Source organism: Dermacentor variabilis, chromosome 7 (genome assembly GCF_050947875.1).
Source record: "Dermacentor variabilis isolate Ectoservices chromosome 7, ASM5094787v1, whole genome shotgun sequence".
In the NCBI taxonomy this organism is placed as follows: Eukaryota; Metazoa; Arthropoda; class Arachnida; order Ixodida; family Ixodidae; genus Dermacentor; species Dermacentor variabilis.
Window position 1 is genome coordinate 86,956,084 of NC_134574.1, and position 246,872 is coordinate 87,202,955.

The window sequence follows — 246,872 nt, forward strand, 5'->3', positions numbered from 1 at the left end:
TCCTGGCAAAGGATGAGTCGACTGCTAACAGAACAACTTGTTTATTCTAGCATCGCAAAAGAGCGGCCGGTCAGGTCGACCGAAGTGGAGAAACGGGAGACCACGTTACTCGACGGAAGAAATCGAAGCCTCTCCCTTAGCGTCCGGGGGCAGCTGCTTTTATACTCTCGGAGTCGAGGGCAAGAAGGAACGGCTCGGGATGAGGCGCACGTGACGGCGGCGCACGGACACGTTGAGACGAGAAGTGACGTATCCGCCGGGCCGGCGCCGGTCAGACCTCCTCGCTTCACAGTTGGGGAGCTCCTCTCCCCGGCTGCCGCGCTTTGACAAGCGTGGGCACCAACATGCACACACACGAAGGCACGTGGCATTGAAACATGTCTGGACGCGCTTAGCAGGCATTGGGACAGCGATGAACTGGCCAAAATGCCCGCCGCTGTAAACAAAGCCCCGGCGTCCGTTGCATCCGCGCCGGCTATACCGCACATCGGAGGCGAAACGTAACACCCCGCAAGAACTTGAATGTGGGTGGGCTAAGCCTGACAGCAGTGCATGATGTGGGTCCTAGCACGAATTTTATGAGGCAGTATTACACAGGAGTTGACCAGACTTGAACTTGGGTTTCGCCGATGTAGGGACGTAGAGTGATGGAGGGGGCAGAAATACCCGAGCGATGTAACGTACGACTGAGAGACTCCACCCCACTGGTCTGTGTGGGACTAGTTGTACCATAGAGACAACCTTGGCTTATATATACATATATATGAGTTAGCAAAAACTGCCATATATTGTATAGTGATAGCTGCGGTGTATACGTATCATGCTTACGAACAACAAACAAAAATGAGTCGTGCAGTTCATAAGTGACATTATGCACTCAGAGACAGCAGCAGAAGTGATATGAAGAAGTGGCAGATGACCAAGACACAGGAAGTCACTATTCAAATCTAGTTTTGCTTTACTTCTAAGCATACGGGAAACCGCCTGCTTCATGGCCAATACCCCATAATGGGTATGCGCGCGCACTATTTAGGATACAAGACAATTAAACAAGGCACGCGAATCTCGGTAATCAAATGAGAGTATCTCATACAGTTATCGCACTGCAATCCCTCGAGTGAAGCATGATGTCGTCTGTGTTCTCGACTTCTTGCACAGAGGCTCTGTGCGACGCATAAGGTGCACATGTACTACCGCGTTCAGCATGAGCTGCAATATGCGACCTGCGGCCGGAGCGGCACCCTTGACCAAAAATTCCCCGGCGATTACGATACTCGGTAATGCGAAATTTGAGCGCCGCTCTTCAGGTGCTTTGATTTTGCGATACATGAGGCAACGAATTTGAGAGACATGCATGCATGTACAGTTACCGAACACTCTTCATTTCCCACATACTCTTTCTTCAAGAAACACTCCTCTTCCAGTCGTTGATTGGCGTCAGGCACGTACCCAAGGGGGTGCCCGGGTAGGTCCGCGCCCCCCCCCCTCCGAAATTAAGGCACCTTAACGCACCTTATTTAATTTCTCTTTTGTGGGTTTACGCATTTTTATGACGAATGGCGGACGTTATTCACATTTGTACTAGTAAAGTACGCCTCCCCCCCTCATTTGCATAGAAGTTACCTTGGATTGGGCCCCCCCTCCTACACCCCCCCCCCCCGAAAAAAGATCCTGCGTGCGTGCCTGATTGGCGTTAAGAAGCAGCTTTAGCTCGGGCCCAAATCTGACGCGACCTATATTCAAATACATGCAAAACGCAGAAACACTTTTTTGGGATAGCCTCTGGACCCATCGTAATGAAATTTGTTGCATTTGAAAGAGAAAGTTAAGTTCTAGTGACTGTTGAAAGCAAAATCTCGATTTAGGGCCTGAATATTGTTACAAAAATTTTAAAAATTTCGCAAGTTCGAAAAAATAGACGTACATAGTTTATAAATTAACAGCTCCGCATCAAGAACAGATATCGCGGTTCTGTAAATTGCATCCATTAGATCATTCAAAGCGGACAAATTCGATATGTCAATTTATATCTTATGTGAATCTTACGTTGTGTACAAGGGTTCTGCAGAAGTTGTATTTCCATATTATTGAATTTCTTCAGAGTCATGTGTAACATATCAATTTTGTCCGCTTTAAATATACTATCAGATGCAATTCACAGAATTGTGCTATCATTTTTCCTTGCTGAGTTAGAGTTGTAAACATTATAGTTTCGTTTTCTGAAATTTTTAATTCTTGCCACTTGACCTAAATAAGCTTTGAAACCAACAGTCACTAGATTATAAGTTCTTCTTTTAAATTCAACAAACCTCATCAAATTTCATGCAGCCGTTGTCGAGAAAAACGTATTCTCCTTTTACATGTATTTAGATAGGAGCATCCGAGCTAAAGATTCCTCTTAAAGGGCCTCTCACCAGGCCCCATAGCAAACTTTGGTTATATGCTGGAAGTTATGTGTTCTCTAGGGAGCGTTCTGCCACAAAAATGTTTCAAATCGGCTCAGTAATAGCCGAGATAGAAATATTTCAATGCCGCGAACCTATTTCAGCAGGTGGGCTCCACTGCCAAGAAAGACGCTCTCTCCACTCACCCCGTATAGCCTCCGCAAGCGAAATTTCTTTCCTGCGTTCTCTCATACCGGACCTCGTGGATCGTGTGACGCAGAGGCCACAGGCCCCGCCTTCATTTTTTTCCCTCTCTTCTTTCTTTTTGTTCGGCGCTACGGCCGCGAGAAGAAAAAATGGTGTTCGGTTTGAAATTTCAGATCTTTCCGCGACACGTAGCGATGTAATACTTTGCAGACACGATCGTTATCGCGCAATGTATACTCTGTGCTTGTCAGCTCAAAATGGCCAGACCTAGTGAGGGGCCCTTTGAGAGAGCCTTGTGGTCGGAGAAATGAATGGATATACGTTCGGCTCCGGCACGTACTGATGATTTTTTTTCTTAAGAGGGGGGGGGGGGGCGACCCAGGGGAACGTTTCTGTGCAAATGGGGGTGGGGGGGTACCTTTACTAGTACGAATGGGGATAATGCCCACTGTTCGCCATAAAGATGCGTTAACCCGCAAAAGAGAAATGAAATAAGGTGTACCTCGCAAGTATACACCTGTCGGATACACCTCTCCTTTGCTTGACAAACAAGAAACCACATCAAATGGACTCGCGCAGGGAAGAAGCGCAGGAAGAACATTGCCGAGAAGAAGTAAACAAGCGAAAGTGTAAAGTAAGGATTCCTAGTTTTTTTTTTTTTTTTAAATTAGCTCTGGGAAGAATTATGGAGAAATATATATTTGCGCTACAATCACAGTTCTTTTGGATCCCTCGTTTACTCTTCTACCAAGTTAAGTGCCAAAACTGACTTGTATTGTATTTGGGAAGTTGCGTAACGATGCGTGGCCGCTGGTCCCGTACAACTGCATAGAGCGCGGGACACTGCTGTTCTAGACGTACTGCGCCCACCGCAGAGGGTTAGGAAAACACCTACATAAGCACAGCAGAGAAGTGGCTACGTTAGGCGGCTCGACTGATAGAAAACGTCACTAATATACGTCACTCAAAACGTGTCTTTTGGGTGACGTAGGAGCGTCACTCAAAACACATGGAATCCTTCTCTGCTTCCGGTGCTGTTTTCTCCGCCTTCTTCTAAATAAAAAGATGTTGATCCATAAATATTTTCACAAACAAGTTAAATTTGTTACTTTTCGCTTTTTCTTCCTATTTGACTGTTGCCGATCGGCTCTCTCCCTCAGTAGATCGCTTAATTTCTCAACTCCTTGCGACTCTTGTTTCCAGTTGCCACTTTTGCACGAAAAGTGCTATACAATTAGAGAAAAACCAGACAAGGCAACGGGTGCCATTCATATTGCTTATGGGTGTAACGGTTATGGCAGCGTTTGATGATGGACGCTGTTTTGCATTTTATTTTCCCTCTTATCTAACCTATATCATGGTTATATGGTTCCGAGGATCTGCCAGCGCTGTGGCACGCCGTCACTCAAGGAAATAGTGAAGCAAAAGGAAAAGTTTAATGCAACTGGCGTTGTCTCCGGCCGCAACTCGTTCCACGAGCATACAGACCGGCTGACTCCGAATTGATTCCCTTTCCTGGTCCCTGGATCAGTCTATACAAAGAATGTTGAACTAATGAAGCAACAGCGATGCGTTGGACTGTTGCATAGATGGTGACAACTGAACGCACCTCGAGTTAATCGCGCAGGCACCAAGTCGATGAGAAAACTGGCCTTCACACTCCAGGAGATGCCGATAAGTACCGCCGTCCAAAAGGAGTGAAAAAGGCAGCAAAATGTTGACCGCCGAATAGCCGTCAGGTCTCAAGATTGATTTGGTGGCCCTTTAGGAATGTGTGTGAGTGGTAGCGTGGGAGCGTGAAATTAAGACTGCTCTTAATGTAGCATGTTTAACTAAATTAACGTTCACTCTATTGAAGTTCAGTAGTAGTCATATTTCAGTCGCTGTAAAGTCCTTGCAAAAGCAAGATCAAGGAGATATTTATAGTATGTGTAGGATTCTTGAAGGGGTTCACAAACATCTCCTTGTTGAAAGCCTATATATGTGCCTTTGTGACTGCAGTGACATTAATGTCCCCGGTTATGATTATACAAATGTTGTAGGTAGCGATCCTTGCATCACACATGAATTCCCATATGTAGGATAAGCACAATGTTCATGTGCCTCCAAGGGGCAGCTGTAGTCTGAACATGTCATCATGAATTCCACGGAATGTGCCGAAAATGCACCTGGAAAGCCGCTATCACAGTTGGCACTGCAAGTGTTTAGCCACATGCACAAGAGCTCAAGCTAAATGAGAGACACTCATAAATATGCCAATTTACAGGCAAAGTTTTGTTTTAGTTTATTTCTGTTACGACGGAAAATATGGCCATGGTCTGTGGAGCACATGCAATTGCTGCCAAGCTGTCCACCTTCAGCAGGTAAACAACTCCTAGTCGGCTACTAGTACTTTGTTGTGTTCAGTTATGGGGCAAGGAAGACTACCGGAAAATCTTTCCACACAACTTTCCATAAGTACGCAAGCAATGCTATGTATGCAGAGCTTTTTGCACTTTTATCAAGTTTTGCCAAGTGTTAGGCTGGACGGATTTGGCATTGATTTTAATTTCCACTGGCCGCCATGCTACTACAGCTAGAAAAGCTAAACCTAATAAAAAAACACCCCCCCCATTCCACTTTGTGAAAGTGGATATACAGCGAAGCTGCTGCCGACGTTAGGTGACGTCGGACAAGCACCACCACCACGCATGCATCCTTTTGGGCCCGAGCTTTAACTCGGGCCCAACTTCGACGCGGCCTATTCAAATACATGTGAAAACGCAAAAATGTTTTTCTGAGATAACCCCTGGACCGATTTTAATGAAATTTGTTGCATTTGAGAGGGAAAGTGAAGTTCTAGTGAATGTTGGTCGCGGAATTTCTATTTGGGTCCTGAATTTTGTTAAAAAGATTTTCAAAAATATGAAAGTTTGAAAAAAATAGAAGCACGAAGTTTACAGATCCATAGCTCTGCATAAAAAACAGATATCTCGGTTCTGTAAACGGGATCCATTAGATCATTGAAAGCGGACAAATTCGATACATCATTCTATATCTTACGTGAATTTGTTACGTTGTTTACAAGGGTTCTGCAAAAGCTACATTTCCATATTACTAAATTTTTTGACATTCATGTGTAACATATCAGTTTTGTCCGCTTTAGATTTACTATTATATGCAATTCACGGAATTGTATTATAAGTTTTCGTTGCTGACTTACAGAGTTGTAAACGTGATAGTTTCGTTTTTTGAAAATCTTCAATTTTTGCCAATTTTTAATAAAAAATTGACGACCTAAATCAAAAATCCGAAACCAACAGTCACTAGATCTTAAGTTTTTCTTTTAAATGCAACAAACCTCGTCAAATTTGGTGCAGTGGTTGCCGAGAAAAACGAATTCTGCTTTTACATGTATTTAGATAGGAGCACCCGAGCTAAAGCTTCCTCTTAAACGCAAGTGCCTTACTGAACTAAATTAATGTTTAAAAGAAAATTGCATCAGAAAACGTGTACTAAAGTACAACTTATGCACAATCTACAGACATGATAGCATCAGTTTGCGATTTGAATATACGAGAAAACATAATTCTCTTAGTGGAAACTCAAACACAAACCCTTATTCCAGCTGCTGTGGCGGTACTGTTATTGGACAGCGTTTGCCATAATGCCAATTATGGTCGCAGCACAAGACTGTGCGACAGCTGCAACAGGCACAGTGCCTGCGCATCAAGGAGGCACATTGTGTGCACGTTTGCCACGTGTGCAAGCACGTGTGTGGAAGTGCAGCACACATCATGATTCTTGTAGGCCTTCCGCCTGGCACAACTGCATTATAAAACTAATTTCTCAAAGTAAACTATGTCAGAAAATTCGTAAAGTATGACTTATGCACAACCTACAGACAGGATAGCATTGGTTTGTAATTTTAATATAGAAGAAAACAGTTCTGTAGAGTGGAACCTCAAACACAAACCCCTTTCCCAGCTGCCGTTTTTTTTTCGGTGAGCACACCACTAAAACTCCTTACCAACTAGAGGTCAACAGCTTTGCTGTATAAGTTAAACTTTAAGTACAAGAATTTGCTATACAGTGGAACCTCAATAAGAGGAAATCACTTAAAGGGAACTCCCTCTTAAACGGAACACTATCCTCATGGTTGGTTGGTTTTGTATTCATGCAATTGTATTCAGCTTTGACTCAGTAAATGCAATTCCCGATAGACGGGACTAATTTCCCTTGTCCCTTGAGGTTCTGTTTAAAGAGAGTCCACTGTATAGTGCAAGTTTACCAGTTCAGCTGTGGACAAAACATAACATGATCAGAATGTTCCAGAAATATCAACTTGAGTTGAACTATGGAGAGGAGATGATACGAAGACAAGTCAACAAACTGCAAATTCAAGAGGGTGGTTCAGTGATGTCCTTGGAAATCCCTTGCTTCAATTCGCATATTGTAATATGTGCGCTAAAGTAATTACTTCAAAAAATTGATTGGTGAAATTCTGTTGATTAGAAAACTTGACGATGCATCTGTCTATGCCAATCTCTTATTGTCTCTTATTCTAGTTTTCACACTAATAAGTTGCATTATAGAAGATATGCATTTTGAATTTCAGCGTAATACAGGTACAGGTGTCTCACAGCGAACTTTCAAGTGTGAATTAATTCCTTGGTTGTGATTGGCTCCTTTGCGCAAGCGTGAGAGGAAGCCTATCCCCATAGAGAATTTTCATCTGGATTGGGCTCTATCGCTATCAAAAGCAGCCATGTGACACCGGCATAAGTAATGTCTACCTCTTCGAGTAATCAAGCTCAATGAGTAGATTTATGCTCTATGCCCCAAGCGATTTTTAAAAATTCTGTTTATGTTAAAGAACACAGCCGGCAGTACACTGCATAAATGCTAAAACAATAAAGTGAAATCAGACACCAATTCGTATGCTGAAATTGCACTTAAGCATGGAGCTATACCCAGCAGCACTTACACCTGTGCGCTTCGGCGCTGCAGTTTCAGCTCCATAGCCACAGAAAGTTGCCTTGCTGATAAGAATTATGCACACTTATTAGCAGTGTGCTGGCGCTGCTGGTTGCAGGCAAGTTTCATTCCACTTGTTCAGTTGCAAATAGGATCAGATCTGCAATGCTGTCAACATAATAAATACATCCTATTTTGCGACATGAAAAGTGTTAAGCTGAATATAACATTGAGTTACACGATACAGACCTACATATCTTTCTTTCATATAGGATGCACTGAGTATTCATCGCAAATGAGAGCAGTGAAAAAAATCTCTCGCCTCACCAGCATTGCCTGTTATGTACGAAATGGAGTACAAGTGTGGACCACCCTCCAGTACAAGTGTGGACCACCCTCCTGCTTATGACTGTAGTACAGTGGTCTGTGTAGTGGAGCGGCTTGTGTCTGTAGTGGAATGACTTAGGTAAACGCGGAACATCATATGCAATGAACCAGGAGGGCGACATGCCGAGGTCCACAGGCAACCATAAAGAGCTGCCTCAGATTGTTGATGATGAACATTAAGTGCAAATAAATTTCCATTCAGTAAAGGTAAAATCTGCAGCTTTCAAATTGTGTATTTTCAATTGCCAGAATTAGAGGCATGCTGCATGTTTTGTGTTATAAAACCTGGTTCTAGCGGAATTTCTGTGTACATTCTTTTTACTGTGGCCCTAAAAAGTAGGTGAATATTAGTATTGGGAAACTGTCAAATGTAGCAGAAGTGTGTTTAGAAGTTTTTGTGCCTCTTCTCTCAATATAATTTGCAGGATGATTCAACCAATTCCACCGGTTCTGTCAAGGTCAAAATAACACAAGTTGGCAGTATTGTACTTGCAAAGAGCTTGCTGCATTTCTTATGTCAGGAGCTCTACCACCTGTTGCCAGTTGCAAACAAGGATTTGTTGGCCTGGGGCCAGATCACGATAGCATCTCGCTTTCCAAACTTTCATTTGAGCTTTCACGACTGGCCAGCACCACGCTTTCGTGAGCGGTCGTTAGCACAGCAAGCTGGGAGCGCAAATTAAACACTGCCTACTCCATGACGTAAAAAACACACCGAGCATTCACAAAGCAAGATGTTTGCACAATCTTACCCTTGGAACAGTTTTGCTTGTGACGTTTTTTCACAAGCTGCCACTAGGAATGGTTCCTCTGAAGCTTGCACAGAAGTGGGCCATCATTTTGGGAATTGAGAATGCACTTTAATGATGGTTGCAATGGGATTAGATGGTGGTAACAGTAGCTTTACACAGTTTACAAAATAAAGAAATAAGCAGCAGACCATTATGTCTATAATCTCTGCAACAGTGAGGTGTGCTCAAATCACCATGGGAACAAAGCAAAACCAGAACTTGCTGTCTCTCGGGATTTAGTGACACAACTTTAGCCACGGAACCCACTTCATTGTATCTCTTGTGGTACGTTCACTACCCCAAATTCATTTCACTCCATTCCATGACATCTACGGAAACCCACAGCAAAGCTTTTCACATTTTCATAGAGTTAAAGCACAAGCTGTGGACCTAATGCGTCTTTGCTAATGAGAAAACACGAATACTGTAACGAAAAAAAAAAAAAAACAGTGCATGTATGCACATGTGCATGCACATACACTGAAGTATGTAATGTAAAGTATGTATGTAATGTAAAGTAATGAACACCACTCAGAGGTTGGCAACTAACAAAATCCATTCTATTAACTATACAAGTTCTGTGATGTGACACTTGGGTCCTTGCCTTTCAAGTGCTTTCTGGCGTCTTTGACATGTCACCACTGGCTTCACCCATCGTCGCAATCAGTTTCACTGCTTCTTCTTGGTCTTTTTTCCGCCGTTCCTTTCCAAGAAGGATGGCAGTTTTGAAGAGGTTGCAGTAGAGCTGTATTGCTGATGGCGTGTCATCATTTCCCGGGATCGGGTAGGTGATTAGTCGTGGGTCACAGTTGGTGTCAACGATGGCGACCGTTGGGATGAGCATGTTGTTGCACTCCTTGACAGCGAGGTGTTCCTCGAATACAGAGTCGAGCGTGGACAGCAGGATCACTGTGTCGGGAAGCCGTGTGACCGTACCAAACTGTGCCGCCGAATTGGTGAACAGGCCAGGCCGCCACCATCGGGCGTGGGCAAATTCCTGGCATTCCTTGGCTGTTTCTTCCACCATGTGGGCGGTCTGCGAACAAAGGCGACCGTTAACACACTTAAATGATCGATGACGAGATAGGGACTGAGAGTGAACAACAGTACACCAGCGCAACCCTTTAGTAAATGATTGACTACTCAAAGCAGGCGCTGGATACACAATGCAAATGGCTGGCCTTTTGTGAGGATGTAATTTTTACTCTATGTATTTGCACATATATACTACAGCCAACACTTTAGTACTCCTGCCAACGGCTTTTTAGGTTGGCTGTCACATATTTTATTTTACACATTTTGTTTTATCATGTCTTCTGTCCCCACACATGATATACAGTCAAATCACATTATAGTGAAGTTGCATTTTACACAACTATGCCTTCTTTAAAAGGAAAAACAAGAACAGGAATTTACACAACTATGTCATCTTTAAAAGGAAAAACAAGAACAGGAAGTTCAACTGTTGACAAAGAAGGACATGATCTTGAGACCTAAAATTGGACACACACGGAAAGAGAAATGAATATGAAGGCAAGTGTCAGAAAGAACGATGTGAAACGAGAAAGGCCACAAGAGCACTTGAAGGGTACCAATCTACTCTTTCAGGTCATCTTGCTGAGACATGCATAAGATTAGCAGTTACTGCTAGTTACACTGATGTGCATCAAGAGGCCACCCACAGTCGGGTTGCCAGGTTCAGCGACTTCTTGACAAATTGGCTACCTTCAGAGGCTTCTGTCGACTGAAAATTGTGGTTGGCGAATTGACTATTTTCTGGATACTTTTGGTGATGGTAATCAGTATAGGTAGCGTCCAAATTGCACTCCCTGCAACTACTCCCTCGAAGTAACAGCACCAAGAGCCAGATCTAGAAGGCCATGGTTTTGTGTGCTGCATGCGCCGGAAGTAAATCCAGGAGCTGAAAACATGTCATAGCTGCCATGTGTCCAGTGGACCTTTTCTATAGAGTTTCATACCCTTCGACTTGTCATCCTGGGCTGTCCAGAAATGCCTGGTATGCCTCACACACAACGCTCATTGGCTGAAATCACTACCTCAGGCAGCCCTGGTCTGTCAGCGACAGATAATTAAAGAGGCCCATTGAGTTTCTTTATAGGTGAGATACAGCATCCCTCTCTGAGTAGCAGGAATGAATTTATCTTAAAGGCTATGCTTTCTTGTGCTGCGTTGGACTAAAGCAATAGCTGGTGTCCTAATCCCACTCCCAGTGACGGTTACTTCGATAGTCGTAGTGGTGCAAGGATTGCATGCAGTGAGTTTATTGCAGTGGAAATGCCAAAACCACTTCGGCTACGAGAAAACACACAAGTGTGCGGCAGAAGTTAGTCAAAGAAGGTCAGCTAGTCATTATGGTACAATAACATGAGATAATGTTTATTTTGTTCTGTTATATCTTCAGTGCAGCCGAAAACTACAGGTCATTTTTGCTTTTTCTTCTTTATTTTTGTGTAAAAAATCAGTAATTGTTGATTTCTTGCACGATGGCTACTTTTTTTGGCTACCAAATGAAGTTTTTGCCATGATTGGCAACATTTTTGGCTACCTTTTGGAATTTTTTGCTACTTTTTGTCCTAAAGGCCTGGCAACTATGGTTAGGGAAATCTGAAACATTTCTTGAAGAAATCTTAGCAACACTGCAGTAGCTTCTAACATTTCAAAAGACTTGTTGCGAAAAGGATTAGCCGGTAAAAGGATCAAATGAGCTAAATGTAAACTTTAATAAAGCTTACATCATTAACAGCTGGAGAAATGTACAAATGTGTAAGTGCAATAAATTCCAAAACAGAGATGCTGGCTTTAAGGTTATTTACATGGCTTCTAGACATGTAGCGTACTTCTTGTAGCCTTGTTTCTAAATGGCACCAATTCAATATTTTTGAGCAATACACGCATCATCCACAAGCACAAACTTTGTTCAATCCGACAACTAGCCACACCTGAAACTGGTACAAATGCGCACACTTTTGTCCGGAGAGCTTGAGCAATGCTCTACTAGGCAGAGAAATTTATGTTTTCACATTGTTGCTCATTTTTGAGAGGTGGTGTCTTCGAGGAGCGGCAGCCACACCAACGCTAGAGTAACATGACTCATTTCTTTAAAAGGATTCATATGAGAAAGTCGAACCATGACATAACAAATAATCGGATATAACGATGCAAATCTAAAGTCACGGACTTTTTCGCCTGTATAAGAGTGCAAGTTTATAACAACTATTGGAGATTATGCAGGTGTTTTCGTGTCGAATGGACTTTCAACCTTGCAGCTGCTGATCTGCCACTCTTTGTCTGATCTGCAGCATAGGGTGCTCTAGACAGGAACGGCTCTGCAATATCTTAAACTAACCTGCTGGTGCCTGGTGACAAATAAGATGATCCCGTCCCGGTAGGCAATATGCGCAACGAAGTTGAGCGCGCAGAATAGGTGATCGAGAGTCTTTTCCAAGTCAATGACGTGGTACCCTAGCCTGGAGCCAAATAGGTAAGGCCGCATGAGGTCGTTTAGGAGACCCTCCTTGTGACCCAAGTGGACACGTGCGTCAAAAAGCTCGCGCACCGACAGCATCTTGCCGAGGCCAAAGTAGTCGGCATGCTGCAATGGATCCAGCTTCGTACTGCTGGTGCTTGCCAGCTCTGTGGAAGCAATCAAAACAAGAAAGTTGTGCAAAGCATTCTCAATAAGGCAGTAATTATGGTACAGTCGACACCAAAAGTTTACTGAAAACACAAGCCTGTGCCAAACTGCCTCTTCGCGTCACCTAGCAGTTTGACACCAGTGGTCAAGAGCAGCATTAGACCGAAAATGAGTACTCTCATTTTTTGCTGGCATGCCAATTTTCGTGTGCCGCATATATTTTATCTCTTTGTTGTCATGCAGAGTGGGAAGCCCAGAGGCACGCAATGATATCAGCCCTGTGGCACGCAGCTAGGTGTCAGCAACATCACTTCCAATGATACTGCTCCAGAGACAGAAGAGCGTCGCCATGGCTATTGAAGAGCGTGTCATATGAGAACGAGAAATCTAGACAAGCCTCGTGCTGAGTAAGAAAATTGACACGCATGCAAACGAAAAAAAAAAAAAGAATTTCCAGCCTACTGCTGCTTTCCACTGCTGCTGACACACTGTAAGTGTCGCGAAGATACAGTTTGGCAAGCACTTGTGCCAAACTTTTGCAGTCGACTGTACATGGCACTGACTTTTAGACCTTTCTACAGCACTGGTGTGTAAGCACATACTAACTTTCAGCAGTTATTTCACCATACAGAAACTCCGAAGAGGCTATTGTAGGGCTGGGGTAGTACAAAGTACTGTGCAGAACCATGTTACGCAATCGGTGTCAGAATCATTCAGTGGTTCATGGTATGTTCAAGGAATTTGTCACCTGAGTGATCAAACATGGCGAAGCAGCACATTCTGATGTTCAAGAGCACAGGCAAAATGACCATCAGTATTGATGGCATCACTATTGATGTAAAAGGAAGAGGAGTTCAGATCATGCAAGTTTCTCATGAATGTGGGTCTGGACGGCTTAATGCAGTGATTTAGTAAAGGAAATTGTAGCATAAAATGGTGCACAAATCAGCTGTTCGCTTTTGGAGTGCACAGCCAGCTGAGCATTGATGTACCATTCAATTCCGTTTGGATTCTAGTGTTCTTACTATGCACCACTTCAATATGGGTAGTGCCAGGAGAAAGAAACCGAGCACACCTCTTTGTGCTCCTGTTGGGCTGCTGTATTCTGCAAGTTTTATGCCAGAAGACATGGAACGATTGCAGGCAAGCAATGTTCAGTAGTGCTACCTATGCCACTCAAAGTCACTATCACCACCTAAGGAATGTTCCTGATTTTACAGTTGTAAAGGCACTTCCATGCTCAATACAACTAAGCAGCAGCAAGAAAAAGTGAAATTGTTTGACACAAAGCTTCAGGTGAGGTTGCATAATGCTCTCAGCTGCTGTTTATATGACCAATTATATTATCTTTCTGGTGACATTTGTTGACAGTGTAAGCAAAAATGGACAATGTGGGTAAACGTCGGACAATGCGGGCAAAAGGACACACTCATTAGATGAATCTGGTATTCTATTGCCAAATGCAACAAAGAGGAGACCAATGACACAAGCAGCTTTTATGCTAGCATATGCATAGTCTGTGCACAAACGAATGTTTTTATGAGCCTTCGGAGCATTTACACTTCGCCTTAGCAAATATACAAGGTGCTCTTTTAAGGAAGTCTTTGCGCACCTGATAAACTCGGTACCAGTTTCCATAATGTTAATTACTTAAAGTCTGGCAATATTACATATATTTTCCACTATGAAATTCCACCACCATTAATTACTCCACTGATTGATTTCAAGGGCAGTCGCATCCCAATAAAGGGAAAAAGAAATGTATATATGTATGGCGAAAAGTAAAAGCAGTGAAATAAGCAAAATAGGGCTTTTAATGGTTGAGGAATGAGATTGAAGCGATGTTCGGAACACAAGCAACATAAGCTGGTGATGCCCTCTGGTAGCCAAGCAGTTACTGTTAGATTCTTTTCATTGCACCACCAAAGTAAGTCACAGCCTTGAATGCCCCAGCAAAATAACAAAGTAATTCTAATACAAATTCTTTCCAGGGCAGTTACCATTATATTAAACTGAACCCCCCCCCCCCCCCCAAGAGAAACTGCTATCCAATTTACAAGTTCTGACCAACATCAGACATCTTCAAGTCTGCCCATATGCTCAGACAGTAAGTAGGGCATGCTTAAGTTTAACTTAGAGGAAAATTTCAATTCATGCACACACCATTAGATATCTAGAGAACTAGTATTTGTGCGTTTTCACCCATTATCGCATTTACTTGTGTACTCGCTGTGTTATTTGTTATTCATGTTCACATTGCTTTGTTCGTTTTCCTCCTGTTATTTTTGGTTTATAACTGGTTTCTCTGCCACTCCCTCATTAAGAATTTTAGGTATAGTAGGATACAAATTAAAAAAAAAACAGCATTGGTAACCAAGGCACACGGACCGCGCCAGGTTGTTACTCCGTCAGCCAATCACAGAAGCAGACAATATCGTCATCATGGGACAATTTCAAAATGGTGTCGTAGCTGATACGTCTGGTGTGTCTCCTGTTCTTGAAGAGTCTTTGCATCAGAGGAAGTGATGAGGCACGCAACAGATATGGACAAAGTGCATGGAGTCTGAGCATTTCACTCTTCAAAAGTCTGCGGTACAGTTCATTTCACTGCTGGTCCCGTTTTACTCATGAAACTTCACTGCCAACTGAAGTGAACCTTGGCAATAAATAGTTGCAGCGAAACAAGCGTTTTATTTCAGTTCAATAAAGAATTAGGCTTTCACCATTCTGCTATAACAGACGAGTGAAAACGCACAAAATTACGCATTTATAACTATATTTTTGTGGTTACCACCTTATTTAGGTAACAGGGAAAGCTTGAAGTACGAACTATTTGCAGCTTTGCAGAGCAACAATGACTGGCGGTTATGAGGGCCTGGGCAGACTCGAGTTGTATCCGACTGTAGCTGGTCTTTTCAGTTGTTGAATTGTTAAAGTTTTACACAGAAGCAGTTGATGTAGCGTTGTTTCCAGCCTGATTGTGTTACTGTGCCTACGGCTTCTCAAATGCTATCCGCCCTGCATTTAAGGGCCCTTCATCAGGCCCCATAGCAAACTTTGGTTATACGCTGGAAGTTGTTAGGTACGTGTCCTCTAGGGAGTGTTCTGGCGCAAAAATTTTTCAAATCGGCTCCCATTAATAGTCGAGGTATAAATATTTTCAGTGCCGCGAACCCATGATTTGACAAGGCGAGCTCCACTGCATGGCAAGACACTCCCTCCACTCGCACCGTCTAGCCTCCGCAAGCAAAATTCCTTCCCTGCGTTCTCCCATACCGGACCTCGAGCATAGAGTTTCTCACTATAATACCTAGAGGAAAATCTGGCGCCACCGTCTATGGGAGTTTCTTAAGGGGCACTGCGCCGTCATGGGAATGATGGTATATGTGTCTGCAAGGCTTGCGTTGGCTGGTGTTGTAAGAGGCTTTGTCTAAGACGTGGATATGGCTACACAAATAACGCATTCTTAAATTAACATCTTCATAAAAGCTTTCATTCACCATATTACATGTTCCAGTGAAGTTTACTCACCTACAATGCATAACCAAGCAGAAAAAACAAACAAGAACAGACAACAAACAGTTCCAAAGCGAGCGTGAATCTTGTCGTCTGTCCTCCAACTTTAGCGGACTGCTGATACTTTTTACGTTTCATATAATTGTACATGCAATATCAAGTTCTCATAGTTAAACAAAACATGTTTTTGTATAATAATAAAGCTAAAACAGCTTTTTACATGCTGTTTTAGTTGAAGATCAATCACTGTGACAGCCGGAACAGTGCTTGCAAGGCACGTCTTCAAGGTGTCCTGGCTCTCTGAGAACGATGTCAATCCAAAGCCACAATATACTGGCATTCCCATGCATACCACAGGGCAGCAGCGCCAGATTTCCCTCCAGGTAATATAGTGAGAAACTCTGTGACCTCGAGGATCACGTGATGCCTATGTCACGGGCACCGCCTTCATTTTTTCTCTCCTCACTTCTTTTTTTTTTTGGTTGGGGGGGGGGGCGCTGCGCATTTTTGCTGATGGCTTTGCACGCGAGCTGTTGTGATGTCTCGTTTCGCACAGCGCACGATTTTGCACGCTGTGTACAAGGACACATGACTAGCGGTATAATTCAGTGCTACACGAATACTGAGGCAAAACAAGCGGACTGCAGAGCATGATCATGCGCTGGAACACGGTAGAAAATGGTATAGTTTCGGTACCTGCGCACGCAACTGCATGACCGTGGGAACAAGCAGACGAAGCGGAAGTACCTCTCTTGCTTTGGTGCGAAGTAAAACAAACACGCAGACATTCCGTTTGTGTTTTAGTATTTCTCTAAACTTCAATTCGTCAATTGAAGCAACAGATCACACAAATAACAGATGTTGCTTTGAATAATTATCAAAGTCACGTGTCACCACGAGCGACGTCACACTGGGGACCCGACTACGTACGCGTGGGGCGCGACTACGTCACCGTCCGGCTTGGAGCGCGGTCGCCGCGAGAGAAAGGGAAAGCGGGGTTGGGATTGAAATTTCAGACCTCTTCGCGGCACGTAGCGATGTGATTCTTTGGAAACACGATTGTTAGCGCGTTGTATGCTCTGCGCATGTAAGCTCAAAATGGCCTGACCCGGTGAGGGGCCCTTGAAAGAAAATGCAACTGCAGTGTCACTGACCTTACCAACGTTACTCTTTGGGTAAAGTACGCGGTCGGCTTATTCGTGAGATATTTCTAAAACTCCCTCCTATCTGTTACTTCTCTGCACGACGTCACTACACGCAGGCCTCACTGAAAGCGCAGAAAGCTGCAACTCGATGCTGTTTGGTCTGTTCACACTGACTTTCACGACAAGAGGTTGTTTGAATGACGGTGGGTTACTGCCCCGAGTTCATGTCGCCATGTGGCCCAACCGTGATTTACAGGGTTCGAATTCTCCTATAACGCAATTTCCACCAAAAGAGATACTTTTTAGCCATTCCGCCACCATAACCTGGGCGTTGCCAGGGCGCTGAGAACTTCGCAGACCAACCTCGGTGATCGCACAAAAGCTTGTGGTTTTGTATATTTGTATGCAACGAGAGAGAACTACAGGTGTATATGGTACTGCATGCACATGTTCGATCACTCACTTTCTGCTTTCGGTTGAGGACTAGGCTGTTGGCCGAGAGCTTCATGGGTACTGATATTCCTAGCGGAGACGACATTTCTCTGAAGAGAGCTGCACAGACCTGGAAAGAGAAGCGTTGACGAGGTGAAAACATGCCGGACTAGCGGCATGTTTTGCGCGAACGTGCGCAAAAGCTTCCGAAGCAATTCCACTTGCAGTTTGTGTGCTTTGATGAGTGATTTGAAGCTTAGGGTGTGCACTTTATCCCGATTTTACATAGTTGAAACTACATTAGAAATAAACACGCAAAATTTGGATCAAATATACCCACCGAAGCGGCGCACGAAAGCTCGCATGGCGGGCGCCATCTTATTTTATTAGAGTTGTCGCAGAGGAGGGACAACGCAAGTTTAGAATAGCGTGACGCAGCCGCCATGTTTTTGTAAAACGAGTAACTATAATCTTTACAAAAAATATAAATATTGCTATGCTAAACTGGTCCACGAAACAACAAATATTCTAGCATATTTTCTTCTATCCTAACATTATTTAGGCGTGTCTACATGTTCGTTCCGAATCGACTTATTTGCAAAGTCATGTCTTGACCTTGGTTATCGAATAGCATGTACAAGGCAACCTATGTAAATCGACAATTCCCAAATGTTGATCCGATAGATCTGCATACCATATATTCTATACAGAACGTGCATAAACGAGCAATGTAGTTGCACGCTGCGGCACTGGCACGCTCAGCCTGGCGGCAACACGGAAACGAAAGTTCGTGTCCCAACTCATTTATCACCAAGGCAACAAGTCAAAGCGAAACAGTGGGAGAGGATCCATGAGGAGAGCAAGGTCGGAGCGTGGTCGGAGCCGATGGAGCATCGGGAGAGGGTGCGCGCGCTGTGATGGTAAAGAGCGCGCAAATGGGTGGAGTCACGGCAGCGGGATGAGGAAGATACGATCGACATGTTCAAACTTGACCTTGGACTAGTGCCTTCGACGAACCGACCCGAGCGAAGGAAAACACGGGTAGATAGTCACGCGTTCTGCCCCCGGCACCGCGCGATCTTCCGCCTGTAGCGACCGCATCTCCGACACAGATCGGCGCGACTACGGCATCATCGCGGCCTCTTCCCTGCGCGCGCGCTTGTGTTCCTTCTTATGGCATGGATCGACTCCGTCCTCGCGTCCTTCCTGCACAACGTCTTCCTTCCTTTGCTCGTGCTCAGCATCTGCCTCAGGTACGCGCTCCAGCGCGACTACACCACGCGACGACTCAAGTTCAAAGCATGGCTCTCCAACTACATGTCGTACCGGGAAACCGGGGCTATGCTCGAGGCTAAGGAGATTCTCTTCAGCAAACTCGAGTCCATCGTCTCACGCGACTGGTACCTGCGCAACCTGGGGCTCATCCGGATCCTCGAGATCGGCGCGGGCTCCGGTTCGAATCTCGCTTTCTACCCCCGGAACTGTCACCTCGTTGCCGTGGACAGCAACCCGTACACAGCCTCATACCTACGCCGAAAGTTGACGCGCGTTCCAGTTCTCCTCGAGATGTTTTTGGTGCAGAACGGCGGCTCGCTGAACAATGTCAAGAGCTGTTACGTAGACGCTGTTGTCACCACGCACGTGCTGTGCGGCGTGAAGGACTTGGACGCAATCCTCAAGGAGATCGCCCGCGTGTTGGCGCCGGTGAGTTGAGGGAAAGCCTACGCAGCTGCGCGCGCGTGTCTTGTTTGTCGAACGGCATGCGGGCTGCACCGTGGAAGGCTCTGAAATACAGCCTGTTGCAAATTTGGTGAGCCCGAGCGTGTGCGTTCTGGTCTAGAGACGTCAGTATTAGTACCGAGAGAAAGCGCTTGCAAAATGCAGGGTGTTGAGGACATCCTTAACTTTTAGCTTTGTGCATTTTAGTTCGCCCCAGTTGCGCTGCAGTGTCACCCACGTACGAACCAGCTCACCCAAGTCAAAGTTATACTTCGGTTGAACACTGTGAAGTTGCCGTGTTGCTTGTGGTTTGTTCAGGTATTTATGATAGAGAGAGAGAGAGAGAACGTATTCTCTTCAGTAACCGTAGGTACTACAACTTATAGATCACTGCAGCGTTTGCTGCATATTGCACACTTGCAGGATTGCAATGCACTTGCAAGAGTTGCAGCGAAAGATTATTTTCTGTTGGCACTTTAGCACAAGCTAAAGAAATGAAGCCTGTTGAAATAATCGTTAAGCTGCTTGTCGTGCTTTAGCTTTTTTTCCCCCCATGATATGCTTAGGGGTTCTGCCATGTGTCTTAATTTTCATTAATTTGTTGATCGTTAATTGTGCCTTCGAAGTAGTGACTGAGCAGCTTTAAATAAGCTTTCCAAAAACCACAAGTTATGTGTTAAATGAAGATAATAATTTTATTTCATATGACCATATGGGAAGGAAAAAAAACTTTCAACAGGCCTACATGATGCTAGATGCATTGCAATAAGTGTGGTGGAAATGGTGTGCAGTTTTAGGCTTTGCTGTTTGTGTTCATGGGGAAAACGGCAAACATTGATAAAGGCATTTGTTGCCCCCTCTGACATGACCTTGGTCAGCCCAGTGCAAAGTGTGGAGGAAGTGTGCTCAGCTCTGAGTGAGAAAGGGCATGAAGAAGGGAGGAGGAGATTACCCATAAGTTAAAGGTGCCCGTGTGAGGACACTTCCTGAGTAGTGATGTCAGGGCCTCACCTCAAGCTTTGTTTTTTCTTCATGAAGTTTGCTAGTGCAGCTGTGACTAGCATAATAAAGCAGCATAAACATGGATACACAGTCAACCACAAGAGTTTATGAGAAATAGCCGGAATTTCAGAAAAAGCTGAGTCCTTCTAAAGATTGAGCGCTTAGGCACAAATTCAAAGTTTCAACCTATAATAGTTCTTGTGACCTGCATAGTGAGCCGATAAATTAAATGTGCCATGCCTTAATGGAGTGTAAATTCACATTTTTCCGGGAACTTGTGTACTGTGAACGTGTGGCTGACTGTACACAATGTGCCTGTCTTAAACACATTCACTGCAGTGTGGCTCACTGGTAGGTCACGGCAGTTATTCCCACTGTGCAAGCGACATCTTCGCTAGAAATAAACGAACAGAAAAACTGGTTGTTTCTGGTCCAATGCAATGTGGTGTCATCCGTATGCACCTCGATGAAGTTTCAAAGTAGCATAACTCCCTGGTGACGTACCAGTTGGTCACGGCACACCAGAGCAATATAAATGACCCACCAGTGAGTCATTGCACACAGGAATCGGGACTTTCAAAAGTACTGCTGCAGTGAATATGTTAATGTCACTTTGATAGCTGCGTTTATGGCTTTGCCCTTATTTTGTTCCTCATTGAAAATTACTTATGCCTCCCAATGTGATCCCCTGTGGCCTTTTCTTGCTCTTTGCTTCAGTGAATTGTCTTCTTCTACGACCTTATTTATTTGTGCAATTAACTTTTCAATGAACTCATGTATGTGTAACCCTATCACTGCAGGGTGGCAAATTCTTCTATGTGGAACACATGTGCCATGACCCTGGCGACTGGCGTCGCTACGTGCAGATGCTCATTAACCCACTCTGGCGGAGGCTCTTCAACGGCTGCAGCCTGACGCAGGAGTTGCACGACAGCATCCAAAAGTCGGCCCACTTTGCCTCTGTATCGCAGTGCAAGGTCTATTCAGCGCGGAGCAAGTTTGTTGGCATTTTCCTCAACCCCGTTCTAGTGGGCATCGCAACCAAGAGAGAGTTTGTGCGGAGGAGGCCGATGAAGTTGAGCAATGCCTTTCTGACTACACGGGCAATGTAGAGCGGTCGGGGATGTGTAATGCAATCCGGACTACTGATGTGACATTTTCGACTTCTCATTTTTGTGCGTTGAATGGTGACGTTCCTGGACCTTGAAACACAAGAAAAGATACTGGCATGCCTCAGAGCCTCCTAAATAAAAATTTGCCATATAATAGCGGTCTGCAAAACAGTTTCGATTTCATTTCCCAGAAGGTGTATGTATCGTGACACATAAGCTGGTCACTTGGGAACAGGACATTGCGATGCTTTGGCTCTAGCTCCGGTTCACTTTGTCATCTGCTGGGCTGGTTCTCACTGCGCAGCCCTGTGTTGCAGCATAGCAGACGACAGAGCGAGCGCCAAAAGGTTGCCATGTCCTGCTCCCACTTAAACCAGCTTCTGTGTCACAATGCATACACCTACTGGGAAATTAAATCGAGATTGTTTTGTAGACAGCTACTACAGTAAATTTTGTTTAGGGAAATATGAGGCACAACTGTTTTTTTTCTTCGGTTGCAAGGCCTGGAGACATCATTAGGAGGAAGCTTTACCTCAGGCCCAATTCCGACACGGTCTATTCAAATACATGTAAAACGCAAAAACGCTTTTCTGAGATAACCCCTGGACCAATTTTAATGAAATTTGTTGTATTTGGGAGAGAAAGTTAATTTATAGTGACTGTTGTAAGCGGAATTTCGATTTAGGGCCTGAATTTTATGAAGAGAATTTTCAAAAATTCAAAAGTTGGAAAAATATAGACGCACGAAGTTTATAAATTAATAGCTCTGCATCAAAAACAGATATCATGGTTCTGTAGATGGCAGCCATTAGATCATTCAAAGCGGACAAATTCGATATGTCAATTGATATCTTATGTGAATCAGTTATTTTGTATACAAGGGTTTTGCAGAAGTTGTATTTCCATATTACTGAATTTTTTCCAGAGTCATGTTTAACATATCAATTTTGTCCGCTTTAGATATACTATCAGATGCGATTCACAGAATAGTGCTATCATTTTTTCTTGCTGAGTTAGGGTTGTAAACTTGATAGTTTCATCTTCAAATTTTTCAATTTTTGCCAATTTTTAATAAAAAATTGACCTAAGTAAAAACTTCGAATCCAGCAGTCACTAGATTTTAAGTGTTTCTTTTATATGCAACAAACCTCGTCAAATTTGGTGCAGTGGTTGTCGAGAAAAACGAATTCTCCTTTCACAGGTATTTAGATAGGGGCACCTGAGCTAAAGCTTCCTCTTAATGCACAAAAATGAAAAGCCCGAAATGTCGCGACCGTACCTGTTTAACAGACCTTCAAGCTTTTCATCATTATGATCCCTGTCCTCAAAACTTGGGCTGCGAAGGCCTGCGGTTTCGATGGGTGAAATTCCTCTACATGGAAATTTGCCGGTTTTACTGTGGGAATCGGCAATCAATTTCACTGATTGCAATCTCTTGCAAAGGAAGTGGACAGGTAATATCCTGGCTTTGTGCTTACGCACATGCACCTTAGCATTTATAAATGTTCCAAAAAAGGCAGCTGCTTGTGTTGCAGCAGTCTCGCATCTCAGGCACAGCTAGTCGGGCATTTCACGCATGGCCATACCACATATTCAGGAATTAAGGGCATCAACAGTGAGGGCCCTCTGGTGGCCATGAACTGTAAAAGGTAGTGTTGTTTAATTTTACAGGAATTAGGCATTATATACAGATATATAAAGAGCTAATCAACTGGCAATGAAGCTGAAAGCACCTGGAAATTGATTTTGCTTTGCTAGTCACTTGTCAGCTAGAGAGCACTACTGCCTTCTTGCTGACAAAAACCTCCTATAAATAGCATTCACTGTTCAGTGTGTGGAAATAATCTAAATTTGGAAGTATTCTTTACATGGGAAGAAGAACTGAGGAAATTGATAGATTAACTGGAGAGTCTCAGTGGTGAGTGTAATGACCAGTGTAATGGACTTCTGGCTTTTCGTGGCCATGACAGCAGTGAAACTAGAACCAGTGATGGAACAGGAACAGGCCCATCTGCAGGTGGTCTCTCATCTGATATAAAATTTGCAAGGTCTTGTTCCAAGCAAAATGAGAACTCAATTTGATTTCCATTTGTCGCGTGTGTCTTGAAAGCAAGTCGCACAACCGTGGGGTTAACGTCATGTCATTCTGCTGCTTGATTCTGCTAAGAATATTTCCTATTTTCTCAGCCATACTGCTTTTTGTGGCTTTCATTGAAGCCAGAACATGAGAGATATTATGAATTTGCAACTGAGCTCTTGTGGCAGGCTGTGCCTAAGCTGACATGCCTGCTGTGCTTTATTTGTTTCGATTAGCTCAGAACAGTCTTTCGTTAATCGCTTCAACTGCAGGGTTTCTGAGATTTGAAAGCACTTATGAAGCATAGCTAAAGCTGCTGAGCCCTGATGTTTGGGCCATATATGAAAAAAGCAACAGGGTACTTTGCATGCCTCTCTGGCATATAGGAACATTCCTAGTATTGGTGCTGTTGGCCTTTCTTAGTCAATACAGTCACTGCTTACTTTCTAGACTAGCATTCTCAGAACATTGCTGTTTTCTCAGAATTTCATAGCGCTGAGCATCCAGTAACAAGTTCAAATTTTTGGCAGCAGGTGATGAATTTGTGCACTGGCAAGCTGCCAGATTTCATTGTGCGCTGAGTTATGCTGGAGTATGCTGTGAAAGTCATAAGACACAGGACACTGTGCGCAGGCAAACACTGTACGAAGCAAAACATAGGTCATATTGTCACGACTAAATGGTGAAAACGGCCAGAAGCAGGTGTGGAAATGCCGCTGTGACAGCAAGTAGTCTTCTATTCCTCATCCTCTGTAACCGCTGTTCTTGTTGGAGTCGCTGTTGTCATTGTTGCCTGGCATACGGACATGGCAGTATGCTCGTGTACAGAGAATGACCTAGGCGAGCGAGTGATCTCACTGATACTCATACAGTTTTTATACTTACCAAAGCATAATTATACACTTGTACCTGTCAACAGAGCTGGCATTTGCTACATTTGTAGCGTAGAAGACGAAGCTGCAAGCAGGGCTGTGGGCACTGGTGCGAGACTCGAGCTCGCACTAGAGCTGTTGGTTGTAAGCCTGTATGGCCCGCACTCCTACGAAATGTAAAGGGGAGATTTAATAATACATCTGTGAGAAATTGAATAGGCTTAGAACCAACAGTCCTATCCCGAGCTCAAGCCTTGCACCAGGGCACGGAGCAAGATAAACAGGAGAGTGTACTCCGCTGCCGTGCAACGCATTCGCTCGGGTCATACCATGCAACGCAGACGCTGGGGTCTAATTCATTCCTTTGCTCTCTCCTTCCGCTCCTCTTCATACTTTGTTACATGCTTTTTTCTTTCCTTACGCTCCCAGCTGACTATTCTCGTGTAGCGCTGTCTGCCGAGGCACATGGAAATCATCCAATACTTGCTTCCATGTGTACATGCGCTGAGTGGCGGAGGCTGGCAGTGGCAGCGGCGTGGAAAAGGCAGTGCGGCGGCACGCGCGAAGCGCGTCGTCTGCTAGAAACTTGAGCCCTCGGCGTCTCGATTCGACAGCAATCAAACACAAAAAATATATGCGCACAAATGATAAAAGCGTAAATAAACACATGGTACCGCTTTTTCTGCACATATGCAAGACATTTATACATGTCTTTAGAGGAAACAGACGAAAAATAATGCTGTACAAAAAGGCACAACAGAAGTGCTTGTTTTTCATGCCTGAACGTCTGCGCGGAAGCGAAGGTTTGAAATTTCGTGTTCCTCAGTTTGTTTACCATGCCTGCAGCATGTTTATACATGCCTGATGGAACAAGACATTTTGATACTTCTGCGTGAAGTTACAGAGCGACAGGGCTGGAAACAATGAAGTGTTTTGTTCCTGGCTGTAAATCTGGGTATGGGATGGGCAAAGTTTTTGCTCTTCGCGGCACTATCTGACCTGCAGCTACTTCACCCGTGGTGACAAAAAGTTCCTAAAAGTTGGCGACTGCTCAAAGCAAAAGACGAAGTATGTGTACAGTACTTTGAGAAGCACCATATTTTGGCAGGTACTTCAGTGAACACAAAGGTAATGTCCTGCTAGATATAAATTAAATGCCTCGACTTCGAAAGGGAGTTGCTTCGAAAGGGAGCCGTTCCTTCAATTTTTGAGGGAAGCCTGGCGCAACCCAATGACATCTAGGTGGTGTTGGCTTGGCCCACACGCACCTCTACACCTTCGGTTTGTTAGAAGACCCGTCTCTCCACTTCACCGTTTTCCTCATCCGTAGCACTGTCTAACGAACACTCTGCGAAGCAGGTACTGGCATTGTAGAATGTGTCCCTTCCTGACGAGCGGAATCGGTGCTCCTGTCTTATCTGTGCACCAGGGCGATGGAAGTGCCCACGGCGCTGCTTGCATCTTCGTCTTCTTCACTACACATTGATAATCGTTTAATGACAGACATGCAGATTTTCTTGAAAGATGTTACTGCTCTGCGAAGAAGCATGGAAGAAGTTACTAGAGTTCAGGAAAAGAGGCTGCAGTAGAGGCCTGCTGGCACTAGTTATGACAGCACCTTGCTGCTGCCTCTATTGAACTCTATTTGAATATAAATTTTAAATAATGTTATGTGAAAATTTCAGATTGCTTTGTTATAAATGTCATGTGCACCTCTTCAATTAGTTTTATTTGTGTCTTGCTATAAGTACTATATTTACTTGATTCTAACCCGCACATTATCACTAAAATAATTTACTGAAATAGTATGGCCATTACATTCGAATACGAAACAAAAACAGCAATAGTGACAAGCGATCATTGTTTACAGTAAAAATATCTGCAATCCAATCCACATGTTGCTGCAGCTGCAGAAGATGTGTACATTTGTTAGGCTATAGCACATACGCCTTACCCTATGGGAAGGCTGTGAGGCATTTACGAAATGTGGCATCCTAAATGCTGCAGGCTGCACTGAAGTTGAGGTGTCCTGGGTTGAAAAGAGGCCCCTGACAGCTTTTTGATGAGCGATACCCGGTCTGCTGTAGTTCGGATACAATAAGTGTTCTTTTTTTTTCAAGTGGGAACATATCGTCCTCACTTTCTCTTACTGTAAAAAATTAGTGAGCAAACAGTCAAGGGCATTGTATTCATAATTTCTCGAAGCCTGAAAACCTGGAGTGTGTGGTACAAGTGAGGAAATCACATTTCTGACATCTGGCTGCTAAGACCAAATGCATGTCAGAATCGAGAATGCATTACAATCAAGTAAATATGGTATTCTCATTCGAGTGGCATCAAATACTTGCTTTTTGTCAAAATAACCTCTCTACATGCCCATGCTCATAGAAGCTCAAGTTGCTGTGGTGAAGTAGACAGTGCACTTTTATTTTAGCTTTTGCATAAGTCATTTAGTTGGCTTTTTTTGATAGGAACCTACAGTCTAGCCAGAATTTTTATCTGGACTGTATTTTAATTCCCATATCACATAATTCACACTGTAACTGTGCCTAAACTTTACCGTAATCGCATTCACATTGCAATGAACTTGCATTCATCCTTCAAGCTTCATTGCAAGAACAACTGATGTATTATTACGTTGAGCATTTTATGCTCCAATGTGATATCCCTGGTGTCTGGTCGGTTGTGAATGGTTGGTTTATCAAACTTGTGGTCGACTGATCACTTTCAGCTGATGCGGTGATAGAAGCTTGTGATGTGTACACCCTAGTGGGACATTGTTATCAACACGACAGATACATAGGAAGTAGGTTGAACAACATAGTGGTCGAAAAAGAGGTGTCTGTGGAGCCAAGTCTTGGCAAGGGGATCATTGTTATCAACATGAGACTTAAATGTGTTCAATGTAGTCTCATATATTTTTGCTAAGGCAATGTAACAAGATGTTGTTTTAGCATGACATTTTGAATTCACTGGCAGTAAGAGCCAGAGGCACCATGACATTGAGAAATGTCCTTTGCTGCAGTGAAGCTCTCTGCAGCATGTGTTACACTGTACAAAAGTGGAGGCATCCCTATAAGGGAGTGTAATTGAAAACACAGTCTTAACAGACAAGCTTACAGTGAACGATGTCATGGGCATAGTAGTAAGAAGTAGGCTATATGATGGTTTGTTAGGCTAGTTGTACAACTGATGATGCGCCTTTTGGTTTCGTGATGTTCGGCAACATTCTGAAGTTCAAGCATGGTACACTACATAATATACATTCCCTTGAAGAGTAAGTCTGTCAAAAGGGAAGTTTGAAGTATGCAGGGAAATTTGTCTTTCTTTCCCACAGATTTCGTGTACTTATGCTAACACGAACCTAGGTGGACACAGACAGATTGGAAAGGTCCTGTCATGTTTATATATGGTTGGCTTCCCTTAATTCGTCTCTGATAGGACAGATGAAATTGATATAATTATTTGGCGGGTCGAAATAAACACAATGCAGAAAAAATGCCAGAACACACTGCTGACTCTTTTGGCAGTATTTGTCCAATACTATTATGCTCCAAGTCAAACGCATGGCCACTTTCTATGTGACAAAAGTAAAGGATTAATGTGGAAATCGCATTAAAGCTCCTAAACAAAGTATAAATCCAATTTGTACCCCATTTTTTAGCAAGAAAAATGGGCCATGGTAAATATGTGTTGTACAGTGGCGGCCAGTTTTCTAAAGTCAGCTTTGCCGCAGTTCAGGTTTTATTTAAAAGGTCAACTTCGCCGCAGTGCAGTCATGTTATGGGGTAAAGCATGTAAATGCTGCAAACGCAATTTTGATTTTGTGTCTGATTCGTGTGTCACAGGAAATTTTTGGCCCAATGTTCTAGGGGAAGAAAATGTGCACATAAGAATAGGGTAAATAGCATTATAGGACATTGTGAGCTGCTGTTATAGCTTGAAAATCTTTTCTAGGGCAGACTTAAAATAGGCGTTTTAGACGGGAAATGACACGTGTCCAACACATTCGCTGTCCCCTAAACTCCGTTGAGACATGCTGCCACTAAGGCTACCCTGTTGGAGCCACCAAAAGGTCCACATGCGCATGCTCACTGATCAAGTTCGAATTATCTGGCAAAGGCCAATTTTTGGATTGAAGTAATGAAAGTTTGGGCCCATAGAAATGTATGAGCACTGGCCGGGACATTTGGTCATGATCGAATTAACCAGAGACCAATTAAAGGACGTCTACTGTATCTGCAATACCCTAGTTACGCAGACGTGTTAATGCCAGTTCATTCGAACCTTAGTTAAGCTGGACCAAATGTACGGCTAAGGTTGCCACCTGCTCAGTTTTAGATTTTGACAGCCGGTAATTTGCCGTTATGTTTTGCTTTTTTCCCAGTCCTTCGTTGATCACTACTGTAGAATTCACTTTTTGCAACAGAAGTGGCTGTTCTACTTGTGGTCTACAACAACTATGCTAGGTTACAAAAGAGACCTAGCTAATAATTCTGCCAACCAGGTAGCAGCGTATAAAAGTGCAGTAAGGTTATTGTGATGTAGCACAATTGTGGTAGACTGCAACCATACTGGTCAAGGGAAGTCTTGAAATGGCAGCTACAAATACTGTGTGTTTTGAGCAGTACTTTATATAATGAATGTAGCCTTTGTTTTGTGACATTATTCAACTTATATTGAAGCCAATTACAACATTTTCACTGGTGTTTTGTGTTCTCGAATGTACCCAATCTTGCTGTGTGACAATGTTAGTAGTCACAAAACTGTGTTGTCTCTTTAAATAAGTACCGTGCATGTAAAAGTGTATGTATTCATGTAAAGCTATGAGTTGATTTAGGCATGCCAAATGTCTCCAGCAGCAGTCAGCTTTATTGAAGCTGCCATGTCTGTACCACGTCACTTATTGCATTTGGTCTCACACAACGTGTCTTTTTGGCACCAAATGCGGTGTACAGAGCAGCAATTTCTTGCATCTCTTTAGAGTTCAGGCCTACAGCATAGTGTGCATTGTGAGGCATTTCAAACCTGCTTTGCTGCATTTTGATTCCGAAGTTCAGCATTTGTGTGAGAGTGCTTTTTAATTGCATTGAAGCCTTTGAAATGCACAAATTTACTATGCTAGGCAGCATTTAGCCTACACTTTTTGATGAGGTTTCAGTCATAATGGTAGAATAACCTCGAGATGCATTTTTATGGGTAAGTAATTTGCCAGCTTTCCATGCAATGTGGCTTTTGATGAGCCTCACCATGGGGGCTGCTATTCGCATTTATACATTGTGGGATTTTATTTGTCCAGCTTTACGCGTGCACCTTCTGTACGTGCATGCTTGTCTTGTTTTTTGTTTTACTTGGCCCCCTTTTTTAAAGACTTCTCTATGGCGCAAGACATCTGTATTTCTTTGAGAAATTTGCATGGAATGGTCAGCTCCTGTTATGAAGTGCATTTTGAGTGCCTTATATAGCATTGTCGGCAAATTCTTATTACAGTGAGACCAAAGCAAGTACTACACTGCTTCATATCAGTTCTGGGATGTAGGTCAGATGAAAAGTACACCCTACCTTTGCTTTTGAAATTCATCATTGTGAGATGCGCTTCGGCTGTAATCTTACATGTTTCTCATTCTTTGCAGTCTAACTGGTGTCATCAAATTCACTCTCATCATGAAGCCGTTCATATCATGAGGCCACTTGCAGCTATGTTTTGATACAACCAGCCTGTAGGTAGAATGAACGATGACACTGCCACATATGTTGCCTCGGCTGAGGCATGCATTGTGTTGTTGCACAGAATTAATCATGCATTACACCTTGCATCCTATGCGCAAGCTTTCGCCTCTCTAGGACTTTCGTATATCGCACCTGAGTAGGTTGAGAAGCCGAGACCCACCTGTGGCAAATATAATGTTGCATCGTTGGGCCTTGCAGCTCTGCTGAAGAGTGCGGAGGCATTCCTTAACCGAGCTTTGAGGTTGTATTGTCACTGACAGATGAAACCCTAATAAGAAACTTCTGTCTATAACAACAAAATTGGAGGATTGTGTTCGGGGTGCAGGGGCATACAGGGTGATCTAAATGTATCAAGAAAAGTAAAAGTTTCATAATAAAAGCGTAGGCCTTATCGAAATGTGGTCTTCGTATAAATTCGCGGAAAAACACGTGGCCATTGTTTTCCTAACTAAATAATTTTATGAGCAATATAGTTACATTTATTACTGACAGGTGGCGCGTCAGTTGTGTCGGAACATCGGTCGGGCTGCAGCTGTGCCACCTTGCGGCACGAAGCAAAGCTGTCGAGGCTACTTTGTTTTGCATGTTCTGCCTTCACAGCTTTCATTGCTGCTTTATGTTGAATATCTGTTTTCATTGAGCAGGTAATGGAAACACAGAAAAGCATAACTGTAAGCATTCGTATTTGCAAGGAGACATTCTACCTGGACCACATACTTCAAGGCTGTGCTGTATGATCTACATCGACTCTGAAGCCAGTTCCTGAGCAGACTAAAATTGAATTTTCTCCCTGACGTGCTTTTCTTTTTTGGCAGCAGAATTGTTTTGTCCTTTTCTTTCTTTTTGCGGCAGCTGTGTAGGCCACTACCTGGCAGTGTCATAGTTGTGGTGTGATGTGAGAGCTTTAAAAGATGTCATTCATTACCATGACTGCCAGCCTGTCTCCTAACTCCTGTCGTGCATCAATGAAACCCACCCCACATTTACAAAATTCCATATCCCATAACTCCAGCTCGCCTTTACTACTGGCAGCCTTTGTCCAGCATCTTAGTGCTAGCCTTGAAAAAAAAAAAGTGCAATCATTGCATTCCACCTGCATTAACATAAGGGCAAAAATCTTGGAGGTTAACAAAGAAGCATGAGAAAAAGTTAATGACCGCATAACAAGCAATGGAACGAAAAATGGTATGCATAATATTGAGAGACGGGAAGACAGTGGTGTAGGTTAGAGAGCAAAGGGAGGTAGCCAATATTCTAGTTGAATTAAGAGAAAGAAATGGAGCTGGGTAGACCGTTTAATGTGTAGTATGACAGATAACTGGTGGTCTATTACAGTAACAGAATGGGCCCCAAGGGTGGAAGGAAAGGATAGTTGAGGAAAGTATAAAACTAAACAAACTACTGGAGGAGGCCTTTGTCCTGCAGGGGGCATAATTTGGATAATGATGACGCACTTCGTCTAAGACTCTGCTACCTCTTACTGCATCTCTCTTCTGTTACTCCATTAAGCTACTAGTTATATGTTCTACAGTGAGCTTTGTTTATTTATAACAACAAACAACATTAAAAGAAGATACATGTTACGCTTGCCGCTGCTTTGTTTTCAGACAGATTTTGCACCAAGATCAAATTTGTTGGACTGCATACTCCAGTGTTCACCATTTTTATTGCCTGCTCTCTATGGAAGAAATTTAAAGCGCATTTTATCTGCACTTCAAAATTTTGTTAGCTAGCTGCTGTTGAGATGACTGGTTTTGCTGCCTCCTGGCAAATAAATGTCTCTATGAACTGGCCAAATAGTGATGCCAAGTGTTTCATTTAATGGGAACAAAGCAGGGTGAAAAATGAAGCCTCATGAAATTGGAGTAAAAGGAGCAGGCAGCACTAAGTCTCTTCTCAATATTGCTCAGGCAAAAGAGCAGGTCAGTGCTCACAGTGCCCAGGACCTGCTCAATTTAGTTTCCTCTTAATCTCAACTAGAATAGCCTTTACGTCTTCTGCACAAAACTTGGTGTGAGCTAGCACATGGTGGTACATGGAGAAAACGAAGAGAAGGAGAGAGAGCGCAGATGTGACGTGGAACTTCAGTAGAATCTGTAGGAGACAGGTAAGGGTGTTGAGAAGGATAACTTGTGATCATGGAGTGATGAAAAGAAAGTGGGGGACTACTGTCATGGGTGAACGCGAGGGAGCTCATTTCTTTGCAGGCTCATCGCTCTCTTCTTAACTACATGTGGTCCAGGCCTCTTAAGTATGGTACCCTTCAAGGTCTAGTACTTCAAGGGTGCATGATTCACTATAAGAGAAGCACAGAGGGTTTGTACATTTGACAGACTATTTGACCTTTGTCTCTAGGTAGACAAGCTCAGCTTATAAGGCAACACACGGACGCTTATTGAATTTCTTGTTGTGATGTGTACGTGATACAGTAGGTGCATTGAAGCACCACATTTTTTAGACACTGCTTAAAGCTTTTGCGCTGTAGGTGTGTCACTATACTGCCCTTTTTGGTATCATGCCTCAAGTAGCTCCTTTGCTGACTTGCATTGTTGGTTTCACATACTAATTTGACAGGCGGCTACCACGGCCTGCAGTGTCATGCTGTGTCACATCGCATTCTCAACTGGGTCTTCATGCAGAGTGCAAAATAATAAGCACTGAAATCACAGGCATCTATTTGACTGGATATTTCACTTGTCTTGCTGGGGCGGCATATACGGTGTCCAGTAGGGTAATGCAGCATTGGCTGAACGAGTCAAAAAATGACAGCTAATTAAGAGAGGTTTGGTGCCTGATTGTAAGTAATTTTGTACTTGCTGCCGATGGCTGAATTGCCCACCACTTTATATGTTGGCATTTACCTTCTGTTTGGAGCAAATGTAATTATCTCACGGGGTCGAGTAGAGATTTGTCTAGGTAGTATTCTGTTTTCGTCTTTCTTTCTATGATGTTCCTGTTGAGAGTTATACATGGAGAGAATAAAGAATGTTGTTGTGCTAGAAATTTTATGATCGCGCACCCCATTATACAATGCAGATATAGACATATACATATATACGTATACAACAAATTGTATGTACTTGTATGCATTCCTTCTTTTTGAATTTCTTGGGAATGGGCAGGTGTAAGTGTTTCAGTCACCGATGTTACATGCCTGTCCTACACGGCCTGCTCCATGTAAACGAATGTGTGATATTTTTTTGTGGCAACCATATATTTTTCAAAGCCATCTTATGCAGGAAATTGAGATTGATATGTATACCCATGTTGAAAATTTAGTATAATAAAGTGTTTAACTGGGTACGTGTTTGTCGTTTATCACTTTGGGCCTAGTTTCATGCATCTTTATTCTATCAAAATGACAAAAACTGTTCTATTGCTCGTTTGCCATGTAATTTTGCGGTAAAAACATTATTTTTGTCGACATCTTATTGGAAGGGGGCGGGAAAGGAGCGAGACCCAACTATCTTTGCTTCCTTGGTTTGTTCAACAAAAAATGAAAAACCATCGTAGAGCCGCTCTGCAGCCGCTGTGTGCGCCAACCAAACAAGTACGTACAAACCGTACACATAACGATGCCAAGTACTTTATTGATTGAAGTGTTCAACTGGAGGTTGTTCGCTGCTAATGGAAATCAAATGTGCGCGCCAAGGAGGTTCCGCTGGTGTTTGGCAGAGGGCAGCACCGGTACACTGGAAGACGTTCACAAAATGCCGCGATTAATATCAAGTTGGCGATTGTCGTGCAAAAAACATTCTTGTTGTGCAGCTGAAGCAAATAAAGTAGTTTACGTGTCATCAGCGAAGTGCGTTGCTGGCCGATATGACGATTCCGGAGCGTGGTCGCTCAATGTCTGCTTCAGCGCGCGCACCATACTGCGGACTCTGCAACGGCAATCTGATTCTGGAGTTACATTTAGCTTATTGTCTCGATACTTATTGTGGCGTTGTTTGTATTGGCGGCGTTGATTGCGCTTACTTTTCACTCGATTATTGAGCTATTGTTCATATTTAACGAACGATTTGGCCTTTTATTTGGAGCGTAAAGCCAGCTCTCGATTCCAAGATGGAATATGTACTCGTGCTGATATCGCCCAGCGAGGGATGAAATTTCTGTCATGTAAATCAGTTAGCGAAGTTGTGTACTACATTGGTGGCCATTTCGTCAAATGTTGCGAGGGTTCCGCGCTCAGAAACGGAGCTGTGCGTTACGCACTTGCAACACCACCGTTCGGAACAGCGCTGGAGCAATATCATTAGCAAAGCCCAGCAACCAACGTCTGCGGCCAAACAAACAATGTTACCACCGTTCGCGTCTCCTCTAGCGAGCGCCCAGCGACAAAGGCGAGGGCAGCGATCCAGAAAGTTCGTCGTCTGCAATCAGCTGTTTTCCTCGGCAGCGAGGAGACCGGAAAGCACGTGACCGAGGCGGTGGCGCGGCGGGCGTGCGGTCCATTTCCACTACGCCGCGTCAGTGCGCCGCTTTTAGGCCTAGCACTCGGTCGTGTCGTCCCTCCTTCGTCGGTGCGGTGGACCCCCTCTTTTTTTTTTCCCCCCTGTCGGATTGTCCCGCGTTTGAAATCGTTTACGTTCAGCGCCGGGAGGAAGGATCCGGTTCTTCAGTGACTTACAAACTCGGACCCGTGATCCTTCCTACCCGTGGATAAAAGCCTGCAACGTCCTCGCCGATTCGTCCGAGGTGCAACGACACGGCCTTCCAATGGTGTGAATGGTGCCGTCGCCGCAGCGAGCCCTAGCAGCGAATCAGTGTGCCGCCGTCGACGGTGCCGCGGGACCCCGACCCGGCTGCTGTGCCCCTCCTCGCGTTTGGCCTCCAACGTGCCTGCGTGAGGCATCGTCTCGTCTTTTGAGCACTACGCGACGTGGTCCATCGGATATGTGATTGCGCGGCGGCGCCGCGACCCCCACCTCGGCTTGCCGGGGGTCAGCCTTGCTACAGCGCAACGTCTGCCGTTCGACACAACCGAGTCGTGTGTGTGCTATTTTTCTGCTCCGCTCCGAGGGAACAGTAGCGAGTTCGGCGGCGGTTGCTGCTGCTGCGGTCAAATATGGCGGACGCAGACCCCGAAACGCTGCTCGAATGGCTCAACATGGGCCAAGGCGACGAGCGGGACATGCAGCTCATCGCGCTCGAGCAGCTCTGCATGCTGCTGCTCATGTCGGACAACGTGGACCGCTGCTTCGAAAGGTGCGTAGCCCTAACTTCGCTCTCGCTTCTCTTGCGTGGAATGTGGCGTTTGCCTTTCGGGCAGGTTGGCCGGGGTTTGGCGCTCCAGGGCGTCTTTTGTTCCGTGTTTTCTCTTCCCGATATGCCCCGTTAAGTTGCGTCGAATCCTATAATATTTTTCGACCACGAGGTTGAGACAACGCAGGAGCGATCTTGCGGAAGGATTTTGTTGTGCGTCGCGGCCTCAAGTGAATTTGATTGCAAACGCGTCGCTACCGTAGCTGTGTTGTACCGCTTTCTTTTTTTCTTCTTCTTTATATTAGATTGCATTTCCCAGTTTCTCTGTTCGGGAATCGGAGGCAGTAGTCGCGTAACAAAGCCGGACCGAGGGAGCTTGGGGGAGAGGGGGATGAGCACTATGGGGGGAGTTCTTTGGCTGCAGAGGCGGTAGCATTCATTCTCTTTAAGATCTTCTGTTGCACAGCTATGAATGCCATTCATGCGGAGCACTTACTTGAAGACCCGTCGAGCTCGCCATATTCGAATTTATTTTTGTAAACAAATAATCGTGAGCTACTTTATACCACTGTTTTTGTCCGTGCCGACGTTATCAAGACGAAAAAAAGCACGCAGTTCTGGCGATATTGCGTTTCACGGCATGCGAGCATTACAAGATAACCTGCACCAAGTTCCAACCAGCCTATTTTTTTTTATACCTTTATATTGCACTTGCACGTTCGACGACAAGCAATATCGGCTGCATTTCAGGCGGTCTTGATTCGCAGTTTCACGTCTCCTGCCCGCCTTTACCAACATACTCATCTTTCCGTCTTTTTACCACCGGCGATCTTGTCTTGCAAGGAGTTCTTTTTCGTTGCGGCTGGGATGACAGCTTGTACAAGGAAGAGAGCTCCCGAAAAAAGTCTCACATTCAGTTTAGGTTGGGGAAGAGAAAACATTCTGTTTACAACAAGAAATTGACACAAGCTAGATCACTGAGCGTTACATTTAACATGTTCTGCTGCTTTTCCGCGTTTGGGCAATGGGAAACCTTCGCACGTGGTAACTAAGCTCATTCAGCATCTCTTCTAGGGAACCAGAATCTGTCAAACCCATGGACGAAGGAAAAAGTTTAAGAGAGAGCATTGCGTCACGCAGCCAGCCTTGTCAAGCGAACGCTCCGTGAAGCCCATACCTTTGCTCAGTGGCGGCCCAACACGTGACCTCTTGCGGAGAGCTCACGGAGCAAGAACTCTGAGATTTGCTGAGACGTTTTGTTCCCAGTAGCTACGCCAGCAGTGCTTTCGTTCGGTGCGCGTTTGTTCAGCTGCCCTTCCGTGGCTCTGCCTGCAGAGCGGGAACGCTAAAACCAACCGAGCACTTCGACGTGCCATCACGTGTTCGGCCGACAGGTTTGGCTTCATGCCTCCTCTGACTTTTTTCTTGACCCATGATCAAAACATAGGAGGCTATTGTAAAACGCTGCCACGTGCAGAAGCCCCGCCCCCGCAGGTTTCTCTCCATTGCGACACAAAGTCGTAGCGGCGCCTGCACAGTCTGCCACTTGGTTAATTCGAACCACAGTGAGATAAAATCAGTTTTGTGAATTCCGTCGCTACGTTGATCGACCTTCGCTGAAAAACAAGTTACGTACTTCTGTTCCCGCCATGCAGGTTGAATCAGTCCGATACTCCGTTACAGGTTATGAACACTGAAGGGGAAGAAACTAATTTGAAATGTATTAGTAAATTACCATGCTACAATAAAAAAAATAGGCGCTTTTATTGTCAGAATATGCTTTTTAAGCCGGGAAAGTAGGAATGACTAAGGACGGGCGGGCGACTCCCGCTCACCAGGAGCTCGTCGTGACGTCATGGGTTCTTGCGGCTGCTGCTGGGGGCCTAGTGTGTTTCTTTTTTATTTTAACGCTGCCTTATAAAGTAGCAAACCACGAAGCTTGTCAAGTTTCAATATCTTTTACGAAGTCGCAAGTGCCAAAAATAAACAAATGCATTGAAATGCGTGACGTCATGCACACTGACCTATCAGAGCAGTTATTTCGGCGCGAATTTAGAGAAATGGAACTTGGGCCTCCATTGTCTCTTCCAGTAGTCAACCTATCAGCGTGCAATTTAAGGAAATTTAGTTTTGAAAGGATGCTCTATCAGTGTAACCTGAATTACTGTTTCGTTACAGTGTGGCCACAATTTATTTATTTTTTTTCGCTTCCTCGTGCTCGTCTTGTGCAAGCACGCGTGAGCCCCGAAAAGTCGTGCCGAGACCTCGACGAAGGAGTTAAATTTAACGAGGAAATTGCGCGAGCGCTTCAAATTGCGGCCTCCCGCTGACCTGGAAACAAAATGGTCGAGCAGCAGCAGCGTCAGCCTTCGTGACGTAAACGATCCCAGAAGCGACGACTGCGGCGAGTCCCCGCGCGCCCGCATTTCGCGCAATTCGGTACTAAGCGTTTTCGCGTGCTCCACTTTCGCGTTTCTTTCTTTTTTGTTCTTTCATACAAAGGGAGCGTGTAGCTCGCGTTGAGTGCGAACAATCGTAGTGGCAAATCGAACTGGCTGCATCAGTCGCCAGCCATTCTTTGTGTTTCCGGATCTCCATTACAGCTTGCGCGCCGTCTGCAAGTGCGAGGATGGATAGCTGGCTGCTGACGAATTCGACGTATTTGCATCTACAGTCGCGGATATGCCGGGCCTATAGATTACGTCAATATAGTCTCTGGCCTAGTTTATGTTTCGTGCACGAGTTGAGGATGCTCTGTGGATGCGTTTACGTGCCAGCGGTTTCTGCGACAGATAATTTAATACTCAGTCTTCGTTATTACCTTATTAGAACTTCCATTTCGCCTATTGATGTAGCCGGAACACATTGTTGGCTCCCTCTGAAAGCTTGCAGTGTTCTTTTCCGCGGAGAAAGGAAATGGATACTAAAAGCTTTCCTTCTTGAATTTCGCATTCGAATCGTTGTGCTATGACGTCACTGTGACGTCGAATGTAGTAATGAGAGTGCAAGATTGACGTCGCACAAGTATAAAAAAAGAAACAGTGACGTCGAATAAAATACGGTACGTCGTCGCAGGATAGTGCGTGAATTCGCTTATTAGCGGGGAATTGAAATCAGAAAATACAGTGACACAGAGTTGCATTAAATTTTTAATGGTTTGATAGAGTACGGTGGCACATTTCACCATTCCGTTTCCGAGGGCGAGCCATTCGCAATCATCATGGAATTCTATGCCCCCACTGGTGAGTCGTTAAATGCAAAAAAAGGTCATCTGCGGGCTCAGCTTAACTTCACGTTTCTGGGACGCTATGTTGTGTTGCGTTGCATTATGTGGAGCGAGTGAGATCTCAAAAGCTAAATAAAAAGACAGTGCGCGACTTTCAAGAGTCGTTGGAGCGAGTGAGATCTCAAAAGCTAAATAAAAAGACAGTGCGCGACTTTCAAGAAGTCGTTTCTCTCTTCGATTGTTCGTGAACATTGTCCCTGGACGCGAGAAATAGGGTCACTGGCGGCTGTTCGAGAAACTGTGGGGCAAGTCACGAACTCGAGATTACACTGGGACCTTGAAGCGCACTCGAGAGCAGAAAAAAAAAAAAAGAGAAAAAAAAAACCTCAGCGGAGTCGTATGCAAAATTCAAACGTCGGCCAAGCGTGGTGGACGCGATCGAGCATGCTTCTTTCTCCGTACACAATCGATGTAGGAAATCTGTGGGTCCGCAGTGTTCTTGTTTTTTTCCTTTTTTTAAAGTGTGTGTGTGTGTAGTAACTTGTTGCTCCTGCGTGCGGCCCCGTTTGCCCAGCTGTGCTCTCATTGATCGCGATAAGATGACGCGAATTTCCTTCCATTTACTTACTGGTATAGCAACAGACGACACGTATACCTTGCCGTTTGCGCGTGGCAGACGACACGGTAATAAAATCGAATCAGAAAAGGCCTTTTCTATTTTTCTTCCGTGTCTGTCTTCCTCGCATGAGCCTTCCAATTGAGGAAGATTTTCACTTGCACGATATACTCAGACGGCGTTTCCTGTTTGTGCAGCGTTCTGGTGTTGTTGATGCTAGCGGGCGAAGCCCCAGAAATGTTGCAGACGGCGTGTGACGTCAGAGGTTCGCCTTCGGCTTTACTAAGCCTTTTACGCTCGGCCGCTCTTTTGTGCGGCGAGCAGTCGAGCGCGCTATCAATCTCCACGTTGCAGACCTCTCGAATAGGCCGATATGTGTTGTAGCGCGCTTGATAGACATGAATTAGCTTTCGGCTTCGTTTTTCCGCCTGCTGCGGTTGGAGTGAATAGACGGCAATTCGATGCGCAAGAGAGGGTGACGCAATCTACTAGTGTTCGTAGTGGCCCTCGGAAACCTTGGATCTGAAACATTCATTTTCAAGGCCATGAAACTCCCTAGGTTTCACGGAATGCTTCACACTCCTTGAATTTAGCTTTCGGCTAAGCGTTGTCAATTTGTGTTATCTTACCACGAGGTTTGTGCAGGCCAAACCGGTCCGATTAGCACCTTCGTACTAGTTTACAGGACATAACAAGTACGCGGAGGGAAGTACCGAGCTTCTTTTTTTGTACATTTTCCTCCTTCAAATTGCTTCATAAAACTTTGGTTTGAGATGGTTGGTTCATTATGTAAATGTAGGCAGGCAGTATTAAAGAAACACACACACATCGACAAAGCAAGACGACTCAAGCCTAGCCTAGAAAATGTTGCTGGGGTAATTGGTTCATACCTGCCCGTTTAACAAGCGCACACCTTAGACGAGACGCCAAAGCCGGGCACCGGACAAGCGCTGTCCTCTGCTTGTCCGGTTTCTGCTTTTTGTTTCGTCTAAGGTGTGAGCTTGCTCAAATTGCAAATTAACGCGCGTTTACGCCATTTACACGTTGGGTTTTCCGAAACCCGCAGGGAAGCTTCTCGCAATAAGCGCGGTAACTTCACGCTTAACAGGAATGCACGTGCACAGGTTAAACAAAATGTGAGGAAATGATCTGTAACGTCTAAATGTGAAGTTTCACGCTGAAACGCCAACTTAGCCTCACAATAAGCGTCAGATGGTCAGGAGCGCGTGCGACAACATTGCGTGGTCATTGTTTCCAAGGCCGACGAAAGCAATGACATAACGCAAGGGCCGAAGCACCGCCTGTCAGGGTCGCCGTCTGAAATGCGCTGCCCGGCGTGTGCAAGCAGGCGAGGTTCCGCCTAGGCGGTGACCACGGTAACGTCATCCGTTTGCATTTGTTGACGCAATATCAGCGACGTTTCGGCAACAGGCTTCGGCTTTCTCTGGACTCGGTTGCAGCATCTTTTGTGGTAGTGTAGAGAGTACATTGCGCTTTCATTAATAATGGTAATAGTAATAATAATAAACGAATCTCTAGTAATAAACGAAGCTCTAGCCTCGAAAGAGCCCTCTTTTGCTTCGTCGTTTTGGACAAGGATTGATCGAGTTGCGTGGCAGTTACGAGGAAACAGGAAAGTGCGAGGAGTATGGAGTGACGTGAAATATTATACATGAATACTTGTTGCTAGGCTAGTTGATCTATACTTGGTTATGCCTAGAAGACGCGACGTGAATTAACGGGAGACGGACGCAGAAGCACAACTGTACAGCCCCGTCTTGCGCGTAGTTGTTCTTTCTTTTTTCAGTCGTCGCGTTCTCTGCCGTACGTATGATGCCTCGGCATGTGCTAGAGGTCGTACACCATGCAGCACACATTAAACCCGTCCCGGTCGTTATCTTTCTCCCACTTGGTGGCGATTTTCGTTTATCCTGTGCTTCACAACTTGCCTGCTCGACCGCACGGACCCCTCGTTAATATTCTGGGCAAACGAATCCTTCCCACGGCGACAGAAACGGGTGGACGAGGTCTTCCGGTTTGGTGCGGAGAACCAACGGCTGCGTATCCAAGGGGCTGTTTTGTAACACGCGCGCTTTCCTTTCTGTTCGCCTCGCCTGCGCATACCTGTTTCCCAAGACCCGTATTTTTCTTTTTCTGTTGTTCCTTTTCTTTTCTTTTTGGCTGCGCAAAAGTCCGCGCCAACGCTCGGCGCCTTTCCATCGTGCTGCTTCTTCGAAGCCTTCCGTCTTCCCCTTCCTAGGGGATCCCGTTTTTGTTTTTTTTCTTGGCTTGCAGATCACTCGGCACTGCCGTGTCTTTGTTGTCTCGCTACCTCCTGGCCCGTGTAACGTTAGAGAGGGAGAGAAGACGATTTGTGCAAGGCGACGGGTGTTGCACAAGCCCCGGCATGTTCTCACCCACCCTGGGACGACACCCGGTGCAACTAAAGCCCGGTGCAACGACAGCGGCGACTCCGAAAACGACCACCGCAGCTCTGTGCGCGCGTTGTCTCTGCGTCTCTCGTTTTCAATGCGAGAAGGTGGAGAGGTAGTGGCGATGCGATGGAGCTGCGCAGTGTCTTGTTTTGTGGCCGTGGACCCGAAACCGGATCCGAGCTTTAGTCGCGGAGGTGTTGGCGGGGAATGGCGGCAGGGCGAGGTAGGTAGAAAGAAGTGCAGGAAAACGTCCCGGAATCTGTTGCCGTTCAACGGCGACGTGAAATCAGTTCATACTGGTGGTGAAATGTAGTAGAAGAACCGAAACCTGCAAGTGATGCTGTTAAACGGGCTAGTTGGTAGCTATAGGTTCTTGATTCACGTGATCGGCAAAACGTGAGCGAAACGGAAATAGAAAATGCAGACGCCACAAGCGCTGGTGGTGTCCTGGTGTCTGATTCTTCTGTTTGTGGGGTACCGACAGTAGCGCACCGGTAACATGAATCGAGCACCGAAACATGGGCCAGTTAGTATGCGATTCGTCTCCTATGGCCGGCATTTTAAAGTATTATCTGAACTCTGCTTTCATTCACATGGCGAGAAAAAACATTTCCTGTTACCAGTTCAAAGTAAAGGCCACGCTTTTTCTAAACCCATTATGCTGCAATCTGCAGCGCATGAGCTTCTTGATGGCCTGCGATTTCGAGATAGCTGTACGAGTAAGTGGGCGTACTCACTGCGATTGTTCTGCCGTCGTTGCGCAGTACTCGAGCATGCGCGACGTCCTTCCTGGTTACTTCACTTGAGAATCTCCCGCTCATATGCGGTCGGCAAGTTATCGTTGTCCGCCGTAGGTGGGCAAATGTATGTCTGTTTGTTTGATACAGTACAATCGTCGCGAGAACAAAATGCGGGTCGCCACTACGCGTCGAGGAAAGTACGATACTTGAAATTCATTGCTAAAGGGGCCGTTACACGGTCGTCCAGCAGCTTTCAGTTTATATTTGTAACTGAGAGTGGAGCGCCCAATATGCCTATTAAAAAGAAGGAAGAAAACTGGGCTCTCTGCTTACATTTTAACCCGAAATTTTAATTTGAAATCGCTGCCTCTCAACTCCTTCCACCGAGACCAACCGCCCTTTTGGCAAGGCTGTGTGACGTCAGGAACTGAGGGGCCACCTCCGTGTCGTCTGCTTTGAAACAGTTGGAAACCACATCGGACGTCTTTCTCCGCGCCATAACGGCGTAGGAAGGACGTCGCCGCTGAATTGTGCCCACAGTTCCTTACTTGCGCGGTAAACAGCAGTACCGGTCTAGTATCCGATATGCGCCGAGAAGTGCATGCAAAAACGAAGCGAAGTATGGCGGCCGTGACGTATTTCGAATTCCTGCAATCACTTCCGGTATTTGCAGTACACAAAGGCACGACCTTCGAGACCGGGCTTCTATTTATTACCGGAGGGAGCTGTTTCCGGCCGTGCCTATTCGACTGCGACATTTAAAAAAATACAAATGTTTTGCTGCACCGCATGAACTCAAATCTTGTCAGCTTGCTATGGTACGGATAACGTTTAACAGATACACATAATTTACGCGCGAAAGTTTGGCTTCCATGGCACCTTTAAAAAAAAGAACTAATCGTCACAGGCAAGAGGAAGTGGCGGTAATGTCTTGCGGTAAACGATTCTTATGCTGTGGAGAGAGACGCGCATCGCCTAAACACATCTTTTCTACAGGCCAACTCCCCAACGACGGTCCTTTGAAGAAACATCACTCCGTGCCGTCCTTGTGCATCTCTTCTCCGCCTGTCTTTGCTTCCCGTTTTTCGTTCCGCTCGCGTCTTTCGTCTCTCACGTAATCGTGCCTAAGTGAGCGAATGTTTAATAGCGAAGCAGTCGAGTATGACGAGCGACGACTTTGAAGCCATCAAATCAAACAAATATATTATGGCCGTTTCTGGTGACGTCCAGTGGAGGCGGGGCCCTCGCGCTAGGGAATTTTCAGTAGCCTCACCACCTGAGACCATATATATATATATCGGGAGACAACAAATCGCTCTGCCGCTGGGGCAGTCGCGCGCTCCCGCGAAACGTCCGCGGCGTGTCTCTTTGAAACGGCGGTCGGCCATAAAGCAAAAACACAGCTCGGCGTTGCTGTCGTCGGCCTTCGACCTCCTCCCCCTCCCCCTACTAACGGCTTTCTCATTGCCCACTTGGCGGCGGCCCCCTTTTTTCCCAGCGTCGACGTCTGCAACGGACACATCACGGTCTCCGCTAGCTCTAATGATCCGGCGTGGGGCCGCGCCATTCCCGGACGTCGACTCCAAGGAGAATGGAACCGCGTAACGAAAAAGAAAGAAAAAAAATTAAAAATAGCTAAACGTCGTCTCTGGCATCGATGCGTTTGCGAGGCGAGCGTGGGCGTCCGCTCGGTGGCCGCCGCCGTCGGTTCTTTTCGGCTTTGTCGGGGGCCGAGCAGCCGTTCGTTCCTCGCGGAGTCGTCCTTGGGAGTTTCGGCGGCGGGTTGTTTGCGCCAATCAAGGTGTGTGCGCAACGCGGCGGCGAGGAGGGCCGCTGTCTTCCAGCCAGCGGCGGACGCACCGTGTCCTTGGCAGTTCCCGCCTGTGGATGTGCGCGCACTCGCTCGGTCGAGCGGCCCGAGGCGACGGTTCTTCGCGCTCCTTCGTTCGGCTCGCTTCGGCTAGTTTCCGGTCTAGTTTGCAGCCGTCCGCCGAACGTGAAGGGAGGCTGAGTTGCGGAACCTGCGTACACCTACCGCTCGCCCGTTTCAGCCGTTACGGCCAGTGACGCGAACGAGTGCTGCTGTGTACTGCTGTGGGGAGAGAGAGAGAGAGAAAATTCTGGTGTACCCGTTAGCGCCCTCGGTGTACTCGGCGTTGGTTATAAAGGTAAATAGAGCCGGCGTAGTGGCTGTGACGCTGCACTAATAAGCCCGAGGGCGCTGGATCGAATTCCGGCCGCGGCGGCCCCATTCCGATGGGGGTGAAATGCCAAAACTCCCGTTGTCCGTGCATTGGGTGCACGTTAAAGAAGCCTAGGTGGTTAGAGCTATCCGGAGTCCCTCTCTACGGGGTGCCTCATAATCAGATGGTGGTTCTTTTGGCCCGTCAATCCCCAGAATGTAATTTTCAATTTCTTTTTTTATATAGATAAGTTGGAAACCGAAATACCTGTCCTTATAGACATGACAGAACCGTTGAACAAAAGTCAGTTGTTAGATACTAATACTGATTGATTCCTTCTCCGATTTCGTCAGGCTTTCTGGAACGAGCACTCAAGCGACGCCTATTGTAGGCGGCGGCGCGAAATCTTTTTGGACGTTCGACACACACGCGCGCACACAAAAATACGTAAACGTGAAGCATTCTTCCTCACGCAAAAAATAATGAACACATAAGAAAAATATGCAGGAGGCTAGGAGATCTCGCGGTCCCTACTCATTTACTCCCCCTCCCCGATTGTGCTTTTGCAGCTCACTATGTGATTTTATTTTTCAAGGATGCGCATCTTCGTTGCCCATCATCAGTCGTGTCGGGCTCGCACGCAACGCGAGAAAACGCGAGAAAAATAAAGTGCGAACAATCCTTCGTCAACTTTACCTTCGCAACACGAGGAAGAACCACTCTGCGGCAACCTTGTCGTCTCCGTGTGGCTTCGCATTTGCGATGCCCATAACCCGCAATCACGTAAGTGTTACTGCAACGCAGCACCGCGCGTGACGCACAAGCGCCGTCCTCCGGCGTCCTTTTCCCCCACAGTGTCGATTAGCTGCTCGCGGTAAGGCTTAGCGGCGACGTCCTTCGAGCGTGCCCGGGCGTATGCGATGACGTACTGCGGGAGCTGACGCTGCACAGTAGTTCTATGTCCCTTTGCGCATTGCTGTTATTATCTGTTGCATATTTTATTGGATATTTTACGCAGAATGCACGTTGAGGAGCAATATAGTCGTGGCTGCCGGAAAGGATGATGTGCCTCCGAGGTATGTCGTCTTGCATTACGTAACGATGCGGGTTATCGTGTGGTTTCGCTACAACCGCATGCTTAAGTTGGCCGACAGGTTGTAATGTTAGAACTCTTTCAAGTTTCACCTGCTGTGAAACGATTCCTTACACACACTGTCAGTGGGATGGTAGCAGGGCAGCCGACGCTAGTACTTCGCAGGCGCATACTATAAGCGAAGCAGAACGCATACCGCCGGGACTCGTCGGTGGTGGGGCCTTTACTTTTAGCCGAGAACATACTCGAGGCGCCTGCGACCGTGCTGTTTTCGTTCGCTCTCCTTCTCGTCCCGTCCGTGAGTGCGCCTTGTTTTGTTGCCTTCGAGACAGCGGCTGCCGCAGCCGTGTTCTGGCTCCGCTCGCCCCCCCCTCCCCTTTGTGTCTGGCGGCCCGCTCCAGTCGAGCGCGCTGCCTCCTCCCGGACCGGTCGGAGACGTCCCGCTTTGTGCCGCCCATTATGTCGGACGGCCGCCGTTACGCTGGAGCGAAAGACAACCGCGTGCTCTTTCGCTGCGTTCGCGTTGTTGCTCTGCCTCCGCGCGCATCGTTTCCTCCTCACGTCTGCCGAGCGGGCCGGAGCCGTGTAAACATTGCTCAATGGCGACGATGCTGACCTCGAGCGTGCGGATTTCACGCGCGCCCGAGAACGGAGGGATACGACGAGTCGGAGGGGGGGGGGGGGGTCTTATATTCCCTCGTTTTTCATTGTTCCGAGTCGGCTCGCTCTGCGAGAATGTTTCCCTTTCCCGCCGGCCCTTGTTTGCGTCGGTCTTCTCGCGGCGCCCGCGTCTTCGATGCTGCCGTGGCGACGTGTTCCTCACCCGTCGCCGTGTCCTACGGCCTGCCTCCGTGTTCGTGGCACATCTAGGACAGATCCTGTTCTCGACTCAACTTGCGATCGGGTAGCAGTGGACAGCTGTATCGCTTCGCTGTCGCGTGGCTCGAACGTGTCATTGACTGCGTGCCTTCTCTCACGTAGGACGCTGGAAATGAATGCCTGGGAACTGGTGCAGTTAACCAGATTCTCTCCACATGGTTACTCTTCGCGAACTCGTAGATTAACATGTGTGCCGTAAAATAATGAATAAACATTTTTTACCGTAATTACCTTAGCCGTTCTGATTTCCAGTAGAAATAATGGCCGCCTCGTCGAGTAATTTATATCAAGTGTTAGAAGTGTGCTATATGACGCGTGCAATAATTAAACATTTGGTGCAGCTAAAATAAGCGCGCGCACACACACCGTATACAAGGGATGTTTACGAGGGTAGCTGCAGCGCGGTGCATCGTGGGGCGAACCTGCGGTCATGGTCGATACAAATAGTGAACGCCGCACTAAATTTTCTTTCCGCCCGTCCTTTTGCTTTAGTTATTTAGTATTTGTCTTTGTTACATAAGCAAGCCAGGCACTAGTAATTCGTCGAGTAACGGCAGTGCGTATTATCCGAGTCGCAACTGGTATTCCTTAGCCTGATCGTTCGAATACGTACGCTGCCGTCTGTTGCCGTGCCTGGTTCCTTTCTTGGTGGCGCTTTTTCTCTTTCCCTTTTTTTCCCCGCCGACGAGCGTGTGCTGTTCGCCGCGACAACGCTTGCTTGCCGCCGCCGCCGCCGCGTTGTCCCGGCTGTCCCCGTTTTTGGTGTCGGCGGCGAAACATTTCCTGCTCTTTGTTCTTTTTCTTTTCTTTAAGCCTCTCTCGCCTTCCTCGAGCGGAAAGTTTGTCCTCGGCGTTCGAAGGGTTCCTTGTACCGGTCTGCTGTTTGTACCGTATGGGGAGAACGAAGTGCGCAAATAGAACTGAGTTGCCTCGTGAAGTTTTTCCGTCGTGCCAGTCTCGAAGCTCGGCTTCAACCTCTTGCGTCGGTCTGTGGAGTTGTTTATTGAGCTGACGTGCGGTTATTTACAATACTGCCAGTCTCATATCGAGACCATAGCAGGTGGGCGTACAGTGCATGTTTTATATACCGAATGGTTAGGAAGCGGCAGTATGAAAATAGGGGCCACCTGTCGCCTGCTATGAAGTCCTTGGAGGAGGAGGAGGAGGAGGAGGAGGAGGAGGAGGAGGAGGAGGAGGAGGAGGAATAAACTTTATTTGTGGGCTGCAGATTTGAGACCTAGGCCTCTCTACCTAGATGACGGCCTGATGATGAATTAGCCTAGATGATGGGCTAATTTTACTGGGCACCGACGATTACGATACTGCTTTGTGCCAAATTTGAGCGCAGCTCCATAAATGTTTTCACATCGCGGCATATTGAGGCAAATAATTTGAGAGAGACGTGTAGCAGCGACGGCGATCGTCGAAAATGTTATCTGCAGGTCAAGCGCGTGCAGATGAAGACCTGCCTCGAGCTGTCGGACGGGACTGCATGGCGCCACTTTCCTGCGCGCGCTTCGCTGGAGGCCTCGTGGGCGAAATAAACAAAATAAGAGAGGCCTTGACGCCGCGTTTTTGAAGGCGGAAACGCAGCCATCTTGGTGTGCCATATCCCGTTGGCGCCTCCGACTAGCTCGCCGGTGCAGGTAGGCGGTAGCTTTGAACTTGCATTGCAATGAGCCGCCGGTAGTGTGTGCTGCGGACGCGCGTCAGAACAGATTATTGAAGTGGACGCGCCCCTGTGCTTTCCCGTGGCACGTTGAAGACGACGATGACCCGTGCCGTGATTACTTGAGTGTGTCTGTTGCCGACTGACAACTCACACTCACAGACCCGAAACGCAACTTTCAAGCTTACACACCCCACCCGCCTAAGTTTGTCTCGCGAACAGAATCTGCTGCGAGAGAGGCACGGGCCCGAAAAAAAAAAAAAAAAAAAAAAAAAACCGACCTCACTCTTCAGAGGCCTACAGCAGCAGCGAGAGCTTCAGGAGCGTGGTTGCTATGGTAGCGTTGACGTTTGAGCACCAGTCCCAGTGCTGCTTTGCGAAAAATAGCACGTGACTTCTCCAACACGTCCGTGCTGGCCGGGCCCTCTCCTCTGCTTTCGTTCCTCGATGGGTCGCTCTCATTGGCGTCCGCCATTCGCGGCTCGCGTATTTTATCTGCCGCCGCGCGTTCGCTCTTTCATCTTTCGCTATGCTCGTTCGCTCGGTTACGCCGACGCTTGCCGCAATAACGGGCGCCTAAGAGCCGCGCCTAAAAAAAAGGGGGGGGGGAAGCTGGAATGGAGGGAAAATGCTGATAGTTAAAAAAAAACTTTATTAAGCATCGTTTACAATGCGCGCCGAGTTTTACGGTTCCGAACTAGTCGAAACACTGCGTAAGCCAGTGCTCACTGGCCCAAAGCGCCGCCTCGTACAGACTTTGGGCACCCCCGAAACGAAAAACCGGTGAGACCTACTTCCCTTTCGTAAACGTTCCTCCACCTTGGAGGAGCGAGAACGAGCGCTCGCGCAATCGCAGCAGTGTGGTGCTTCTGCGCGTGTGTGTCGTTTGTGTTGATTTTGTTACCACACTCGATTCACTTCTGAAACTAGTGGCCGCGGCCCTAATGAATGGCCTCGTTGTGGGAGGCGCTGCGTCCTATTGTGTTTGCTGTGGTGCCCCGGCTTTTCCGCGCTTTTGTTCCACGACGAATACTTCGGCCGGCGGCGCCGATTCGAAGCGAGACTCGGTCACGTGCCCGGCGGGTGCCGCGTTTTCTCTCCGTTGCTGGGCGCGACTGCGGTTCACTCTACGCAGCGTGTGGGCGCTGATGTCCGATTCCGCGATTCTGTTACATTTCAAAGCGCAATAACGACTGCTGCGCCTACGAAACTTGCGCTTATGGAGCAGCAACAACAACAAAAATGCAAGGAAGTTTCGCGTGCGCCGGTACCGAGTGGCAGCGGCGCTCTTAATGCCCCGACGACCGTCTACCAATCAGCGCGTGTAATTGACCGGGTTGGGCCGCGTGTCTCCGCGCTCGCCTTCTGTTCCCCCGTAATTGTTGGCGCTGCCCTGGCCGGCGGTATAAGCAAAGCGTTAAAAAAAAAAAAAAGCAAATGGGCAGGAGTGCTTCGTTCCACCGCTGGGCTGCCTCTGCTGCTGCAGCAGCGGCAGGGCGGGCCGGCCAGCCGACTCGCACCTCTCGCGTGGGCGTTCGGTCGTCACGCGCGCACCCCGTACACCTTCAAGGTGTGCGGGGCGCGGGTCTGATTATTACGGGTCTGATCGTTGTTACCCCGGCGATCGGCGGGGTTCGCCCGTCTCCCCAGACTACGGTGGCTGCGCCCGGGCGAACCTGTCCGACCGATCACCGGTGGCGCGACCCGATGCATACACGGGCTCGTTCACCTCTCCCGGAGGGCGCGTGGGACGAAGGGGGTAACGAGCCCCGGCCGGCTGTCGTAGCTGCTGCCGTGCCGCCCCAAGCGCGCGCCCGGTGTTTTTCGGGTGTGCCCGTAGGTGGTTGGCACCCCCTTCGCTCTTCTCGGCGTTTCAGATGGCGTTGTGCGAGCCCGCGCGGAAGGAACCGGAGTCGGTGCAAGCGTAGCTGACGGTGTGCACAATATAGTGAGAAAGGTTTTGAGTACGAAAGTTGAGATAGAGATCAGATAGTCAGAAGGCTAGATGGTGATAGATGGTAGTGAAGGCTGATTAAATCAAGCTGGCCAGGTGACGGTCTCCTCCCCGTTTCAGGTGGGATGCCAATAAACATCACCATTAGACAGGTGGACGTACTTTGTTTCTCCTACTCTGTCCTCTCTCTCTCTCTTTTTCCTCCCCTTAACCCCATCCATCCCCAATGCTGACAGCTCTTTGGGTGTCAGCAGGTGAAGCTAGACATTTTTGCAGTGCAGTGAGCAGTAGTTTGGTTACTTTCCTTCATTTCGTGCAAAATAACTGAACAATCAAAAAACTACTACTACGGTGCTGGCCTTTTCCCGCGAACGACCCTTGTCATCGCGTTCGTATAAAGCATCGTGTTTTCTAACAGGCTTGGTACTACAGTCAAACCGCGTTTAACGAAACGGTATATAACGAAATAATGAATATAACGAAGTAAGTGAAGTTTTCCTTGAAATCCCCATGAATTCATATGGCAGTACGTGCAGCATTGGATATCACGAAGTAATTGTGACTCCCACTACAACTTTTGCGTAATGAGGTCTTAGTGTATTTTATAGCGGCTTACTACGTTCATGTTTTTTGGCCTTCTCTGTTTCACGGCATTTCATTCATTCTTCTCGCCCTTCGTCAATGGCTCGGACCTCGCCGTTAAGATCGGTCGCGCCGGGCCCGTATCTTGTGACGTTTCGTTTCAGTTTCTTGTTTTCCTATCACGCGGGCCGTCGAGTGGCTGATTCGAGTGGCGTCGTTTATTGACGAAGAGAGGAAAAAAAGTGAGAAAAAATGGAATGGGACGATAGGAAAAGAAACTGGGATCTCTCTGCAGCGTGAATTCGGTGAATACCGGCCCACCTACGGGGTTGGCCACGTGTTTAGTGTGTCGTGTCCTTGGAACTCGGGAGTTTGTCGAGCGAGCAAGCAATCGGGGACGGGATAGTGTCGCGATTCTTTTACGGTACCATTTTTTTTTCTGCGGTCGCGCTTCCTCGAGTGGAATTAAATACCCGCCCAAGATGACTTGTGCGGAGTTCGTAGCGCCAATCGGCGCGCCTTCCGCGAGCTTCCTGGTCGACACCGTTTTCTATTTCCCCTCATCTCAACAAAAGCGAATGCGAGGAGGCCGGCAAGAAAGAGAGAGAGAGAGAAAGAAGAGCCTGAGTATCTTTTCCTCCCGCACTGCGAGTGATCGTTTTTCGCGCTATCCCCGTCCGCGTGACGGTAGACGCGTGTACGTTGCCGGCGGGGCTTGCAACAAAGCCACCCCGCGGGGATGCACACGTGCCGCATGACTTCAGCGCTTGGCGTTCTTGCAGCAGCAGGCCAGGCCGCGTGCCCTTCTCGCTGGCTGCAATGCCGGTTGGTCGTTAAATGGCGCCGATGTGCGTGTGTTATTGTTTATGTGCGTGTGATTGTTGATAGCCTAGGTTAATTTCGTAGATTGGGAGCGTGTAAATAACGTGACGCGTAGTACGCTCGTTTAACAGCAGCAGAAACGCTAAGACGCTGCATTTGTAATTTATGCGAGCACATATAATTCACCGGCGTACCCCCCCCCCCCTCCCCCCGGTATAGATAGACTCTACCGTGTGTTTCTGTGCGCTTCACTCTGTGGGAAGTGTGTGACAGCAGGCAGACGATTTTTGGTATGTGCAATGTATAGTTGTAATTCCAGTGTTCGGCGATACGGGCACGGCCGGCTTCGGACTCTATAGTTATTATTATATATATATATATATATATATATATATATATATATATATATATATATATATATATATATATATATTTTTTTTTTGAGCGCTTCTAACTTTCTCTGTAGTCTTCGTTCTTCCTGCTTTGCTAGGAGTGCGAAATGTGTTGACAGAAAGGCACGACAGTGTGCTTTGCTTTTGGCGTTCGACCGCCATGCAGTCTGTAGCCGCGGTGCGGGAGAACGTCGGGAGATGCAGGGCTTGCCGCGGAGGGAGAGGCAGAGGGGGGGAGGGTTATGCTGGCCTGTCCAACACCCTCTGTCCCGTCGGGCGGTGGCGGAGAGGACCTTCTGGGTCGTGGTTGCGCTGCGCAGTTCGCGGAACGACGCTGTTCACCCCTCGAGCGCGCGGCGGCGACCTTGAATTGCGAAGTGGCGAACAACCTGTTCGCCTTTGTTTCGTCGCGCCCGTTGACCTGGACGTCTCGATACGGGGAGGGGGGTGCGCCTGCGCGCACGACGGTATTCGATACGTACGTTCAAGTAGGTTTCGAGTTCGATTCATTGGAGAGTTTTAGCAGTGGCAAGTTACCGCACGGCAAGTGCGGTGTGCTGTAAGGTATTACCGTTCCGTGCTAACCTACCGCGATGGCCGAAGACATTTTAGGTGCGTGTGTGGGGGTAACGTGATAAGGATGATAGTGGCTAATATTCAGGCCTTGCCTAGTAGACTATGTGCTGAGCGCGAAATATTCATTTTGGGGAATACTAGAAAGCTTTAGCTCGTCCATGCACATATATTCTTTACGGAAGTGCCCAGTTCGGGCAGACGTAGGCGCCGCTCACACGAGGCTGGTAGCGACATCTTGTGACACTTTCCGCACCATCTTCGTCCTAATAATTAACGTCTTCTCTATTCTTTCTGTCTACACCCTCTGTCAGGTGCACTCTATTGTCACGTGAAACACTCTATTGTCAGGTGCGCCGCTATAATTCCAGTCGTCCGCGTTTACGCGAGAGCAAACTGTGGAGAAAATATCCCCGTAGCTGTGGAATTGAGGTTTGCGAACGTCCTGGTCCGGGTACAATTTCTAGAATTAATTTCGCCCTTGACATTGAAGGCATAATGTCACTGGCTCCATGTCATTTATGCCGATGACTACTGATAGCCAGAACCCTTTAGTGTAGGCAATTTACACGTATAGCTACACTACCATGGAGTTGTCGATGTCGCCGCGAGTGTTTTTGCGTTGCATCTGCGCTAGCCTCTATCCGCGGGTCCGATAGCTACGTGCCTGCACTGACACGCCGTTTCGTGGAATGTGAGAGTCTCGCTGCCGTTGGGCATGTGCGTGTTATACAGGCATCGCAACTCCGTGTACCGGTTTAGCTGGCGACACAGCTGTTGGACGCTCGAACGGAGCGGCAACGGCAGGGTCCTCTCGCTGAGCTCGCTTTTCCCTCCCCCGTGTGTCCTCTCTGCATGCCTGCCTGCCTGCTTGTTCTGTGCGCCGTCGTCCGTCGTTTCGCCCTGCCCTCGCCTGCGCCGTGGCGGCATTCCATCGCCCCCAGCTGCTTCCCCGCAAAGCGAGCCGCGAGGTCGGCGGTAGAGATGTGCCGTGCGGGTGTGAGGATGAGTGGCAGAATCATCTCTCGTGCCCGTTAGTCACTCTTGCGGAACGCGCGTTCATGCAGCTCGGCTGCGACGCCCTTCTGTGTGCGCTCCCCCCCCCCCCCCTCCTGGGAACACGCGACGCTACGCTGATTACCAGCGCAGTTACGGGACGGTAGAAGGCTGCCGCCGAGAGCCTGTAACATGTCGTTCGTCGTCAGGCCCCACTTGCGTTCGCGATGTTGTGACGGAGGAGGTGGCCTTCCCTGCAGCACTCGCGAAGGGTGCGTTCGAACGCCGCGCATTGTTTCGGGTCCTTGCTTCGCGCCATCGAAGGGGGGAGACTGCGCGTGCGAGTCGGTCACGTGCCTCTTTTTTTCTTTTTTTTGCGCCTGCCGGATTTCACTGCCGTTGACATGCAGTTTGATTCGTGTGCCTGCACTCTTCGCTTCTTCTCTAAAGGCCAAACTACGCGTACGCTTGCCGGCGCGCGAAAGCTTGCGTTTGTCGCGCCTCGCGAGGAATAGCGGTTGGATAGATGGATGGATGGATGATTGAGACTCAACCCTTTGAATCGGGCGGCGGCGCGCGCCACCTAGCCTTGAATGGTACTATATGCATGCATACCTATGTATTTACTCCTTTACTTTTGCGTTGATATTATCCACCAATCACATAGCCTCCGTTTAGTTATTTCTACCTGTTGAAAGTCTATTTTACTTTCACTGTCTTTAAAACCCAAAGCTTTGAATAGTTCCCCATTACATTCAACTGCATGGTTAAGTTGTTTACAAGCAAGTATCAGGTGTTCAGCCGTTTCCTCTTCCTCTCCACACGCCCCGCACAACAAATCTATCTCCTGGTATCTGGCTCGGTACGTTTTAGTCCGTAGTACACCTGTCCTGGCTTCAAACAACGATGAGCTTCCCTTAGAGTTATCGTAAATATTTTCTTTGGCTATTTCTTGCTTAAACGTCCTGTATGTCTCTAATGCTGATTTGGTTTGCATCTCTGATTTCCGCATACCCCTCTCTGTCTTCTTAGCCTTTTTCTTGACGGATGATTCCTTACCAGTCCTCCCACTGCTGCCCAAATATTTGCTTGTCAATTTTCTAGTTCGCTTCCTCCACCTTGTGTCCACATTCCTCGTGTATAAGTAACTGAAAACCTTCCTAGCCCACCCCATTTCCCCCATTTTTCTCAATCGCTCCTCAAATGCTACCTTGGTACTAGCCTCTCTGCCCTCGAAAGAAGACCATCCCAGATCCCCCCGCACCCCAAGATTTGGTGTCTTGCCATGTGCTCCCAGAACGTGCCTATCCACACCACGTTGCCTAGTTTCCAACTGTTGCCGGGTCTCTGCTCTCATACATAGAAATGCATTGGCAAAAGTCAGGCCTGGAACCATTACCCCTCGTACTACCTCGTACCTATTGTAGTTCCACAGTGCCCTACTCTTCATAATCGCTGCACTTCTGTTACCTTTAGTCGTTAGATATTTTTCGTACTCTGTCAGATACTCAATGCCATTATTTATCCACACCTCAAGGTACTTGTATTTATCGACTATCTCCAGCGTGGCCTCTTGTACCGTATGCTCGCCGCAAATGTTAACATTAAAAATCATGACTGCTGATTTTTCTTTGCTAAACTTCAAGCCTAATCTGTCTCCTTCTGTACCACATATGTCCATCAATCCCTGCAGATCTTCTGCATTGTCAGCCATCAATACAATATCATCCGCGTACATCAGTCCCGGTAATGACTGTTCAAGCAATTTTCCTTGTTTGAAAAATGATAAGTTGAAGCCGAGTCCGCTTTGCTGTATTTTGGCCTCTAAACCTTGTAGGTACAGCATAAACATCATACATAGGTGACAATGGGCACCCCTGCCTAAGCCCCCGCCGAATCATTACAGGCTCCGAAACCTACTTTTCCTATTGCATAATCACACGGTTACATTTATAGATGTCTTTTAAGAAATTGGTTACTCCATCTTGCACTCCTAAAGTTTCCAGAATGCCCCACAAGCCCGAAGCTACAAGACGAACAGGTTCGAAGGTTCGAAGCTACAAGACGCGCGCCCACTCGGCTCACTATTTTCGCCTTGGTAGACACGGCTTCGAATTTGTTTTGCGAAGCAGCCACAGCACCCATATTTGTCTGGAGAAGATGCCGGTGCTCCCGCCGCGCTTCGACGCGTACGACACCGCCATCTATCGGCATGGGTAGGCGCGCGTTCACGAGCTTTCGCGAGCCAGCACATGTGTACGCGTAGTTTGGCCTTGACGTGTTTGTTGCAACGCCGTTGTGGTCGTGCGGCACCGTAGTGGCGAGCCTGTCTCTATGCCTAATGCACCCGCCGCGATGTACCTCTTTTACGGCTTTACGCTGCTGTAAACTCACTTGCTGCGGCCGCGTTCACTCGCCCAACTAAACCCCCCCCCCCCCCCGCCATGTCTGCAAAACTATCGCTGTCGCGAACTGTATGCAACGACGGCAGCACAACGTCAAAGACGACGGCATGCGGGACGAATACGACGCAAATGAGGACTCAAGCACGCTGCGGCGTAACGGACGGACAGTGAGAGCAAGTTGTTTGGATCCCACCGATGGCATCGGTTGTTGGGAACTCGGCGCTGACGCCCGTGGTTGTACCTGGGTCGCAAGCCCCAAGGGTAGCGTTGGCCTGGCGGCCTGGGGTACAACTGGAAGCATCCGAAGGTCCCGGCAAAGCATGAGTCGACTGGTAACAACAAAACAACTTGTTTATTTTAACATCGCAAAGAGTTGGCGGTCAGGTTGACCGAAGTAGAGAGACGGGAGAGCACTTTACTCAACAGAAGAAATCGGAGCCCTCCTTTTGGCGTCCGGGTGCAGCTGTTTTTATACTCTCGCAGTTGAGGGCAAGAAGGAACCCCTCAATAGACGAGCACGTGAGTGTACAATGGGCTAAGGTGACGCACACTGCCGCCGGTCGGGCACAAAGACTGGAAGGAGAGGGTGACCCCTTGCTTTCGCATCGCCTGGTTCGGGCACAATGACTGGAAGGAGAGGGTGACCCCTTGCTTTCGCATCGCCTGGTTCAGGCACAATGACTGGAAGGGGAGGATGACCCCTGCTGTCGCATCGCCTGGTTCAGGCACAATGACTGGAAGGGGAGGATGACCCCTGCTGTCGCATCGCCTGGTTCAGGCACAATGACTGGAAGGGGAGGATGACCCCTGCTGTCGCATCGCCTGGTTCGGGCACAATGGCACATACACTCACACACGCACATGAAGACACGTGGCATCGGAACATGCCTGGAAACGCCTGGCGGGGAGCGTTGCGGCGACGCCGCACGGGCCAAAATGTCTGCCGCCCCGCCGCAGTCGCGCCGGCAAAAACCGCGTGTCGCAGGCGAAACGCAACAGACCGCCCCGCCGGGGGAAGGAGATCCCGATGGACAGGGGACTGCATCCGCTGTCCGGAGGGATGTCGCTCGATGATGCTCATAACCGAAGTCGGGCGTCCCTCGACGTTTCTTGAGCGCAGCGCACAGAGAAGGCCTCGTTTTCTCGTTCAGGTTCGCACGGGACACTGCAAAGTGACTTCGGGAGAGTTCACATTTTTGCTCTCGTTCCCGGCAAGCGTTAGAACTACGCTGAAACTCAACCGCTCAGTCAGCAAGCACGGCACAACCCTCACTAAGCCCTGCCAGGCTCTTTCCCCTTTTTATACCACTGCCTAGTTCCTTACAGTAGTCTAGCATCACTCAGAACGCGTCCATAAATTGAAAAATTGCACTAGAAAGCATATCATCACTTTGAAACACTAAACAAAAGCAATATGTTAAAAAAGATCCTGCCTCAGGAAGAAAAACATCAGTAACAAACAATTTTGAGGCTGATTCCTACGTTAGGGGCTTCGACTTAAGCCATCGGCGTTACCGTTGAGACTCCCCTTTTTGTAACGCACCTCAAAGGAATATTGTTGTAAAGCGAGGCTCCAGCGCAGGAGGCGGCCATTTTTGGGAGAGATGGTCTGCAGCCATTGGAGAGGGCAGTGATCCGTCTCAATGATAAACCTCGAGCCGGCTAGATAGCATGACAATTTCTGAACGGCCCACACGAGACATGCACACTCTTTCTCGGTGGCGCTATACGCCTGCTCACGACTGGTCAGCTTACGACTAGCATACAGGACGGGGTGTTCTACTTCTCCATTTTCCCGTTGGCACAGTACAACGCCCATGCCTCGCTCACTAGCATCGCACTGAACAACGAACCCTTTTGTATAGTCTGGCGATCGTAGCACAGGCTGGTTTGTTAGGGCACTCTTTAGGGCGCTAAAAGCTCTTTCCTTTGTCTCGTCCCAGACGACTGTTTGAGGCTCTGACTTTCTTAGAGCATCCGTCAGGGGAGCCGCGATATCAGAGTACCTGGGGATGTACCTCTGATAGTAGCCGGCGACACCTAAGAACGACCGAATATCGGTCTTTGTGCGCGGTTGCGGAAAGTCTCGCACAGCGGCCACTTTTATTTCAGAGGGGCGGCGACGACCCTGACCAATCACGTGACCGAGGTAGACAACCTCGGCCTGTGCTAACTGGCACTTAGGAGCCTTTACTGTCAAGCCCGCTTCGCGCAGGCGGGTTAGCACTGCCCGCAAGTGTGTCATATGCTCAGACCAGGATGCGGAGAATATCGCTACGTCGTCTAGATACGGTAAAGCGAATTCTTGCTGTCCCCGCAACACTTTATCCATGAGGCTTGAAAAACAGTATGGCGCGTTCTTCAAACCAAAACTCAACACTTTAGGACGGAATGTTCCCATTGGTGAAATGAACGCCGCATACCTACTAGCCTCTTCTGTAAGTGGAACCTGCCAATAACCCCTGACAAGATCTAGGGTGGAAATAAACTGAGCGCTACTAACTTTCTCAAGGCGCTCCTCGATGTTAGGGATCGGATAAATTTGATCCTTAGTGATGGAATTAAGCCTGCGGTAGTCGACGCAAGGACGAGGTTCCTTGCCCGGTACCTCAACTAAAATCAAAGGGGAGGTATAATCACTCTCACCTGCCTCAATAACACCGAGCTGTAGCATTTTCTTTACCTCAGCCTCCATAATATCGCTCTGGCGGGGTGACACCCGATACGCCTTGGATCGTACTGGCTCTGGGGAGGTAAGTTCTATATCATGAGTAAGTACAGAAGTCCTACCAGGCCTCTCAGAGAACAGACCTTGAAACTCTTGTAATAGCTGGTGTAGTTCGGTTTTCTGCTCGGGCGACAGCGGTGCTTTACTGATAAGGTCACTAATGACTTGACCGGTGTCTTCCCTGTTCGTCACTGAGCCTAGTCCCGGAAGCTCGACCGGAAGCTCTTCAGGAACGTTTACCATCATGCACACCACTGCTTCCCTTTGTCTATAAGGTTTGAGCAGATTACAGTGGTAAACTTGCTGTGCTTTCCGCTTTCCTGGCAGACTTACCACGTAGTTAACGTCCGACAGTTTCTGAACAATTCGTGCTGGGCCCTCCCACTGCACGTCTAGTTTGTTGTTTAGCGATGTGCGCAATATCATGACCTCATCGCCCACCTCAAAACGACGGGCCCTGGCTGTCCGATCATAATAAACCTTGGCCCTCTGCTGGGCCTTTGTCATTGCTTCACCTGACAACTCCTGTGCCCTTCTTAAGCGTTCGAGGAGCTTAAGTACGTACTCCACCACGACTGGGTCGTCGCCCCTACCTTCCCACGATTCTCGAAGCATGCGAAGCCGAGACCGAAGCGAGCGACCGTACACCAGTTCAGCTGGCGAAAACCCCGTAGCTGCATGCGGCGCGGTCCTTAATGCAAACATCACCCCAGGCAGACACAGCTCCCAGTCAGTTCGATGTTCAAAACACAATGCTCTCAACACGCGCTTCATGACGGAGTGGAGCTTCTCAACGGAATTCGACTGTGGGTGGTACACTGAGCTGTGTAACAGCTTTACCCCACACCTTTCGAGAAAAGTTGTCGTCAAAGCGCTAGTGAACACTGTGCCCTGATCTGATTGGATTTCCGCAGGGAAACCAACTCGCGCAAATATGGACAGTAGTGCATTAACTATCTCAACTGAGCTGAGTTCTTTAAGCGGCACTGCTTCAGGGAACTTTGTCGCTGGGCAGATCACAGTCAAAATGTGTCTGTACCCCGTGGCTGTTACCGGCAGAGGTCCCACTGTATCAATAACGAGCCGACTAAAAGGCTCCGTTATGATAGGTACCAATTTCAACGGCGCCCTTGATTTGTCCCCTGGTTTGCCCACCCGCTGACAAGTGTCACATGTCCTCACGAAATGGTCTGCGTCCCGAAAACACCCTGGCCAATAGTACTCTTGCAAGAGACGGTCCTTAGTTTTCTTAACTCCTAGGTGTCCGGACCACGAACCCCCGTGTGACAAGCGCAACAGATCCTGACGATAGCATTGAGGCACGATCAGCTGATCGAACTCCACTCCTCGGCGGTCTAGATACTTCCGGTACAGGACTCCACCTCTTTCCACAAAACGCGCAGTTTTCCTGGCGATACCTTCTTTGACATTGCAGCGTATGTTTTCTAGGCTACCATCCTTCTTTTGCTCGGCTATCAAAGCCGACCGGCTGACTTTTAGCAACCTATCCAGTCCGTCTGACGTAGGCGCGATGAGCAAATCAGTAGATAGCTCTTCTAACTTTCCCGTGTCGGGCGTTTCCTCTCCAGTATCTGGCGCCTTTAACGTTACAGACTCAAGTTTATTCAGTTCGGGCGTGCTCTGAATATCAGCTTGCTGCGCCTCTGACCCTTTTTCGTTGTTTGATAACGTCGGCCCCGCAACTACCGCCTTTGCAGCGAGCTCCCGAACCTTCGATCTGGTTAAGGCCTGAACACTAGCTTCACCAAACAAAAGCCCCTTCTCGCGCAGGAGGTGATCGGACCTGTTTGAAAATAGGTACGGGTACTGGGGTGGCAGCATAGATGACACTGCCGCCTCCGTCTCAAGCGCTCCGAAAGGTCCTTCAATAAGCACCTTTGCTACTGGCAGACACACGCTATGAGCTTCCACGGCTTGCTTGATCCATGCGCACTCGCCCGTGAACATATGGGGTTCTACGTAAGACGGGTGAACTACATCCATCGTAGCTGCGGAATCGCGAAGCACTCGGCACTCTTTCCCGTTCACGAGGAGGTCTCGCATGTAAGGCTCGAGAAGCTTCATGTTCTCGTCAGTGCTGCCTATTGAAAAAAACACAACTTTTGGTGTTGTTTCCGGACACTGCGCCGAAAAGTGACCCGGCTTCTGGCACGTATAACAAACGCGCGCTTGCCTCATCTCGAACCGCTTTCTGCGTTCGGCTTCGGCTGCCGCCGTCTCCTTAGGTTCGGTCGCACTGCTTCCACTCGCATCCGCACTACGCGTGTTCCCCTTTGCTCTCATGGGTGTGAACTTCGGCCTCTCAAACTTCGAGCCAAATTCACCCTTTTGACCGTCCTTAGCTCCGCGAGCCCGACGCGTCACAAACTCCTCGGCTAGCTCAGCGGCTTTAGCCACCGTACAAACGTCTGGCCTATCCAAGACCCAGTACCTCACGTTCTCAGGTAACCGACTATAAAACTGTTCTAGCCCGAAACACTGCAGAACTTTATCGTGGTCACCAAACGCTTTCTCTTCTTTGAGCCACTCCTGCATGTTTGACATAAACCTATACGCAAACTCTGTATATGACTCACTTCTGCCTTTCTCATTTTCCCGAAACTTCCGACGGAACGCCTCCGCAGACAGCCGGTACTTTTTTAGCAGACTCGATTTTACTTTGTCGAAATCCTCTGCCTCCTCTCTATCCAAGCGAGCGACTACGTCGGCCGCCTCGCCGGGTAACAAAGTGAGCAAGCGCTGTGGCCACGTTTCCCGAGAGAACCCCTGCTTCTCGCACGTTCGCTCAAAGTTAACCAGGAACAAACCAATGTCCTCTCCAAGCTTAAACGGCCGCATCAGGTCAGTCATTTTGAACAATACGCGTTCTCCTGCACCGTGTGCCTGACTTCCATTACGAGCGCGTTCCATCTCTACCTCAAGACGCTTCATTTCCAAAGCGTGTTGACGGTCACGCTCTTCTTTTTCTTTCTGTTCTTTAAGTTCGCGCTCCTGTCTTTTTGCAGTCTCCCTCTCTTCAATGGTCTCAAGGCATTCCGACAGCTCGTCATCCTCAGCTTCTAACTCAAGAATAGCCTTTAGCAGTTCAGGTTTTCTTAGTTTGTCTGAGACATCCAGACCCAACTCTCTTGCAAGCTCCAACAATTTCGGTTTGCGCAACGACTTCAAATCCATGGCTGCTCTGAATGCTGCTTTCTCTACTGCTTACTATTGTCTTGCCGCAAACTAACCCGGCAGCAACGACAACCACAATTACCAGCTCTGTTTCTGACACTAACAAAAGCCTGGCAAAGCTCAGAAGAAGAAAGTCCCGCACTCACCAAACCTCGCAGGCAGGAATTCCGCGCAGTCGTTCCGCTGCAGGCAACCAGTCGTCACACAGGGCTCGTTGCACTGCTCCCGGATCGTCGTTGAGCTGCTCAGCATACAGTCAACTGCATCTCTTCGCTGCTGGCCTCCGTTGTCGCGATCTCACCGCTGGCAGACAGTTATTTGGAATCGGAGGCGATCTCACCGCTGCCAACCAGATGTTTGGATCGCACCGCTGGTACGATCTGTTGGGAACTCGGCGCTGACGCCCGTGGTTGTACCTGGGTCGCAAGCCCCAAGGGTAGCGTTGGCCTGGCGGCCTGGGGTACAACTGGAAGCATCCGAAGGTCCCGGCAAAGCATGAGTCGACTGGTAACAACAAAACAACTTGTTTATTTTAACATCGCAAAGAGTTGGCGGTCAGGTTGACCGAAGTAGAGAGACGGGAGAGCACTTTACTCAACAGAAGAAATCGGAGCCCTCCTTTTGGCGTCCGGGGGCAGCTGTTTTTATACTCTCGCAGTTGAGGGCAAGAAGGAACCCCTCAATAGACGAGCACGTGAGTGTACAATGGGCTAAGGTGTGTTTGGATCGGACTGCTGGTATGATCTGTTGGGAACTCGGTGCTGACGCCCGTGGTTGTACCTGGGTCGCAAGCCCCAAGGGTAGCGTTGGCCTGGCGGCCTGGGGTACAACTGGAAGCATCCGAAGGTCCCGGCAAAGCATGAGTCGACTGGTAACAACGAAACAACTTGTTTATTTTAACATCGCAAAGAGTTGGCGGTCAGGTTTGACCGAAGTAGAGAGACGGGAGAGCACTTCACTCAACAGAAGAAATCGGAGCCCTCCCTTTGGCGTCCGGGGGCAGCTGTTTTTATACTCTCGCAGTTGAGGGCAAGAAGGAACCCCTCAAAAGACGAGCACGTGAATGTACAATGGGCTAATGGTGACGCACACTGTCGTAGCGATGCCGTAGCACCATGTCGAGCACGATCTCGTAGCACCCTGTCGTGGCGCTGCCGGTCGGACACAATGACTGTAATGAGAGGATGGTCCCTGCTTTGGCATCGCCTGTTTCGGGCACAATGACTGGAACGAGATCCCTGCTTTGGCATCGCCTGTTTCGGGCCCAATAACTGGAACGAGATCCCTGCTTTGGCATCGCCTGTTTCGGGCACAATGACTGGAATGCGAGGATGATCCCTAGGCGGTCGCATCGCCGCAGTCGCGCCTGGAAACACCTGGCGATGAGTGTTGCGGCGACGACGATCGGGCCAAAATGTCTGCCGCCCCGCCGCAGTCGCGCCGGCAAAACCACGTGTCGCAGGCGAAACGCAACAGACCGCCCCGCCGGGGGAAGGAGATCCCGATGGACAGGGGACTGCATCCGCTGTCCGGAGGGATGTCGCTCGATGATGCTCATAACCGAAGTCGGGCGTCCCTCGACGTTTCTTGAGCGCAGCGCACAGAGAAGGCCTCGTTCTCTTGTTCAGGTTCGCACGGGACACTGCAAAGTGACTTCGGGAGAGTTCACATTTTTGTTCTCGTTCCCGGCAAGCGTTAGAACTACGCTGAAACTCAACCGCTCAGTCAGCAAGCACGGCACAACCCTCACTAAGCCCTGCCAGGCTCTTTCCCCTTTTTATACCACTGCCTAGTTCCTTACAGTAGTCTAGCATCACTCAGAACGCGTCCACAAATTGAAAAATTGCACTAGAAAGCATATCATCACTTTGAAACACTAAACAAAAGCAATATGTTAAAAAAAAATCCTGCCTCAGGAAGAAAAACATCAGTAACAAACAATTTTGAGGCTGATTCCTACGTTAGGGGCTTCGACTTAAGCCATCGGCGTTACCGTTGAGACTCCCCTTTTTGTAACGCACCTCAAAGGAATATTGTTGTAAAGCGAGGCTCCAGCGCAGGAGGCGGCCATTTTTGGGAGAGATGGTCTGCAGCCATTGGAGAGGGCAGTGATCCGTCTCAATGATAAACCTCGAGCCGGCTAGATAGCATGACAATTTCTGAACGGCCCACACGAGACATGCACACTCTTTCTCGGTGGCGCTATACGCCTGCTCACGACTGGTCAGCTTACGACTAGCGTACAGGACGGGGTGTTCTACTTCTCCATTTTCCCGTTGGCACAGTACAACGCCCATGCCTCGCTCACTAGCATCGCACTGAACAATGAACCCTTTTGTATAGTCTGGCGATCGTAGCACAGGCTGGCTTGTTAGGGCACTCTTTAGGGCGCTAAAAGCTCTTTCCTTGGTCTCGTCCCAGACGACTGTTTGAGGCTCTGTCTTTCTTAGAGCATCCGTCAGGGGAGCCGCGATATCAGAGTACCTAGGGATGTACCTCTGATAGTAGCCGGCGACACCCAAGAACGACCGAATATCGGTCTTGGTGCGCGGTTGCGGAAAGTCTCGCACAGCGGCCACTTTTATTTCAGAGGGGCGGCGACGACCCTGACCAATCACGTGACCGAGGTAGACAACCTCGGCCTGTGCTATCTGGCACTTAGGAGCCTTGACTGTCAAGCCCGCTTCGCGCAGGCGGGTTAGCACTGCCCGCAAGTGTGCCATATGCTCAGACCAGGATGCGGAGAATATCGCTACGTCGTCTAGATACGGTAAAGCGAATTCTTGCTGTCCCCGCAACACCTTATCCATGAGACTTGAAAAACAGTATGGCGCGTTCTTCAAACCAAAACTCAACACTTTAGGACGGAATGTTCCCATTGGTGAAATGAACGCCGCATACCTACTAGCCTCTTCTGTAAGTGGAACCTGCCAATAACCCCTGACAAGATCTAGGGTGGAAATAAACTGAGCGCTACTAACTTTCTCAAGGCGCTCTTCGATGTTAGGGATCGGATAAATTTGATCCTTAGTGATGGAATTAAGCCTGCGGTAGTCGACGCAAGGACGAGGTTCCTTGCCCGGTACCTCAACTAAAATCAAAGGGGAGGTATAATCACTCTCACCTGCCTCAATAACACCGAGCTGTAGCATTTTCTTTACCTCAGCCTCCATAATATCGCTCTGGCGGGGTGACACCCGATACGCCTTGGATCGTACTGGCTCTGTGGAGGCAAGTTCAATATCATGAGTAAGTACAGAAGTCCTACCAGGCCTCTCAGAGAACAGACCTTGAAACTCTTGTAATAGCTGGTGTAGTTCGGTTTTCTGCTCAGGCGACAGCGGTGCTTTACTGATAAGGTCACTAATGACTTGACCGGTGTCTTCCCTGTTCGTCACTGAGCCTAGTCCCGGAAGCTCGACCGGAAGCTCTTCAGGAACGTTTACCATCATGCACACCACTGCTTCCCTTTGTCTATAAGGTTTGAGCAGATTACAGTGGTAAACTTGCTGTGCTTTCCGCTTTCCTGGCAGACTTACCACGTAGTTAACGTCCGACAGTTTCTGAACAATTCGTGCTGGGCCCTCCCACTGCACGTCTAGTTTGTTGTTTAGCGATGTGCGCAATATCATGACCTCATCGCCAACCTCAAAACGACGGGCCCTGGCTGTCCGATCATAATAAACCTTGGCCCTCTGCTGGGCCTTTGTCATTGCTTCACCTGACAACTCCTGTGCCCTTCTTAAGCGTTCGAGGAGCTTAAGTACGTACTCCACCACGACTGGGTCGTCGCCCCTACCTTCCCATGATTCTCGAAGCATGCGAAGCGGAGATCGAAGCGAGCGACCGTACACCAGTTCAGCTGGCGAAAACCCCGTAGCCGCATGCGGCGCGGTCCTTAAAGCAAACATCACCCCAGGCAGACACAGCTCCCAGTCAGTTTGATGTTCAAAACACAAGGCTCTCAACACGCGCTTCATGACGGAGTGGAGCTTCTCAACGGAATTCGACTGTGGGTGGTACACTGAGCTGTGTAGCAGCTTTACCCCACACCTTTCGAGAAAAGTTGTCGTCAAAGCGCTAGTAAACACTGTGCCCTGATCTGATTGGATTTCCGCAGGAAAACCAACTCGCGCAAATATGGACAGTAGTGCATTGACTATCTCAACTGAGCTGAGTTCTTTAAGCGGCACTGCTTCAGGGAACTTTGTCGCTGGGCAGATCACAGTCAAAATGTGTCTGTACCCCGTGGCTGTTACCGGCAGAGGTCCCACTGTATCAATAACGAGCCGTCTAAAAGGCTCCGTAATGATAGGTACCAATTTCAACGGCGCCCTTGATTTGTCCCCTGGTTTGCCCACCCGCTGACAAGTGTCACATGTCCTCACGAAATGGTCTGCGTCCCGAAAACACCCTGGCCAATAGTACTCTTGCAAGAGACGGTCCTTAGTTTTCTTAACTCCTAGGTGTCCGGACCACGAACCCCCGTGTGACAAGCGCAACAGATCCTGACGATAGCATTGAGGCACGACCAGCTGATCGAACTCCACTCCTCTGCGGTCTAGATACTTCCGGTACAGGACTCCACCCCTTTCCACAAAACGCGCAGTTTTCCTGGCGATACCTTCTTTGACATTGCAGCGCACGTTTTCCAGGCTGCCATCCTTTTTTTGCTCGGCTATCAAAGCCGACCGGCTGACTTTTAGCAACCTATCAAGTCCGTCTGACGTAGGCGCGATGAGCAAATCAGTAGATAGCTCTTCTAACTTTCCCGTGTCGGGCATTTCCTCTCCAGTATCTGGCGCCTTTAACGTTACAGACTCAAGTTTATTCAGTTCGGGCGTGCTCGGAATATCAGCTTGCTGCGCCTCTGACCCTTTTTCGTTGTTTGATAACGTCGGCCCCGCAACTACCGCCTTTGCAGCGAGCTCCCGAACCTTCGACCTGGTTAAGGCCTGAACACTAGCTTCACCAAACAAAAGCCCCTTCTCGCGCAGGAGGTGATCGGACCTGTTTGAATATAGGTACGGGTACTGGGGTGGCAGCATAGATGACACTGCCGCCTCTGTCTCAAGCGCTCCGAAAGGTCCTTCAATAAGCACCTTTGCTACTGGCAGACACACGCTATGAGCTTCCACGGCTTGCTTGATCCACGCGCACTCGCCCGTGAACATATGGGGTTCTACGTAAGATGGGTGAACTACATCCATCGTAGCTGCGGAATCGCGAAGCACTCGGCACTCTTTCCCGTTCACGAGGAGGTCTCGCATGTAAGGCTCGAGAAGCTTCATGTTCTCGTCAGTGCTGCCTATTGAAAAAAACACAACTTTTGGTGTTGTTTCCGGACACTGCGCCGAAAAGTGACCCGGCTTCTGGCACGTATAACACAAGCGCGCTTTCCTCATCTCGAACCGCTTTCTGCGTTTGGCTGCCGCCGTCTCTTTACGTTTGGTCGGACTGCTTTCACTCGCATCCTCACTACGCGTGTCCCCCTTTAATCTCATGGGCGTGAATTTCGGCCTCTCAAACTTCGAGCCAAATTCACCCTTTTGACCGTCCTTAGCTCCGCGAGCTCGACGCGTCACAAACTCCTCGGCTAGCTCAGCGGCTTTAGCCACCGTACTCACGTCTGGCCTATCCAAGACCCAGTATCGCACGTTCTCCGGTAACCGACTATAAAACTGTTCTAGCCCGAAACACTGCAGAACTTTATCGTGGTCACCAAACGCTTTCTCTTCTTTGAGCCACTCCTGCATGTTCGACATAAGCCTATACGCAAACTCTGTATATGACTCACTTCTGCCTTTCTCATTTTCCCGAAACTTCCGACGGAACGCCTCCGCAGACAGCCGGTACTTTTTTAGCAGACTCGATTTTACTTTGTCGAAATCCTCTGCCTCCTCTCTATCCAAGCGAGCGACTACGTCGGCCGCCTCGCCGGGTAACAAAGTGAGCAAGCGCTGTGGCCACGTTTCCCGAGAGAACCCCTGCTTCTCGCACGTTCGCTCAAAGTTAACCAGGAACAAACCAATGTCCTCTCCAAGCTTAAACGGCCGCATCAGGTCAGTCATTTTGAACAATACTCGTTCTCCTGCACCGTGTGCCTGACTTCCATTACGAGCGCGTTCCATCTCTACCTCGAGACGCTTCATTTCCAAAGCGTGTTCGCGCTCTTCTTTTTTCTCTTGTTGCTCTCGCTCTTTCTGTTCTTTACGTTCACGCTCTTCTTTTTCTTTCTGTTCTTTAAGTTCGCGCTCCTGTTTCTCTTTTTGCTCTTTAAGTTCGCGCTCCTGTCTTCTTGACCTCTCCTCAATAGTCTCAAGGCATTCCGACAGCTCGTCATCCTCAGCCTCTAACTCAAGAATAACCTTTAGCAGTTCAGGTTTTCTTAGTTTGTCTGAGACATCCAGACCCAACTCTCTTGCAAGCTCCAACAATTTCGGTTTGCGCAACGACTTCAAATCCATGGCTGCTCTGAATGCTGCTTTCTCTACTGCCTATTATTGTCTTGCCGCAAACTAACCCGGCAGCAACGACAACCACAATTACCCGCTCTGTTTCTGACACTAACAAAAAGCCTGGCAAAGCTCAGAAGAAGAAAGTCCCGCACTCACCAAACCTCGCAGCCAAGAGTCCAGCGCAGTCGTTCCGCTGCAGGCAACCAGTCATCACACAGGGCTCGTTGCACTGCTCCCGGATCGTCGATGAGCTGCTCAGCATACAGTCAACTGCATCTCTTCGCTGCTGGCCTCCGTTGTCGCGATCTCGCCGCTGGCAGACAGTTGTTTGAAGTCGTAGGCGATCCCACCGCTGGCAACCAGATGTTTGGATCGGACTGCTGGTATGATCTGTTGGGAACTCGGTGCTGACGCCCGTGGTTGTACCTGGGTCGCAAGCCCCAAGGGTAGCGTTGGCCTGGCGGCCTGGGGTACAACTGGAAGCATCCGAAGGTCCCGGCAAAGCATGAGTCGACTGGTAACAACGAAACAACTTGTTTATTTTAACATCGCAAAGAGTTGGCGGTCAGGTTTGACCGAAGTAGAGAGACGGGAGAGCACTTCACTCAACAGAAGAAATCGGAGCCCTCCCTTTGGCGTCCGGGGGCAGCTGTTTTTATACTCTCGCAGTTGAGGGCAAGAAGGAACCCCTCAAAAGACGAGCACGTGAATGTACAATGGGCTAATGGTGACGCACACTGTCGTAGCGATGCCGTAGCACCATGTCGAGCACGATCTCGTAGCACCCTGTCGTGGCGCTGCCGGTCGGACACAATGACTGTAATGAGAGGATGGTCCCTGCTTTGGCATCGCCTGTTTCGGGCACAATGACTGGAACGAGATCCCTGCTTTGGCATCGCCTGTTTCGGGCCCAATAACTGGAATGAGATCCCTGCTTTGGCATCGCCTGTTTCGGGCACAATGACTGGAATGCGAGGATGATCCCTAGGCGGTCGCATCGCCGCAGTCGCGCCTGGAAACACCTGGCGATGAGTGTTGCGGCGACGACGATCGGGCCAAAATGTCTGCCGCCCCGCCGCAGTCGCGCCGGCAAAACCACGTGTCGCAGGCGAAACGCAACAGGTGACGCACACTGCCGCCGGTCGGGCACAAAGACTGGAAGGAGAGGGTGACCCCTTGCTTTCGCATCGCCTGGTTCGGGCACAATGACTGGAAGGAGAGGGTGACCCCTTGCTTTCGCATCGCCTGGTTCAGGCACAATGACTGGAAGGGGAGGATGACCCCTGCTGTCGCATCGCCTGGTTCAGGCACAATGACTGGAAGGGGAGGATGACCCCTGCTGTCGCATCGCCTGGTTCAGGCACAATGACTGGAAGGGGAGGATGACCCCTGCTGTCGCATCGCCTGGTTCGGGCACAATGGCACATACACTCACACACGCACTTGAAGACACGTGGCATCGGAACATGCCTGGAAACGCCTGGCGGGGAGCGTTGCGGCGACGCCGCACGGGCCAAAATGTCTGCCGCCCCGCCGCAGTCGCGCCGGCAAAACCGCGTGTCGCAGGCGAAACGCAACAAAGTGCTGTCACATTTGCAAAAGAAATAAAGAAAGACGGGTGCGTGGAGGAGAGCTCTGGCTTTTCTTGTGCACCGCGGGTGCAGCGACCGAGGACGCCACCACCGAGGCGTAAACAAATTTCGCCGTTCATTAGGCGCGTGGTCGCGCTCGAGTCACTAGCGCGCTTCTCGTGGCAGCTTTTTTACGCGGGGGGGGGGGGGGGGGAAGGGGCCTTCGGCGCCGTTTCGTTTGCGAGTCGGTTATATATATATATATATATATATATATATATATATATATATATATATATATATATATATATATATATATATATATATATGGGCAAGCATGCTAGTTAAGCTCGCGTCTCATTTTACGCGATTAGCTTGCAGCGCGAAGAATTCCGCTAACGCCCATCTGTGGGAGGACGTCTAAGTTCTCGAATGGTCGTTCCTGGCAGACACGCAGCTGCCGCAAGTGTGGCGCTGGAACGCGCAGTTTCTTCGAGGGACGCTAAAGGGAAGTATTCGAGTTAAGCTACCTTTTGTGAATTGCACGACGGAAATAAAACAGCGCAACTTCAACGCAGGCCGTAGGAGAAGAAGACACGCAGCTCGTAAGTTACGGCTTCAGCAGTATAGTGGTGCAACCACCTTTACGTGTAGAGGAGGCTCGGCGAGTCGGGAAACTGCGGAAGAACGATGCCAGGCAGTGGATTGCTCGGAAGTTGTTGCAGCAGCTCGCCCTTATGTGACTCGTGGATTTCGATAGCGTCTGCTCTCTTCTGGTTAATTACTCATCGGTGAAGGACCATTACGCCGTGAAAAGATTCAGTGTAGCAAGTTCCGAGAAATTTTACAGCAGTGAAACTTCGCGAATACCAGATAGTCTACCGTCTTCCGCATAAGTCTCTTTTCCGGGCACGTTTTATGGCCTCGTTATAAAACATCTACGTATGTGTTGAGGCAAAGTAACGTAACCTATTCTGCCTTTATTGTTTTGTAATCCGTATACAACGGCGGGAGTAGCGAGAGCTTTCTCGCCCGTCGCTTTTGCGTTGCAGGGCACACGCAGATAAAGAAAAGGCTTGCCTGAATGCCAAGCCCTCCTTGCTCGTAGCATTTGTCTTTGCTCGTAGCATTTGTTCTTTCTAACCAACCGGCTCGTGTCCGCGCCCCCTGTGTCGTCTTCACGGGTCGAAGAAGTGGATGAGTTATTTTTATGATCCCGACCACTGGCTACTTGCTTCCCCCCCCCCTCCTTTTTTTTTTGTGTGTTCGTCCTTTTTCCTTACCTTTCTCGTACCGTTTCCATATTTGGAAAGCAGGCCTGCAGCGGGTTTCCGCCCGCTTCCCCCGTTGTTGCTTCGACCCGTTCAAGGTCTCCTCCGTTTTCGATCAGCCTAATGGTTCCGGGAAGTGCGTTGTTGCGCCTGCCCGCTCCGTTTTCTTGCCCCTTGCGTTGTTGTTTATACGTTGCTTTTTTTTCTTGCACAGTGTGTTCGAATAGCGCAACGGTAGCGGGCACTTGTGTCATTTGGAAGAACGCGGCCGGCCGGTGCATTGGACGGCGATGTCTGTGTTTGCCCAGCGCGCCGTCCTTGGGGGAGGGGGGGGGGGGCGAGTGCCGAGGGCGTTCTTGTCTACGCCGTCGCGGTGGCGGACGGTGGAAGGGCGTTTCACGTGCTCCGTCATCTCGAGCGGAAAGGGCGCTGTCATGTCCGTCGCTGCGTTCGCGCACTCTTCTACTTGAGGCAGTTAGCCGCAGGGGCCTGTCTGCCCTGTCCAAGGTGATACGCACCATTTGCGAGGTTTCGCCCCGCGTTTAGTCACCAGTCAGTCGCAGTATGTTAATCTTTTTTTTTTCTGCCTTAGCTCCTGGAAACGTCGCTGCCGTTGTGCTGGCGGCAGCGCCGCGGGCGCCATGTCAAACCCCTCTATAACGAAATAGCTGTGACGAATTGATCGATATCATGAAGCGATCAGGATTGCACTCGCAATTCTGTTGCATCGCCGCAACCGGGATTAACCTGCCCTCCGTCAAAACAATGGCGCCCGTGATGGTGGGCGTTAGGTACAAGGAATGAATAACGCCTTCTCCTTCAACTTTGTTATAACAACTTCAACGACTTCTGCGACCAGTTCGCGGCCCCGCACTATCACGGTTTGTCGATATCGATTCAATTAGAAGGGCTCACGCGGCGCCGTATTCCGGGTAGATCGCGTTCGGGGGTGTCGCATTCAGTTCAGCATTTTTAACTGAATAAGTAGCCCGTCGCCCTGGATGCTGTATACGTCGCGCTAAAGGAGAGTACCCCCGTAAATGACTGGCCGAGAATGCGACTCGTTTTACGCTTTCTTGGCGGTATTTGCAGAGGTTGAGGTTGCGCGAATGTGACGTGACCTCCGGCGCAGTCTACACGTTTACCTATACGAAACCACAGCTGGCGACGTTCTCCGTATAAGGATGTGTGCCGCAGTACCCTCGGCGTTTCGTCCGCGACCTTTTGAGGAGCCTGCCATTTCGTGTATTTTTGCGAAAGCGGGAGAGCCGGCCAAGTTTTCTGAGCAAGGCAGATGAGTTACGCGGAAATGTGCCACGTGGAGGAAAAACGCGGAGAAGATCGGGCTGGTTGCTGCGTGCTCGAAGAGTGCGAGCGTGAAGGTGCAAAGCGACAGGGCGCATTTTCTTTGACGTTTCGTGGTGTAATCTTCCTCGTGCTTTAAAACACGCGTATATGTGCATGCGCCATGTTCGAACGTTACCAGTGTGCGATATGTACAGTAATACAGTTGAGCACCTTTACAATCGAGTGCTTGGGGCCTTCGAAATCATTCGTCATTGCTGTTCACTTCTTTATAAACGTCGCCCACCGCACAGCTCGCTATAGCACCGGGACAGAATTAGTCCTTCGCTGCACGGGTCATTTGGTTGTAAGGGCGCTCGATGATACGTCTAAAGGTCAGCCTTCGGGCAACTCCCCTTGCGACATGCGTGCTGTTGCGAGTGCCCCCCCCCCCCCCCCCGCCCCACACACACACACTTGCGGAGAGCGAGACGCGTGCGCGGCGCCAAGCTTTCTGGCGCAAGCGCAGGTGCGCGCGCGGTGCAGCAATTCGTTCGTCGTGGTTGCGGGCATTATAGACCTGCACTCGGTCCCCTTGCCGAATCCGGCGCCCCCCTCTCTCTCCACCTACTCCTTCCCCCCGCCTGTCGCAACCTTGCATGCAGCAGGCGTGTGTCTTTGCGCCTCGTCGCAACCGACGCGCCAGCTAGCAGCAGCGCCGACAGCGACGCGCCGTACAGCAGCCAGGCATTCAAGGGCGCTGATTTCGCGGCACGTTTGTATGTCTATTCGTGGCCGGCCAAGTCTTGTCGCCGCCACCGTTGGCGAGGCTGCTGTTTTTCTTTTCTCTGGCTCGACGGAGAACGCAGCGTCGTCGCCATTCGTTTCTTCAATCTTTCGTTATCTGTTTTCCGTGTTCTCGCGTGCTTGTTCACGTGAGCGCTCGCCCGCGGCTTGGCTTGGCTCCGTGCCCAAATACGATGCCGTCTGCGTTGGGCATTGACGTTGCCGATTACCCCCCTCCCCGTTTCCACACGCACGCACGCACGAACTTTGCGACGAGGGTGGTGCCCGCGGTGCGAGCTTTTCTCGGAGAACCCTGAGACAACCCGTGGGGCTGGCGACGTCTTTCTCTTCCGACGGGAGAGACCCCGGGTTTGCGCCTCAGCCCTGTTTGCGTCATCGCTGCTGGCATGGCGTACCGCCACAGCTGCCGCTGTGGTCGTCCTGGCGTGTAGCCGCCCTGCGTGTGTTCTCGGTGGCGTGACCGGACGCTTGCACTATGGCGCTGCCGCCGAATGATTGGCGGGGGCGGTTCTGTGCCCTCCGGGCAGCAGCTGCCTGGATGTGTCTTGCTCGTCTTCGCGGATTCTTGGAGCCTCGGGTAGTCGTACTATACAGTGCGATGACGTCTCCGGGTCGTATAGGTCTCCGAACGAGATGTGAGAGGGCTCTTCTGACGTGCCTGAAAAGCATTGCTTCCCTGAAAGCCGTATACATATATATAGGCCGTTGCATTAGCGGTGGGCAGTGGCCACCGTGTATACATGGTAGAGGTATCGCATGATCATTTAGTCCTATACGGCTTCAACGTCAACCGTCGTAGGTCAACATCAACCGTGGTAGATAGCGTCGCCGGTACGAAACACTGACGTCATCAAATTCAGAGTATTTTCTCGCGCCCCAGCCTTTCTGACGAAAGAAAATCTTTCGAAACTTTATGCTTTGTCTTAGGTCCTCCCCCCTACCGTTTCTTGTTTTTAGTGTGCGGGACAGCGCCTCGTTACCGACAAACATGTAGCAGACGATATGAAAATCTGACGTCCCGTTGATTGCTGTGTTACGTTCAGGATCAGGATGGTGTCGCCACCCGTCTTCCGCGCTTTATTTCTGCTTCACTAATCTTCTAACTACGATAGTGCGGGGTGGGCTTAAGTAGAATGTTAAGTAGACTACATTCCTCGTTACCGTTTCCACCCTGTCCGAGCGCACCACATCCGCCAAAATCCCCTGCCTACTCCCATCTGGGCATGCCGCCTTCGTCGTGGAAGAACGGTCTGTTGCGAGGCGCATCGTTTGTCCGTCTCCTCTCGCAGATGTAAGCAGAGCGCACGGCCGCGCGGATCGCCGTATCGGCTCTTCCTCTCGGCGTCGGATACTGCGGGGACTCTTGTTTCGAGGAGGACCGGGCGCCTTCTTCGATGGCGCGGTTGCAGCCTTAGTAAAAGCGCGAAAGGCGGACCCATTGCGCTCCACCTGAGCACGGCCGGAGTCTCAGCCCTCCCTCGCCATGCCGCCGCCGGAATTAATGACACCGTGTCGGTGGTGTAGTCTTGCTTCGCCCTTGACCCGCCGCGGATTCGATCTCCTTCGTCGGCTGCAGTATTCCGATGATGGCAAGGTGCACGAACGCCCGGAAAAACTTAGTCGTCAAAATTAATTCGGAGCCGTCTACTACGGCCTGTCTCAAGTTCCACGCGGTCATTCGGGACGTTAAATTAATCGTTCACTCAACCAACAGTCAGCCTTTTTTTTTTTTTATTCACGACTTTTCCTCCCTTGAACTGTCATTGTCTGCTGCCACTGTTTTCTCGCGTGCCCGCACAAGAGCTCTCGTATCGGAGCAGAACAAAACTCGATGTCCTTCCACTCTGTGAAGAAGGATGACCAGACAAGCAGTGTATGTAGGCCCCTTAATGGCGAACTGCACCTCCGCCGCGGGTCTGCCCGGCACTGCATTATCATCGGCATCGGTCCACGTATGTGTCTACACACGGACGCGATCATCGGGGAACTAGCCCTTAACAGCATCCCTGTAAAATTGGTTACGTATTTGTGTATCCCAATTAATGACGACGACGAACGCAGGTGCACTGGCAAGAGCGCGGCAGCGCCAGCGAGCCAGCTGTGGAAGGAGACGATGCTATAGCCAATCTTGATGATGATAGTTTTGTGCTTATACACGGGATACGATCCGGGTGAAAGTAGCCCTCAGCAGCTTCGCTGTAAAAACGGCGCACGGAGATTTAAGTGCGTTGCATCCAAACGTGTCGCGTGTACGTTTGGTCATAGCCTCCTATAGGAGGCTATGGTTTGGTGCACACACGCGCCGTCGCTTATCGGCGGCCTCTTCGTAAACCGAGGCGTCGCACGCTCAGCCGATCGCTCTCCCCCGCCGTGCCAGAGCAGGCCGATTGCGAGACCTTGCGACATCGTCGGGCACTGCACCTGCCACCGACTTTGTGTTCGCCGATGAAAGAGACGTGCTCGACTGTGACGCGACCTTTACAGAAGGTTTGGGGCCGGCGGGTAGGCGTCGTCGCGTTTCACCGACGCCCTTGCGCCGCCTCTGCGTTGTTCTCTTCTTGGTCTGCAACTCCCCTTCTCGTCCTCCTTTCCTCTTTTTCCCGGCTCTGCTGCGGTGGGGGGAGGGTATGAGGAGGGGGGGAGGGGCAGTGCACCGGCTCTAGAGAGCGAAGGGTAAGGTCCCTAGGTACAACAACAAACCTCGTTTTATCTATGCACCTTAGCGAAGGGCTGCCTGCCGCGCCTGGGGTTCACAGCGCACACACCATGGAGCAACGCCGACTGGCTATGACGTGGCGAGGCCGCGTACCGTTCCGCGCAACGGTGTCCCCGACCCTCCTGACCTTGTCCGCCGACCCCCCGCCCAGTCCACCACACTGCGGAGCGCCCGTTTAGGTACCCTCTTCACCGTGTCATTTCTTTTTATTGTTTCCTTTTTGTTTCTTTTTCGGGGCTGTCGTCTCCCGGGGATGCGTTGTCACTGTTGAGAGGGGACGCTCCCATTGTTCCGTTCGATCGCTCGCTCACTGGCTTGTTTGGATCGGGTTCGTTGTTGTTCTTGTGTCACGGTCTGCTGACGCCGCTGGCGTGGCTTTGTTGTGTGACGAGCCGATAGTGCGAGCGGCAACGGTGCGCGCTTTGTTGCGCTGAGTGATAGTTTCTTTCCCGTAGCCTGTGCTCCTGGCAAAAATTGAGAGTCGCCGGGGCGTATACTCTGTGTTCAGTATAAATTTTACTGAAGAATTAGTTATTGTTTATCATTATTAATGATCACTAAGGCATAAGCACGAACCTGCCTTGTTATTCGGTTAATTTGCGAGTGCATTAACATCTCCTGCACGTAATGCGCCCGAAAGTGTTTTCGAAGTGTTGAATAAACGAATCAGTGGGTACCGACCAACTTATTTCGTAAATCATCCTGTCATTTTGTGAAAAAAAGAAATAATGTAACATCGCGAAGCGCTTATTTGCGAGACGAATGTTTCGTCTTCCTTCTTTTTTTTTTTTTTTTTCTTCTTGCGCGCGAATAGCCGCCGCGTCTTTGCCGTTTCGTTCTTCTCTCCTGTTCAGCGGCGGTTCTCCGCATGTTCGGAAGTACTTAGCGCTGTCCTAGTCGGTCGAGGTGCGAAGGATGCATGGCAGCGCGAACTCTGGCGAATACCAAGAACACCATATGCTGTCCGTCTTTTCTTTTGTCTGTTGGAACAAAGGTATCGGCGGCTGAATCGAAATGCGGCCCACGTGGCGAAACAGCTTGCCTCTACTCTGCCTGCCAGTTTCATTTCACGAGTGCCTGCTTGCACATTTATCTGGCACGTTCACGAGAAGCATAGGTCGCCTGACTAAGCGAATGTTCTTGCACACCCACCAATATTTTAGCCTATCCGCTTTTTCGGCGGGCCGGTCTATCTCGCCGTTTTCGTGGGCTTCGGGAGTGACACTCACTTCATTGTCTGTCCGGCTTGTAAGTGCGGTTGTATAACTAACGAAAAAAAAAAAAATCGAGCCCCTCATTTACCCTTATTCTTCTCGCTCTAGTTTAATCAGTGTCACAAGATGGTGCCATCATATGTGGTGCTGACGTCTGCGTCACCGAGGCCATTTCTAGATTCTTTTTTTTTTTTCCTACTCGCCAAGATGGCGGGAACGCGGCTTTGTAGGTGGCGTCGCAAGATGTTTCGCGACTTTTTCGCGTGACCGCTGGGAGAGGGGACAGAGTGGCCCACGTGTGGCCTGGATTCCATTCACCCGCGAACGTTTTCTCTCTTGCCGTGATGTGCGCGTCGTCGCCCGTCTTTGACAGGTTGCCAGACGCGTTGCTGGGATTATCCAGCTCTAACCGGCCGCCTAGTGCAAAGCAGATTACTTGCAGTTGTAGCGTGAAACGGTGCAAGCAAGCCTCATCCTCTTAGGCGCTCTTTTGGGCAAGCTCAGCTCGTCTGACTGGGAGTGCTTGCAGGGAAAGCCTGCTCGCTCGGGTTGTGCCGCTGCTTCGATTTCCGCCTTTTTTTTTTTTTTCTATGCTCACCGCGATTTCCTTCTGCTGTCGAGTTGGTTGATCCACGGACAGTTAGATTGACACTAGAGGAAAATATTAGACTGAGCTAGATCGATAGGTTATTCGTATAGATGTCTTTCCTCGTTTTTTCTGTGCCAATGCAGGACTTTGTTGCGCAGAAAATGGCCACCGAAGGTCCCGCTGCTGCTCAATTTGAATCTCCAGGGCCAAAACGGATGAGTTTGCTTAATTGCCGCGTGACCTCCCTCTCTGCAACTCTCTTGTGAGAGTCTGCCAGTGCTGACGTCGCATAAGAGGCACCAATGCCCAAAATAGGTGGCACGGCTGTGATTTTTCATTTCTTCGGTGTTTTTCTCGCTTACAAATCTTTTGTTCTCGCTGCTGATGAACGAATTCGTTATTACGGAAGCCTAGTGTTCAAAATGTTTGTCCCTTTAACAAATCCCTTTAAACTGCCTTTTAACGAACTCTCATACATCGAATTACCCCCTTATTCGAACTACGGGAATCAGTATAAGATGTCTCGTTTACATTGAGCGTATCAAATTCTGCGCATTCGCCGTCGCTTCCGAAGCGCGCCTACATTCGTTCGTTCCTCCTTAAAGCGTTGGAATTACCGCTAAGGGTGTCGTTTCAATTGTCACCAGCTTTAGATGACAGTGCGTTGACTAGCTTCGATACAAAGTAATAGAGCGCGTCTGGAAAGCGTCTCTGCAACTTGACGCCACCTCGCGTCTTCAAGGAAAGGTTTATAAAAAGCCGATGTTGTTGCTGTTCTTCACTTACGAGTGTAATCTTCCTATGAAACACACACACATACAACGTAGCTTACATTACGCGCATAAGAAAACGTGACAACGTTCTCTTGTGCGCAGTCCATCTTCCCGTGGAGTTTCCCAGCGTTCCGCTCAGCCGCCATCGTGTTTAGACAGCAAAGTAGCTCCATCGTCTTTTTTTTTTTTTTTTTTTTTGACAGGATGCTGCAGTCTTCGCGAAGCTATCTTTCTTGTTGTTTTTTTCGGTTGGCTTCGTCGGAATTGGAAGGAGACTTAATATGGCCGCTGTCCAATTAGTTGTGCCGTTATCGGAACTCAAGTTTCTAGAAGGGAAGGAACCTAAAGCGCATTGCTTGCCGAATAAAGGTAACCGCTCTGCGGCAGTCGCATGGTTGCCCAAATTCGAAAAGCACTCGTTATCGATCGCCTGTCGTGCGAAAGCTATTTGAGAAAACATAGGCCGTATTATAAGCATTATTTTCCTTTGATGCTATTGATTCTTTATCAGAGCCATCGTGGAGAGTGGTCGTACTGACGATAACGAAGAAGTCGTTTCTTGTTAGCCATGAACGAAGGGCAAAAACGGGAAAATTAATAGAACCCTCAGGTAATGCGTTCGCAGGTACGACGACTTTTGCAGCCCGAAATAAGTTCCTAAAATATCCCCATTAGAAGTGCGTGTTTGTTTTTCCTTTGGCCCAGAGATTTTAGTTAAAAAAAAATGAAAAGGCATGCAAACATATATCCGTAAAAGGGATCGACGTTGGGCTACTTGGTGCTGGATAAACAGCGCGTAAGACGAGGACACGTCAAAGGACACGTGGACGACAACACAGGGCTTGCGTTGTCGTTCTTTCACGTGTCTTCGTCTTAGGCGCTGTTTACTCCGTCCGAACATATCTGTAAAGCTTTCCGACTTTATCGTAAGTGGCGCATTTCTATAGGTTACTTACGAATGCCGTATTAAGGCCATGTAAATGTCGGTTTTTTCATTCGTGTGTTTTATTTACAACAAAACTGGATCTCAAGAGCATGCAAGTGAAGTTGTCGAGCGATTTTTTCAGAGAGCCCGACTTTTGGACTCGGTCGATTATTTAACCGCTAAAACGGCAGGGGGAAATTCTGACCGCGGTGTCATGAACGTTTCGCGAATAAACTGCAAGCATCGTGAAGATCAGCGTTTCTTCTGCGATGCAAATCACCTTGGGGCGAATATAAAACAGCGCGCCTTTTCGCAGCGTCTCTACAAAAAAAAAAAAAAAAAGCTCAGATAATTTATTTTAATAAACAGCGTACACGATAAGTAGAAAAACATTTTAGTATTTTTTTTTTCACAATTAGTTTTGCGGTAGTTTAAGGTCGGCACTCATGAGAGTAGCTGTAGGTTTAGTGCATGTTTAATGCGTTGAAAGATGTTCGATAGCCTGTGAGGATACCGTCGATGTGCCCAAGGTTGTGACGTCATCGCTCTGAACGCGTCGTCGCGTGTTCTCGTTGTTTCCGAGCGGCCGGCGATGTTCTTTTTCTTTTTTTTTCCATCCCGGGAGCCGTCCTTGAGCTACACCCTAGTATTGACGCGACGAATGCGGCAGTCCCCGCTCTTTCAGGATTTGCCCGCTTGTCTGGCCTGTTGTCTGGTTTCCCCAAGGCCGACCCGAATCCGTCAATCGATTGCCGCGCCGCTGTGTCGATTGAGCGCGCGTCCATGCATGCTGCTCGGCCGTAAAAGCAGCTGCAGCCGTAACGAGGTCTTTTTTTTTTTTTTTTTTTTCTTGTGCGCGCTCGATGCGCGTGTGTATACTGCGGACAAGGACGGCGAAGGTTATGCGGTACTATACACGTTGTGCCAGTGTGACCGAGGGAACGCCAGATTCAGCGAGCGAAGTTTTAGTGCGACAGCGGTTGTGAAAGCACTACGAAAGAGACTGGGGTCGCGGTTTTGTAGCGATGCGTTCCGCTCGATTCTATGCCATCCTTACCATGCACTGTTCACGCCCTGCTGATTGCGTCGGTGACGCGGGCGGGGCATCGCCGACGAAGTGTAAGAAGGAATAGCATTAAGGAAAAAAAGGCACCGCTACAAAATGGCGGCTAACGTTTGCTGTGTCCCTTCGTCCGTCGGGTGGTCGAGAGACTGCGTAGCTGCATCCCGAGCCTACCGAACAAAACTGGGTACGTTTTCAGGGAACTTGCCACTTTTCTTTTTTTTGGGGGGGGGGGAAGTCGGGGTAGCAGGGCTGGGAATTTTCGTCCTAGTTGGTTCGAGATCGGAGGAAATGAGTAGCCACAGCGGTAGTGCCGAGCGTGCGCGCGAGCCCTCACTAATAGTTTAGTTAACTTTACCGTCACGTTGCACGTCTTCTCACCGTGCTAGTACCCAAAGATGTCGGCCGCTATGACGTCATTGCGCCACATTATCGCGCGTAAAACTTGTTCTTCGTTATCGATTTGTCGCTCAGTGGAGGACGCGACTCGCAGCTTCTCGGCGCGCCATAGCGGTTGCGGCCATGATGACGTCAATGCAAAAGAAAGCATCTATTCGATATGCTAGAAGGAAGCGAAGTTATCGCTTGTACCCACGCCATCCACAAAATGAAGTTGTCTCTCGCTGGCTTTGTGACCGTGAGCCCGGCCGGGGGGTGGGCGGACGGTCGTTCTCGTATTCGCTTCGTGTTGCGCCGTCGCGTGGCGTCGAGTTCGAATGTATGCGTGCGCCTCTCTCTCTCTCTCTCTCTCTCTCTCTCTCTCTCTCTCGGCGCCTGCGTTGCGGTGGCGTAACGCGCAGCTTGGGTCACCTTGGTGTCGATGTTGTGGCGACCTCGGAGATGCGATTGGCTCTTGGCTTCACCGCGCGGGCGGCACTTTGGTAGCCTGCCTGCACCGCGGCTTTTTCGCCCCCCCCCCTTTTTTTTTTGGACTCTGAGCGAGCCTCGATTGCGGCGCTTTTTTTGCGCTGGCACGCGAGCGAGAGAGAGAGAACGGCCAGCCCCGTTGCGCGCCAAGAGCTCTTCCGGAAACACAGTGCCGGCTCAAGCGTGTCTGTGTACTGTACACGTGTGTGCTTGTCACATGCACGCACGAACTTGGAGGACCGATCGTTGTTGTTGCTCGCCCATTGCGGCTATAAATACGTACCGCCGGCGCTGCATTGTCGAGGTTGGGTGTGTAGGGAGGGCGTGTCGAACGCTAGAAAGTATCGTGTTAGTGATTTAGGCGGTGTTGGAGGAGGAGAAGAATGGCTGGTGGTGTAGACTGCGCGCAATATCGCTTGTCCCATTTCGATTCTATTGTTTTGTTCTTTTCCAGCCCGGCGATCGCCGGTCATGATCGCCGGGCGTGCGATGCCGAAGGCACGCTCTACTCGCAAGAAGCCCGCTGTTGCACGACCGCGGTTATACGCCCGTTTGGATGCGGGCGCCCGCGATCAGTCGGGGCGTTATTTGGCGCGGCGTGAGCCTATAGCCGGTGTTGTTTCGCGTCCTACTATAACATGATACGTGGGTGGAGAGAATGGCGATGACTGTGCGCGAGGCGGTTGGCGATAGCAGCGCGTGCGTTTGTCTCCACCGGCCTACATATGTTCTCTGCGTTGTCTTTATATCCGAGCTGCGCTTTCCCGAAGTCGCTGCGCACCATTCCTGTGCCTGTAATCGCTCTCTCGTGACTCGATTTCTTCTCTTCCCCCGTTCTCGCTTTGGTGGCCCCGGTTGAAATCGCCTTATTTGTTTGGTTACGAGATCAAAACCAGGGCCGATGGTTTTGTAACGGTCCCCTGAATTCTTTTTTCCCTCTTCGCTTTTCGGCACGGTCTCGCTGGGAGCGGCCAGTTTGACTCGACGGATTAAGTGGAAGGACGAAGAAGGCGTTACAAAATGCCGAGCAGCGTTTCGTAATGTCTTGCTTTATTTCATCCAGTTAGATTATGGCGCGTGCCAGTATCTCGAAGCGAAGAAATTTTCAAGCGCGGATTAGAAGCGTTACGAAATGCAGGTGTTCGTTAAATCCGTGGCGAAATGGCGCGTGGTGCAGTGCGCGGGGTGGTTTTCGACAAATGGTGGACGTCTTTTCCGTGCACGGGCCTCCATTGCCTTGCATTCGAGGGGCCTTGCGCACTTGGTACATGCACTTGCACATGAACTGGCACTTGCACGTTTTGGTACATCATCCCTTCGCGTGGCGTGTCTATCACGTTTGTAGCACGCCTCACGAGTCATTGTCGTATCTTTAATATGTGCATATTTTACGCACTTCGTGGCGAACGTCTTTGTAGGTCTCTTTAAAACCGTGTTACATCTTCCCTTGGCAATTCTGTTTAATTGAAAACTCGTGTATCACTTGTTTTGCGCTCGCCATTAAACCCCACGTGTCATCGGCAAGTAGGTACGGAATGCATTGCCGTGCAGCCAGCGCTACGAACGCGATGTTACATTTTAATCGTCTCTCTACCGTTACCCCTTCAACCCAACTACGCATGCGCGCGGTCGGCAGCACGTGCTAACGCAGTGTGGTAACGATAAATATGCTAAAATACTCATCCAACCCCGTTAATTTAGCTGGATATCCGTATGCCCAATATTCTCTCGTTGTTGCTGTGTTATCTGAGAATACGCTGCGGGTCGAGTTTCTATACAAAAAATTTAAACGTTTTTTACCTGTTAATCCCCTTCGGGCGCCGGTTATTTATTTCTTTGTTCAAAATCTATGTTGAATTCCAATGGCGGAGTCGGAGCAGCCGACGGACTCCGCGAGCGAGCACTTGACTCTGGCACAGAGCAACGCCTCCAAATCCGCGAGTGGAACACAACCTGCGCCGCCGGAGCAAGGCGGAAACGGAACTTGTATCGCCGAGTTACCCAGGGTACCTTGCGTGTTGTCACTTCCTTCCGCTGTTTGCTCCCACCACCGCCGCACCGGTCACTTCTCTCTTCAGCGCCGTTCACCTGTCATTTTTTTTTAAAGTGCGGAATGGATATCTCGCCAAGCGTGCAGCAGCTTTTGCTTCCTCGCGAGTCGTGACCGGTGGCACCTCCCAGCAGACAAACGGGGTAAAGGAAATACGTCACGCAGAGTTCCGGTCCACACCGCCGATTTTGGCGGAGCATCTTTTTCTGCTCCACAGAGTGACTCCCGCTCTGAATCCACTCCCGACTCTCTCATCGGAACACCTTACTCCCGCTCTCACTCCGTCATTGGAACCACTGCAGTTGGTGCATTTTCATAATCGTAAAAAACGTTCAGCTGCCGAATGGACCAAGAGTGTTCAATTACTCATTGAGCTTCAAGTTTACAGAACGTGGGCTCCATGCGAGAACGTTGTACAGGAACGTCGGATGTGATGGTATCGACTATCTTATGTATAGGGTACTCGGAAAAGACCTATTCGGCCACTTAAAAATAAACTCCTCATTAAAACATTCTGTATAAAAAAAGGAAGTCATCCCGCTACACGGCGACACACTGACACCGTCGGCAAACACCCATCATCATCATCATCATCAGCCTGGTTACGCCCACTGCAGGGCAAAGGCCTCTCCCATACTTCTCCAACTACCCCGGTCATGTACTAATTGTGGCCATGTTGTCCCTGCAAACGACAGTGCCGATGGGTTCCTGCGGTCGCGTGGCCCACCTCGCGCGCGTGGGGGGCAGCTCGCGAGAGACGAGTGTGCGGGATCGGGTTTAGAAACACTTAGCCGGAGCGACAACACAACTGAGCGAACTATGACCTTTTCGTTTTTAGGTGGTGGCACTTATTTATTTATTTATTTGTTCTACATCACATAATTAAGTTTCTCTTCGTACACTACTCTCCCCCTGTCCTTTTACTCAGCCTACCCCCATCCACCCACTGCTTACCACCGTTCAGGTGTCAGCAGATGCAGCGAAACAGTGTAGTCAGCAAGCAGCAATGTCGTTACATTCTTTGTATTTATGTTAAGCGGAGATAAAGCAACTGCTACTGCTACTACTAAGTGTAATTGTAAGCCTATAGTGGCCTTTTACTTTCGATGAGCACACCCCCGTAGCATAAAAAAAAAAAAAAAATGTTTCGGTCGTCGTTCAAGAAAGCCGCATGAGGTGTCGCTGCCAGCGTTGCAGCCACAATGAAAAACGAAATCAGGAAAGAAACAATTCATGATAATTCAAAGGGAAGCTCATTACTTTTCGAAGCGAGATCGGGATGCCTTAGAACACGCACCTATAAAGCTAGATATAAGAAGGAACAAGAAGCATGTGCTTGCTGCGGTAAAGCTAGGAAAACTATGGAGCATGTATTATTAGAATGTGAAGACGTCTACCTAGCGGGCGATTTAGGCACCACTGGCCTCCTTGAAGCCCTTGGGTTCAGCGGCAGCAGTGGTAAAGTAAACTTGTCCGCAATAGGCATTAGTAAGAGGCGATTGGAGGATTGGTGGAAGAAAAGTAGGGAAACGACAAAAAACGGAGACGTACAAAAGCACAGTTAGCAATAGGGGATCAGAAAATTTGGGTGTGGGAGTTTAGTGTTTATTATTTTGTATTTTTTTATTGCTTAGCTTAGGTAGGACATGAGGCAGTATAATAGCAAGAGCTTGGTGGAGCAACCCACCGCCCCGTTCCAAAGGGGACGCTCATAACATCCATCCATCCACCGTCTACGTGTCGGGTGTAGCGGTGTTTCGCGAACTGCAATACATGTGCAGTACACGACAGGTTAAAAAACTACATTTAGCAGGTGGCTACGGAATCTCTCCCGCTTTCCTCCTTGCCTCGCTGTGCGGTTTCAGTAGTTCGAGGAGAAGGCGAGTGGCAGCCGGTGTTTCTCACTGCTTGGCGAGTAATTAATACGTGTCGTTGATGGATGAAAAGGGATTAGGCACACCGTGTGGCTTTTATTTTTCGCCGATTCGCCCCACAAGCGCCTGCTGATGAGTAGCAGTAGGGCTAAGGTTTAAAGGGACACTAAAGTGAAAAATTATTTCTTCTGCATCAGTAAATTACCGTTCTACAACACCAAAGGACACCACTCTTACAACGATAAGACGTTTGGTAAGCCAGAAAAAGCGCGAGAAATAAATACGGGTGGCGATGCCCACTTAAGGTCCCGCACCTGGGCGCTGTGACGTCTTGGATGTTGATGGCATCTTCTAGGGCCTACTAATTATATATAGGTGTACAGATTGACTACATTGTGTTCTAAAGGAACCAAATATTAAACATGTCAAGTTTCGGGAACCTTTACTCAGCCAACGCGGCCCAAATGCGACAACATACTTTGGAATCCCTGACGTCACGCTGACGTACCGGCTCTGGGGTTTCGGCGCGAAATTCAAATACTGATTCTTGGACCTTCATTTTCTCATCCAATAATCAAACTATCTACTTGAAATGACTGCCTGCAGGGTTCTCAAACAATGCTTCATTAGTCTAAACTGATTTATTGTTTCGCTTTAGTGTCCCTTTAAAGAATGATTGATGCATGCTCCGTTAAAGAAATGCACTCTCAACAGGGCAACAAACACGCGAGATCTTGTGTTTGTCCTTGTAGTCTATGGCCGTCTTTGAATACTCCGTTAATTACATTCTTAAATCCATTTCACCGATGAGAAAAGTATGAAATAGTGAACCTACAGCGAGTAAATGAACGTACCGCGCTAAGTTCAAGACAAGGTCGTAGTAAGGGACACCTAAAAGCGCTAACGCGATTGTCCGTGTCCCTCACTACGTCCTTGTGTTGAATTTCGCGCAGTGCATTAATTTACTCGCATCATGAACCAACTCGCAACAATAAACATTATTTAATTAACGTACTATATTTATTATTAGAACAAATTTCAGCATAGGGTAGTTCTTCAATCGAGTCGCCTGGTCAGGCGTTGAAAGCGTTGTCCATGTAGTATTCAGAGCCTTCCATCGAGACCGAACGTCCAACGGGTCACGTGTTCCGCGAGGCGGAAATGTCAAACGCGACTCTGATTGTTCGAGGAGTCCGGATGTCCACTGTTGGGACGTTCCGTCGCGATAAACATTCAATCTCGTTTGACACTAAAGCCGCAAGCGGTCGTGTGGCGCTATATTTGCATCTTCAATTTTTGTGTGTGACGAGCATTGCTCGTGTCTACAACTACCTAAAGTATCGGCGCCGCTCTTCGGTGTAGGGACATTTCGGAGAACGGAAAGGGCGAGAGAGAGAGAGGAGAAGCGAGCCACGATGCCTCGAGAAAGGGTGCGCGAGAAAGTCGTCGTCCGCGCCTGTACTGTAGGAGTGGTTTTTCTCCGCTTCAAGCTGTGTGTGACTCAGAGTCGGCCAGCGATCGATGTGTAGAGGCTGGGCGTTTTCCCGACGACTTACTAAACAGGTTTGGCCTTCTGCGCGAGACGGCGCGTCATGTTTTTCTCCCAGCAGCTGCGTCTACACCGTCCTCTCCCAGTAGCTGTGTTTTTTGTTTTTTGTTCTTGTTTTTTCACTTACGCGCTATTTGTGACACGAGACTCTGGAGAACAGGTTCGGATGACGCGGCAGTTACGAAGGTAAACACAAGTCGCTCTGTTATACTTTTTGTTTGTCAATAATTTTTTTTTTAGCACGCATTATCGGTCGTTCGCTCGTGGCTTGTTTGAAGGCAGTAATATCGCTGCGTGTAAGCGCGTAGTGACGTGCTTTTTTCAGATCTCGCGCGCTTATTTTGGAGCCCAGAAACGTAATAAACCACAGCAGTTATCATCACAGAAAAAAAGGAAATTTCATAATAGGCTCTACAACTTCTACTTTGAAGATTTCGCGTTTAAATCAATTCGTTAAAAGCTGAATTACTAATTAATTGGCCTAGCTAACAGTAAGAAGGGCTATCATGTTTAGGACTGTTTACTAGAGCACACACATACGTAGGCCCTGGTACCACCGGAAGCGCGGCGTTGTGACTGGCGTCTAGCTTGGCATTCTTTTCTTTTTCTTTCTTTTTTTTTTCGCGCACCCGCCAGCCGGTCCGTTATATCAACCGGTACACTCAGTCGCCTCACCCCTCCGCTTTAAGGAAGAGACTGCGGCGCCGGGACGGTGAGTCACGCGGCGGCAGTGTATTTTAAATTCCATCCTGTCTGGCGCTGTGACACAGATGCTGCGTTCTTCAACCGCGCGTGCGCGCATGGCAACCGCCTACCGCGGGCTGTCTGACCGTATGTCAAGAGAATAGAGGTTTATCTTGTCCGGTATTCGAGTAAACGCAGGCGGGCGGGGCGCTTGGGCGTTGGGGCGGAGGTGTAAACGGGCTGCACCATGCAGGACGCTCCCGTTTGCTCATAAGCCCCAACGCTTGCGTTTACCCGAATATCGCACATGCTAAACCTATTTAGCGCGACCGGTATTCCGCTAAACGCAGGCGGACTGGGCGTGTTGCCGGATGGGCGCAGTGTTAAACGTGAGTGGCCTAAAGCGGCCACCTGGAGGCGCGGAGCTCGACCAGGCAGACACAGAGCTAATATTGCAGTAAATTTTCGGCAGCGTTGTTAATCGTGTTCGCGATAAACGCGGCTGCCAAAAGAATTTTGATAATCAGCGAAGTAGAGCATACTTGGTAAACGCAGTAATCGCTGTGTGTTTGGTTGAGCTCTGCTCCAACAGGTGGCTGCACCGTGCAGGTCACTCACGTTCGCGAACCCCTCCCCCCCCCCCCCCAACCACCCGGTATTCCGTCCGATCTGCCTGCGTTTAGCGGAATACCGGACACGCTAGAAGTCTGTTGTTAATAAAATGCGAGTGCGTTACCTCGACGCAGGCAAGCTTCGTTCGTTTGAGTCTTGTTTTCGCTGCCCTTCCGTGCGATGTGGTAGATGTTTCGAGCTCCAAAGCGGTGCACAATGCGACTGATGGTTTGCTTGCACAAACTCTACGCGAGCCCGACCCGATTGCGTTTACGTGCCTCTTGACAAGCGTGTCGGGCGAGTGAACCGGGCAACCAACCACCCACCCCTTGCATGCGGGTTTACAGAACTCTTCTCGACGCCCGCTTAGCTCCACCGGCGAGAATTTAAACGAATTTAATGTTTAAGGTCGGTTTTCAGCCCGTCAAGCCGACTCGACCCGGCTTTGTCGGGTTCATGTAAACGCATACAGCTTGCGTCGGATTGGCCTTCCTTTCTTTCATCCATTCTGTCTTTCTTTCGTGAAAACCTTCTCGCTGTAGCCGAGCGTACATTGTAAGGCACGAGTTCTGTGCGGCGAGGCGCTCGTTGGGTCCATTGTTTCGCATAGCCATTCGTTGCATTTGAGTGCGCTTCTTGCGCCCTGCTTCGTTTATGTAGAGGCCCCGTGGGAAGCTTTTGCGAGGGCGACCCGCTTTGCGGACTACTTTGCGTGACGGTTAATAGAAGCGCGAAAACTGCCTGCAGGAGGCGAGAATTGCGTCTCGCTGTCGACACCAAATCTTGAAACGGCCCTTGTCCTTTCCGCCGCTCTTTATGGTTTGCTTGGGCTGGGAATCCGTAGCAGGCAGCAGGCTGAATGCGGTTATTCCCTGCAGTCCCAGAGAATATGCTCCAAAGAGGCTATGCACCCACATAGTGAGCAGTGTGGGTCTATCAAGTTGCGGTGCCTATATTTGTGGGTTGGAAAAGGAGTGCGTTTGAAGTCGACGCCAGTTTTGCTTTGTTGAGCTTAGGATGAGGTGGGAGTTTTGTCCGTCTTTCGAGGTGGTAGTGTTGTGCGATGTCGTTGTTTCTTGTCAGTGGCACCCGCCGTGGTTGCTCAGTGGCTATGGTGTTAGGCTGCTGAGCACGAGGTCGCGGGATCGAATCCCGGCCACGGCGGCCGCATTTCGATGGTGGCGAAATGCGAAAACACCCGTGTACTTAGATTTAGGTGCACGTTAAAGAACCCCAGGTGGTCGAAATTTCCGGAGTCCTCCACTACGACGTGCCTCATAATCAGAAAGTGGTTTTGGCATGTAAAACCCCATAATTTATTTTTTCAGTGGCTCGCTGACCAGGTCCCCCGCCCCCCGGGCCAGAGACGAGACCCACCGCTCGGTTGACGAATCCTCGAGTGGGCCACCTCGTTACCCCTCTTCCCTGCGTGAGCCGGAACCCGTATCAATTCAGAGGGGTTGGGTTCTTCACTATCTTGTTGATTGGTGGAGAGGAGGGGTGCAGTATTCGCAGCGTGCTTGGGGCTACGATTCCACGTGTGAAGTTGGATATGGCGGTCTTTGAGTCGCTGATTATGGCGGTAAATCCGGCAGCTGCAACGAGGGCAATGGCCGCCTGTTCTGCCTCCGCCGAGTTGTGGGCACGGACAGAACCGGCCGACCTTGTCGTTGCTTGGGGCACAGATTGGTTGTCGTTGTTGTTGATCTTGGGAAGGGTAATTACGCTGACTGCGTACGTGTTATTTAGCAAGTGATATCGAGCAGCGTCGACGTTTGCTGCTTCGAGGTTGGACCCGTGGGTCTTGTGCAGTGTTTCGTCTGCAGTCGTAATGACCTGCCACCATGTTCTTTGGCAGCGACTTGATGAGGAATCTATCTCTGCCGTCGGGGGTACTGGTGGCAGGATCGTTTCCCGTTGGGGATACTTTGTACCCGATTCGGTTCAGGATCCAACGGCCTGCCGTCTTGCTTCCCTGTAGTCGGTGAATCTGCGCCGTGCGGCGTACTTCTAGAAGCTCGTCCAGGGTATTGCGTAACCCCAGGCTTAGAGGTGCTCGGTAGGAGTGGTACGGATGAACCTCAGCGTCGCCTTGTACACTTTGTATACGAGTCGGTCGAGTTGTGCTCTTTCGGTTTGGAGAAGATTCTTACTCACTTATTGCCGCACTCGGTTGTTTTGACTCGAGTTTTCCTCATACGACTTAGAAGCCAGCCGGCTGCGCTTTTTGGCGCGGTATTTGGCTCCAGAAATGTAAAAACGCCTCTGCAGCCCGCTGGACTCGGGCGGCTTCCTCGGCAGACGCGGCGAGCGGCCGGTCGACTGGCGAAGAAACACCGTGCGAAAAAAAAAAAAAGCGTGCGCGCTCACTTTATCGCTCACTTCAGGAAAGCGACGGGGAGGGAGGCGACCCATTTCGCACACTTAGTTAAAGCTTCCGTGTGTACATTCGCCGCGCTCAGCCACCGCGCTCCTGGCTTCACTGTGAGACAAGCGGCTCTTCTTGCTTACTTCTGTGCCCCTCTGCTTCTTCTTCGTTTTTCCTTTCTCCCCCTACATGGCAAACAGGCCGCGTCCGTGTCGGACACCGCGTGTACAACCTTCGCTGGCGCCGGCGCTGCCCGTCTTGTGCGCGCTGCGCAGACTGGGCTCCCTTGCATCTCTGCGGCGCAGTGGCGCGCCAAGGGTGTACCGTATTTACCGGACTACAGTCCGCGAACTCCGCGTGTCTAAAGAAGATACCAAGGTCGCCCGATGCTATCTAAGCTGTTCCCGATTAATCTTTGTAGGATCGTAGGCACGCTTGAGGAAAAAAAATGCCTGGAACAATTTACTCCGCTGAATAACACGCGCTAAATCAGCCAATATAGTAATTGTAACTAGTCCAATAAAGGACCCCGTGTCTTACTGCTTGACGGTACCTCTTCTCAGCGATTGTCTACTCGTCGCGGACATTCTGGAAGTTCTTGCAGACAGCACTGCCGGGTGTGGACTACTGAGAAAAACAACTTTTTTTTCGCCCAAATGTGCCCCCGTGGACTATACACTCGGTATGGAATGTAGTCCGGAGAGTACGGTATGTGCATAGTATACTGACCGGCTGCATGCGATTAGCCCACTCGTCTCGACAGCAGAGCTTTTTCTCTGCTGGCGTCGTACGGAAGGGGGGCTGGTTTAGAAGAAGGCCGGCGCTGAATAATGCACGAAGGCCGCCCAGTGATGGTGCGGCATCGCTTCTGGATGAGGGCTCTGTTGTATTAATGGATCTTTCCAGCGTGCAGGCAGGCAGGGGTCCGCTGGTCGAGGAAATCTCTGGCTTTCCCGTAATCTGTCGGAAAAGAGATTTCGCAGGAAACGTCGTGCCAAATTCCAACAGAAACGCTAGTGGGCTTGCATTGACCTTTGTGCCATTGGCGTTCCTCTTGAAAAATGCAATACTCTCTCTCTCTCCCTCGTATTTGACTTTATTTTCGGTTTAGTCGTATATCGATAAAATTTTTACCGTCGTGTTGTCGGTTGCGGTGCAAGTTCTACTTGTAGATGACCATCACCAGGGATGAGTGTGTAGAGAAACGATCGGCGGGAAGCGGAGAGAGAATTATCATTTCTCTGATCGCAATTGAGATCATCTTGTGATGCTGATTGAGGCTGTTCACTCGGCGCGCCGTTATGTACAGTCAGCAGCAAAAGTTCGCGGGATGGGGTTGCTCTTTCAAATGTGAACTCCTGCACTGTTAAGGCATGACACTTCGTAGTTAATGAGTCACTGTGTAGGTGGCAAAGGCTACTACATGCTGGAACATTTAATTCGAGGCTCTGTGACCACGCTTCGCAAGAATTCAGCTTCGTGGGAGATCCTGCGTCCCGTAAACTTTTGCGGTTGACTGTACCTCGCGTTAAGCTCACTTAACGCAGGCGGTCCACCGTGAAACATCATCGAGGGTCACGGTTTTTGTTTGTTTGTGTTGCAGCGTGCGTGTTTGCACCCAGCAGGAGAAGCACTCCTCCTCCTCCTTTATATACCCCCTCCCACCTTTCTTGTATCCTTCTATCTTTTTATCCAATCACGGATTCTTGCCAGTGTTACGTTTAGTCCGTTATGGTCTGGCCGATTTGCCGCGTAACTGTTTGGAAATAAGCGAGAGTGTACACGATACCTTGCCTCTGCACTTCCACTGCCAAACCTCTGTCCGCTTTCAGCCTTGACTGCCTTTCTTAGCTTAAAAGGTTTTCCTCGAACCCAACATCCGAGTAATGCGGCCAGAACTGGCATCGCATTTGGCATCGCGCTTCGTCAACGCGAGAGGTCGAACCGTGTCAAAGCGAACATTATAACCGTTGCTAACTATAGGAGCGTGGCGAGCTTAGCGTATTCGTGATGCGTAACTGCGGTCGTTGCTCAGCTTCCGCGCACGCGGTAGCCTCGCGTTTGTGTGGCTCTCTGATTTAGTTGAATATGAGCAAACGCCTGATCCAATGTAACACGATGGGAGATTGAGCAGTGTTGCGTACTCCAGGGTAGCGTACCGTACTGCTGCCGAGAAGTAGCGACGCCTGCCTATCGAAGCTCGACTGACATTACTTATTGGGTAGCGTGGCGTTGTCGGCGGGCTGCAGGCATCCGGTAGATCATGGCGACGAAGCAGAGGCGAGACGATTTGCTAGTGCGAAACTTGCACGGTATATTCAAAGGTAGTTGAAAGAAAATAAGAGCATGAAGTAAGTAGTATCAAGCATGAAGTCCCACAAAGTACATTTCGGAGCCCCTTAAATAGGCTCTCTACAAGTGTGGGCGGGATCTTGCTTCCGCCGATGACACGTGACAGGCACGGAGAGAGGGCCCCTCCTCCTGCAATACCGAGCACGGGAAGGAGAAGTCGATCCTCTTTTCGACGAATCCGGGGAGAAGGTCGGGTGAATGACCTCTTTGGCGCCGTGGGGTCCGGCCAAGAGAAGGTGTAGGGTATGAGGTAAGCACACACGATGCCACGACCATGAGAGGAGGGGAAAGGGATGAGGTCGCCCGTGGGCTCTGGCTCAGGGGGTAGGGTGAATGACCTGTCGCCACGTGGTGTCAGACGCCAACCCTAACAGCAGATCCTCCTTTTGCATGAACGAAAGAAAGAAAAGAATTGGAGCAGCGCTGAGTAGCTTACCGACCTAAACCTGTCCTATTTGTGCCGCGCCTTAATACGCGTCTGGTGCGAGTCGTTCGAAGTTGGAACGTTCGGCGAGTTATGCAGCGACCCCGCCAAGCGACTGGTCGAACTTCGCCAAGCCACCGTCCTTTGGCTTGCTCCACACCAGAAGGGCGCGCGAACGTGAAATTCGCGTTCGAATGCGATCTCATTGTAGGCGACTATGCGCCCTTCGTGGGTATGCGTCTTGTGAAGAAAAACCACAGCTGACAGATCCGTTGGCACGAGAGAAGCACGCTTACGATCGTCGGCCTAATGGTTAGAACAGTGGACGGCTGTGCCGGAAGGAAGAGCTTCGATCTCACCATCGGCCTCGCTTGTCTGCATGCTTAGCAGTACAGGCTTGCTTCACCCGCTTTTGGAGATACCTAACTTAGAAACCGGAGTGTGTCGAGCGTACTCGAGCTCGTCGCAGTGGGCACGGGATTGCAAGTTTGTAAGACAGGTCCCAGATAAAGAAGCGTCACTATGACAAACTAATGTGCAAGGTCGCCCGTCAAGCACGCGCGCTCGGAGCTGTCGAGATGTCACAATCGTAAGCTGGCCTATAGTACGTTTGTTTTTCTTTTCGTTATGCACGGTATTTGCCGGAAGGATTGTGTAACGGAAAGTTCAACAGAATAAGGAACGTCAAATAAACGCCTGCAGCCTCGCGTGACGTAGGTACTGCAGTGATGCGATCGCGCTTTTGTTATTCGTTATCTAACGGGTTATCCTCTAAAATATTAGGCTCTAGTTTGGCCTGCCTGAGCATCATGTGCCGACTTCGTCAGTTCGACGACCGGTTTCCTTGGCACAGCAGATTTTTCCCTAGCTCGCTTGCTGTACATCCGAGTCGTTTGCCACAGCCCTGTGATTCGGAGTTCCAAATGCACCACCAGTGATATATACACGCTGCGTCACGCAAAAAAAAAAAATTCTTCAGGGCACTGATAGAAAGCGTGCTGTTGCTCGGAGCTGCTGCAGCGGCACGTGGCAACAGCTGCTTCTTTCGCGTTTCGTGACCTCGACAGACGCGGTTCGCTGCATTGTCGGCCGTGCCTTAGCATTGCCAGACGCTGACTGACGCCGCTACGATGCAGGCCGTGTTTTACCAAGTTGGTTTCACGCGCTTCCCTTCGGCGAGGAGGAACCGTGCGCAGCTGTGACGTGCCCACGCGTTTGGCTTCCCGATGTTTGGATCGGACTGCTGGTACGATCTGTTGGGAACTCGGCGCTGACGCCCGTGGTTGTACCTGGGTCGCAAGCCCCAAGGGTAGCGTTGGCCTGGCGGCCTGGGGTACAACTGGAAGCATCCGAAGGTCCCGGCAAAGCATGAGTCGACTGGTAACAACAAAACAACTTGTTTATTTTAACATCGCAAAGAGTTGGCGGTCAGGTTGACCGAAGTAGAGAGACGGGAGAGCACTTCACTCAACAGAAGAAATCGGAGCCCTCCCTTTTGCGTCCGGGGGCAGCTGTTTTTATACTCTCGCAGTTGAGGGCAAGAAGGAACCCCTCAAAAGACGAGCACGTGAATGTACAATGGGCTAATGGTGACGCACACTGTCGTAGCGATGCCGTAGCACCATGACGAGCACGATCTCGTAGCACCCTGTCGAGCACGATCTCGTAGCACCCTGTTGTAGCGCTGCCGGTCGGGCACAATGACTGTAATGAGAGGATGGTCCCTGCTTTGGCATCGCCTGTTTCGGGCACAATGACTGGAATGAGAGGATGGTCCCTGCTTTCGCATCGCCTGTTTCGGGCACAATGACTGGAATGAGAGGATGGTCCCTGCTTTGGCATCGCCTGTTTCGGGCACAATGACTGGAATGAGAGGGTGATCTTTTTCGGTCGCATCGCCGCAGTCGCGCCTGGAAACACCTGCCGATGAGTGTTGCGGCGACGACGATCGGGCCAAAATGTCTGCCGCCCCGCCGCAGTCGCGCCGGCAAAACCACGTGTCGCAGGCGAAACGCAACAGACCGCCCCGCCGGGGGAAGGAGATCCCGATGGACAGGGGACTGCATCCGCTGTCCGGAGGGATGTCGCTCGATGATGCTCATAACCGAAGTCGGGCGTCCCTCGACGTTTCTTGAGCGCAGCGCACAGAGAAGGCCTCGTTCTCTTGTTCAGGTTCGCACGGGACACTGCAAAGTGACTTCGGGAGAGTTCACATTTTTGTTCTCGTTCCCGGTAAGCGTTAGAACTACGCTGAAACTCAACCGCTCAGTCAGCAAGCACGGCACAACCCTCACTAAGCCCTGCCAGGCTCTTTCCCCTTTTTATACCACTGCCTAGTTCCTTACAGTAGTCTAGCATCACTCAGAACGCGTCCACAAATTGAAAACTTGCACTAGAAAGCATATCATCACTTTGAAACACTAAACAAAAGCAATATGTTAAAAAAATCCTGCCTCAGGAAAAAAAACATCAGTAACAAACAATTTTGAGGCTGATTCCTACGTTAGGGGCTTCGACTTAAGCCATCGGCGTTACCGTTGAGACTCCCCTTTTTGTAACGCACCTCAAAGGAATATTGTTGTAAAGCGAGGCTCCAGCGCAGGAGGCGGCCATTTTTGGGAGAGATGGTCTGCAGCCATTGGAGAGGGCAGTGATCCGTCTCAATGATAAACCTCGAGCCGGCTAGATAGCATGACAATTTCTGAACGGCCCACACGAGACACGCACACTCTTTCTCGGTGGCGCTATACGCCTGCTCACGACTGGTCAGCTTACGACTAGCATACAGGACGGGGTGTTCTACTTCTCCATTTTCCCGTTGGCACAGTACAACGCCCATGCCTCGCTCACTAGCATCGCACTGAACAATGAACCCTTTTGTATAGTCTGGCGATCGTAGCACAGGCTGGCTTGTTAGGGCACTCTTTAGGGCGCTAAAAGCTCTTTCCTTTGTCTCGTCCCAGACGACTGTTTGAGGCTCTGTCTTTCTTAGAGCATCCGTCAGGGGAGCCGCGATACCAGAGTACCTAGGGATGTACCTCTGATAGTAGCCGGCGACCTCTAAGAACGACCGAATATCGGTCTTTGTGCGCGGTTGCGGAAAGTCTCGCACAGCGGCCACTTTTATTTCAGAGGGGCGGCGACGACCCTGACCAATCACGTGACCGAGGTAGACAACCTCGGCCTGTGCTAACTGGCACTTAGGAGCCTTTACTGTCAAGCCTGCTTCGCGCAGGCGGGTTAGCACTGCCCGCAAGTGTGTCATATGCTCAGACCAGGATGCGGAGAATATCGCTACGTCGTCTAGATACGGTAAAGCGAATTCTTGCTGTCCCCGCAACACTTTATCCATGAGACTTGAAAAACAGTATGGCGCGTTCTTCAAACCAAAACTCAACACTTTAGGACGGAATGTTCCCATTGGTGAAATGAACGCCGCATACCTACTAGCCTCTTCTGTAAGTGGAACCTGCCAATAACCCCTGACAAGATCTAGGGTGGAAATAAACTGAGCGCTACTAACTTTCTCAAGGCGCTCCTCGATGTTAGGGATCGGATAAATTTGATCCTTAGTGATGGAATTAAGCCTGCGGTAGTCGACGCAAGGACGAGGTTCCTTGCCCGGTACCTCAACTAAAATCAAAGGGGAGGTATAATCACTCTCACCTGCCTCAATAACACCGAGCTGTAGCATTTTCTTTACCTCAGCCTCCATAATATCGCTCTGGCGGGGTGACACCCGATACGCCTTGGATCGTACTGGCTCTGGGGAGGTAAGTTCTATATCATGAGTAAGTACCGAAGTCCTACCAGGCCTCTCAGAGAACAGACCTTGAAACTCTTGTAATAGCTGGTGTAGTTCGGTTTTCTGCTCAGGCGACAGCGGTGCTTTACTGATAAGGTCACTAATGACTTGACCGGTGTCTTCCCTGTTCGTCACTGAGCCTAGTCCCGGAAGCTCGATCGGAAGCTCTTCAGGAACGTTTACCATCATGCACACCACTGCTTCCCTTTGTCTATAAGGTTTGAGCAGATTACAGTGGTAAACTTGCTGTGCTTTCCGCTTTCCTGGCAGACTTACCACGTAGTTAACGTCCGACAGTTTCTGAACAATTCGTGCTGGGCCCTCCCACTGCACGTCTAGTTTGTTGTTTAGCGATGTGCGCAATATCATGACCTCATCGCCAACCTCAAAACGACGGGCCCTGGCTGTCCGATCATAATAAACCTTGGCCCTCTGCTGGGCCTTTGTCATTGCTTCACCTGACAACTCCTGTGCCCTTCTTAAGCGTTCGAGGAGCTTAAGCACGTACTCCACCACGACTGGGTCGTCGCCCCTACCTTCCCACGATTCTCGAAGCATGCGAAGCGGAGATCGAAGCGAGCGACCGTACACCAGTTCAGCTGGCGAAAACCCCGTAGCCGCATGCGGCGCGGTCCTTAAAGCAAACATCACCCCAGGCAGACACAGCTCCCAGTCAGTTCGATGTTCAAAACACAACGCTCTCAACACGCGCTTCATGACGGAGTGGAGCTTCTCAACGGAATTCGACTGTGGGTGGTACACTGAGCTGTGTAACAGCTTTACCCCACACCTTTCGAGAAAAGTTGTCGTCAAAGCGCTAGTAAACACTGTGCCCTGATCTGATTGGATTTCCGCAGGAAAACCAACTCGCGCAAATATGGACAGTAGTGCATTAACTATCTCAACTGAGCTGAGTTCTTTAAGCGGCACTGCTTCAGGGAACTTTGTCGCTGGGCAGATCACAGTCAAAATGTGTCTGTACCCCGTGGCTGTTACCGGCAGAGGTCCCACAGTATCAATAACGAGCCGTCTAAAAGGCTCCGTAATGATAGGTACCAATTTCAACGGCGCCCTCGATTTGTCCCCTGGTTTGCCCACCCGCTGACAAGTGTCACATGTCCTCACGAAATGGTCTGCGTCCCGAAAACACCCTGGCCAATAGTACTCTTGCAAGAGACGGTCCTTAGTTTTCTTAACTCCTAGGTGTCCGGACCACGAACCCCCATGCGACAAGCGCAACAGATCCTGACGATAGCATTGAGGCACGATCAGCTGATCGAACTCCACTCCTCTGCGGTCTAGATACTTCCGGTACAGGACTCCACCCCTTTCCACAAAACGCGCAGTTTTCCTGGCGATACCTTCTTTGACATTGCAGCGCACGTTTTCCAGGCTGCCATCCTTTTTTGGCTCGGCTATCAAAGCCGTCCGGCTGACTTTTAGCAACCTATCAAGTCCGTCTGACGTAGGCGCGATGAGCAAATCAGTAGATAGCTCTTCTAACTTTCCCGCGTCGGGCGTTTCCTCTCCAGTATCTGGCGCCTTTAACGTTACAGACTCAAGTTTATTCAGTTCGGGCGTGCTCTGAATATCAGCTTGCTGCGCCTCTGACCCTCTTTCGTTGTTTGATAACGTCGGCCCCGCAACCACCGCCTTTGCAGCGAGCTCCCGAACCTTCGATCTGGTTAAGGCCTGAACACTAGCTTCACCAAACAAAAGCCCCTTCTCGCGCAGGAGGTGATCGGACCTGTTTGAAAATAGGTACGGGTACTGGGGTGGCAGCATAGATGACACTGCCGCCTCTGTCTCAAGCGCTCCGAAAGGTCCTTCAATAAGCACCTTTGCTACTGGCAGACACACGCTATGAGCTTCCACGGCTTGCTTGATCCACGCGCACTCGCCCGTGAACATATGGGGTTCTACGTAAGACGGGTGAACTACATCCATCGTAGCTGCGGAATCGCGAAGCACTCGGCACTCTTTCCCGTTCACGAGGAGGTCTCGCATGTAAGGCTCGAGAAGCTTCATGTTCTCGTCAGTGCTGCCTATTGAAAAAAACACAACTTTTGGTGTTGTTTCCGGACACTGCGCCGAAAAGTGACCCGGCTTCTGGCATGTATAACAAACGCCCGCTCGCCTCATCTCGAACCGCTTTCTGCGTTTGGCTGCCGCCGTCTCTTTACGTTTGGTCGGACTGCTTTCACTCGCATCCTCACTACGCGTGTCCCCCTTAAATCTCATGGGCGTGAACTTCGGCCTCTCAAACTTCGAGCCAAATTCACCCTTTTGACCGTCCTTAGCTCCGCGAGCCCGACGCGTCACAAACTCCTCGGCTAGCTCAGCGGCTTTAGCCACCGTACAAACGTCTGGCCTATCCAAGACCCAGTATCGCACGTTCTCCGGTAACCGACTATAAAACTGTTCTAGCCCGAAGCACTGCAGAACTTTATCGTGGTCACCAAACGCTTTCTCTTCTTTGAGCCACTCCTGCATGTTCGACATAAGCCTATACGCAAACTCTGTATATGACTCACTTTTGCCTTTCTCATTTTCCCGAAACTTCCGACGGAACGCCTCCGCAGACAGCCGGTACTTTTTTAGCAGACTCGATTTTACTTTGTCGAAATCCTCTGCTTCCTCTCTATCCAAGCGAGCGACTACGTCGGCCGCCTCGCCGGGTAACAAAGTGAGCAAGCGCTGTGGCCACGTTTCTCGAGAGAACCCCTGCTTCTCGCACGTTCGCTCAAAGTTAACCAGGAACAAACCAATGTCCTCTCCAAGCTTAAACGGCCGCATCAGGTCAGTCATTTTGAACAATACTCGTTCTCCTGCACCGTGTGCCTGACTTCCATTACGAGCGCGTTCCATCTCTATCTCGAGACGCTTCATTTCCAAAGCGTGTTGACGGTCACGCTCTTCTTTTTTCTCTTGTTGCTCTCGCTCTTTCTGTTCTTTACGTTCGCGCTCTTCTTTTTCTTTTTGCTCTTTAAGTTCGCGCTCCTGTCTTGTTGCAGTCTCTCTCTCTTCAATGGTCTCAAGGCATTCCGACAGCTCGTCATCCTCAGCCTCTAACTCAAGAATAGCCTTTATCAGTTCTGGTTTTCTTAGTTTGTCTGAGACATCCAGACCCAACTCTCTTGCAAGCTCCAACAATTTCGGTTTGCGCAACGACTTCAAATCCATGGCTGCTCTGAATGCTGCTTTCTCTACTGCTTACTATTGTCTTGCCGCAAACTAACCCGGCAGCAACGACAACCACAATTACCAGCTCTGTTTCTGACACTAACAAAAGCCTGGCAAAGCTCAGAAGAAGAAAGTCCCGCACTCACCAAACCTCGCAGGCAGGAATTCCGCGCAGTCGTTCCGCTGCAGGCAACCAGTCGTCACACAGGGCTCGTTGCACTGCTCCCGGATCGTCGACGAGCTGCTCAGCATACAGTCAACTGCATCTCTTCGCTGCTGGCCTCCGTTGTCGCGATCTCACCGCTGGCAGACAGTTGTTTGAAGTCGGAGGTGATCCCACCGCTGCCACCAGATGTTTGGATCGGACTGCTGGTACGATCTGTTGGGAACTCGGCGCTGACGCCCGTGGTTGTACCTGGGTCGCAAGCCCCAAGGGTAGCGTTGGCCTGGCGGCCTGGGGTACAACTGGAAGCATCCGAAGGTCCCGGCAAAGCATGAGTCGACTGGTAACAACAAAACAACTTGTTTATTTTAACATCGCAAAGAGTTGGCGGTCAGGTTGACCGAAGTAGAGAGACGGGAGAGCACTTCACTCAACAGAAGAAATCGGAGCCCTCCCTTTTGCGTCCGGGGGCAGCTGTTTTTATACTCTCGCAGTTGAGGGCAAGAAGGAACCCCTCAAAAGACGAGCACGTGAATGTACAATGGGCTAATGGTGACGCACACTGTCGTAGCGATGCCGTAGCACCATGACGAGCACGATCTCGTAGCACCCTGTCGAGCACGATCTCGTAGCACCCTGTTGTAGCGCTGCCGGTCGGGCACAATGACTGTAATGAGAGGATGGTCCCTGCTTTGGCATCGCCTGTTTCGGGCACAATGACTGGAATGAGAGGATGGTCCCTGCTTTGGCATCGCCTGTTTCGGGCACAATGACTGGAATGAGAGGATGGTCCCTGCTTTGGCATCGCCTGTTTCGGGCACAATGACTGGAATGAGAGGGTGATCTTTTTCGGTCGCATCGCCGCAGTCGCGCCTGGAAACACCTGCCGATGAGTGTTGCGGCGACGACGATCGGGCCAAAATGTCTGCCGCCCCGCCGCAGTCGCGCCGGCAAAACCACGTGTCGCAGGCGAAACGCAACACCGACCTGCGAGGAACACTGCGGCACTGCTTGCCGTCCCGGTTTTTCCCACGCCCCCGTTGCCTGTCTCGGTTCGCTCGTACCCTGTCCCGTTCGCGTACGGGCGCCATTTCGCGTATGCGGTACGGGAGCCTGGGACTTCCCCGCAAGCTCAAGCGCGCCCGCCCAAAATAGTCGAGTTTGTTTAGAAATGGCGGAAGCGAACAGGTGTACCACATAAAAAATAAATAAAGCTGTGTGGCGCCATCACTCGAGGTGACGCGAAACCCGCGCCGCGGAACTCACGGACCGCTGGCGTTCAAAAGAGCACAGGCAACCCTGGCTCAGCGCCAAAAGGTGGCAACGAAGAGGATGGTGCCCTGTGTCTTCCTTTTGGACGTCGCTACTGGAAATCACGTAAAACTTCGGCGTACTAGAAGTTGCAGCTTAAGAACTGTTGTGAAGAAACATTAGGAAGAAGACGGAAGCCGGTAAGCTTGTGTACAATAAGATTACGATGCAGACGAAATGGATAAATGAAGAGGTATACTTACGCTACCTTTGTAGCTGTAGTTTTGTGTCGTCTATCCACTCACTGTTCACTGCAGTGGCCAAAAATTGGAGGACGCTTAAGCTTCGCCTTCAAGAGTGGAACGCGACAGCCTTCCCGTCGACCTGCCAAGGGGTGTAAGACAATGGGCTACGGCGCAGCGATCACTTACGAGGCGCCCCGCATCGGGCGTGGTGAGCGTCGAGCAACACAGCGTTCGGCGCGGCAACGAAACGTGCGCCTGAGCAAGCGGCGCACGCCTGAGCCTTAGAAACAGCTCGTTTCTAAGGCAACACCGCATTCACTAGAGGCGCTTTTGTACCGCTTTGAAGCATCGAACTCGTGGCTGAGTTGTAATAAAGAAAAACTCGTGGCTGAGTGGTAGCGTCTCCGTCTCACACTCCGGAGACCCTGGTTCGATTCTCACCCAGCCCATCTTGAAAGTTGTTTTTTATTCATGAAGTGCCTGCCGGGATTTATCGCTCACGGCCAACGCCGCCGAGGACACCGGCTTTTCTGCGACATGAGCTCCTTTACGCTGTCGCATTAAAAAAGTGACTGTCTGAACCGTGCCTGTGGCCGCCGTGGCCATTGTAGTAGACAAGTGGGCAAACGCCGAACAAAAGACGCTTAATGGCGGGCGCTGCGTCACGTGACGAAACATAGCGGCGTCCACAGGCGTGGTGGTAGTGCAAAAGGTCTGTACGGGCGTACGGTAGCTTCAGTGGCACCACGCACGCTGAAAACCCTTATTCCGATTCTGTTAAGCCTTGGCCGGCTTTTGAGCGTATAGACCGCTAGCGTCCGCTATTTCTAGGGCTCGCTGTTTCTATCACCGCAACGTCCTGAAAACGGTCGTGCTTGTTACAGGACCTCAAGTGGTTGAAATTAATCAGGAGCACCCACTTCAGTGTCCCTCGTAGCCCGCGTGTTACTTCGAAACGTTGGGACCCTATAATTTGATTTGAATCCCTCGAGAAGAAGAAATTCCCGAGAAACTGAGGATATATGACAACTGTTCCTCGTGGTGGGCAGCTAAATCGGAGGTGAGGGGGGGTGAAAGAAAGAGGAAAAAAATTTGAGTCACTTTAGCATGCGCTAAAGAGGGTGAAGGCGAAAGTCAGCGTGCTCGCGAGACATCAATTAAATTACGTGACATTCTCATTCGAATACGTTACTTATACTTGCTTTCTCCCACCAAACGGCCGTGAGTTCGTCTCCCACCAAAGGTAGTGGGTTCGAGTGTCGTAACTCCGTATTAACAGTGCCTTAATTAATTTCACCTTAACACCAAACGTCGTGGGTTCGACTTTCACATAAGCATGGTGTCAGCGGCATCGGAGCCAGCTGTGGAAGACGACGAACGCGCGACCTGTGGCACGAGCGCGTGTCTGCGTGAGGCGAGCTCACGTGACTTTCTGTACCGCGCGTTAGCCGCCCGGTACCGCCCGGTAGCCCCGTTAGCCAATCAGACCTGACGAGATGAGCCCGACAGTATGGCGCAATTTGACAACGGTCCCTTAAAGGGACTGACAACTGGCCAGAATGTATTGTGAGACGTTGGTGGAAGTGACTGATTTATAGTGGAAGAATCCAGCACACTGTTCGCGATTCAAGTAGGAATTAGAATTTTCAACTGGCAAAGAAACTCAAAAAACCAGTAAGCGGCGAGGCGTGGTGGTGAAATCTTGCTACTTTGGATGTAATATGTAAGATGACTGTACGTTAGTCGATTGTTATGAAATACAGCATAATGATTGCCTAAAATTGCAGTTGGTATGTTATTAGGCACTCCGCATTATTTTATGCTTCGGAAGTAAAAAAAAAAAAATCGCACGCGTGCCTACGGCAACATGCTGAACTCCGTATCACTTGTATATGCGTCGTTTCGTTTTCGGTCCGATTGTTTTGTTTTTACAGGTTAACTACCAAAGCAGTTAGCCAGGAATCCGCGAAAACACGTCGCTATTATCACAAAAATTCTTTAACAATTAAGAAAGCGTAAGTCGCAGGAACACCGACTTGATAAACAAAATCATACTTTGTCACAGCTACTACGCCACACTTGTCTGCCTCCCAGTAATGCCGGCGTACAATCGCTATCGCGCTCACCTATCACCATTTTCAGCATGCTTCCCGTGAACATCCTCGCTGCAGATCGAAAAATTCTGATAAAAAAAAAAGTTCCACGGCGTTTTTTCGCGTTAGCATTTCGTGGTTAGATACTCTGACCGGTAAGCTTTCCATTGCACCCGAAAAAAAAAAAAAGCATCTCGAAAATTGGTTGCGAGTCCCTTTAACGGCGCCCCCCCCCCCCCCCCCCCCCCCCGTTCCATCAAACGACGGACGTGGCCACTTGAATAGGGACTGCCAGAATCTCCGCTTTCGTGGCTGCTTTAGGCGCGCGGAAGTTTGCTGCATTGTGAGGCTGCTTAATGTGGCGGGAGAAAGCTCTCGCGAACAGGGTCGCTGCCGGTGGCATCGCCCGATAAGCCCACTTGGGCCGGAAAGGGACGACCCCGTGCCGAACACCGCGTGATCGGGCGGGGGAATTTCGCGCTGGGAGTCGGCGGCGGCCCCTGTTGCTGCACCGTCGTTGACGCTGCTCCGTGCCTTTGCACGCGCTCGTGAACTTTGTTTACTGTCACCGGAGGCTGGGCGACGAAAACAAACATTCGATATGCCGTCTTTGTTGGCGAACTGACGAGAACTGTGTTTCGTAACGATTCTTTTCATTTTCCACTCTTTTGGCCCTTCTTCGTTGGCCACGCCGGATGATAGGGCGTCGATAGAACTGCAGGAAAAGAAATCCCTCTATGCGACCTGTGCTGTTCTGACTTTCTTGGAATAGCGGCGCCGCCCTCCACGGCGACAGTGCCGGCGATAAACCGGGCAACGCCCCGACGCATCACAACGAACGACATTTGCGAGTCCGTTGTCCACGCACGGTAAAGTGCGTGCGCGGCTGCAATTTCTGGTTCCTTCCGACTGCCGTTAGAAAAGCTCGCTGCCGTGACGCTTTCGTGGCGGTGTGCGCGCGCGCTGATTTACTGGCGCAAACGAAAAGCACTGCTGGGTTTCTGAGCTTGCAATTCACCGCTCGCCCCCTCCTCCCGTATTTTTCTTTGATTGCGACACACAGCAACTCGAGTGAGACTGCATGCGACGCCTTGTTTTCGTTGGAATTTTTTGTTTTCTTTGTTTTGCTTCGCCGCTATAGCAACGAGCGCAGCAAGCGAGAATTCCGTTTCCTCGCTACCGCGTGACAAGTTTCGCCCCCCCCCCCTTCTTCTCTCGTCTGTTTTGCTTTCTCCTCCTCTCTCCCGTGTTGTTTCAAAGAAGAAAACAAACATCGTTTCCTCCTCGTGACTCCCTGTGGCCGTCCCTTGACTCGCTCGCCGGTGGCAGCAACCCCTCGGTGCGTTCTCGTCCCACGCGCCAATGTGGAAACCGCTGCCGCCTGTGTTTTTGTAGCGGCAGCCTCCCCTTCGGCCTATGAAAGAAAGCTCGACTCCCTCCTCACCTTGCTTACGCTGGGCGCGGCTGCGCCTCAAGACGGGGGTTGGTCGGCGAGTTTCTTTCTGGTCATTTGGTCGTCGCGTGCACATGTTCCTGTCATTTTCTTCGTTATATTATTATTATTATTATTATTATTATTATTATTATTATTATTATTATTATTATTATTGAGTTCGTTGTTGCTATACCGGTCGCGTCATTCCAATCGGCCGTTCGGGCGATTGTCTCTGTGTTTCTCGCTTCTTTTTTGGTTCTGTTTGAAAGACCCGCTGCAACGGCTCGGCTGCTGAGTTCGAGATCGCGTGTCTGAATCACCGCTGCTGCGCCCACATGCCGATGAAGACTGAATGCGAGAACGCTCACGTAGCTGCATTGGAATGCAAAAACAGTCGGTGTCGGAAGTTCAGGGACTGCGGTGTCTGCAAGAACGTTGGATTTCGGAGCCGCTGGCGGTGAAACCCGCACAACAAACGCTTCTCGCGCACACCAGCGCAGACAGAAAAATCCGAGTAACACACTGTGACCGTCTAGTCTGCGCAAATACGCAGGTTCCCTTTTATACCCGCTTTCCATAAACGTTTCCCTAAAGGAACACTGGCGTTCGAAATTAAACAGGAACCCGTCCGTTTAAGCCCATAGTTTGATTTCAATTCACGGCGTTGGGGACGCCATCCAGTTGCCAACTGCTTAGCAGATGACGCAGTACGGAAACTCGGAAGCTGCAAGCAGCTGTCCTTGACTCTACCGTACGAGTGGCACGGGTCCCTCTGATCTGCAGCCGCTGAAGAGTGACGGAACTAGTCCCAGCATGCTATGCGAGCTCTGTGTCTTCCCGCCGCTCTCGTAACGTATCTGGTCCTCGAGTCGCGACCACTCGAAGTGCTGACCGTCGTTCCGTCCGCGTCTCTGTCTGCCGATAACCGCGCGCTCTGCCCGCAGTGCTTCCATCTCTCCTCTGAGTGGATAGCATTGTGATAACAGAAGTGGATAACGTTGTTTATTGCCGCTGGTCGTGTAGGGTCCGCTTTCCTCTTTGTTATAACTTCGCGGCGCTCACGGTCGCAAATATTTGAGTTGATGTTCGGGGGGGGGGGGGAATATGTGTGCTTCCTTTCTCTTTCTTTCGTAGCTTTTGTCACGCGTTGAACCTGCAGTAGCACGCCAAGCCTTGTGCTCGGCTAATCTCTCCAGTTATCATCGAACTTTCTCTACTTAGCGAGCGCGCGTATTTTCGAGCGTTACTGGCTGATTGATGTACACACGGTTTCCTTATGATACATTTTTAGAATCCGCGAGCCACGTCTACGATAGGTAGGCTATGCAGTGCAAATAACGTGCAAGTGATTGTTTTAGGAAGCGTTTGCCTGAGCCAAGCGTGATAGCATAAATGCACGCAGCGCCCAAATCTCTGAGCAGAGTTTAAGTTGAGCCCAGAAGACCCAAGATTCAAAATGTTGTTGTCCCGCTGCTGTATATACATTCGCCACTGTACTAAATTCCGCACGGTTAAAGTTGTGTTACTTCAGTTGCACTCTGCACCACTTCGCCTCCCCTCTAAAAGCATTGCGGCAGAGGGAGGGAGGCGCGACTCGCTTCGGCGACGAGCGGTGTCCTGCTCGCCATTTTTCCTCGCTATGCGCACGTGCTTCCGCCGTGTGCGCCGGCACTGCAGCAGCGCTGCGCGGAGTGATAAGCGCCGTACCGTGACGTCACGGTCAGCGCTTTCCTCGTTTTCGTCTGGTCTAGGCGCATATGTGCAGGCGTACATATACACGGTGGACCTATTCCACGTCGCGGATGCTGTACGAGGAGCATTAAGGCACTGTGGTGCGCCGCAAAATATAGTGGCGCGCTTCGACGTGTATACGTTCGCCGAGGAAGCGAAACTTTCCTCGTGTTACGGTAGACCGATTTATTTCCTCGGCCGCGAGTTTTGCGAAGTCGTCGGCTGCTTGCATACACCGCTAGCAGACGACACGGGACGCTGGTGCCCAGATTCTATGTTGACTGGAGCCAGTTCAAGCTTTTCACTTAGGGTATTGCGCGCGCAGCTTATGTGCTGGATGGCGTGTCCGCCCGCAAACACCAGCACACGCATCGTCTGAATCTGGCAAGGCGAAGGGGGGCGAACGAGGGATGCAGCTATGATTTCGACAAGGAGCCTTTTCATTGCTTCACCGGTGCTTTGCCTTGCACCAGGGGTGATATTCTGAACGATGTCAAATTCCACCGTGCCGTCAAATTCTGCAATGGTGGTATTCTGAGCCAATCCCGCGTGTAGAAGTCCTCTGAGGGAACCGATAGCTGACAAGATGCCGAATTTGACAGAATAGCAGCCCAGGTGCGAACGCGAAATCTAGGGACTATTAACGGGATAGCACTGAGAAACAAAACAAATGCGTCTCAAACGACCGGATAGGTCGCTCGTGCTCCCACGCCATCTTCTGTTGCAGAAATGACGAGGTGCTGAATCAATTGCACTGGCGCGTGCAAGCGAGCGAGTACGTGTGTATATATGCAACAGCAGCAGGAAGTGGGGTCCCGTGCGCGCGTGTGTGGCCGCCAGCTCGCTTCGGCCGGCCACCGGCAGCGCGAGCCGGCTCGTGGAACGAGGAGAACACGGGCGCGCGCGTGTAGTTAACCTCGATCCACGTTTGCGCAGTCGAGCGTAATGGTTGCTCGGCCGGTGTACGTGCGTGTGACGCATCGCGGAACTAGTTGTGTCCGGATGTTATACGGCACTCGAACGGAGGAAGGCGGGTCCGCCCCTGGGAAGCTGCTGGGGCTCCCAGTGCGCGAGGTGCGCAGACGGGGCCGATGCGGAACGGGGGGAGGGGGGCGGGAAGCACCCGGTTTCCATTCAGGACGGTCACACTCGTCCGTTGTTCGTGCGATTTCGACGGGAAAGTGCTACGGCGCAGATTCAGCGCCGGAATGGAGGGTACGCGGCGCGCCTGCCTTGGCCGGTGAAATTTTAAACCTGAGTTAAATTTTGCGCTTTTATTTTTGTGCCGACAGCACGATGTGATTATGAGGTTCGCCGCAATCGATTTCGGTTCAATTTCGACCACCTGTGGTTCTTTAACGTGCGCGCAATGCGCAGTACATGGGTACGAGACCACATCGCTACCGAAAAGCTCAGGTCAGCACCTACACATGTACATAATGCATCGGAGGATGAGGAGGAGGAGGAGAGGGTTGCAGCCGTTGTGTGCCTGGATTAATGGCTTGGCAAACGCGTTGAGGCTGTGTGCGGGCGGTCGATCTAATCTCTGTGTGCAAAGCTTCTTTTTTATTCTTATTCGCCGCCTATATCTTGCTGTTCGGCGGCCAACGTGAGGTTGCGCGCCAGCCTTTGCAGCGCGCGTGAGTTCGGCGTCTGAATGCCCTTAGCCCGATAGTCGTCTCCTAATCGGAGGGGAGGGGGTGGAGGTGCCGCGGATCCTGTTCCCGCGCGGAAGACGTGTTCTCGCGAAGCCCGCAACGCTTGCCAAATAACGATCCTTTCAGTGGCTCGCCGGCGGGGAAGGGAGGGAGCACCCGGCAACAAGCCGGGCCTTTGTGGGCCTGCGCCGTGGCTTTCGCCACTGTCGAGGTCGACTTGCGTGCTGGCTCTCCCGGAAATTACCTTGCAAATCATCGCTCGATCGATGGCCGTGTGTCGATCGACATCTTTTTTCGCTTCTCGCCGGGATGTTTTCACCTTTTTTGTAGGGGTGGCGGGGGTGGGGGGGAACCGTACGGTTTCCCACAAAGAATTACTGGAGGGAACTCTGGCGTTGTATCTCTAAGAGGTACGAGCTTGGCAGTTCAGCCAGCATGGAAGTAGTAAGTGGATTGTGCACGAATTTGCCTATAAGCGTTCTCTATTTGGCTTCAAGCTACTTCCCGATTTTGCGTATTGGACGTCGAAATACTACTTTATATATGCAACAATTCTCGGTGATTATGCGTGTGAGTCTTATTGCCTCCTGCGCTTTTGTAACAGTAGGATTTCTTAGAAATTTTGGGCGGTAAGGGCAGATATACAGCAAAGCAAATAAAGCCGCAAGAATAATCTGAAGCCACAAGCTCGAAGATCAGACAAGTCCACGTACTGATCACCACAGCCACGAGCGGGGAACGATCGCGGCGCCTGAATTCGCTTTAGAAATTTTAGCAGTAAACTTCCTGGCAGAAACCACCGCCAAAAGTTTTTCTCTTTTCCCCTCTAGATATGTACGCTGTGGAGAGAGAGAGAGAGAGAGAGAGAGAGAGAGAGAGAGAGAAAGAAATCTTCACAATTCTTTACGCCAACGTCCGGCGCTCACCTCGGCGGAAGATCGCAAGGCTGCCTTTCGCGTTTCAGAAACACGCGATCGCGCTCGTATCGAAACTTGGCGCCCGCCGTTTAGAAATGCCACGCGAAACGAGCTCGGTCGTCGTTTGATCGCTGCCGCAAGCGAAGGGCGCGTAAAAGCGTGTACACAGCCCGTGGCCGCGTTGATTGCCATATTTTTTCGCAGCCGGGGGCGCAAAAGAAGCCTAGCTGCCGTCGGCTGCTTTGCATGCGCGGCCCAGGGCGACCGCCGCCACGGGTGGTATATAGGCTCTCTAGCTGGCCGTGTGCGCTTTGTGCGATGCCGCTGGGAAGAAGTCGCCCTGCATGCGAAGTGGCTCGGCTCTGGTGGCGTGCGCGCTCGGATTGATTACTTCCGTGCAGCGCGCTGGCACGCGCGGTCTGCGGCGTGATGCGGGCCGCCATTGTGTCTGGCGTGCCTCTGCGCCGCACGCCGTTTCCCGTCGGTACGCAGACTCTCGACGTTCGCAACTTCGAGGAGTGCGTGCTTCCGGTGTGTAAATTTGTGCCCTCACGTGCAGCCTTCATTCCGCGCGGCTCGACGCGCCCTCTGTGGTGGTCACACGGTGAAGTTGTGTGCAGGAGTCGGCATTTCGGTCACAATACTGGCGATGTTCGCGTTCGGCGTCTGACTGAAAAATTCGCGCACCTGCGCGGTCATGAGCCGTAAACTAGTCCGGAAATTCGTTCCTCGCCATTCCCATCTCTGGTTGCTGAGTGCCTCGAGCGTAATAGTCCTAATTGCTTTTTGGAACACGCGTAATTTTCAGAAATAGCGACATTTCAAGAGGTGCTTGTGGGCCCTTTTGCTTTCGGCTAAATATCGGCGTCCTCCCCGTGGGCAGAGCATTTCGGTGCGTGTTTCCTATTGCGCGCTGCCCATGCTCGATTTCGCTGCTTTCATGTTTTGTTTCCTTCTCTTATTCTTCTTCGTTCTTTGGACAGCGTCGATTTGAGTGCCCGACTCGCCTTGCCGCCCGTCTTCGGATTCGCCGTCGACGTTGCAGCACACGTCGGTTCCGAGAAAGTCGGCGAATCTGGCCGACTGCGAAGCGTCGGTGTTTCGATGAGAACGCTCGCGTACGCTGTAGTGATGCGCCCCCGACACCTTCGTGAAGTCGAGGAAGACTTCTAGGGTGCTTCGCTGTACGACGAGGTCTCCTTACTACGCAGAACTTGCCGATTAGCTGCACTTTCGGCCTGCTCGTATACAGCAGCTGCACGAAATTGTGCTCGCACGGGGGGTCGCACGGACCCGTTCCGCTGCGCTTGTTCGTGACGCGAAGCGTCTCGTTATTCCGTTCTATGTCGTATCCGTGCGAGCTCCTTCAGGTAGCCCACGAAATACAAAAAAACAAAAACAAATAGGAACGCGTAGGCCGCACGCGTTGCAGCGGCCCGCGTGAGAAGCTGCCGCGCACAGCTGTTTTCTTGGCCCGCACTCTGCGGGGCACCCGCTCTCGCTACTCGTACGCTGCAGCACCATTCTGTGCGCACTCCCGCACGTATAATGGCGCTCTCTCTCCATCTTGTTCGCTCCGCCAGTACGCTCTAGCTCTGCTAACGGAGTCGCTGCGCCGTTGTACCGAGGCGCACTTGAAGGGACGGCGTGGCCGACGCTGAAGAACGTCTGCGGGTGGCCCGCCACGCTGCTTTGAGCACGTGCGCGTGGCGCCCGTGCTCGGCGCACTGGGTCGTCCTTTGGAGACGGTGCGCGCTCTGAGAAAAATAACCTCCTCTCCATGCCTGGGTGTTTATTTCTTGCTTTTTTTTTGCTCCAACTACCATTGCTTGTATTTTCTTTCCTTGACATTCGGGTCGAGCGCTTCCGGAAGGTGCCAAAGATGTGCACCGACGAGGAGGAGCGCCCAAATGATACTTTCCGGTGCAGGGAGACTCAATCGAAATTCGCTAGCGTTCTGTTCGGTTGTCATACTGGCCTACTACCATTCCCTTCATTGATCGTTTGCCCCATACTGTTAGCATCTTCTTTTGCGTTTTTGTGTTGGATGGCGCTAGTAATGTCTTCACTGTCACGGTGCCGCATCGTTCAGGGTAGCACCAGACACGACCTAAATCGCAGATGGTACCAGCCTCACGCGCGCAGGTGTCAGTGTTGTTATACTGGGCGCACAAAGTGTTTGTGCGTGATCTTTCCAAGTCCGCCCCAACAGGCAGAGGACGAGCGCGCCCACCCCGCGTTTAGCGTTGACCTTCCTCGTGCACGAGACGCTCGTCTCTGTCATTTCGTCTCTCCCCCTCTCCGCAAGGGCGGTCATTTGGCCTCGAGCCTGCACCGTGCAAAATGGCGTACCAGGGCCGCGGCCATATCCCGCATCGTCTGCTTCCAAGCTGCACGTCGTCTGCCGTGGCCCGTCGGCCACGCCATCGTCTGTTGGCGAGTTCGCGCTCCGTTACATTCGGCAGCCCGGCCGCAGCTCCCTTAATGGCCGCACCGGGCATGCGCGCAACACGCTCCTCCTGGCGGGCACCTATGCCATCCCTGCTTACTACCATTACTACGTCTACTACGGTCCAGTCGGGACCCCGGCCACCGCTGCTTCATCGAATCGGGAAGGGCTCGGTTGGTCCCGGCCGTTCCTTGCTCGGTTGGTCGCTCGGTCGGTTGGTCGGTCGTTGACTCGAAAGAGAACGGCTTGCACCTCCGTAAGCACTTTCTGCTTGCCTCCCCGCTGCTCGCAGCGGCGGCCACCCCCCTCCCTGCTCCACTGTGGCCTTTCGAGAGGGGCTGCGGCGACCTCTGGCTGAGATCGCATCGGCCCGATCGGCTGCGCCGAAGAAAAACTAAGAAGCTACGGTGGGAAGTGGCCGAAGTAGTTCGGGCCGGCTGCGCTTGATGGAATCGTGGCGCGAGGAAGCGGTTAGGGGGGTAAAAGGCGCGGCCGAGACTGAAGCCCTCCCCCCCCCCCCCCCCCCCCTGCTTGTGGAAGCGCGTGTATGCAAAAGGCGGCGTCGGCCGCGCTGAGGACTGCTTGGCGTGCGGTGCGCCTCATCTCGGCTGTTGGGCAACTTCAGCTTCCCTGGGGAGCGCAGTGCACGGCTGCAACGACGTTCCCCTGAAAGCCGGGTTATGGGCGGGTCACTCGGGCGAGGGTCTGCGGTTAGCGATAAGGTCTTCGTAAAACACCGACCGCGCGTCAGCCACGGGCGTTATGGGAAATCGCGTTTTCCCGTTTAGTTCCACGATGCGAGAGCGTTGCACTACCGCTGCGTTCGTGTGTTTGTTCTCATGCAGCGGATGCACACTGTAAGAAGAGATGTGTGGAATCTTCGACCCCCCCGAGAGTACCGCACTTTTCGCAAGAGATGTATCGAATGCCGAACTTAAATGGACGCTAGAGCAAAATATTGAGCCGAGTTTGATCTGTACATTATTCGTCTTGAAGTCTATTATTGTTTCCTGTGTGCCAGTATGTCACTTTGTTATGTAAAAAAATTGCCACCAAGTTCCCGTTGCTGCTGCTCAGTTTGAACCGCTCGCATCAAAACGGATGAGTTGACGTAATCGTGACATCCCTCGATGGCGCCATCTGCGAATCAGCTGGCGCTGACGTTGCAGGAGACATTTGAACACTTGAACAGGTGGCGCCGCTGTGATTTTTCATTTTAGTCATTTTCTCGCTTTGCAAAAGCCCTCTTCTCACTACGAGTGCCGTATTCATTATGATAGAAGCCTAATCTTTTTATCAGGCTCTACTTAATATTTTGCTTTAGTGTCCCTTTAATTGCGAAGTATTTCTGTGGTGCATGCTGATCTATGGTGTGTGCTACGCCACCACTGCGACAAATAGCGGTGCATGTAACCAAACTCCACTTCATCAAACTCTGAACTGTGCTGCATAAAGCTACGAGCAGCATCGGCTAGCAACTGGAAAGGGGAGCGAGAAGAAGGGCTCATCCGTTGCCCGCCTCTGATAGTGCGATGCCTGCTGAATGGGCGATTCATGACAGCCGTTACAAGGGCCCTCAACTACACTGTGGCACAGAGTCTTGGCAGGTGTAGCTTCGCTCCGGCTGCAGTGCTTGCACTTTCTGTCTGCGAACTCGGGACAATTGCGTCACCTTGCGACTCGATGAGTGTGTCGTAACGGGAGCCGACGACGGTGAGAACTAGCCAGAGAAAAGATAACAGCTGCAGCGATAAGGCTCAGTTGACCGTGAGAGGGAGGTTAGCCCAATATGCGGGTGGAAAATCTTCCACGTGCACGAACACCGTTTACGGCCACAGTCGCTTTTGTGGGAGGGAAGCCGCTCGCTGCTCACATGACTCGAACCACTGTGACACTGCTGCATCCTGCGAAGGACTGGAGCATTGTGTAGTGCATTGTAAGCGAATGAGCAAGCTCGCTTCCTGTATAGTATCCTCTCCACCATGCCGCACTGTTATTCTTTTGCCGACTAATAAGCGAGTGTGTGTGTGCATATCCTGTGAGGTTGCTTTGCGGGGTGCAACGAGCAAGCACTGGTCTCGCACTGGTCTCGATGTTGGTTTCAGTTTCAGTTTATTATTAGTTAAATACAATGAATGGGTAAGAGACAATATACAGATGAGGGTCCCAAAGTCAAAGACTGCAACGGGACCCTCGGTTAATAATAACAATGGAGAGATGAATTAAAGATGAGCAAGCTAAGTAAAAGAAACGAAACACAATCGCGAGAAATACAACATCGAAAAATTGTTGTTCCCAGATCTCCAGACGATGCTTGTGGGTATTTCTGCACGAAGTAAGCTTTGTGTGGCTGGCGTTATCAGCTCATCTCTGCTAAGAATGCACAGAGAGGGTGACGATTTGGTGATGGCTGAAAAAAGGCGAAGAAAATAAATGCAAGATATTACCGACGTTTCCCCCCATTATATTTGCACCTAATAAAATTGCAGTTGTTGGAAAGTTGTGTAACCTTTTGCAATTTTGGGAGGAACATATCCTGTTCCTTTTCTTCTTCTATGTAATCATGTGTTTATGTATTCAGTGCAATAATTTGATGTTGTATAAGGGAATATGTAATATTCACACAATGCAACATATAAATAATAATAATGTGTAAAAAAATACCTCGAAGAGGAAGGTTAGCCAGAAGAGCGTTTGGTTGACTACTCTGCACCGGGAAATGGGAATGAGAAAATAGAAAGATAAAGAAAGGTTTTCTGGACTCGTATGAACACAAAGAAAGTGGCACTTAATCAGAGGCAATCATACAGAAAGCCCTTCGGAGCTTTGTGTGCCAATGAACAGTGAGGATTCCTGCTACTATGCAATTTTGTGGGATTTGGGTTCTTGACATAGCAACACAACTGGCGTTTGATTTGATAGGCTGAGTTAAGCTTCGCTAGTTCAGTGAAACCACATAAGGCTTCCCATGCAACTTACCATATCGGCAGCTCTATTACAGAGTTCAGATTTTCTCCTGCAGCACATAACCTTAGTGTGAAACTTAGCCATTCCATGAACATTATTGATGAACTGGACAATGTCGTGAAAAAGAGAACACCCGACCAGAAAACTGACCTCATTGTTTCCCTGCCTTTCTTTACCACCTTGCAGCTGCCCACCTCGCACTTTCCTCCCAGCGCTGTGCCGCATATTTCTCGACGAGGGTGCACCCGACAATGTGCTCGAAGTGACAGCCCGGGCTATCACCTACTACCTGGACGTGTCAGCCGAGTGCACGCGCCGCATTGTGGCTGTCGATGGCGCCGTCAAGGCCATGTGCAACCGTCTCGTGGTTGCCGATGTGTCCTCGCGCACCAGCAAGGACCTCGCTGAGCAATGCGTCAAGGTGTGTGTGGTCATCCCCCATGTCTTGTTTCATTAGCTCGTTGGCTGTATGAGGAATTTTTAAGCAGGTGCCGTGGACAGGCTTCAACAATAGTTGAGGTTTTCCATTAACAGGCTTGCAGCCAACCTCAAATGTGTTAAGCTAATCTTAATTGCGATTGGCACCAAATGTCATCATACCTCGTGACTCTGTCATAGTTTCATGAAATGGACGAGTCTTCATAACGAAGCATCGGTACTTGGAATTCATGTCGTTAGCAGAGATATTGTGCGCCAGTAGCTTGGAACCTGGTCACATCTTATTCTGTTGGGACTGTGTAAATGGAACCCTGACTGAAATAGCTTTGAGATTCTTCAAACATGATTTGTTGTTCTCGCTATGTTGTCATTTGGCCAGGTGCTGTCTTGTACTATTCCACTTCAGTTGTCCTTCGATCAGATGTCGTTATGTCTGGGATTATTGTTTGGTTGCAACAGGTGACAAAAAAAAAAAATCTTTACAAAATATGGCTCCCTGGTCTAATCAAGGAGCACAAATGGTAGTTTCTGCAAAGAACTAGCATTTAGCCTTTTGACAGCTTCTGTATATGCGCATTTAGTGAAGGTTACATGTTGTTTGTGCCTCACATGCTCTGTGAGCACTGTTCTAGTGCCCACAAAGTGCAGTTGTTTGGGGTCCATTATGTGTTCTAATAACCTGTGAATTCTCTGTAAGCTGACTTGTTTCTGAAAGTGTTCTTGAGGCTACCTATGAGGCAAAGCTTTGTGTAATGCCCATCACTATGAAAGCAAGCTTTCAAAAGTGGCTGCCAGTATCATGGACCCTTATCAATAGACCCTTTAGCAAGATGCCCAGCTTATTTCAAGCTCGTTCTTAAAATGATGATTGATGATTAGAGTTTTAGCTTGTCCATACACGCATATGAGATGACTAGGTATGGTAAACCTGGACAGCAGTAACAACACTGGTCGCAACATCTTGTGGCACTTTGTCCAACGTTAACATGTGAAGCGTATTTGTGTTGAACGAGTGTTCTTGTCTAAGCAATGTAAAACAAAAAGGACTGCACATTGATTCTATTGCTGCCAGTGCTTTACGGCAGCAGATAAGTACAATATGGTTAGCTGCTGCATTAGCAGCTGTGTCCTCACCTGTTAAGCTAACTTGGCTGCTCATGTTTATACGCCTGGTAACTCGGCATTCTGGGAATGGTAATTATGTACTTACGGACAAACTAAAACTCTCATTATTGCTTTTGTATGTTAAATATGATAAAAGGAAGGTACACCCGTGAACAAAAGTATACGAACCAGGGATTGCGTGATAAAACTCATTTTCTGCTCTGTCAGTTGATGGAACTTGAAATTAAAAGCTGCAGTCCAAACTTGGCATTGCAAATTCTCTAGTGCACTCATCAGTTTCCGTTTGTGCATATTAATTATGGAGAAATTGTTTTTTTGACGACCCTGTGGTCCTCATACTTTTGCTCACAGGTATACAAGAGCAACAACAATGCAATAGTTGACTGGTTATCAGCATTAAGCAGTGCTTCGACTACCATGCTTTGGGCAATATGCATTGCTGGAAAGCTAGATTATATAGCTTTTCTAAAAGGTCAAATTGGGGCCCTTTGAAGCTGTTTTTAAGGTAACAGTGCTGGTGACTCAGACAAGCTTGTTACCTTCTTAGTGGGAATTACCAACAGTACTCTCTTTCGACATGAAAATTGTAGTGAAAATTACCAGTGAAATGCCTCTTCTCTGCCAGGCATGCTGCTTTTACAAGCGTTTACAAATTTGTAATAATTACGCTGCAATCGACAAAAGTTGCCTACAATCATGAGGCAAATTTTAGATCTGTGTTCAGATTTAGAGTTCCTGGCTCCATATAGTTGCTTTCTTACCATCTAGTTGTACCATAAAAAGATGTGGCAGTTTCAGGGAAGCAAATTTTTGCTTCCCTGAAAAAGCACATTCTTTGGCTGCCTTTTTATTATTACCATTTGCCACAGAAACAAATGATGTGATTAGTTGTGGTGGCTATATGTCGATGTGTCAGCTAACACATATTTCCATTAACAAAAGTGAATCTGCAAGCTGCCATGATCGCTTTTGATTATAATGAAGTGTTTGCTGTAAGACTGGATGATGCTGTACAACTCCTCCGTGCCCGTGATGTGTGCTGATTTAGCCGATTGCCTGTGGACATTTCCCCGCCTGTCTGTGGTCAGGTGCTGGAACTGATCTGCACTCGGGAGGCCGGTGCCGTCTTTGAAGCGGGCGGCCTGCAGTGCGTGCTGTCCTTCATCCGGGACAAGGGCTCCCTGGTGCACAAGGACACGCTGCACTCGGCCATGGCCGTGGTGTCCAGGCTCTGCGGCAAGGTGGACACCAGTGACGCCTGTCTTCCAGCCTGTGTGGAGGCCCTCTCCCTTCTGCTCCGACACGAGGACACACACGTGAGTCTCGTCGCCTTCTTCCACGCTGCAGTGTTGATAGCGTCAGTGGAGTTGTAGCTCCAACGTTGAAGCATTTTATGCCTTGAACTATGGTGGCTCCTCACTAAGTAACTGAGCTAGAGCGGGCACTCTCCCATTTAATTGAAATTCAGTTTTCGTGACCAATAGGAATGCACAGATGAAATATGGGGCTCAGTGTAGCTTCGAAATTTCTGCACAGCTTGTAGACGGATCTGCTTAGTCTGGTCAGTTGTTTACTGAAAAGAATGTATGGCATTGTGTATGAAAAGTTAACTAGACTCAACCTAGCAACATTTGTTTACATTTATTGCAGGAAGAAAACTTGAAGTAGTGAAACTACCCTAATATGCATGACGTCAAAGTGACTTCTTCATTTCTGCCTAACTCCCTGCGGGATAATAAAAAAACAAGCAAATAATAATAAAAAAACATCGGGGTTGTCAATCTGTACTCATCAATCGTAGAGCTAGTATAAGCAGCTTTAGAAGGGTTATATCTGTCATTAAGAACTCTGTTCAGTGATCATGATTAGGGGTTATTGTAATCCTCTGCCACTTGGTGGCTGCTGGCAGGTTGTGGCATAAGGGTTACACAGTTGCGAGCACAGTTGAACTGTCACTGGCGTTGCATAGGATTTCTTGAATTTTTGCTTTGGTTGGCACTTGTATAGCTCAGATTTATTATTCAGCTGATGAAAAAGGCCTATGCCCTGTCTTATTTTCTTGTCTTGGGCTAAAAGCACCACTTTGAAAATTGACATTGTCTGATGTTATGCTTCTATTTTGTACATACGTCTTCTTATGATGGAAAACAAAAGCTGCTACTTTGACTGCAGGCACAGATGATGGTTTTCCTCAGAAGTGAGCCCATAGATGAGGTACAGACACAGTTGTTCGGTTAGGACATTTAGATGTTGTTTTACTGTGTTAAAGAACCTGGAGTCTTAATAAAATCTGGTAAACCAAGAGGTTAGAGGATGATATCTTGTTCATGCTATCTATCTATTCATGCTACGGAAATGAACAACCATTTCACATTTGTAAAATGTGTCATGTCATTACCTTGACCAGGACGAAAGCTTGGGCAAGCTGTTTTGCTTTTAGTACTGGTAAAAACAGTGCCGGGAGGTCCAAGCAGGTGTGTACACCCCAGTCTACACCTGTGTATGCATCTGTGTCTTCCTTTCTGTCCGATGTCTTTTGCACTGTGTTTCGGGTCCTAGCATCGTAATCTTGAGATCAAGCACAATATAATATGTCTGACTCATGCACACTGTACTATGTGCTTAATTTGAATATGTAATAGTTAATTTTCAACCTGATTAGAAAAATGCCAGCAAGTTTTCTGCATCCTCTATTCTAAGTGCCATGAAAGTTATCCACAATTTGACGTACCCTGTTAATCCCCTGCAGTGTTCTGTCACAAGGTTGCACAGTTATGTCACATCGTAAAACAAGCTCGCGGTTGTAAAAAATTGGCCAGATCCCATGCACTGTGGGAATTGAAGCATTTTGCAGGTAACCAACTACAGCGTCAACTCCGTGGTGCGTGCAACACTTGCCTTGGCCGACTCCTTGAGTCTCTAGATGAGTTCAAGCAGGCGTCATTGTGGAGCTCGGATATGCTCAGGGTCAAAATGCTCTCTTAGTGGAGTCCTCACATACCGTTCTGACAAAGGAATGTCAGAAGGGACATCGCGGGACAGAAACATAGAAATGTACCAGCATGTCAGTGATGCTGAAATTGTTGTGCAGCCTGGTATCGACAAAAAAGGATGTCAGAAAGTGTCGGGAGGAACGAGGAGACGGCTCATTGCCATCATTGTTGAAGGATGCTACACATTAAAGGCAGTCAGAGTTGCCATGAAGTGTTTTATACACACACACACACGCATAAAAGAAAGAAGAAAGTGCAACCACCCCACTTTTCAGGTATCCGACGGTGCCCTCCGGTGCTTTGCCTCCCTGGCTGACCGGTTCATGCGGCGGTCCTTGGACCCAGCACCTCTGGCGGAGCACGGCCTGGTGCAGCAGCTTTTGGGGCGCATGGCTCACGCTGCAGCGCCAGCATCCTCGCTGCTGGCACCTCCGTCTGGCGGCGGCATGCAGAGCGGCGGCACGCCAGCACCAGCTGCCACACCGGCAGAGCCAAAATCTTCACCGACAGTGTCCACCATCATCAGCCTGCTCTCTACACTGTGCAGGGGTTCACCAGCCATCACGCATGTGAGTTGAGCATACGAACTTGGTTGATACATGGTGAAGTCATCGTAGCAAAAGACGGACCTGAAGAGCTAGAAGTGCGACTCAGTCAAACCCACTTACAACAATATTCAAGTGCCACGAAAATTCCATTGTTATAACCACGATAATTGTTATAACCGGGTTGCATGAAAAAGTCAAAATAGGGGGATGGCAGAGCTGTTGTGAGAAAACTGTAATGGCAGGGATGCCAGTGCCCCTCCCCACCACCTTCCTCCATCAGGCTGCTGATTGTGTTCACTCGTTTAACTGCTTCCTGAGCACTCCGTTCGCGTGTAACAAGCCGTGGCTGTCGCCGTTAAAAGAATGGCACCGACATAACAACTGCAAAGAAGGGTCACGGGTGGCAAGCGATATGCAAGCACCGCCGAGGCATCGCTTTGGTGGCTCCAAAAGGGGCCTCTTAAAAAAGGCGTGAAAGTTGCCGCGGCAGCCTGTTAGCTTGAGAAATCCAGAAGAAACGCTGAGGCGAGATTGCCACAAGCATCTCGCCACGTACTTCTCACGAGAAAACCCTATGTCCGTTAGCCTTGCATGCTTTACGTGAAGCTTGCCGGCATCCTTCATCATATTTGTTGCTATATATTTTATATGTTACTGCTTTCAGTAAGCAACTCTTCGTAATTTGCTAATGTTGTGAATATAGCAGGATGTCCGTGGTAGGTTTATATAAGTGGTCAAAACAGCGGTTCATTATTTGAAAAGTATTCTATATTTGTATTGCATTTGTCACTATTCGGGTCGTATTTGATTCGGTGTCCAAAATAACTGCAGTTGAACCTCAATGTAATCAACACAGGTTTAACAAATCGTCGGGTATAACGAATAAGTAAAAAAATTCTCTGGCTGCTGTTACAGTGTAACAGATATATGCTTGTGCAACGAATATAGCAAATAACAAACCAAACTTTGTGTTAGATGTGACTTCATTATAGGTAGGTATAGTGAATTTGAACAACTACTAGGGGTGTGCGAATAGCAACTTTTGGGACCGAATCGAATACAAAATGAGTAGTGCCAGAATCGAATCGGATATTGAATACTTTTCGAATAGTTTTGGAATAATGAATAGCTGCTGTCACAATTAATATGAAACAATGTTCAAATCCTAGTATTCTGAAAGTTAGCAAGTTTCTGTCATTACATAGTATGTTATAAAGCCTTCTTTATTAAAAGAACAAATGGAGTATTAGGAACAAACAAGTAGTTTCTTTGCATGCACGGAACCCTTCAGAAAGTGCAAATGATCATTGTATATGGCCAGTATGGTATGGCCACCTAAGCAATGTAGTCAGCTCCGGCCACTACGCAAGCTTTTATGTTTTGTCTCTATACTATGCCGGCAGGGGTGGAAATGTACTGTGCCTTTTGCTCCGCTTTTATGTTTATCTGGACACAGTTGACGTTTTAAAATTTAGATATGTATTAGAAAAATATTCGCATTTACGAATAGTGACTATTCGATTCGAAGACCAAATCAAATAGGACGCTACGTGATTTGCTATTCGAAAGTTTAGAGTATTCGCACACCCCTACAAACAACGGAAGACATGGCCGGTACTGCCTGTCCTGTCTTGTGTTCTTTGTGCTGATCTTATTGGTATGAATAATAACCTCCCCAAGGCCACGGATGTGCGCACTTCAGCATTTGTTTGCTTGCTTGCTTGCATGGGTTTTATGTAATTCACTGTGTGTATTCATTTGCACAAGGCTCATACCTACGTGCGATCTTCACCTCTTGAAAGTGCATGTCATGATGCAGTGCTATGCGCCACATTGTGCTCAAGCACTTCTTTCTTTTCCTGTGACATTGTCTGGTGTCATTCATAAGCTATGTGTTCACTTTGGCAGTTAAACCTCTCGAATTAATCCACACCTTTATGTTGTCCAGGGCTGGCATAGTGTAAAGATATTCGAATTTGTTTTTATTCAAAATTTGCCATTAGCCCTCCGTGATAGGTCAAAATGGTTCAGGCTCAGCTCATGTGGGCGGGCCCTTTGTTTGGTGCATTGTAGATTCAAGGTATTTCTGGCCTAAGTTGTGGGAAGGCAAACAAATTTCCAGTCTTCAAGTTTGCCCTAAGAAAGTCTACTGTAGTGGTTTGGCTAAGAGTCTTCTGCTATGTTGTACAACACACGGTCTGAAAAAACTCATAATGAGCATCTTTTCTTTATTTAATAGAGCACTATAGGCTTTTCAGCTGCTTGTAGTACGAGCTTGCGAACTTTTCTAGTTTCTGCACAATGGTCTGATTTCCATGGACTTCTTATTTTTGGTCCCATGATTATGAGAGGGTTTCAAGAGTGTTTCACGAATGTTGTGGTAGTCGTCCACAATGTTCTCACCCCCAGTGTTAAAGCATTGCTGCATCAATGCTTGCCTGCAGGATCTGCTAAGGTCAGAGCTTCCCGATGCCATCGAGTCAGCCCTTCAAGGAGATGAACGGTAAGCAGGGGTTTGCAAAGGGAGCTGTTTGGTCAAATGGATTCTCAAAGGCATCATGCCTCCAAATACATAATACTTATTGGGGCATTGAGATGCTGTTAATAGAGTGCTTTAGTTGAGCGGACCGTAAGGACGCTCAACTAGAACACTCTGATAACATTGTGGTGTTAGAGACACTTGGACTGGTTCCTCATGCGGGGATCAGTGTGGCAGCAGTAACTAGAGGGCACTAAGAGGGATTTGCAGTACTGGGCTGCTTTACCTAGGGAGCTGCCGTTTAAATACATGGGAGCAGAAATTGTTTTGCAGAATCTGCTGCACCGAATTCAGGGAGCGTTCTTGCTTTTAAAGGCAAAGGCTAAGATTTACTGAAATTAGGAGAACATATTTTTTATTTATGGCGTAAATTTTTTTGTAAAAACTTCTTGGATATTGCATATTTAAAGGGACACTAAAGTGAAAAATGATTTCTTCTGCATCAGTAAATTACTGTTCTACAACACCAAAAACACCACTCTTACAACGATAAGACATTTGGTAAGCCAGAAAAGCAGAAGAACGAAATACGGGTGGCGACACCTACTTAAGTTTCCGCACCTGGGGGCTGTGACGTCTTGGATTTTGATGGCATCTTCTAGGGCCTACTAATTATATATATCGGTACAGATTGACTACATTGTGTTATAAAGGAACCATATATTAAACATGGCAAGTTTCGGAAACCTTTATTCAGCCAACGCGGCCCTAATTCGAAAACATACTTTGGAATCCCTGTCGTCACGCTGACGTACCAGCGCTGGGGTTTCGGCGCGAAATTCAAATACTGATGCTTGGACCTTAATTTTCTCATCTAATAATCAAACTATTGTTTTGAAATGACTGCCTGCAGGGTTCTCAAACAATGGTTCATTAGTCTAAACTGATTTATAGTTTCGCTTTAGTGTCCCTTTAAGAACAAACTAGTATAACACCAAGTTTACAACTCTGTAAATTCGAGAATGAAAAATGTCATCACAATTATTAAGCTGCTGTCACTAAAGATCTATAAGACGAAGTTTGTCCTTGATTTTTTCTTTCAGCAATCAACTTGTTACCGAAAAGTCTACTAAAGTATAGTTTTGAAAGAATACTTTGTCTGTCCGCTGCAAAATCATCTAGTGTCTCAATAGTGTCGCTCTAAATGTTGCTCGTGGTCACAGGTGTGTTCTGGACACAATGCGCCTGGTGGACCTTCTGCTGGTGCTGCTGTTTGAAGGTCGCAAGGCTTTGCCCAAAGCTGGCGTGGCCTCGGTCTCCACGCGCCTGAGCTCCCTCCGCCGGGTGGACAGTGCGGGGGGCGAGCGCACCCACCGACAGCTCATAGACTGCATACGCAGCAAGGACACGGACGCGCTCGTGGACGCCATCGACTCGGGCGGTAAGCGCTGGTCCGCTGTCTGTTGACAGGATGTGCAGATCCAGGATTTTGTGTAGTTGTGGTGTTCTTGTTATGCACCACTATATTGGAGTACTCCATGCTTAGAAACTGGGTACAGTAGACTCCTATTAATCTCACCCCGACGGGACTGATAGAACTGATAAAGTTGTCCGGCTGGTCGAATAAAGCATGATGCGGGGAAGAAAAACTCTTAAAACACACTGCTGGTTCATTCGGAAATATTTTCTCAATTCTAGCGCTCCCCCCGCATCAAATGCATGCCCACTTTCTATGTATTAAAGTACAAAACTAACATAGAAACGGCCCTTAAAGCTTCTAAACAGAGTAAAAAGACAAGGCATGCCCAATTTCCTGGCAAGAAAAATGGGCAGGGGTATAATACAGGGGCTGCCAAACTGCGGCTCCTGGTGGGTCCCATTGTGGCTCCTGGCTCTCTGATATCTGTAACCCCCTCCCCCCATATTTCAGTCTCTTGAGACCAGCTTCCTTTATATTGTAGAACTTCAAGGTGCTTGCTTCAGGAATAGGGAAGTGCAGTGAAGAGCCACAATGAACAATCGCTTGCATGAGCGGTATTCACTGTGGCCACCAGCTTTGTCAAAGTAAAAAAGTTTACCACCCCCCCCCCCCCACCCCCCCTTTTACTGCAGCTCATGTTACCTTTTTCATGGTTCTTTGCATAAGCCTGTCTGGCCAGCCTTGGTCTAATATGTGTTGCACAATGGCGACCAGTTTCTTAGTCAGCTTCACCGCACAGTTTTTGAAGTCAGCTTTGCTGCAATATATTCGTGTTATGTGGTAAAGCATACAAACATTGCGAAAGTGATTTCTGTTTAGTACTCGACTGCACTGTGCAGGCAATTTTAGGTCCTCCCCCTTCTTTCTTTCTCTAAGCAAAATAGTAGATGCATGTTAGAATTGAGTAAATACCGTAACCAGACATTGGTGAGCTGCGGTTATTGCTTGAAAGTCTTCCTAGGGCGGCCAAATGTAGGCGTTGCCAATGCATTCACAGTCTCCTAAGCTACGCCGAGACAGATGCTGCCCCTCAAGGGGTAACTGTTGGGGTCACCACAGGGGTCGAGCACGTGCTTGCTGAATGGTAAAGTTTGAGTTATTCAGCGAAGGCTAATTTTAGGATCTAAACAACGAAAGTTAGGGCCCATGAAATGTATGGGCGCTGGCCTGATCTTTTGGTCAAGACCAAATTGACTCGAGTCGTAATAGCTGGGTGTGACTGTATAAAGCAGTGTCCTAGACAGTCTCGGGCAGCCAAACATAAGAAATGAAGAGACATGGCTGTGCCTCATGTGCCTATTGGATGCTGTGCCACTCCTGTGTTTTTAGCAGACTGAGTCAAGGTTTTTGTTTGTGCATGAATATTTTTGGTATAAAGGACTGCAATTATCTGACTTTAACGTGCTTGGCCAGCTTAGAAAGGGCAGCTTTAAGGGATTGACTGAAAAGAAAAGTAATTTCTGCTCATTTGGGCAAAGAAAAAAATGTTTAAGGAAAAGGCACACAGTGTAATTGAAGGCATCATAGTTTTCTTTCCTCTGACACTAATGTAATTGGCCATGCACCAGACTTGAAGACTTGTCGGGATTCTTTCACAATTTGAGGGTGCTTTTATTCCTTTCTATTTTTATTTCTTTCCATACATGCAATCCCACAGGGTCAGTTTTTGTCTGGTAGATCTGTTATTTTCAGAATCTTTTTCAGGAATGTATTACATTATGCATGCAATTTTCTGTATGTACTGGCAACACAGTTAATTGATATTGGCACCAGGCGGAAACTGGAAAACTTAGGTTCCAGCCTAGTAGCATAAAGCTTCAACTAGTGTTCTATGATAAAGCTTGAAAGGGAAATTGTCGTCCAAACGAATGTAGTACAAAGCTATCATGGAAAACCATCTGGGTTTCTCATAAAGAAAGCTTCGCAGTTGAGGAAAAATGCGTCCTGGTTTGGGATTGCCATATTCAGTGTCCCTGTGCGTTGAGTAGTCTGCGAATTCGCCCTCGCGCTGTGACCTGCTAGCCTCCTGGTCAGCTCGGCAGGTAGAGGAATCCCCCCTGAAAAGCATTGGTCCCGGGTTCAAATCCCTGACCGGGATGACTTGATCAACTGCAAAGCTTTCTTTCAGAGAAACCCGAATTGGTTTCCATTGTAGCTTTGTGCTGCATTCAGGCAGATGACATTCTCCCTTTCATCACACTTTCTCCACCTTGCGGGATTCCACCAGAACTGATTTGCCATACATGTTTGTGCAGTCATCCTGCAAGTATAATTATTTTGTGTGCATGGATTGATTTATCATGCTGCTCAAGTATGCAAGCTCTTGTGGCGTAAGCAGCCTCTAGAAAGTGATATCTAGTGAATCCGGGTTAAGCATGGGAGAGAGAGAGAGAGAGAGAGAGAGAGAGAGAGAGAGAGAGAGAGAGAGAGAGAGAGAGAGAGAACGCTCAGTTCGGCATCACTCGACACTCGGAAAAGCAGTTGACAGTCGCTCTGCCAGAGCTGCACAGTCACTGCTCGTGCGCCGCCATTCCAGTACGGTTTCAGAATTTTTACACCACTCCCATCAAACTCTCGAAAACGATTAATTGAACAGGTCTGATAGATTAAACTTGTCTAAATGAAAGGTGGAAATCGATGAAGATTAATCGTTTTGCGGGATACATTTAATTGATTAATCATTAGTCTATATTACCAACCTTTGCTTGGGTGTGCAAGATCAGCCCTGGGAGTGTTAGCCAGCACCACTCACAGCCAGGGTGGTTGGACGTTCAACGCCATTTTAATCACAGGTGTCGCATTGTGTGTGAGCTTTAGGAGCAGGCAAGTGGCCAATAAATCGATCAGCTTGGCATCAAGGCTGCCAAATTCATATTCAAAGCCCTAGCTATGCAATGCACTAGATGTTTGGATCCAAGAAACTCGCATGTTGTGTGTGTGTGTGTGCGCGCGCGCACTGGGACTTGTTTGCCTGACATTCCTCCTCTCCCTATTGTTGCGTTGGCTGCAGGCATCGAGGTGAACTTCATGGACGACGTGGGCCAGACGCTGCTGAACTGGGCCTCAGCCTTTGGGACACAGGAGATGGTGGAGTTCCTTTGCGACAGGGGCGCTGACGTCAACAAGGGCCAGCGCTCCTCTTCCCTCCACTATGCCGCCTGCTTTGGCCGCCCTGGTGTGGCCAAGGTGGGCGGTGCTCTTGTGTCTCTCTCTTGCTTGCATTCGTTCATTCGTCTTCATTGGCCTCTTTGTGTCCACTGCAGAATGAAGGCCTTCAGTGATCTCCAATTAACCCCTAGCCGATCCTATCTTGCACCTTCAAATTTCCTAATCCCACGACCTGCCATCCTCAGCTGTGCTTCCCTTCTCTTGGCACCCATTCTGTAAATACAGTAAACCACCAGTCATCTACCTTACACATTATGCAGCCTGCCCAATTCCATTTATTCCTCTTGATGTCAACTAGAATATTGGCTGCACCCATTTGCTCCCTTATCCACACCGTTGTCTTTCTGTCTCATAACGCTTGGCCTAACACTTTTTGTTGCATCACCTGTTGCACAGTCCTTAACATCCTTTCAAGCTTCTTCATTAATCTCCATGTTTCTGTCCCATAAGTTAGTACCGGTAGAAGGCAACGACTGTACACTTTTGAAGAAATTTTGATTTTATTGGGGCTCAATAGGGTCACTTGGGGCTTGCACGAAGCTCGGAAACAAACCTGGTTTTTCAAGTCGACATGTTTGAGAGTACATTTAACTTAATGGCCACTGGCACAACATAACACAGAAGGTGTAACTCGTGACTTTGGCAGCCAAATAAACGACCAGGAATTCAAAGTGCTGTGTGTGCCACTACTTCACTGCAGCCTTCATTGTAGTCTACCTGTGCGAGTCGCCAGGAAGTTTAGCTTCCTACAGTACTCACGTCCTGCTAACTCTGTTGTTTTGCTTTTGCCACCGTCTTCATCTTGAAGTATTGCTCTTGTTACCAGTGTTTCTTCTTTGCTCATTGTCATTAACATTTCACAATTCAACGTACTGTCCACCTAGTCTCTTTCTTGTTGTTCGTTTATTCAGGCGCATTCACGCGTTCCCCGCCATTTGCTGCAGGTTCTTCTTCGGCATGGTGCCAACCCCGACCTGCGCGACGAGGACGGGAAGACGCCCCTGGACAAGGCACGCGAGAGGAACGATGAGGGCCACCGGGAAGTGGCTGCCATCCTGCAGTCTCCCGGTACTTCGCTCTTCTGCCATGCATTGTAGTATGCAGACATGTGCATGCATGCTTTTGAAGGCGGTTCTGCTATTGTGATGGAACACAGAAAAATCTTTAGCAAGTGCCTCCAAGTGAAGCTTGACATAAAAATAACCAAGAACAGCTTCATAGGTGCAGGTGATTGTCTGAAGCATTTGCAATTCCTAGAGCAAGGGACTCCAGGATTCGAAAGGGAAAAATGGTCTTCTGCCAGACTGTTGCACGAAGCAACAAAAGAAAACCCATAAGGCTTTCTCAGAAATAAATCTTTGCAGTTGAAAAATTCGTCCCAGTCTGAGATTTTTCTTCAACTGCGAAGTTTTCTCTCTGAGAAACCCGTCTGGATTTTCTTTGTAGCTTCGTGCTGCGGTCGAGTGGACAACCATTTTTCCCCTTCATTAACTTTTCTCCACCTTGCGGGCTTCCTCATAACTCCTTTACCCAGCACGGCAAGACATTTTGGTGCAAGGGATTAGCACTGAAATGTAATTTCGTTGCTGCTATTAAACTGCCCCATGTGACCACCACACTTTTGACTGGCTGCAAGTGTGCTAACACCATCTTGGTTAAAACTAAAACTCAGCACTTGATGCGAAGCTCAAATGTCTAGCGTGTGCCTTGTGTGGATGCAGGCGAATGGATGTGCCCAGTGGGGGAGTCGCCCGGAGAGAAGAGGTCGTGCGGGGGAGGTGCTTCGTCATCTGGGGCCGGCGGGGTCACGCCTGGCGAGCCAGAGGACGATGGCGAGCCCAAGGGCGACCCCGAGATGGCGCCCGTCTACCTGCGGCGTCTCCTGCCCGTGTTCTGCCTCACCTTCCAGCACACGCTCATCCGCTCAGTCAGGTGAGGTCATTAGCTTGCTTGCCTGCCGACAGGACAGCCTCCGGGTATTGTGAAACAGACGTGAACAAGTGGCTATTGCCGCCTCACAGTTAGACTTTTGTGGACGATAGATATGGGCTTACAAACAACAGACTATTGGCACGTGACTGTAGAACCGTAGAGTCACTGTCCTTTCTGTTTATTCTTTTCCATCATTTAGCAATACTCGTAGCAGACAAATGTACAAGTTGCTCACCACTGCCTGTTGCTTATGACTAGGGGTGCGCGGATATTAAAATTTTCAAATACAAATCAAATACTTGACTTTTAATATTGAATAATGATATGCACATGCATTTATTGGCCATTTGGGTAAATTTTTTATGTTGTAACATTGCAATGTAATTGTCAACCTTAAAAAACTAGACTAGTAAGCCATAATACTGAAACATTGTGTATTTAGGTCATGTTAGCTTGGAAAATTTGGTAATTCCCACTAGCTGTCTTCGCCAGCCTGTGCCTTATTATACCACATCAAATGCCCGTAAACTCGGAGGCATGTGACCCTGTGCTAGTCGTCTCAATTTCTCTCAACCAATAACCCCAGAATTGGGAGTGGAGCTGCAAAACAATACAAAACAATACAAAAAAGAAAGGGCACCCTCGTTGGCAAAACTGTGCCCCTTGCTTTGCTGAGAGGCTGGCTTTATCGCAAAGCTTAGACGTTCAGTGGCAAAGTGTGGACACTGTAGAAGTGGGCTTTACAGTGGAAATTTTGCTACAGCACGAGAGAGAGAGAGAATAAACATTGTTATTGGGTGAATGCAGCTTTGGAGAGGCGTCCTCATTCCAGAATGCCTTGAGCTTGGGCCGCGTCCTGGGCCCTCGCACAAATCGTCACAATATTCATCACAAGATCGCACCAATATTCTTCGATTAGGTAGAAACAAACGTGAAGAACCACTTTTGCTGCCGCACAGCCAGCAACATATTCGATTTGATTCTGATATTCATGTCGAATGGAATATGCGAACATTCTTGAATATCTATTTTTCGAATTGAATACAAATAATAAAAATATAATATTCAATAATATTTGAACTTTTCAAACATTCGTACGCCCATACCTGTGACTAATGGCACAGTTGTAACAAAGCACTGGCCCACTAAATTGTTTTTTGCTTCATTCTAATGTTTCCGCACACAACTTAAGTGCACCTAAACAGCAGCAGTGATGCTAAAATTGGCAACAATCTGTGAGATAAAAGTGAGAGCAAAAGCGAAACTAGGAACTGTTCCAATCACATGTAGGTCTGTGAATGCTTCTCAGTGTTGTAAAACATCAAGAAACTTCAACAGGCAGTGGCTTCAGTTCCGTCAAGTTTAGCTAAGCAATCACGTGTCTTTTGTTGCACTGCCTTTCTTGTTTCCTCACCTTTTCTGTTCTGTGATTGCAGGAAGTCCAGCCTGAACTTGATCAGGAAGATGCTGCACTACATCCAGCCTTCACTACTCAATGACATGGGCAACACAGAGAAGGGTGTACCAAACTTTGCATCACTCGTCGTCGAGGTTCTTGCCAGCGTCCTCGATTCTGAGGTGTGTGCAATCAGGGGGGTGGCCTTGGAATGTGCAATTGTGCGTGCTGTACTTTTCAAAACGAGACCGGTTTTCCTGAGTTCTGAGGCCTGATGGGTCTGGCACTCTTTGGCCTCCCTTGACCCTTGTGCCATAAAAGCCCATTCATCTAATTAATAGGCTCTAAGAAGTATGCTTCACATGCACTCTGCCAATGGCCTTGGCTCTTAGAAATTCAGCAGTAGCTGCTGGTTGCTCCGGATCAGTCTATGCATAATTAGTGTGCGCAGAAGACAGTTGCACTTACACGTAGGATTCTGATCCACGCTTGGCTAGGATGAAATTGTTCAAGGTTCTGACACTTCTTTTAAATCTCTCTTCAGAAGCAGCTTTTGAGATTGACATAGTCAAGGACCACTAAGCTATTTGGTGCCAAAACGAATCTGTTGCTTTGAGTGTTGCTGTCCACTGATTTCCTATATTTGTAGAGTTCACGCTTCTGCATTCTTCTCGCCCCTGGCAACTTGCAGGAGGACGAGGACAGCCTGCTGATCTGCCTGCAGATGATCCAGGAGGTGATGACCAAGGCCCCCACCATCTTCCTGGAGCACTTTGCTCGCCTGGGGGTCTTCTCCAAGGTGCAGGCACTGGCCGGAGGAGGGGCCGCTTTGTCGACCGAGCACTCCTCCGACGAGACAACACCGTCCTCGACAGTGCGGGGCGCCCGTGAGGAAGTGGTGAGCTGACTCTGTGGGCCTTTTGTTTCACAGCAGCAGCTGCTGTGGCTTGCATGCCTGTGTCAGAGAGGCAAGGGAGACAAGTCACAAGGTGTACCAAGTACTGGTGTTTACCCAATTCCAACGCATACCCAATGCGTTGCACCTGAATGTAACATGCCACCACTACATAAAAGAAATACATTGTGTGCCCACCATGTTTGGCAGGGACAAAAAACAAGACATGCAAAATTTTTGTTCACAGATGGAATCCTTTTTTCTTTTAAATGAGCTTTCTTAATGAATGAGGCATGTCATCGTCGCCATTTGCATTTCACTGGCCACAGATTCCAAGCACACTGGGGTGGTGTTCTCAGGCGATGGCTTTTAGAGATACTGCTATCACTCTCGCAAGACTCTGCACCGGACTTGTTGGACTGTGCGTCCAGCAGCATTCCCGGCTCTGTGCACAGCTTGGCCAGAAACACTGAGGCCGTTGCACGAAATCATGGAAAGCGATAGTACCTCTGAAAGTTATTCACTGAAAATACCGCTCAAGATCGTAGTTGAGCATGAAATGAACCAACAACCTTCACAAAAAATGCTGCCTTGCCATCTCTTGATGGCGACAACGCTGCATCTTATGGCTGTGATGGTGGGCTGTTGCCGACGTCGCGAACACTGTTTTTGTTTCGTACCTGATTGCAATGTGCGGGCCATTTTTCTGACCCATTTTTCAGAAAAGAAGTTCACATTAGATTCGGGTAAATACAGTGACTACTCCGCATGTCTTGCTTTCTTTCTGTCATCGTCCCGTGTTCGTGTGTCGTTAGTCTTCTTCTCCTTCGTGTTCCTTGGTGTAATTTGCAAGCCTTGACAAACTAACTAGCTCAACAATGTATTGTGCTATATTGGGTTCTTCTCATTGTCTTGTCTGTAGGCAGCACAGTGGAAACCGTACTCATTTCGCAGTTAGCAGAAGACGCTATGGAGGTGTTACCCAAAACTATGCTTGTGCTCAGAGATGGTAAACTCAATTAATTAATCAAAACGGCTTATAGAAAGAACTCAACATTAAGTAGGCAAGACTGACGGTGAACATCATGTTGGGACACCATATAAAATAGATGGGACGGTGATCTTCACTGCCCATCCTAGCAGTTTTATGTGGTGTCTCAGCGTGATGTTTGGCATTGATCCCATATTAAACTGACTTCTGTTTTTGATGCCGCAGATATGTTGCACACTTAAAGTAGTGAGTTAGCCCAGCCTTGTGCTTTAAGAGAATGAATTGTCCACAGGCTGCCCCAGTAGTCATCTAATGCTCTAGCTTGTCCTTCCTGCCACAGGCCATGGAGCAGCCGACCAGTGCGGCTCAGGAGGAGGAACCTCAGCCGCAGGCCCAGCAGCCAGCGCCCCAGGAAGACGCGCGCGAGATCGTGGCGGGCCGGCCGTACCACTGGCGTGACTGGAGCCTGGTGCGGGGACGCGACTGCCTCTACCTCTGGAGCGAGGCGGCCGCCCTGGAGCTCTCCCACGGCTCCAACGGCTGGTTCCGCTTCATCCTCGACGGAAAGCTCGCCACCATGTACTCGAGCGGCAGCCCCGAGGGAGGCTCCGACTCCTCCGAGAACCGGGGGGAGTTCCTCGAGAAGCTCCAGAGGGCACGCACCCTGGTGAGCAGCAGTGCCCCCACGGTCCTTCAACTTCAGTTTTGTTAAAGGGACACTAAAGGTTACCAGAAAGCCAAGTTGAAGTGATAAAGCAATGCTCTAGAACGTCTAAGGCGTCAATATAATCGCGAACAGAGCTTTAGTAACCGAGAAATTGAGGTAAATGCACGACACGATTTGAGACCCCCCAGCGTCATTCCGGTACTAGCCCGATCACGAAAGCACTCCTCATCATAATTTATGTTACTAGTACTCAACTACTCGTATTAAAAAGACCATTTCATTAGATTATAAGACGGAAGAAAATGCTACTTGTCTGCTTCTATTCAATTCTAAGGAAAAAAAAAAAAAACATTTTGACGTTACCCTTGAGTAGTATAGGTGATCGAAAGGTTTCGTTTTCGCTCGACTCTGCGCGCTCGACTTTGTGCCGCGCGCTCTTTGGAGTTTCAGTTGTTTCTTTATCGCGTCGTGCTGCGGTGGTCCTGCTGGCTCGCAAAGTTTGCATTTGGAACAAGCAGCGAGAAAGCCACGTCAATGTGATGTCGTGGGATGCGCGAACGGTCCGCGGAACTTGGCCAAGGGCAGTTGCAGCGGTGAATCCAACGGTACTTATCACTCTGTGCCAACGAGTGAACCTCTCCGTTCGAAGTAGTTTAGGGCCGTATCTCTGCCACAGCGCATTGGCAAACAGCTGAAAATCGCGTAGTATGCTCGCTGCACTTTCGTCCAGAGGATTACGAGTTCAACACAGACTTACTGAAGTCGCGTGAAGTGCCTTTCAAAGCAGGCCGTGGTCGTAGTAGTATGCAGCGACGCCGGCAGCGCGAGCCCTCAACAGCAGGTCACGTTCATCAGTGCTTAAATCGCTGAACTCGAGCCCAGCATCGCCAGCTAATGTGTCGTTGTCAGGGTCATCCATTGCGACGAGTGTCGAAGTTGGTGTAATAAAATAAAGAACCAGCTTATCGTCGTGCGCTTTCCCTTCCGCTAGCCACCATAGTTCCGCTTTCGCGCTGCTGTCGGCTCTGTCTTGGCTCTGTTTCTGGCCGCACATTTGCGTTTTATGCAGAAAAGCCGTAGCGCCGTCTGCGGAAGCTGTTTTACTCACTGATGGCGCAATGTCACTATGAGACCATGTTGTCAATACTCCTCGATCGGAGGGCGGTTGATTTGAACTGCGCTAGAGGTACACGGACGCTTCAGGACGCATTTTCTCTTAAAATAAGTCTCTTCTTCGCAAAAAGCAAGTGTTTCGAGGTTTCTGGGATAGCATTTCAACAGTCCACGTTGGCCTAATATTAACCTCTAGTGTCCCTTTAAGCATGGTCGAATACTAAGTTTTATGTTCGAATCAAGTTAGTAGCGAATAGTTCAAATAGTGGTACAGTTGACCAGCATGGCCGTTATTTCGACCCTGACTGGTCCGACAAAATTTATCAAGTTATCCTGTGGGTTGAATTAAACAAGATGCATGAAAAAGAAATGTCATAACACACCACTAATTCATTTGGCATTATTTGCCAGAACCTAACGAACCCCCACATCAAACGTACACCCATTTTCTGGGTGTCTAAAAGAAGAAAACTAACCTAGGTATTACATTAAAGCTCATGAAACAAGTAGAAAAAAATAAAATGTAACTGATTTTTTTAGCAAGAAAAATGTGTTTGCACAGCGGCGGCCAGTTTCCTAAGGTTGGCTTTGCCACATAGCTTTTTAAGGTCGGCTTTGGCGCAGTACATTAGTTTTATGCAGTAAAGTATACGAACGCTACAAAGGCAGCTTTAGTTTTGTATTCGATGGCACAGTGCAGGCAATTTTCAGGCCAGTTTCCCTGGAAAAGAAAAGCCGCACATTTTAATCTCGCCAGTACCATAATGGACATGGTGAGCTATGGTTATTGCTTGAAAAATCTCTCCTGGGGCAGGCAGAAAAAAGGCATTTTCGGCTAGTGATTTTTTTTACATGTGTTCAACACATTCACTGTCTTCTAGGCCTCGCCAACACGGACTCTGCCAATAAAGGGGTCGCTATCAGTGTCACCATAGGGGTATGACTTGTGTCTACTTACTCAAGTTCGAATTATCCAAAATAATTATAGTTTGGGCCCATCGACATTCATGTGTGACGTGCACAGATGGACAGCGTTGGGGAAGAGTCACGGAGTGCGGTAATGAAGTGGATGTTTGCGACCAAGTTGTTGGCCTGTCATCGTTCGTAACAATTTTATTGATGGCTCGAGCAGCAGCGAGTCGGAGGATGCCTTAAAGGGCCCCTCACCAGGCCCCATAGCATATTTCGGTTATATGCTGGAAGTTGTTAACGTGCCCTCTGTTCTGCCGCAAAAATTTTTAATGTCGGCTCATTAATAGCCGAGATATATTTCAATGCCGCGAACCCATGATTTCAGCAGGCCGGCTTCACTGCCAAGCAAAACACTCTTTCCACCCGGCCCGTCTAGCCTTCGCAAGCGAATTTCCTTCCCTGTGTTCTCCCATACCAGACCTTGAGGGTCAAGTGACGCATAGGTCACAGGCCCCACCTTAATTTTTTCTCCTAGCTTTTTTTTTTTTTTAGCGCTACGCATTTCCGCTGACGGCGTCGCGCGCGAGCTGCTGTCTTGTTTGCGCAGCGTACGATTTTGCGCGTTGTGCACAAGGAAAAATGACTAGCGGTATAATTCAGTGCTACACGAATACTGAGGCAGAACAAGCGGATCGCAGGGCATGATCAAGCGCGTGCTGGAGCACGGTAGAATATGGCATAGAGAGCGCAGCTGAGCAAGACAGTGATTGAAGTGCGGAGTGAAATTTAAATAAATGTTTTCGTCAAGTTTTTCTAACTCGTATTATACACGGATGTTTTTTGCCCTTTCATCACACTCTCTCTGAGTTCCGTTTTTGACAGATAGGTGGGCGATCTTGCGCTATCTCGGTTAAGCAGCACTACTGTTTAGTGCATACTTTTTTCGAGCTCCGGCCAACTACGATTTAACGATGTTTCACGATAACGATAACGAGGTATTCGGGTATTCACACATCCCCAATCTTGTAGGTTGTCTGTATCGCTGTATTCCAGAGTAATCAAGTGCTGGTCCTCTTGTACAGCACTATTTGTGTCGAGCACACCATTTGATTACACAAGGCTTTATTGCTATGGAATCTGCAAACATATTAAAACTATTCGGGTGCGGTGGGCATGTTTTGCACCAGGTGATAACTAAATAACATTGACTATCTTATGAAAAAAAACACTCACCGGCAAAAAAGCTAAATGTGCGCAGGCCACTAGCAACCCTGGACAGATTTTATTTCATTTAAGGTCCAGGTTGTCCAGGTTGTCTTGTAGGTTCGTGTCAATTTCAAGTGGGTGACAACTCTCCCCGCCTTGTGTGTGCGTGCAGGTGAAGCCGCACACCCCGAGTCAGCCCCTGCTGTCGAGCCCCAGCGCTCTGCGACTCGTAGTGGGCAACTGGTCGCTGTCGTGCCGGCGGGAGGGTGAGCTCGCCATCCACAACTCAGACGGGCAGCAGCAGGCCACCCTGCTGCGCGAGGACCTGCCCGGCTTCATCTTCGAGTCCAACCGGGGCACCCGGCACTCCTTCACGGCCGAGACCTCCCTGGGGCCGGAGTTCGCTGCGGGCTGGGCGGGCCGCCGCGGAAGGCGCCTCCGCTCCAAGATGGAGGCGCTCAAGCAGAAGGTAGGTTTAGCCGGTGGGGAACACAAAGGGTACGGTGGGGTCCTAGAGGCTTGTGCATGAATTGTGCGCGTATAGTTACATTGTCTGTTCATAGTGACTCGGTATAATTTGCTAGACGTGGAATAATGGATGCCGAGTAACAAGTTATGTTCAAGGTACACTGGAAGTTCTCCGCATGTTGTGGCTCTGGCTTTATTGGACAGCGTTACAGGGGAACAGCGCAGGAATCTGACCACTAATGCAAGATAATGACATCAGAAGCAGTGTCTATGCATGGTTTTTCTTCCTTTGTTGTGGTAGATGCACGAATACCTGTTTACCATCAAAATAAGTGCTTTGTTTAAAGCACAGCACTATGCAAGCCTTTTTTATGCTGCTCTTCTTCTTAGTGGAACTCTGCGCTGGTCCCCTGTAACGATGGAAAACTAAGACGTCCAATGTGAAACGGTGCACAACTTTATTTTAACAGATTTTGACTTTTTAACGCTGCTGCTCGTCTTGTACCAATGAAAAAATTGCACTGGAGTTTCGGACTACAAGCAAGGTGCTGTCGAAATTGTCCCAAACATTCCATGCATATCGCATTATCTCGGGCGGTGCTAACGAAGTCTCTGCACGTGCAGGTGCGGGTTCAGGCGCGGGACATCTACAATGCACACTTCCGGAGCGCCCAAGCGCAGCCCCGGGTGGTGGTGACAAGGCTCTGCAAAATCGTGGACCAGATTGACCGTGCCTGCCAGAAGCAGCTCTCCAGCTGGCAGGAGGTGAGGGCACTGTTGGTATTCATCAGCTTCTTTTAGGTCAAATGCAGTATGGAGGCCTCCTTTGTCAATCGGACCACATAGAACGGCGCATCTTATGCATGCAAATTAAACAATTTTGTCACCTATGCAGTTTTTTGGCACCCTCAACTACAGTAACGCACAAGAAGTGCAGCTTTATGTTAAACATTTATTACCTACGTTTTTGGCTGTCAGTTGCTGTTTTTGTCGATACTGTGAAAACAGGATGTGCCCTGCTGCAACCGGGAGGTCAGAGATGGATAACTTTGCTTTTTGTTGGTACCATAAGCTCCCTTCGACCTTGTTTGCTTGGTTCTCGCATGGTGCTCAGTGTTGCCTTCATTTTCAAGTTTGTGTACGAGTGCATGTGTGTGAGTGCGTGTGCACGTGTGTATTTCATTTCTCTCTTTCTTGGACCTCTTATTTATATTGAACCGGCGGTAACATGCAGACCATTTCGCTCAGCTAACCTTTCCAGTTGTAACTGGCTCTAGTTCTTGCTAGTGTACGCATGTATTCAGACATACTAATTGATGCTTATGATGTCATCATGAGGCAGTCTTGTAATACACAAGTCGTGTGTATGAAGGGTAACGAGTAACTTGGCGCTGAATCCTCAAGAGGCCACTGTCTTGAGGATAGTGATCTGGCGTAACGCAGCACTAACTCTTTAGCAGTGTAGCTCAGAAAATTCGTAACTCAAAATAATATCTTTTTGGCACTACTAAATTCCTAGTATTTCTAAAGCAGCCTGTTGTAACTTCGAATGCATTTCTCCAATTTGATACAAGTGGTTCAGGGCCCCTTTAACACGCACACGATTTTTAGCAATGGCAACCGGTTTCCTAAAGTCTGCTTCGCCGCAGTACGTCAAGATTATGCAGTAAAGCGTACAACCTATGGGAAGGCAGTTTTGGTTTTAAGTCTGATTGCACTGCGCTGGCAATTTTTGGCCCAGTGTTATTTAAAAAGAGAAAGGTGCTCGTTACAGTAAGGTAAATATCATAATCAGACATTGTGAGCTATGGTTATTGCTTGAAAATCTTTCTAGGGCAGGCCAGAAATAGGTGTTTTCAGTGAGAGATGATGCATTCACTGTCCCCTAACCTCTGCCGTGACAGATGCTCCCACTAAATGTCACTATCGGGGTTCCTATAGGGTTCCTATAGGGTTCAGGTGCATGTGTGCTGACTGGTCAAGTTCTAATTATCTGGTGAAGGCCAATTTTAGGATCGAAATAACGAAAGTTTGGGCCCATAGAAATGCATGGGCACTGGATCGGACCTTCGGTAGGTATTGAATTAACTGAATATTCTAGTAAACTAGAGTCCAATTAATGGAAGTCAACTGTGTAAATAAGGTTCGTTTCCCCCCTTTTAATTTTGGCCTTCGGCATCCTTGAAAGCCTTGGAGCTGTTTGAATGTTTAGTCAGATGTTGTGTTCAAACCTTCGTAGTGTTACTTCTGGAATGTAGCAGTACAAGAGAGAACAGATGCAGTGAAGGCACCTTGTTTTCGTCTTATGGGCTGCAATGTTTTCAAAGTGTCGGAATCGGTAAACCCCAACAATGAGCTTTGTTTACAGTGAGGCCACATAAGCTATGCAGCCCATGACATTTTTGACAGCTATACAGTAGGAACAGTGTCCTCTTTGGTGTAAATAATGGTAAATAATGGTGACAGCGGCGTTTCAAAAGTCTCGCCAGTTTACATGCAGGCCAATTTTAGCTTCCAAACAAGTGCAACTCTTCGTGCATGCAGTCTTGGCAAATGATGACCTGTCAAGTGCGAATGATATAAGGGATTTTCGAATGAATGTGCTAGTTATTGACTTGCCCAAGACTGAAAGTTACCTTCAAGGCATCACCTAGTGTAAACCTTGGTGTAGTTTCCCGTGCATCCTGTGCAAGTGTGATGAGATGGAACGGATTCCTGAGCTCTCCTAAGCAGCTGTTTTGCCCCCCTTCGCCACCCTCCGCTTGTGCAGCCGCACTCGGACTGGGGTCGTCAGCTGAGGCTGGCCCTCCAGGAACTGGTGCAGCTCCTGCAGGACGATAGGGCCGTGTCTGCCTACGAGCTACACAGCAGCGGGCTGGTCCAGGCGCTGCTGCGCCTGCTCGGAAAGAGTGTGAGTTGCCACGTGGAAGCAATGTGCTTCATTCATTCATTCATTCATTCATTCATTCATTCATTCATTCATTCATTCATTCATTCATTTTGTTTATGCTATTTATACAATGCGATGTTACAATTTCGTGACACACATTGCCAACGAGCTCTGTTGTCATTCAGACATGTTTGCCGCGGATTGTCTGTTACTCACACTCGTGGGAGATAAGGCCATTGGCGGGCAATCTGTCCCGAAGCGTCGCCGTTTTGGCGATACCTTTGGGGCATTTGCCAATGTGCTGGCCACTCTGAGAGTTGGCGCTTCTTGCACCTCTGCTCGAGGCCTTAGTACAGTGACCAACATGTGCCAGCTTTGTTGCTTTAGTCATGGAGGCACGAAATTCACTTTGCACAGACTTTAGGAAGCGGGTGAGCTTGTGATGCAAACATTGCGGTTCACTGGCAACAGGAGCTCCGTGGCTGTGGTGTTCTGCTGCTGAACATAAGGTTGCAGGTGCGATTCCCGGCTGCCCTGACCAGGTTATGACGGTGGTGTAATGTAAGAACACTTGTGTAACGAGTTTGGATGCACATTAAAGAATCGGTGATCAATAATAAAGCTAATTGGGGACTCTCCGCTGCATCTCTCATTGCTGCTGTGTTATTGATTGACCAATCAACTCTGGATATTGTAACATTAACCCTTTAACTCTCAAGTTCTTTCCTGCAAGAGGGAAGGAAATTTTGAAAAATGTGTTACTTGACCAATTTTTTACACTTAATGCTCAATAAAAAAGGCAATTCAGTTCATTCCTAGTATTCAATGGAAACAATGATAAAGTGTCTGTAGACTTGTTTTCTCAATGTACATAAAAAAAATGCCATAATATTTCATAGACTCTTGATAGCAAAACAAATATAAACTACAGAATTATGCACGCAAGTCCTCAAAGGCAGCCGTTATCGCTGGAATGCACGGCTCATTACAGCAGAGCAAAGCGTAGGAAAATGTACCTTATATAAGTAAGATTTGTTTTTGGTGCGAACTGGCAGGACGAGCAGAGCTTGGGATTATGTGGTTAGTTAAAAGGTCGATTAAGTGGTGATCATTTCCCCCCCATCGACTGCAGGGTCTGGAAGGGAGCAATGGCCATCTGGCTTGGAGAGCCAATCGCCTGCTCAAGGACAGGGTGCACATCTTCAAGAACTGCTTCCACGACAAGCCTTACGGCAACGAGTGAGTCCCGCCATGCCACATATTACCATAGAGACTTCATTTATTAGCCCCATATTTCGATAGGGGCAAAAGCGCGAAAACACCCTTGTACTTAGATTTAGGTGTACGTTAAAAAAACCCAGGGGGTCCAAACTTTTTAAGTCCTCCACTATGGTGTGCCCCATAATCGGATTGTGGTTTTAGCATGTAAAACCCCATAATTTCTTTTTTTTTCTTTCATTTATTAGCCATACTCGTGTAATAGCCATGCTTCCACTTTTAAATAAAAGGTCCTTGCTCCCCAAACAAACTACTTGGGTTGTGCTCTCATATTATGAGCTGGGAATAAGCTTGAGGATGTGAATAGGTCATCATTTTTATGAAGAAGGCTGTGTAACCAGTGTAGCCATATCTATCATAGCAGTAATGGTATGTACTAGCTGATGTTACCCAGATTGGCTTGCACAATTTTGTGCAGAACTTGCATTTTGTGAAAACAGAGTGCAGGTTCCATGAGAAAAACGTTTTCAAAAAGGCTGCTCTTTTGTTCTCTCTCTTTACTGCGCAAAATGTTGTCCATTCATGTATTGCAAGATTGTCAATTATAAGTGGGCACAAGGTGCACGTGATTGGCGTAGGCACGGCTGACTACTCGACGTGGCCTAGGCCGATCACGTGAGGTGAAACTGAACGTAAGTTTTGAGCAGTGATCTCTAATCGTGCCCCAGTTAATTATACATGCATGCAAGTGCCTTCCCTGGCCACAGTATGAGCACCGAGAAGTCTAATAACTGTACTGGCAGCCATTCAAAGCTGTTTCTGATGTTGCTGTGGCGATTTGTGCCCTTCCTCACTGCTGCATTTTCGTGGCTGTTAAGCCCTTTTTTTTTCGGTGGTCCTTTGAAAGATGTATTAGTGTGATTCTACTGTAATCATTTCGTGCTTTTTATGTGCTACTCCACTGACTTGCCATTGATATGGTGCAAAGTGTGCCAGTTGTGTGTGTGACATCCACAGGTCAGTCATCCGAGCATGCCGATATGGCTGCACGGAGTTACGCTTGTGGAAGATAAGGCTGTCAGCCGCGTTGTCTCGAGGCAGTGCCGTCTTGGTGATGCCACGGTGTCGACCGCTGACTCGCCGGTCGCTTCAGAGAGTTGGTTCTTGGGTCTGTTACCCAGTGCCTTAGTGTGGTGACCAACAAGTTCCTTACTTTCTGAACTGTCAGAACCCCAGGGAGTAAATATTAAACTCGGACCCTCCACTACATTGTGCCTCATAATGAAATTGTGCGATTTAGACATAAAGGCACACTCACGCCAGTGATTGACAAAGGTTGCACGGCTGCAATTGGTGGCCAAGGAGGGACTCAAGGCGACCGATGTTGACATTGGCAAGCATCACTTATTCATTGCCACGCTAGAATGTCTTGCTATTGGTGTCATTCACGTCTGCTCGCACCACCATTGCCTTATGAAATAAGCATTGTCATGTACAAACATCCTTCTACTGTGCTGCTTATTGCTCCAGCAGCTGTGCAACTCCAGTCGTGGATTTGAAAAACTCGAATTTCTCGTTCTCTTTATTTTTTCTTTTCGAGGATTTTGAATTTCACTACCTTTCGGCTCGGACACCCAGCAGCCAGACTTCATCGTTATAACCGATAATGCGGCATCAGGGCATTGTAGTAAGCGGGTTATTTCACCATGGAAAACTTACAAAAATTGACGGTGCAGTAGCTTCTCATTGTTATAACCAATATATTGTTAAAACCGGTATCGTTATGAGTGGGTTCGACTGTATTTTACACGGGAGCAAATATGCTCCCACTTGATGCGGGTGTATGAACTTCGGCGATAAAAGTTGCCACAGCACCAAGAATGAGGTCAGTGGCGATGTGGATGACGCCATTGGCACAGCTGGCGTGATGCCAACTCGCACAGGTAGTGTAACGCGGATCTGAAGGCTTCAACGCCCGACATAACTCAACGTTCGGAGAGGTCCGTAATCAGTTTTGTATCAGTATTAGATAAACAGTAAGAGAATAATTAAATAAACAATGAGGGTATAAATGATAGAAAGCATGTGTACCCGAAATACGGGTTCACTTCGTGGAACAAAGGTGGTTCTTTGTCTTTGTTTTGGAAATTCTGGCCCCCAAAATTATGTTTTGCATCACCAAAGTTATGCTTTTTTTTTTTTTTTTTTTTGGTAAGATGAAATATTTTGTGTTTGATTCTACACGAGCGTTTCACAATTCCAATTCACCTACTAAACATGCTAAGCCAGCAAAGGCATCTACAGCATTTGGATGAACGATTAAAGGCATCATCTTTGAGATCTAAAGAAAAAAAGGCTGAAAACAGTGCTCTCTCCATCTGACATGTTCCTCTTCTTTCTCTTGGACTGCAGGAGCCGTTCTCCGTTTGTGACCCTGCTGCGTAAACTAGTCATGGTGCTGGAGTCGATAGAGAAACTGCCAGTCTACCTGTATGACACGCCTGGCTCCGGCTATGGCCTCCAGGTAACAAGGACACTCCCCGTTCCTTTGCCTTCTGCCCAAACATGCATGAATGCAGCTTCAAGCTGTGTGGAAAGGGCAGGAAAAGAGTGCAGTTGGCTGAAGGAGTCCCTAACAAGAGGGCAGGAGCGCTTGGGACAGTAGCATGAAACCGTGCACTTTGTTGCATGTCTATTCGGCAGCGCCACGATTTTGTAGCGATGCCTTTGTTTCCGATGCTAATGACTTTCGGCACTTTTTGTGTTCCTGAGTGGCCATGTTTGACGCCCCGCCCTCTTGACCACTCACGAACGCGAAAAGCGCCGAAAGGCATTAACATTGGGAAAAGGCATCTCTACTAAATCGCAGCCCAGTGTTGGAACATCTGGCCACCTCCTGAGAGCAGCTAGACACAGGTGTGTGTGTTCCAGTGGTGTTCGTCCAGAAGCCATAGCTCTTTGACCCTGATGGCACTGACGAAATTGATTGGATTATCCGGTGGGTCAAATTAGACAAAATGCAGAAAAAATGCAAGAACACATGCTGATTGATTTGGCAGGATTTGTCTGGTTCTAAAACACCCCCGAATGAAATGTGTGCCTGCTTTCTATGTGTCCGAAGTAGAAAACTAACATAGAGATAACATTAAAGCTTATAAACAAAGTAGAAATATAATGCACACCCACTCTTTCAGTAAGAAAAATTAGAAAGGGTCTACAGCAAAACCTCGTTACTATAAATACCACATTAGCGATGTTTTCGGAAATTCCCTGCTGACTGCTTATAGTTTCTCAACTAAAAATATTTCAGTACTACGAACTTCACAATGTCAAACTTTTTAGAGTATTGATCCTAATTCAGTTTTCGTGTTATGCTAAGAACACCTCAGTACTATGAATTAATATTCAGAAATATGGGATTCTTAGATTTCCGTGTATCCTTCACGGCAGCCAGATCAGTAGGCAAGGTGACAACAGACAACAAGACGCAGAAAGTGATTATGATGAGGGCCTTCATTGGCTGGCGATTCCTGATACAAAACTTGTGTTGAATTCGAGCAAACGTGGTGTGTCTTCAGTCACAGAATGGACAACTGAAGGCACCGAGTGCTTGGCGTTTTCTCTGCTTTGTCACGTGACTTTGGTGCTCCTTTACAAATGCAGAGCTGCAGTTGAAAGCAAAATGATGGTGCAAATTTTAGCCCACTATCTGATGAGTTAAAGATCAAACCAAATCAACTTTTATTCAACATCAACAGTTACAGATGTCAAATGTACAGGCTAAAAGCTCTCCCAGGGTCTGTACCTACCGTATTTGCTCGAATCTAGGCCGGCCACAATTCTAAGCCTACCTCCCAATGTCCAAAGCCACAAAAAATAAAAACTTTATCTCGAATATAAGCCGAACAAAAAAAGTGAGGACAGCGTTCACAAAATGAAAACAGTATTTATTTAATATGAATGCGCCGAGCTCACTCTACGTCATCATCGCTGCTTCTCTTGTACGCTTGCGGATGCGCATGCGCAGACAGTGCGGCACGGCTGGTACGCATCGAAACACGGCACAATCTCTGTGAACAGGTCCTCTCATATTGCGTGCTTATCTTTCTTATCGCTATCATCTCCTCGTTGTGGCACACGCAAAAGGAGTCTCCCATTGCCTCCTCCAACGACGGACATTTTTCTCATCGATGCTGAAATCCCGCCCTCCTTGAACATTTGACAATGCCTGTGCGGCTACCACAACTTTTCGTTTGTGGCATCGCCTGTTTGGTGTCACTACGATAACACCATGCCGTGTGCCGATGCTTAGTCACCATACCAATACGACGCAGGTCAAAATGGCGACATCGCTCATGTATTTTGGTTGGCTAATGGCGTGGCTAGTAGCGGCTGCGATACTGACTTTTCTAGACGACGCCAGCTATGCATCATATTCATCATTTTCAATAACAAACTGGCGCGTTTTTAAAATCCTCAAATCTAAGCCGACCCTAGAGTTTGGTATATGATTATTTGAAAGAAGGACTATAGGCCTAGATTCGAATCATCATCATCATCATTATTTATTGTTCCCGTAAGGGTCCTTCAGGGACATTACAATAAATACGGTAGTAAGGTGCAAGCACTAGTCGCATACAAATCATAGTCTGGCGAAAGAAGTCAAATGAGTGCAATCTGTAGCAGAAACATGCATGTATTGCTAACAAGTATCCTTATCATGTGGAAAATCTGTACCATTGTGATTCAATTAGTGATTTGCAGGTGTGCTGCCCCGTTTCATTTTCTTATTGGCTTGTTAGTTCGTTGTTTACAGATATATATTACATCTAATGTTGAATGAGTTGCAGTGCTGTGTTGCTGAGCAATAACCTCTCACTGTGACCCTTAGGTGCTGACGCGGCGGCTTCGGTTCCGCCTGGAGCGAGCACCGGCTGAGACGTCCCTGATTGACAGAACAGGACGGGGCCTGAAAATGGAACCGTTGACCACGGTCGGCCAACTCGAAAAGTATCTGGTCAAAATGGTGAGTCGGGGACAGGAAAGTGAAGTAGCTCCTTTTATGCAATACAAAGTCTTTGTCAAGTGCATTGACCTCGGCATGCTTGATACAACGGTTAGATATTGTCAAATAGTAATACGAAAAGAAATAGCATTGAGTTAAGAGTGACTGTATGTGTGAGGGGAAAAAAATGAGCGGTTTTTCTCCTTCCGTTGTCACCAGCACTAACAATAGCTGTGTTTTTTTCTGCTTCTATCAGGTGGCGAAGCAGTGGTATGACTATGACCGCTCAACATTCAACTTTGTCAAGCGCCTCAAGGAACCTGGGGCGCGCTTTGTGTTCAACCATGTGCGGGACTTCGATGAGAACGGTCTCATCTACTGGATTGGAACCAATGGGAAGTGAGTATGCCCATCACCATTGAGGTCTAGGCACCACGATTTACAATCGCTACATTGGTGCTGCATTTATTGTAATCCTCACAGTGCCCTTAGTCACTAATGAGGTTGAAGAGCCTTTCAGAAAAAAAAAAAAAAGCCATCCTTCCAGAAGAGCGGCTTGTTTTCCTTGGTGGTAATTTGAACTCCCCACCATGATTTAATTGGTGCAATGACGCTAAACGTTTGCCAGTGTAAGGCACTACTGTCCATGGTGCCAAGATTAGGTGAAAAAAGAAGAAAAAAGAATCACTGATAGGGATGGAGAACAACTTTTTGAAGTTTCTTAGCTGCAGCGACACAAGGTGTTAAATTAGTATGGGGAGAGGTTTGTGAGGTGCTGCGCTTGCAAGCTGAAGACATTCTCGTGCGTCCTAAGCAGGCTTTGACCGCACGAAGTATGCAGGTGAAAGTGCCTAGCACTCGTGGTAGCCCCCATGTACTGCACATAACATTTCGCAAGACTTGTATAGAAGTGGGAGGGCACTGCAGTCATAGGTCATGGTAGCAGTGCTCTCATTATTGCTGTACATCCTGTTGGCACTTCAGTCGTGAGGTTTTATACACTTGGCTGCTTCAGAGTCCCTTGTAAATAAAAGGAAACGCTTCATAAACCCGGGCATCATGGTTTTATGATGTTGTTGACTGGAAGCAAGCATTGGGACATTGAATTGCCATTGCAAAGGAATTCTGTGTGGAAAGTTTTAAGAACGTTCTTTGAGCTCGGAAGCTTTAAAGCTGCAGCATGTGAATGAAGAGAAGGACCTTCAGTGTTCATGTTCTGTTTTCATGTACCCCCCCCTCCCCCTTTCTTTTTGCCCAGGACATCGTCCGAGTGGGTGAACCCAGCCCAGGTGGGCCTCGTAGTGGTGTCCTCATCGGAAGGACGCAACTTGCCTTACGGCCACCTGGAGGACATTCTCAGCAGGGACCCCTCGGCTCTCAACTGCCACACCAATGATGACAAGTGAGTGTGAAAGGGGCCTTGTCGAAATGCCTGCAGCTAGGCAGTGTTGTCTTGTTACGTTGCTGGAGTGTCGTACTGTTCAATTCGAACTCTCAGCCACGAGTTGTGCAGCATATGCTACATCCACTGTTAGTGTTCAGGTTGGCTTGGCCTATGTAGGTGCAGCAAGAGGAAAGACCTGGTGTCTAATCTTGCCAACAAGATTATATTGCTCTTCACAGAACTTTTGGTGTGCAATCATGTTTTCTCTATACACGGTACAACACTAAGTCATCACCTCTCTATGAGACATGGCAGCCAACTTGCCCTTTCAATTGTTTGTTTGCACGCCCCTCCCCTCCCTCTTCCTACTCAGAATTTCTATTTATTAACTGAACCTAAGGATGCATGTTGCTCACAGGACACACATTGCTAAAGCGACTTAGTCTGCTTGGTGACCCTTGGTAAAGTACTGAAAATTGCATTGTCCTGCACTGCAAAAAATTTTCTCTCTGCAGGCGTGCCTGGTTCTCAATAGACCTGGGTGTCTGGATCATCCCCAACTGCTACACCTTGAGGCATGCCAGGGGCTACGGCAGGCAAGTGCACTTTACCTCCTAGATCGAAAGTAACTGGCTGCAGGGATTAAGTGATTGTCATTTCTTCGACATACAGTAAGCCCTCATTGTAACAAGGGCATTGAGACAAGAAATTGACTTCATTATAAGTTTCGTTAAAGCGAGGGTTTACTGTATGTGGTACGCATTCAAAGGAAACACAGACTTCAGCAGTTCATCCTGCTCTGAACTCCTCTACTAGCAGGCTCTTACAGCAGACATCACCATCTGCTCAAGAACAAACTCACTACAATGTCGTCCTCATTCACTACAGAAGTGCCTGCCTGTTACGGTCTCAAACTACATGCACACGTGTCACCACAAGGTCTGCGTGGCATACCAAACCTTACTCAAATTGCCAAGCGCTGAAACAGCACTATAGAGTAGTGGTTAGGACTGTCACATTAACGAGGCTGCTTTACTCGAAATATTGCTTTATTCAAAGGTTTTCTTGTGTTTCCACATTACTGTGCCTCAAGGACTTGAGTTTGTATTCCAGTGAGGTTTGTGGGCAAGGCCATTGTTGTCGAATTAACGGAAAGGATCGACAGAAAGACGCAGCAAACTCGGTTTGCAGCTTCTGTTGCAGTAAAATGGGGAAATTAGGTTCTGCAGAATTTAGATCTGTGGGCTTGCTCTGTGAGGAAATTTAGGAACGTCAGCCCTACAAGATGTTCATGATTTGGAAACCTAAATATTGTGGGTGTACTCCCACTGCGTTTTCATTTCAGTACTGTTGACGCTCAGATTGACGTGTGCAGATACAATCGTGCCAGTTCCTTCTTCTACACTGCGCTTCCACTGCTGCTCTTGCCGCGCTTGTTTTTGACGGGAGTTGAAATGTGGTCGCAGGTCGGCGCTTCGCAACTGGCTGTTCCAGGTGTCCAAGGATGGCTCGACGTGGACGACTCTGTGGAGCCACACGGACGACTGCTCCCTGAACGAGCCGGGCTCGACTGCTTCGTGGGCCCTGCCTGGCACGGCCGAAGAGACCCAGGGATGGCGCCATGTGCGCATCCAGCAGACGGGCAAGAACGCCTCCGGTCAGACCCACTACCTGTCCCTGTCCGGCTTCGAGATCTACGGCACGGTGACGGGCATCTGTGATGACCTTGGTAAGGGGCCCCGACAGGGCTGTTTCTTCTCGCTCTCTTCAGATTCGTGCGCTTGCACTTGGGACTTATAAGATTGTGGACGGGGCTAAGCGCTGTGCAGCGAACAGTGGAGTGAAAAATAAGGGCGTGTGAATACCGAGTAGTAGATTTCGAATTGAATTTCGAATTGTGCCAAGGAAAAGGAAAGCCAAATATCAAAATGAACATTAGAAATTTTTTTTTTTTTCAGAAAATTTAATACTTGCAAGTTTTGGGCAAGGAAACACGGTGCCGTACGTGGCCAGAAGTTTCCTAGTGTTACACGAGAATGTAGCTAGTTATCAGTGACTTGAGAACGTTGGAACTCAATATGTGTGTAGCACGGTCTACTCTTATTAATAGGAACACCCAATTAGTACGCCAGCACTGATTATACAGGTCAGTTCTAGTATATGAACGTTTGGAAAATATTTTTTTTTTATCAATTTCAATAAAAACTGCTTTTTTTCCCTCTGAAGCTAAAGAAATTGTGATGTTCTGTTTTACTGAATACGAATGAGGTTTTCAGTTTAATAATGGACCTGTGTTTTGTGGCAATCTTTTATTGCCTAGGAAGTTTTGCTTTCCGGTTTTCTCCTAAAATGGAGCAGGGCTTTCCCATCATTACAGCAGGTGGGTTATCGTAAGGGCAATCTGCACGACAGACGAAAGCGTGGACTGTGCATCTTTTGTCTCGACAACCAATCTGCGCTTAGCCATCGTTGGTGCTGTGTGGGTCAGTCGTGGTCAGCGCCGATGGTAAAGAGCTGACGCTGTTTCAGCATCAGGTTCGGCGTGATTTGTGACCGGCCAGAGATTCTTAAGATTCGTTCCCTCTGCAAGGTGCAATTTCCCGAAGCTTTTTCGGTGGCGCCCAATCTACCGAGAACACTTCCTGCACGTAAAGACCTGCATCAGAGCTATGCCACGACAAGAGTACTTGGGCATCCAAAGCTGTGATGTAAATGTGACAGTGTTCGCAGTGAAGTTTGTGTAGGCATTAAGCATAGTTATGACATAGAAACATGACATAGGTTAGAGTTGTACGGCGCCTGTTTCTTTCCCATTGCTGATAGCATCTCAAGTGTGCCGAACGGGGAGTGATTGCAGGAACGTGGTTGGTTAGGCATCAGTAGAAAGGGTTCACTCATTCTTGCAGCGTGGTTGAAAGTAGCAAAACCTGATTGATGCAGGTATAAAATTTTCAGTCTCAATGCACAAATGCCGTTGGGCCACTCATTACCTTGCTTCTACTTGACTGTTACCAGAAAATAGCAATAAATGTACCGTTTATCAGGACATCGCTTGTCAGTATGGCAGTCTGTATTGTTCACCGGGGTGGCAACGGGCAAGAAGAAAGGTCAGCTGGGTTGATGCATAGCAAAGCCCATACTCGCACAGCTGTGCCATCCGTGATTGACCATCGCTACTGTGATAATTTTATCACGCTTATCAGTAGCACGATTGGCGGGTTCCCACCAAACGCTGGCCAATGAGGAAGCGCTCCTTGTGGAGGTGATCATTTCCCGTGATCTGTGGTGTCATTCACTGCAGGCAAAGCAGCCAAGGAGGCGGAGGCGAACGTGCGCCGTCAGCGCCGACAGATCAAGCAGATGCTGAAGTTGATGGTGAGCGGGGCTCGAGTGGTGCGGGGTCCCGACTGGAAGTGGCGCGACCAGGATGGCAACCCTGCTGGCGAGGGCACCGTCACTGGAGAGCTGCACAACGGTGGGTTGCCGGGGTTTGTCGCTGCCTACCTAGTGGGCTGAAGAGACTAGTGGCCTAGTTGCGGAGATGTCTGCCCACAAACTTGCAGGGCGTCCCCTTTTGCAGCTTTTTCCGTTCCCCCGCTATTGAGGGAGGAAATAAATATAAATGAACAATTGAAGTAATGAAATCCATTTGGTACTCGTCATATTTCCAGAAAGTCTTCCTTGGTCGTTATGGAATGCAGCTATGTAGGGCACAATGTATTTCTAAGCAAGTTTTGAGGGATGAACATCTTGAAATGGGTAGTATAGTATCAATACCTTTACTAGGTGGGAAAGTGCTTGCTTCACTTGAAACTTGTGCCCTTAAGTAAGCACAATTGACAAGCTAATTAGTATAAATTCAATAATGAGACTACTGACAATTATAACACAGTATCTGATGCCGGCCGCCACTGCGAGGTTTGGCTAACAAAAGATGCAGTTGTCTTGAACCTTATTTTTCATAATTGATAGCTCAAACACCTCGCGTGAAACATAGCACATTTTTAGAAGTCTTGTGGCGACTAGCAGTGACTGGAATGGAGCGAAGCCATGAGTCAAGTCATTCGAGCATCCCAGCACGGGTGTTCGGAGTTACGCTCATGGCAGATAATGCTGTTGGCCGTACTGTTTTGAGATGCGGCTGTTTTAGCAGCGTCTCGAATATGGTACCCGACATGCTGGTCACTTTGAGAGAGTTGGTGCCTGGGGTGTTTTTACCAGGTGCCTTAGTACAGTGGCCCACAGGCCCCTTGGCACATGAAGCCTCCAGATTGAGCCATCGCTCTTTGCTTACTGTTCAGACTCGAATACGGTTGACTACCATTAATCAGACCCTGACGTAACCTACAAAACTGGTCGAATTAGCCGGTGGGGGGGGAATTTGACCGAAGTAATGTCTAAATACGCCGTTGATTCACTATGTGCCTTTAAAGTTAGCTTTGCCATCGCCACAATATGGTTGTGTTATGCGGTGATGCAGAACAAGGGGGGAAAGGCACTACTGTGACAGGGCATTGTATGTGTTCTTTAATTTACATACGCACATGTGACCTGTCCAGCCGCAGTATGAGCACCGAGACGCATAATAAGATTACTAAAGGCCTTTAGAGCGTTAGTGTTAGAGCCTTTAGAGTGTTAGACAGACCCTGCTCTTTTGTTTGCCCTAAATGCCTTCTTTTTCATAAGCTTTCCGAAAACACAGATGGTTTTTCTCCGCTTCTCAATGCGTGGTGAGTGTGCGCATCTTACTAGGCCCCGTTAATGGTCTCACATATGAGATATGCATGGTGGTTGAACAGAGGGCTAAAATTGCTACAGAAACATCAGAAGCGACTCTGAATGCGTGCCACAATACTTAGGTAGGTGCTGGTACTGTGATCAGAGACAGCACATGGACGCGTGTGTAATTAAAAAATGCATAATATGTGCCGAGACAGCCACTTTCCATTTTTTTCGTGCTTCATCGCATAAAATCGCTCTATTGCAGCGAAGCTGACCCCTCAAGTACAAATTATCGGATGAAATTTGAACTTGAGTGGCTCAAATTTCCAGTTAAAAAGTTTGGGCCCATAGAAATGTATCAGTGCTTGCCAAGACCTACAGTCAGGATCAAATTAACTGAAAAATTTAATTAAACGCAGTCAGATTGAAGAGAGCTGACTGTACAGTTAAAACGTACGCACACAGTAGTTTTGTTTAAGAGTAGTAAAGTCAAATCCCTGACTCAGCAACCATTGAACATACTGCATTTTGTATCCGCATAAACCGTACCAGCTTATTGCGGACGTATCTGTTAACACGTAATGTTTGCACTTTTCTTGGCGCAATCATGGCGGAAGATCAGTCGGGCTGAACAATGAGCCTCAGAGATCTGAATGGCCTCCAAGCGCAAACGCAGAGGGCACCATGGCATCAAACAAAAATAACAGACTTTTGTTGCGCGAAATGAATAAATACTGCATGCTTTTTACCCTTTCGTAGCACTAATCTCCGATTTCAGTTTTGGACAGGTAAATGGGTGATCTCGTGCTATTTCGGTTAAGCAATACTACCATTTAGTATGTACTACTTCTGAGCTCCGGCCAACTATGGCTTATCGAGGTTTCACTGTATTCATCTTTCTGCGACTGCTTTGTTTTGTTGAAACTTTTATGATGCTGATTCTGTGCTTATTCATCTCATGTCAGCTATTGGGTATGCCAGACAGCCACGATTGTCTTGCACATATAATGGCAAGATTTCTACGCTCTGAAGTTATAATTCAATTTACTTGCGCAAGTTTGACATGGCGTAGTTAAAAGGAAGGCAAGGGTCGCTAACAGTGTGTTGAACGTGTCTTCTGGTACTGAAATACAGGCTGGATTGACGTCACTTGGGACCACGGTGGCTCCAACTCTTACCGCATGGGTGCCGAGGGCAAGTATGACCTGCGGCTAGCCCCCGGCTACGATCCGGACACGGCTGCAGCCTCGCGTGCATCCTCGGCTTCGGGCAGGCCCGCCAAGACGGTCACCACGGACAGTGCGGCTGCCCGTGGGAGCCTGCCTGCCGCAGGATGCTGCCTGACGAGCCGCAAGAGCTCCTCAGCTTCCAGTCTAGTCCCAGATTCTTCCGCAGCTCCGCAGACGATGGAGCAGCAGACTGCAGTGTCGGCTGAAAACCTGACCACAGTCAAGGCAAGTCTGGGCTTTCAGCACTGTGGTGTTGCTTAGCTAGCTGGCTAATAGCATTAACAACAGTCGCTCCTTTGTGCTCATTTGTTGCTTGATATGATATTGAGGGCGACTTTTGTAAATCAAATGTTGCTGCAACTGGCTAAGAGTGATTTTGTAAGTTCTGAATGTCGCTGAAATCATGTGCTGAGATGGTCGTAAAAGATGTGGTCTGTAGAGATTCTGAAAGCAGTTGGCGACATTATTGCACTGAAGTCGGGCACATGGCTACTTTGATAACAAAACATTGACACTCACTCAACAGCTATACTGAGACTAGCAAAATAAAACTTTAGCACAGCAATTGCTTGGAGGGAAGGAAATCTTGCAGGTTCCAAACGTGGAAATAACAAGCAGGTGTTGTGTAGTTTGAGTTTACTTGCTTCAGTGTGTGAAATTGACTAGGCTTTGGTTTTCAGTGACAGCTTTAATGTTTCAAAATTTCCAATGGCTCTTTTGAAGTCCAAACAACTTCTGGTGGCAGTAGTCTCACACTTAGTGTGCTTCCAAGCACATTTCTGTTAGGACATGACAAGAAAGTTCATTGTGTTGTTGGTGGCAAACACTTTCACTCCAGCACACACGATGACGATGATTGGTTGGCTGGCCCATCATGTGCAGGCAGCTGCAGAGGCCATGGCCGAGAACATGCTCATTCGCGCACGTGCCGAGGCTGCACTGGCCACAACGGGTTCGGAGCAAGACCTTCCCGAGCTACCGCTTGTGCCGGCCACTGCCAGCCAGCCCAGAGTGCTTCAGGCACCGCTCAACAGCCTGTCTCCAACGATGGAAGACCCCGAGACTGAGGACTCCACTGCTCAGCAACCCACTTCGATGGCTGCTGTGACATCAACCGCAACATCGACCGGCCATAGGTCTGTGAGCTAATTGCACAATCCCTTGGTGGCTTGTATAACACAATTGGCAGTTTGTTAGCAGGGTCTGTGCCCATACAATTGCTTCACACATCACTGGGTCCCATTGTTATTAAATTTTATTTTAAAGGGGTCCGATGTGCCATAATTTAATTTTGCAGCTCGGCCTACTTATTGTTGCGGAGCTGACATTCTTGGATGCAGTTATTTTGTCTGCATTATAGAGTATTGTATTGTTTTACATAGTCGAGGCCTGATCTTTATTGCCTCGTGAATTTCATTACAGTCAAACTGTATTGCAGTCGCACCCACTTACAGCGAACACATTTTGGTGCATTTACGATTTTCCAACCCTGCCTCTTGAAGCTGCTTCCAGATATAACAAACATTTTTTAAAACTCGGTACTGTTACAATGGACACTTCAAACCCGATCACGATATAGAGAGAATGTACGCGAAGTACCAAACCATGGCAGCACCCGCCTCGCTCCAGTCAAACTGCAACAAATCAGTCTTCAAGATCAGTGAGCAACCACTGCATATGGATCTTGAGTCTCGAAGGAGCTCATTCGCTGTTAGGCACGCTTTTAGGGAAGAGGAGACGGCGTGCCGCATAAACAACATGGTGCTGGGCATGCACGTGCGCCGTTGTGTTATCGGACGCCATGATGGCGGCACCCTCGTTCTTGCGCATTTGTCCGTGCATCACAATGTTCATTTCGTCTATTCCAACCATTTGGAACGACCACCTGTGTCCTTCCACCATGGAATAATGGCCGCTCAAGCATCCCTGTCATTCACTGTCAATATTCACACGGCCCGAGTCAGTGCACTGCCACCACACAAAATTGAAAAAAAAGATGTCGCAAAGTATCTGCAGTTACTACACCGTCATCAGATCACGGTTTGGCGACGCTTCGTTTACGCGTTGCCGATTGCCGAGAACGGTTTGCGGTGAAGTTCTGCATTTTGAGCATAGAAATTTTTGTTCGTCCGAAGCGACATAGATAACGCTTTTACACAGCTTGCGCAGCCACACAGCTGTTGTGTGGTTGTCATGCAGTCAGAATGCCGAGACCACGATGTTCCAGACCTTCGCAGAATGGTGGCCTGCTGTAGTAGTTTCCGAAGTTTATTCGTCCGGCCAACTAGAATGCCTCGATCACTTATGCAGAATACGGCCATGTCCTGCTGGTAGTAAAATATATCACAAGCTCCCAAATGAAAAATGGTGGCTGTGCTTGGAGTTGAAATTACAGGTGATCGGAACTGAGCACCATTTCGAAGCAGCTATACGACATCGCATTGCGTTCTTTAGACTCATGTCTCTAGTGGAAATTTGCAGCTAGGCACAGGAACGTGCCGGGAACAAGAATGGCAATGAAAATCTGGTTTTCGGACCAAAGTGCTGCCAAATTGTGACTCCTGATTGAATTGTAACTTCAGTGCTGTTAATATTGACCATTTTTAAGGGCGCATATGTAACGAACTACTGATATAACGACCACTTTTTGCAGAATTGTAGAGTTCATTTTGAGCGGGTTCGACTGCATAATAAAAGTGCATGTGACCTTCATTATATCTGAGAATTCGTTATACAGTTAAATCTCAATATAACGAAGCAGGTAAAATCGACAATTTGCTTCGTTATATCGAAATTTTTTTCTATTGAAATTCAACCTTTTATGCAATTAAGTACAGTTGCCGATCGTTTTTTCTTGCACAGAAAGGGACTACACAATTTTCTGAATTATTGGGCAAAGCGAATTTGAATTAGAAAACAATTTGTTTTGATGAACTTAGAAGCCGGCGACGAATGATGTGGTTTCATGCCACGTCAATGAAATCTTCACATTGGCGGTACGAATTAAGCAAAGCCAGCCATGGTTTAGTGTGCACTCTACCCCCACGACTGATAGCGTCGCCCGCACCGAGACAATGCTATCAGTAAAAGTGCAGGCAGCGGGGAGCGAATGCTTCATCTGCCTCTCGCTCCAAGGGGTCGCCAAAACTCGACATTGCGCAACCTCCCCTATTAAGCTTACAGCAAGATAGCTTACATGATGCCACGCCGTCTTACCATACCCACTCTTTGCACACACGGCAGGTTACCTCTAAAGCAGGGTGCTCAGCCGCACTTACAGCCATGTGCAGCCAGAAATCACTATGCATGCCAACTTACCCCCCTCCCCCGTCCCTCATGCGTACTTGATCGTGTTACTGTGAGCTCACTTCCCTCTCTCTCTCTTTCCCTTTGCTCGTGAGAGAAGGTGGCACTCATGCATGAAGCCACCATCTTGTGTCACCCTCTCACATCTTCACTCGTACCTAAAGCACGAAGTGCGCAGGGTTCAGTAAGATCTCATTGCACTTGCACTTTATGCGGAACATGAGGCTCCACTACGGCAGTCTCTGTTGTCGCGTGGTGCGCGATTTGAGAGGTGCCGTTTGCAAGCAGCCGCTTGGAATTCAACCGTTTGACCATCTATGTCCATGGAAGTTTCCATTTATTGTCTTGACATTCCTTTGCGGCGGAGGCGATGTTTCGTTATATTGAAGTCGCATGCGAACACACTTCATTAAATTCAGGTTCTAAATACACAGTGTTCTATGGACAAGAGGTTATGAAAACCTAAATACTTCATTATATCAAGAAGTTCGTCATATTGAAGTTGGTTATATCGAGGTTTAACTGTATCCATGTTCACTGTGTCTATGTTTGACTGTATTGTGAATGAGTGACTTAGTTTTGTATCTTCTACTCCCCTGCTCCTGCAGTTACCTTAACCCTTCGGTGATGCGGTATATTTACATATCTCTCGTGGTCGAAGTGTTGTATCACGACGCCAAGGCTCGTTTATTGATTGTCACTTTGCCAAAATCTGCCTTTCTCCTTTGCCAGCATCAAGACAAGCGGCCGCCACCGAGACAGCGCTCTGCTGCACCACACCCGTGCCGCTCCGTCCTCGGGAGGCGGCACCGGCTCCGAGGCCAGCCGCACGGGCTCCTCCAACAGCATGAGCGTGTCGGTGCCAAACCTGTCTCTGACTCTGGGCCACACCAACGAGTCCGTGGCCGGCCTGCTCGAGACGTTTGCAGCCGTACGGCGCGCGGGCAGCAGCAATGCTGGAGGCGGCGCCTCCTCGGCGGGCAATGCTGCCGGGTCGCTGCTTCCACCGGCGGTGAGCGCGGCCGTAGCCAGCGGAGGAGGGTCGCTCTTCTCGCGGGGCTCGAACAATGTCAGCTCGCTTGTCCGCTTGGCGCTCTCCTCAAACTTCCCAGGTGGGTGGTAGTGGTCTTTGTGTTCGAATGAGTTCTATTCGAGCTTGCTAGTTGATTCCATAGAAGAACTCCATTCCAGGCTTTTTCCTTTTGCAATAACTAATTGGCTTTCCGGTTCACGAAGGAGAAAAAATGGCATCCAGCCAAGAGTAGCATGAAGCTATGAAGAAAAGTTTGTGCAGGTTTTTCGGGAAGCTTCGCAGTTGTATTTAAAAAAAGAAAGTCTTGCTTTAGGGTCAAACTTGGGAACAACGTCTTTTTGAAGCGGTCACTCTACCCAACCGTGAATTTTTATTGAACTGTAAAACTCTTGAGGAACCTGTCAGACATTTTTCTTCTTCTTCTTTATTTCTTTTTTTTTTTTTTTAAGCTGTGATGAAAACTAGAAAGTTGTGCAGAAATGCAGCTGCCCAAAGAATGATTTCGCTCATTCAAACCGGGTGACGGATGGGCATTGTGAAAAACGCGCCCTGGGGTCAGCTCTGCCGCAAGTCAGAATGTTGCTCTGAGCCCTCCTGGGGCACTGATGAGGTTTATTGCGATTCGTCTCATCTGCATCAGCGTTCCTTCCCCAAATGCTGAAGGCCATCCCATGGGTCTAGTCATCCGGTGTACCTCTGCTACGGTCTCTGGAGTTACGCTCATGGAAGATAAAGCCGTCGGCTGTGCTGTCCCGAGGTGGCACCGTTTTGGTGGCACCTTGGCGACAACCGTTGACGCAGCGGTCACTTTGAGAGTTGGTGCTGGCTGCTCATCGTGCACAGTGCCTTAGTATAGTGACCGACAAGCTTGTTTGTACTTCGACAGCAAAATGAGAGGTCCTACAAATAGAATTTGACAAGTGGGCTGTGTATACAGCTGAAACCCGCGATAACGAAATCCAGCGACAACAAAATATTTTCATATCCCTGGTAAACTCCCATAAGATTCAATGCATTTCGTACCTCTCTACAAGGAAATGTTGCTGTACTGCAGTCCCACATCAAAGAAATTTGACGGAACGTAACCCTGCGTATTATCTACTCGCACAAGGCTAGCGGGCTCCAGAATGTTTTCAAATGCGATTGCTTTGCACTGAAATTGCGTAAAATACGACCACATTACACTTGTGTTGGCACTGCCATTTTTGTTTACAAAAACAACCAAGCGCCGAAAGCAATTGCATGTGCGCTGGAAACACGTCTTGGCTGCCATCTTGTTTGTTGATCGCCCGTTTGAAGCGCCACGCATGTTGCTACCGACATGCGACGATGGTTTTTGCACACCTAGTGCTGTGCGTAATGTGCGCCTCGGTGAGAAAGATGTTGCAAAAACAAGAAAATGCATGTCCCAATGATGCGGAGTTGTTTATGGCACTTGAGATGGCAGTTGCAGCATGTAGTACCGCGCATCGGGCCGTGATTGAGTGATCGTCCGGGAATATGCATCCGTTGCTTCAAGAATGCTGGTCTCGGTACCACCCGACAGGCATGACTGGCGAATTTGGTGCAGGACGTAGATTTGCGTGAAAGGGCCGTGATCTCGATCGGTTGCCTTTGGGTATACAAGATACGATCACTTTTGTGCTTGGCACTGGACCTGTCGGCACCTAGGGGCGACAGTGTGTGCTGTAGAAATGCTGCTGCATGCATGGAGCGCTGTTTCTCAGTGTCCGGTGCCAAGTTATGCAAAATCTCGCAAAAGTGATAGTACCTGCGAAAGCAATGGACCGAGAATACTGCTTCACGGCGGTGCTGCTACTACTGATGGACCATGTGGCGCATTTTATACTGTCGGCAATGCGGCTCTATGTCCTCGAGCAGAGCTTGCCAAAGTAGGCTGACGGAATTGTGACAGCACTGTTTCGTTCTGCCGTGCATTGCCTGTCGGTGCCGTGTCATTTTGCAACAATGAAATTCTTGCAAATGTGAATTTTTCCCCGTTCCCCTCAGATTTTGTTATTGCGAGGTTCATGTGTATATGGTCTTCAATCGTGGAGTGTGTGTGGCGTATACAGTGGAATCGCAGTGATACAATCTTCGCGGGGACTGGAAAATAAAACGTATCTTCCAAAAATCATATTATACAAATAATAAACTTTTATTGGACGTTGGCCAGAAAAAGAAGAAAAAAGATCCCCAAAAAACGTATTAAGCACAATCGTATTAAGGGGATTCCACTGTATTGGAGTCAAAATTAGAGGCGTCGTTTTCTCGGGACACCTCTATTTGGCACTGTCCAAGAGCAGAAGCAAATAGATGATCAGTTTAGTGGCTGTGCATATGTGGGTATCCTGTTGTTCTTCGGGGAATCGCTCGAAGCCTATCCTGTTAAAGGACTTGAATCTGATCTGGAGGTTTCAAGATTCCATGAACGGAACCTCAAGAACACTAGCTTAGACTCTGAACTCATTCATAATGTGGCATCATAAACGCTTTCTGACACCCCTTAGCTTGTGTAGTTTTGCCCTAAATGGCTGGCTTGTTTGTGCTCGTGCTTTGTGCAGAGATATCATTTGGCAGTTTCTCCTGTTTAATTGTAATATTGCTGCATTACTTGCCCTTCACAAAACAAGGAGGTGTGTTGTCTGCAACAATGTCAAACATGGACAAGAGTGTAAATGTTAACTTTCGTAAATATACAATGTTTGGTGCTGGGCAGTCCTAGACAATGGCTTCTTTCTGTGCTCATTGCCGCTGTCCACGACATATAGCTGCATTGCAGTGTTGACTTAAGGCACGTTCTTTCCTCTTTGTTTTTCAGTTGAGCTCTTACACGTTGAACAGCATTCCTAGGAGTGTGCGAATACTTAATAGTAGATTTTTAATCCGATATCAAGGTAGATAAAGAAGAAAGAGCCCAATATCGAATATCAGAAGTCTTTCACAAAATTTAATGCTTACAGATATTGGGCAAGAATGTACAGGGCTGCACATGCTCGGGGGTCTTCCAGCATTGCAAAGCAAGAATGTCTCAAGCTATCAGTAACATAGGTAGATAGAAATCAAGATGTACAGTATGATCTACTCTTATTAAAGGAAACACCAATGCCTAAAGACATTTTTGGTTTCCGAGTCCTGCAGTGTATTACAGCTTAACTTGAAGCTCCTTGGAACTCCTTCGCATGAAATCGTACATTATAGACTCAATTCTTGTTGGATCTGTTTACCATATTTCTCGCACATGTAACCTGCTCCAAGAACTAGAAAAATTGAATAGTAATGTCGGGGTGCAGGTTACTTGCTAATTTTGCCTTAAGGTGTGGCATAACGACAGTGCGGCGTGCGCTGCCATTATCTTTGGCCAGCGACTGGCCGAAGATACAACGTGGATGACTCTTGCGTCCGTGAATGGAGACTGTTCTTTTGTGGAGATTTGAGCATCGTGTGCAGTTATTTCCACTGGTTATACGTGAGGATTTTTTTTCTTCGTTTCCTGGCTGTTGCAATTGGGGGTGATAATATGCAGAAAATTGCAGTATACGACGCCTATATACATGGTGCTGAAAAATGTGCTGTGTGCTGAGAAATCTCTTGATGCTGAAAAAGTTGTATAATCGTACTTCCACTGTGAATATTTGACTGCGGCTGTGTTAAATGACTTGCAGCCAAGAGCCACTGTCTTAACAGAAAGGCTTTTTAGGTTCTGTGCATGTCTGAGTGCGCATGTGCAGTACGTTTACATTGCCATGTCTCCTTTGTGCAGAAGCATGCACCTACCATTTTGCCTCATGCGCAGCTGCAGTGTTGTGTTTTGATCAATAACAACATATTGCGTCTCTTGCAGAGGTGCTTGCCGACTTGCTTGGTGACATAGCTGTCGGCAATGAGGCGTCCTCCCAGCTCGGCAATCATCTGCCTGCTGGTGGGTTGTTCTCCACTTGTTCTATCCGAGTTTTGCTCCTAATTTGTGCGCACATTCCCAGATGGCGTTCTCTGTAGTTTGGGTGGCCCTAGTCCAGCAACAGCTTGCTATTCATTTGCAATAAGAGAGAGTAGAATAGTGCAGGGAACAACATTTATTTACACGTTGTTGCAGATCATGTGTTTGTTGGCACCTTCACATAGGACCTCCTTTGGTACAAATAAACATAGGTAAAGGAACACCCATATAACTCAGTAAATCTAAAATTTAGTTGCCCATGCTTTACTTTGGTCAGTATTCTACCGCTATAATGAAACGGAAAGTGCAATATGTGAGGTGGTATCAGTCACAGGAAAAGTGAATATCTGTTCACTCACTGCTCAACATACAGTCGAACCTTGTCGCAATGAAGTCGCATACTACACTAAAAAGATGCCTTCATTATGTCTGATGTTTGCTATAGGCATACACGCCAATATTGGCAAAAGAAATTTCAAATCTTATTTCTAATTCATTATATCTGACATTTTGTAATATCCATGTTTGTTATATTGAGGTTGTCTGTATAGCAAAAATGTTAAACACTCGGCAAGAGCAACTTTAAATGTCACATTCTTGATCCGCATGCGCATCTTCGGCAGCCGCTTGGCTGGCCCACAGTGTTTACAGGGTTTATTGTGTACTTCAATTAATTCATTGTATCAGTGTTCCCAGCAGCATGCTTGAAGTGTAGTTTGATGATGTGGTCAGCCAAGCAGAGAAAGTGACCAGGCTTGTTGCGTGCAGGTGGCTTCCTGAGCACGGCGCAGAGCTATCCCAGCCTGACCAGCACCACGACTACAGCGGGTGGCACAGTGGTGGGTGGTGCCGGTGGCGGCGGGGGCTTGACCGTCAGCCTGACCTCCATGTCAAGCGAGAGCGAGCAGGACTTCCTGGAGACCTGCCGGGCCACGACGCTCATGGCCGACCTGGAGGACGACGATGATTTGCCCGATGACGACGACAACGAGGATGATGATGACAATGAGGATGACGACGACTACGAGGATGTTGTGGTAAGAACGGTGCTTTTCTTGCCCCCTCTATCTACCATGGTGTGAAAATATTGCAAACAGCGGGGTTGCGGCTTGGGGAGAAGAGATGGGTAGCTGCTTGCACTGAAGAGGACTTTCCGTAACTGACTTGCAGGTTGAGCTGAACACTGACTTATCAGTATTTGCTGTAAAAACTCCAGAATCTAGACGTGCACTGCCAAAAAGAAAAAGACAAAGGAACGAGCATGTAAGATGAAAAAGAGAGAGAGAGAGAGAAAACAAGGTGAGAGTACAGCCAAGCACAAAATTTTGGGAGCATGTGATTCGCAAAACAAGTTTAATTTCCTAGTGACTCCACCGTACAACATAAAATTTAGGGGAACAGTGTGTTAGTCATGAGGTTCATTTAGATTTAACATTGCATGCATTAGTTGTGAAGAATTTTTTTTTTTCCTTTGCAAATCTTGTGGTTTCAAAACTTAGCAAAGGGGCCTGGCCAGAGTGGGTTGTTGTATGTTACTGCCTAATTTTGAATCGGCTCACTGATGCAAATGAGATGGAACAAGGCACATTTCTTCTGTGCCCTATCCTGTTTCGCTTTTGATGAATCGATAGTTTGTTGTGTAGTTACATCTCAAAGTATAGCCAGCTTGCCGAAGGGCGCGTAAACCATTTTGTGAGTGGAAGCATTTACAGTAGGGGTGTGCGAATAACCAGTAGTAAATTTCGAATCGAATATCTAATCGAATCAAGAACAAAATGCCGAATATTGATTCGAATATCAGGAAATCTTTTGAGAAATTTAATGCTTACAAATTTTGGGCAAGAAAACACTGTGTCACACATGCTTGGGAATCTCCTAGCATTGCATAACAAGAACGTAGCGAGCTAACAGTAACTTACGTACATAGAAATCAGGATATACAGCACAGTCTGCTCCTGTTAAAGGGAACTGCAAATTAGTATGCCAGTATTAATTACAGCTCAGTTCTATATATAAGTAGGTATGGAAAAAAAAATTCTTTTTTTTCAATAGAATTATCGTTGAACAGAATCGAGTGCTTTTTTTCCTCTGGAGCTAAAGAATTAGTGTCATTCTGTTGTACTGAGTAAGAATTAGGTTCGCAGTTTAATAGTGGACTTGTATTTTATGGTAATCCTTTATTGCATATGAAGTTTCGCTTTGCAGTTTTTCTATAAAGTATAGAAGGGCTTTCCCATCTTTACGGCAGGTGGGTTATCATGAGGCCAATCTTTGCAAAAGACGAAAGCGTGGACCACGCATCATGTGACTCAACCACAGCTCGTACATAGCTATTGTTGGGTCTGTGTGTGTTGACGCTACCAGTAAAGAGCAGGCGGCATTTCATTATCAGGTTCGGCATGATTTCCCACTTGTCAGATATTCATAAATCAGGATCATCGTGACAAATTCTCGCAATGACTGCCCTTTCCCCGCTTTCTGTGGAAATGTATGCAGCCGGGCGGTCAGCCTATTGTTGCCATCCCGCACACTCACTTTCATTTGCGTAGTAGTACGTGGTGCATCCTAGACGCAGTGCTGTGCGGGTCTCCATCGAATACAGTCGAGCCCACTTATAACGATATTCAAGTGACAGGGAAATTCCATTGTTCATCATCATCATCACCATCAGCATCATCATCAACCTATTTTAGCGCCACTGCAGGATGAAGGCCTCTCCCTCCGATCTCCTATTACCCCTGTGCTGCGCCAAACAATTCCAACTTGTGCCTGCAAATTTCTTAATTTCATCACCCCCCCCCCCCCCCCCCAGTCTTTTGCTGTCCTCGACTGCGTTTCCCTTGTCTTGGCACCCATTATGTAACCCTGTTGGTCCACCAGTTATCTAATCTGCGCATTACATGACCTGCAAAGCTCCAATTCTTTCTCTTAATGTCAATTAGAATATTGGCTATGCCAATTTGCTCCTGATCCACGCTGCTCTCTTCCTGTCTCTTAATGCTACGCCTATCATTCTTCGTTCCATTGCTCTTTGTGCAGTCCACAATTAACTTGTTTTTGAGCTTCTTTGTCAGTCCCCAACTTTCTGCCCCGTATGTTACCACCGGTAGAATGCACTGGTTGTACACCTTTCTTTTTATTGATAATGGCAAACTTCCAGTAAGGATCTGAGTATGTCTGCCACATGCGCTCCAACCCAATTCCATTGTTATAACCGATAATTGTTATAACCAGGTTGCATGAAAACAGTAAAATAAGAAGATGGCAGAGGTGTTGTGTGAAAACTATGATGTTGACTTGTTTCCTACACGCTCCGATCGCGTGCAACAAGCCGCAGCTGTCAGCGTTCGTGAATGCCACTGCTATAACAACTGCAAAGAGGGATCACGGGCAGCAAGCGACATGCGAGCTCCGCCGAGGCATCGCTTTGGTGGCTCCAAAAGGGACCTTTTAGGAAATGCGAGAAGGTTGCCACGGTAGCCTCTGGGCTTGAGAGATCCAGAAGAAATGCCGGGGCGAGATCACCACAAGCATCTCGCCACGTACTTCTCACTGGCTTGCACTAGAAAACTCCATGTCCATCAGCTTTGCTTTCTTTATGCCAAGCTTGCCGACATCCTTCTCCAAGGCATCCAGGTGCTCCACGTAGTGCAGTGAAGGGTCCCTCGCGAAAACGAATCACGCGGGGATTGAATCATCCGCAGGGCCTCCTGCGAGACCATCGGTGAGGCAGCCTGCCCTACCAGGTCATTGCGGCCATCAGTGTTGCCGTCGCTGTCCGATGTAAGCATGTTTACGACGATCACCTCATCAGTTAGAAGCACTACGTTTGTGCTTTCTTTTCACCGGAAACATTGTGCATTACTGAGGATCAGCAGGCGAATCAGCCATCTTCCGTTTCGGCGGCGAGTCATATGAAGCTGAGAAACCATGTAACCAGCAAGGATGAGCATGAACGGCTCAATCTGTTGGCAGAACTGTGCAGCATGAGGTGCCAGTGAGCAGTCTGGGAACAGCATCCAGCCATGCCCCAGCGCTGTCAGCGAAGTTGGCATGATCCATTCGTGTTTCGGAGGGTGGGGTGGCGTAGAGCTATGGGTGCAGCCCGTTCCTGTTCGAAGGAGTCGAAGGGCAATGGGGGAGAGACGTGCAAGGTTGGCGATGCGGTGAAGGCTGGAAAACAGCGCGTGGTGGCAGGCAGCGGCTAGAATTTCTTTTTCTTTTTTCTTTTCAAGGATTTTGCATGCCAATGCCTTTCGTCGCGGACACCCAGTAGCCAGAATTCATCGTTATAACCACTAATGCAGCATGCCGGCATTGTAGTAAGTGGGTTATTTCACCACAAAAAAACATACAGAAGTTGCCGGCGCAGCAGCTTCTCATTGTTACAACCAATATATTGTTAAAACCGGCATCATTATAAGTGGGTTTATCTGTATCCCGAATATTCTAACGGTCACTATTTGATTTGATTCGATGATTGTTTTAGTGTTTGCACACCCCTAATTCACCATAATCTGTTCACTTTGCCATAAAAGGAGCTTGTAAAAAAATTTGTGAGCCAGAAAGTTGGCTCAGAGCCTGAAAGTTTCTGACATTTTCTGCAACCTTCGATGATCCTTTCTCATTGCCACCTCTTTCCCAGGTACAGATTGATTGGTTGATTGAGTCTGCATACCTTGTTGCTTTATTCTTCCCAAACCTTCCTTTCTGCTTCGTGTCAAACCAGGAGGAAGATGGCATGGAGCTGCGCAGTGGCAAGCGCCGTAGCTGGGACGATGAGTTTGTGCTGAAGCGGCAGTTCTCGGCACTGATCCCGGCGTTCGACCCTCGCCCGGGCCGCACCAACGTGAACCAGACCTCGGACCTCGAGATTCCTCCGCCAGGTCGGTCCCCACCATCTTCCTCTGTCTTGTCTCTCTCGCCCGTGCAGTCGCGCCGCAAGGTGCGAAACTGCGGAGGCACTGTTGTTGTGTCGTCCGCAGTCGTGTCGCCTGCTGCGAGTGGTCGTAGGCTGCCCCACCTGCAGCAGCAGCAACAGCAGCACTCGCATCCACACCACCATCACCAGCGGCATCATCCGCAGGGACGGGATTCGCCGCGCGGTAGGTGGCGAGCTCGGCGGAGGTGTTGCAGCGTCTCTGGAATGGCAGCAGTTGGATGTTTCCAAGCACATCTTTTCCTTTTATTTTGACTTACACTCTTCCTTTTCTTGTCTTTCTTCGTGGGACTTGGAGACTCTGTGGATTCTTGATGGTGGAAGTTCGTGGTTTGTGGCATTTTCCAGTTTTTCTCGGAATGATGTGTCATGTGACTGCTGGTTCCTGGTGATCTGTCTGACTGAAATTGTAACCGTGGAATGACCGTCTCTCTATTTGGATGCAGCTGTCTCGATTAGCACTCCTACCATGTTCAAGGCAGTTTCTGAAATGTGCCATTGAGCACAACCTGTTCCACTGTATGTCGTGTTTGCTCGTTTTGACACTACAAGTTCAGATGCACTTATTGTTGTCTGAAAACAGCAGTAAGTAACTTTGGTGGATTCGATGTATGTTTCAAGACTGTTTGCTGTAAAAACTCGGTGGCGAAGTTGAAGCAGACTAGGCGGCGTTCTGCTTTGCATGCTCTGAGAAAGAAACACAGGAAGGTTGAATACTAGTGGGTGCTTCGCCCCGTTTTCTGGACTGCAGAATTTTAGTGTAATTTCAGTGTAGAATTTCAGTGCAGGTTTCAGTGTAATGAGCATTACATCCCGTCTAGCCGTAGATGCAGATGTCACTTTGTTAGTTATTGCATTACACTTTTGGCAACATTCTGCAATGTAAGTTTTGGTTGCCTGCACTGTCGCTCATGGATACTGCACCTTTTGTGGGAGCCTGTGGTTGTGGGTGTCTTCCTTGACTTCGTTTTTTATTTTCCTGTCTTGCAACAGTTGTTTTTTGTGGTGTGCACTTGAGGGGTAGAGGTAAACTTTATTAGTGCTCCTCCTTGCTTTCTTTTGTATTTTTGGTTTGGTTGACAAATGTGAAGCTGGTACTTAAGCATAATAAATGCCGGAGCAAGAGCTACTAATGTAGTGACAGTTGTTCAGACAATTGATTGACGCACTAGTGCTTTGTTTGTCCCGAATGATTTGTGGTAGGCTGCTCTTATTGCTAACAAAGAGTGTTAGGCAGTACTACATTAACGGTGACAGATCGTGCCTGCATTGTTGGCAGTAAAGACATCTGGACTTTTCCATGTGTGTGTGTGTGTTTTTCTGAGAGTAAGGGTTCAGGGTTTGTCTGTGCAAGTCTTAAAGAAACAGTGTCACGTGTTGTCACTGTCTTGGTCTGTGGTGCCTGTCATGGGAGGTTTGCTCTGACCTGGTGGACTTTTTGCGTCTCTACGCAGGCACGGACGAAACAAACGCCGAGGAAGTCCGGGAATCGACGCTTCAGCCACGCTTGCAGCTCACTCTCAAGGGACCCAACCTTCCTGGGGTGAGTGGGTGATGTCACTGTGAACTGGCCCAACAGGGACCGGCATCTCCAGGATCGTGCCAGCTAGAATCGCGTGCACGATGAAAGCGGCATGTAAGGCAATGGAATGCAGGACCCGCCACAATTGCTCTTGTGGCGTGCTAGCACTCTACTGCCAAGGGCGAGGTCCACAGGTTCAGTACCCGGCTAGGGTGTTATGCGTTTTGGTGGAAGCAGAATGCAAAAAACACCCGTGTAGTGTCATGTGGGAGCACTTCAAAAAAAAAAAAAAACACTCAAATGGTCGAATCTTCGAAGCTGTACATGCCGCACCACTTCGTGATTACGCCTAGCACCACCTCTAAACAGTCTGCATCCCAGTGCTTGACCAGAAGGCAAACGGGCACCACGCTGCACCAACACCTGCGAGCCTGTTTGCCCTGAATCGGCACTGTCTGAACACTTGAAGGAATAGTGTTATGGACCACTTGGCAGATTGGATAAAACATGCAGTGTTTCATTGAATCATAACAGCCTTTTCCGTATGTGACAGAAGCTGTTCAAGCTCTCTGGTCAGCCTGCTGTTGTGTTCTTTATGCATCAAAGCTGCAGCTGGCGAGAGCAAGCTCTTGACCTGTGGTGCGTTTAAATGTCATGGGTGCAGCTGGAGGCTTGGCTTCATGTCTGTCGAGCATCATCGTAGGCTGAGTGGGCCATGTAGTTTTGCATAATTCTGTGCCAGAGTTTTTTTGTCTTTCTAACCAGTGTGCGTGTGGAATTTTCTCATTGGTAGGTTCCAGACCTGGAAGTGGACTTGGTGGACCCTGAGTGGACCATCTTCCGCGCAGTGCAACACTTGGTCCAGGCATCCGAGATGGGCTCTAAGCAGGACAAGATTCGCCGCATCTGGGAGCCCATGTACATGTGAGTCACCCTGATCCATTTTCTGACGTCACTAAAACTAAGGTTTCCATCAGTTCCCATCTCTTAGCAGTCTGTGTGGAAGTCCGGCTAGAAGTGTTCCACCTCCTTGGTAATGAATACCTTACTGCTTTTACTCTTTTTATTAATTCCTTTTTCGGACAGTTCTTGCTGTGTCACTGTGGCTATCAAATAGAATGTGTGGGACCTTGTGGCAAGAGGACAAGGCTTCTCCGCACCACTGCAGCATAGCTTGCACAAACTAATAAATGACTCATGTCAGATGTTATTAGTAGGTCAAAGTGGTGAATATTAACTCCACAAGACTTCTGTATCACCAGATATCTATTTTTGTGACATGCATTTGGCCAGGTGTAGTGCATATGTGTTGAAACAGTTTGAGCAGCTTCACAGTAGACTCCCACCACCTTGTTTGCTGTTCTTACCACAACTCCTACTCTATCCTGAAGCTACTGCAAGGAGTGTGGTTAAGGAGAGGCCTTGCCTAATCTATTTCGGTGTACAGTTGCTGAGGTCGCAGGCCAGAGCATCAAGGATATTATGGTTCTGGCATTTACTAAAGATTGTTGGAACTCTGGCAGTGACTGCTTCATATCTACAAGGAAAACACTGTTCCATTGCAGAATTGTCTACAAGGCAGCCAAAGAAGACTTGTCACCATCAAAAGAGGTGAGTGGAGGCTTGCTGTTCTTTACGCAATGCCTAGTTAGCATGGTTCTTTGAAAATTCAGGTTTATTTAAGCTTGCTATACCCATTGCTAAGGGGGCACGCTAGTTTTAGAAATCAGCAAATCGCGAAAAAATCAACATTTTGAAAACGGTATTTTCAGAATTTGCAGCTATTATTCTACCGCTTCGACAAATTTTGCGCATTCTACATCAATATTTTAGCCGTAATATAAATTTTTGGCACCAGTGTCGGCTAAATATAAGCCAAAGTTTCCGTAAAAAAGCGCTTTTTCCACGGCGCGTGTTGACCCCCGCAGTCGTTCGGTCGTGCCGACCCGTACATCTTTTGAAAGAGCAGTCTCTCGTCTTCATTTTTCCGGCACCACCGGCTCCATCCACACATTGGCAGCGATGAAATTCCACCTCAAAGAGAAGCCTTAATGCATGCCGTAAATGTTGACAAGGGCGCTTGACCTTCAGCTAGCCACATCAGTGGCCAGACTGGTGTTTGCATAACTTCGCGGCTCCTGTGCACATGCTGAGCATGCCAACGAGTTTTCCCACACTGACAGGGATGTCGACCCTGGCTCCAAAGTTCGCTACGAAGTACAAATTTAGAAAATACGAAAAGGAAGAGGAAGTCTGCGTACAACTTCAAGAAATGACGTTCTGCCGCACCACTTCTCAATGACGTCGATAACAGCCCACTCCTGTAGTCGAGCGACGCCGGAGATCCCGATGGCGTGTTAGGCCTAGTCCCCTGAAGCGCTCCTGAAAACAGCCGTGTTTCATTGACGTTTCGGCTCGTCACTACTATTCTGCAGTCGAAAGTTTTGCGGTGTATTGACAGTGAAGCTCAAGGAAAACTTCAAGCATTGACGTCAACTCCTGCTACTGACCGAAAATCGGAACTACTAAATAGCGTTAACGACACTGCTGCTGGGACAAACGAGCTGGCTACGTCTGCTGAGCACTTGCAGTAGATGCTCAGAAGGCATCACCGTAGTGACTCTAGCCAGACAGACTACATTCCTGGAGGCTACTAATGCAATAGCACTTGCAAATATTCAAATATTTTATGATGTTCTGTTATAAAAATAAGCTCATTTTGTTCTTTCAAGGTTTCTCAGAATATAATTTTTCTTTTTTTTTTTAACTTGCCGAAGCGCCATCTCAGTCTTCAGGGCAAATAGAACCATAATTTTAACAGCGGCATGTAGCTACATGTGTGTACTACACAGTGCTACGAGCAGATTATTTAATTTTGCTTTTGTAAATTTTAATATCTGGCTACTAATTAGACCACATGATAGTCATGTCTGGAGATCGAACTTAATATTGCTGTAAAATTGGTAATACCTGTAATATAAAATAAGTAGTCCTAAATTTGTGTTCCTTAGACTTTGCAGTATGCAGCCATATGTCTTTGTAAACATTCTCGCTGATACTCCTCTTACAGTTGCTCCAATAAACAATAGATTATTAATTTTAATTATATCTGGAACCACCCAGTCATTTTCAAAAGTAATTGTATTTTTGGAATCAGCATGAAAAACTGTCTGTGTGGCAACTTTTATTAAATTTAGTAAAAAAAAATTTGTACACACCTCCCCCCTCCCCCCCTAATTGCACATTTGCGACGGTCTTGTGTGATTTGGTATTTCGGCCACATCTTTCAAGGTAAACTTCTCATTAGCCTAACAGGTTATCAGCACCTCTATGTTGACCCTGAAAGGAGTGAATAATTATATACATTGAGCAGTAGTATAGTTAAAACAGTAATCTGACAAAAATTGCTGCAGGAACTGAATTTGTTCTTGGGAGAAAAAAAAATTTATTTGCTTCAGAGCAGCTTTCTCACTGCCAAGAAAGAATGCAATGGAAAACATAAGTGTGTGATAAAAGCAAACTTTCAGCTTGATGAGTCTGCTTTTGATGCAAAAACGCTTCTGTACTTTCATTGGAATGCATGTTAGAGAAACCCAGACGGTCGAAATTGAGAACCTTCCACTACAGCCTCCCTCATAATCCACTTTGCAGCTTCTATATGTTAAACCCTAGAATTAAAAATTTTCAACCCGACATGCACGTGAAGTTCAGAAAGGAGGCAAAACGGGTATGTAGGAGCCTCCAACTTCCTCCTTGTGCCTCGCATTAATGTTCATTACCTGTAGCCCCCATGGCAGCTAGCCCGATATGCAGTCTTGATGCAGCGCGACTGGAGTGCGTGTTTTCGTGCCTCGCAGGAGCTTCCTCGGCCAGTGCCTGTGGTGCGCCCTGCATCGAGCTGCAAGGGCACCTCGCGGGAGGGCGGCCTGTCCGCTTACTGCCCAGGCACGGGCTCTGCCCTGGAGGACGGCGGCTGCCCGGTTGACGACGTGCTCCAGCTGCTGCGTCTGCTCAGCACACACCGCAGCCGATCTAGCCACGGATCCATCGGTAAGAGCTGGTCACTCGCTTGCATTTAAGAGGGATCCAAAGCAATTGTTGACAGCTGTGCACAAAGGCTTTAGCTTGGTTACGATGTCTTTCCTGAACGTACGAGCTGAAATACCCCGTACTTTTGCATTGATTGTCACCAGATTATCGAAAAATTTAGGATCTGATATGAAATAATTCTTCGCTGACCAAGCTTTACAGCAGCGGCAATCATCAGAATTTGTGCGATAATTGTTAGTGTGATTCCTGACAAGCTATGTGTTTCTGTGATGTTAGGGGCCACATGCCAAAGCTGTCGCTCTGACACAAGGCTTCCACTTCCCTCCCCCCTCTTATTATCCCATGCAAGCAGGCATTGAGGACATCCTGAGCACAGTGACCGTGGAGGATTTCCTCAGCAAGAAGATCACCAACAAGCTGGTGCAGCAGATCCAGGTGCGTTTACGGAAGCTTGTGCCGTGTCTGTTTTGTTATTAACTTTAATGCCTGCACTGTTTTATACCATCCTGTCTGAAGCCTCTTGTTTGTCATACGTGTAATCGCGCACACAAAGAAAGACTTAATTACGCACGAAAGCATCCACCAAAATTTCGGAAGTAACAGCCATCATTCGCCAAGTGCTTGCTAGATGGTGCCACAATACCGCACTGCAGCAAACCAAGGCAGGCAACATCAGTGCCTTGCTAGTGCATATACAGACAGTCGCATACACATGCCGTCAAGGTCCATAATTTGCTATCTCAAGTCCTTTCAATCGCAGTTTGATGTGAAGAGCCTTTAGTTTCTTGGTGCATGAGGTGCTTCATGTGCATTTCTCCTCTTGTGCCTGTGGTTACATCAGAAAGGACTTGTAACACCATAGTGCGTCACTGCCTGTCTTTAGTGTGCTGGTGTTTCGAAAGCATTGAGTTGATGTCGGAAACTGCTGTGAATGCGAAAAGTGTGATGAGCAGTTGAACTGTTGCCACCTTCCAGGATCCCCTGGTGCTGTCGTCTGGTGCCCAGCCAGACTGGTGCGAGCACTTGACCTACAATTGTCCCATGCTGTTCCCGTTCGAGACTCGCCAGCTTTACTTCTCTTGTACAGCATTTGGAGCATCACGGTAAGCTTTGTGTTGAGCCATCTTGACTTGGTTTGGCCTGTGCTGATGCTGAAGGACGATTGTTCTTCCCTAATAATGGAAAGGTTTGAGAAAGCCCTGAAAACTTGCATCAGTGCTCTAGCAGACGTTGTGCATTGTGCTTCCAAGGGCTGGAATGTGTGCTGGCAATCATCGACTTGAAAGCAGCTATCAAGTATGGGAGGTGCTTGGTTGGGTGTGCAGAATAATCGTGGACACTCGGAGCCTTGTGAAACTTGCAAAACTGTTGAAGATGTGTGCATTGCAGTAATACTTCATTAATTCGGTTCCCGTGAAATCAGATAATTCAGACTCATCCTCTGCTCCCTGCAGGCATACATGTTATTAAACAGCGTCAAACTTTCGGTGACTGGCGTTTTTGTCTAAACACTGGTTAAATTGGACAACCCTCGTAGCGTGGCGAGTGTCGCGGTGAGTGCAGAGTGTCGCAAATGTGTAATAAACAAAGAGCAATAGCAGTGCTAGTGTCTAACCAAAATGAAGCAGCGGAGTCTGCATTGCCGGTTATTGAAAACGACAGGAAACGCCCGTACGCTTCGTGCTTATTTGACTTCATAGCCTTTATTCATCTGTTTGCTGCTGCATGTGACACCATGTTGGGCGCATGCCTTTAGAACTGCGTAGACGCCATCCATGGTCGACAACAGGTTCCATCCGAAGTGGTTGAGCCAAACAGTAGTTTCATTTTGACTCGATATGCACGTTGGCTGCATCATGCAGCCTTTCAGAACTGCGTAGTCGTCATCCGTGATTGCGCCACAGATGGTGACTGGATGGCGACTGCAGACAAAACGACAGTTTTGTCTGCAATGGTTTCGACAGCTGATCGCACAGAAGCAGGCCAGAAGCGGTAATGGTTGCATGTTCGTGCACTGTTGCTGAGGCTATGTGTGGCACGTTAAGTCCCTAAATAAAAAAGTAACGACTTCCTTTAAACTTTGCTGCTTTCTCTCTTGCCTGCCACGCCTCCGGAGAGTCGGCCCTCCTATTGGTCGAAGCGCCATGGTCACGTGCTAGCGCGCATTTTTTTGGTCCGTAACAGGTGCCGGCGCCATTCCCGGGTATCGAAATTGCGCTTCGGTTGGTTTCTGGCAGCGGAGTTTTGGTGGAAAGCGTTCCGCTAACACTGGCATCATTTACATATGTGGTGTTGCCTAGGCTATGTTGTGCTTATGGGTGCAACAACCGAGGAGGCTAGGGGAAAAGACTTTTCGTTATTCCATCCTGAAGAAGCAACGTGGCTTGCCAAAACATTTGGCTGCACAGGATCGGCCGGGCAAACTTCGAAAATGCGCGGGACCCCTGCACCTTTGTGAGGAAAGTGGCCGTTTTTCAAAAGTCACTCATATTTTTTCGGACGATTTGGTGAGAACCGTGAGCATCTGCAGCCTTCTTTCGCACAAAATAATGCTCGGCATGGTTGTAGTTGGAAACATTCACTCGCTGCTACGAAAGTCGGTGCTTCATGTTGTCAGTCTCACCGTTCACACTTCTGGTTCAGCAGGCTTCATTATGTTGTTACGCACATTGCTTGGCGCACTCGTTTCATTGTAGTTGAAACCGTTGGCACAGTAATGGCAGCTGTATCTTGAGTACGCCATATCTGCACGCATAATAAATCAGAATGCAGACATCTGCTAAACACAGCCGAAATTATATTGGGTTCAAAGATGTCGTGCAAATCTAAGCTGGTTAAAACACTTTTAACGCGGATAGGTCGGCTGAAAAATACCTCTGACAAAGTGGCGCGCAATGACCTAGACCATTTTCAACGTTCGACGTTGATAACATTATTATGGCCACGCGCACGGCGGGCTGACATATTAACATTTCTTATTTTCAAAATTATTTGTGAAATGTCAGTGTATATTTTCTTCCGTGCTTTGTATCATTTCTCAAAAAAAGTAGTGCCACACCAAATCTTAGTTTATTCATCGTATGATGACTTTAGCGAAGACCAATTTGAAAGCCAAATCCTTCAGCATCAAGCCAATTATGGCATCAAGAAATTAAGGCCAGATGTGTTACCAAGCCTTTTTGTAGTACGAGCAAACATGCCTCTGACAGAATATATTGTGCGAGTAGTACACCACCATCGGTTCATATAAAACCCAGACCTCACATCTGTGTTGTAAATACGTTAAAGGTAAATATCCACATGCAAAGTGTATGTTGTTCCAATTTCTCTTGGCAGCATTCAAGTTCAAATGAAGCTGATCAAAAGGCACCACGTTCGAGAAGAAACACTCCGTTAGCTCGCTTGCGCCCACCACCTCCACCGTTGACACTGCAATCGAAGTGATCGCACTGGAGGGAGCGTTGATAAAGCAGTGTAACGTGGATGCCGGCAGTTATTGCAGTAACTCGTTTATGAACCTCTCCTGTCATAAATGCAGCAACCAAATCCTTCAGGCGAACGTTGGGAGCATCTGCTAGCTGTACTCGGCCTAGATGCTGCCTCTGTTGGCGCCTGGGAGGAGCCGAGAGAAGGAGCACCGGCACAGGAGGAGGAGAGAGGAGATGTTACTGTTAGATCATTTAGGGGCTTTCGCAGCATGTGGCTGAAGCTGCAATCTCGTTTCTCTAGAACAAACTGCTCTGAAAAAAGGGTCAATAGCTGTTCGCTGCGGCTGCTTCACCGCAATACCCACCCACTCGTCTCGCGTGAAAATGCCGGCACGCGCTCATTCGTTATTTCAGTACCAGCAGATCTTCTCCGGCATCGTTGAACACGGCATTCACAGCTATCACCGCCAATCCTATTGCAATAAGAATTTGCGCCTATCTGTTTCACAGCGCGTGGTGCCGTCGAAAGCGTAGTGCACGCCTTTAATAGGTTATAACCGAAATGCGTCGCTGTCGCCTGCTGCAGACTGCGATCATATACGTTTTCCAGCCTCTAGATCCCTTGTGAACAAGAAAAGGCAAGAGGCACACGCAATTGAGAACAGTAAATAGCCGCCCGGGTCGTGGCACGCGGCATTCACAGCTATCGCCGCCAAACCTATTGCGTTAAGCATCTTCACCTATCTGTTCTACAGCGCTTGGTGCGCAGTGCCATTGGTAGCATGCGTGCTTTTAATGTGCGATAATCCAAATGCTCCACCGTTCCCTGCTGCAGGTGGCGCGACGTGGGCATCACATTTCGCTTCAGGAGCATCCTGCGTCACCCACCAGCTCAATTTCGCTTCAGTTTCCGGTTGCCATCTTAAAACGCCAAGCAATAGCAAAACAACAAAATGCGTCTCGTGCTGCAACGATCTGCGCAACGCTTCGCATTACGTAGATGTCAACGTAGATGAAGAGTCTGTCAAAGTTTTTAGTTACTTTGGATCGTATGTTTTCCCAGTTAGTATGTACGTTTTTTCTTGAATTTTCACCAAGACGTGTGAATGAGGGCCTACGTGTGTAGTTCCAGCCCAAAATGGCAGCCGTATGATGTCCTCCTCACGCTGTGCCTTCCTGCCTACTGTTGTTTGCTGCAGGTCGATAGTGTGGCTTCAGAACCAGCGTGACGCCAGCGCAGAGCGCCACCGTGGGCCTTCTCCGCGTCGAGAGGACCCCCATGAGTTCCGGGTGGGGCGCCTGAAGCACGAACGAGTGAAGGTGCCTCGCGGGGACAAGCTGCTCGACTGGGCCATGCAAGTGATGCGCCTGCACGCTCCACGCAAGACCGTGCTCGAGGTATGCCGCCCACGGGGGGACGACCAGGGATGCCTTTTGTTTTTTTATCACTCGGTTATAACTGCTCAGTCCTCTAGGAATTATATGAACTTACAAGTGAGCCCCCCGGTTTCTCGGATGCAAATCAAGCCAGGGAATACAAAACTGCACTGGGTCACAGCAACTGTTGTCAGGTACAACGGTTTCTCTAGACTGTGTCTGTTAGCTTCCATCACGTTGGCATTTCTGTACTGGTCCATGCGTTGTGCATAGGGAGGGGGCGTCGGTCTGTACAATTTGTACAGGTCTGCGCATTGACACCTGCGTCCAAATGGCGATGTGGGGCAGCACCTCTCGCAGGTGGCACTCGACAAGGTAATGTCTGCTAGTATAGCGAGCACTTCCAGAGGTCATGTGGATACTTACTAAATTCTTCAGCAGTGCTTGCACATAGTAATTCATGAAAGACAGTGGGGTCACAGGAACAAGGAGGCTTAAAGGGATCAGCATTGAGTATATAAAGGGAGTCTCGGCAACCTGCAGCAAAATTTAGTCAGGACTCGACGAATGTAGGTCCCTTTGTAGACTACAAACATTGGGTTCAGGCTCAGGCTTCCTTTCTTTACCCGCTGTTGTACCTAGCAAGCATTCTTCCTAGCGTAGCACCATGGCAGCCTCCTGCTTCCTTTTTTTTTTCTCTCATTTTAGCAGCACATTTCCTTCTGAGCACTAACTTCATTAAGCCACATTGGCCGTTAGCCTGTTGTTTGATTTATGACTTGGCCATATTCATATTGCGCAAGCTTACAGCTTAGTCAGGGTGCAGCTTCATAGGCTGCACCTTGAAATGTGAGAAGGGGGCCAAGCCTTTGACTATTAGTTTTGCTCGACAGCCCTGAACTTGCAGCATGGGCTGTGCAAACGGTGTTTCAGCCCCACTGTATGGCTATAAATGTATGCTCAGGAGTGCATGGTACATCTCTGTATCCAGGAATGTGCAGCAGAGGCAGTGTGTAACAGAATTCAGCAGATTGCAGTTACCGTAGGGCATTTGAGTAGATATGCATGTCGCTTTCCCATGCCGTAGTGTACGACAGTGCTGCAACTGTGATAGACGTACAGCATCCATTGTTGCGTTAGCTAAACGTGCGCATCGGCACCACGCCAACACGAACAAATGTGCCCATGCAGGTTGAGTTCCAGGATGAAGAGGGCACGGGCCTGGGACCCACCCTGGAGTTCTATGCCCTGGTTGCCGAGGAGCTTCAACGACGGGACCTGTGCATGTGGCTCTGCGAGGACATACTCACAACCAACGACAAGAAGGTACGCAATTGGTGGGAATGCTGCAGTTGGCCTTGGCACACCGTGTTGCCACCTTGTGTGTTACCCGATGCTGTACCCGATGCTGGTGACCCTGTAAGCTGTGGCACCATAAGGCTGGGCTTGAGGTCGCTAGCTTTGTTGCTACTCTTCCAAGAAGCCATGATACATTTTTTCGAGAGACCGCGGGGGAAAAAAAAAAGAAAGCAGAAAAATTTCCGGGAAAACGTAACTGTGAGGAGGAAGGTCACAAATCTCCTCAGGAGTGTCAGAAACATCTCTGAATGGCTGCCAGTACTGCTATTAGACATCTCGGTGCTTGTACTGCAACTGGTGATAGCACACCTGTATAATAAAGAGAAGTACGATGTTCCATGACGGTGGCCCCTTTCCACTCATGATATGCTTCACTGCAATATTTTGTGTATGCGCCACCGCATAACACAGCACAGCTCTATTGCAGCAAAGCTTACTAAAGAGAACTGGCAGTTCAGCATCCTTGTCGGCCCAAAAATAAATGTAGCCCTGCGCTCGGTTCCCTGTGGTTTTAACTAGGTGTGTGTGAATGCCGAATAGTAGATTCTTAATGCAGTGGAATGCAGAAAAAGAAAAGCCGAACATCCAATCAAATATCAGATCTTTTTTTTTTTATTTATTTAATGAGCAAGTTTGTGCAAGATAACAGTGCTGAACGCGCTTGGGAGTCTTCTACCATTGCATAACAACAGTGTAACAAGCTATCAGTTACTTAGGTACATAGAAATCCAGATAAACAGTATGGTGTACTTTCAATATAGGGTAGTCCAAATTAGTATGCCATCACTGATTACAGCTCAGTTCTAGTGTATGAAGGTCTGGAAAGTTTTGTTTTTATCACTAGACTATCTGTTGAATGGAATGAAGTGCTTTTTTTCCTCTCTGAAGCTAAATAATTGGTGACAATCTGTTCTACTTAATATCATTGAGGTTCTCAGTTTAATAGTGGACCTGTGTGTTGTGCCAATCTTTTATTGCATGGAAAGCTTTGCTCTCCAATTTTTGCCTAAATTGCCCAAGGGCTTTCCCATCTTTACGGTATATGGGTTATTGTAAGGCCAATCTGCGCAACAGACGAAAGCGCAGACCGCGCATCACGTGACTTCATAACCGCTCCCCACGTTGCCATCAATCGCGCTGTACGGGTCGACCACAGTTGGTGCCGATGGCAAAGAGCAGACGCTGTTTCAGTACCAGGTTTAGCGGGATTTGTCAGCTGTCAAAGATTCTTCAATAGGGAGCGTCACAGCAAGTTCGCTCGGTCACTTGTTGCAAGAAACCGATCGTTGCAAGATGTAGTACATTTATTGTTTTTGCAGCAACTTGCGAGAGAAAATTTCACTCTTCACTGACTGACTTTACGTGACCACTGCATTCAAACACACAACGTAAGATGTGGGAACATTACAGAATGGACGACGTATCAAAGGGGAGCATAATGCATGGAAGTCAGCAGGATTTAGGGTGGGACCATAAAAACTTGGCGTGGCAGGGGCGAAAAGGCAAATGCGGAAAACATATCAACGGATTTCCACTGTATCACTTTCACATGATCATGTGGCTCTGCAACGGACTTGCCGAAGTATGTGACCGACAGCGTTCCCGGCACTGTGCACAGATGGCGAGCTTGGCACAACACCGGAAATGCTGGTGGCTGCATACACTCGCACGTCCGACGCTGAGCGGCCCCATACAAAGTAATGCGAAATGTTGTGAAAGTAATAGTATCTCCGAAAGCAATTGACCAAGAACGCCTCTTCAGGCCGTGCTCAAGCACAAAACGAACCCACCCCAATCTTCACGAAAACGTGCTCTGTTGCCATCTTGCGATGGTGATGACGCTGCAGCTGATGGCCCCGACAGTAGTCTGTCACCAATCCCCCGCGAAGGCAGTTTGGTTTCGTATCGGTTGTAAACGTGCAGGCGTATTTTGAACCCATTTTCATGGAAACAAAGGTGTGCAGTAGATTTGGATAAATATGGTACATCAGCATGCACTGCCTTTAGATTTTGCTTTCCTAACTTTGTTGCCGTTCAGGCGCCTAATCGTCCCTTACAGTACATTGCCGAGGAAAACACTCCCCATAAGCCATCTTGCCGTATCCGCGCCTTTGTCCCCCTCCTGTTTCTTTAGGCATTCTGCCCTTGCTGCGCTGTCTCTGTTATGAAAAGCAATCCATCTTGCTGTTCCTTCTTTTTCTTCGCTCGTGCGCTTTTCCTCAGCCTGTGGCGGCATCCTCCGACTCTCGCACCACCGCCACCGGGCTGGGCGGGGAAAGCTCCAAGCCGCCGGGCTACTACATCCACACAGCGTACGGCCTGTTTCCGGCACCCCTGCCCCAGGGCAGCCCCTGCACGGGCCGGGTGTGCGCTTCATTCCACTTCCTGGGCATCTTCCTGGCCAAGGCCCTGCAGGACGGCCGTCTGGTCGACCTGCCCCTGTCGCGGCCCTTCCTGCGCCTGCTTTGCCAGGGCCCATCCAGCTCACCCCTGGCACAGTCGGCCACGGGATTCTCGTCGCAGGCGCACCACGCCGGCCTGCCCAGTGGCGGCCACGTTGCGAGCGGGTCGGTGGCTTCAGGTCGCCAGACAGCCACTGCTAGGTGAGTGGCGTCACCCTTGGCATAGAGAGGTCCTTCTTTAAAACCCAGGTTAACAAAAAATTTAAATGTTGTGGCAAATCAGTTCTGCGGAAAGCCATAACATGGAGGAAGCTTGGTCGAAGGGAAAGAATTGTCGTCTACATCAGAAGGGTACAGATTGCAAAGGAAGCCCGTATAGTTTTCTTGGAAAACGCCGAAGTTACAGAAAAAGCCATCTTGCTCCCGGAATCAAACCCAAGGCCAATGCTTTTATGGGGCGGTTACTACACTGCCTTGGCTAACCAAGGACGCTAGCACATCATAAAATGAGGACAAAATAATTAACTACTCAAAGCTCACGTACACTGAAGAGAGCAGATGGTTTCAGAGAGCTGCAACATAAAGTTTCACTATAGGGAAGAATTGTCAGCCACCTGAATAGTGCAAAGCTACAAACGAAATCTATAATGGGTTTGTCAGAATGAAAGCTTTGCAGTTGGAGCATCCGTTCACATTTCGGTGACCCTCTGCGTTGAGTCGACGATTAAAGGGAGACGGTGCACTTCAAACAATACACTTGAACGTCGCGAAACCGATGGGGGAGCCGAAATTATTTCGTTGTATCCATCGCTTCGTTGTATTCATTATTGCTATTTACTGTCGTATATCTCCAATGGGATGCAGAATTGTAAACATGGAAATAACAAGACGGCTCTGCAGCCTGTGGAACCGCTACACGACCACGCCTGCGATGAAATTTTAATAAAACAACAAAAGAATCTGGCACGTGCAGCACGTCACTTGGCAATTGATGAGATAGCTGCCTTCTGTTCCATTGTGGTGCTCTTCCGCGTCTGCTTTTGCACTTCGCTTGTTGCGGTCTAGCATGTGGCACACAACACCGCGCTGCACTGGGTGATGGAGGAGGCAAGCGAACTTCGCCGAGCCGCCTTAGATCGGCCTTCCAGGTTGCTCTGATGCCAATGCGACGGACACTGCTCTTTGGCACCCGTGTCCAACAAATCGCGAAAAGATTGAATTTTGGAAAATGCTGTTTTGGGAATCTACATTCATTATTCTACTAATCTGCAGAGTTTCATATCTGAAGTGCATCTATTTCAACCTGAATATTCATTTTTTTTTTTTTTTTTCATTAAGGGTGGCTCAATTTGTGTAGATGTAGAACTTAAAACGATGCAATTTCAACGACGCACAGATTCCATGCTACAGCCCCGCTCGTCACCTTCTTTCTCTCATTTGAAAGAGCAGCTTTTTGTCTTAAATTTTCGCACACCAGCACTTCTCTCCTGTCAGCAGTACCGGTAGAGAAATGACGTGAAAAAATCATGAAATGCCTGTCGCTATTGGTTGCTTTAGGGCACATGATGAAAGCTGGCTACGCGATTGGCTGAGAGCATTGTCTGCAGCCTATCTCAGTTGGATGTCATCGATAAAGTACGGTAAACCAGAGCGCACTACCACTAAAAAAAATATTCAACAGACTAAAATCGTGTTTTTTGAAGATGTAGATTAAAATAAAATGACCTTGTAAAAAGTGATTGCTTTAGTTGTATTATAAATAAAAGACAATCTTAATCTATATTTACTCAACAAAAAACGAAAATATCTATCATAAGACTGTTGCAAGTCAAGGCCAGCCAAGACGAATACCTAGCCAATCCAGAACAAGATGTTGGCATGCGATGAGGCGGCATTTGGTCCTGCCAGAACAGCATATCAGTCAGTTCTGTTCTGATTACTTTGTTAAAAGTTGTTCAACAGCTAGAGTGAACTTCTGTGTCCTTTTTCTATCGATCACATTTTATATCGTTGAAACTGCTGGCGGCGAGGCTACGCACTCGACCAGCAAAGTGCGTTCTGTGAACGCCCTCCGACCGGAGTGTACTCTTCTGCGAGTACACTCCACTTGTGACGTTTAGATTTGGAAAAGTGCGCTTAAAACCGAGTGCACTCTCCATAAGTGAATTAAATTGCCCACTTGACAGGGATATAATTGACCTTCGTAAGCGTACTGCTGCACAGACTAGAGGCTGACTAGTGATCATTAATTCTTGTTCTGTTGCCAGGCTAATGAACATTACCTTTGTCTTCTGCATACTGATCTTCAAACCTTCTCTTAAACTTTCATGGTTCATTACTATGCTAATTAAACTTTAATTATATTGTCACTGTTGTTTTCTTTCTCGTTTTTTTTATATGAATGTACTCTCCATGGACAGAAATAGAGGTTAACAAGCTGTTTTAGTTTTGTTTGATGTGGAATGGTGCTCAGGTTTGTAAAGTTAAAGTGAGTCAGTAATGCAATTCAAATCCATCTGTGCTCTTGTAATTTTTCATTGGTCTGTCTGCAGGGAGCAGTCCATCAACCAGATGAATTCACTGATGACCCGTGAGGAACTGGGCGGAGGAGGGGGCTGCATGGCCGAGTCAGTGGCACCAGTTAGGAGGTCCTCTCAACAACAGCAGCAGCAGCAGCAACAGCAGCAGCAACAGCAACATGCCTGGTTTAGTGGCATCCTCACCCACGAGGACTTCATGGAGGCAAGTCCTCTTCCTGTTCTTCTTCCTGCAGTGGTGTTGATGTGGATGTGGCTTCACGTGCAGACGTACAGGGCGCTTGGAGGCCATTGTTCAGATCTCTGAGGCTTGTTGTTCTGCCGGGCCGCCCGATGGAGACGAAGCATCGCCGTGTTTGCGCGACGAAAAGTGGAAACACTATGTGTTGACCGATACGTATGCAATAAGCTGGTACGGTTTATGTGGATACAAAACACATTATGTTCAGTGGCTGCTGTGTCGAGGATTTGACTTTACTACATTTAAAACGAGACTACTGTTTAAGCGGGTACGGTTTAACGAGGTCTTACTCTAATGAATATTGAAGTAAAAATATTCAACTGTACACGGCAATTAATTGCAGCTGCGTTTGTCACATCAGGGCTTGACTGCCCGACAAGCAGCGAACCAGCTTGCCATGCAAGGCCGGGGAAAGGCTGACCTTGTGTGTGTGTTTGTGCTTGTGCACTTCAGGTGAATCCGCACCAGGCACGGTTCCTCCAGCAATTGCGTGAGCTGTCGGCACAGAAGCAGCACATCCTTGGGGACAACTCGCTGAGCCAAGAGGACAAGCTGCGGCAGCTGCACAACCTGGCCTTCCCCACGCACGACGGCACGGGCATGTCCACACGTGTCGAGGACCTCGGGTGAGTGCCATATCTATATATATATATATATGTGTGTGTGTGTGTGTGTGTGTGTGTGTGTGTGTGTGTGTGTGTGCGTGTGTGTGTGTGTGTGTGTGTGTGTGTGTGTGCGTGTTACATACTGTGCCTGGATTGTGGCATCGGTTATTTGCACGTTTTGCTAGGTCATTGTTGCTGTCAGCTTCTTTATCTGAAAGAAAGGTATGTGCTGCAGAATTGTACTTATGCACACAGCACAAACACTAGATGTTACCGGCACGAAATTGAACGGGACACAGATGGGTCTTCTCACTTTGTCCCATTCAATTTTGCACTGGTAGCAGCAATCAAGAATCCAGCAATCAACTATAGAGCACCTAACACTGTTTTTTACTATTTGTACATAATTCTGCTGATATAAAAAAATCTAAAAAGAAAAAACGAAGGAGGTATTTTTTGATGCAATTCAACTAAATGGAGGAGGGAAAGCACAAAGCCTTGAAATGCTTCTTCCATTTCTTCGTGGTTGCTTTTTCCCCAATAAGCACAAGGACCTTGCTCACTTGTCTCGAACAGTAACTTGTGTCCTTCCTCATAAGCATGACTGTTAAATTATTTCTCACTTGTCTCCTGTTAAACTTCCTGCCAGGGCATTTTTCATGCAAGATTGTGCCATGAAATCTGCTGCAAAGGCCTGCTTTCTACAAACCAGTTTACAGCGACCAACTTTTAGGCCTCTTTACAGCCATGTTGCATCTACCACTCGCAATTCATTTCTGCATTGACAACTCGTGACCTCTTGCTTGGTGCTCTTCGGCAATAGCTGGTCTGTGCGCCCCAGAATGCCACGTAGGCAGATGATGGGTGAACAGCTTGCGTAGGCCTGCAAACATAGGAAGGCAGGGAGAAACAGGGGGAACCTTCGGTATCTTGTTCGTGGTGGAGTCCCATTGGAGTGTAACCTCGGTCTCCTCGACTGCAGGCTGACGTTCGAGTTCAACCCGTCGTCCAAGGTGTACGGTTTTGAATCCGTGGAGCTGAAGCCCGGAGGGGAGCACGACGAGGTGACCCTCGACAACATCGAGGAGTTCACCGAGCTTCTTGCCGACTTCTGCCTGCACACGGGCATCCGGCGGCAGATGGAGGCCTTCCGCGGTGAGTGTCGTAGAACTCGATGCACCATTGCTGACCGTGGGATTCATTCACGCCGGCACAAAAACCCGGCTTGTTCGCTCCGGTGGTGCGTGTCGTGAAAAATGGGCGTGACAAAGAAGGGGCTGGTCCTCCCCCGCCCCCCTTGAGAATTTCACTTTTTTTTTTTTTTTTTCCCCTTTCGGAGCCCACACACCCCACAGCCCTATTTAGTTGTTATAGGTTATAGTCGATAACTCGTCATGCTAGCATTGTAGTAAGCAGTTTATTCTACTATAGAACACATACAAAAGTTCACAGTGCATCAGATGCTCATTGTTATATCCGATATGTCGTTAAAACCAGCTTCGTCTCAAAAGAACTGAAAAATTATTTTGTCTTAGCAGTGCACTTAACTGCGTCAGCTGCACATGGCCTTGGGGGTGGCAGTGGCTTGCTGCGTAGTGTAGCCTACAGCGACCACCACGGGGTGCCACCACGAGCTGCGAAACTAAACTTCTGGCCGAGCCCATTGCCCTCTTGGCTTCTCCTCTGTGTAACTTCCAGCATGCTAGCGGAGACAAAAAGGAGAGAAATATATGATACGAATGATATGAATCGCTCGGGACTGCGCAAGATTTCGTATCACCCAAAAACGTTAAAGAATCCAGAAATTAATGGGGGGATATGGCAATGAATTGGCAGATTTGCTCAAAACTGCCGATCATTAATTCTTTTTCTCACAATCCTAAGACCTTTCTTCATCTTGTGGTGAAATATGTGGAGTTGTCAGCCACGGCCGCGGCTGACGACTCGGTGCGGCCAAGGCCAATTGCGTGAGGGAAAACTGAACACAAACTGAGTGTGCATTTTAAAGAACGATCTCCATTCGTGGCCCTGTTTTCTAAAATGAGCTTCACCACACAGTTTTAAGTCGCCTTCGCCGCTATACAACTGTGTTATGCCGTAAAGCATATGCTTAAACAGTTTTGGTTTGGTATTCGATTGCAACGTACAGGCCGTTTACAGATGAATTTTCTAGTAAAAAAACCACTTCTTAGAATTGGGTAAATACCTTAACTTTTTTTTTTTTTCATAAGGTACTGCTTTCACTTGAAAGTTCTCCTGCGCTAGGCCAGAAATGGGAGTTTTCGACGAAGGATTACGTGTTCGACACATGCACTTTACCCTAAGTGCCACCAAGGTGCCACTGCCGCTAGGGGAGTGACCAACTATGGTCACCATTCGGAATGGGCACATGGGTGATCATAAGGCAAGTTCGAATTATCCAGCAAAGGATTGAAATAACCAAAGTTTGGTGCCGTAGAAATGTAAGCCATCGGCCAGGAACTTCGGTCGGAATCAAATTAATAGAAAAATGTAATTAACTGTAGTCGAAGTGACGGAAGTCTACTGTAGTAAGGTAAAGGTAAACACTTCACTATACCTGATGCAAGTATTTCATTATAGCTGTGGTATTCTTATATGCTTTACTGGATTTGAGCTTTGCACTTTTATACTCTCCACTGTATATGATGCGTGCGCTGTATGTTGCAGCAGCTGTATTGTGATAGTTTCACCCAGCACAGCGTACCTTCTCAATGCTGACCACATCACTACAAGTTGCTGCCACTGCATGAAAATTGTTCGGGAGTTCCATAATACAGCTTTGCTCTATAACTGTGCTGTGAGTCAGTAATGACATGCACAATATTCAGTCAAAACAGTTCTCTATTTAAAAATTTAGTTCTGCAGGAATATATGTGACAAGAGTTGGTTCGATGGAAAGATAATACAGTGTACTCTCGTTACAATGGACGGTGATAACCCAACAAGAATTTTTGTTTTCTCAGATGTTTCTAATATCCGAAACGCCTCACTTTCAAAACTTTGGTTTCGTAAGTGAGGCAATAACAACGTTATTGCAAAAAGTGAGTGAAGAATGCACAAAGTAAAAACAGACAAAAAAGGCGAAGCATCCATTGCAATAGCAATTTTAGTAGACAGCTATGCGAAGTAAGGATAGTAGTTTTATCGGCCATATAAAGTTCTAAACATTCTCCTACTAACTAAATTAACAAGCATGGTGCCACGTGCAGGTAAACATGAGCACATCTCGCTCAACGACCACGAAAAGTCGCTGCCGAAACGTTGGAGTGAGGAAGCGCGGCCGCAGCAGTTTGACGACAAAAATTGCCACTAATTTCATCTGCTGTAGCTGATAAACCGTTGTAACACTGTCCATTAAATGCGAACTCAATCGCCGTTGCATTAATAAAATAGGGAGAGCAAACTAAGGCTGAAATATGGTCCGTATATCCGAAGGTATGTTGTAAACGGGTCCGTTGTAATGAGTGTGGACTATTTGTAATTCACTTGGCTGCAGCTGAATGCTCCAACAGGAAACCTATGCTAGTAAATATGTAGTGCAACCATATTCTGCTGCGTTTCACATGTGCATTCTATTCAGAACATGGTTTGTGTTTATTTGCAAGGGTGCAGCATGGTCCACTGTCTATGCCCATTCAGTATCTGACTACCAATTACGGCTGAATTATAACACGAAAGCGTGCAGACTTACGTTTTTAATCCACAGATGTCTGCATAACGTAGTTTATTTATTTCTGAAGACAAAGTAAAGGTATTTCAGTTGCATTGGCTTTATTACCATCAGGTGTTCCCTGCAATAGTGGACCATGTGCACATTTCCCCCGAGAGCTCAGTTCTCACTGTCTTCTGTCTTTTGGTGCAGCTGGATTTGGTAAGGTGTTCCCCATGGAGAAACTGGGGGCATTCAGCCCTGAAGAAGTTCGGCTGATGCTGTGCGGCGAGCAGAATCCCGTCTGGAGCCGTGAGGACGTGTTGAACTACACCGAGCCAAAGCTGGGCTACACCCGGGACTGGTGCGTGAGGACTAGCTTTGGTGTTTCTGCGTAGCTGATTGCATGTGGCTATTTCATTAGCTCTAAAATAAAGCCTGTGTGGTGGAACTTTGAGAATAACTACATATTTCTGAAAAATAACTTTTCAAATCATAAATTACTATTATGACCCGTAAGAAATTACCTAATTGCAATATAGCATTTCACCATATCCTTCTTTCTGGATGAAGTACTTGAAATCTGTTGGACGTTTTAAATCTCCATTCAATGATTTATATGCTTGCCAAATTTCATCAAGTTAATAATAAAATTTTTAAGAACCTCGTCTCCCCTTAAGTGATAGCTTTTTTTGCTGCTTCAGCCACTTTCGATGGTCATTGGTTGGTAATGGTATTTCTAACCTAAAACCGATTGTATTGAACTGCTGCATTTCTTACCAAGTAAATAATGCCACTGTTTCTTATAGGTTGACCTTTTGCACAGGGCATAGCGTTTGTGATTTCCGTACCTATCTGTAAGACATAGTTGCCGCTCAAGAATGCATATGAAAGCACACAAAGGAACCCCCCATCACAACACGTCATTCTGACAGGCATCGTCTTACAGCAAGTACCATCATCATCAGCAGCAGCCTATTTCATGTCCACTGCAGGACGAAGGCCTCTCCCTGCGATCTCCAATTGCCCCTGTCCTGCGCCAACCGATTCGAACTTGCGCATGCGAATTTCCTAATTTCATCATCCCACCAGGTTTTCTGCCGTCCTCGACTGCGCTTCCCTTCTCTTGGCACCCATTCTGTAACCCTGATGGGCCACCGGTTATCTATCCTACGTATTACACGGCCTGCCCAGCTCCATTTTTTTCTCTCAGTATCAATTGAAATATCAGCTATTCTCGTTTGCTCGCTGATCCACACCGCTCTCTTCCTGCCTCTTAGCGTGATGCTTAACATTCTTTGTTCCTTCACTCTCTATGCGGTCCTTAACTTGTTCTCGAGTTTCTTTGTTAACCTTGCAAGTTTCTGTCCCATATGTTAGCACTGGTAGAGTGTATTGATTGTACACCTTTCACTTCAATTATGGCAGTAAGCTTCCAATCAGAATCTGGCAATATCTGCCTTATGCACTCCAACCCATTTTTTTTTTATTCTATAAATTTCCTTCTCATGATCAGGGTCCCCTGTGAGTGATTAGTAATTGATGTAGGTAAACGTATGCCTTCATAGACTCTAAAGGCTGATTGGCGATCCTGAACTCTTGTTCCCTTGCCAGGCTATTGAGCATTATCTTTGTCTTTTGCATATTAATCTTCAACCCCACTATTACACTTCCTCTGTGAAGGTCCTTAATCATATTTTGCAATTTGTCCCCAGTGTTGCTGAACAGGACAATGTCATCTGCAAAGCGAAGGTTGTTGAAGTATTTGCCGTTGATCCTCGCTCCTAATTCTTCCCAGTTTAATAGCTTGAATACTTCTTCCAAACATGCAGTTAATAGCATTGGAGAGATTGTGTCTCCCTGCCTGACCTGTTTCTTTATTAGGTGTCTTTCTACTTTTCTTGTGGAGTATCAAGGTAGCTGTGGAATCTTTGTAGGTACAGCTAGTATCTATAGAGTAGCAAGTACCAAATGGGCAAATAACAAGTCTTTTTGTTTGAATAAGAACCCACAATAGTGCTTACGACATCTTATTCAATGTGAAGTTAAAAAAAAAGAAACAGTGGCCCTCATGCTATACCTGAGTGACGTAATCTACAATGGCATTATCAGCATAGGGCTCCCATGTTTTTGATTACACTGCCTCTAAAATTAACATGCTTAGAAACCCACTTACCCTCGTATTCCCAGATGATCCTTCACCCGAAAAAGTTAAGCATAGCTTTGCCCCTCCACTGAAGCAGACTGTACTCTTCTCATGAAGAGTAGCGACCGCTTCTGTCGAGGTATGGCGCTGCCATCCACCTCCTCGAGTTGAGGCGCAATGTTTGAATGGAAGAACATTCTAGAATAAAGGGGTCAGAAAGCTTGCAAGGATGCCTTTATGGAGTGATACCAAATTGGCCCACCCACGCCACTGATCGATACCTTCATATTTTGTGTTTGACGCCACTAACAAAGCCTTGTCAATGTCCTCTATAATGCTATCACAATAAAAGCAGGAGTCTATACGAGTATCAACTAGTGTATTAATTATTGGTTGTCGATTGCACTTGAAAATACTAATGCGTGCCTTTTTTTTTTTTTTTTTTCTTCTTATATTGACACTCTTTACCTGTGCAGTCCACTTGGAACTGTAGTGTGCTCACTTTTGTGTCTGTGCCCACTTTCTTCTCGGTGCCACAGCCCCGGTTTCCAGCGTTTCGTCAACGTCCTGGTCGACATGACGGGGTCCGAGCGCAAAGCCTTTCTGCAGTTCACCACAGGCTGCTCGTCACTGCCTCCCGGCGGCCTCGCCAACCTGCACCCGAGGCTCACCGTCGTGCGCAAAGGGGATGCTCCAGACGGCTCCTACCCGTCGGTAAACACATGTGCCCACTACCTCAAGCTGCCCGAATACAGCTCCGAGGCCCTGCTCAGAGAGCGACTACTCGCTGCCACCCGCGAAAAGGGATTCCACCTCAACTGAAAAATCGTGTGCGTGTGTGCGAGAGCCCAAAAGAGGGCTGGCAGTCCACCGCCGGAACCTCATCACTGGGCCTTGGTGCGAGTTTTGGTTATCCCCCCCTCCCGTGTGTGTCTGGCACAAAGCCTTCTGCCACCACTTGAGAGGCTGCCGAATCCACCTTGAGCGAAATTGGAGCGGAAGTTGCGCTTTGTGCGTGTATGTGGGCATGTTGAAGAGTTCTTCCCCAGAAATTGCTTTAAGCCTGTATTCATGCCCCATTTTCGTGTCGGGAAGGTGGCGGTGTTCCGAGTGGCTGGCTTCCGGTGTCTGCAAGGTGCCCAGGCAAAGCTGAACTGTCTGTTGTGTTTGGAACAAGTGTAAATCATCTGCTTCAACTTCATCGTCTCTAGGACTGGAGAAGCTGGAACAAAACTGTTTTCATTTCAAGAGTTGCATCTTACTATTAAAAAGAAAAGGAGAAATTATCACCTTGCTGGTCACGTTTGAGCAGCTGGTCCCAGCTGTTCGTAAACAAGCGTGGCTTAGCTGGCAGGCAACTCATGTAATGAGAGCCACTAGAGTGTGTGCATCCTCTAGGGCTTGGGCGGGTATCTTCAAAATTCTACAAAAAAAGAAAAGAAAAAGAAAATTGGGTAAGAACGGTTGCTCATTTTTTCCTCTTTCTCTGCTGGAAGCGCAGTACAGGAACCAGATTGCGCTGTCTGCCGGTGTCTGAGCTGCAGCTATTGGAGGATGATGTCATGCCACGGTTAGAATACGTCTGCCCATAGTACTATTCATTTTCTGCCATCTGCTGATCCTGTTGCATTTCTGGTTGCTACACGACCACTGAGGCAGTGAAATGGCATTTGGCCTGCTGACACCCCTTGGTATTTGCACCTGTTTTGCCGAAGGCAGTCTGACCTCGGAAGCAAGGGCACAAAGTTTTCTCCTTGGCATGTCTTAAACTGCAGCTCAGCGGTGAAAACTTCGTAGAGTAAGCAGCGCACCGTGTATTACAAATGTGATCACTCTGCGTCCTTGACTGAGCAGCAGAGTGTGTAGTGACAGGCTTTGTTGTTCTCTACAGTTCAAATGTAAGCTGTGTGTGTGGGCCCTGTTTCTTGCATAGTGAGGATGTACCAGCACAAGATTCCCGTCTTGGATCACTCCAGCCTCGCTCCTATGCTATTTCAGCTAGAGCACCGAGGAGCCTGGAAGCGTTCATGCGTGTGGCACATCTAGTTTTTGCATATCGCACTGCAGTATTGGTACTATAGCTGCCTTGGGTCTGCGATATTTTGAGAAGCTCTGCGGGGCATTTCACTTGTCAGTGGGTCAGTGTCTCTTACCGACCTCTCTTGGAATCGGCATTTAGTGTCTTTCGAACTGGTTTGTCGCCCCCTCGATTTGAGTAAATCTCGTAGCATTCCTTTGCAGATGTGAGAAAGAGAAAATATTGAAAAGTAGGCACAGTCTCTTATTTGATTTGCCAACCTTGCCTCGCATGCATTGTCACCATTCCTTTTCTTTTTTGCAGTGTTTAATTTAATTGCCACAGTTGGATGTTTGTTCTGTGTCACTGCCTGGATTTGCCTTTTTTTTTTTTCTGTTTCAAGTTCTTCTCTGGCACTGCATTGACCTGTTCCAGCATAGCTGCTGCTGTCTTGACACAACGTCTTCTTCACATCTTGGCACCTTCTGCTCGAAACTTGCTTTCTGGAGGAGACTAGCATCAGCAAACTTTGCAAGTTTGTGCAAATCATGCTCCAGTTTAGCGTGACATGGTCGAGAGAAGGCATAGAATGTCCTACCATCTTAGAATGAAGCATTTTGTTGCGCTGCTTCAGTCCTAGCACATAGATATTGTCAGTGAAATTGAGTCGACCTATTACCTACAGCTGCACTCTTGGTAAGAAAAGCTCTGGGTGCTTGCACCGCACAGGTAATTTCTGTGTGTAAGTTGCTCACCAAGAACCTGCCAGTGACTCAGTCAAAGCAAGAGACTTTTGTAGGGACCGCTTTAGCAAAGTGAACCCCTCTGCACCACTGATCTTGGGCTCCTGGAACCACTTCTTTCAAGATGGGAGTGTTGCCGCTAGCCAGAACAACACCATGCATTTTAACTGAACCTTGACTCGTGAGAAATGGTTCTCCAAGTGCTTGAGAATGCATGTCTTTCTATTCTATGTTTGTGCTCATTTCTCAGTGTCGACCGTTTTCCTCGTCTTCAGTCACTTGGGCTACTCTGTGTGACATACTTTGTGAATTGTGCTGTGAGGTCTTGCGGTGGTTGCTTGTGTGGTTGGCAGTCTGAACTTGAGGTGTTATGTAATCATTCTTGGTGGTGTCTGTCTGCGTGCCTGGTGGCTGATCAATTTATTTCTGAGGCAGTCATACTGAAGTTTTGTTGCGGATATTTTTATCAGCATTTTGGCGGGCCTTTCTTGCAAGAAAGTTGTTTCGTAAAGCTTGCACTGTGCAACAGTCAATGGGCTTTTGTGAGTTTTACACCTGCAGGAGACATTGTTGTTGACCTTGCCTTCTTCTATTGATGAATTTTGGGGCTTGGAAAGAAACCTTGCCATCTTGACCTTGACTTCTTTCTTGAGTATTGCACAGTTCCTTTACCTTTTTCTTTGTAATGCGTGTGTGCAGTGTGTGTTTACATAGTGCCAGTTGGAAGCATGTTTGCCTAATATAAGCCAGTGACAGGATGTTGTGCCCTTTCACGTTTTTAAGAGACAATGCACTTGTAAAATGACAAAAAAAAGATCTTCCTTTCAACTCTGGTCATTACTTGGAAATAACTTCTACTCACCCATCTTAATTTTCTTTTTGAACTGCCAGGACTTATCTGCAGCTTCAAGCACGGCTGATGTATTTTTGGTTTGCTTTTCACCCCGCTAATTCCTGGTTACATGAAGTTGGCTGTTGCAAGTGTCCTGTGCAGTCCTTTGCAGCCTACTACTAACTTAAATGATCGTTTCACGCTTCCCAGTCTCGTGTAATGCCTTCCATAACTTCAAGTTGTGCAGCTGCCTTGCAGAAGCAGTTGCCAAGTGCCTCTGAAGGTGTGTTCACTGAAAGAATAAGTATATTTTAGTGTGGTCTGCGAGCTTGGGATGGGAGGAGGAGGGAGAGAAAAGCAAAATTTGCAGGATTCACTATGTTGTCCCACTATTCATTTTGCACCTACATACATTTCGAGCTATGACATGGTCTTTGGGCTGGTTAAGTTTCACTTACCCACCCGTGGAAAGAAAGCTCTTTGGGGAAAAATGCAAAAAAAAAAAAAATGCAGCGTCATAGTTGATGTAGCTTTGTGTACATACAGAAGTCTATTGTAATGCCTGACAGCTTATGCTTACACATAGAGATATATCATGAGAGCCTATAAATACCTATACATATATATATTATCTATACATATATATATATATATATAAATGGAAAGACTAGGAGCTTTCAACACTTTCATCGGTGAAAGCGAGACCCCACGATGCCTTCCGTTTCTCTAACTTCTGCATCAATGCTTCTTGCCTGATTTTCCAGTCAGTTTGCTGTGGGTTTTCTGCTTTTTCCTTTGTGCTGTTATTCTCGGTGTGTACACTTGGTGTTGATTTCATGGTGGCCATTTCACGCTTGAGACCTTTGTGGTTAGCGCATTTTATCTTGGTGTGTGCATGTGTGTGTGTGTGTGCGTGTGTGTGCGTGTTAACATGCAAGAAGGTTCTGTCGGACAAGAGTTTGAAAGGAATACCGGCATTGGTGCTGCGTCCGGAGTGTGTACAATTCTTTAATTTATGATAGCGGACTTGACCGGCGCTGGTTGTGCTTCTAAGCTTGGCTGGTTTAGAAGAGGACACAAAGAAAAACCTGAACTGTGATGTACCACTACTTGCTGCTATTGCTGTGGACGAAAATAAAGGACTATTGTCACGAGTTTGTTGGAGGAAAAAAAATTGTTGCCTCTGTCTCTCCCTTCAAATTGCACTACCCCTCATAAATTGAAACTGGTATGTAAAATAAAGAATGAGAGTATTCCACAAATGATAGTACTGAGGAACGCAGTGATATCTGTACTATTCTGGTCACAATACTGTGGTCAGTTTGTGCAGAGCATGACCTCGATGCAAATGTATTTATTGAATGTCTAATTCGCTTTGTTCGCGCTATGCTTGTCGCTGTCAATACTAGTCTGTACATAGAGCCCGACTTTTGGTGAAAATGCTGCAGGGGAACACAATTTGCTTCGTCGCATAGCAGTGCCAGGTAGAGGTCTGCAAAGTCTATACGAGTGCATTCACTCGCACTCGGATTCACCCGTGAGCGCAAGTTGGCTTGAGCGAATCGTAAAGATGCGGTTCTGAGCGAGCCTAGCCGAGAATTTTGGCGAATCTAGCTAACCCGACGCGAATTTCGGAACGAGTTCCGAGTGAGTTCTTTGCACATGCTGCGTCAACTAGCAGTGGTGGTCCGTGTGCAAAAAGTTTGCGAATATGTTACATGGGTTCGATTCTACCCAGGGCTGGATAATTTTTTTTTTTTTCATTGTGGAGCAGCATATACCCAACGACCTAAGTAGGCATCAGAAGTTATTTGAACACACATAGCCAGTGACGCAAGTCAGTCCGACGGTTGGTTTCAAACAGGGCTCCCTCGGCACAGCAGCCCAGTGCTCTTCACATCGGGACTGCCAGTGACTGCCATGGACTACCAGTGACCCAAGTTGGCGGGGAGAGAGACCCAGCCGACAGATAGACAAAAATATAGCCTCTGAAGTGTACGTGAGGTTTCCAGAGAATGCTACTCGCATTAAAAAGCGAAGTTTGGGGATTAGTGCTGTCACGGTGAGCGAGGCCAGAAACCCGGCATCCTCGTCGGTCTAGTGGCCTTGGCCAAGCTTTTCCATTTTGCTCTGGCTCCGTTACTCGTATATGTGAGCTGGCCATTCGAGCAAGATGTGCTCCAAATACTCCACGACGCCACAGTGGTCACATGAATTTTAATACAGTTTGATCAGACAAACACAAAAGATGCTTACATTCAATATTCGTTACAAGCATACACGTAGATGGTGGGAGGAAAAAAAAAAGCACGATCAGTTCTATATGCAAGAGGAACACAGTTGGGATGGGCCAGCAAACCAATCCTGCCGATTTTGATGACCTGTTGACATCTTGTCGTGCTGACGCACAGAGTTTCTTACAAAAATTACTAGAGGGAATGGCGCTGCAGTTGTTGCACCACCATGGAAATTATGGGAAGTACATGGATTTGCCTGAGCTTCGTGATTGTGGATTCATACGTTCTTGTGGCTTTGTATATTACGCTATATCAATCTTATTGTCTCAAATTTCAGCGCAATCTATGCACTTCGAAGTGCAGAACATGCCGGGAACACGCACAATTGCTATTAATTGCAATGATTGAGCTTGTCCAGGTGGCCAAATTGAAACGTGCCAAGTGTCTCGCGGCACTGGCATGCCCGGATAAATTCACAAAAGCGTTTCATTCGCGTGATGATGCATGCGTCCGTGGCTTAATGGTTTCAATATCAGGCTTCTGTGCTAGAGTTCCTGTGTTCGAATCCTGTCGTCGGACAATTTTGATGATGTTTATAATGTATTACGCACATCACTTGAAAACGACGAGTTTAACCGCTCCCGTTGCAGCTCCCGTAGATACTAGCGCCAGAGTTCCCTCTAGTAACTTTTGTAGGAAACGCTATGCTGACGCGGGAAGCGTTTTTGCAATTGCTAGCAGGTACAGCGTGGCGTTTCTCACGGCGCTCTACGTTTCTGTGTAGGTGCGAGATGGAAAATCCGGGGGCCTTTGCTCCTTGAATATGCCAGCTGCCTAGGCGCAACGGAGGACGTTTCTTCAAGCGTGTTGTATGCGTTTGTCCCCTAGGCATGCCGGCGTTGAGCAGTGCAGTCCAGTTTGTTTACCCTCCGCCGCTGGTTGCCCGCGCGATGAGGCAGCGGGCAAAGACGCCCCATTTGGTGATCGCTGTGTTTGAAGGGGCAATGTTTTGACTGGTGTAAGTCCCGGATCGCTTTTTTAGTCGCGGTGATAGATTCTATTACAAACACTGCTCCAGGAGAGCGCATTAACCGGCAAACGGAGGACCCAGGAGAGCACCTGTGGTTATATTAAAGCAGGCGGCGCAGGATCTCCGGGGCACCCAAGCGGTAGCGGGGGGATCAATTAAAGCTGGAAGCAGGGCGCCCCGTGGGCTGGAGCCGCGCACGCCTCTGCGAGCCCCAACCCACGGACCAGTCCGGGTTCTAGCTTTGATGTCCCCGTTGCCGCTTTGGTGTCCTGGAGGCGCCGCCAATAATGCGAAATAATGACACGTTGTTTTAATTAGCAAAAAACCACGATTGAAAAAATGTAATTCCGCCGAGCCGCCAACTTGCGATGCTCAGTTCAGCACTAATCGCCCCGCGACTTCTGCCGGCACGCCTAGGGACAAGCGCATGCAATATGCGCTAAGAAACTCCTCCGAGAGTCGTATATTCAAGGGGCAATAGTCCCCACATTTCCTCTCTCGCACCCGCTCTTACGCGCGCATTCTGTGCGCGCCCGGGAACAAGAAATTGCATGCACGTGCGCTCTGCACCGTCGCGAACACTGAACGATGCGATCGGTGTTATTGCGCGGAATCTGCACCTTAGCTCGCTGACTGATCCAAACCAAGCCGCTGCAACGTGCATGCCAACGACAAACCTCTGGGACATGTTTAGGACACGGAGGGACCCGCATGGGAATCCGTATACTCAGTCTGCCCCGAGAGTCTGGTATCGTGCGATCGATGTGCGAGCACGAAAGGGAGCAGTTTCGGGCGAAAGGCAAAGAATTGATGATGCTACGCGGCGCTTGCGCATGAATGCGACAATGGTTCGCAGTATTATCTGTCGCAGTATTAATCGCAGTATTACGTTCGCAGTATTATTTGTCGCATACTTGCAGTAAACATTCGCTGGCGTCATGCGCGCCAGACAATGAACCGATTTCACTCGATGTCCGCGAACCATGCAATAGCCTAGGCGCGCGTGAAGACGGCGCGTGTGCAGCCACCAGCCATCTCGGCTCGCCAAAACTTTGCCCCTGCCGGAGGTTACCTCGAAGCTAAAGCGCGGCGCCGTACGGCTGGGCTAGAATGGAGACGCTTCCGAGAGAAGCTTTCTTGCCGAGCTCCGGGCATTTGTTGTTGCGTATCTGGCCTCTAACGCCGGTCGCTACGGACGTAACCAGCGCGTTGAGGTGCTTGGCGCGTTTCGATCCACAGTTACACTACAAGACACTGACGCACTACACTATGGATCACCACTGAAAAGTTCAACAAATATATGTATGATATATACTGCACGTTAATTGTTTACGTAAGACCGAGACTGTATGTGATTTACTGCAAATAAACTAATCTATACGTATACCATGCAGCTCTTTATTACTAATATTTATGCCTCGAACACCACACTTCATTTCACACGCACACACACACATGGGTGTCAGCCAGTCACACCAACAATGATTCGTTTTACCTTGATGTCAACTGAGGTTGAGTCTGCCTGTCTTTTTTTTTTTCGTATTTTCCCAAGCGTCGTGCGCATGCGTAAGTTGCAAGAGAGGCACCTGGGGCCTTTCGCTCCTCGCAACCTCCCTTTCCCTAGGTACTACAACACCGCACAGGAAAACGCACTTTGCTCCGTTTGTCTCTAGATGAGCTGCACTACGCGACCAGGGCAGTATTACTCGCAAAAAAAAGAAGTGTAGAAGATATAACGAGTTGGAATTTATATATAGCAAAGCTTTGTGCGAGTGGATAAAGAATCGAAACACGAGTTTATGTTTATAGAATATCTGCACAAAGTGACACGGAAGGTTTTGTAGAGAGGCTAATGCAATGCCGCCGCCGCTGCTGCGTATTCACGAAGGCGAGCCATGGCCAACTTGCGGGTTCTTTTTAGAGCGCAGCTCTTTGGCGTTCGTTCCTGGGTTTCGCGTCGTCGTCGGCGTTGTCGTCGGCCTCGTAACCAGCTCCGCCCCCCTTTCATCCCCCCAGCGCTAGCAGCGACCGACTGATACCGCTGGATGCCGCTGACGCCGCTAGAGAGTCAAGATAACGTGACTGCATAGAACACCGTCGCCGCCATGCAGAAAGAGGAGGAAAGGGTCCCCCCCCCCTGTTCTTGTGTGGCGGATAGGGTGCTCTTCAGTTGCCGACGCGCCGGTTATTTCACGTAGGCCCCGGCACGTCGACGAATACGTGACCACCTTCCCACGGCTAGACCTGGTTCTTAGCGCTGCGGAAGCGAGGGTATCATATTGTTTGTGTCGGCATCGGCGGCGTTGTCCCTGAAACCAACTCCGCAGCTGGGGTTGACTCACTATCGGCGTCAGCGGCATCAGTCAGTCGCTGCTATCTCTTCCCTCCTCCCTTTATCGTGTTGTCCGCTTGCTGCGCGCGCTTCTGCCCCCATCGTTTGCCGCTGGGTGTACACGCCGCCCCCCTCCCCCCTCTTCCTGCGAGTCTCCGGTTGTCAAAGCGCCGGCTCGAACTTAATTCCTTTCTTCGCTCCTCCTCCAATGCAACCCCTGTGCGGTGGCAATCAGAGAGCCAGATCGGTGGCGGCGGATCTGTATATGTGCACCGCCCGAGCCGAAATTGCCACTGCCGTTCGCCCTGTGCGGTGGCAATCAGAGAGCCAGATCGGTGGCGGCTTGACATAAAGACAAACAGCAATTTCCTAACACTTATGCGGGAGAACATCCCGTTCCTCTCGCTCGTAACGCGTCCCACGGCTGTGACAACCTCGCGAGGCACTTGTATAGATCTCGTCTTTGAGAATCAAGTATTGGTGTACCAAGTCGAACATATATCAGTCTATTTCTCCGACCACAAAGCTTCCTTCATGACTGTCAAGAACTGTTAGTGGAGTCTTTGTTAAAGGAATACGTGTGAAAAATAAAAAAAAGTTCTGTGATAGCGCATACATGTGTTGCTCGATTTCTTTGCCTCAATCTATCGAAAAGGTGAAACAGCTTATTTGCTGCGCTCAAATTTCGCATTAGGAAGTAACGTAATCGTCGGTAATTTTTAGAGCGCAGCTCTTTGGCGTCCGTTCCTGGGTTTCGCGTCGTCGTCGGCGTCGTCGTCGGCCTCGTAACCAGCTCCACCCCCCTTTCATCCCCCCAGCGCTAGCAGCGACCGACTGATACCGCTGGATGCCGCTGACGCCCGCTAGAGAGTCAAGATAACGTGACTGCATAGAACACCGTCGCCGCCATGCAGAAAGAGGAGGAAAGGGTCCCCCCCCCCTGTTCTTGTGTGGCGGATAGCTGGGGTTGACTCACTATCGCCGTCAGCGGCATCAGTCAGTCGCTGCTATCTCTTCCCTCCTCCCTTTATCGTGTTGTCCGCTTGCTGCGCGCGCTTCTGCCCCCATCGTTTGCCGCTGGGTGTACACGCCGCCCCCCTCCGCTTCCGCTTACTGCTGGTTGCTCTCGACGGCGGCGATGAGCCTCCGCTTCGGCGGCGCGAACTGCAGGGTCTTCTCGGCGGCGGCGATGAGCTTCTGCTTCAGCCTCGCTTACTGCTGGTTGCTCTCGACGGCGGCGATGAGCCTCCGCTTCGGCGGCGCGAACGGCAGGGTCTTCTCGGCGGCGGCGCTTAGCCTCTGCTTCCCCCACGGCTGTGACAACCTCGCGAGGCACTTGTATAGATCTCGTCTTTGAGAATCAAGCATTGGTGTACCAAGTCGAACATATATCAGTCTATTTCTCCGACCACAAAGCTTCCTTCATGACTGTCAAGAACTGTTAGTGGAGTCTTTGTTAAAGGAATACGTGTGAAAAATAAAAAAAAATTATGTGATAGCGCATACATGTGTTGCTCGATTTCTTTGCCTCAATCTATCCAAAAGGTGAAACAGCTTATTTGCTGCGCTCACATTTCGAATTAGGAAGTAACGTAATCGTCGGTAATTTTTTTTCTTTTCTTTTTTTACGCGCAAGCGTACACGCCCGTCTGCGAAATCAGCGAGATTGTGTATGTCGCCTCGAGGGAAGGAAGCGCCGGAGGAAGAAGGCGCCTGGAGGTGGAGAAGAGAATCGCGCGCCGTGGAAAGGACGTAGGAGCGCGCTAATTAAAACTTCTAAATAAAACTAAAAGTAGCGCCACGTTTTCAAGGTTGCCACCGTCCTTTTTCCCTGCGCGTTCCCTCGACGCTGGGCCCTCCCCACGACCTACTGTATAAGGGGTCGTGGGGAGTAGCAGTAGGTCGTGGCCCTCCCATTGGTCGGACCACGACCTACTGTAAAAAGTAGGTCGTGGTCCTGTTATACAGTAGGTCGTGGGTCGGACGCTGTCACGACCTTTCGCGCGCTTTTGCTTGTTTTTTGGTTCCGCCGACATCGCGGTGCCAAACGTGAGCGGCGTATAGAGGAGCCACATCTCGCGCTCCCTTTGTGCTTTTGTAGCGTAGTTCCATGTCTAGTGTAGACGTAGTGTTGATGTAGCGTAGTCTAGCGTTGACTGCTTATACTCTCGCCCCTTTTCGGAAGAAAAGATTTAAGGCGCCTGGAGAAGAGTTGACCATGCCCAACGCACCATAAAATCACTGTTGAACTTTCTATGCGAGACTGGATTAGACGGTCGTCTCAAGGACCTGTGAGATAGGAAGACAGTGCGAAATGTGTTTGCGCGATAATGTTTTGTACGGACAAGGTTACTCCTGCGTGCAGTGTGTCTAAAGCGCACATCCGCGTATTGGACAACATGTATATGCTCGTTGTAACATATCATAATCACCTGCCACCTAGATTTCCCTGTACCTGTCACTTCCCCTTACCCCAGTGAGGAGTAGCACGCCAGAGACACGCTGTCCAGGCCGACCTACCCTCCTTTCTCTTCATTCATATCTGCTCCTCCTCCTCACAGTTGCATGTTCGCGATGCCGTGTCACTGTGCCTTCGTGAGCAGCACACGTGAAATAGACGGCAAGCGATTCTTCCAGATTCCATCTGCGACGCGAGACGCGGCACGGAGGAAGGTCTGTCTTCAAGGAGTGAGCCGGGCTGATTTCAACCCAACGCAATGGTCCCGGCTCTGTGAGGTAAACGAGTGATTCTTCGCTCGTCATTAATCTCATGCGCTGCCACTTGCTGTATGCGGCTTCGTTAGTTTTTCGCTCTCCTAAGTGCCGCATGTTCGCACTGCGTTTGATTGTAAATTTCGTGCCCGACTTGAATCACGTCGTCTTCAAACGCACGTGTTTTTTGTCGACTCGGTCATACATTCCACAGCGTTGTCTTTGTTTGGCCTGAATGTATGCGGACAGCACCATTTTGAGTGGTGCTGTCCATCGCCGTACGTTCATGCATCGCCGTACGTTACGAAGCGGTGACGGTGCGTGAGTAAAATAGAGGCGCTTACCGGCGGAAAGACGAACTTATTGGGGCGACTTCTTCAAAAGAAACTGAACTCGGTGGTCGTCCAAGATCAGAGTTCCTGTCGGTATCGTCCGCGCTGAAAGACGTCTGGAGGACCGATAACTATTCCGAAAATGGTAGAAAGTGTTGCTCGTGGCAATTGTGCAGAGCGTTCTAGTCGCGCAGTCGGGTACAGCTGATAAGTGGAGTGCCAAATGCCCCTCGGAAGAATCCGTTTAAAGCAATGATGCCGACCGATTATCATGACGTCACAGGTAATCCGGTTAATTCGAGGCTTATCCCTTCGCCGCTACCCAGGTAGCACACAAAGTCTTGAAAACGTCGTATTAAGGGATTCAACGTCTGAAACGGATTTTTGACCAAAATCGACGCATCAAAGACGTTCCAAACAAGATAGCTTAAAAACGAGGGGTGAATACGTTTTGATAACGTTGGAAGCCAGGCAGCTTAAAAACGATGGGTGAATACGTTTTGAAAACGACTCAAGGCGCCACCGCCACGCCACGGCGCGTCAGCCTCTTTAGCGGCTTCTACAATATTCAACAACCCATCAACGCGATCCGACCTTGCGCAAGGTGGCGATACCGTCGTCAAATCATGTGACCAAGGTGGCCACGTGATTCGTGATGCCGGGCAGCCGGGCGAGCCGGGCACAATCGCGTCGTCATGGCGTCGTCGCGTCACCGCACTCGCACCGCGCTGTGGTGTGTTTGCGGCTGTTCTGAATGTGCTGCTGCTGCCCTTTGCTATGTAAGTGTTGCAGTGTTTTGCTGTCAAGAAAACGATATTCTGTGATCAGTTTGGGTTGTGCGATATGTTTGTGTGGTTTTAATTTGGAAATCAGTAGTGTTTTCAATTGTTATGTGACGAAGGCGGCCACGTTATTCGTGAAGCCGGGCATAGTTGCGTTATCGCACTCGCATTGCACTATGGTCTGTTTGCGACTGTTCTGAATGTGCTGCCGCTGCCCTTTGTCATGTAAGTGTTGCAGTGCTTTGCTGTCAAGAAAACGACATTCTGTGATTAGTTTGGGTTGTGCGATCTGTTTGAGCCGGGCATAATAGCGTTATCGCACTTGCATTGCGCTGTGGTATGATAGCGGCTGTTCTGAATGTGCTGCCGCTGCCCTTTGTCATGTAAGTGTTGCAGGGTTTTGCCGTCAAGAAAACGACGTTCTGTGATTAGTTTGGGTTGTGCGATGTGTTTGTGTAGTTTAATTTGGAAATCAGTAGTGTTTTCAATTGGAGGGCGCGGAGTGGAGGGCACTAATCAGCTCTTCAAGTTCATTGTCATGTTATGTGAGGTGCCTTTTCACTGACGCTGTAATTAAGGCGTTAAGGGCAGTATAAGGACGAAAGTTAGAGGGACGAAATCGTGCCTGTGTGTCCCTAGCGTCGGGATCGGCCGCTATGCGTGATCCTAACAAGAAAGCATTTTGCAGAATGCGAAGAAAGGCGGCAAAATTTCTGTCTGTGCGCACCTTGCCGATCTCCGCAATAGAGCCGTCATCGTGGTATTTTTGTCTCCCGTTTAGCAAGAGTGTTGCAGACAAGGGAACTGGTTCAAACAGACTTTTTTTTTTAATTATTCAGTACTAGTGCGGTATCCCAAAAGGTGAGGTCAAGTGCTCGCCCTATTTTCTTCCCTCGCGCTACAGCGCACTGACAGAATTTTGCGTGCACCATACCGTGCTTTTATCGTTTGCGCTTCAGGTTCTCGATTGTGTTTTCGCCCCCTTTACCCACGTGATGGGTATTTTATGGTCTTACCGAGTACCACATGTGTCCATATATTGTGTCCAATATATGAAACGGCCAAATTCGATTTTATTTGACGCCTCAAATGGTAGTAATGTATTGAGTCTCTTGTAGCTTTGTGCTTTTTATCAATTTTACTATTTGGCGAATGGATACAGCATGTACGCTGCATAACTCGCTCATGGATACTGCATACGGGAGTCGGGTATGCCCTTGGTATAAAATAACTTGTATGCTTTAGGTAGTACGATTGTTTGCAGTTTGGGACATGTGTCGGAATGTACGCTGTGCGCCCTTTGCGCTTTCGTGCGGGTGCCATGTGTGCGCATGGAGTTCGCGAAGCGCTCTCGCAGTTTTTTTTTATATATATAGATGTGTTCTGTTCGCGCGCTTCGCACAACAGGGCATGTCGCAGTTCTTTGTCCTTGTGCAACACATTTTCCTAGCGTACGTCTGTGCATTATTTGATACCGGTTTCACACGGGGCTCTTTTAGTCGCTATCCAGTCCGTTACAAATAGAATTTCTCGGTCGTGATTGGCTCCGCTGCGCAAACTACGAGAGTGAGGCAGTCGCATCGATAATTTCGATCCGGATCGGGCTTGATCGCGATCGAGAGTGGTCGTGTGACACCGGTTTTACACATGGCTCCCACATAGGGAACAATTTAAGTTCAATGCTACTGAGTGAAGAGCAAGTGCATATATATGCCAGTGGTGGTATGTGGGCAAGTCTTTCTGGTGAAGCCAATACTTGTGCATTCAAAACATTTCAATTACCAGCGTAGTACGTCAATGTGTCTATTTCGACAATATGGAGCACCAGTGCAGATATCTGAGCATACCTGTCCAGGGCAGCAAGTGTGTCTATATTGAAACCACTAGCAGCATGTGCGGCAGTTATATTTCCAGCAGCGGGACTGCACAATAATCAGTAGGGTGCTCTCAAGCTGTTTATCTATGAAACTCTGCCTGGACTGTGTGCCAAATATTTTTGACGTGAAAGTGGGGGTGAATTGGTAAACATCAGTGGAACTGTGTCTGGACTTTGTGGCAAATGTTTTTGGAGTTGAAAGTGTGAGTGAACTGGCAAAGAATTTGCTCTGGGCTACATGTGTTAAACGTTTTTCTCATTCAGAGCGCTTTTTTTTACTTTAGGAGACTGGAGATGTGCGCAAAGTGTGACATGTCAGTGTGCTAATTAATGTATTTGCTGGTTTGCAAATTATTCGTTGCAACTTTGTTTTTGCCAGAGAGGTACAACTTTGCCTCTTGTAAAGGGCTTTTTAGATAAAACACTTACTATTTATTATGACCATTGCTTCCTTTGTTACACAAATGCAGCTTCTAGTGCATTCCAGTTTATTTCCATGTTTATGTAAGTTTCTAATATGAGGCTTGCATATTCATTTCTCACGTTCTGGAGTGGCAAGATGCAGCATTACTGTCTCGTCGTTCGCTGTACTACAGTAGTGTTCACTTGTTACACTGAATCCCCCGTTTAAGTATTCTATACTAATTTCACTTTATTGCTTTTTGTTGTATTGTTATTTTTTCTCTCCATTACTTTCTCTGATATATCCTAAAGGCAATATTTTAAATTTTGCATTGCTCCCATCTTTTTATTTCTGTCACAGGATTGTTTTATGATGGTATGCGGTGGTATTTCTTTTTGTGCTCTTTTCAAGCTTCTAGCTGATTGGTAACATTGCTTGGAGGCAGTTACCATCCTATTCATACTCTTGCATTTTTCAGTCTACTTCTTCCATTCGCTCCGATGTCACTTCTGCATAACACTAGTCCGTCTAATAGCACGTGCACTTTACTATGATGAATTAGACACTTTAGTACACTCCAGGTTTTTCTGTTCATTTTTGTATGTGTACTTGGAATTTTGTTTATGTGCTAGTGAATGTTCACTTTCGAATTCATTACGAATCCTTTCTGCGACTTTTGTCATTGTTTATGTACTTTTACTTCTATTTGCATTTCTCACACAGTTTGTTCGAACCTTGCATAAGCATTACATTTTAATAAAGTGTTTTTGCTTTGTCACAATGTTCTCATTTCATGCACTCTTGGCATGAAGGGCTTGGTCTGGCCACCTGCCAAGACGTGGCCATTTGTTCTTTGCAGGATGTCATTCCCATTGTGGTTGTAAGAATCGTAGTTTACTAAAGGCGGTATTAAGGATTTATTATTCCTAACAGGCTCATTTTCGTGCGACTTGGTAGAGGATGCGCCGGCCATGCGGGGAACAGTGCTTGGCACAGCGCCATGGCTCTTACAGTCAACACCGACGCTTCTACTCATCTGGGGCGCGATTGCAGATCGTTGTTCGAAAGGTCCGATCAGTTTCACCTCACGCGATTGGCCTAGGCCGTGCCAACGGGTGCGGCTGACGACGTCTGCGCGGCATAGGCCAGTCGCGTGAGGTGAAACTAAACGCGTGTTTTGCACAACGATGCCTGATCGCGCCCATCACCCGCGAAAATTAGTTCCAGATGATCGTAAACCTTTCAAGACCGCTTCTAGACCAGCTTTTTGATAACGTCCTAAAACGTTTAGAAATTGGTTACGAATAGCTTTGGCAAAGGGATTACTTGCGTCTTTCCCAATCCTATTTCTAGACCAGCTTTTCGAATACGTCTTGCAGACCTGTTCTAGATCGTCTCAAGAAAGTAATTAAGCCGGACATTAGCAGAGATATACGACGTTTTCCCGCCGAATTTCTCTCATTCGTGTCTTCTTTAACCCGTTTTTATCGTCTTGGATAAATGCTACGAAAACGTTACGTATCTCTTTTGTGCTACCTGGGTATCATCTCCCTGCGATCTCGCACTAGCAGCTGCAAGGGGGATCAACGGTGACGTCATGAAGTGCCGACATAGGAAGCCACTGGTCTCCTTTGAGGGGTATTTGTTACTGGTTTTTTTTAGTTGTATCTGACTGTAGATGTAGAAACAGCGTATAGGAGAAGCGGTGCGCATGACGTAAGTACATACGAGTTATGCCGTCTTCCACCACCCCAGCAAAAAAAATTGGCAGTGGCTTAGCTCGGCTATGCCAGGATATACGTAGCGAAAGTTAAGGTTAGGTGGTTTAGCCTTGGTTAATCTTGATTGCGAGTCCAGGTTAGTCTGGTTGTCTAGCTATGTTGCGGCGTTTAGCGAGTCGTTCGGTGCGCTGTTCGTCTGTTCCTTGGGCGATTCGTTTCCTCTACATCTCGTTCCGATGTCGATTCCAGGCCTCCTCCTGCTTATCAGAATTGTCGCCGTCCATATTACCGCCTCAACTGTGGTTGCGCCTCATGCGAGCTCTCCTTTTCGATCCTCCGACATGTTATCAGGCATGCGATGCAGCTGGCGAAGCGAGCGGAGGCGAGCGCAACGACGAGGAACGCGGTGAGACGTCATACCAAACGGCGACGGAGGAAAGGTGCGGCGCTGCTACTGCAGCGCTGAGCAGCGGCGGAACAGTTGTGGCTTGGTACTACTAGTGGCGCATGCGCAGTAGTGACTAGGGAGCGAGAGAGAGAGAGAAATATCCGCGGCGAGGCGCGCGTTGTGATGTCATGTATCTCCCTGGAGCACTGCCACGGCGAAATTGCAAGTTCGCGGCTAGTAAAGCATTCGCTTTAAATAGGAGCTCGGCAGAATAACGGGCCGACGCCCATGACAGTTAAAGAGTAGACGGCCCGATTTCGGCCATCTGGCTCGGGCCGAGCTTGTTTGTTGCCCGTGGCCAGCCCATTTGCCGATCGCTGGCAGGTGGTCGGCAGACGACACCGCGTCGGCGTCATGACCGCCGGTTAAGTGACCGCGTTCGGCCGACACACGGGCCGGCGACTTCCCGATGACGGCAACACGATGGCTTGTCCGCGGCAGGCGTTCTTTTGCCGACATTCATTTTTAGGTTTCTTTTCTTTCTTTTTTTGAGTCACGTTACCGAGTGCTCTTTCTTATGTCGATTTTTTAAAGGCCTTTTGTTACAGATACCAGCGTGTTCCGCTTCTTAAACAGGGTTACCTTAAGTGGTGGACATTACGTTCTGAATAAGTCTCAAGTGCAGAAGCATATAATTGAAAAAATCGCGCTAACTATATTTTTAATTGATCGTTCTAGGACACATGCTGTAATGACGGAATTAGAGGCAGTGAACGTGCAGGACCTATTCAATCAGAACCAATTTTTGTAACTATGGCGCCAATTTCGAGATATACGAAGTCAGAGTCAGCAAAATGAGTTAGTGTCCCGATTACTTCCCCCGAGCACTGCATATATTCGCAGTGCAACAAGAAAATAGCTATGACACCGAGACATTTTTTACCGTATACTTTGACATATATCTTTGAAACTGGTTGGTTCCAACTGAATAGGTCCTGCATGTTAGCGGACTCATTTCCACCATTGCAACATGTGCACTAATGTTATTAATTAAAAACATGGCACGATTTTGTCAATTAGCAGCTTATCCCATGTAACACAGAAGAGACACATAACGTTTTTATAGCGTTTATCCGAGACGATAAAAACGGTTTAAAGAAGACACGAGTAAGACAGCTTCGTTGTTGAAACGCCGTGTATGTCTGCTAATGTCCAGCTTAATTACTTTTTTCAGACGATCTAGAACAGCTTTTCAAAACGTATTCGAAAAGCTGGTCTTGAAATAGGATTTGTAAAGAGAAGTAATCCCTTTGCCAGGGCTCTTCATATATGATTTCTAAACGCTTTTAAGACGTTGTCAAAAAGCTGGTCTAGACGTAGTCTTGAAAGGTTTACGATAATCTGAAGCTGGTTTTCGCGGTTTCCAAATGATCGAAGCGTCGGCGTCTAGTGCTACTGAGCTCCTGGCGCAGTGCCAAGCACTGTAAAGTGGAAAGTTGGGCTAGTTGGTGAGTGATCATCATACCTTGCTGGTGAAGCAGCGCACTGACACGGACACAGTGAAGACACACAAGAGTGTCGTCTTTTCTTGTGTGTCTTCACTGTGTCCGTGTCAGTGCGCTTCCTCACCAGCAAGGTATGATGATGCCAAGCACTGTTGCCTATAGAGGCCGACGCATCCTCTACCAAGTCACCTGAAAAGGACCATGTCGACGAAAATGAATCCGCAGTGCCGCCTTTGGTATGCAGCAACGATGTTTACGACCAAAATGGGAATGACATCCGGCTAAGAAATTGGCGCGTCTTGGCAATCGGCCAGGCCGGGGCTTTTGTGCTAAGAGCGCAAGAAGCGAGCATATCACAAAGCAACAGTTTATTGCAAAAATAATACTTATGCAAAGTTTGAGGAAAATAAATGAGAAATGCAAAATAAATCGAATTAAAAGCACATCAAGAATGACTAATACTCTCAGAAACAATTCTTAATGAACTAGAAATTGATCAACAACGACTATAACATGCATAAATGAAATTCGTAAGTAAACGTACAATGACGAACAGCAAGAACGCGAAGTGTGCTAAAGTTTCTTATTTTGCACAGTAAAGAGCACATGCTATCAGATGAACAGGCTAGAGTTAATTAGAAATTTATATCAGAGCAACTGCAAGAAGCAGAATGAACATGCGATTCTGAATCGCATGGTAGCTGCCTACAAGCAATGTTACCAATAATCTAGAAGCTTGAAAAGAACACAAAAAGGAATAGCTACACATAACATCAAAAATTAGATCTGTGATAAAAACCAAACAATGGGAACACGTCAAAATTGAAAATATTGCCTGTACGGTACATCAAATATAATAAGGGTGAGATAATTGAAAAACACAAAACTAAAAAACAATCACGTGAAAGATGGTATAGAATACTCAAACAAGGAATTCTGTGTAACAAGTGAGCATCACTGTCCGATAATAAAGGAAATGAAGCAATGTATAATAAGGCAGTCAGCCTTGCCTAGATAGAAATTGTAAATAGTAAAGGATAGACGTAAAACTGAGCAAGTTAACTTTGAATAATAATAATAATAATAATAATAATAATAATAATAATAATAATAATAATAATAATAATAATAATAATAATAATAATAATGTTGTAACTGTGAATTTGTGTCATCACTTTGAATTTTCTAAATTTAGAATTGATTGAAGGGGAGATAGATTAACCATGGAAAAAAGCGAACTATTCATAAGGCAATCTTTTTGTGTCCCAGAGGAAATTATAAATCGCTCGGCAAACTTTCCTGTGGCTGTATCCTAATACCGTTGCTCCAAGTGAGAGTAAGTACCACATAAAGGCAGTCCCAGATTTCGAAGCGGAATTTCTGAACGTCGTTTGTCGGCGAGTAGAAAACCGTAGACACGTAGACTGGCAGAGTAAACACACAGCAACAGGACCACATCGTCCCCGCCTGCTGCAACACCATGATGATGATGATGATGATGATGATGATGATGATGATGAAGCCTCTATTAATAGCACAAACCCACTGTGGATGGATAGGATACGAACCGGGTGGTAATATGATTGAGTAACTTATTTGGCTGCAACACCACCACTACCACCACCACTTCGTCGTAGTCCCGAAGCTCCCAAAGAATGCTAATCGCATCATATACCCACAGCAGAAGACTAGCCGGAGGGCTAGGGGAAAAAAAGAAGCGGGGGAGGAGAGATATTAGCAGTAGTACTAAAGAAGCTGCCAGCAGCAAGCAACATCCTTCTCTTCCGGAAACAAACGAACAATCATTGTGGCGGCCATGCACCGCATGATCTTCAGCGCGTGCAATCGCGTGAGACGAAGAAGGAGAAGCGGCACTGTCAGGGGTGGATCCCTTTGGTCAGCTCAGCCACGGAAAAAAAGGCGGTCACCGACTTTCGAAGGTATGTGTTCTCTTTTCTCAGCGCTCACAGGCACAAACGCAACTGGTGCTTGTTTGGAACAATGCTACGGACCCCTTTTTTTTGCTCGGTTTGTCACGAATAGTTCTCGGGTGGTCAGGGCACTCGCAGCACGTAAAGAAGGCGGGAGTTATCCTGCGTTTGTGCCTTTCTGCTACAAAGGTGTGCGGATATTCGAAATTTTGAATACGAATAGAACAATCTTCGTTTTAGTCGAATATCGTTATGTTCGAGTACTATAAAGGACAGCAGTTGTTGCAGTCAACAGGGAGAAAGACAGATGCAAGTCGAGGCCCTTCCGAATGATTCTACTGCAGGAAAACCACAGTTGTCGCACATACAAATCATTTCCTGAACGACTACGATTATGTCACTGTCGATGCTTCTTTTTACACCCATAACTAAGTGGAATATGGTCGCGCACTGTTGTAGTAGCTTTGCGTGCTCTCCGGTTAAACGCTGTGCCATCAGATGGCTCCACCAAGGCGCCTGCTCACGTTTAGGTCCTTGGTATTAACCTTTTTACGGAATATCGGATGCGTCCGGCATGCCGTGAAAGGTAATAAGTATACGGCTGGCTAAAACTCCCGATTTCCCTATCTTGAGATACTGGTTGCGGGACGCGCCCGTTTGAACCCAGGGCGCACGGGGCCCACAGGACGAAGTGGAGACGTATACGGTATACCGATTTGATTAACATTCGGGCCTGTTACTTCTTTTCCCAGCAAACTAGCACCGTTTTCTGCGCGATCAAAATTCTCATGGTGGAGGTGTTCTTATTCTAGTAAGTAATAGTGTACCTTGCGTTCACGTGCCAAGCCCACGTACTTCTTGATATCGAGGCAGTTTTTTGTAGGACTCGGCTTGCAAACGGAAAAAGCATAGTGTTTGGCTCCTACTATCGTCCACCAAGCCTGCGAATGAGCAGTTGATCAAGCTTTCTAACTTTATGGAGCGTTTGAGAAATGACAGTGTCTTGGTCGTAGGTGACTTTAACCTACCGTAAATTGACTGGTCATGTACAATTTCCACGAATTCTGTTCATAGTTGTTTGTACTCCTCGTTTTTTTATCTAATGGACAGTCATGCATTTGAACAATATGTCCTCAGTGCGTCGCGTGACGATGGTACTGGCCATGTCTTGGACTTGCTGTTGTGTAATGCGTCTGGTATTCTATCAGACGTTCATGCACTACCTGGATTGAGCGGCCATAACATTTTTGTTGTTGACGTTAGTGTTAAAATAGCATCCATGGGGAAGAAACCGCCTAGAAAAGGGGTCTTGTATTGTAAGGCTGATTACCGTTCTATAAATCAGTCATTAGACTCGTACTTACCAACACATTAGCGGATGATTTGAGCGTTGAACGGTTGTGGGAAAGCTTTAAAGAAAGCTCTTCTATCTACGAGATAAATTCGTTCCGACGTGGATCCTCTCATCTAAACGTGATAAAGATAAACCGTGGTTTCATCACGCATAGCGCGTATTTCTGCGCAGGGTGCGGAGGGTATACTTAAAGTATAAAAAACACAGGTCTCTGGAAAACTTATACGAACTAAATGGGTTGAACTTTGATTTTCAGAATTCAACCAGATCGGCTAAGGAATCTTATTTTGCTCGTCTTGGGGAACGGTTAGTAGATGATCCCAGAGAATTTTGGAAGTATATTCGGCGTAATGGACAGAATTGTGGTACTCGATGATGACAAGCGCAAAGTTGAAGTATTTAGTACTTATTTTTCTTCCGTATTTAGTAATCGCCAATTTTGGGTTGTATGTGTGGATTTTTCGCTATGCAATGAAGAAATGCACCGAAGTTGAGTTTGCTTTGGAAGGTGTACGTAAGCTCTTAGCAAATGTTTCTTCCAGAAAGGCAAATGGGCCAGACGATATAGCAGCAGCAATGCCTAGTAGTTGTTGCAAATCGTTATGCCTGTATTTATGCAGTCTTTTCCAAAAGTGTTTAGATATGGGTGCCGTGCCTACCGACTGGAAATTGGCGAATGCTGTGCCTGTATACAAAAGTGGGCCTAGAAACTGCGTTAAGAACTACAGGCCAGTGTGCTTGACTAGTATTACATGTAAAATAATGGAACACGTTATATAAAGTTGTATTATATCGCATCTAGTTACACACAATCTATTAAATGCAAACCAACACGGATTCTGGCAGGACTTTTCTTGTAATACACAGCTTGTAGAATTCATTCATGATTTGGCCCTAGCATTAGACAAAAGGCAGACAAATGCATCTTTCTTGATTTTCGTAAAGCATTTGACATTGTGGCTCATGACCTACTTATTAGTAAATTACGCGCCTACAAATTGCACAAAAAGATGGCTGCATGGATATCTGAATATCTTTAACATAGACAACAGCCTGTGGTTCTCAATGGCGCATCTCCTCTGATCTTACTGCAGTGACCTCTGAAGTACCCCAAGGCGCTGTCTTGGGGCCTCTCTTATTTTTGTTGTACATAAATGTTATCACTAGTGGTATTACGTCATATTTCATGATGTTTGAGACGACTGTAGTGATTGATAGTGATTGTGACTTTTGTGCACTTCAGAGTGATTTAGATGAAGTTTCAGCTTGGTATGCGAAATGGGAAATGTTGCTTAACGTTTCAAAATGTTTTAACATCACCTTTACAAGGGAACATTCATACAAGGCATATGAGTACAAATTAAATAGCGTTACTCTACGCAGGGTTACGGAATGCAAATACTTAGGAGTTTTGTTTACCTTGGATTTAAGGTGTAACAGTCATTGTACATGAGGTAAGAAGGAAGGCGGCACGAAAATTGAGTTTCCTACGTCGAAATTTTGGCCACTTACGTAGTAAATTGAAAGAACGGCTGTATTTCACTCACGTACGTTCGGTACTTGAGTACGCGTGTATCTGCTAGCTGGTATCCTTATACGCGTCAGTTAGTCGATTTGCTTGAAAAAATTCAGAATAGGGCGCGGTTCGATTCGTTCTGGGGAATTACGACAAAAACCTCAGTATCACCGAAAGCAAGCGGAGACTTCACTGGCAGGATTGAAAGGACAGAAGAAATGGTCTCAGACTCAAAATTTGCCACAGCGTTTACCATTCTAAAACATGCATTGACAGGAACAAATATATTACACTACCGTCATATATCTCGCGTAGAAGGGACCGTGCCTTGAAACTTCACGAATTTCCTTTTAAGGGTGACACCTTGCGTTATGCTTTTTATAGTACCGCAAGGGAGTGGAATGCTCTCCCGTCAAATATTGTAGGTATACAATGTAATGAAAACTTTTACCGCGCTTTGTGTATTGACATGAGTGACAATTGATGTATATATGTATGTGCCCCTGATGTAATACCTTCCAAGGCGATGCAGGTACTGAATGAATGAATGAATGAATAAATAAATAAATAAATAAATAAATAAATAAATAAATAAATAAATAAATAAAGTACACTTCCCTGCTTTCACGGAGAGGCGGCTGTGTTTAGTGGCACTGCCGCACGCAAGCAGCTTTAATGCAAACTTCGCTTCCTGGACGCCTGCCTCCGCAAGTATATACCTTGATTTTTCATGCAGGTACTGTTCGACATCATGAAAGGCACAGCGAAGGGCCAGGAAAGCAGGATTTCGCGGAAGTCTAAGGCGTCCAAACGTGAGCACGTCACATGTGTCGTATGCCTTATTTTACCAGAGGTATTCGCGATAAGGCTTTAGGATTTAAGTAATTCGCTGAGTAAGTAAAGATGAACTAAAATATAAACAGAACTGCATGGGTCTTGTTCGGTATAAGTATTGACCATCTAAATTATTAAAAGAAGGTAAAGGAAAAAGAAACAGAATAATGCTGATGTGCAACAGCGAAGCTGGTATTTCGCTTTCAAGCCTCGCCGATACAGCCAAATCGCTTTCAGATGACCTGTTTAACCTTTTTATCGTCTTGCCAAGCGATGATTGCTGGGCATTGATGTGTGTGCATTCTCATCGATCGTTCCCCGATTTCACTGCGAAAACTAATGGCCGCAGTAAACTATAGTTCCAAAATTTTACCAGCTATAAGGTGCTTTCTTTGTTGCCTCAATGACTCTCTCATAAGTCAACTGATCGACAAACCCGCTGACTTAACTATCCGTGAATCGCTCACTAACGTCTTCTTCGACAGGTGCATCCAATGCAGCTTTCGCCAGCAAGGAGCAGCCGACTTCGGCGACGTCGAAGATAAGAAAGGCGAGTGCGGCGAAGGCCTCAAAGCGACCGTCGTCGGTTGCCGATCTTGCCACGGAAGCAAGTCGTGAGTGCGCCTGCCAGCATGTCTGCTTTCCGACACAGGGAGCTTTGACTTCACTCCGAAACGCGAACAAATACGTTTTATCCCAGGAATTCTTCTCTCCTGTATCTTTTTTTTTTCTTATCTCGGGATCCCTTTACTTTAATCCTCTTCCTCCGATTCTGCTAAGCGAAACGCTCCGCGCCTCTTGCAGATGTGAGCATACGATGTCGTCGCCGGTACGTCAACACGTTACGTCACGCCTTGAAATCGAAGCTGCATTTGGGCAGATGCTAGCTAGCGCCGCCGCGAAAAAAAAAAAAAAATGTCTGCCAAATCTGAAATCCGCCGCATCCCACATGAGTCGGATACATATGTTCACGCTTTCCGCCGCCGTTCGGAGCATGTGAAACACACTGTGTATAGATACAGTATGCGTGTGCAAAGTGGAGCGCCATAAGGTAGTACGGAAAGGCAACTCGGTGTACTCTCGGAGTGAATAATTTATTATTATTTAGATAGAGCTTCTGCACTCGCACTGTCATGGTGTGGGCCAAGCTTTCTGTTGAGACTCCGTGCGCAGACACCTGGGAAGGCAACTGCTTTTTGGAGGTGCGCCAATAAATATTACAAAACTTCTTTTTCTTTTTTGTTTTTATGCCTCGTATACCACATTCACTCTACGTTTTCTCTGAGACACAGTGCTCATTTGTTCTTGGTATAGCAACCGCTTGAATTTACTTCCTTGAACGCTTTATTTGCGTTATGTTGTTTCGCACTCAACACAATATATGGCATAGCTTCTATGATATTTTGTGTTCACGTTATCGGTTTAGCAACATATACGATGTTGTTTGCTGAACTTTCTCCCTTGATCGTGTACCCTCCATAGTAAGGTTCGTTACAGCGCAACACAAGACAAGGACAAAAGAAGGTATAAAACGACGACATGGCGCTGAATCTCAACTGATGTTTTGTTGAAGATATGTCTAACATATATGTAGGTGCTAGTTGATAACCATGACATGCACGCGCTGTAACGAACCTTACTATGAATCCCAACCAACTGGCCCAACTTGCCGCCTTGATCTTGTGCCCTTATCGGGGCACACGAGCATGGCATAAATCAGTTTACTGGTTGCCGAAGGAGAGTTCTACGCTACGCGAGCCTCAGAAAAATCGGAATGGCGCAGGTAGGCGCAAGTCGACAAAGGTCTTGCAAACTATAGTGCATGGAGGAGGACACGCTTGAAAGAGGCAGTGCTTAGCCTTGTTTTCTTTCTTTATAGACAAACCCTTCACGACTTTACTGACGGCGGCTGCTGCTGCTGTCTTACCGATTAGCTGGTGCGCAGGACAATACTCGTATAATGAATCGGCTTGTATGTAGAACCATTCGTTCTACCTCTACAGATGTGCCGGCTTCCAGCTCCGTTCTCCACAGAATTGGGCATCAAAATAGTAATAAGAGAAACGGTACCTCAGTATGCTCAGTGCGACAAGTACATACGTTAAAGCGCATAATTCTTTTATTAAAGCCAAACTCCCTATTCGTTCTTTCCCGGCATTTGGTGCGAATGCTCGGTTGGCTTCTCGCGCAAAATAGTAAACCGATTCTGGAGATAACGCAGTATCATAGAGTTTCCTATGATGAAACTCTATGCTTCTCGGGAGACCGCTTCATTTCGTCTCCACTCAGTGTTGCTAGATTACTATACCGTTCAACGGCGACATTGACAATTCAAATAAAAATTTCTACTTCACCGAATGCGCTCAAATTTTGCCAGCTTACTGCGGGACGTGTACGCTTTAACATGCAATGCAAAAATCTTGCTAGAATTTTGGTGTCATGGCCCGCTTTAAACGAGACCTGAAGTAGGCACACACGCAGTTAGTAATCTCGCGTACATTACATTTATTTGAGCCAAAATTGTACATGCCTCTGCTGTTTGAGTTCCCGACCAAACCTACCAAATCAATGACATCGAATCAAAATCGTGCTGTCCGTTTCATCTTTTCAGGTTATTCGCGCTACTCCAGGGTAACCTCTTCAAAACAACGTGCCGATTTGGAACTCTTATCAAACCACTGTCGAATAGCTCGCCTTTCGAGCTTCCGTAAATTATGCAGTCGTGTATATCTCTGAGCAATGACTTCTTCAGACCATCCTCAGCTGGTTTCCCTCGCCGCGATCATTCACGTAAATATATTCATGAGTGACCGAAGAGGATATGCAATTCTCCTGAGATTGAGCGCGACTAGCACGGTACGCGTACACGGTTACAGATAGCATTTCTGACCCACATTGCTGCACCGTAAGTGTCTGGTGCAAAGTTCACGCGAAATCTCCCCAACGTGTGCGCGTCTCTGAAAGTGAACCATCCAGAACACCGCCTCAGATTGTTCCACAACTTGGGCCTCTCGCCGTTGGCTGAATGCAGGCCGTTTCGCCAAGGATCGTTCAAAGGTGTCCGTGAAGAAGCCGCGCGTGGAAGGCAAGTCCGGGCCGTCGACTGAAATGACGAAGAAAAGTCGCGGCGAGAAAAAGAGCGACACATTCACTGCCAAGGTGGGCACAGCTGCAGCTACAAAACTTTATAGCATACCTCTCCGACGCGTATTTAACACTTCCTGTACTATAGGTGACGTGCTAAAATTTCACTGCAAGCACCGTCCACAAAATCGCCCTGCATCCATATGCTATATATATGAGTGCGCTCAAAAACCGCTCCTGTGAGACGCCACACTCTTTATAAAGATAAATTTAGTAAATGGCTAGTAAATGTACGCGTTTACTAGATTACTATGTATTTTACTACCTTCTTAGTACTGTACTAGCCAGCGGCTGGTAAACCACTAAGTACTGCCTTCACTAGCCAGATAGGCTTCTTAGTATCTTCTACTAGCAAGTAATAAGCCACTACTACCTCGTCTGGCCGTGGCCTATTACGCTGTGATTGTGACGGTCTTATGCAAAATTTAGACAAACTGTAGTGTTTTTCATTGTGTTGGACTAATAGTTATGTGCGACGTCGTAGCACACGTACATACGTACAGTAGGCTTTAGAAATGTGCGCACAAATATTTATTTGACCGAATACATAGTGTTGTAAATCGCACCTCTGGCACGAGTTGTTGGGAACTCGGTGCTGACGCCCGTTGTTGAACCTGGGTCGCAAGCCCCAAGGGTAGCGTTGGCCTGGCGGCCTGGGGTACAACTGGAAGCATCCGAAGGTCCCGGCAAAGCATGAGTCGACTGGTAACAACAAAACAACTTGTTTATTCTAACATCGCAAAGAGTTGGCGGTCAGGTTGACCGAAGTAGAGAGACGGGAGTGCACGTTACTCAACAGAAGAAATCGGAGCCCTCTTTGGTGTCCGGGGGCAGCTGCTTTTATACTCTCGCAGTTGAGGGCAAGAAGGAACCCCTCTATAGACGAGCACGTGACGGTGCCGCTCGGGAACAATGGGATAAGGTGGCGCAGCCGTCGTGCCGGCGCCGTTCGGGCACAATGGGGAGGAGAAGGTGGCTCATACTGTCGTGTCGGCGCCTGTCAGACCCCCTCACTTCACAGTTGTTGGGAGCTCCTCTCCCCGGCTGCCGCGCTTCGACAAGCGTGGGCACCAATATGCACATACACTCACACACGCACATGAAGACACGTGGCATTGGAACATGCCTGGACGCGCTTGGCAGGGAGGCGTAGCGGCGGCGCCGAACGGGCCAAAATGTCTGCCGCTTTGAACGAAGCCCCGGCGTCCGTTGCATCCGCGCCGGCTATACCGCGCGTCGTAGGCGAAACGTAACAGACCGCCCCGCCGGGGGAAGGAGATCCCGATGGTCAGGGGACTGCATTCGCTGTCCGGAGGGATGTCGCTCGATGATGCTCATAACCGAAGTCGGGCGTCCCTCGACGTTTCTTGAGCGCAGCGCACAGAGAAGGCCTCGTTCTCTCGTTCAGGTTCGCACAGGACACTGCAAAGTGACTTCGGGAGAGTTCACATTTTTGTTCTCGTTCCCGGCAAGCGTTAGAACTACGCTGAAACTCAACCGCTCAGTCAGCAAGCACGGCACAACCCTCACTAAGCCCTGCCAGGCTCTTTCCCTTTCTATACCACTGCCTAGTTCCTTACAGTAGTCTAGCAGCACTTAGAACGCGTCCACAAATTGGAAAATTGCACTAGAAAGCATGTAATCACTTTGAAACACTAAACAAAAGCAATATGTTAAAAATCCTGCCTCAGGAAAAAAAAAAACATCAGTAACAAACAATTTTGAGGCTGATTCCCACGTTAGGGGCTTCGACTTAAGCCATCGGCGTTACCGTTGAGACTCCCCTTTTTGTAACGCACCTCAAAGGAATATTGTTGCAAAGCGAGGCTCCAGCGCAGGAGGCGGCCATTTTTGGGAGAGATGGTCTGCAGCCATTGGAGAGGGCAGTGATCCGTCTCAATGATAAACCTCGAGCCGGCTAGATAGCATGACAATTTCTGAACGGCCCACACGAGACACGCACACTCTTTCTCGGTGGCGCTGTACGCCTGCTCACGACTGGTCAGCTTACGACTAGCATACAGGACGGGGTGTTCTACTTCTCCATTTTCCCGTGGGCACAGTACAACGCCCATGCCTCGCTCACTAGCATCGCACTGAACTACGAACCCTTTTGTGTAGTCTGGCGATCGTAGCACAGGCTGGCTTGTTAGGGCGCTCTTTAGGGCGCTAAAAGCTCTTTCCTTTGCCTCGTCCCAGACGACTGTTTGCGGCTCTGTCTTTCTTAGAGCATCCGTCAGGGGAGCCGCGATATCAGAGTACCTGGGGATGTACCTCTGATAGTAGCCGGCGACACCTAAGAACGACCGAATATCGGTCTTCGTGCGCGGTTGCGGGAAGTCTCGCACAGCGGCCACCTTTATTTCAGAGGGGCGGCGACGACCCTGACCAATCACGTGACCGAGGTAGACAACCTCGGCCTGTGCTAAGTGGCACTTGGGAGCCTTGATGTCAAGCCCGCTTCGCGCAGGCGGGTTAGCACTGCCCGCAAGTGTGCCATATGCTCAGACCAGGAGGCGGAGAATATCGCTACGTCGTCTAAATACGGTAAAGCGAATTCTTGCTGTCCCCGCAACACTTTATCCATGAGGCTTGAAAAACAGTATGGCGCGTTCTTCAAACCAAAACTCAACACTTTAGGACGGAATGTTCCCATTGGTGAAATGAACGCCGCATACCTACTAGCCTCTTCTGTAAGTGGAACCTGCCAATAACCCCTGACAAGATCTAGGGTGGAAATAAACTGAGCGCTACTAACTTTCTCAAGGCGCTCCTCGATGTTAGGGATCGGATAAATTTGATCCTTAGTGATGGAATTAAGCCTGCGGTAGTCGACGCAAGGACGAGGTTCCTTGCCCGGTACCTCAACTAAAATCAAAGGGGAGGTATAATCACCCTCACCTGCCTCAATAACACCGAGCTGTAGCATTTTCTTTACCTCAGCCTCCATAATATCGCTCTGGCGGGGTGACACCCGATACGCCTTGGATCGTACTGGCTCTGGGGAGGTAAGTTCTATATCATGAGTAAGTACAGAAGTCCTACCAGGCCTCTCAGAGAACTGACCTTGAAACTCTTGTAAGAGCTGGTGTAGTTCGGGTTTCTGCTCAGGCGACAGCGATGCTCCACTGACTAAGTCACTAATGACCTGATCGGTGTCTTTCCTGTTCGTCACTGAGCTTAGTCCCGGAAGCTCGACCGGAAGCTCTTCAGGAACGTTTACCATCATGCACACCACTGCTTCCCTTTGTCTATAAGGTTTGAGCAGATTACAGTGGTAAACTTGCTGTGCTTTCCGCTTTCCTGGCAGACTCACCACGTAGTTAACGTCCGACAGTTTCTGAACAATTCGTGCTGGGCCCTCCCACTGCACGTCTAGTTTGTTGTTTAGCGATGTGCGCAATATCATGACCTCATCGCCCACCTCAAAACGACGGGCCCTGGCGGTCCGATCATAATAAACCTTGGCCCTCTGCTGGGCCTTTGCCATTGCTTCACCTGACAACTCCTGTGCCCTTCTTAAGCGTTCGAGGAGCTTAAGCACGTACTCCACAACGACTGGGTCGTCGCCCCGGCCTTCCCATGATTCTCGAAGCATGCGAAGCGGAGATCGCAGCGAGCGACCGTACACCAGCTCAGCTGGCGAAAACCCCGTAGCTGCATGCGGCGCGGTCCGTAATGCAAACATCACCCCAGGCAGACACAGCTCCCAGTCAGTTTGATGTTCAAAACATAATGCTCTCAACACGCGCTTCATGACGGAGTGGAGCTTCTCAACGGAATTCGACTGTGGGTGGTACACTGAGCTGTGTAACAGCTTTACCCCACACCTTTCGAGAAAAGTTGTCGTCAAAGCGCTAGTAAACATTGTGCCCTGATCTGATTGGATTTCCGCAGGAAAACCAACTCGCGCAAATATGGACAGTAGTGCATTGACTATCTCAACTGAGCTGAGTTCTTTAAGCGGCACTGCTTCAGGGAACTTTGTCGCTGGGCAGATCACAGTCAAAATGTGTCTGTACCCCGTGGCTGTTACCGGCAGAGGTCCCACTGTATCAATAACGAGCCGTCTAAAAGGCTCCGTAATGATAGGTACCAATCTCAACGGCGCCCTCGATTTGTCCCCTGGTTTGCCCACCCGCTGACAGGTGTCACATGTCCTCACGAAATGGTCTGCGTCCCGAAAACACCCTGGCCAATAGTACTCTTGCAAGAGACGGTCCTTAGTTTTCTTAACTCCTAGGTGTCCGGACCACGAACCCCCGTGCGACAAGCGCAACAGATCTTGACGGTAGCATTGAGGCACGATCAGCTGATCGAACTCCACTCCTCTGCGGTCTAGATACTTCCGGTACAGGACTCCACCTCTTTCCACAAAACGCGCATTTTTCCTGGCGATACCTTCCTTGACAATGCAGCGTATGTTTTCTAGGCTGCCATCCTTTTTTTGCTCGGCTATCAAAGCCGACCGGCTGACTTTTAGCAACCTATCAAGTCCGTCTGACGTAGGCGCGATGAGCAAATCTGCAGATAGCTCTTCTAACTTTCCCGCATCGGCAATTTCCTCTCCGGTATCTGGTGCCTTTAACGTTACAGACTCAAGTTTATTCAGTTCGGGCGTGCTCCGAATATCAGCTTGCTGCGCCTCTGACCCTTTCTCATTGTTCGATAACGTCGGCCCCGCAACTACCGCCTTTGCAGCGAGCTCCCGAACCTTCGATCTGGTTAAGGCCTGAACGCTAGCCTCACCAAACAAAAGCCCCTTCTCGCGCAGGAGGAGATCGGACCTGTTCGAAAATAGGTACGGGTACTGGGGGGGCAGCATAGATGACACTGCCGCCTCCGTCTCAAGCGCTCCGAAAGGTCCTTCAATAAGCACTTTTGCTACGGGCAGACACACGCTATGAGCTTCCACAGCTTGCTTGATCCATGCGCACTCGCCCGTGAACATATCGGGTTCTACGTAGGAGGGGTGAACTACATCCATCGTAGCTGCGGAATCGCGAAGCACTCGGCACTCTTTCCCGTTCACGAGGAGGTCTCGCATGTAAGGCTCGAGAAGCTTCATGTTCTCGTCAGTGCTGCATAATGACAAAAACACAACTTTTGGTGTTGTTTCCGGACACTGCGCCGAAAAGTGACCCGGCTTCTGGCACGTATAACAAACGCGCGCTTGCCTCATCTCGACCCGCTTTCTGTCCGGACACTGCGCCGAAAAGTGACCCGGCTTCTGGCACGTATAACACACGCGCGCTTGCCTCATCTCGAACCGCTTTCTGCGTTCGGCTTCGGCTGCCGCCGTCTCCTTAGGTTCGGTCGCACTGTTTTCACTCGCATCCGCACTACGTGTGTTCCCCTTTGCTCTCATGGGTGTGAACTTCGGCCTCTCAAACTTCGAGCCAAATTCACCCTTTTGACCGTCCTTAGCTCCGCGAGCCCGACGCGTCACAAACTCCTCGGCTAGCTCAGCGGCTTTAGCCACCGTACAAACGTCTGGCCTATCCAAGACCCAGTACCGCACGTTCTCAGGTAACCGACTATAAAACTGTTCCAGCCCGAAGCACTGCAGAACTTTATCGTGGTCACCAAACGCTTTCTCTTCTTTGAGCCACTCCTGCATGTTTGACATAAGCCTGTAGGCAAACTCCGTATATGACTCACTTTTGCCTTTCTCATTTTCCCGAAACTTCCGACGGAACGCCTCCGCTGACAGCCTGTACTTTTTTAGCAGACTCGGTTTCACTTTGTCGAAATCCTCTGCCTCCTCTCTATCCAAGCGAGCGACTACGTCGGCCGCCTCGCCGGGTAACAAAGTGAGCAAGCGCTGTGGCCACGTTTCCCGAGAGAACCCCTGCTTCTCGCACGTTCGCTCAAAGTTAACCAGGAACAAACCAATGTCCTCTCCAAGCTTAAACGGCCGCATCAGGTCAGTCATTTTGAACAATACGCGTTCTCCTGCACCGTGTGCCTGACTTCCATTACGAGCGCGTTCGATCTCTATCTCGAGACGCTTCATTTCCAAAGCGTGTTGACGGTCGCGCTCTTGTTGCTCTCGCTCTTTCTGTTCTTTACGTTCACGCTCTTCTTTTTCTTTCTGTTCTTTTCGTTCACGCTCATCTTTTTCTTTTTGCTCTTTAAGTTCGCGCTCCTGTTTCTCTTTTTGCTCTTTAAGTTCGCGCTCCTGTCTTTTTGCAGTCTCCCTCTCCTCAATGGTCTCAAGGCATTCCGACAGCTCGTCATCCTCAGCTTCTAACTCAAGAATAGCCCTTAGCAGTTCAGGTTTTCTGAGTTTGTCTGAGACATCCAGACCCAACTCTCTTGCAAGCTCCAGCAATTTCGGTTTGCGCAACGACTTCAAATCCATGGCTGCTCTGAATGCTGCTTTCTCTACTGCCTATTATTGTCTTGCCGCAAACTAACCCGGCAGCAACGACAACCACAACTACCAGCTCTGTTTCTGACACTAACAAAAGCCTGGCAAAGCTCAGAAGAAGAAAGTCCCGCACTCACCAAACCTCGTAGCCAAGAATTCAGCGCAGTCGTTCCGCTGCAGGCAACCAGTCATTACACAGGGCTCGTTGCACTGCTCCCGGATGGTCGTTGTGCTGCTCAGCATACAGTCAACTGCATATCTTCGCTGCTGGCCTCCGTTGTCGCGATCTCACCGCTGGCAGACAGTTGTTGTAAATCGCACCTCTGGCACGAGTTGTTGGGAACTCGGCGCTGACGCCCGTTGTTGCACCTGGGTCGCAAGCCCCAAGGGTAGCGTTGGCCTGGCGGCCTGGGGTACAACTGGAAGCATCCGAAGGTCCCGGCAAAGCATGAGTCGACTGGTAACAACAAAACAACTTGTTTATTCTAACATCGCAAAGAGTTGGCGGTCAGGTTGACCGAAGTAGAGAGACGGGAGTGCACGTTACTCAACAGAAGAAATCGGAGCCCTCTTTGGTGTCCGGGGGCAGCTGCTTTTATACTCTCGCAGTTGAGGGCAAGAAGGAACCCCTCTATAGACGAGCACGTGACGGTGCCGCTCGGGAACAATGGGATAAGGTGGCGCAGCCGTCGTGCCGGCGCCGTTCGGGCACAATGGGGAGGAGAAGGTGGCTCATACTGTCGTGTCGGCGCCTGTCAGACCCCCTCACTTCACAGTTGTTGGGAGCTCCTCTCCCCGGCTGCCGCGCTTCGACAAGCGTGGGCACCAATATGCACATACACTCACACACGCACATGAAGACACGTGGCATTGGAACATGCCTGGACGCGCTTGGCAGGGAGGCGTAGCGGCGGCGCCGAACGGGCCAAAATGTCTGCCGCTTTGAACGAAGCCCCGGCGTCCGTTGCATCCGCGCCGGCTATACCGCGCGTCGTAGGCAAAACGTAACAATAGGTGTTCACCGGCGCAATATGTGCTCCCTCAAACTACAGCTATAAATACTCTTCAAGTTGCTCCTGGGTAAGTGTCGCGTAGCACCTTCGTCATTCTGTACGCGTGTTCTTGCGTATGGTTGCTCGTTGGAGATATGTACTACGTATATACATTCTTAGAGCGCCTTAATGTACCTGGTAAACATTGCGTATATATACCATTAATTTACGCCTTATTATATATTCAAAGGACACGGTTCTCTTTCTATATTTATTACTTTCTTATGCTTTTACAATCCATCGACTTCGTATGACAATGTAAGCGGCACTTAAAAATCGTATAGGCCCCATTGTATTGTTGATAATTATATTCCAGTTGCGTTAGTAACCGCACTACCGAGGTAGTATTTAGTTAGTACTAAATTAGGGAGCCTGCCGAAGCTAGCAAAGAAGCACTTCTTTTTTATAGCTTCAGCAGGTAGTGAAAAGTACAAACCATCGACACAAAAAGCTGGGCTAGTTGGTTTGATGCAGTTGCTGTGACATGGTTACTATCGCGAACAAGACAAACGGCAAAAAGGGTGGGACAAGATAGAGCGCTCTGTCCTGACCCACCCTCTTTGCCGTTTGTCTTGTTCGCGCTAGTAATTATATGCCACTGTACTAACCATCATTTTACTACCTGTACTTACTAAGACAGTAGTGCTTTTTTGGGACAAGTAACGTGTTAGTATTGAGTTATAGTGAATATGTCAGTGACTGGGGGGGGGGGGGGAGGGGGGTTCAGTTGCCTACAAACTATTTACTAAGGTAATCGCAAATACAATCAGGAACGTCTCAGACTTCTGTCAAGCAAAGGACGAGGCAGGATTCCGTAAAGGCTACTCAACAATAGACCATATTCACACTATCAATCAGGTTATAGAGAAATGTGCGGAATATAACCAACCCTTATATATAGCTTTCATTGATTACGAGAAAGGAAAGCGTTTGATTCTTTCCAAACCTCAGCAGTCATGGAGGCATTACGGAATCAGGGTGTAGACGAGCCGTATGTAAAAATACTGAAAGATATCTATAGCGGCTCCACAGCCACCGTATAGTCCTCCATAAGGAAGGCAACAAAATCCCAATAAATAAAGGCGTCAGGCAGGGAGATACGATCTTTCCAATGCTATTCACGGCGTGTTTACAGGAGGTATTCAGATACCTGGATCGGGAAGAATTGGGGATAAAAGTTAATGGAGAATACCTTAGTAACTTGCGATTCGCTGATGATATTGCCTTGCTTAGTAACTCAGGGGACCAACTGCAATGCATTCTCACTGACCTGGAGAGGCAAAGCAGAAGAGTGGGTCTAAAAATTAATCTGCAGGAAACTAAAATAATGTTTAACAGTCTCGGAAGAGAATATCAATTTACAATAGGTAGCGAGGCACTGGAAGTGGTAAGGGAATACATCTACTTAGGACAGGTAGCGACGGCGGATCCGGACCATGAGACGGAAATAATCAGAAGAATAAGAATGGGCTGGGGTGCGTTTGGCAGGCATTCTCAGATCATGAACAGCAGGTTGCCATTATCCCTCAAGAGAAAAGTATATAATAGCTGTGTCTTACCAGTACTCACCTACGGGGCAGAAACCTGGAGGCTTACGAAAAGGTTTCTACTTAAATTGAGGACGGTGCAACGAGCTATGGAAAGAAGAATGATGGGCTTAACGTTAAGGGGTAAGAAAAGAGCAGATTGGGTGAGGGAACAAACGCGAGTTAATGACATCTTAGTTGAAATCAAGAAAAAGAAATGGGGGGGGGGCGCATGGGCAGGACATGTAATGAGGAGGGAAGATAACCGATGGTCATTAAGGGTTACGGACTGGATTCCAAGGGAAGGGAAGCGTAGCAAGGGGCGGCAGAAAGTTAGGTGGGCGGATGACATTAAGAAGTTTGCAGGGACGACATGGCCACAATTAGTACATGACCGGGGTTGTTGGAGAAGTGTGGGAGAGGCCTTTGCCCTGCAGTGGGCGTAACCAGGCTGATGATGATGATGATAGAGAATCTGACAACCTTTCTTTAAGAGTGCTGTATTGAAAGATATTTGCCTCTGCCATGATGTCACGGATATGAACACACGTGATTGACTGGGACATGTATACTGCTTCTTCTTATTGTGCCGCTGCTGCTGCTGCTCCTCCACCTACTCCTGCTGCTGTTGCTGCTGTTGTTGTGGTTGCCGGTGCAGTTGTCGACGTCATCTTGCCGAATAGCTCATACGAAGCAGATCAGAATACGCATGTATACCATTCGCGAGATCTGCTTCATCATCACTGTGTTTGCCGTTCAACGTAGTGGCATGTAGATCTAAAGATCACCGAGTGATCCACACCTTGGAGAAAGTGCCCATTTCAGCATTTCCTTGATACCTAAAGTTATCTAAAGGTATATCCTTGATACCTAAAGAGAACATTATCGCTTCCGCATGTGCGCTCTTTCCCAGTCTTATCCCTCTTCGAGTCGTTCCACCATGATGACAAACCAGCGCGCCCAGCACGTTACTGCCAGTATCGTGAGCCGTTTGTAGACGGCAGGAAAGGAATACAATGGAGCGAAAGGAATGGTTCGCTTGCAGAAATCGTACGTTAACCATAATCCTACGTTACGTTAACCATTAACGGAAAGTGTTTGTTGTAAGCAACAAAAGGTCAACAGAAATACAATGGAACCCCTGTAATTGCTTTCCTAACGTTGAACTAAAGCGACTTTAAAGATACTAAATTGAGCTATATGAGCAAACTACCTATTTAGAATAAAGAAAAGGCCACTCTTAATACGAGAGGATGCGCTTGATAAGCCATAAAAGACGCAAAAGCAAAAGATGGCTGGCCTTGCAGCCTTGAACTTTCCGCACCAGCCAACAGTGACGTCATGGATTCGGCTCGGGTGTATGCGTGAAACCTTTATTGGCGAATAATGACTACATATTATTCTAAAGGAATGAAATAATGAAGTTCGCAAGTTTTGACAAACTTCTTGCACAATGGCCAAAATACGAGAAAATTATTTGAAATCCTCGGCGTCACGCCGACGTGCCGGCGCTGCGACTTCGGCGTACGAAATGCAAGAAATAAATGTTTGACCTTCATTTGCTTTTCTAGTACAAACAACCTGTTGCCGCGAAATGAGCGCAAATAGAGTTTTGAAATAACATCTACGTGCTCCTGTTAATTACAACCTCGTTGGATCGCAAAATTTGATCGAATTATCCGAAAGGTCGAGTTATGAAACGGGGACAAAATGCCGAGCGACGCCGTGCTGAACGGACGAAGCTGGCTGATCAATATGAAAGCGTGACACGACACGAGACATACGGGAACGAATGGTTTCACTAGGGTGGCTAGAAGGGGAGGTGTGAATACCGGTGGCGCTTTCCTTCGGGCGCGCGTGACCCCCTTGCGCACCGATGCCACCAGGGGGAATGTGGCGCTGCCGCTCGCGGCGGGGGACTCGTAGCCGTGCTGGCCTGCGCCTCCGCTGTCAGTTGGTCTCGGCGCCCCTTTTGGAGTGTTCCTCGCGACAATCCGTAATTCGAGGGCGAGATGCAGTCGGCAGCGAAAAAGAAGACGGAGCTTTGTGCCCGGATGTGATACTGGGTGCAAGAAAACCTCGGAAAAGGTATCTCTTCCGTGCCCCTGCCTGCAAACAAGCATTTGCCAAACGGGATCGAGTGGTCCCAATGGTCAGGCCAGGTTCATTGAAGCTATGACGTCGAGCTTCCCTGCAGAAGTCATGAGGTTATTTTAACATAGTTTTTCTCTCAAAATGGTGCATGATTGTTCTCTTTGGTATTTCAGATGGGGCAGCAAGAAAGAGGCCACCCTTGATGAAACTCTTCCGTTTCTTGATGAATGGGAGGCTCACTCCAATGGGCTCGGCTTTCTTAGTAACAGTACTTCTGAGGGGCTGACGATGACCATCCATTCAACAAAACACCTTCTAAAGTACCTTACCGACAATGCTGACATCATGTACATGATGACTTCGAAACTGAGCCAAGACCGCCTAGAGCAATGTTTTGGCGTTGTGAGACAAGCGAGTGGGGCAAACAATCATCCTACCCCACCTCAATTCATTCTAGTCATAAGGTGTGTATACGTGCAAGCTTGGTAAATAGTACCAATGTTTTACAGAAGTTCGGCATGCTTAAGTAACAAATGTTGCTTGCGCACATCCAGGTGTCTTAGTTTCTAGAACCTCACAAGGAGTCCCAAGGACTGCAATGTGTCGTCGGATGTCCTGGAGTTGTTATCTGTTGGAGAGATGCTGGCTGAACAAGAAAGCCACAGTGAAGACAGCGTGAAGGCTGTGCCAACAGATGCCGTGCAAGTGGCTGTGGACCACCAAAGTTATGTAGAGCACCGCAGCGACGCACGGCTTCAAGTTTATTACATTGCAGGTTATGGGGCGAGAAGGCGTGTTTTGCCCACACATTGTGAAGACTGCAAAGCAGCATGTCTTAGTGATAAAGGCAATATCCCCAGAGAACTTCCATCAGAGGCATTCAAAGAGTGGCACCTTGAGGGCCTTTTATATCCCTCAGAATCGTTCTATAAGCTGGACAATGCCCTTGAAAACAAACTCACTCGTTTATTCAGTATAACACCCGCCGTGGTTGCTCAGTGGCTATGGTGTTGGGCTGCTGAGCACGAGGTCGTGGGATCGCATCCCGGCCACGGCGGCCGCATTTTGATAGGGGCGAAATGCGAAAACACCCGTGTCCTTAGATCTAGGTGCACGTTAAAGAATTCCAGGTGGTCAAAATTTCCGGAGCCCTCCACTACGGCGTGCCTCATAATCAGAAAATGGTTTTGGCACGTAGAACCCCATAATTTTTAATTCAGTGTAACACGCTGGCATGCCAAAGCTGTGGCCGAGATTTTGCAGTCAATTGGTTAAACATTAAAGATTGGTTGCCTAGACCATTCTGCTACCCTGACAGCCTCAGTTATACGTTTTTATTGCCTCACAGAGATTCACTTTTTGCTTAAAGGTGTCAATCAGCAGAGCAGTGAGAAGAAACGGAAAACACTGAAACCTTGTGTGTTGTAAATGTTTTTCCTCACTTGTAAATAAACGATTTCATGACCAGATCTGTTGCTTCACCGTCTGCAATCATAGTAAATTGCTTATATGAGCGTCAAAATGACATGCTACAGGTCTGCAAGCGCAGACAAAAAGTGGTTTGTAAACACGTCCAGACGTTATCAGGTAATGTCTGCAGTTTACAGGTCTTACGGCACGCATAGGGTGATTGACTGCTAATCTCGAGGACGACGGTCGCATTTTCAGGGAGGCGATAAGCAAGGCGCCTGTGCGCCGTATGATGTCAAAAAAAAAATTATGGTGTTTTACGTGCCAAAACCACTTTCTGATTATGAGGCACACGCCGCAGTGGGGGACTCCGGAAATTTGGACCACCTGGGGTTCTTTAACGTGCACCTAAATCTAAGTACACGGGTGTTTTCGCATTTCGCCCCCATCGAAATGCGGCCGCCGTGGCCCGTATGATGTCAGTGCGCGTTAAAGAAACCGAAGTGGTCGAAATTATTTCGAAGCCCCCACTAGCCCCTAACACCCAAAGCCAGCTCACGAAATGCGCACAGACGAAACGCGTTTGAATCTCGATACAGTGCGAGCTGGGCCCGTAAAATTTCGCAGGTGTAACGATGTGGGCTGACATAACATTGTTGTCATGATAAAGATTAATTCTTTGACGCTCGCAGAAAGCGCGCGATACCCGAAACGGGCTCACTTTCCCTTCGGTGGTAGAGATGCAGCCGACGCGAAGCTGGCGAGGCGCTCATATCGGCTGCGTGCTTACCCCGCCTTGGTCAACAGCGCCGCCGCGCGGCATCGGTGCGCTGTGGGGTCACGTTTGCGCCGCCGGTATTCACACCTCCCCTTCTAGCCACCCTAGTTTCACTGCACAAGGAGCGCCATTGCCACTAAATGATAAAATGAAGCAGCAGCGCCGCCTGCTAAATTTATTGTTTTCTTGTTTTCAAGCTTTTAGTAACCGCTTACCTCATGAGGGGGCGCCATTTGAAGTCGGTGGGGGTTTGAATTAACTTAAGCGGCATGCTTTCGCGTTCCGACTATAGACGAGTCGTTCATCCGTAGTAATGCATAGTTTCTCGTCGCGGCTTCTCAGTGCGCTCGAATTAGGCGAGAAGTCGAATTAACCAATGCCGAATCAACGGAGTGCAATGCTTCATTAGCCTCAGCTGACGTATTTTTTTCCTCTTTGGCGTCGCGTCGCTCTCAAGCCGCCCCGTTTCTCCAAACGCAGAAGTCTACGGGCGAAGCCACAGCAGGCGCCGGCACTGGCTTGCGGTCCGCCACGTCCAAGATGAACGTCTCTTCCAAACCCAAGAGCGTGTACCCTGTTTCGAAGGGCGACGTCGCCAAGCGAGACATCGGTGGCGAGGCGGGGGGTTCGAAACCCAACGCTGACGTCACAGCCTCCCCCGAGGACGGCAAGCCCAAGGGAGTCGCCGGCGTTTCGCAAGACAAGGGGGACAAGGATAAAGCCAAACCCCGCAAGAAAAGCCACCGCCTCTACGACAGGCGCAAGACCTTGGTCATCGCCGCCATGTCCAAAATGATCGGCATGAGGCAAAACCGTGAGTCATAACTGGTGTGATCGGATGGCTTTCGTACAAGCAAATAGAATAGCCCTCTTTAAGGCCCTTTCTGAAGTGATTCCGGAGGAGTGTAGGTCGGAATATAACCCTCAAGGCAAGGTTAACCATTATCTCTCGCTCGGTTTCATGGAATAACACTTTTTGTGCGGTACGTGATACTGCTATGGCCTCTTAGCTTTCTATACTTTCGAATATTGTATGCGGTGCCGTACGATATTTCAATGCTATTTATTATTTGTCAGAATTATTGCTGTTTCACATTAACTGTAGAATAGTTCACGTTGAAACTGTATTTAATTGGATGGAAGTTTTCACCTCAGAATGTGACTTCCACAGATGCAATAAGTCTATCTCCTTGCGTTTTTTTATTTGCCATTTGCATTGATCTTTAATTGTCTGGTGTCGATTGCCCGTACGTTTTATTCTTCTCGCCTCTGAGCAGTATACAGGTAGCGAGGCCTTCGTCAGGCACTGTAATCTGCCTTTAGCCGTTCATCCCAAACAATGCATGTCGAAATAAATAAATAAATAAATAAATAAATAAATAAATAAATAAAATTAGTCTGAGTTAAAGGCTCAGCAAAACTATGATATTTTCTGAGACAAACGGGAAACGTCATCCAAAGAAACCAGGAGTCAGTTCGCCAAACATTTCATTGATGAGGACTGCTTGTCATTGCCTAAGCACCTTCGTTGGGTCATTACATGGTGTCAGGATAGGGGGCTCAATCCCATCGCTCGTAATCCGTTGTCAAAATGGGAGTCGGGCATGAATTAGAAGGTAGCTGGCCCATGCCGTCGTCCAACTTATTGACGCTGAGGACGTTGATGAAGGGAAGGACTGCTTCTCATCGAGAACGAGGAATATGGGTTTATTTACAGTATATACATGGCAGTTCATCAGTCTAGCATGACTGCGAGAGAAAGTACATCAGTCTAACATGACTGCTTGAGAAAGTGCACTGAGCAGCCGCACAACAGCGGTTTATAAGCACTCGGTCCCCCCCTCGATCCCAAGGTGACGGAAACGGCCGTCCAGTCATCGTAAACAAGTCGCCTCTCTGCGGGACGGCTTACACACACACACTCACACACACACTTCTTTGCGCGAGGTTCACGGTCCGGAGCCGACGTCAGACGGACTTCGTAGAACTCGGGGCTTGTGTCCGGAAAGGCGCCTTTTATTCCCCGAGCTGACCCCCGCAGCGCGCCCCCAGGTGCCCATTGTCTTGCGTCTTGGACGGCGCGTGGGAAAGGGCCTTCGTAGACGTTCCCGAGGCAACTTCCCCGCTCATAGCAGAACAGGTCGGCGTTGTTGGGTTCGGTAACAATAGTTGGTCCGCCGAACGCATTCAGTCACAACGGCGACGAGGCTAGAGCGTAACGGTGGCGTTCCAATAAAGTTGACGTCGCCGTCGCAACTGGCTGGCAAAACTTGCACCTCAGCTGGGCCGTTCTTAACAATGGTGTCAAAATGAGCAAACTCGTATTCTAAGGAAGTCCTCTCAGTGGACGAATTGCACTGTGAATACGGACCCTGAATCTCGTATTTTGTAACTATTCCCTTTGATCTTTGTCACTGGCTCGCACCAACCCTACTGAAAAAAAAAAAACTGTACTCCCCATAACTCCTGTATCCAATAACATCATATGACATACGGGAAAGACATTTTTATACGAAATCCTCTATTTTGTATCAGATTACTGGGTGTGGTAGTTATGAAGTATGTGGTTTTTTTCAGTAAGGACGCCACGCCCTTAACACCGAATCGGCCATCCGCGACGATGGATTATAACTGAATAGAATAGTAGGAAAGGAATTCTACGAATTATGGCCCTTCTTTAAATCGCGCTTGTTTGAAATTAAGATGCAATTTTTGGCATTATGTAAACATTCGTGTAAAACATATTCATTCGTCTTCCCGAAGAGTGTACTTAAGGACTGCGTGCAAGCACAGTAATAAACCAGTGAAATTACCCGTTTACAACGATTGCCGAGACACTAACGGAGTTTTCGTCAACGAGCAACTGTAGATTTCACCTTGCGAAAGGGCCTATGAATGCGAGAATTAACAACTTGCTATCATCAGGGAGCTATCGATCGAACGTCAACAAGCCGTGGCTCACTTACCCCTACCTCTGCCGCCGAACCAAGAGAGAAATAACCGATAGAAGATGAATGGGCGCACATCTTCAACAGCTCCAGATGCAAGTGCAGTCTTAGAGGCCCACGGGGACCTCCAAATTTAATCCACTTTTTTTTTTACTCACATGTTTACCGATTTCGCCCCAGACGTTCTCTAAGGCCGTCACTAGTAGCCTCACGGTGTCTGCTCACTATCTATGAGATTTCACCTCGATATCTGCAAATTGTATTTTTAATATGAGTATCCTTCCGAAATGCGTTCATGGGCACGACCTCAGCTGAGACCCGCAGAGTGCGACGTCATTCAAGATCCACGCGATTTGATCCTGACTACGTACAGAACGCGAGACATCGTGAATGAGCGCGTAACAACGGACACTGCATGCAACTTTTTTTAGCAAACCCATCTCACGATGTATGTGGACGTTAATGCGATTACTCAAGCGATGTAACGACACTGCGGATTGCTGAAGACACCTTCGTATGAAAGTTTATCGATAATTCTGACATTTCCACAGCTTAGGCCATACAGTGTTCTTTTTTTAATTTCGAACACTGAACAAGAAAAGCTCACGAATGCTCGAATCACGTTGTCATACAATGTGCCCAGATCAACATCAGTTGCAAAAAAAAAAGAGAAAAAGAAGAAATAAATGAAGGCGGACCGCTTTATCGCGCCGTGTAGCCCAGCTTCATTTTTCGCCACCGTGTTACGTCACAGGAGGGTTGCACCGCGCGCCGCGTTTTGCAGTGTTGCGTGCGTAATCAGGTGAATTCAACAAATACTTCGACTCCAATTATTTCGGTTAACATGGCCGTTTTAGTATGTTGAAAGAAGTAGACTTTTATGACAATTTCCTTCAACTTTTCCGTATAATTACGTGACAATTTCCTTCAACTTTTCCGTATAAATACGTGCTGTACGGGTTGTAATCAATGAGCCAATTCATGTAATTATTTTAATTATTGAATTGACTGCGTTGGTTTTTCTTGGAACTGGTGTCCACCTAGGCCACGGAGCAAGAAACATTTAGGAGTGGAAACTCCGCTGTTTGCGGCGACCAGAAAAGGTCACAAGCCCGCGGAGCCGTTATCATGCTGGCGGCGCCTGGCGGCCTGGAAAGAAATTACCGCCGTTTCGGTTGCCAGGGCAACCGGTCGAGCGTGTTGCTCCCGTTTGGCCGCGCGCGCCTGACTTCTACTTATATTACAGTGTGCTAGAATAGGGGCAGTGTGTTCAGACGGCGAACCGCGCCACGCAATGCTTTGAAGCCGGGAGCGTAGACAGGTCCCGGATGTATGCGGCGGCGCTGCAGTCGCACGGGCTGTGCGGACGCGTTCTCCGTGTGTTGCGGCCGGTTGCAGCGTGCTTCCTCTGGAATCTGAAGGAATTTCTCGAGATTGTCTCGTTGGGAGTCACATGCAAAAGGATTGCCATTTGTTGGGCGTGTTGGTAAACTGACTTGGAAAGCATATTTAGCGCCAGTGAACAAGGACTGAAGATTTAACTGTGCATGGGTTAAATAGGTGGGTGTTTCCTGAAAATCAAGTAGTTGAAGTTAGTGCATTGTGGTGTCGTCTCCCTACTGTATGCTTTCCAATCCAAAAGGACTTTGCGGCTTCTTGAGCCAGTCGACGGCAGATGGGCTCCGTGTGACATTGTGCAGCACTGTGGCTCTGTTAGAATACTTGGAAGGATAGGGTTTTAAATACCTATTGACATCTAGACGAAGCCAATATAAGTTGTAGAACTTCTTGTGAGGTAGTCGTGCGGATTCAACGTTCACCCAACGCCGTTTCAATTTTTGATTCTTGTGAATTGACTGTCTTTTTATAACTTGGCGAAGGCAATGCGAACAAGGAACACAGAGGTCAGTAAACATTTGTTATCGCTACTTCACTCATCTGATAATTCTGACAAGGAAGGGGACGTTGCGTGACTTGATGAGTTAGTTGAAGCTGGAAATCTAACACTGGCAGAGCAGGGCTAAACAGTACTCCGGAAGAGCACCGGGCTTATGTGGAGAAAAGGAGCGATGACCGCCTCATCCATTATATATGGCAGGATATGCCGCGCAGAAATATTTTACTCGCAACAAATGTGAGGACTGCCGCTCTCTTCTTTTGCAGAACTCTAGTGTCAGTAGCAGAGTCTCAAAATTCACAAATTTATGACAGGGGAGGATTGTTGTATCCCTCCAAGTCGCTTTTTGAAGCACCAAAGAAACTTGAGCGAATATATTTACAACCTCCTTCAGCAAATAGGAGCTTTGCAGCGACAGCATAATTGATGTCATGATTCAAGTGAAAGCTTTACATTTAATTGGCTATGCCATAGGTTGCGAATTACATGCTGATGATTTCACATCAGCAGTTGAGCGTTTTTATGTCCTAAGAAGGCTGCACTTTTATGTTAAAGGTCTCAGTCAGTGAAGAGAAGCACGACGAAAAATGAAATTGCACTTTAATGTTGGCTGGTGCAACATATGTATGCTGACCCTTGTCATTTTTTGTCTGAATGCACAACTTTTTTCTGGCGCATTCATAAAGCAAACTCTTAAATATTAAATAAGAAATTAATTAAGAAATTCATTTGCGCATATTCATTCCGCTGTAGGTCTCCATTGTTTGGGATGGAATGTGCTCGTACTGTTTTTCTGTGTTTTGACATACTGTGTGTAGTTTTCCAGAGATCCCTTTTACTTGGCGTCTTTCCTATCTTTTTTATTCCTTTCATAGAAATGTAGGATGTCGGTGTGTCTCATACTCGCACATAAGCCTGACGTCCGGGAGTACTTCATGATGTAAATAAAAAAAATCACGAATAAACTGTGCAAATGTAGTTGCGCGGGGTTCGCGAAACAGAATGAAAGAACGAGGGACAAATGTTTATCGCGAAAGAAGGTAAATGCAAAGCAGGTAAGCTCTTTGGCTTTGCGCTATGTACGTACATATTATTTTGCCTTCTCTTCTACAACAGCGGCTGAGGAACTAAGCGCTTGACGTTGGGGCGCGCGGATGCCGCGGCCGCTTTTTTATGAACGCCAACCGCAAAAGAAAATGTGTGCACTTGGAATCCGAGTTGGTTACAATCACTTCGATGTCCTTTACTACGGCGTTATTTCCAGCCCAGTTTTCCGACCGAATAATTTCTGGTTACGTGGCAGTGTGGCTCAAGACAAATTTAACGGCTTTGCGCCACAACTTCGGTGTCTGCAAAACCTTTGCTGTCAGGTTAATAAATCCGTCTAATGGGCGTTGAGATGCGCTAGGAGTGCACATATAATTCATTTATTATATGAAGTGAGTTTCGGGGATGCATCTTAACATCCGCCGAGCATTTGCACGTCTATTTGACTGCGACAGAAAATGATTATCAAAATATCAACATGCAGCGCTGGCGCTGCGCTACGTTTCGTACAGGATGGATGGATGGATGGATGTTATGAGCGTCCCCTTGGGAACGGGGCAGTGGCTTGCGCCACCTAGCCCTTGCTATTATACTGTCTAATGTTCTACCTAAGTTAAACAATAAAAATTAAAAAAATAAGCACTACAAACTCCCACACCCAAATTTTCTGATCCCCTATTGCTAACTGCTTTTGTACGTCTCCGTTTTTTGTCGTTTCCCTACTTTTCGGCCACCGATCCTCCAATCGCCTCTTATTAATGCAGCCCATGTTCCTGCAGCGCCATCTCGTTCTATCTACATAAAGAGCCTCAGCGACGAGCGCTTCCTGAACACACTGCCCCTATTCTAGTATAAAACCCTTACATCCACGCGCCACCGCCGCTTTCTTAAGTAGCGACAACCTTTGTTGTGCGCCGCCTTTCCCCTCACACCAAATCCGGTTCCGGTATTTCCGGTTCTGGCATTTCCGGTTCTGGCATTTCCGGTTCCGGCATTTCCGGTTTAAAAATTTCCGGTTCCGGCGTTACCGCTTCCTGGAATTGCGCTGCGGGAATTTCCGCTTTGACTGCTGTTGGACGATGGTGAGACGCCCGCCCGTGCTTAGCAGAGCTGTGGCGGTCACCATAAGAAGAATGCAAATTGGACAAGCTGTGTATTCCGCTGAAGTAGTAGTTCGTGGTCGCTGTTTTTTCCAAGTGCACGAAAAACGGCAGTAGTCTCGAAGTGCCTAGGCACTACATTCCACTGTACGTTGTCGCTCGTGCCACAACCCGTCGCAGGTTGACGCGAAGCAGCGAACACGAGCAGATCGCTGGTTACAGTAGGCGGTGGTTCTTGGATGGAATCGCATTCCCAGTTTGAACCGCAGCTCGTGCAATTAAAGCCTTTCCAGCGACGCGAAAGTAAACAACGCCAAAAAACAAAGCGTCACTTCCACTCGGAACAGGAAGCTGCAGCTACGTAAGTTCCGCTTGCCGCCGGAAGCTAAGGGGGTGAGTGGGAGAGGAGCGTGGAGGAGGAGGACAGGTTGGCGGTACTTAACCTGGTCGGCGGAAACGTGTATGGAGGGGCTTTATTCTAGTACACTGTACTCCTATTGAGGGCACGGAGGAAGTGGCCGGAGAGCGCGCCGGAGCCGCCTGCCCGAGCGCTGCAGTTCCCTTTCTTTTTTTGGCTGCGGCTTCTACGACGCGCCTCATGGCGCCGCCACTGCATACGGCCCCGTCGACGCATACAACTGTGACCTTATCTGGTCGCCCGCGCTCGCTCGCGCTGACGGTAGTTTCCCCTCCATTTTTACTCCGTCACCTAGGCACATAATGTGCGGGAACCTTTGTAGGCTTTTTTTCTTTTGATGTGTTCGAAGTAAAAAAAATGCTGGCTCTTCCGTAATCGAAAGTAGATGTAGGCATGAAATGGCCAGCGGCAAAGCAGACTGGTTTGAGCAATTACGGCGATTACTCATAACCACCTCGCAACCATCACAGCCATCTCACAACCATGCGCGGCGCGCGGGATGCTGCCGGCCTGGTCACGCAGCGTGGCGCTGTCCCTCGAAGGAGGCGGCGCAAAAGCCGCGCCGTGGAACTCGGGGACCGCTGGCGTTCAAAAGAGCACAGGCAGAGCACTGTCTTAGCGCGAAAAGATTGCAGTCAAGTGGATGGTGCACTGTATCTGCCTTTTGAACGTCCGCTATTGGAAATGGCAAATAAAGCTTGGGCGGGGTAGAAGCTACATCTTGAATTATATTGTGAACAACTATTAGGAAGAACTCGTAGGCAATATTTTTTGTAACTTGCTTGGGCAGTAACTAGCGTATGTAATGTGGTCTTGTACAAAGGGTTGGGGGCCAGAGATCGCATTTTCTTAAGTTTTGACTGGTTGCCCAGATGATCTCGGTTTGTTCTCGTAACACAGTGCCCGGGTAACGGTAGCTGAAAGCATTTCATGCTTAAAAATAGTATGCTAGAGACACTCTTCGAGAACGGCCCACATTGCAATGGTGCTCTGTCGGCGGGGTCACAGTGAGAATGGAATGACGAAGGAGGAATGGCGTCGATAGAACGAGAAAGGCAGCATGACGACGACAGCATGGCGACAACGCGAGGACGATTATTAAATGGTGAGTATGATATAACACCACATCATGAGGACAAGGGATCATGACGAGTGTATGACGACGGCGTGACAAGGACTGTATATGACGATGAATCTATGACGAAGATGGAGTGACGACGACGGCATGACGAGGATCTGATGGCGAAGTTGGAATCATTACGTTGGATGGGCATGATGGAGTTACGATGACGGTGTGGCAAGGAATACATGATGATTACTGCATGGTGACAGCGCAATGACAACAATGGCATGGCAACGGATGTGCAAACAAAATTGAAGGAGGGTATCGCGATTGCGGTGAAACGATGAAGGAATGACGTCGACGGAACCTCAAGGGCGCTATGACGACGACGACATGAGAATTTGATGGCGTTTCTGAAGTTATGACGATGGTACGACGACAGCATGACGACAACGGCATGGTAACACTAGGATGATGACGACGATGGTGCGAAGACAACTGCATGACGAGAGTGGGATGACGAAGCTGGAATGACTATGACGGAACGATTCCAACGGCGCCACGACCGGCATCTTGTGGCCCAAACTAGAAGGCAAGTTACGTCACTTGGTCGGCGTAAGAAGATATCCAGGGTGATCATTTCTATGCTTTATGGAATTTTAAAAATCGCCTGTGACAAATGGCATAATTCTTGTCTTTGAGCTGGATTACTTGAAGAGGCGGACATTACTTTCTTGAGAAATTGAAACACTTCTTCAACTAGTTAACAATAATTCACTAATTAACCTCTTAAACAATTACTTAACGACCGACAAACCGACCGACCGAAGTGACGGTCGAAGTGCCTGAAGTAGGCAAATAATGATAATCACATTAAAGGAACGGAAAAAATCGCGACAAGGAGAGAGCGGGTCCAGAGAGCGGGTCATAATAATTACTGAACCCTCATGTTCTCCCGACTTCTATGCGTTATGCATAGTTCATGATATTGATACATGCATAAGCGTGGTTCTTGTGGCCGATGAACGCGGGCGCCCCGACGAAGACGACAATCGTTCTCTGGCTCTCGATCTGTCGGCTGAACTGGCCAGCGCATTCTCCTTTGTAAATACTTTGTAAATACTTTGTAAATAGTCTCAAATTCTTAATCTTTCGTTCGCGTAACATTTTGGTGGAGGGTGCCGTTCCCCGTCCTCTCCACGGAGCTCCGCAGCTAGAGGCCGCACCGTCCAGCTTTCCGCCATGGCTCCCGGTGACGACACCTCGTCTCCTTCTACTCCTGCGACCCCACCAACAACGTACGTTATGGTTACCAACCCCCGCGATCCTGGCATATTCTCCAGCCAAGATAATGTCGATGTTGAGGACTGGCTCAACCTGTATGAGCATGTTAGCCAAAACAACCGCTGGGACCCTACCATTATGCTAGCGAATGTCCTATTCTATTTAGACGGAACTCCTCGTGTCTGGTTCCGAACACACGAGGACGATATCTCTAGCTCGGATGCTTCCAAGGAGAAGCTCGGCGACCTCTTTGGAAATCGCACCGGTCGGCAGCTGGCTGCTAGAAAAGAGCTTGCTACCCGAATTCAACCTTCTACTGAGTCGTATGTCTCGTACATACAAGACGTGCTCGCTCTTTGCCGGAAAGTCTACGAGAAAATAGCCGAGCTTGACAAATTCGGCCACCTACTTAAAGGGATCGCGGACGACGCCTTCACCTCGTTGGTCTTCAACAATGTGTCCACCATCGACGTCATTGTCAACGAATGCCGCCGCTTTGAGCTCGCCAAAAGCCGCCGCGTCATTCCACAGTTCTCCCTGTTCCTTATTACGGCTGCGACGTCGTGTTGCGTCGACCGTACCACTTCACCACCCTTAAATGAGCACGTCACGCGTATTGTTCGCCGCGAACTTGAGGCTGCAAGTCCTCCGCCTTTCCATTCACGCCCCCTTGAACCCACCATTGACCAACCAGCCCCAGCGATCTCTATCATTCAGGCAGTTGTGCGGCAAGAATTTGCCAACCTCGGTTTTGCTGCTGCCTGCTCAGTCTCCCGACCTGACGCCCGAGCGGTGCCGACACCTATGCCTCACAGCGATCGGTATTCCCCTCCCAGATACCGCAACCCTACCGAGTGGAGAATCCGGAATACAAGCCCATTTGCTTCCGTTGCCTCCGCATTGGCCGCGTCGCTCGCCACTGCCGCACCTGCTGGATGTCACCGTATTCGAGATTCTTTTCCCCGTCTCCTCGCCCATATGGCCGACCCGTGCCGTTACTCGCCTTCACGTATGCCTCCTACCTCAGGCGTATCCGTCGATGACAGTCGTCCTGCTCGCTCGCCGTCACCTCAGCGCCGTCGGTCCCCGTCGCCCGAGCCACGCCGCTATTCGTCGCCGACCAATTATGGATCTTCCCGGACGGAAAACTAGACCATGCAGCTCCTGGGGGTAGTGCTGCATCTTCTTCGTCGTGTCGAAGTCTTCCATTGACGCTCCCAAAGAACCAGAACTTACTTATGTTCACGTCAGCGGTGTCCCTTTGACGGCGTTAATAGATACTGGAGCCCAGGTGTCCAGAATGAGCTGTAACCTCCGTCGTCGACTGAAGAAGGTTCTCACGCCTTCTCCTACTCGAGCCGTACGCGTGGCCGATGGTAGCACTGTTGACGTCACTGGAATGTGTACTTCCCGTATCAGTATCGCCGACCGCCACGTTCGCGTTCATTTTACAGTGCTGACCAATCGTCCCAATCACCTAATCCTCGGACTCGACTTTCTTACGGCGCATTCAGCTTTGATCGACTGTTCTGCCGGTACCCTTTGTCTCGAACTGCCTCTACTCGCGTCTATTCGTGCCGAACTGCCGAACAACTTTAGTACGACCGCCTTCGTCCGCCTGCCGCCTAAAGCCTTGACTTTCGTCGATTTACTATAATCTTTTCCTGTGCCCGACGGTGATTACGTCGCCACGCCTCTTCCTGATGTCCTTTTAACACGCAATATAACTGTGCCCCACTCCGTCGCCACCGTCTCCGATAACCGGACATGCCTCCGCATCGTCAATTTTAGCCTGACAAAGGAAGTTCTACGCCAAGGCATATCGGTTGCAACGCTGCGTGCTATAGGAGATGATCACGTCACGACGTTTGCAGTTAAAGTCTGCTCAGATTCTTCACCATGTCCACAGGATGCCATTTGCCCTGACGCAACATTTCGACCCATGATTGCTGCGGACCTATTGCCGGACAAGCAGCAGCTCTGTGCCGCCTTTTGGTTTCCTACCAAGACATCTTCGACAGCAACAATCGCCAACTGGGCCAGACTTCAATTGTTAAGCATCACATTAACACGGGTGCTGCCAGTCCTATTCATCGCCGGCAATGTCGAGTTTCTGCTTCAGAGCGCAAGGTTATTCAAGATGAAGTGAACAAGATGCTTGCCAAAGGTATTTTTGAACCTTCTTTGAGCCCCAGGGCGTCGCCCGTGGTACTTCTTGAAAAGAAAGATGGCACATGGCGTTTCTTTGTAGATTATTGTCATCTCAACCGCATTACCAAGAAAGACGCCTACCCCTTGCCTTGCATTGACGACGCCCTCGATTGTCTCCACGGTGCCAAATACTTTTCATCAGTAGACCTTCGGTCTGGCTATTGGCAAATTTCTGTGGATGAAAAGAAGCAAGAGAAGACCGCGTTCGTCACCCCTGATGGTGCATATCAATTCAATGTGATGTCATTCGGTGTATGCAACTCCCCAGCAACGTTCGAACGTATGATGGACTCTTTGCTTCAAGCGTTCAAATCGTCAATATGCCTCTGCTACCTAGCCGACGCTCTCGTATTTTCGCCTACATTTGAGACACACCTTGAGCGCTTATCAGTTGTTCTTCAAGTCTTCCATGAGGCTTGGGTGCAACTAAATTCGTCGAAGTGTCACTTCGGTCGTCGGCAGATTACAGTGCTGGGCCACCTCCTCAACGCTTCTGGTATTCAACCAGACCCAGAGAAAATTCATGCTGTCACGTCTTTTCCTGTACCTCAGTCTATCAAAGACGTCCGAAGTTTTGTAGGACTCTGCTCCTACTTCTGACGCTTCGTTAAAGACTTCGCAGCGATTGCCCGACCATTTACTGATCTTCTGAAGAAGGACGTGCCGTTTTCGTGGGTCCCCGCCCAAACTGCCGCGTTTGCACAGCTCACCAGCATTCTCACCACGCCTCGTATACTAGCCCACTTTGACCCGTCCTCTCCTACTGAGGTATGTACCGATGCCGGTGGTCACAGTATCGGAGCCGTCTTAGCCCAGCGCCAACAGTGTCAAGATCGTGTTATCGCCTACGCTAGCCGTCTCCTCACAGCAGCGGAGCGCAACTATTCGATTACAGATCGTGAATGCCTGGCTCTCGTCTGGGTGGTTTCCAAATTCCGTCCGTACTTGTATAGCACGCACTTCTCTGTAATGGCGGACCACCACGCGCTCTGCTGGCTTTCCGCACTCAAGGATCATACCGCCCGGCTTGGTAGCTGGGCTCTGCGACTGCAAGAATATTCCTATGCAGCAGTGTGCAAGTCGACCCGATTACATCAAGACGCAGAATGTTTATCACGCTATCCAGTGCACAAACCACCCACCGACCGTGACCCTGATACCGACGCTTGCGTTTTCTCCGTTTCTCAGCTGCTACATGTTGCCGACGAGCAACGCCGTGATGCCGCCTTGCGCGCCATCATTGATGGCTTGGAATCTTCGTCTTCTGATTCGTCCCTTCACATGTTTGTTCTCCAGGATGGTGTATTATATCGCCACAATGTACGGCCCGACGGTCCTGCCCTACTACACATCATTCCCAAGCACCTCCGGTTAGCTGTTCTCCTAGAACTTCACGATTTACCTACGGCAGGTCACCTTGGCGTCTCCCGCACCTACGACCGGATTCACCCACGCTTCGTTTGGCCCGGCCTTGCCCGCTCCTTCCGGAAATACGTTGCGGCGTGCGAAAAATGCCAGCGCCGAAAAACATCGACGCTTCCTGCCGGGTGCCTTCAACCGCTCGACATTTCTTCGGAGCCATTCTTTCGCGTTGGCTTGGACTTACTTGGACCTTTTCCTCTATCCACGTCTGGCAACAAGTGTGTCGCTGTGGCGACAGATTACGCCACGCGCTACGCCATCACCAGAGATCTTCCAACGAGCTGCGCCACAGATGTCGCCGATTTTCTTTTACGCGACGTGATTCTGCAGCATGGCGCTACACACCCACTGCTCACTGACCGTGGTCGGATATTTCTTTCTAAAGTCATCGCCGACATCCTGAAGTGCTGCTCAACCAAGCACAAGCTGACTACGTCTTACCATCCACAGACCAATGGTCTTACTGAGCGTCTGAATCGTACCCTAACAGACATGATTGCAAAGTGCGTCTTGTTCGACCATACTGATTGGGACCTTGCCCTACCCTATGTGACTTTTGCGTATAATTCTTCGCGTCACGACACTGCCGGTTATTGCCCGTTCTTTATGTTGTTCGACCGAGAACCCACATTGCCACTGGACGCATCCTTTCCATCTGCCGCAGCATATAGACCAGCGAGTATGCACTTGACGCCATCACTAGGGCAGCCCAAGCACACGAACTTGCCCGCGCTCGCCTCCTGACTTCCCAAGAGAAGCAACGGCGTTTGTACGATCGCCAACACAGAGACGTCCACTTTTCACCTTGATCTCTGGTACGCCTGTGGTCCCCTACTCGCCACGTTGGCCTGTCAGAAAAACTCCCGTCTCCGTGCACGGGCCCATATCGAGTGCTGCGTGCCGTGACTCCAGTTACGTACGAAATCGCCCCAGTCAGTACTATCGCCTCATCTGCCCCGAATCACACTGACGTTGTGCATGTCGCACGCCATCAAACCATATTAATCTCCTGTTATCACCGATATTTAGACGCACCGGGACGGTGCTTCCGCCGCCGGGGATAATGGCACATGCATACTGCGTGTTTCTTGTGGCCGGTGCACGCGGGCGTCCCGACGAAGACGACGAACGCTCTCCGGCACTCGAGCTGTCGGCTGAACTGGCCAGTGCTGCATTATCCTTTGTAAATACTTTGTAAATGGCCTCCGGTTCTTAATCTTTCGTTCGCGTAACAAGTATGTTTACCTGGTATTGACCAGCGAACTAAACGATGTAATTTGTTTATTTTAGGCGAAAATAAGGTGCAGGCTGTGGTTATTCCGTACAAGAACTAAAAAGTCAGTCAGTTACATCCGTTGCAATAAATTGGGCATTTGAGCTCTCCAGTGCGTAATGCGCGTGTTCTTACCAACGGTGCAGCACTTGGTTGGTTGTCCTGAGAGAAATGTAATTGCCACCAAGGTCCAATTTACTGAAGAAGGACATTACAGCCAATGCGCATTCGAACAATATAAGTTAGAATTACAGCTTCTGCTACAAATTTCTTCAAGCAGACTTTATATGGCCCTTACGCACTGTTTCCAAGTGTTCTGAGAAACACTACGTCCTATCGTGTCCATATTTGTGGAGAATTGTGAGCATGTTATGAACGATGTTTTGCAAAATTTAACGTTTCCGGATTAATGAGTTTTGCAAATTATTACGTGACCAGATTTCTTCCTTATTTGCTTGTATGCCTTGTTTGTATTTCGTTTGTTTACATTTCACAGAAACAACGGGCATGTTATGGGGGATTTGTAGGAAATGTTAACATTCTTGGGTTAATTGCAGCCTTTGTAGTGAAAAATGTATGCGAGCGCACAGGAGCGTTATGTGTGTTTTACGAACGTCGAAGCTCGCTCTCCTGCGAGAACCATAATCGTCACCGAGATGAAACTCAATGAAAACGGAGGAAACATCGCCGTCGATGTGCATGCGAAGCTTAATGCGTGTGAATAAATTACAGTCTTTGAAAAAAAAAAGATTTCTCAAGCGCTCGAAAGCGTTAATTTTACACGGTCGTTATGCTGAATGTTTCACATTGTCCTAAAGGTTCTAGTTGTCACTGTACGTGACACCGAGTTGACATTCTGTGGCTACGAGGGAAATGTTTGTGGACAGTTTAACGTTTCTGAATTAATTACGATCGTTACCAAAAATTACTGAGATATCGATTTTTTCCTACGTTCACGTGCTTTACAAGGTGTTTTCTTCTAGCTGCACCAAATTTTAGACACTGTCTCTGGCAGATAGTAGAATTGTAACCCTTGATCTAAATTACTCGATGAGGTGGTCATTACTTCTACACGAGAAATCAGAATACTTAATTGAATATTTAAGATAATTATGCTTAACCTTTATTAATACGCTAATTACCCTTTTAATGAATTACTTTACGGCAAATATTCAAATCTACGAACTGCAGCGATGAGTTCGCAAGGCGATCCACTTGAAACGAGTTCTCAGGACTACGTCAGTTCCGAGATGTTTTCAAAGTGTCCGACGAAATGCGTTGGCGTTCTAGTTACTTTTTGCTTCAATGCTTAAATCAGCGTATCTTAAAGAGAGTCGCAACCGATCTTTAAGGACCTAGCTTTTGATGGCGCAACGCAAAGCTCACCCTCGGTGTAGTGTTTACATCTGCAGCGGTTACTTCCAAAAGCGCGTGGGCGTTTAGTAGG

The 246,872-nt window shown here is 48.2% G+C and overlaps 3 protein-coding genes and 1 long non-coding RNA gene across 8 annotated transcripts; 3 read left to right on the forward strand and 1 right to left on the reverse strand.

Moving 5' to 3' along the window:
- Nucleotides 1–9,256: 9,256 nt before the first annotated feature.
- On the reverse strand, nt 9,257–18,207 carry mRpS2 (mitochondrial ribosomal protein S2). 2 transcript variants are annotated; one of them, XM_075698739.1, is made up of 4 exons: nt 18,168–18,207; nt 17,505–17,603; nt 12,093–12,379; nt 9,257–9,761 (listed from the first exon to the last, which is right to left on the reverse strand). In XM_075698739.1, exons 1-4 carry the CDS (start codon nt 18,190–18,192, stop codon nt 9,333–9,335), a joined length of 840 nt encoding a protein of 279 aa, XP_075554854.1. In that variant the 5' UTR covers nt 18,193–18,207; the 3' UTR covers nt 9,257–9,332. The 2 variants fall into 2 exon arrangements, with proteins under 2 accessions (XP_075554854.1, XP_075554853.1); XM_075698738.1 differs by lacking the exon at nt 18,168–18,207 and adding an exon at nt 17,814–17,911.
- Nucleotides 18,208–18,302: 95 nt separating this feature from the next.
- On the forward strand, nt 18,303–33,288 carry LOC142587604 (thiol S-methyltransferase TMT1A-like). Of its 2 annotated transcripts, XR_012829589.1 has the most exons (3): nt 18,303–19,177; nt 20,995–27,975; nt 28,011–33,288. XR_012829589.1 is itself a non-coding variant. In XM_075698740.1 (2 exons), the coding sequence occupies exons 1-2, from the start codon at nt 18,647–18,649 to the stop codon at nt 21,304–21,306; spliced, it is 843 nt and encodes a 280-aa protein (XP_075554855.1). In that variant the 5' UTR covers nt 18,303–18,646; the 3' UTR covers nt 21,307–33,288. The 2 variants fall into 2 exon arrangements, 1 of the variants encoding a protein (XP_075554855.1); XM_075698740.1 differs by having other exon boundaries at nt 20,995–33,288.
- A 1,160-nt stretch (nt 33,289–34,448) lies between these two features.
- Nucleotides 34,449–194,586, forward strand: Ufd4 (ubiquitin fusion-degradation 4-like). 3 transcript variants are annotated; one of them, XM_075698741.1, is made up of 43 exons: nt 34,449–35,193; nt 115,213–115,447; nt 117,678–117,905; nt 119,858–120,151; nt 122,575–122,633; nt 123,833–124,050; nt 127,100–127,275; nt 128,202–128,325; nt 128,979–129,189; nt 130,626–130,767; nt 131,277–131,483; nt 132,812–133,138; nt 136,542–136,838; nt 137,462–137,602; nt 139,608–139,748; nt 140,860–140,966; nt 143,358–143,469; nt 145,837–145,971; nt 146,207–146,349; nt 147,209–147,352; nt 147,850–147,930; nt 148,801–149,063; nt 150,636–150,809; nt 153,191–153,514; nt 154,172–154,421; nt 157,324–157,703; nt 161,469–161,546; nt 162,333–162,601; nt 166,294–166,450; nt 167,958–168,046; nt 168,819–168,949; nt 169,591–169,636; nt 171,883–172,075; nt 172,425–172,510; nt 173,051–173,178; nt 176,703–176,901; nt 178,072–178,206; nt 180,463–180,842; nt 183,194–183,383; nt 183,873–184,045; nt 185,007–185,179; nt 187,908–188,058; nt 190,380–194,586. In XM_075698741.1, the coding sequence occupies exons 1-43, from the start codon at nt 35,054–35,056 to the stop codon at nt 190,660–190,662; spliced, it is 7,914 nt and encodes a 2,637-aa protein (XP_075554856.1). In that variant the 5' UTR covers nt 34,449–35,053; the 3' UTR covers nt 190,663–194,586. The 3 variants fall into 3 exon arrangements, with proteins under 3 accessions (XP_075554856.1, XP_075554858.1, XP_075554857.1); XM_075698743.1 differs by having other exon boundaries at nt 128,997–129,189; XM_075698742.1 differs by having other exon boundaries at nt 34,450–35,193; nt 172,428–172,510.
- Nucleotides 194,587–210,455: 15,869 nt separating this feature from the next.
- On the forward strand, nt 210,456–215,029 carry LOC142586914 (uncharacterized). Its single transcript, XR_012829290.1, has 3 exons — nt 210,456–210,690; nt 214,288–214,363; nt 214,871–215,029. It is a non-coding gene; the product is annotated as an uncharacterized LOC142586914 (long non-coding RNA).
- The last annotated feature ends 31,843 nt before the right edge of the window (nt 215,030–246,872 follow it).

Bases quoted from the DNA above. Each gene is read 5' to 3' on its own strand.
- mRpS2 (XM_075698738.1), bottom strand. From the start codon at position 17,850: ATGGCGCCCGCCATGCGAGCTTTCGTGCGCCGCTTCG. The intron at 12,380-17,504 runs GTGAGTGATCGA...TTGCTTCCACAG, and splicing joins TCCTCAACCGAAAGCAGAAA to AGCTGGCAAGCACCAGCAGT. The intron at 9,762-12,092 runs GTTAGTTTAAGA...CTTTGTTCGCAG, and splicing joins TTGTCACCAGGCACCAGCAG to ACCGCCCACATGGTGGAAGA.
- LOC142587604 (XM_075698740.1), top strand. From the start codon at position 18,647: ATGGCATGGATCGACTCCGTCCTCGCGTCCTTCCTGCACAACGTCTTC. The intron at 19,178-20,994 runs GTGAGTTGAGGG...CTATCACTGCAG, and splicing joins TCGCCCGCGTGTTGGCGCCG to GGTGGCAAATTCTTCTATGT.
- Ufd4 (XM_075698741.1), top strand. From the start codon at position 35,054: ATGGCGGACGCAGACCCCGAAACGCTGCTCGAATGGCTCAACATGGGC. The intron at 131,484-132,811 runs GTGAGCTGACTC...TTCCTGCCACAG, and splicing joins GGGGCGCCCGTGAGGAAGTG to GCCATGGAGCAGCCGACCAG. The intron at 176,902-178,071 runs GTATGCCGCCCA...GTGCCCATGCAG, and splicing joins CACGCAAGACCGTGCTCGAG to GTTGAGTTCCAGGATGAAGA.